The sequence below is a fragment of the Candoia aspera genome, chromosome 8 (assembly GCF_035149785.1).
Source record: "Candoia aspera isolate rCanAsp1 chromosome 8, rCanAsp1.hap2, whole genome shotgun sequence".
Taxonomy (NCBI): domain Eukaryota; kingdom Metazoa; phylum Chordata; class Lepidosauria; order Squamata; family Boidae; genus Candoia; species Candoia aspera.
This window is the reverse complement of record NC_086160.1, coordinates 5,590,876-5,879,233: the sequence shown is the minus strand read 5'-3', so window position 1 is coordinate 5,879,233 and position 288,358 is coordinate 5,590,876. Positions and strand designations below refer to the sequence as shown.

The following is a 288,358-nucleotide window of genomic DNA, read 5'->3' as shown; positions in this document are numbered from 1 at the left end:
TTCACCTAAGATGCTTTCAAAGCATATGAAAAAGTATCAGCCCTATATATTGAAATATGGAGTGCACTAGACTCGTCACGCAAACAGGATTTGCTGTGATTATCCACTGAGGGTGCACACCCAGACTCATTGCTCTAAAACGCGGGATCGAATATTCACTCAGCAACATGGGCTTCTGGGTCGTGGCTCTGAGGTTGCTGTCCCATGCAGCCTTGAAAAAAGATGCAAGTCCCACTGAATTCTCCAGAATTACTTGATGCGAATAGGCACGGGACCAGACTGATTGGCTTATACCTTTCTGATTCACCATGATTTCTGTTTCTTAAACAGTGGTGCCTGTTAATAATAGGAAGTTGGTCAGCTGCCAGATGATTTATTAACAACGGCTGATACTGATTCACCCTGGCATGGCTTTCGTTTCCGGACTACAGTATTGTGACATCAAAGAAGTAAAGAAGTCTACATTGGAAAACCAACAACTTGACAAAACATTTATCATCCAGGAACAACTGAACCCTCTAGTGGATTCAGCATTACACTGCAGTTGTCTATTTATAGTGACTGAGAAGAGGAATGCAAATATATCTACTGCAGGTTCTGTAACGCAACTGTGAGAGTTATTGTAACAAAGAAAGCTTGCAGTGAAGACGGTAGCTTGACATCTTAAAAGAAATAGGTTGGTTTAAGATACCTCAAATACCACATCCTTAAAAGAGCATGTGGAAAGGTAGCCACAAAACAAGCAATTCAGCTCCACTTCTCCAAATCTTTATTCCTTTTATTCTTCCCAACAATTTGCCGTTATTTATTATCTTTGGTTAGTCAGCCCATTTGCTCCTTGTGCCACACTTCATTATCTACTGAAAAGAAAGAGTCCTTTTTTTGCTGGTTTATCTGAAAGTTGATCGACTCTTTTCTTTCAGGAAGGGGCAAGTAATAATCCTTGGTCAAACCTGACTCTTGAGTAGTGCCCTCCAAAAGGACAAGAGAAACGTGGAATGTACAAACAGAAGGGAGCAAGAGAAACACATTGGGTAGAAATGGCACCTGGCGATAGATCACCAAGAGGGAACGGAAGTACAGGGATTTTGGCCTGCCACCCTGCTAAAACTGACCAAGATGTTACAGAACTCATGTTTTTTTCTCAATCATTCAGGGAATACAGTGAAGGGAGATAACTCCAAAATCAGTTTGACTTAAGTAGTAAATGTCAAGCAGAATTGACACTCCAGCAATTTGAATCCTAACCCTCGTACACTCAGAAGATTAAGAGAAAGATTGTACACCATTCTTGAGTCTAAAAAGCTTGATACCTGATTCCAAGCATTAAAATAAGTTAGAGAAAGTTAAAGCCATGAGAAACCGAGCAGTTTGTTTATGGAGCCATGCAAATTTTAGGTCACTGTTCTAAAAACACTTTGAAATCCCTACAATTGGATTTTGACATGACATGGAGCAAAAAAATATTAGACAGTTGGAACTTCACATCATTTTTTTTAACAGGCATGATAAAAATAAATCCACTCATAGCTTAGCTGGTTTTCTTGGCAATTCCAAGTCGCTTTGTGGAAAGCCACAGAGTGTTTTAAGGACTTGTTTGTTTACAAAAGGCAAAAGTGGACTGAAGTATAGTAAGTGTCAATTAAGTAAACTTCTGCCTCTTTAGCCTCCTTAACCTCATCACAGGTGGAAGTTGCTCTCTTCCCTTCTAAAACTAGGCAGAGCAGAATCAAATACATGCCTCCCTTCACCGTATATGAATCTAGCTTTGGTTTCTAGCTTGCTGTAACCTTGTCAAAAGAGGAGATGCTCCTTGGTTGCATTGGGACTTCAACTCCCAGAATTCCCTAGCCATTATGGATGCCCAAACATTTCTGGAGGGTATCAGGTCGGGGAAGATTGGGTTAGAGCAGGGCAGGGGAATTCTAGGAGTTGAAGTCCACACATCTTCAAGTTGCCAGGGTTGAGAAACACTGGATTAGAGTATGGTCTATTTCATACACTCTGTGTGTGTGTGTGCACGCACACACACACACACTCACCTGCTTTTCTCTTTTTTAAGTAGCTTTCATGTAAAGTGTGGTGGAAACAAAGTCATTTATCATCGTTCAAGGGGAAGCTTGACAAAGATGAGATGAGATAAATGATAGGGTATCTAGTATTTTCCAAACAGAAGCTGCTGAAGGTGAGTTCTGGAGCAGACTGAGGCCACAGTGGTTAAGAAAGGTGATTAAGAGCACTCTGATATGAAACCATTTGCACTCCCCAATCTCTCAAAAATGTTTGAGGTTGCTGCATGATTGTCTTCAATTCTGCTAGCCTTGGAATGCAGAGGACAGGCTGAGAAGCCATTTTGGGTGGAGACTGGAGGTTGCATTCTCTGCCTTTGAGTTATAGCACCATCTGGAATAACAAACTGTCTTTTCCCCATCCCATACAGAAAACTGTGAAAGTTCTTTCACAGGAAATCTTTCTTTCCCTTGCAGACTATAGAATATATCTGAAACAGCTTGCTTGAGCCTAAGAGGATGATAAATCCAACATGGACCTTGTTGCTTGCCTTTGACCCAAAGGCTGCTCTGCCTTGGAAACCATTGCCTAGCAGAAGATATATCCAGTCAGTATGACAGCTGTGAACTTGTACATTTTTCCTCAGCATCTCCCTTCCAAATCAATGCTAAAATTTCAGAACATAAGAACTTTTCTGAGAAAGAAAGCAATGAAAAATAGCCCCCTTGAATGCAAGAGAATTAAGAAAGGACCCATAGATCATAAAGAATGCATCAAGCTGCATTTCTTTCAATCCCTGCTTAAATCCCTTCTCTTTCCTAAACAATTACTCTTTTTCCTGTGACTAGGAGAGTTGCTTAAAACATACTGGCAAACTTAAATTGTCTGGGTTAAAGAATTACTTCCAAGTATGCACAAGAAGCATATGCCAGATTTTGCACACATAGAAGTTCCACATTTCACAAGAGGTACATGTATTTTGCACATAGACAGCTGTACCTATTTTTTAAATTATTGGGAAAATCAGATCTCCAAGACAGAATTAGAATCAGTGTTTGAAGTTGTATTTCATCATAATTCTCACCATCCCTAGCTATCACAGACTGTAGCAGCAATAACTGGGTTCTGGATGCAATTCAGGGTGCTGGTTCTCACTTTTAAAACCATTCATGACTTCCTTAAGGTCAATATACAGTTGAAGCCGGAAGTTTTTTGGGTTTTTTTTAGGTTTGATGGATAAAAAATTTGAAAGAAAGTTTGGGACTTTGTTTCTATATATGATAACAGCAGCAAGACTTTTGTATGCACAAAGGTGGAAGGACTTACAAATTCCTACAGTGGAAGAATGGATGGTGAAATTAATGGAGCTGGCAGAGTTGGCAAAATTGACTGCACTGATTAAAGAAAGTTTGTCTAACTTTGTTTCTGCTTGGAAACCACTTTTGGACTTTTTGCTTGAAACTGAAAAAAATGAAGTTTTGATTTTGGGATTTGGTGATTAGGATTTTAAAGGAATATAGAAACAACGTGTTTTGTAGATAAACTAGGGTAAGAGGTTAATGTATTTTTATGGTCTTATCTGTACTGAAGATGGTCTGCACTTTTAAGTTTGTTCTTTCTTTCCTCAATCTCTTTCTATTCTTATATGTTTTACTTATATTTTGAAATTTAATAAAGTTTCTTTAAAACTGCTCATGACTCACAAACAGGCTATGTTCAGCACCACCTTCTCCCTAGTGTTTTTCTGCCTATCCAGTAAGATGAGGTAGGAGTTCGCTCTGGCTCCCTTCATTCAGGAGATGTCATCACTACAGGCCTCAAAGCAGCCATTTTCAATCGCAGTCCCCTCTTCTTTGGAGCAGCATCCCCCAACATTCTACACTGGTAAAACCCTGGTAGATGTTAGAAAGACCATTAAAATCTTTATTGGAGATAAAGCAGGTTATAGGAGCAAAAATGTTCTGGACTGCTTCCTCTGATAATTTGAGGTTTGATTGAAATTAAGTTTTTTTTTATTATTGACCTCTGATGATAAACCTGTGGGTTGTCAGTAATGCTGTGTTGTTATTGCTTGTATGTTTTTTTTAAAAAACCTTATTCATAAAAATAGGTCTGCAAGTCACTTAGCATGGATTGGAGCAGCGCATAAGTCCAGTAAATAAATAAATAAATAAAAATTTGGGACGAGAGAATTGTAGATCTGGAGGCAGGAGCAGAATTGGAATTTAGCTTTTAGATCTTCTGGAAGAAGGAGTCTTGCAATGCTGGGTCATCACTGGAAAAGTTGTGAGGCAAATTCTTCAGCCCGTTTTTGTTGTTGTTTATTTGATTTAATTTTTATCCCGCCTTTATTATTTTTATAAATAACTCAAGGTGGTGAACATACCTAATACTCCTTCCTCCTCCTATTTTCCCCACAACAGCAACCCTGTGAGGTGAGTTGGGCTGAGAGGGAGTGACTGGCCTGGTCACCCAGCCGGCTTTCATGCCTAAGGCGAGACTAGAACTCACAGACTCCTGGTTTCTAGCCCAGCACCTTAATCACTAGACCAAACTGGCTTGTTGTTGTTGTTGTTGTTGGCATTTTAGGAGTACAATTTAAGAGTCAGCATAGAAGTGGGAAAGCTCCCAGAGATAAATGCAGAAGGAAATTGTGCTACCACAATTTTGGCAGCACAATCTCAGGAGGCTTTGGACAACCTTCAGGCCATGAGCTACACAACTGTCCATTGCTGAAATTGAAAAGAAGCTCTGAGACAAATTCTAATGTCATGCATTGCACAGTAAGTATTGTGACTCCACATCTGACAAACCTGAGTATATCCATACCAGATTCCTTCTACGTTACAAGGAGAGAAGTGACTGGGTCATAAATATGAATAGCCAAGACTGGGGTAAATAATTACAAACCTTAGTTGGAAACTTTTTTTTGTATTGTTTTTTTCTCCAAATAGGACATCAGTTTGAAACCTCTGAATCTAGCTTTTGGCCTCATCAATAGAAGAGCTCCTCCTAGCTTTTGAAGGCTTGAGATGTTGGGAATCTCTGTATGGTTGGGACTGTAAGAGGCACCAAATCATAAGATCCGAGGCAGGGTTGAGAATTCATGAGGAGAAATAAGAAACATAATACTGATACCCCATCTTCCTTTGGAGGAGGAGTGAAACAAAACAGAACAAAAACATGTTCCATTAGGGATGCAATTGGGAATTTTGATTTTGTAAAGCCCTAAGATTTTATTGGTGATTGGAAAGCAGCAGAGGTACTGTATCTGCAAGGTTTGGTTTAAAAAGGTCAAGATGGCAGTGTCAATGGTGCAATCAAAATTCCACCCATTTTTATGTGATGGATGGGATGCACATAAAAAATAGGTAGGGCTTTGATTCACCATCGTGGTTGCCATCTTGACTTTATTTGACCACATCTTGCAGACACCCCTGGAAAGTAGACTAGTAAAGTTTTCAGTTCTTCAGCTTAGACTGAGACAGACGAATTCAGCACAAGGCAGTTTGTGTGTGTGTGTGTGTGTATGTAATACATATATATTTTCCCAGGTTGGAGGTGAGAGCCAGTTTGGTCTAGTGGTTAGGGTTCCGGGTTAGAAACCAGGAGTCTGTGAGTTCTAGTCCCGCCTTAGGCACGAAAGCTGGCTGGGTGACCTTGGGCCAGTCAGTCTCTCTCAGCCCAACTCGGTGCAATGTAGACTAGCCTCCTCGTGGTGCACCCCGGGCAACGTGACTTGTCACGGCTAAATAGTCCACACATCTGGCTGCTGGACCTCACAAGGATTTCCCAGCAAGAAAAGCAGCATGAATACCCAACTACAATTAAAAAAAAAAAAAAGCTTGGAGTTTTATAGATAAACTCCCCACTTTCCAATAGACTGATTATCTTGGACTTTACCAAGCCAGTGCTCTCAGAAGCTTTGAAATCATCCAGATCTGAATCTCAGTTTGGTATTCTTAGAACCACATTTGTATTCTGTATTCCTTCTTCCCATGCCTACCCAGCTACCTTCCTTCTTCCAAGCAAAAATGACTATTACTTATCAGCTATCAAATACTAAATGTTTCCTATTTCACCTCTATTTCAACTACTGAAATCAATTATCCTAGTCAAGGATCCAGTATCTGAGATTAGGATAAGGTATGATTAGAGATGAACTAGAAAAATTAAATATTTGATATACATTTGAATATTTGGAGAACGCTGGAAAATATTACATATCAAAATTCATAGAAGTATGATTAAAATATTTGAAGAACAAATTCATTTCTACTATAAATGTGTCAATAGTAGCAGAATGTCCAAAGTCAAGGGCCTGCTCTATTCTTCAGAAGCCAGACAGCAATACACCACCTTCGTGATTCTATTTGTTGACAATTTGCTACTTGTCACTATTGACATAGTGGCTGGTGGCTCTGAAATTAACAGTTAAATAAGAAACTTCCCTAATTCAAATGAATCTCTCTTTTTAGGTAAGTTTGCATCACACTTAAAACCTTAAGATAAGTAAACAATACTAAAACTGTGAGAGTTGAGCTGAAACGGGTTTTTCATGAGCCTTTCAGCATTGTCACAAAATTCTTCCTTCTTCCAGTAATTGTCTGGCATTCCACATTAAAACATTTTCCACTTCTATTTTTGCACTGCCTTCAGTGATGTCATGACTGCTTATTTAATATTGCGATATTGTTCTATTTGCCCCGTCATCCCTGATTAACGCAAATCACCTACGAGACAAATCCAGAAAGAACCCAAAGATGAAAAGGATGGAAGCACCACTGAAGTGCAGCTGGAAAAACAAATAAATAAATAAAAAGATTAACACTGGGATATTATGTTTTCTATGGAAGAAACTATCCTTTGAAATAATTAGTTCTGAAGCTACGGAACATTTGATTCTTGTTCAAACACTCATACCTGTTTCTGAGAGGCACAGAGTATCCCACTTATTTGTGTTAGAAACTCAATGATTCCATAGAAATGTGTGTCGTGTACTTAAGATGTTATGCCCTGAAATGTTAATGAGTTTTTGGGAGGAGAGCTAGATTCTAAGATCACTGGAAGAGTAAGGTCCACCATTACAGGTCCTCCTAAAGCACATCAACAGTCAAGTCATGTCACAGCACATGAGTACTTAACTCACACTACCACTGAAACAAAGAAGGATGTGGCAGTAATAGCAACGGAGCTGGGCCATGCTGGTTCTCATGTACCTAATGCCATGGAATGCACTACAGAACAGCAGGCAATGAACATGGTTGATAAAATAATTATAATGTATGTATTTCCATTCCACCTACATTGATGAGTGTTCAAAAATGTAATTAATGTTTTAAATCGTCCAATGGTTGCATGAGGCTGAAAATGGGTGGAGGAAGGGCTGGCATAAAGATAAACTAACTATACATTCAACCATGCTGTGTAAAAAGAGACTGCAGCATTACAGTGTGCACTTTCTATAGAAGCACATGCAGATTGAAAGATATTCCCACTAGTTTAATGTATAGAAAAAGATAGAGAAAGGAGAGTGATGAAAGTCCTTTAAACTTCAGGGACCCGTACTCCCAAGTGAGTATAGAATTAGTGCAGATTAGACTCTACAAGCTGCTGTACACATTTAAGATTATACCTATGGGACAGCTATCATTACTGGATACATCATGACTAACACTTCTCCATGGATGTTATTCCTAAATAATATCAGTGTTGCAAGCTTCTGTACCAAGGTATTAAATGTATACTTTATTGTGAATGCATGCGTGCATGTTTATGTAGTTCTAGAGTTAATAATGGTTCTGATTTGCACAGAGATAAAATTAAGAGTCAATACCAGGTTATCATAAATATCCAAAAAATTTAAATATGGAATAAAACAAGCTCTGGTTAGATGGCAAGAAGGAAGGATGGGAGATTAAAACAAGCTCTAAATAGCAAAGGATTCTGGTGCACTCAATACAATTGCTTATAAAACAATACAAACTGAAAAGTTTTACTGACAACATCAAGCCCTAATCTCTGAATAAAGGATCACCATTATTCTTTATTGGAATAAAAAAATAAAAAGGAGCAGATCACCAATAGTGCAGAAGGAGAGAAGGGGAATTTATTGCTCTTCATTTTGCATACTTTAATCCTTTCTATTCCCCCTGGACTGGGTTACAGTGATTAAAGGCTAGGATAACTTAGGAACTTTCACATCTGCATCCCCATCACAGCTTACATCCTAGCCAGCTGCCTTTTGATGTTTGTGATGTTAAAATTTCCCATCTTTGGAAAACAACAGACTTAGAGGCATTTCATATTTGATCACCTTCCAAGTAGCATCTTCAACTTTGGAGTCAAAAGCTGGAATTAAAAGTTGGAGATTGGAGAATCTGGTTCATCCTTTGGTCCTGGGACACGATCCCAGAGGGCATAGGGTTGTAACCAAACTCAGAAACTGAAATAAGAAATGTAAAAATAGTAACTGGAATGTCTTGGAAGTTTCTATTGGAACTGGAGTATCTTGGAAGTTGCTTGTGAAAAGATATCAACATCTGTATGCAGCTATGAATCATTTTGATCAGTAGGCAAATGGAAAGAGAGAGATAAGGGGAAAGGTCTTCACAAGTTGTCCCTGTGTCTGATTCTCACCCAGCTCATAGTTAATTGAGTCTCTGTGTTTAAGAGGCAAAAAGTATGTTCTTTCTCTTGTGCTTTCCTGTCTGCACAATGTAGCTTAGATAGAAGTGAGGCTTTTCCATCATCATACTGTATCTTTCCTAATAAATCTGCCTTTTCTTCAAAAATAATTAATGTCTGTTAGCATTCATAGAGGGCTGAGCTAAGCCCTTACTCAGCATACAGACAAGTATATTATGAGTACTTTGCTTTTTAGTGGGATGTTCTGCTACTTAATTACTCAGTATCCTTTCAGCACTCTGCTTACGATCAGGAGCACATCCTCTAACAAGGACTCCTGCTGAATTTAAAACCTCCAACAGAATTCATACAGATGTAAAGGTTTTGTTGATGTATTTAGGAGTAGCACATTCGTCTACAGAACAGTAAGATCAAGAAGCCACTAAAACGGGCGCCTGAACCTACAGATAAAATACAATAAATCAGTTTTGTTAGCCTCTAACAGATTGAAATCCTGGCAAGAGGGGAGAGGAGTAAGGGCCTGCTGTGAAGCAGAGACAGACACAGTAGTTGTGTGATGAAGGTAAATGCTGATTTACTAATGAACCATTTGTGCCTCAAGGACTGATGAGGTTGGGAAAACAAAGCTGCTTATTACGTGTTGGAAAATTCTGCAAAGTGTACATACCAGAGCTGCATTGTGTACATCTAGCTGAGTGATGCTGCAACTCAGGGCAGCGGAGGGCAAGCCACGACGTCTCCGGTTCTCACCTCCACTTCTTCAGCACCAACCAGCTGACCTTAAATGAACCTCTACCATTCAGACTGAGTTCATCAGCCTGGTAGAAGATCGTTCTCAACAATCTAACAGAGCTGCCCTAGGGATTCCTGAATTGCTCTATAGGAATCAGTTGCATTTCTTAAAATAGCAGAGGCATCATGGCTCATCACTGGAGGGTTTATGGAGAATAATCCCATTTATGAGTTTATTACAGAGGGAGTCCAAGCCATGCTGGCCAAGGACCAAGTTTTACCATACTTGGTGGCCAAGAAAAAGCAACATTTTCATACAGAAATCCCTTGGTCACAAGGGGTTCATATTTAAGGAGGTTAAATCAACAGAAATATAAAAAAATTGATAACTTTCTCCCCTATCCTGCCTTCAATTTATTTTGCTTCCTGATGCTTCTTTTTCTGCATTTTGCATAGCACTGCTTACCTGGAAAAAGAATTGTATGATGGGTATTTAAGTTAAATAAATACATAGCTACAGTTTTGGAATAAAACCAAGCTTTCCCAACCCGGTCACCTTAGGGAGTGCTGGATGTCAACTCCCTCGTCTTGCTGACTGGGAATTACAGGGGTGGTCATCCAACATGTAATGATTGCCCTAGCCCAAATACTCAGACTCACAAGAGGCTGCTATATGAAATCTGATTTATTAAGGAACTAAAGGCAAATACAGAGAAAGCTGAGAATGAGCAAAAGCGCGCCAAATACAAACTTAAACCCTTGGTGCAAACGTATCCCGCCTCCCTTGTAACAGCCCCGCCCGTCACAGGTGCTAGCAATCGTCAGAGTTGCTAGCCTGGGAAAGTGACCTTGAACACAGTAGATACTGCGAATACATTCCAGAGCAAAGCCAAAAGATAAGTACTCCCATCCTCCCGAGAAAGATGAAACACGCATCCAGCTAATGACATGCGAGACGTTACGATGTGTCCAAGACATTGAAACGGCGAACATGACACAACACTTCTGGAGGAGCTAGGCTGTCATCTAATGTGGCTAGAAGTAGCCTTCTCCATCCATGGTTGAGTAGGAGCTTCCACCTGCTGTGGAAGACACATATGTAGGACACATACAGAGATCCACATATGGAATTCATCTAAACACTAACATTCTTGGGAGTGTGTTAATGTCCACAGCTTGCCAGAATCTTGGGGTTGTTGTCATTCCAGCTGGCTGGGGAATTCTGGGAGCTGAAGTCCACACGTCTTAAAGTTGGCAAGGTTGAGAAACACTGATCTACAATGATACAGGAGGAAGAAGCTGAGATTTGAATCCTTAAGCTTCATTTTCTACCTCTAGGCAGGACTGCAGCCTTCTAGAAGGCACCAAGCTTCTGGGGAACCAAGCCCTCCAAAATAGATGAAGAGCTGAATAAAAGTTGTCTCTGAGAAATTGCTCTATCTTCACATGAGAAGAGTAGAGGAAGGAATCCTTTCTAAAAATGCAAAGAAGGGGAAAAAAAAGTATATTCCTGCTGTTCCCCCCTGTGGAAGAGAAAATGCAAAATGCAACACAAATGCATGCTAATGTGTGCAAATTATATGCAGATTTTTTATCTCCTCGTTTTTGATGGCCTAGAATTACTACCTCTGAAGCTGGCAATCTTGGCTTTTTCTCCTGAAAACAAACAAACCAAAAAAACCAAACAAATACATGACAAAAAAACAACAACCAAGGGGTCTGTACCGGGTTCAAATTCTTTCTCCTCCACATTTGCTTGAAGAACGGAACAAACATCAAATATTAGAGTAGGTTCCTTTCAGAGGGGTACTTTGAAGACAAAGGATGCAGAAAAATGGTGGGTTTCATCACCAGTCTGTGCTGTCTTTTATATTCAGGTGAAAGATCCCAGTTTATTTAGGATATTTTAAACAGAGCAGAATTATTAAGAACTTCCAAAGGATCCCTCAGATCTAGGGAAATGCACATTCATCAGTCAGGGAAATCCAACTGAAACCAATGTACTGGTGAAAAATCAAAATCTTAACAGCTGAATAAATGAGGACTGGCCAAAGACAACGTCTGAAGCCCACAAAATCCAGTGTGTGGCTGCAAATTACATATTAGGGATATTTAGGAAAGGCAAACCTGCTGATATTTTAATGTCTATATTATACTACAGATAGTCCTCACTTAACAAACATTCATTTAGCAATGGTTCAGACTTATGACAGTGCTAAAACTGGCTTGTAACCAGTCCTCACACTTACAACTGTTGCAGTGTCCCCGCGGTCACATGACCATGATTTGGGCACTTGGCAACTGGTTCGCATTCATGACCATCACAGTGTCCCATGGTCACTTGATTGCCATTTTTGACCTTCCCAGCTGGCTTCTGGCAAGCAAAATAAATGCGGAACTGGTGATTTGCTTAATGACATGATTTGCTTAATGGCCACCACAAAAAAGGTTGTAAAATCAGGTTGGATTTGCTTCATGAATGCTTTGCTTAGCAACCAAAATTCCAGTCCCAATTGTGGTCATTAAGCGAGGACTACCTGTAATCTCTGGTCTGACCATACTTGAAATACTTTGTAAATTTCTGGTTTCCATACCACAAAATGGATGCTGTAGAGATCACAAGAAAAGAAAAACACGCACACACAAACAAAAACAAGGAAATAAAAACTCAGTTATGATGACTATGCAGTATTTCCAGGTTTGGAGAGAATACACTTTTGAATAATAATTGATGGAGAATATAAATGAAGAAAGTGTGGTAGAACTTGCTCATGGTTTGCTTCTGGACTTCCTGTTGCCAGTTGGTTGGCTGTGATGGACAGAGAAAGATGGTGAAAAAAGGTCTTTGGTCTTATCAAGCAGAGTTCTTATCTAGGAAGGAAAGAAATGCTACAACATAGAACTACACAAACTGGTCAGGATTGGAGAAGGTTGAGTGGTTTTTTTAGTCTACCATAACAATTTTAAAAAAGCATCAAAGTATTAAATATGATGAGAAGCATTAAGGTTAGAGAATCTTTAATTATTCCATTTTTGATCAGACTTTGGCAAATGTATTATTTATGGTCTTAATTTCTCCTTCTCTTTCTGTACTGCTGTGTTGTTGTTTTTTAAAAAGAGGGTGAGTCCTTTTGTAAAGACCTAGGCCTTGAAAAGAACAATATAATTATCTAGTTAGATAATTAAAAAAAAAACAGGATAAAGACATCAGATACCATTTGAGTGAAAACCATCCCTCTGTGTTATGCCCAGCCCTGTGGACTCAGCACAGGGCTATGAATTGGAGGGCTGAAAGAACAGCCTTAATTACATGAAATCTTTCAGGCAGCTTATATGTTGCATCCTCAGCAAAACCAGGCATGATTCTGTCTCTTGCCTCCCTGAGTTCTCCTCCACTTCACCCCACTAATCTTGCAAGCCAGCCTAATTGTAGGACTATTCTTCTGCAGCATTGTAATTAGATCTCTCTCAGCTGGTGAGAAGCAGAAGCGTGTCCTTGGGCGTTAAGTTCCTTTCCTAAAAAGACTGAGATAGAATCCATAGCAAGGTTAGGGGAGGATCGACGCTGATTAGAGGCAGAAAGCAAAATACTTTTAAAAGAAGCATTCACACCGTTCTTCATCAGAAATATTCTTGGAAGTCAATGTTGCAGTTATATCATTTCACTTTTTTTTTTTTAAGTCACAACTGGCCAATGCTGTAAATGAATTCAGTCAAAGAATGACAGAGATGGGTTTGAATACAGGTTGCAAAAAAAGAAAAGGAAATAATTTGTAAAGATTCTGTTCTGACATCAGCACATCACGGTGATCTAAACTAAGTCATTTCAGCCAGTCTAAACCAGATTCTTCTCTCTACCAAACAAAAAAGCCACACCAGAATCTAAGAGTCTCACTGATGCATGTTCTTCTGGGACATCTGGAAGTTGACATTGCTTGGATTTATCAGAATCATATATTAACAAACTTACAGGGGGATCAAGACTGAAATGTTAGCAACAGATGCCTCTGAGAATAATTTCAGATGGAAAGGAAGGAAAGGAAAGGAAAGGAAAGGAAAGGAAAGGAAAGGAAAGGAAAGGAAAGGAAAGGAAAGGAAAGCTGCCTTTATCCCTTGAACACAAAAGCAAAACCAAAGGAAAGTCTTAAATTCCCAAACAGGGCACAGATGCAACTCCATTTCAAGATGAAGGGGAGGGGAACAGCAAATGACAAAAGGCCTCCAACAAAGACCAGAGGGGTCCAGAAATTTACCTCTTGATTGGAAAATAGCTGTTTTGTTTGTTTTTGGCCAGGAAATTGGGGGCGGAACTGCAATCCCTTTTATTCCCTGGCAAAGAATGACATCTTGGCATCCTTCCCTTCAGGAGGAGAAACTCCGCAGTCTTTGCTGTTGCTCAGACAGCTTGCCAGAAAGCCCCCGAATTCCTGTCCCTCTTCCTAGTGGAGTCAGGGGTTGTGTGCCTGGGGAGGGGAGGGGATAAAACTCGCAGCTTAGGGAGAATTGAGTGCTGCAGAAAGAAAGCTCTGCACGGCTCAATACTCTAAACAACTGAACGGGCTTTTTTGTTAGGTGTACCTGTGTCAAATGTTTAATAAATATCTCCTTTGCAGCACCTTCATGCATTTATACACCAGCTTGCAGACACCATTTCCTAGATTTCTCTGCTCCACTTGGCTGTCATTTTGGTTTTGCCATTTAGGTTTCTCCACTTCCCGATCTGAGATTGCAGGGACAGTGGTGATCGCTGAGCCACACAGCACTCTATTCTACTTAATCTCGACATTTCCTTTGACCTCATTTTGAATGGGTGAGACAGATAAACCAGTTATCATCCACTCTATTCCTCCCGCCCCATTCTCCTAGGACTGACCGTGTAACCATAGACTGTTGTATAACCACATGGCCAGTGCAAGAAGTGCTGGGAGAGAATCCCTTAGTTTCCAAAGAACATGGGCTCTTAAAAAAGATTTTAAAAGATAGGAGACTTCTTGGCTACTCATAAAGATTATAAGGTGAGCATAATATTAACTCTCAGGGTTCCATTTGGTGAATCCCCCTGCAGATTTTAATTCATAATCAGTATAAAAATTTGCAGATTCAGCAACCTATCTGCAAAAGGTCCACAAATAAACTGAACAGATGGTTGTGACCTACATGAGTCAAAGAACTGAATGAAATAAAGTCTTCGATCCAATTCTAAGGCCTCATCTCTATTTCCCATTAAGGTCTCAATTCTAAGGCTTCATCTCTAATTCCCATTAAGTGAAGCCTGTATCCAGGTCCATGTAGCACCATATTGCATATTAGCAATGGAGAGCAAACTTTAAAAAAGGATGGAAGGATGGCAGGATGGCAGGAATGAAGGGAAGGGAAGGGAAGGGAAGGGAAGGGAAGGGAAGGGAAGGGAAGGGAAGGGAGGAAGGAAGGAAGGAAGGAAGGAAGGAACTTGGATACCATCCTAACATACTAAGAAACTTCCAGGTGTGCTGGTTACACAGCACAGAGTAAAAAATGCTGGTTTAGTCCATTCTTTTTGATTAATACTGCTGCATTTCGTTCCATCAATAAAGAGAGAAAAATTTAAGTGGAAATGAGAGGTGGGGAGAGAAATGAGCTTACATATGGCTTAAAAAATAAGCTTATCTCTTTTAACCAAGGATTACTATTAGGTGCTTGTTTATCTAATACTAACTTAATGTGCGAACTAACTTAAGGTTCTCAGCTTCCATTGCTGAAATACTTCATCTCAGTTTAATGCAGTTTTCCTTGGATATTTGCATTTAGATACCATCTGTCTGAAATGAGAAATCCAAACAGAAAACAAAGAAAAAATCTTATGAAAAGAAGATTTAAAAAGAAGAAATCAAATGTCTGAAAGAGCAAAGGCAGGAGATGAAGTTCAAATATATCTTTAGGTTCAAATTATCCAGTGGAGGAAGCATTAATCTCAAGGGAGAAGGTGAAAAAGGCAAATGGGGTGTGGGGGCCCTGATGATAGAAAGGCAGAGTTATTTAAATAGAGTGGATAATTAATACTTTGTGTTATAATATTTTTCTTCCCTTTGGAAATCCTCAGTCAATTAGGTTGTTTCAGATTTGAGTTTAAAAGTGAGGGAGTGGAGAGATGTAATTTAAAAACAGAGATGGCTTGATGGTGTACCCAAGGCAAGTCGAAGGAACAGGACAAATAAATTCCCATCAAGCATTGCTTGCTTCCCGCTGCTTTCTGCTCCTGGCTGGCATTAACAAAGCTCCTTGGCTGTGAACTTCCTTGCTCGGGCCAATAGTTCAGGGGAGTTTTTGCACTGAACACAGTGAAAAGGAGCGTAAAGGAAGCTAGGAAGTAGGTGTAGAAGTCAACAGTAACTAAATAATAATAATAATAATAATAATAATAATAATAATAATAATAATAAGCCACCCAACTCTATCACAACTGTGGGCAGCTTAGATCACAAAACAATTAAAAAAACAAATAAAACAAAAACTATACAAAAACAAGGAGGAATTTCCTGACAGCGAGAACTATTAAGCGGTGGGACAGCTTGCCTCCTGGAGTTGTGGGTGCTCCATCGCTGGAAGTTTTCAAGAAAACACTGGACAACCCTTTGTCCGAGATGGTATAAGGGCTCCTGCCTTGGGCAGGTGGTTGGACTAGAAGACCTCCAAGGTCCCTTCCAACCCTATGATTCTATGAAAAATAAAGCAGTAAAAAACCCCACCAATGCTACCAGATCAAACATCCCCCCAGGGGACCACCAACCACCATAACCCAAGGCCAGGTATTAAGGATTCATTTGAGTAGGGCCCAGACAAACAGATGAAACTCTAGAGGGACATCATTCCAGAGAGTGGGCACAGTGATGATCTTGCTGGATCATATCAGGTAATAACGATGGAACTCAAAGTCTGCTGATTCTTCCCAATCATCTAGGACAGGCAAAAATTATAGACGATGAGCAATCCATCAAATAAACAGGCCCTACATCATGAAGAGCCTTATAGTGATAAGCAGCACCTTGAATTTCATCCAGAATTATTATTATTCTGCTCTGCTTCTTGTCCAGCTGAACTACAGCTAGGTCTGAAGAATACACATTGAGCTTTTCAAAATGCTGTATCACTAACGCTTTGAAACCTGTCCATGTTTAAGATACAGTAATCAGGAAAGAATCTTCTCTACATGCCACTAATATTTGAAGAAACTTGGGCAGGACACCTGAAATGGTGTTTTGGAATGTTTTCTTCAAGAAGGCCCACTTAACCTTTACTCTAACTAGTTTTCTGAAGATAGAGAGAAGGTTTTTGGGTTTTGGTTGAGACAATGCATTTGTGCTCCTTATTTCTTTGTTCCAAATAATTCCTGCCATGGCAGTTTTAATCTGTCCTCATTGGTTTTTGCACTTTAATTTCTTAATATGAGTTCTATCTTGGTAGTGGACATGTTTAGTCACTTTGACTTTTCACACAACACATCACCTCAGGTAAGTTCAAAAGTGTATGTGCATATGTGGCTAGCTTTAACATTCATTAATTTTTGTGGATTTACCAGCATGCCAAACTGGTCCATTTGGTTAGTTGATGGTATAGTGTGTGCATACAGAAAATTCAGTTACCTACCTAAGCATATGGCATGTAGGCAATCTTTGTGTGCATAATTTGGGGGAAGCAGAGTATAAATGCAACATATAAACACATACAAAATGTCTTATTCAATTTAAAAAAAAACCCAACTTTTGTCCTTTATATGTAAAAAACACATATTTCATTTTGCCCTATTGCTGTTTCTCCTGCTCTCTTTGTGCCAATTTCACACATGCATGCACATAATTTGATTTCTTTGTCCTAGACCTGACTCAGAAACTAATAAACTGCACTTGAATGTACAAATAGGCTCCACTGGAAACTATCTTGCTTGAGAACCTGTGCAGATGGGTTCTTCTGCTTCTCATTTTTTCCTGATATTCTCACACTTCATTCTACAAAGGTCAAGGGCCAAGCTTGCATTTGGGTAGCACCATGAACTGAGATGTTCCTCAAGACCTCACGTTTTAAGGTTTTGTTCTTGGAGAGAGATCAGAGACGATATTGTTGTCTTCAGGATGTGATGATCCTACACACTCATCTCAGGCAATAGGCAATACAACACAGAGAAGCCTACTCACTGTTCCTTGCTATCTTGCTGTTGTTCTCCTATTTTGGAAGACAGATGTGTATATCTAATGCTCCACAGATGGTACCAGTACTGAATTAATGTATAATCTGCTTTTTTAAGTAGAGCGAAGGACAATAATTCTTTCTGTATTAACTCAGGTAGAAAAAATGTTCTGGATTGGCCATGGCTCCTAATTTGCTTAACAGAAAGGCACTTTTTTTGCCCCTTTATCAGATAACTGAGAGGAGGAAAGAAAGGATTCTGTAAGTAGGGAAGGAATTCTGGGGAACACCAAACAAAATCCTTTAGGAGAATAGCCAGCATTGTTTGCATTGTTCAGGTTTTGGCTGATTTCCTGCTGCATTGTTTATGAAGCTCGTAGCATCCATTTTTATAGGTGGCTTTTTGGGGAGGCGACAAAAGTTCAATAAATACTTGCCTGGGCCACACAGTAAGTTTTCCATAGTAAGCCTTGATGGTGGGCCCCAGCCTTCTAGCCCAGAGTGTTAGCTCCTACAGCATTGTCCTTCAGACTTCGCATCAAAGGGGGGAATGTTCCACATTTCCAGCATAAATGGATAGGACTGCAGGGAACGTCATTGACAAGTGTGCTTGTTTGGATCAAACTGTGGGAAGCCCATTTTAAAACTGCCACATCGTCTTTCACATTCAGTATCCAAATGGAATTGCTCAGGGGAGATTCAATTTTTCTTGTTAGCTTTCATCTACTGAACCAGAAGCTCTTCCCAGTAGCCTTAGGAGGATTTAAGACAAATGCTCATATTGGAGAAGATCTACAGAATCATCAATTTCCAAAGCGCAAAGAATCTTTTCTGACAGTCCCATTCCCATCCACATAATCCAGACAAAGATGGGGCTTCCTGAGCTATTTGCTCCCATGAATTTTAAAAGTAAAGGGCAAGCTATGACAGAATGAATATATGGACTCTCATTAGGTTCCAATTTTAAATGGGTAGGTGTTGCTTCATTTTGTCTCATTATTACACAGAATCCTCAATGTATATTTTTCTTTATATGACTTTAGAGCAGTGTTCCTCAACCTCAACAACTTCAAGATGTGTGGACTTCAACTCCCAGAATTCCCCAGCCAGTGTGCTGGCTGGGGAATTCTGGGAGTTGAAGTCCAAACATCTTGAAGTTGCTGAGGTTGAGGAACACTGCTTTAGAGTCTCTAACTAGAGGAAACAACAGCCAAAGTTTCGGTAGTCATGGGTTAACAGAAAAAGAGAGAGGGAGGGAGGGAGGGAGGGAGGGATATAAATGGTATAACAAAGAACAAAAGAAAGCAGATAGAATTAGAATGTTGCATACAAGAATTACTACTGTTCTAACACAAATTCATTATACAGGTACTAATATATTTTAATTTCTACCTATTAAAAAGAAAGCTTAACATTAAGTCCACCTTTAGGTGACTTGTTCCGGTAGATAAGATAGTGTCCATTATGTTCTGCACTGAGGAGGGGAACAAAGGCAAGAAGATGCCTATCTTAACAAATTTAAGATGCTGATGTGGTATGTTAGGGTTACACACTCACATAAATTAGATACAGACCGGCTGGGACAGTTTCAGAGTGAAGGTAGGCCAACTTCTCCCATCCTAACCCCCTTCAAATGTATTGGACTTCTAGCCCCATAATTCCCACCCAAGGTTGAATAATTCCTATCCTTCATTCCACATCCCATACCAGCAGTGAATGGGGAAGTCATCTGCAGTTTTTCTGTATTTTAATGACATTGGTTGTATGTTTGTGTGTATTAAATCTGGGTGGATGCATACTTGTCTCTGCGGAGAGGAAGGGGGTTCTGTTCTCCTCCATTGCATTCGTGGGTGTTGTGTGTATGTGTGCTCCAGGTCAATTTTCCTACATTCCCCATCATGTGATCAGGACCCTCAGAAAAGAAGATTCAACAGCATTCAGAATGTTCTCCACATTTCTGTCCATAAGGACGCATTGGTGGGATTTCTCTGTTGCTAACAGGCTACTCCTGCATTGTCGGAAAGACAAATTCATGGCCCCCAACCTCAGTGGACTGAAGACCTGATGATACTTGCAACAGATGAACAAGTTGCTTACTGACGTAGATTACATGTGGATGATTACAATGAAATATCGTCATCCTTTGCTGAAATTGTTGTCTAAAACTATACATGTAGGAGACACTCTTGTAAATATAATTTGTTCTTGTTCTCCTTTTTTTCCCTTTTTTTCTCGTTCTATTTTTTTAAAAACATAATCTTTCTTTTGATCCTTTCATGAAATTTGGTCTCATTCTGTTCGGTTTCTGAAGAATTAGCCTGCTGGGAGTCAGCCTGGCCGAGTCCGAAGTCCCTTTACATAATTTCATTCTAGCTTTTTGCTTGGTGGGAAAGAATAAAGGCCACCTTACAATGGAACTGGAAACCAAAAGTGCATCAGCCTTGGATTGCTTGATATTATGCAGCTGGATAGATACCAAACCAAAACATTAAAAGCTATTAAAACTTAAGCTGTCCTCAAAAGAAAGCATTTTACAAGAGAGCATTTAAGCCTAACAATACTTTCTTCCACAAAGTGTAAAGTTTTGGGTGTTATTTTTTTTACACATTAAAAATTTTAAATCTTGGTATCTTCATGAAATTAAAAACATACCTGTATCATTCATTCAAGTCTTCTAAGAGATCGCACGGTGACAGTGCAGCTCACTGGAGTCAAGATTGTTCGCTATAAGACAAGGATAAATTTTTTTTCCCCAGTATTATTAATTTCATCTTTATCTGTGCTACTTTCAGTTGGTGTTAATGGATGCTGGGAACTTTCCACCATGTACATGAATCAGGATACGTAGACTAATGTCTCTTTCAAATTACATCATTAACCAAGCTACTGCTAGGAGACAAATCAATTATTTTCTGGGATTTATTTCTGTTGTTACTTAGCAAGTTACTTCCTCTCCTGGTTCACTTTTTCCTGAGTTCACCTCCAACCTTCTCTGGTCTGTCTCAGGAATGTTTAGCTTTTGTCAGAATTTGAAACCCCAAATAGGGGAGGTTCTTCATGATTATCTAAGTCAGCTGAGCTCATACCATGCCAATGAACTGCCATGCACACAGAGGTAGGGTCAGTAGCCCACCTATTGCTTCACTGACCATTGTACCACCCATGGCATCTGACACTCATAAAAGCAATTATCCAAAACTGTAGTTGTCTTTCTAATCAAGAAATTGCAATCTTTCTTCTGCAGGACCTAATTTTGGCAGCCACTACAAAGCTTGCCAAGTTTCTTGCAATAAGCTATGGTTTTTTGAAGCCAGGTGATATCCTCTTCTCATTAATAAAAATTTTAGTGTTCTGTTTTGTTTTGTCCTGTATTTTAAATTTTATATTTGCATTTTCTTGGTGTTTCTATATTTTAAATTCTGTATTTATGTTTTTATTGGTCTGAGGCTGTAAATAAATTCAATTCATTTGCAACATGCAACATAGCTCACATTGCACTAGTTTGGAGAAGGGGAGGAGAGAGGTATATTTGCTTAAAATATAGTAAACCCATTTTAGGGCTTATATTGCTTTCTAATGTTGCATGTTCAAATGAGTGGCAAAGTATATGGCCAATCTTAATCCATTGTCATTGTAAGTTCTGAGATCATTTGTAAAACATCTTCTATTCATTCCTTTTCTTATTAGGCAGGGCAAAGTCCACAAAAAACGGTACTTTCCAGGGGTGACTTTTGTTTGACTCTCTTCTACCCTACTTTCACCTGGGCAGTCAGATTTGGTGAGTTTTATTTATTTATCTAGTATGTAAGTTGCATATTACTGGAAGCTTCAAATGATTTTCAAACAACAGTTGAATACAGTCTTGAATAGATTTTGTTTGATTAGTTGTTGAAGGATCCAGATATGGGTGGTTAACATCTGGTTGAGATGAGAGAGAGATATGTATGTACATATGTTTGTGTGAGTGTGTATGGTATGTGTGTCTTCAAGCAATGTTAGAGCAATTGATCATTTTTTTTCCTTCTGGAAAAGGCTCCCCTATTTTAAATAGCAAAATTGCTGGCTGGAATACTTCATCCAGTATAGGTGCCCTACCATTAATTCATATGTTAGTTATTTAGGTGTAGAACTAAATAACTTTTGCAGAACAATTATATGCACTGCTTATTGGTAAATCTGTTCCATTGTGTTCAAAGGAACTTACTCTCGTGCAAATATATTTCAGGCCACATCCTTTTTGAGCCCTGAAGATGTAATGTGAGAATCACACAGAGAAGCATAGCACAACACAGCCTGTGCCCCTAGACATTTGAATATGGGAATTGACTCTGGCCCTTTTTCTCAGCCTCATCCTATGAAATGTGTGAAAAAGACTCTTCAGCACAAGTAATATCTTCAGTTTTACAGACCCGTTTTGGTCTTAATGCTTTCCTTTGTAACGTGCAGCTTGGGATGTGTCAGATCGGACAACTTTGTAACGATGTAGGGGCCCACTGACAAATAGCTCCATCCAAAATGTACCAAAGGAAAAAAAGGAAGGAAGGAAGGAAGGAAGGAAGGAAGGAAAGAAGGAAAGAAGGAAAGAAGGAAAGAAAGAAAGGAAGGAAGGAAGGAAGGAAGGAAGGAAGGAAGGAAGGAAGGAAGGAAGGAAGGAAGGAAGGAAGGAAGGAAGGAAGGATCATTCCCCCTCCCCGCCCCAGTAAATAAAAGCATGTGATTCCCTTAGTGTTATATCATGTTGGTGACACATCCAGAGACTCAGAGATGAGAAATTGTCCCCTAGGGGTCCAAGTAATATTCTATTTGAACAAAAAGATTTTTAAAAACATATCTAAGAACTGAAATAGTGAGTGAGGTTGGGGACTCATAAGTATGAAGTGGTTCTCCCTCAATTTCCTTTTTTAAGTACCTGTCAGCAACTGAAAGATGAAATGCTGGAGAGCATTTTGTGCCAGCCAGCAGAATATAGCAACTTTTCAGGATAAATTCTATCGCCAGCTAACAGTTTTGTCTAGGAAGAAGCCATGAATCTAGTAATCTGTTCTCAAAGACAATAGACTGCGACAACATAACAGTTCCAAGGGATACATCGCTCCCTGGCTGTTACCAAACGGGACCCCAGGTCTTTCTAAGAGCATTGTCAGCACTAGCAAGGCAACACTGAGCTCTGGAATAAATATTTAGTTATGAGTTTTCAGGCTCTGATGCCTATCCGTTCATTTTTTTTTTACTTCTGCTTTATGTCTCTTATGGTTTATGCTGTTTTTGGATATTTTCTTCAGCCCATTTTTAAAATGCTTTATCAAGACATTGAGAATTGCCTGCTGGTTTGGTTACTGGATTCATGGAGAAGCAGCCAATGAGACAAAGTAAAATAATTTGCCATAAAAAACGTTTTCAAAAATTGTCAATTTGGCATCAGACACTCTCATTTATATACTTTCTGAATACTGACAAAGCTGTTTTCAATATTTGAAGCATATTCTGATCAACTCAAGCAAATGTTGTATTTAATTCATTTCAGTGAGGAATGAGATTTTATTGCCTGCTTAAACGGTATATTCAAATAAATGTAGCCCCCAATTTTTTTGGTGTGGAGGGAGGCCTAGTACAAGTGTTGATTTCAGTGCTTAATATCCTACTGCATTTGATGCTAAACAAGCTGCAAGGATCTTTATGATATCAGTACTTAATAATATGCAATATCAGTCTTTGTATTTAATGGTTATTTCATTGAATTTGTTATGTGGCGTTCTCGGTGTTCTCTGAGATTGGTTGTTTGCTTGCAGACATTTCATTACCTGACTAGGTAACATCATCAGTGCTGGTGAGTGTGGGGTTTGCTCCCTGTTTATGGACAGTAGCTTGCCCTGCTACTCCAACAGACTCTGGGCAGCTTACAAAATCTAATGACAGTTAAATTATTAAAAACATAGAACACGACAGCTTGGACATAAACAGCCACTGTAAAACACAACACAGCAGGGATCCCCAGACACATGAACCTCAGGCCTGGGACCAAAGCCAGGTTTAAGGGCTTTTCAGAACACCTGGAGAGTAAGCACCATTCATATCTCTGGAGGGACGCTGTTCCAGGCATGCTTCCTAAGTCCCACAAAATGGCAACATTTAGTAGAAGGAATAGAAATGCAGAGAGAATCAGATATTATCTGACAGCAGATAACAACTGAAATTTTATATTTAATGCCTGCCATGAAGGCATCAAGGAGTCCCAACTTCTACTCTCACTGTGCAGATCACTCGCTCGCAGCCCGAAGGCGAGCATGGTGTAATACTGATGGTGAGGGATGAGAAGCAGGGACAGAGGTTCAAGTGCCCCTTCAACCACGGAAGATTGTGGGCCAGTCCCTCTTTCTTGGCCCAATCTACCTCACAGGATTGTGATGGGGAGAAACAGGAGTATACCTACAGCCTTGAGGTGGAAACCCATGGTGACCCTGAGGTGGTGTAGATTGTAGGTTCAATCAAGGAGTTGACCTTGATGGAAATATGCAGGACGTTACCTAGGCAAAAGGGGCTGAAACATTTTTTTAAGTCCAGAACAATAAGATAACAGAACAATGGAAGTGGCTCAGGCAGATGTCTCCCTAATCCTATAAGGAGGAGGAAGAGGTTCAGCACATTAACTGATGCTCAATTAATCAAGTTTTGCAAGATTCTGTTATTATAGCCAATCTCAATAAAAGTTTTAGCCTTCCTGTGGAGTTGATTTCTTAGACTGGTTAACCTAGTGGAGCTGACAGATGGAGACCCATCTAGTACCTGAATTATCACTCCTAAAGCAGTGGATTATTTGTGCAAAAATCTCCTTGAAGACCAGTGTAGCCACCATCAAAGCCAAGAAGGTACTTATTAATTCAAATGATGCTATCTTTTTGTTCCTTTTTTCAAGCTCAGAGAAAGGACAATGTCAGGGATAATTTGGAACTTCCTGTCTTTTATCAGCAGGGCAGAGCCTCAATACTATTTAAGTTTTACTTTGGGTACTTCATGGATTCAAGCAGGCTGATGAGTCATACCTGAAGGTCAATAAAGCTTATAGAGGTGATGTCATTGAGGAGAAATCAACTAAAGGCTCTAACCACTAATGAATTTGGCTTCTGCTTGAACTGTGGAATGTATGACAGGTACACACTGCTTAGGAATATAGTTGTAGCTCTATTTGTGGAAGGGTCATTCTAGAACTAAAAATTCACTTAAAAAAATAACTAGCATTTTTGCAGATTAAAAAAATAATAGTGACATAAATGGCATTTTTGCACATAACCTACAGGTATATTGGTATCACTTAAGGAGAAAACAAAGTAATAAATACCATCTACAGGTGTAAAAACACTTAGATGAATGAGAACAGCCATGTAAGAGCATCAGCTGTAGGCTGAGAAGTCTGCACTTCTTCTCTCACACACAAATTTGCCTTTTCTTCCCTGCCTCAGCTTTTCAAGTGCAACGTGAATGATACAGGTGGTGGTCAGGATCATTGATGGAAAGGAACCCATCTGAAGACTATAAAATAAAGTGTGAAGCATTACTCTTAAAAGCACATCATCCTTTTGTTCTCAAAGGTGGAAACCCCTACCAGGCTGGAATCAAAACATTCTACAGTTATTTGCATTACCTCCAAACCTTGATTCCTCATATTGCTCTGCCTTCTAGTGTGATGAGAAATAGAGGCAGCGAGGCACCAGTGCAGAAAAAGAGACAGGCTATTCCAATGGAAAAAGTCAAGTTTAAGTTCTCGTAGCTTCATACTGTGGATATTGTATGTTCACACAGTTTAAGGGAAACAATATTCACTGTGTTGACTGTGTGTTGGGTTTTTTCCGCAGAGTTCCATACCTAACCAGGACAGTATTTTCAGGTGGTTTCCCATCCAGATATTAACCAGGTCTGACCCTGCTTTCCTTGTCAAAGTCAGCCAATGTCAGCTATGCAATACCTACTTAGCTGGGCCATTCAGACTGGAGAAGGTTTGATGTTCAATTAATCAAGTTTTGCTTCTTTCTCCCTTTCCATGGTGTTTAGAAGGTATACCTATTTACTTCTTCCCTTAGCTAAATAGCTGACATCCTTGCATCCCATGGAGTAAGGAAATACTGAGTGTTGCGTTTATGGACACTATTGCCATGGGAGCAAAATCTGGTCCCCTTCTTTTATGCACTGGGAATCTGAAATGTTTTGCCCCTAACGTTGTTCTGAAATGATTTCTTCCTTTGCTAGAATCGCCATGTTAGGGTTTTGTTTCACCACAGTGGCACCAGTACTGCCTGCCTGCCAGAACTTAGTTGCTTATCAGAATAGTTAAAATAATGGTTTTCCTTACTAATGAATGACTGCAAGAACTAGACACTGAGAAGCAGTAAGAGGAAGATGATAGGCGCCTTCCATTTATGAAATTGAGGTGGTAACTCAGAGTATCATGGACTGCAAAGAAGAACCAAGGAATCAATCCTGGGTCAAACAAAGCCAATACCTTCTTTGAGACAGTCAATGACCACCAAGCAGGAACTCATATACTTTGAGCATCTGGTGCAAGGGGATGATGAACAAGAAGAAGCAACTATGTTTGGTAATATAGAGGATAGTAAAAGAAAGAGAAGACAATGGATATGATGGATGAGATCAAAGAGATTACTGGGATATTCTTGGAGATGCTACAGATTATCACCAAGATCAAAAGGGAGGAGGAGATATTTATCTAGATGATCATCAGAGGACAGACATGACTCAAAAGCATCTGGTATACTTTCTGTGTTGAAGAATACTTTCCAAACAAACCACTCTATCCTTCTTCATGATACAGTCAACTTTTAGATCTTCCCTTCATTTTCAGACCTTTCTTCCACAAAATAGTTACAATGAAGGACAAAAGCTGTTGCATTGGGAGGGGGAGGTGTTATTGTTTGGGTGTTTTTTTGGTTTTTTTTCCAACTTAATCTTAAGTAGGCTTTCCAAATTTCTTTTGTATTTTCTCCATGAAATTGCTTTGCCTCCCCATTCCAATAAAATCTTAAAATGCACCCTCCACATGTTGTTCCCATTATGCAGTTTAAACCCTTTGAGCCTTTTTCAAACTATAATACCTGCTGCCTGTTAGGAGAAACAGGGTGTTACCTAGCCATCTTAAAAACAATAAACCATAAACCTAAATTACTGTAAAAGTCAATTAGCATTCCAATTAGTCTACATTGCATGTAGCTCATGCGGAAGCTGCAGCAAAATATCTATTTTCTTTGCTGTCATACAAGGTGTCAAGAAATGAAGTCTTTGTTATTTAGGACATGCTAATAATTGTAATGGGGAATCTGACAAACCATGATAGGATTCCGTAAAGCAGAAACATAAAATAGCTAACCACCAAAACTGTAAAAAGCTTTTATACCCCAGAACCTTTTAAGAGACTACAGATGATAATAGAGGTGCACGTTGCAATAAGATAAATAAATCTGGAAAGGCATAAGCTTGATAACTGTATCATGCAGGTTCTTAAATAGGATTTTACTGGAAATGGTTTCAGAGCTGAAAAAGGAAAGAGAAGAAAAGAAGTGTGATCCATCAAGGAGAATACATGAAAACAAAGTCCTGAGAATACAGACAAAACAAAGCAAAATAAAACAAAACTCACATATAGTTTATTCAGCTCTATAAAATTCATTATCCTGGAATGAAATTTGCAGTGAAAAGAGAGCAAATACTTTCAAACACTATTATGTAAATGCCAGATGCTTCAAAAACCATAAAACCTGCTTTGCCATATCAGTGTTGGAATAAAACTCCAGAGAGTTCAGCATCTTGTTTCAACAGAGGACTGCAAGATGCAAATTATACACACATACACACACATCCCAAAATCTGTAACCATCTCTCTCCACTGGGTATCTCACCTTGAAATTGGTGTTTGGGGGTTAAGGTAACATCCCTTAAACTGAGTTTGACTTCTTGGGACTATAGTCAAGCCCAGCCAGATTTGCTGTGAGCTGAGACATTGAGGAAGATCCTGTTTAAACTTGGTATAAGACAAGAACAACCACATCATTCTTTACAGCCATTATTTACACATTCTCAACCTTACATGGAATCCAGAGATTTTTGCTGGGGTTACAAAATTTTTTCAACCATTCTGGATTTTGGAAAAGGATTTGAGGTGTTTTGCATAGGACGAAGATCTAACCTTTCTGCAGTATGAATAATGGAGGCTTCCTCAAGCTGAGATTGACTCCTGGTGACTACATGGATTTCTCATGGATATCCTAGTGGTAATATGGGAGTGGCTGCCATTGTTTTCTTGTAGGAAGTTTTGTATGACTACCCAGTCTAGTCTACAACTCTGGGATTTCCTGGCAATCGCCTAATAAGAACTAACTAGATTCCATACTGCTGTCAAGTAAACCGTATGGACCAGTCAATGGTGCAGAGATGTTTTGTGCCAGTAACTTGTTACCCTGCCTATTGCTGAACCAGTTTCTGGAAGACTGGTAGACCTGTGTCCAAAAATAGTCCAACTGAGAAAGGAGGAATGCAGGATGAAGCTGAAGGCAGTTTGCATGGTGCTTTGAGAAAGCTCTCTCCCACTTCATTCTGGCCCATTCTTCAATCCCTCCAACCTGTCACCTGGGTTAAATTTGCACATACGTTTACCAGTCTTCCAAAATACCAGTAGGCTTACCAGTCTTCCTGTCACATGAGTCAGAAGGGGAAATTAGCAGAACTCTTGTCAATGTCCCCCCCAGTTCCAAAAAATCTCAAATAGGTAAAAGGGACGCAGTGGCGCTGCGGGTTAAACCGCTGAGCTGTCGATCGGAAGGTCGGCGGTTCGAAACCGTGCGGCGGGGTGAGCTCCCGCTGTTAATCCCAGCTCCTGCTCACCTAGCAGTTCGAAAACATGCAAATGTGAGTAGATCAATAGGTACCGCTTCAGCGGGAAGGTAACGGCGTTCCGTGTCGTCATGCTGGCCACATGACCCGGAAGTGTCTATGACAACGCCGGCTCCAAGGCTTAGAAACGGAGATGAGCACCGTCCCCTAGAGTCGGACACGACTGGACTTTACGTCAAGGGAAACCTTTACCTTTACTAGGTAAATGCTGGAAGGGAATGGCAGGGCTGGAAGTGGGTGGCCATAGCCAGCAGCACCCAGGTCACTCACAGAATGCACAAAATGGTGTTAGAGTAGGCAGAATAGCACCGCCTCCCTCCTGAAGTAATGCATACAAGAGAAATTACAGCCATGCACCAGCATGACAAAAGCAACAGAAAGCTAATTTTGGGGGAAATAACCAGCAATAGATCTCTTTCCTAATCTAAACTGACTGTGAGTCCCCCTTCTTTTTCTTTTTTTAAAAAACAGATATTTTGATCTTCAAATCTTTTGAAAGACCTTTGAACACATGTTTAGTAATAGGGCTAGTAGTCTTCCAGAGAACCTGTATATGAGGATATATAAGGACCCCACATAATGCCTGAACAGCACTTTGTGAAGTGCAAATCAGGCATTATAATCAGACTGACATTATATTGACTCAGCAAATGTCAGTCCCTCACCATGTCATTACCAAGGTCATGAACGAAGCATCCTACTTCATTTGTGTGCTTATATTTATGTCAAGAGAAGACAGGAAATGCTTGACTGAAGCTGGTCAATGAAGTAAGATCACAATGAACTTACTTTGGACCAATTGGGCTGGTTGTCAGTGTACTTCCAAATTGAATTCAAGGTCTTGATATCCTGATATTTAAAACCCTCAGGATCACAAGAATCACTTCATAGTGGTTTGCCAATCATTTTAATTCCTGTTGTGAACGTTCAAAATTAGAGTACACAGCTGTGATGAGTAAGATTTTTAACAGATCTCTGGGAAGATCCATTGTGATCTCATTAGTGCTTTTATACAGAAATATCACTGGACTATATAATTCTCCTCCTTTTTAAAAAAAAAAAGGCTTATATAGTGCTAACAGACAAATTTAAAGGAGAGCCAGTTTCATGTCATGGTTAAGGCACCGGGCAAGAAACCGGGAGACCAGGAGCTCTAGTCCTGCTTTGGGCACAAACCCAGCTGGGTGACCTTGGGCCAGTCACTCTCTCTCAGCCCTAGGAAGGAGGCAATGGCAAGCCACTTCTGAAAAACCTTGCCAAGAAAACTGCAGGGACTTATCCAGGCAGTGACCAGAGTCAACACTGACTCAAAGGGACAAAAAAAAAAAAAATCCCAGACAAATTTAGGTTGCCTCCACAGTAGGCTGGAGTGAGACAAAGTCTGGGTCATGAGAACATCTCTAAAAACAGGCATCAGACTTTTTAGTCTCAAAACAGACTTTTTAGTCTGTTGTTACGGATTTGATTGGATTTTACCTCTCTTTGTCTATGTTTTGCCTTTAATTAAACAGAACAGAAAGACAGAAAAGAGTTAAACCTGTTATACAGTATATGCATATACATATATAAACATTTACACAACAGTTTCCATAAAGGAAGACGATATTTCATTGCAATTTTCTATACATTATTATTTTGTATAGAAGCTGAACCCATAGTTGTGGAATAGAAAAAAAAATAGTAAATGAACTACGTTTTAATGCAGTTTTGCTTCTAAAATGATGAGCTGAATTTGTGTACTGCTAAATACAACTTATTCCCAGGCTCATGTTTATAGAAGCTTAGCAGCTATCACTAGTTCTGATTTTTCAAAACTTCAAATATGGAACTTTGCAAGCTGCCAACTGTCAATTACTTATTAATGTCAGATTTTAAAATCATATTATGTACAGTAACAATTGAAAATGCCATAACATAGCAAGTACTATTCCATATGAACTGTCAAACTCTTTAGTGTTCATCAATAAGTTTGCTAATAGCAAATAATATTTCCCCAAAAGCTCACGCAGTGTGTGTGATTCTGCCACAACATACAGCCGGATAATGGGCACATTTTTGTGCTAGTTCTAAATTGACAGTGGGTGATGATTATAGTAAACAATGCCACTCATGAATTGATTATGCATCTTCAAAACTGTTCCTAAATTCTTTTCAAAATGAAGAGCTTGACAAAGTACTTGATGGGGAAAATGGTCCCAAAGCTGTGATACTAACAATTCTGTCAAACATCAAACCACATTTCATGTCAGCTCTTCAGTGTCATCGAAGTAGCTGTCAAATACCAAACACAGAATTGCCTTCATATCAAATGTAAGTACTGGAGATTCAAGGAATGTTCCTCTACCAAGAACATCTTTGGAATATATTTCACATAAAAATTCTCAGGGAATTATTTTGAGCAAATTCATGCAAAATTGAATCCGAGAGTAGAGAATAAAACCATGGCTCTTCAACTTCACCCTTGCTTTTCCTGATGTTGGCCATGCAAAATGAGTCCAATGAGACTTAAAAGTCCTAAAACATCATGAAGGCTGTAAGGTTCTACTTTGATCTAACAGTATGGCAGTATTTTAGGTAAGAAATGCAGTTATCCATTTTTCATTTGATGACATTTGATGAACACCCAAGCACAAAAGCCAGCGAAAGCTGGATTCTTTCTTGGGTAGCCGGCTCAGGTTGACTCAGTCTTCCAGCCTTCCAAGGTCAGTAAAATGAGTACCTGGCTTGCTGGGGAAGGTGATGACTGGGGAAGGCAATGGCAAACCACCCCGCTCTATAGTCTGCCAAGAAAATGTCACAAAAGCGGCGTTCCCAAAGAGTCAGAAAATGACTTGGGGACCTTTCTTCTTTCTTATTCTATCAAAATCACTCCGAAAGCATATATTATCCAGGAATTCACAAAGACTCCCAGAGTGACATCTAGGGACCCTGCAGGCCTATCTCACCTTGGCTAAAGTCGGTATTCATCACTCTACCACCAAAAAGGCACTTAGCTGGAATTCACCAGAGGATAGGAAGAAGAACAAAGATACCCAATTCTGGTTTGCCAAAAAGCACCTTGAGAGTCTTCTAGTCTTTTGGAGGAAAGTTCTATGGACGGATGAATCAAAAGTGGAAACTCTGAGACCACATGGGTATCATTATGTTTGGCAGAAACCAAACTACATTCCATAATAAGAACATTATACTGTCTGTCGAGCATGGAGATTATAGTGTGATGGTTTGGGAACAATTCACTCCCTCAGGACTTGGATGGCCAGTCAACACTGAGGGAAGCATGAATTCTACTTTTCATCAGGCCCTCTGTCAGCTGAAGAGCAACTGGGCCATGCAAGGAGGTAATGATGCAAACATACAAGCTAATATTGTAGGGTAAGAACAACAAATCCGATGCTTGGAATGACCAAGTCAAAGTTTATATCTCAGCCCCATAGAAATGCTGGGGCAGAATTTGAAACAGGAAGTTCAGGCTAGTAACCTTCAAACGTTACTGAGTTGAAACAGTTCATTATGGAGGACTATCCCAACTTTTCCTACACAGTGAGGGAGAGATCATCAGTTGTAGGAAGTGTTTGGTTGTAGTTACTCCAGCTCAAGATAGATTTTGTAACCTAATGTACTAACAGATTAATTACTTTTTCACATTGATGCATTGCAAGTTGGATGGCTTTGCTCACAGAAGAAATGAAAGCAAATGTTGGTGTTATTTGTTCACTCAGACTTATATCCTGTATATCAGCAGGACCCATATGGAACTCTGATAACAAGCAGTGGAAAGGATATGAAAAATTTCAGAAAAACTGAAAGGGAGCAAATATTGTCTCACAGAACTGGGGGGTAAAGGAATCTCACTGCAGTCTTTTTATTTCTGTTATGGTCTCTCTAGTGATCCAGATCTTTTAATCCAGCAATGCTTGGTCTTTTCTGTTGAAATGTCCCATCACAGTTTAATACTGCACAGCAATAAAGCTTAATAAGCACCTTGGGTTTCTATTACCAAATTATCAAATGTCTCTTTCCATATGTTTTGATACTTAAATCCCAGCCCTAAACACATTTTCATGGATTTTCAAAGAGCTTAATTCTGTGTATGCATATGCCTACATAATGCATGTTCACAGCCTTACATTTATTGCAAATAACTGTGATAACTGCCCTTTTCTCCAGCCTAATCTGCAGACATTAGCTTGTGAATGTGTTTATGACCGGTCCATGAAATGCTTCTGCTACAGATGTTTGTAGATTAAGCCTAGGAAGTCAGACCATCAGGCATCAGCAGTCACTCCATCCCACTAGCAGCTCCTTTTTATTAAACTCTGGAGTCCAGACCACTACTAGCCTCAGCAATTACTTTTCAGCAACTAATTTTCAACACGTTGCGTATTTTGAACTTGGCAAGGGTTAAAAGAGCAAGCAATGATGGTTGTACCCATTGTTTCACTTGTTCATGTCTTGAGAAACACAGACCTTCCCAGCTGTGTTAGCAAATAAAATACAAAAGTCTCATTAAAAGATGCATTTTAAAAAGGAATTTAGATAATAACATACTGTATCAATACACACTTCACCTCAATGTACTCATAGCAAAACCATAAGCATTCTTTTCAAAAGAATCAGAGACCGGTATCTCAAAAGCTACCTGTTATTTTGGGATAACTGGGATAACAGTGGCCAATACCAGACAATTAAACCCTGGGATTAAAACTTTACACAATCCATCACTGCCCCTGGACTATTTAGACAGGATTTGAGGAAACCTCACAAATTTCTTGGGGGATGGACAGAACAGCAGGGATAGATAGAAAAGCAGGACACAGTCATACATTTGTGACTGCCTTTGTAAGGAAGGAAGACAATTCAGCTCAGCTACTGTATGTTGCTTTAGGACTCCTTATTTTAATATCAGACACATCTCAAATCTATTGGAAACCAAGGGAAACATAAAGTTGTTTCATTTTGGGTGGATTGTGACCAAACTGATCAAGCTGATAAGAAATGATCATAAATCCGCCTGTTACATTATTTTAAAAACCGGCACCACTGCCTTGTATTGTGTGTGTGTGTGTGTGCATGCCCACATCATTCCTTTGCTTTTCTTTGCTTCTGTGGATAGATGTTCCTTCTTCCTACCCCACCTTCTTGCTTTCTTTTTTGCAAATAATGATTTATGCAAAGTCACCCAGACATCTATTGCTTCCATTGTGAAGTTTATTATCTTCAAGATGAACAGACAAGTCATTAAGCTCACATAGAAGGATTCGTGGAGAGAAAGATCACTGCATTGTGATTTTCTGGTTACATGGCTCAATACAATAATGCTTTAAGGAAGTCAAAGCCAATTTTAGCACTGTCATTATGGGACACTCTCTGTCATCAATAGGCAGTTATAAATATTAGAACTGATAAGAGCTGCCTCTCCATAAAGAGGTGTTTCTATCATACACCAGTTGAATGAATAATACGGGGGGATAATTTATAAAGAGTGTTCTCTTCCCAGTTTTATCTCTCATCTGTCTCTCTCTGAATATAAGTTTGGGGACAGGATTGTGTGTGCTGGTATGAATCCCAGCGAACTGGACAGAACACCATCATTTCCAGGTTCATTTTTATGACATTGTGTATGTCACAGTGCATTTTCTCATGAACAGCCTTTAAAATCAACCAGCCTAATTAAACTGTTCCTAACAGCAGTGACGCTCATCTAACCTGTCTGTAAGTGGATTGGAAACACGGTGAGTTGTTTTTGTGTCTTGTGTTTTGTTTTTACTCGAGACACTGCAGAACCTGGGCCGCTCCAGATATTGTTTGACTTTTAATTCCCGTCTGACTCAGCCAGTGCCAGGCTTAAGAAGACGGTGTTCAAAAACACTCAGAAGGCTGCAGTTTTCCTAGTTACCCCTGGAATAGGTCTCCCATAAATTTGCTCAAGATGCTGTGGACTTTATTCCACATAGACCAGAGCAAAGCTGACATATTACATACAATAAAATCATGGCATACAGGTAGTCCTCGCTTAACAACCACAATTGGGACCAGAATTTCAGTTGCTAGGCAAAGTGGTCATTAAGCAAATCCAACCTGATTTTACAACCTTTTTTGCAGCAGTTGTTAAGCAAACCATGTGGTTGTTAAGCAAATTACGTGGTTCCCCATTGATTTTGTTTGCCAGAAGCCAGCTGGGAAGGTTGAAAATGGTGATCATGTGACCATAGGATGCTGCAATGGTCATAAATGCAAACCAGTCTCTGAGTGCCCAAATTGTGATCACATGACTGTGGGGATGCTGCGATGGTCATAAGTGTGAGGACTGGTCACAAGTCAGTTTTTCAGCATCGTCATAAGACTGAACCATCACTAAATGAACGGTTGTTAAGCAAGGACCACCTGTATGTCCTTCTCCACAGCAATGTCCGACATGCTCTTTCTTTATCCTCTTTTTTAAAAGAAACACCATGATTTCTTCTACTGTGTCTCTCTCTTCATCCTCCCTTGGAGCAAAATAGAGGAAGTCCTATTTTAAGGAAAAGGCTGAAACTCCCTGTTGCTTTGCTTCCATGTAGTTCTGAGAACATTTCCTGGGTGAAGCCACAATAATCAGTGTCAACAACAGTGTGCTCGATAGGGAGAGGAATAGACATTTGAGAAGGAGAGTCATGTTAGTCTATGCTGGCAAAAAATTAGGAGGTTGAAGCAGCTTTCCTGACTGAAAATTGTTATTGAAGGGCATAAATTTTCATGAGCTTCATCTCTCTTCACCAAATGCATAGAGTCGCTAGACCAACATAGGATTAAGTTGGGTGAGGTGGGGAAGACAGGTTAGTTATGCAAATGCAGGTTACATATGAGGCAGATTACCAGTACCTAATCAATTAAAAATTGTAGTTTGTTAAAAAAAAATAATAACAACAGATTTTAATGAATTGTGATGTCATAATTAGAATGTCAGAGTAGCTTTCTCTTACTGGTGGCCTTCCCTAAAAGCAGACATAGAAAGACAAAGACAGATGCCTATGCCTTTCATAGGTTCTGTCTTAACAACAAGAACAAAAACCTTGATGAAAATTCCAGCTGCTACCAAATGTGGCATGCAGATAAACAGCTGCCTGAAATTGGGTTCACATCCCTACTTGCACAGAAGCATGACCTAAACATTCCTTGACAAACTTCATGTCCCACACGGCATCCATTTCATCCCAAGCCGGTGATTGAGACCAGCTTAAATCATCCTTATCTGCACCTGTGCTAAACTCTTGTTTTGACCTTTCAGCTTTCTTCCATCACCACCCAAGGCATATGAAATCTTCCTTCCATTTCCATTCCATCCCATCCCATTCTGGGACTGCCGTGACTGGGAACAAAGGCAATCAAAAGAGGAGAGGATAGACTTTGGGGGCAGCAAATGTGCCAGTTTTCTGCCAAGATTAGGACAACCCATGTCAACACAACAGTGGGAGAAAGACCTAAGTCAGTTAACCCACTCAAGAATGGCCCTCTATGATCAACCTAGCTGTAAAGCTGGGCCTCCATGTGCCATTGCAAATTTACTTTTCTATCTTGGATGCCCCAAAGGAAGCTGGAGTAAATGATGCCCCTGGGATTTGGCTGTGGATTTCCTGCTGTCCCTCCTGTCTCCCTGGAATATCACAGGTTTCCCAAAAGTATTAGCTTTCCAAGCTCACCACCACAGACCAAAACCTGAGTGTTACAGTGGCTTGTATCCCTTAGTCTTTTCCTGTCGCTTGTGTTACAGAAACAATAAAAGATGCTCAATAAATATTAAGAACCCTCTTGCACTTTCCAAAAACATTTCATTCTCCCTTCAGCAGTATTCCGTTTCAACTTCACTTTTCAATATCTCAGCTGGGAGCTATTTAACACTCTCAGGTTAGTGTTTACAAGTGAAACTAAGTTTAAATTGGCTGTTTCAGGATAAATGACTGCTCTGTCGAGGCGCAATGGAAAATCTCAAACTCCATTAGTACATAAGGCACAGTTGGCAGATTTTAGCAATGTCTGCATCGCTACCATTCCACTGTCCTGGGCTATCTGTAAATCAAACAATATAAGAGAATTGGACAACTGTACAGCTCAGGAAGGATTTTATTACCCAGCATTGCTAAGGAAGAAGGCAGCCCAATAGGAGGATAAAATTGGGATTATGTTATCCAGGATCTACCAGTCATTTTCTCTGGGAAGGACACTTCAGGATATCCATTCCATTCCACTTCTATGCCTAACCAGCACACTATATTATGTAGATAAGTGCTCCAAATCAGCAGAAGATATAAAAGAATATAATTGTGTTGTGTGAGGACAGGACGGAGGTGAGGGCAGCAGCTAGATTTTGGCAGCTGATCGTGCCAAGCGTTGCCGTCATTCAGACCTGGGTCATTCTGCTGAAAGATGTCATCTCTGCTTGTAAAGGAGAACCTGGATGGGCAGTGAAATTCACCATGTTGACCAACATGCATGTGATGTGTAAATTAATTACCCTGCAGAATTACTATAAAGGCAAGCATTGTAGAGCATGGTAAGCAGGACTACCAGATCTCGCCATCATTAACTTATTTGGAAGAAATGATTTTGGAATACTGAACAGGGTAAGTTGAATATGCTGGTGCTTTCTTAAAGCGCTAAGAAAATTAACTGGATTTAATGGTGATTTTATTTTAAAAATTGCTTTATTTATGAAATTCACATGCCATCTTAGTTATAGTAAATAAAAGGGGTGTTTTTCTTCACCCCAAATCTGAAACCCTTAGAAATATGTAGTTGATTCTGTATCTCTTTTGAAATTCTGAGCGGTTAGAAGGAAGGACTCTATTTTCAATAATGCAAGAACTTGCAGCTAATGCAAAAAGCTGAAAGTAGTAGAGAAGCATAAAATGTTGCATCTGACCTTCCAGGCCTTTGATAGTAGCATTGGAACCCATCTCCAAAGCCTTCACAAATATATCATATACCACAGCTATCATCAGCAGGGGATTAATGTACTAGGTTACAACTAACCTTAAGGAAGGGAGGAGAGTTAGAGATTAGAAAAGGCACCTTCTGTATTGCTGGCATGGTCCCTCTACATTTGAACCTTATGACCTTTCACCATTGCCTAGCCAAATGTCCCCAACTTGGCCATTATCATGCTCTGGCTAGGTTGAGTGGTAGGAAGAAATGCGGTCTAGGACACACATGTAGTTTGAGATGAAGAGGAAGAGATAGAGATAGAAAAAGTGGCTGAGGTTTTCCCATCTTTTTTCACATAACAATTAAATGGGATTGTCACCATATTGCTGCCATAGGCAGTGCTTCCATTCTGCATGCAGTGACAGAGAGAGTCAGCACCACACTGCCTCCAAAGTGGGTCAGTAGGAGAACAGAGGAGGCATTTCACCCCACCCTCCATTCTCTGATTGGCAAGATGTCACCATTTCTTGCATCATTTCTCCTCCAGCTCTTTCATTGTCCCCTCATCTCTCTCTCATTTTAAATTGAGGTAGGCCATCAGCAACACTCAAGTCTATTTTTCATGGCCCTCAGAATCCCTCCAGCATGTCCGATATTTTTTTCTTGGCATTTTGAGGAGGGAAGCAGATGAAAAAAGCACAAAGCCCTAAAATAGTTCTAAATTATACCATTATTTTAAAATTCAGAGACTTTCCAATTTGTCTTCAAACAACCAAGACACCTGTGTGATATCCTCCATCCGTAATGTCTCCCCCAGCTTCTCCAATTAATATTAAGTACGGCCCTTGACCACAAAACCCACCCATGTAGTACCATGTACCTATATTCCCAGTATTTAACATTACCATTAATTTAAAAACTCATATCCTCTTTATAAACAGCCTACCTACTTGAGATATATCTAACTGTCCTACCACATAATGGCCAGTCTAGTCCTGTACTCCACTAAAGCTGCACATCTGAAAACCTAGTACTTCAAACATCATGTTATCTATGAGCACCACTCAAGAAAAGAAATGTTGCCCTGCAAAAGCTGTGGGCAAAGTTTTAAGAGAAGTTTTTAGAACTGCCTAGGGAAAATTTGTTAAAATTTGCCAAAGTTGAGTGTCCAAATAAGTAGAGTCCCTTGAATTAAGCTCAGCTCCTGGTGACTACATAGATTCCCATAATGTAAAAGCGGTCTTTCTCCCCACTTTAAAAAACAAACAAAAACAAACAAACATACTTCTTAACCTTGGCTATAGTCCTGAGGTTTTCTGGTGGTCTTCCATCCAAGATTAACCAAGTCTGAATCTACTTCACTTATCAGGGATTTCGTCCTTGACTAGATGCTGTCAAATATGCAATTACAATAGATATAGATCTGTTCCCAATGTAAATAAACAGCTTCACAGAATCATCTAAAACTGTATAAGATAATTGGACCTAATATTCATCTCCAAAGAAAAACAGTACCACAGCTTTCCAATTCTGGAAAGTGTTGCTAGTTAACCAATGCCCCAGGTATTGGCTGGGTGTAAAAATAGACACAGATGTTCAAAACTTCCAAGTTCATACTGGCATTTGACATCACATGATGTTCCTGTATTCATAGCTATTGGTTTGCACGTTCTTATTGTATTTTAAATCTTTAAAAAGTTAGCATAATATTGCATACAATCTGGGGATGCAGGGCAAGCCATATAGTATAGAAATATCTTATATGATAGTCTAGTAAATAAATAAATAGATTCCCACCCACCCCATTAAGAAAGCTTCTTCTGCCTAACGGTAAAAACGAAAGATAAAAGAGCTTTTCTTAGAGGTCCTCCAGCAGTGACTGGGACTTGCTAACAGCTATTTGGAAAAGATCCATGATGGAAGGAGAAGGACACAATCTGCTCCAGCTTCCAAGTCCAATGGATTCAAATAATAATAAATAATAATACACCCAACATTGTAGGCTTTTTTTTTTTAAGTGTCTCTTTTCTTCTGAGATTGGTCAAGGAAATGAATTTGGTCATCTTTGATGGTACAAAGATCCTGGTGAACAGGGGGAGGGGAGAATAATATAAAAGCTCTCTCCTGAAATTTTAGCCTGGTACATGAATACCCTGCAACACCTAAATGCATGATCCTTCATGTTTAACTAAATCAATTCCACTTTCAGCATTGCAATCTCAAACTAAAATGTCTGAAATCTCTCTCCAAGCTAGAAATGCTAGTCACCATCAACTAAAACTGTCCCTTGAATTTACCCGTGGAATCAAGAAAGGTTTCTAGCTTTCAAACAAAAACATTCAGGAAGTAACTTCGGTTCTACATAACTTCCCTTCACGTCATTAGTCCCAAAATTCCTTAAGACTGATGTGATAGAAAGTGGCTTAAAAAGATTCTTCTAGTCAGGTTCTGCAGAAAGTTAGCTCCCCACATATATTCAGAACAGCACAATCTGTCCTTTCAGCACCATCTTGGTCATTTAAGACCAACACCCATTCCATTACAGGCAGTCCTCACTTAATGACCACAACTAGGACCTGAGTTGCTAAGCAAAGCAGTCATTAAGTGAATCTGACCTGATTTTTGCAGCAGCCGTTAAGTGAGTCACTATGGGTGTTAAGTGAACCACATGGTCGTTAAGTGAATCATGCGGTTTCCCATTGATTTTGCTTGCCAGAAGCCATCCAGGAAGGTTGAAAATGGTGATCATGTGACCATGGGATGCTGTGATGGTCATAAATGTAAACTGGTTGCCAAGTGCCCAAATCACAATCACATGACTGCGGGGATGCCGTGACAGTTGTAAGTGTGAGGACCTGTCACAAGTTGGCTTCTCCAGCACTGTTGTAAGTCTGAATCATCACTAAATGAATGATTGTTAAGCAAGGACTACCTGTAATGTCCCCACATCCAGCCTGAAGGTGGATTGCAAACAGTAGTAGCATTTCCACACCACCAATGTTTCTGCATCCAAATCTCATTAAGGCAGTTTGAAGCCAACCCATGAGCTTCTTCAATTCCACTAATTTCAAAACTGGGTGTGGGGAAAAAGAAGAGGAGGCAGGGTGAGGTGGGAGTTTCTGCCAATGGAGAATGAATTGTCTGCAAATTCTGTGGGGCTGGAGAACTTCAAGAGAAGAACCCAAAGGACTATAGCTGAGCTACTAAGAATCAGTTCAGCTCCCAGGAAAGTGACATTGTACGGTTGCACAAGACCAGACCTCATTCAGAAAGGATGCAAAGATGCCAGGTGGAAGTGGCATTAAAAAAAAGAGAGAAGAGGGAAAGATTGACACATATCAATACACAGTTAAAAGTGGGGTTGTTAGGTTAAATATGAGCCCCAGAATTGAATAATCAACTTATGTGATTATTCCCATCCGGCAAAGCAAAGGTAAATTACAGTGAGCAGGAATTAGCTCTACGCTCCCTAAGATGAGCTCAAAACATAAGATTAATGTATGTGTAAATTTGTTAAATTGGCTTTGCCTTCCACAAAGATCCCATTATTTGTTGGAGAAAGAGAAATCAGGCCATTTTACTTTTCGCTGTGACTCGCACAACCTTTCTTATCTCTGGAGCTGGGTTTCCCAGCTGCTGAATTGAAGGAGGCTTTTTTCTTATGACAGTCTTCTGGCAGGAACTGATAAGAACGACAACAACACCGTGTTTTAAATAGCTGTACCAACGAAAAGGTTCCATTGTTATGCAGGGCACTAGCAGTTGTAAATATTAATCTCGCAGAATCTAATAACTTAATGAAATCATCTTCACTGTGGACTATTTTGTATGCCACGGCTTACAGTATATTGCCAGCAAGACAGAGAACAAGTTTATTTTTTCAGTTTTCAAGTGTCTTCCAGCTAGGCATACCAAACGTCTGCAACTGAATTAGGTTTTTTCAAAGAGCCCCTAAATGTTACTGGTCCAGTATGAGTCATGCTGAATAGCACGGTTAAATAAGGACCTCAAGCGGTTTGTTGATCACTGCTCTGTCCTTACCAAATCTACATGGAGGAACCTGCAATCCATTTCTAATGATAGGTTGGCTCATTCTGAAATGCATTAAGCACCCTTGAAGTGACCTCCCAGCATACAGCATCCACATTTCCTGATTGAAAGTGGGGGAAGAGTTGAAGACCGTGAAAAAGGATGAGATCTCCAAAATGTGTTGGCCAATCTCAATAAAACACTGATAAGGCATTTTCAAGGTAATTTCTTCTCCCTTCACTTCCATTTGTGATAAAAAGTTTGCCCTTAGGAATCTGACTTGTAAGGGAAACTAAACAAAGCCCAGTGTGGAAGTAAGTTTCTTTAACCTTTAGTTCACTGCCAGCATGCAATATAACCCACGTTTAATCCCTAGTATTGCCAGGTGCTGTAAAGTTGAGGTGTGGGTGATGATACAGGTAGTCCTCGACTTACGACCACAATAGGGACTGTAAAACTTGTCGTTAAGAGGTGCAGTCATTAAACAAGGCATTGAATGACTGCAGCTGATTTCACATTTTTTGTGATGGTCGTTAAGCAAATCACAGTGGCCATTAAGTGAACAGTGGTCATTAAGCAAATCACATGGTTCCCCCATTGAGTTTGCTTGTTGGGAGCCAGCTGGGAAGGTTGCAAATGGCGATCATGTGACCCCAGGACACTGCAACTATCATAAGAACATGCTGGTTGCCAAGCACCTGAATTTTGATTGCATGACCGTGGGGACACCACAACAGCCATAAGACTGGTTGTAAGTCACTTTTTTCAGTGCCATTGTAACATTGAACTTTAGTGAATGGTCACTAAATGAATGGTCATAAGTTGAGGACTACCTGCATGTGATGCAAAAGCCTTCTGGAGTTAGTCAATATGGCTAAGCTAAAGACAATTTCCTATTGCCCATTCAATTGATTATAATCAACCAAATGCATATGGACACCTCCATAAGAAAACCTGCATTTTTTTCCACACAGAGAAAGATTTATGATACTGATAATCTTATGGGGTTAAATTTAGAATACTTTTATTATATGCATCAAATCAAGAGAGCAGTGCTTTTGATATCTGAAAGGGTGTTCCTACCCAAATGGAGCAAAGTAGAACTCAAAATAGATCACTCTTACCTCATATTGAAGCAATATGTGCAGTAGATATCTGAAATCCTAAAGCTGGGTGTGTCGATACCTTATATGGACCTCTTAGTCGGCAACATTACATTGGCTTGTAAGGTAGGCTCTCAATTAGAGATCCTTGTGTAAAATAAGATGAAGACACATGGGAAAACAGGGTTTCGGTTGTTCATGTGTACAAGTGTGCTATATACTGGCCAAATGTGCCAGGACCCTACCATTAGCAGGCAATGCTGCCTATGGTATGGGCATGACTAGGGCAAGTAACCTAATTTACATCTTCTACATCTTATGAACAAGCATTAATTAAAAGCCTCAGTTGACCAAAGTCAGAAGAGGCAACTTCTCACACTAACAGGAATGACACTTATCAAAGCAGAGGAGCACGTACAGATGCCCCACCTTCACAAGGAGGAAAACTACCATCTTCTGCCCAGAAAAAACGAGTTTTGCTGCTCCAGAATGCTTCTACGTATGTGTCTCACTTAAAAGAATGGAATTCTTTTAACTGCTAATTAATTGCTAATTTTAAGTAATTCCATTCTTTTAAGCGAGACACGTACATAGAAGCATTCTGGAGCAGCAAAACTCGTATTTACTTCCTCCTGTTTTTCCACTCCCTGGAATTCTTGGGGAGCAAATTTAACCTTTCTTCTTATAAATGCTATTAATGCACTCTACCCTGTCTTTTTGCTATTATAGTTTTTAACTGTTTTGACTGCAGTTTAATGGTTTTCTTTTAATTACGCTGATTGTTTGGTTTTGTGTTTTTGTTCATGTGCAGAGACACAAGCGTGAGATGGGCGGCTATAAAAATTTAATAAAGAAATAAATAGAATTAATCAAAGTTGTTAGATTTTTGTCCCTTGGATTAACTGTTTCTATTCTAGACCACTATTCTATTCTAGAGGGAAGGCTGGCAGTATTTATGAGCCTGGAATATCTAATTGACCACCGTAGCATATGGAAGGCTGTGGCTTGGAAAATAAGAAGAGTAAATGATAAAGAGAACAAATTAACAAATGAAATGAATGGCAGGAAACAGGCCTGGCATGTGTTTGTGAAGAGAAAAGGGAAGAAAGTAATAGCTATGAAGGTCAGATCTTGTGGAATCAAGCTGATGAATGCATGCACAGAAGTGAAGATGTAGGTTTATTTATGAACAAAAGGGCTTAATTGTATGTCAGAAAGTATAAATTGATATCATCTAGTTGTGCAAATCCTTAGGTTGATTATAGTTGCCTGTTACACTCCAGTACATTATGATAATGAAAGAATCAGGGATTAGTTTGTGGAAAAACTGTATAAACTTCTGAATAAATGTGATCTTGAAGCAGTTATTCTGTTAGGTGACATGAATGGGTGGGTGAAAATGAGAGAAGAGAATACAGCATGACTGGGCCACTTGGAGACCCAAGAACAAATGAAAATGTTGACTGTTTGGTGGGTATTTGCTTAAGGGAAGACCTTTTTGTTTCAAATACTTGGCTTAAGCCTATTCACACATATACATGGCAAAGAAAGGAATGTAAGTTTAGAAGCATGGCTGATTTATTCTCTATAATGAAAAACAGAATTAGTGAAGGATACAAGGAAGATGACAGATGCTGAACATGGGACACACAACCTATCTGGCAGTTCAAGAATAGATCTTGACCAGTTCATGGAAGAAAAGGGAAAGAAACAACTTCAGGAACAGCAAGTGTAAGTTCTGCATGAGAAACTTATTAGAAGATAGATTAGCCTCCCAACAGAACAAATTTACACTGGATGTAAGAAAGGAGGATGTGAAAGCTGCTTAGAACAGTGTGAAAAGAATTATCTTACAGAGGGCCACATAAATACATGGAGTTATGTTAATACAAAGTGTGAAAAAGGATGCTTGTTGGAATGGCATGAAAAAGTTCATGGATGAGAAAAAAACACATTTCTTGATGCAAGAAATGAGAATGAGAGAAAAATATTGCAGAATATATAGAGAGAGACAAAAGATCTCTGCAAAGAATGTAGTCCAGGAGAGCAAGGATCAGTTAAAAGGACAGAAAATTAAAGTGATTTTGACTGAAATGAAGGTGAGTTTGGAAATGGCAAGAAGGACTAACTAAGGAGGCTCCAATATGGTGAATGAACTTTAAAATAAAAATGGTAAAATCATTTGGGGTAAAACTCAAGTGAGAGCATACTAGAAGGAATATATTAGAGATTTCTATGGGAATGATAAAGATATAATGGAACTGAAAAGAATGCTATAAAGTTACTATCTAAGGGGGGGAAAGATGAAAAGGGAGTCATAAATGCTTTGAAAATGTTGGAAACTGGGTAAAGTACAATACAGATGCAAAGTGTACAACTGGAAAAATGTTAAAAAATGGATTTGTTTGCTTATGGATGTCTGTGAAGTGTTGGAAGAATAACCTTACTATTGTTCCCTACCTTTCCCTTGGTAACAAGAGTAAATGAAGGAGATTAATTTGTTAAATGTGCCTGGGAAAACATTTGACAGAGCTCTTACTTAAAGGGGATGAGAGGTAACAATGAGTAAAATTGCAATGCAGGTCTCCCCAGAAGGTCACTGAGCAGTAAATGAATGTGTATGTTTGCTGATTAAGTGAAAGCATGAGATAAAGTGAATAGGTTTGAATTATGGAATGTTTGCATGAATTATTGAATAATAATAGTTGAATGAATAGTTGAAGGTTGCTTGGGGAATGTGATATGAACAGAATATGGGGAAGTAAAGCATGCATAAGAATGAATAGAACACTTAGCACATGGTTCAGTGTTGAGCAAGGAGTAAGACAAGAGCATCTCTTGGTTTAAAATGTTTTTAAATTATGGGTAGCACTATGTAAGCCTCCTTGAGTTGTATATGATAAAGGCAGGATGTAAATCTAATAAATAAATTACATGCATTTATAAGGAATTTTGTGGTGACTTCAGTGATGTGTTTTTAGGGAGATGAACGTATGAGTACATTTCTATTCTACTTTTCATGTCTCCTTTTCAGAGGCATGAATGTATGTGTATTTTTCTATTAAGATGATGCCCTACTGTCGGCTGAAAACCTGAATGGTTCATAGCCTAATTTAGATTGTATTATACAGTGAAGAGTTTTAATCTGAAAATTAATGTTTTGAAGACCAAGATAATTGTTTTTGATAGGGGATATGGAGTGATAACTGCAAGATATACATACAGTAAATGGTGAAAAAATAGAACATGAAATGAATTTGTGTCTTTTGATATTACTATTATAATGGGCAATATTTGGTCTGTCCTGAATCCTGAATAATGAATATTTGGATAAAAAACTTCCTCCATCAGGGAAAAATAATGGGTTGGTCTTTTCATAAAGTACCTCAGCCAGACACTTAGCCAGTCTTTCTCTTGATCCAGAAGCTAAGCAAGATCAGCCCTGGTTAATATTTCTATGGGCAGTCTCCAGGCAGGTAATCGCAGAGCTGAGTGATAGAGCAGGAAATGAAGGAACATCTAGAAAGAAGACAGTGGCAAACAACTTCTACTATCAAGCAAGTTACAGCGATGCCTCTATAAAGTGAGTTTGTCTGGAGGACATTTTAATTCTACAGTTGAGCAAATCTTATTTAGGGCCCTAGCAAAGAAAACCTGCTTATTTAATTCTACAGTTGAGCAAATCTTATTTAGGGCCCTAGCAAATCTCTCAAGACATGGAACCATTTTTGTGAGAGATCTGAAATCTTACAACATTTGGATTATTTGAGCCAGCATGTTTTCCTGCCATCCCATTTCACTGTTGTCTACAGAGGGGATGATCACAAGGTAACTAGGAACCTGTGCAGTAAGCTTGGATTGGAAAGACACAAGAAAGAAAAACCCTAGAAAGGAAGCATGAAAGGGAGGGAACAGAGCTTTGGAATAGCCTGGAGCTGTTGAATGAGATGTCCATATGAAATTCCGTGGGAGGAATTGTAGAACACAAATATGGTCGATTGAGTAAAACTTGTAAGGCATCTGGAAACCTGTTATCTGTGGTCTCTGAAATCTTGCTTGGAAGTGTCATTCAAACTGCAAAGATTAAAAAAGAGAACAAAAATAAACTAGTCCTTTTATTGTATACACAAAGTAATGAATGGCATAGGCTACTCCAAGTCTCCCTTTTCTACCTTATCCCTGTTTGTTTACAGTTCACAAGATTTCAATAGTACATTTTGACTTTGAACCATTCCTTCATTAATGGGAGCTTTTCAATCACTCCCTCCATGCCTTTATTCCTGCTAAGATGGTACAAAACGTCCTGAAGTGTGCTTGTATAAAGAACCTGATATTACCCTCAAACATAGTTATCACACCAGCACTTAGGCATATACATACGTGTGTCTGTCTTGGTATTTATTTGGAACTGAGCGCCACTCTGATAAAGTTCCTATTGTAACGATTAGGGCTGCAATTGTACAAATCTCCTGTGGCTGATATGAAAAGATGAAAGAAAATAGTGATCGAATAATCCCCTGAGTATCAGAAATTTAAACGTAAGTCTGACACAATGGAGCCTTTTAAAAACCCTTGCTCACGTCTGCCCTTCTGCTAGTCTTGTTGGCTTAAATACAAAATTACAATCAACAGCTCTCAAAGGACATTTACAGAGAGAGAGACAGAGAGAGAGAGAAATTATCTCTTTGTTGTGTTTGATGCCTTTATAATTTTTGTTTTAAAAAACTACATCTGCTCAAACACAAGCTTGGTGGAAAGATAAGTATTTAAGCCATCTCACCATTCAAAAAAGAATTCTAAAGAAAGCATTTGTCCTGGAAATGTAAGGGTATTTCAACTATCTCTTAAGTCTGGAAAATTATAACTAGGACCATTAACTTGGATATCTTGAAATTTAGCTAAAGCTAAGTACCTAAGAAAAAAAATGATCAAACCTATTCCAGATCTAGTTTGGTAATCCAGCCATTAGTTTGTCAGGTTTTCAAATCTATTTCCACAAACCACACATTCTTCCATATTTCCTGAAAATGTGTAGATACAGAAGATGACAAGCAAGCCCACATAACAAAACTTATATTGATTTAACTGTCATAGAGACCCAAAAGAATCTGCAGTTCCAGTTTACCTATGTTTTTGTTTAAAATTCCAGGATAGACCAAAGTGATTAAATTTTCTACACTGGCTCAATCAGCAAGAACAACAAAGATGTCTGAACATCAGGCCAACTCCAAATATAATGTAGCACAAGAGAAACCAGGAAACTACTGCCATACATTGATCAGGTTATGTATAACGTTTTATTTAACCTTCAGGGCTGCTTCTGGTCAATGTTAGTGGGAGGATAAGGCCTAACCCTAGACTTCTGCTTTGTGTAGTAGCCCAAGACTCTATTCTCTCCCCACTTTTATTTAACATCTCCATGGAATTGCTGGGAGAGGTCATTCATCAGCATGGGGAGAAGTATCATCCATAAATAGATGATATTCAGTTGCACATCTCTGCTCCTTGCTGACCAAGCAATGCTATCAAGGTCTTTCCCCAGTGCCTGGAAGCTGAATCGCCAAACAAAGCCAAAGGCTTTCAAATCACCTTGGAGAAATCTGAAGGTGGTTTTGAGATTTGCAGAATTTCACCTATTGTTGCAGTTTTCTTTTATACATGGACAAAGCAGAAAATGAGAAGAGTTCACTGGTACAGCAGGGTCTCTGATATTGACATGAGTAGCTAGCCAACTTGTTTTACTAACTCTGTTAACTTTACCTATCAGAACACTCTTCTGCTGGATTTTTTTTTATTAGCAAAGTTCACTTATAGAGGGAGGGAGAGGCACATATTTTTTTCCACATGTTTGCTCTTGCACGATCTTCATTCTAAGAGGAGGCTGACCTTGCCAACAAGCCTGCATACTAGAAAAGCAAGTAGTCAGAAGATGGACTTTTCAATCTTTAATAAGTTCTCACTTTTTAAACAGGTTTTGAACAGCTTATTTTTAAATGGGAGAAAGGCTCTTCTCCAACTTCCAGGACAATCTGGAAGCAGCTTCACTATCCTTTACACACCCCTGCCATCTCTGCCTTAAACCCACAATTCAAAAACATGCTGGGATGAAATGCTTGAAGCTGTGCAGCTGAACTTTTGAAAGTTTATATCCACCATACCATTTTCCTACTGTCTGCATCCAAATCGGCCCAAAACAAGAAAAAAAAAATATGAAGCAGTTGCAAGCATGCTGATGTTTCTCCATGAGACGCTATGCTAAAATTTTCCGTTGGATTTCAGTTTGAATCTTGAGTACCAAATTCAGTCTGAATCTTGAGTACCAAATTTGAATCAGGTTCTGCAATCTTTGAATCTGGATTTGATTTTGGCTAACTGGTATTCCCCTGCTAATAAACTGTCCCATCTCTAAACAGAGGCACCTTCAGCAGCCAAATGAATCCATTACTTTTGGACTAATATCTTCACAAGTGGGAGTATAACCTTTTGTCATTTAGTTCTGCTGAAGTACTGCAGGTCCTGTGGAATATACAGCATTCCCCATGCCTGTGTTTTCCACGTCCATTCTCCACATGATTATTCCCCTGCATTTCTCTATATTATCACTGGGACCATTGGTGGGGAGGGATCTGTAAGAACTACAGGCAAAATGTGTTTCAGGATTTTACCTCCAAAGTAGGAGACAAGGCCCTTGATCCCAATCCAGATCAAATTGTATGAAGGGAGGCTTAGTCCTTTCTATGCCCACTGCAACAGCTTACTTTACATCAAACTGTCAACCAACAGAGACACAGAAAAAGAGGAGGAGGAGGAGGAGGAGGAGGAGGATGAAAGATATATAGTTTGACCAAGTGCCTCTTACTGGAAACATTTAAATGGCCTATGTATTATTTATTTCCTTTATTTTACCATATCTGTACACTACTTTTCAGCCCTAATGATTCTTAAAGCAGCTCCTAATCATAAAATCAGATTTAGATGTGAACAATATTACCAGTATCATGTTGATATCATAAAGTGCACCCAGGCAGGGACTTCTGAATATTGTGTTCTGTTTCCAATGTCCTATGGCTATAAGCAATAAATATTCATTGCACTGCATTTTAGAATATTGTATTGAATTGTATATTGTTATCCTGCTGACTGGCATGAATGCCCAAGGCAGGAGAAATCAGATTTCTCTTCTGGAATACCGAGTGTCTTCCATGGCATTAAGCAAATCTGGGCTAGTAGCCAACTCCCTTTGGCTCTCAGACTGCCTGTCTTCCAACAATGGCAATGGGATATTTGCACTGGGAAGGAAAAGAGTCTCTTTAGAGGCCCCTCCCAAAGTCTTCCAAGTCCTGCTGCCAATTTCCTGTCCTTATTTGTACTGAGCAGATGGTCTCTGTAGCTTTCACCCTTTCATATCCTCAGGGATATGAGTGTCTGTTGGAGCAGTGAAGTATGAAGACCTCTTGCTGGACCATAAAGCCTACAAGAGTGGCTATAAGAGAAAGGATTAGTTCCCCATATACACCTGGAGAACCAGCATCCATGGCTTTGGGTTTTCTCATATGTAACTCATGGTATTCTTCGGTAGCAAAGGGGATTCATCTCTGATGCAGAGATTTCTGTGAAGGGAGACAGCTCTGACAAGTAGGTAGCAAACCCACTAAGTTATACATTCCATTCTTAAAGGAAACACCAGGGTAGAAGGGTTAATATATTGAGAAAGCTGTCTAGATAGCTGAGACCACCTGACCAACCTGCTTAGAGAAAGCTAAGCAGACTTGGCCCTGGTTAGTGCATGGATGGGACACTACCAGAAAATCAGAGAGATTAAAACAAAAACAAAAACCTCCCCAATGGTAAATCTCTTCCATAACGAATGGTCAAGGGTGTCTTTAGGTGATTGAAATTTTTTTCCTGTACTCTCTCAAAGATACTCAGCTATTGCAAACACCAAACTAAATGCAAGCAGTATCACTTGAATTTTGTTTACTAAATCAAGACGATACATGCCTGCTACCCTGGACCGCTTCTTGATTGAATCATTGGCTCAGTGATTATGCAAAAATAATTGCTTTTATCTTGTGTTTTTACATTCTAGTTTTGATGAATTAAGTAAACGGGCACTCCCAAGATACTCACTTCAGCTTTTCTTACTCAATTCCATTCCTGAATTCCACCTCCAGTACTGCTATTGAGATCTGGCCCCTGGCCGCACCGATGCCAACAGCTTCTTCAGCAGGGAATTATAGTCAGACTGGTTCAAGTCCACCTTCAGCCATGGAAGCAAAATGGCTAATTTTGAGCTAGTCACTCTTTGCTCAACCAGCCCCACAGGATTGTTGCTGTGGGGAAAATGTGAGGATCAGAATGATTTTTATCAATTTATATATGTAAGACGAGGGACGCGGTGGCGCTGCGGGTTAAACCGCTGAGCTGTCGATCGGAAGGTCGGCAGTTCGAAACCACGCGGCGGGGTGAGCTCCCGTTGCTCGTCCCAGCTCCTGCACACCAAGCAGTTCGAAAACATGCAAATGTGAGTAGATTAATTGGTACCGCTTCGGCGGGAAGGTAACGGCGTTCCGTGAGTCATGCTGGCCACATGACCCGGAAGTGTCCTATGGACAACGCCGGCTCTAAGGCTTTGAAACGGAGATGAGCACCGCCCCCTAGAGTCGGACACAACTGGACTTTACGTCAAGGGAAACCTTTACCTTTACCTTATATGTAAGACAGGAGGCTGAATTTATTTTTGAAAGTCGTTATGGTATAATGGCCAAGGTGCTGGACCTGAAAGTCCCAGGTTGTCATCAGTTCTCAATCGTGGAAGCTCACTGGGTGATTATGGGTCAGTTTCCCCTGCTCTCTCAGCTTAATCTATCCCAGAGAGTTGTTGTTCTGGGGAAAACTATGAATGCTGCCTTAAGCTCCTGAATGAAATGTGGGATATAATAAAATAAAGAGGAAATAAAGATTATTGCTATTAATTTATATTAATGCACTGGATTTTTTTAGTATGTATTTCTGGTTACTAACTTGAAATTATGCCTTTCTCCTTCCTCTGGGCTGCTGCCTAACAGGGTTGTTGTGGAGGAGATATTGAGATAATTTACGCTATCTTGAATTCCACAGAGGAAGGGCAGGATCTCCAGGTAATTATTCGCAACCTCAGTTGCTTTGGTTTGTAGTGCTTCAGGATTACTCCCAAGCGCTGCAAGTTAAAAGAAAAGGTGAGCAAGAATGATTGGAAGGCATTAAAGCACTAAAATTAACTTCATTCTTTTGTACTGCAGATGCTGCAAGTTGACAAAACACCCCAATGTTTCATGACTTGTAGAAATCATTACTGTTGTAAGAAGGCGCCCATTGAAAGCCAGGCTAAATGCAACAATAGCTTCTGAAAAATGACAGCTCTGCGTATCCATATAAAAAGCAAAATATCCAGGACTGTTCAATCTTCTGAAAACAGCAGTGGGCTATTGGGCTTATTTCATGATAATGAAAGGCGTGTAATCTATGATTGCTGCAGGCAAGCATGATTTATTGGAGTACTCTCAAATATAGAAGATAAACCTATAACTAGCTGGCAGCCATTTTTTAAAAGAGAGTGCTTTAGCAAGATGGAGGGGGGTACAATGGGTGCTGTTTCCTGATTCTGTGGCCTCTGGAAGTAGTGATTTGTGCCTCAGAAATATCAGCTTTGATGAATAGTTGTTGTGAAATTATAACTGTTGTTCTACGGTGTGATAAAAGTCCATGAAGAACAGGTGGATTAAAAAAAACAAACCAAAAAAAAGTAAAAAGGATTATGAACTATCAAGATAGTATATTCTTCCTTGCAAGTTGAAAGATCTTGGAAGATCCTTTCTCTTCCAACTAATACATTAATAACATTTAGCTGTGAGGAATCCATGGAAAGAAATAGCAATACTTTGGAAATTGCTTCATTCCCCTGCAATCCTAAATATGCACATAAAAAAATTAATCCATCTCATTCAGCTCACTACGCTATGCTGATTAGTGATCTATGAAGGTCTGTTAAGAACATTGGTCACAGATTCCATTTGGGTGGTTTATGGAATATTTGTTATATTTAATTAGGGCATAAAAAAGGGAAGGCAAAGAGATGCATTGTTTTCTTGGGCCAATTATGTTTGGCAAGGTTCTGGGAGGCAGAAGATTGAGAGGACAACATAAAGTAGATGAATAGATCAGAGAGGTCACAGCGAAGTCCTCACAAGAGCTGTAGATTGTAGCCAGGTCAGGTCAAAGAGGCAGGCATTTGTCCACCCAATGACCAGGGATTGAGCCTTACTCAGTTGCACTTAACTTTCTTGGCAACAACAAGAAAGTTAACCACCAAAAAGGGACATAGAATAAGACAAATTAGAAGATGAGGAGTCTTGAAATAATAAGCTTACATCCTAAAAATCTTATTCAATAACGTAGAAGTACATTTTACAAAATACCGTGGCACTTGTTCCCTGGTATTTGAGCACAGGAATATAGCCTGACAATTACAGTTATTACTATTATTTTATAGGCTGCCTTTCATCTAAAAGGTCTTGAGAAAAGTCACAATAGGTGCTAATCCAAAAAAAAAAAGGAAAATCAATTGCATTAAAATAGTCCATGTGAACTACAGAACCAATGCAAGATATCAGAAGTGGATAAAATCTGTCAGAGGTGTGGATTCTGGTCATTGGTGCCTCAAGTGAGAATCTGGGTTGATTTCTTCTATGATCCATTTGTTTTGTTTGTCCACAGCATTCAAAGGAGGCTTCACCAACACCAAAGTCCAAAAGGATCAACACTCTTCCTCCTGCTTCTTCAAAGTCCAATTTTCACTTCCATAGAGCATGACAGGGGATACCATAGCTCGCCCAGTTCTGATCCTTGTAGGTATAGAGACATAATGACATTTGATTACCTTTTCCAAGGTCTTCATGGCTGCTTGTTCCTTTACTGTTGATGGTTGATCCTAAAAGACAGAAGCTATCCACCACTTTATTTTTTATTTATTTTCTACCCTGCCTTTATTATTTTTTATAAATAACTCAAGGCGGGGAACATACCTAATACTCCCTCCTCCTATTTTCCCCACAACAACAACCCTGTGAGGTGAGTTGGACTGAGAGAAGCGACTGGCCCAAGGTCACCCAGCCAGCTTTCATGCCCAAGGTGGGACTAGAACTCTCAGTCTCCTGGTTTCTAGCCTGGAGCCTTATTCTGAGGCTGGTTGTTCTTCCCGTTGTCATTAGTTTCACCATATTATTGGAGCTAAAACATGTCAGCTGGCCTCAGGTTCTCTGCACTCTGTCCTTGGGCAAGAAGGAAGAGGGGAGATCAAGCAACAAAGAATCTCAATGATGTAGTGATTATTGTTGCTGACTATTACATTTAATTACAATAAAACAAAAGTAGTGAATTTTGACAGCAGCAGAAGCAAACACATGTGTGTAATTGATGCAGTATTGGATGGTAAATATAAAAAAGTACCACTGGCTGAAAGGCTTTGCCCCTGTGATTTCGGAGAGGTGGAAACTACAGAACACGTTCTTCTTCGCTGCCCCTTTTATGGAGACATTTGAACCAGATTCATCCTGCCTCTGATTAGGAGACATCCTGGTCACTCAGACTCAGCCTATGCCCAGATGCAGCTCATAGACAAACGGCCTTCCGCAACAGCACACGAGGCTAGGCTTTGTGCAGCAGCACAGAAGATCCACCAGGCCCTGGTGGGCCAATTTTCCACTAGCCAAACTCATTTCATGTAGCTATAATTCATTTAAATTTTAGGTATTATCACTTCTTTGTAAGTTTAGATGTTATTATGCTTACATCATTTTAGTGTCTATTTTATAATTTAAATATAGACTGCACCCTGGACCTCACTCACAGATGTTAGTTAGGTTGTTTTATAAATGTGTTGTAACTTTGTCTTACATTTTCTTTCATTTATTATCTATTAAGAGATAGATAGATAGATAGATAGATAGATAGATAGATAGATAGATAGATAGATAGATAGATAGATAGATTCACTAAGCACTCTGCTTGCACTGGTCTACAACCATAATAAATAGAAATTGGACGCATGGTTGTCTCCTTCAATAGGATGTAGGGCCAGATGCTGATCTAATTTCTTCAGTGTTCTTTATACTACCCTTGTTATAAGAAAAATAGGACCTTCTCCCAACATTTATCTCTCAACATATATATCTCAAATGGACAGCATTTACCAGTCTACACTTCCAAAACCAATGAGATATGCTGATTATCTCACAGGAAGTGTCTCTAAAATGCCAGTGGCACAATGCTTTTGCCCTTATGGTCATGGGTAAGAGGAGGATATTAAACAGTATGTTCTATAGTGCCCCTTTCTTGGAGCAACCAGAACAAAACTGCTGGGCCATATTACTGGCAGATATACAGCTTCTGAAACAGAATATTTACCTTTTATTAGGGATGTCTTTCCTTATATTAGCAATCAAACTCCTCTTTTTACTTTACTGTCTGATAAAATTAGAAAGAAAATGGTTAATTTTATTAGATGCCAGGCTAAGCTGCTGGTCAAGATCTCATTTTGTTACTTGTTTTACAGCTGTCATTTTAGCTATTCGTAGGAACTCTTGTTTTTCTTTAACATCTGCATTAGTTATCATCTTTTAAGTTGGTTATGTCTTTTGTATATTTTAAGTAGGTTATGACCTGTGGTTGCAACAATATTTATCACTTACATTAAATTGAAGTGTTCTGTACAGAAATTTCAAAGCAGGATTGCCTACCTTCTGCCAGATACATGGAAAAGGAGAAAAAAAATATGAAGCAGCAATAACAGTATGAATTGATATAAGAAATAGTTATTGTCAGTGGATTGTATGATTTGTATTTTTTTTTAAAAGTTAAAACTTTATTTAGCAATAACACAGCAAATACAGATATATACATTATTTTCTTCTTCCAAAAGATGCATCAACAATACTCTGTGCTTGGTTTATTTATGTTTTAGTTTTATTATTATCCTTTTATTTTATTTAAAACAAAGGTGTACTGTATTTTCAAAAAAAGATATTATCTATGAAAGAACATACAATTACTGAGATTATAAAATTATTGCTCAGTATAGCATTAGTAAACTATACCAAGCAGAGTGTATTAAGTGGTTTTTATGATATAAAAAGTATAATTTTTTGAGCTTAAAGGCAAAATCTCCACCATGGTATTGCTACTAAATGTTAAAGAAGAAAAAGAAAAAAACAGCCTTAAAAATAATATAGGTAAATAGTTAATTTCTTACTTCCCCCTTCTTTGTACTCCAACCAATTTGCAGCACCTGTTGACATAAACTTTAGAAACCATAATCGAAATGTTTGTATTTTTATTTTGCCTTCATGTCAGTATTGACTCCTGGCAACTGCTTGGACAAGTCCATGCAGTTTTCTCGATAAGGTTTTTCAGAAGGGGGTTGCCATTGCCTCCTTCCTAGGGCTGAAAGAGAGTGACTGGCCCAAGGACCCACAGCTGGCTTTGTGCCTAAGGCAGGACTAGAACTCCCGGTCTCCCGGTTTCTAGCCTGGTGCCTTCACCACTACACCAAACTGGCTCTAGTTAACCATAGCCACATCTAAACAATCAGGGGAATTTCATACAACCTTCATTTTAGGCAATTTTGCCTTTGACCATATTGGTGCAGTAAGGGCTCACTAACCATATGATCTACATTTTGCTTTTATTGCAATTCAGCATCAGCTACTTTATTATATACTTTCAAAGAAGATCCCTGGTTGTATTTTAAATGACATGTCTCAATAAAGGATTTAACTTAAAATGTATGAAAGTGTTATTATATGTTAATTAAATGTTCACTGATTGCTGTGAATATCCATTGAAGGGTAATGACAGTTTGTACAAAGACAAATGCCACACAATTAAGTCCCAGTAAATATATTCTCAATTATAATTTAATGTACACTAACAGCCTGAACCACCACCCAGTTAAATTGAAGTATTTGGTTTTAAATCAATTTAGCCTCCTAATCCTCAGTGGGAATAAACCAATTCAAGTTCAAATACGTTAACTTAATCAGGCCGTAGACTGAATGGCTTTTAACATTATGGCAAAATCATTTTTTATTTCTAATCTTGTATATTCCATCATCAGCCTACATGTTGTATGTTGAGGGTTGCCAGAAATTTAACCACCTCTTCTGTCTTCATCGTTCTGGTACACACAGTATATGCTCATCATGCTACTCCATTTTGGACTAAGCACATTGTTCAAAGCATAGGAAAAAAAAATAGTAGTAAGCAAAAAAATTAAAGGCAGAAGATCTGATTAGATCTAGTTTACTCAGACACCATTCACTATCTGACACCATTCCTTTCTATCCTTGCAAACTGTCCTGGTTTCTATCATGTCCATATACAGCCTATATATCACCTTTGTTCTTTAAACAGGTTTGTTTTAACTAAATTTATCTCCATTCTATTTCAGGTATATTTCAGACTGGAGTACCATCTTACAACCTGGAGATCCCCTTGCTCTGTTAAATATACCAGTGAATTGGGACCCATTTTTTTCTGACCAGTTTCTCTCTGTCCTGTCATTTCAACACCCAAAGTGATTTCTGCATTTTTATTGTTGGAGGTAAAAAGAAAAAAAAAAATTGATATGAATATTCATCATTTGGGCTATTCAATTAGCCTTCCATATTTGCTCATGTCACACTGTGCAATTAATTTGTTTTCACGTAAGTCATTTTCTTATAAGGCTGTGCAACACAGATTCCTTCCCAGAAGGTGAAGTTGCTTTAAATAATTGCAAACAAACACTGCATTTTTCTTCTAGTGCAACTTTTTGGAATGAAATCTGAAGCAATGAACAACCCTGTTATCTAATTTTAAATATGGAAGGTTAAGCATAGAGTAGTACCTGGAGATAAACTATCTAAATAGATTTACAATCAAAGCTTCCAGCGATAAAAGCTTTGTTTAGACATGGACAGAGAAGGAAGTTCTTCTGACCTTTGATTGTGCAAGTGGTCCTCATTTAATGACCACTAGTTCAGCAAACATTTGAACTTATGATGGCACTGAATGAGTGGTAGTTACAACTGGACCTCATATTTATGGCTGACACAAGCAAAGTCAATAGGGAAGCTAGCAGGAAGTTGGAAGTCACCATCATGTGAGGTCCTCGCTTAATGACCCATGCAGTCTTCATCTAAGGATGGCAACCAGGACTGCTGGAACTGCCATTGCTAAGCAGCATGGTCACATGGCTTTTCAACTTACAACTGTGTCGCTTAATGATGGAGTTTCCAGTCCCAATTAGCATTGTTAAACAAAGATTACTTGCATAACTGAGAAAGAGGCAGTCTTCTCCATGATGGATAATAGAAGTCTCCTGCTGCCTCTCAGTTCCTTACATTCCAAACCAAGGACACAGTGTAATATGGCCTACTAAGTGGGCCATAGAAGTAAGATAAACAATCGATTTCTGATGTTAAAAATATGCCTTCACTGAAAGAGCTGTCTAAACTCTGCATCGTTTCATCATACTGCACCACTTCAGGGACAGGAATTTAAACGCACAGATGGGAGTTTTGTGAATGGTCACGGATGTATCTTTCAGAGAAGATATAATGATCCTGTCTTCTGCACAGTCTCACCACATACAAGTTACAGTGGCTTCTGTCTTCCTGTTTAAGGTACATCCCTGTCATTATGCCACAGCTAGGAGCTATCCAGCACTTCGCAGTACAAAACATTAAGCTCATCTATTTTCCACCCTAGTTCCACAAACACATACACACGATGTAAGGATCAATAAACAATCAAATATCCTGAAAGCCGAATCTCAGTGAAAAAGAAAGCCACGGACAGAGGCCATCTGGTCCTTCATGAGCGCAGCAAGCCTGACCTTCCGCTGGTGAGCAGGACGAAAAGAAAGTGAAGGTGACAAAATGTTGCTTATGACATTCTGAATCCCCTTTAAAATAACACAGAATCCTAAGAAAATGAGACTGATAGATCAGACTACAAATTCATCCCATCTGATCCAAAATTATGTTCCAACAGCAAGTCTCAAAAGTAGGGAAACGAGAGCATTAGAATCTTGTGGCTCACAGCCCACATAAAATCGCTGCTGAAGAGCGTATTACTTCTGCTCTGATATGGAAATAAGATATAGCTTACCTGAGTGGTGGCCACTGATACCCTCCCTTGTCTGCTGAAAATCTGCTTTTAAAGATAATCTCCTAGAGATGTCCAGAAGAATGCTGAAAACAGAATGCTCACAAATTCTGTACATTTGTGCATTAAGTTAGAATATTAAAGTAACCGCCGCCGCCGCCACCCCCACCCCCATTCAGCCGAAGAGATTCATGATTGGAAGCAGTATGCTTTAATCTTCTGCATGCATTGCTCATATGGTTGCCATCATTCATTTTATCATATCTATCAAAGGCTGACAGAATTATCAAAAGCATATTCTAAAGCAAGCAAAGGCCCACATTGATATCCAGCGCTATTCAATTTTAGTAGAGTTGGAGGAGTGGGCAGGGCCGCAACTAGGGTCTGGGTCACCCCGGGGCAAACAGATTCCGCGCCCATTTTAGCGCCCCCCCAGCATGGCACTGGGGACACATGCCCCAGTTGCAGCCCTGGGAGTGGGGTTAGGCTCTATACCAAACTTGCTATGAGTTCCATGTTCAAAAGTTTAGCCATTCCCAGCAAAAACTGAACTATGTGTGCTGGTAAATATATAAATACACCCCAAACAATTTAAATAGGGAAATGTAAGGATAAAATGCTGAAGCTGAGTAACAGCCAAGTGAAGGAACAGATATATCCAAGAAGTTATAGGAAACCTTCCACTGTAAAATAACAATAATTCAGGAGATACTTGTCATATAAGGAGTTACAGTAAATAAGATTTCAGGTTTATCATTTATAAAATAATCTTTTTAACTCTCTCAGAAGGCCTGATATACATTTCTTGCCTAAATCTCTTTGTTATTTAGGCCTTCATTGATTCTCCCTGAAAATACTTGTTCTATTATTCATTAGTCACAGAAATTAGACTCATAAAATGGTAACTGATTGTTTCCTCCTTTTCTCCTTTAAAAACCCACACAGCAATCAACATGTGTAATATTTAAATGCAGCCTCTAATATTCCCCCCTATTTTTCCAATACTTACATTCATGGATGGCCAAGGTCTTGAATCCACATAGATGGGAACAGGTTATTTCCATAGCAATGAATATCACAATACTGGATTTAGGAATTACAATGGAAGATTTTTTTAAAAAAAATCTTTTTTATCTATCCCAAGGTTTCCTTGTGAAATAGGCCAGCAATCAAGGCAAATCTGTTCCCCTCTTCTAATCCTACCCTTGTAAATGTTTCCAGGACTGCAAATACAATCCAACCAGTTCCACTCACCTTGGTTTGGTACAGCTAGATCTTGATAAGCCAGGGGAGGACACAATCCCTTAAAACTCCACAGAAATCCACATCAGCCTTCCAGCTCAATTGTAATAAAGATCTATTAGAAAAAGGTATTAAAAAAAAGATAGAGAATGTGACTTGATGAGGTTTATTAAAGCAATTAAAATCATTTACCAGAAAGTTGATTTAGCTGGATCAATATATATGGCGCTATGTGACTCTAGCTAAATAGTTCTCTTTAGGGTTTCTGATTCTACAGCATCTTGCGAATTGGCCTGAACTGACCCTCTAAGTTAGCTAAAGACTCTGAGAAAATACAACCACCACCAAGAATAAAGGTTTATTGTTAGGTTCTATGCTGTTTTCTAGACTGATTTTTCTGGTCTACTTTGATGGCAACCATCCATCTTCTGGCCAATGGGCATCAGTACATTTGGTGGGAGAAGGGACAAAGGAGAGAATCATATCCGAATATATTCAAATGAGAGAGAAAATAATCACCTTTTGGACAGACAATCTGCAAAGGGCTACCTATCTAAGAGCTGGGTGCATTCTGTAACATTTTTAAAGTTCCTTGTAGAGACAGGGAGTATCTGTGCAGTCCCTCTCCACATAACCTACTACCCCTAAGAATCAGTTGTATTATATATTAATGGACCCATTAACACTTGCAACCAAGACTAGATCAATCTTAATTTAAGCATGCAAAACTAACATGAAAGACATTCTCATAAGAGTTGTCCAGGGTAAAATACAAGTTCATGCAAATAAAACAAAGGTTTAAGCACATTATCAATCCTACATTAACATTCTGATGTACAAAGCCAGGAGTAAGATCACATTCACTGAACCTAAGTTCTGAAGGTTTTAAAAATATGAGCTTCAGTGGCAACGTAATTCCAGAGCTGTAGCACCCAGAAAGCTATACCAATGTATCCAACTGCTCAAGAATTTGGATCCAGACAAAGGTAGAGCAACCCTGAATGAACAAGGAACCAACAGAGGTGCCTGGGCGAACCCCATGACAAGGGACACCAAACATGGCCTTTGAAAGGAGGGACTCCAAGTAATCATGGATTACACCTCTTCCATCTTTTAGAATTACTCCCTGGGATGATAAACTGTTTTTATTACATTCACCAGATGGGTGAAACGTGACAACGGAGGGCAGCACCATCATTTTAAAGGCACAAGCTGACATTTGCACTTGTAGTCCACGGATCGTTATCTTCTTTTTTAACCCTTTCACAGATATCCATAAAAATGTTTCTGGATATCCATAAAATATTTCTGAAATCCTGATGCCTGACCAAAGCAATTTTCTCAAACTTCTTAAACCTTTGGAACACCCCCCCCCCCCTTCTACACCTTCTGGACTTTGAGTGCTGATCATCAATCAAGCACATTTATTTATATTTTATTTTATATTTTGAATTTCATCATCGCCCCCCTCATTCAAAGAGCAACTCTCAGTGCTTTATGTAAAACTAAAACAAAGACAGGTTGAAACACAGTAAAAACAGTATAAAACAAAAGATGAACAAAGATGTAAGAATTTCTTTGTAATGTGTTAATAAAGAAGAAACAGTGTCACCCTCGTCTTAGAAGGAAATTCTCTTATCAAGAAAAGCATTTGTTGGATTTTCCAAATCTATTTTTTTAAACGATAAATTTGTGTGCCAAAGGTAATAATTTTAGAAGTGGAAGATGTGATGTGCTCAGCAAAGGCCCCAAGAAACAAGCCGTTAGAATATATTCATTAGTGTCATAACTGCCCAGAGTCCCTCTGGTAGGAGGAGATGGGCGGTGACAAATTTGATAGAAAAATAACAATATAATTATAAATATGAAATCCAAGGTGGGGTTGTTAAAAAGTTCTTAATTAAACGCATGTAATTCATGGGGGCCTCTTCAAGGCGCTAACCACCCCAGGATTGATTTGTTTCACAGATGAGGATAGCATTTGTGTCCTGTATCTATGGACTGATGGGTGTTAAGCCAGCAGTAGCATTAAAGATGAACAACATAGCATAGGGTTTCTCTCATCGTCCATGAACCCATCCATACAATAGACCGAAGTTCTTCTCCCAAGGAAAGTTGAGAGCTTGGTCTAAGGTGGTCTATAGAGAAAACTTCCCACATATATCACAAAAAACACCGATCGGTTTCTTCTTCCAGGACACAGTCTAATCATCCAAGTCCTTAATGAGGTCTAGGCTCTTTCTCACCTCTCCTATATACCGCAATCTGAGAACCAGCGAGCTAGGGAAACATAACCATTAGTAAAGCCAGCTTTTGCATACATTCCTTTTTGTATCCGGGCGTCCTGAATCACAGCTATTTTCTACTTCCAGAATCTCAGTGATCATATTAATCAGCAGGAAATCACATATACGCTCTGCACGGTTATTCCAAAGCAGCTAATTAGCTTTTGTCTGAAAGGGTAAAGACAATGTCAGTCAGTTGACCGAGTGGGGAAGGAAAGGACTGGATTTAATCTTTGCAAAGATTACATCTTTCCTTTCTTTCTTTTCCAGAAGCGGCTGGACACGTGATGAGAAAAAGGCGCAGAATGAACAGGATACGACATTTACTGACAGAACAGCGGAGGAGGTTGTTCTTGCATGACCAGTCCTGTCTTTAAGCTTTTGTTTCCACTTCAGTCAGAACATTGACTGCTGGGTTGATCCATGCCAATTTAAACAGCCTAGCCCCTCAAAAGCAGCTACTTTGAATGATTGACAGGAACAAGGAGCTGGAGGAAAAGCCAATTTCCAAACCAGTTAGAAACTATGGTGCAAATATAACTTCACAAGTCAGACTGATGTCTACTTAACAGGGCATAATACCCAACAAGGCAAATGACCGAAGAAAAGAACTCACCCTTAAGTCTACAAATTAATGCATATAAGCTCTAGGAGTAGCAATAAACCAATGAAGGTTTTTTTTCCTGTGAATTGCTAAACCAGGTTGGAAAAGAACATAATAGGTTTGTAAGTCTTCGTAGACGTTAAGGTCATGCAGAGCTTCAGAGAAATGAGTTTCATTTCAGTGAGATTATGATTCAGCCTTTCCATTGCAACAGACCTGCCAAGTGAAAGACTTCACTGAGGTGGTGCACATAGGGACAGCAGCTTCAACATGTGCAAAAGTCTCAGGTAATAAAGCAGGACAACCAGTTGAGGGCCTTTCTTAACTGTTTACTGAGATATAGTGGTATGCCCCCACGATGCAAACCATCTCCTTGAGATGGATTGTGGGTGTTCCACCAACACTACTAGACAGTCAATTAGCCCAATTAAAAGTGGTAAATCTCCTTCCATAAACTGTGCCCTCGTGAAACACAGGTTATGAACACAAAGCTACTCACCACCATTCTCATATACGTCAAACACATTGTATCAATTCCAGATAGTTATTTACTGCGAGCTATTCCAAAATGGTTCAGATCTTGGCATATTTATTATCCATAAAAACATAGACGCATTATGTCAGCAATCTTACAACCCTGAAGAAAAAACAAATAGGTCTCACTTCTCCACTTTCAGATTGCAGTATTTTTAGGTCACAAGAAAAATTGCTTACACAGGGCTACATCTGTGTTTAGATTAAATTTGAAGCAAGGATTTTGCAATTGTAGTGACAGTGGGATTGTTCACACATCCTTGTAGGATATAACATAGTTTGCTGGTCTTAGACTGTGGGCTTTACAAACCATGGTTTATGGCTTAAGGTGATCAAGCCCAGGCATACTAGTGATCAAGCCCTAGCCACTTCTCCCAACTAACTATTTCTTATAAAAACATGTGTCCTGGTCTCATGAATGGAATCTGCTTTAAAATGGCAATACATCCATCTGGCCCAACATGTCATAAACTCAGTTCAAGTTCTTTACACATATAAGCAAACTCACTAGGCAGACAAGGAACCAAAAAGCAGGAGAACAAGCCTGAAATCAAACTGAGTCAAATTCCCAGGATGCTCCCTAATAATAACAACTTCTGATCCCTACAAGTACAACTAACCTGTTCAGATTGACTTCATTCAGCAGGTTGCTTCTAAGTAACCATGCCAGATTCATTTCTCTTATTTAATATTTGCTCTTCAGACACAGGCGTCCTCAATGGCTGAATGAAGAAGGCTCCTGAATTGGCTCAGAACCTATCTCAGCATCACTGCCAGTCCTAGAAAAACTGGATTTGCTTCTTGAGATACCTTCTCCTGATCTCCTTCTCTTCTGGAGAGGGCTCTTGAATCCAGACTATGACTATATGTCTTCTAACCTATTTCCACGGAAATAGAACTCAATAAAGTCCTTCAGCCATGTGTAAGGATATATAATTTATTGGCCAGCCTCTGTGAAATTGGAAATGCAACTGTATGCTAGTTCATAAGGCCCTAGAATCAAAGAACTGGAACCCATTAACTATCAGGTGCATCAGTTTTGAAATATACTGGCCCAATTAGTTTGCATTACCTACAGCCTGTTCTTAATTTAGTCTTACAATGGCACAGTTGCTTGGCATAATTTTCATGTGGGATTTTGTTAATTCAGTTGTGTGACCTCCAGACTGAAGGATGGAAATAAATAAAGAGGAGGAGGAGGAGGGAGCTGTGTTTTCTTAAAAACACAATCAACAGCCAAATAAGAAAAAGAAAAATGGGCCACCACTTCAAAATTCTTTACCCAGAACTTAAGTGCGAAGCTTCCTGTAATCGGAACGCAAGTAATGTTGCAAGTGCTCCAGAAAGTTTATAACTAAATTACTTGATCAAAGAGCTTGTCTGGCAAAGGAAATAAACCTTCTTTTTAAATAGTCGAGGAAATGAAGCATCCTTTGGAAAACATGTTATTAAGAAACTAACTTATGGTATGCTATCACAGCAAGCTGCTAAAGGAAAGGCTGTCTTTAAATGCAGCTAAGCATGGAACCACGGAAGAAGACACAAGGGCTTTAGAAGGATGTTTTCAGGCCCATGAAACTATGGTTGTCCTGTTCTTGCACCTAGCAAAGAATAACCATTTTTTCCCCAAATAATTCTGCACTGCTTGAGGTTGTATATAACAATCTGTATTGTACTGAGAACCACATATAATCCTGATCAGACTTAGAGCTCCATGGTGGTAGATCCCATTAAACTCAGTTGGCTTACTTTTGAGTAAGTATGCATAGAAGCACATTGTAACTGGATAAAGAGTTAGAACTGTTGTGATTTGGACTTAATAGTCCTTATAGCTCTTTTCCTTTTGGATGACCCATTGGGGTGTAGGGATTAAAATGTTGGACTAGGACCAGGAAGACCCCATGAAAACTTACAGGATACTTTCAGATCTGCCATTCTTTTTCTCAAGCCAGCCTACCTTTCAGGGTTCTAGTGAGGATATAATGACAGGAAATCTCCCTGTAAGCTCCCATGAGCTCAGGAGGAAAGGTGGGATAGAAATCTAATGAATAAATATGATGATTAATATGGCAACTGCATAATTATGTTCCTAAAAAGGTTGTTACATTTATACAGCTTTACAGTTTGATGCTTACTAAATACTTGAATTGCATCCTTCTGCTCAAGCATATCCTTGCTCAAAATAAAGAGCTGTTCTTTTTCTAGCTTCAGCTGGAAAGAATGAATGAAACTGGGGTTTGGTTATTATGGTAAGTTTTAAGCACGCATGCATCGGAATAATAAGGTTTGCTCCATCAGTCCATTAAAGGGATTCACTTTCTTACCTTGGCTCAAAATTGTCACAGTACCTAATATGGAGACCGTAGGTAAATATTCTCCCATACAGCAATTGTATGTGTGGAGTCTTTGGTGCTCTCTGAGCTTGGTTGTTTGCTTGTGGACATTTCATTACCCAACTAGGGAACATCATCAGAGTGAGGGAGTGTGGGGTTTGCTCCCTGTTTGTATGCAGTCGCTTGCCCTGCCAGGGTTGGTGTGGGTGGTGGTTTTCTCCTTGGGGATTCCTTGATTGGTATATTGTTTTCTGCTTGATTGTATGTCTCATGTTAATTGTTGCTTCTCCGGGTGTAGGCTGCTGGAGAGGATGTGTTCTGGTCTTTTTGTTTCCTTCTTTTGTTGTTGTTTATTCGTTTAGTCACTTCCGACTCTTCGTGACTTCATGGACCAGCCCACACCAGAGCTTCCTGTCGGTCATCAACACCCCCAGCTCCCCCAGGAACGAGTCTGTCACCTCTAGAATGTCATCCATCCACCTTGCCCTTGGTTGGCCCCTCTTCCTTTTGCCCTCCATTTCCTTCTTAGCTGTTCTATTGTCTCTTTTGAATGGTGTGGAAGTGTGGCATATCTCCAGGTGTCTATTGATGACTGATTTGACTGACTGCCAAGCTTCCAGGAATTCTCTAGCATTTTTGAATTTGTGTCTATTGGATTTTGGAAATCCAAAAATGCTGCAGAATTCCTGGAAGCTTGGCAATCAGACAAATCAGCCATCAATAGAACCCAGAGATAAGGTTGGGTAATGAAACATCTGCAAGCAAACAACCAAGCTCAGAGAGCACCAAGAACTCCACAGTTCAACCTTGAGCTACAGATATTCCCTTCTGTTGGAATCATATGCACATCTGTTCAGATGCAGAGTCAGTAACCCATGTACTGTTACACTGGCCATTGTACCACCCATAGCATCTGGCACTCATAAACCCAATTATTGGAAATGTTGTCTCTCTGATCAAGAAATTACTATTTTCCTTCTGCAAGACCTAACTTGGACAACCACCACAAAGCTTCTAGCAGAAGCCACTTGATCTTCTCTCATCATTAAAAGTTTCAAGTCTGGTTTTTTTTTTCTTTACTTTACATTTTGTAATTTTGTGTTTTATTGGTCTCAATCTGTAAATAAGTGATTTCAGGTAAGCAGGGATAGAATTAGAGTGTATTGAATTTATTCTGGAAATTGGTGCACCCAGGACTGACCCAACACTTCACTTCTATCAATCAAACATCCCTACAGTTCCATGGATTGGAGTCTAGATATCGTGGTTCAGAGAGGTAGAGAGAGAGAGAGAGAGCAGACAAAAATTCCTGTCCGTGAATAGTCCTGTCTATAAGATAACAAGGCTAAATTGGTGATTTTTTATGAAAAGACCATTGATTCATAATGACAATTTGATGGGAATATTACAGATCAGGCAACCAACCACTAATATTTTGGAAGGAAACAGGTTCATTAGGGAACAAGAAGGGCAAGTGACTGATAACGTAATAATGCCCTTTTTTCATCAGCTAACCACAGGTTTTTCAAATTAAAGGGGGACATTTAATCCCAGTGCCTCTGAGACTAAGGTTTAATCCCAACTGCTATACAGCTGACAGATCTGCCCTTACTGTGGGCAGATCTGTCAGCTGTATAGCAGTTGGGATTAATCTGAAAAGGGGTTTGTCTAATGGTTAAGTTTTCACTAGCTTCGTGTGCACCTAATGCAGAACTGTGAGTAGAAGGAAGAATGCTCATGGTAGAACCAGAATTTGTCTTTTATTGATCAAGTATTGGCTTAAACTAAACTTCTTTCTAATGGGTTTAATGTCTCTCACTTCTGCTAGATAATGATCAGTCCAACACATAGAAATTAACATCTAAACTGACTTCATGTGGATTTTTACCCATAGCCTTATTATCTCTGGGATTTGAAAAAGCTAAACAAAGCATTAAAAAGGAATATTTGACAGTGACCACACATCAGATTTGGCTAAACTAAAAAAAATCATTTATCCTGGTACACTTTTTGCATATTTTCCAAACAGCCAGAGATCTAGTTCATTCTACCACTGTCAGGTAACATAGGACTTTTGTTCTTTACATTATATTTTATATGAAGCTTCTTTTAATATTTGACCATTGGCAGTTGTAGAAGGGAGATATTGTAATAACTGTATGGACAACAGAACTTGCTGTTGTGGTACAAAAGAAGTTGTAACTCCAATAAATATTTTAAGGTACAGTTTTACCAAAATATTCCTGCTCTCTGTTCTTCCACTGTCGGCTAATAGAGAAGGGAGATATTGCATTCATTCTTAGCAAATACAGATTCAGATGCCACACTTAGCATGGCTGCATTCTGTCTGTGGCTTGGACAGTTCACCAAATGGTCCTTGAGGATTTTGTCCAGTGATGAGCCAACCAAACTCAGAGTTTTATTTGGTGTAGGCTGGGGTGATACGGTTTCTGCCTTGTTATTCTGTCATAATATTATTTTGTATTAGCCAAAGACTGTGATGAACAGAACTGATAAATGGAAATTTGTGATGGTGGAGCTAAACCTCTCTTCATCTGATGTAGCAACTAAGTACAAGAATTTTGGAGAGGGGACAGTGGAATAAAAATTAAATTCAATTAGTAGGGTTTATGGTCGTTTTATGAAAGCTTAAGAAAGTATAGCTACCATGCATAGCAGCTGTAACTGATGTTAACAAGATTATCTTGAACATTATTAAGTAACATCTTTCTGGGATTGAAAATTGTACTCAGTTCAAGCCCAAAGGAGCAGAATCAAACTTCAAGACTTATTTTATTTCAGCAACCATATCCTGGAATTGCTTGTAAAATTCTCTGAATGTTTCTTCTGTTTAATATCAGCAGTAATAAAGTGGAATAATATGTCCAGAGCTGGGCAAACTGTCAAAAATTGGAGTAAATTAAACTTCAGATAGCCAAAGAATATTATTATAGAAGGATAGGCATGTTTGTTTATGAGGGCCAAAGATCTATTCCAATTAATACATTTTATTAAAAATCATAAGTTTTGTGAGTTGCATCTGATGAAGTGAACTGCAGCTCACAAAAACTTATGCCTTAATAAAATCTGTTACTCAGAAAAGGTGCTATCAGATTCCTGATTTTTTTACCAAATAGTCGTAATAACATGTTACACTTGTCTTTCTTGTCTGAACTAGTTGCTTGTATTTTCATTTTCAGCCATGTTTCTCTCAAATACAGTATATTCCACAAATATTTTAACTGAAATTTTATATTTACTTCCCTGGAAATAAATCCCAGAGTTCAGCGGGGAAACTTCCAAGTAGATACTCTCCTTTCTTACCTTTAGAGGGAAACCTGTATTTTCTAATTATTGGAATACTCAGTTATTCCTCTCCTGCATTTTTCTACTATTGTTATTTTACATATTCCCCAAATGCCTTCTCAAGCACTTGAGGCAAATAGCCATCTTAAAAGACCAAGGGTGATTTTTAAATAGTTAAAAATAAAACACAGAATTTACTGAATTGAATTCAAATTGCCTTTGATTTTCTTAATTTCCAGTCATTAAAAGCAAGAGCATTTTCAACAATCATGGGAAAGTCATAGCTTTCTTTCTATTTTTACTGATTATCCCTGACCTATGGAAGCATTTTATTCATATCTGGAGAAGTAATACTTCCATGATATTTTGCACTAGATTAGATTGCAATTGAAACAAGCTGTCCAATTCTGGGCTAATAATTTGAAAGGGACAGGGAGGAGCCGAAGGAAAGAGCTGAAAAGCTACCAGGAGGAGAAGGAACTCTAGAAGCCAAATCCTATAAGGAACAGTTAAAGGAACTAACCATGCTGAGCTCACAAATGATTTAATGGAGGTACAATGGCATTCTACAGATATCTGAAAGGCTGTTGTGTGCAAGAGAGAAACCAAGACAAATGGGTTGAAATTAGAAGTAAGGGAAGACAAAGTGAGTAGCAGAGGAATGTCCTGATGGTAACTGCTGCCAAACAGTGGGACAATTTGTTTAGACCGGTGGTGGCTTCCTCCTTGCTGGAAGTTTTCAAATGGGGCTTGGTGGCACCTTTCAGGGATGGCTAAATGAGTTCCTGCACTGAGCCCAGGATTGGATTAAGTGATCTATAAAGTTCCCTCCAATTCATACATTTGACGGTTCTATAACCCATTCATATAACAGTTAATGACTCTACCTTAGACCCTTTTTAAGATCCTCTTTTCTTGAATTTTCACATCCCATTCTGAGTTATTTGTTTATTTCAAATGTGTTCTTAGTAATAGCAACTTGCATCTAATGATTCAGAAAATCAGAAAAAGCTTAGTTAACTCCAAAACCTCACCCAATCCACTGCCTTCTTGAGCCTATGGAATTGGGTGGGATCTAAATCTTGGATATTAAATTAATAAAACCTGGGTTCTTCTCACCCTCAAGCCCCTTTACCTGCCTTCCACATGACCATCAGTGACATCTGCCAGCAGTAAAAAGACTAGTGCTGCTTCTCTTAGCGTTTTCAACTCCCTTCCTTCCTTTCTCATTTCCATGTTCCCTTTATCCGAGAGCTTGAAGAAGTGACCCACCTCCATTTCCAGTCCCTGTGCTGCTTCCATTCCACTGTTGCAAATGTCATGATATGGAATTATGTCAAAGAAGGGAGAAAGACCTACCTGCTTGTTACAGAGACTGATTTTACTTCATCTCCAGCTGGATAGGTGGAGCAGCAATACAATATAACGAATATAAGGGCTAGTACCAGTGGACAGCTATGGGGGTTATTTGCAGCCCCAGCGCCTTTTATGCAAGATTCAAGTCCTGGACTGGATCACAACATCGCTATTTAATCTAAAGGTAGTTTCACGGGTCATAGCTATTTGAACTATGGTTTATGAAATAAGCTGCAATAACCTGATTTCACCACCATGATAAGCTATAAATCATTCTTTCTAGTCCTCAATGCATAGGTTGACACAGCAAGCTAAACGAAATCAAACAAATGACATTATAGTTTAGCATGTTATAAGAACCATGCCTAAATGATAACCTTCCACAGCCCGAATACATTTATATCTGCAGTCAAGTTGATGGCCCTAAAGAAGCATGGAACTTTATCTATAGAAAGGTCATTTTCAACAATTATCCTTTGTCAAATGTAACACATTTGGGCTCTTGGCTATAGCCAGATTGTAAGAACTGACAATGTTACTTTATAAATATTAGAGCAGAAAGTCCACTTTTGGTGACTTGCACCATGTTGAAAAAGGTTTTGTGAACTATCATATATTACTGAAGCTGCAATAATGTCAGTTTCAGTTAATGGTAGAAATTTATCTCCTTCTACCTCTAAGATGCAATGCCAATTGAGTAACATACAATAATTAGTTCAAGTATCAGTCAACTGAAAATCAGGCAGTACTAGCAAAAAATGTCCAGATCCATCTGTATACAGATGCTGCAGTTGGATAACCTAACATTTTCAACCAATAAGATGATGTCCCAGAAAGCTAAGAATACATAGACATTAGTCTCCTAGCAGGCTTAATGACCAATAAAGTGGCTAGACTAGGGGCAATTAAAAAACTAATGATTTGGAGGGAAAAATCAAATAAAAGGAAGCAGCAGCTGAAGGAATGCTTTAGACCCCAAGTTGACAGTTAGGGACAGATCAGCAAAAGACTCAGAAGAAGAGAAAGGCAGGAACAAGCAAACTCTGAATAGAAGTCACACTGGGTAATACATATATTTTTAATCCTTTCAATCATGTTCGATTCTTGGCGACTGCCTGGACAAGTTCCTGAAATTTTCTTGGCAAGGTTTTTCAGAAGTGGTTGCCATTGTCTCCTTCCTAGGGCTGAGAGAGAGGGACTGGCCCAAAGTCACCCAGCTGTCTTCGTGCCTAAGGCATGACTAGAACTCACAGTCTCTAAGTTTATAGCCTGATGCCTTAACCACTGCACCAGCCTGGCTTTCTTACTGGGTAAATAGTAAGAAGCAGTGTGGATTGTAGTCAGGCAGAATCCCAACAGCTGACTGCCAGAAGCATCGTTGGTGGGGCATCCCCAAGATGGGGAGAAAACTACATTAGTGTTCCTCCAAGGAGGAAATCTATTCTCCCAGAAGCTTCTCTGGATCTTCATTCATATTGTGAGTATAAGCCCCTGGGTGGCTATCAGGCACAATTTGTCTTTTGGAGTAGAATTTGGTAGAAATCCCAACTACTAGAGGTATTTCCAACTACCTCTCCCTTAGTCTCAAGTGAAGCATTTGTAATAGTAAATAAGGAAACATAAAGTTTCAGAAAAGTGATTCCACTATGATGTTATAAGCATGACCCATTGTCACAAAACGTGTCTTTACATCTGCTAGGCTCCCGAGTTCAAACCCAGCAGAAGATTCCAGACAGAACTAGACAGGACACAGCAAGATCAGAATGAAGACTTCTTCCTGCCTTTTCTGTGGCTCAGTGGATTTTTTTGGCCTTGCACTTTTCAGCTCTGGAGCTAAGCGCCTGGAAGTTGTTAATGTAACTGGAAAACTCTGGCTGTCAGCCTGACTCTCGTACCACCCTTGCAGAATAAAAGAACTGTGTATTGGCTTAATCAAATCCCCTTAGCTAACATGGTAATGGTGTTTCTCATAAAGAAGATGAAGGGAAAACAAGCAATGTGTAGAAACTGCCCCCACAAACACAGGTGAGTTCCAGCCATGTGCTGGGAAAGTAGAAGGGGACACATATACTCCAATTCTGTCCTGTCATAAATTTAAAAAATGCCAAGAGAGAATTTCTTGCTAATCAGGGAGCTATGCACATTTTTTTCTGCAGGCATTGCCTGATCAGGACTGTAGAAAAAATGGAGAAGAATTGAAGCAGGAAGAGAAGCAAATGAAGAAGGGAAGAAAAGAGGGAAGGGGAAAGAAGGAAAGGGAAGGAAAAAGAAAAGACAGGAAAGGAGGTAAATGAAAAGGGAAGGGAAGGGAAGGGAAGGGAAGGGAAGGGAAGGGGAAAAGAGAGGAAAGGAGGTAAATGAATGGGGAGGGGAGGGGAGGGGAGGGGAGCAATGCTTTGTCTTGCTTCTGGAAAATTAGCTCAGTACCTGCTAAAATCTTCACTAATTGCAGTGTAATTAAATATAATTAATAAGAAATCTAGAAAGTGTATGTTGCAGAGAGATAATGTCAGCCCTTAGATGCGACCCTTCGGGTCTGACATTATCACTGTGAAATGTGTGTGCCGTAGTCTTGCTAGCTAGCTAGAAAGTAGTCTTATTTCCAATTAAAAACTATACTGTATTGTTAAGTTTCCGAAGTACCTTAACAAAGGTGCTAGTTCAGGCAGGCTTGTGGAGTACTTGATGCAGTGCATTTCATATTAAGTAGCAGAACTCTGGACTGACTCCATTCAAAAGCATCAGAACTGAAAGGGTGGCATGCAGGGGTCTTTATGTCATGCACATAAAGTTGGGCAGAGCTTTGATTGCACGTCATAGCTACCATCTTTACTTTTTTTTAACCATATCCTGTGGACATCCCTGGTGTCAAATTTTATGAGATTTCTATTTGGCATGAAAATGTCATTCTCTACAACTACACTTAGCAAAATATAAATTGGGAAACGTTGCAATAAGGAAAGGACTGATTTCAGTGAAGTTATATATTACTGCATTAACATCTCAGTAATTTAAAATTACACAATATAAAATAGAAGAATGAAATCTGTGGAATTAAAATCAAAATTTAAAATCAGTGTCATGAAAATAACAACACTAAGGGAAAGAGAGGTTGTTTTGACATGAAATTGTCCAGAAAAATGAAGTTGAAGGGGGTTTTTTTTGGTCAGAGATGCTATTACAAGGCCCAAATTTTCACATCACCATCTTAAGCAGAAGTTGAGAGGTAGTTTTGCCATAAAAAATAAGCATTTTTCAAATTGAACATGTCTGTAATGGCACATGGTTGCACAGACAGATTTTTTCGGAACAATGTAGTTCAAAATATGACAGACAAGGATTCTTATGCCTCAACAGCTAAGGGAACTGTCCCAACCTGGTCCTTTTAAGACATATTTAAGACAACTGCTAACTATCAGATGACCATTGGATATATCACTTATGAATTCTGTGAAAGTTATCTGAAAAGCATCATACTGCAAAGCAGTGATAAAGCAACAGACAAGTTACTTATGCTAGCTCGAATATATGAGAATTACCCATAACTCCTGGGGTTGTTTTTCACCTGTAGGTCAAACAGATGTTGTATTGATTTAAAAAACACCTCAAAAATATGTTCCATAAGGTCATGGCATAAAACAAAGTTTTGCCTAGAACATATTTATTTCTATCCAAACGAATAAGAAAATTTGGATGAAAACTGCAAAAAAATGTAATCATAATAGAACATTGAGGAGAGCAATGGAAAAAGGTGACGAACTCATCCCTGGGGGAGCTGGGGGTGTTGATGACCAACAGGAAGCTCTGGCGTGGGCTGGTCCATGAAGTCACGAAGAGTCGGAAGCGACTGAACGAATAAACCACAACCACACATGGAAAAAGAACTAATAAAATGTACTCCAAGCTATAATTCGAGGGGAAATCAATGTAAAATGTTTTACAGATGGTATATCACTCTGTCAACGATCATCAAGATAGACAAATTTTATCACAACAAATTTGGAATTGCTACAACAAAAGAAGGAACATTTTTCCACATGTGGTGGAAAAACTCAAGTATTGGAAGGAAATACATCAAAACATTCAGAATTTTTTAAACCTAGAATTTGAATTCCTATTTTTATTAGGATAATCCCGAAAACATGCATGAAAACTATCACAACCTATTAAGATCTATTCTGACAGCAGCAAGGATGAGCTTGGAACAACACTGGAAAAGGGAAACTTTCCCAATGATGCAAGAATGGGAGACCAAAATAGGAGAATATGCAGCAATGGCAAAACTGACATTATATATTCATAGTAGAAGCTTCACTAATTCAAGCAGGAATGGCTCCTTTACATACCTCACATCACACAGCAAGGCAAATTCAGACATTTAGGATACAGTTTCTAGAAAATGAGTTAAGAGACCAATCAGAAAAAGTAGACGAAATAAATTTGATAATAGCAATAACTTCCAATGTTTGACTTTCAAAGTACAGTACAAATATTTAAGTAATAGTTTGCAGTTGGGGAAAAAATGGAAGGGAGGTGAGAATGAATTATCAAAATGTTTTCCCCCTAAAGTTTTTACAATTGTATTAGTAATTGTTTATCTTCTACTTTGCTATTTGTATCTTTATTCTTGTATGATTTCTGTCTAAAAAAGCTGTCCAAGCTTATGCAGCAATATATATATATATATATATATATATATATATATATATATATATATATATATATATATCAGAAGGAAGACTGAAGGTTGAAAATTCTGGCTTCCGATATCTCAGTCCTGACCCTTATATTTATACTCTGAATCTTCATCAGCTTTCAAACAACATCTAACTTAGAAAGACTCCTTAAACCCCTTTTCCTAATGATCAACTCTATACATTTTAGGTTGTAATATTGGAATAAATGTTCACCTCAATTTCCTGTTGGTTTTGCCAAGCAATAATTTTCTTCAAAAAGAACTCTTGGTTGTTGATAATATTTAAATTTCTTCCCTTTGATCCCAACATCTAGAGGTTAATTCTTCAGAACTCTATCATATTCTTAAAAATATTTTCTCTTATCTTCGTTCATTTCAACATCATAAGGTAGCCAACATTCCTCTGGATCTTTCCTTATCACAGACAAGGTTTTTTTCTCATTACTTCTCCTGAGGGGGAAGAGTGAAATGAAAAAAATGCTACCCTATACTACCCTAATTGTTACTCTTTTTCTACATATTTCTCCTAACTGTTCTGATATTGTCAATTCAGCTTTGGATATTTGCATATTGCCCTCCTTTGGGCTGGTTAATGACCACAATAAAGTCTTTGAAAGAAATCAAGATGGCAGATGCCCCTTTTTACCAGTATGATATGGGACACATAAAAAGGGGGTGCCTCTTGGAGCACCCAGTGGCAGCCATCATTTTTCTTTTTTTATCCCTCCCCACATATCCCTGGGCCCCCCTGCTCATGTGGCACAAATCCTTCCAGGTTTAGGAAGAACTACTTGCCAAAATAAAAATATATGACACGAGAGTGGAAATACTTCTGCAATTTAATATATCAAACAACAAAAGAGTGCAATTTTTTTTTATGAGTCAAAACAAGGATGAAACTGGATGCTCCATTTTAAAAAGAGACAATTGGCTTTCAGTGACAGAAATGTATTTTTCTTTTTATGCTTTTGCACAGGAATTTCCAACACCAATCAATATGCATTTAAAAAAAGAGTTAGCATCTTCATGGGGTAAATGTTTCTCTGTCCAAACCAGAACACAGTGTGCACAAGAGGTACTAGTTCTTATTTTGTCTGTAACACAATTGGAGTACAACTGGTCAAATCTTTGAGAAGAAGGGGTATCCAGAGAATGCTGTCAAAAAAGTCAAGATGGTGGCCATGACAATGTCCCTGAAACTCCAGCTGTTTTTAAGTGTGATGCACATAAAAAAAAAAAAAGCAAAGTTTTGACTGCACCATTTTGACCTTGTTGACCATACCCTGCAGACACCCTATTTAGGAGGATATCTTGTTTCAACAAAATTTCTACTGCTTTAAAGACCCTTTCGAACATCAAGAGACAAATATTAATTAGGAATCTAAACTTTTAAGATTTATTTGTGTATGTATCTTTCAAGAAAGATCAGATATCTAGTAGAGAAAGTTGAAATAATGATAGAGGTTTTCTTTTTTCAAAAAAGTGTACTTTCTGCAGTGTTAATTGTATCGTTTTGTACCAAAAAGGACAGGGAACTGTCCTTGGTACTGAACTGCTAATAGCTAAAATGTTTCTTTAGTGGCCATTAACCAGATGGAAGGTAAAAATATAAAGACACCCTTGAGCTGAATTGAACTCCTGATAACTTCATGGACACAAACATGCAGTTTTCTTGGAAACAGTACTGAACTGGTTGGCATAACTTTCTTTCTGGATTTTTTTTTTACTTCCCACTCTTGGCTACATCCCTGAAATGTCCATGCAGTCCCCCAACTGAGTGCTAACCAGGACTGACCCTGCTTAGCTTTCAAAGATCAGCCAAGGTTGGTTAAGTGTTTTTTTTGCTTTCCTAAATGAGCTCTTACTAACAGAAAGTAGACATAGTTTACTTGCTTTGGCTATTTGTAGCAGGATAAAGCCACAAACTAGGGTGAAGTCTGAATTTACTGATTTAAATTTATGGGCGGTCCAACTCCAGTGGACTCTGGGTGGCATGCAAAACTGGAAAAAAACATAAAAACAGCTAAAAACATAAAATCAGACAGTTGTTGATAAACAACAAAATCAACAAAACAGAAGAGGGGACTTTAAAAAAAATCATAGGCATCAGCCCCAGGCCTGGGACCAAAGCCAGGTTTTCAAAGGTTTCTGGAACCCCAGGAGAGAGGTTGCCATCCTTATCTCTGGGGGGTGCTGTTCCAGAGGGTGGGGGCTGCAACAGAGAAGGCACACTTCCTAGGTCCCACAAGACGACAGTGTTTAAAGGAGGGAACCTGGAGCACACCCTCTCTGCTGGAACATAGTGGGCAGGCAGAAACAGTTGGAGATAAGTGGTCTTTCAGGTATCCAAGCCCTAGGCCATACATTTAGCAGCTAATTGGGATAATTAGGTCACAAATAGGCTCCAAAGGTGATTTGCATTTTGGCAGAAATGATAAATCTGTGATTAAAAGCTAGCAATACCTGCCAGATGAACTACCTGCATTAGTATGCATAATTTGAATTTTTGGTTAACATTCTCATAACAAATCGCACACTCCTCCAGTATGTTCAAGCCAGAAGTGAAATGAATTCTTAAAAATGTGTTTGACTTTGATCTAGCCTGTCTACTTCTTCACTCCACCCTTCCAAGCGTGATCACTTATATGTAACGATATATTTGAATGGCCCAGACACTGTTGGTGTTCCAAAAAGCATAAAAAACTTGGTCTTTCCCTCAGCCAGGATGTTAGATGAGTGCTTTTGTATGGATGTAGGTATGTAAAATTCTTAAGGACTGTTTGAATATTGTTGTGGTTATCTTTATTTGTATTGTTATTTTTGGTTTTTTTAAAAAAAATGTTAGCTACCCAAAGACAGAAAGCAAAATAAGCAGCTGTAGAACTTGCAAACATAAATAAATGATATTGGAGGTTCTGTATTGCATGGACCATATCTGATGGAACTGTCTGAATGGCATTGTTAGGCACCAAGCTTTATGGAGTAAGGGCCAAGTGGGCAATATTTGACTTGATGAGCTGTAAATTGGCAGGCCTGTAGTTTGGAAGATGGAGTAGGTGAAGCTGCAGGAAGCTTCTGCACATCTAACGCAGAAGAAAAGATAACAAGCAGATCTTCTAACCTGTTTTATTTAACGGGGCAGGAATTCCCCCAAAAACTAAGCAGAGCAAAATGATTAGGTTTTTAGTTTGCAACTGCCCTGACTCATTCACAGAATTTTATTAAGGCAGAGGGGTTGTTCAGATCTCTTTATGTCCAAGTGGGGAATGTGGATTGGTGTCACTAAGATCCTTTGGTTCTGAAGCACACTGTCTTGTAAAGCAAGATTTAAAATACTAGCCTTAATTAGATGTACTGTTAAAAAATAATCATAATCTCTGAAAGCTTCCTAACAGTCACATATATCTAAGAGCCAACAGAGGTGACACAGTAGGAATGATTTATAAAAACAGCCCTTTTTTTAATTCAACACTATTTTGAAGGTGAATTTGGGGTAATAGTTAGGGCACTGGGTTATAACAAAGGACACCAAGTTCTAATCCACCTCTAGTAATGGAAAGTTGCTGCATGTCTTTGGACCAATCATTCTCTTTCTTTCTCTATTTTACATCACAGGAATAAAACAGGGATGTCACATGGATAAAATAAGGGAAAATCCCCATTTAAGCTGCCTTGAGCAGCTGCTTATGGAGAAAAAGTGTAATGTTATTTTAACTGTTGGGTTTGGAGTGCACAAATTAGCCCAGTTTTCCTTTGAATTTGGATTTCTCCCACCTTAAGATATTTGATGATGTTCTTGAACATATTAAAAACCTGGTTGTTCTCCCAGACCTTTTAGTTAGCTTAGCTTAGCTTAGTTTTACTTAAGATTGGGTGTTTGCTCTTCAGGTCATTTTTCTTTTCTGTATGTATCATTCCTTCTTTCATCTGTAAGATACCCAGAGTCACTGAGAACTTGGGTGGCCTCAAAATTTAAATAAATAAATACATACATACATTCAGAGTTTGATTCAAATTCAAATTTTGATTCAAATGTGCCTTGGACGTGTGATTCGACTGAGACGGGTAATTTGAACAATCAGATTGATTGGATTTGAGGATTCAATTTGATAAACAATATGTGTGCCTATGCAAAAATCAATAAGACCTTGGAATTGATTAGGGTGCACCTGAGTTGATTCAACACATCACATCAATCTGAATATTCCATCTGACACCTTGAAATAATTCATAGATTGAATTCACAGATGCAGGTCAAATTGCCTTCAAATTGAAATGGAAAGATTCACACAGTCCTTTTAATTATATACTTCCTTTGTCCAGAGCCATCTCTGTTCCACTATTGTCCTATGTTTTACTTCATCTATTAGCCATTAGTCCAAACCTGTAGAGGACATTGGATTAAGACTACTCTGTTAGGAAAAATCCAATGCCAGCCCTCTGTTAGGCAGAGGGAATCACTCACCACCAATGGCAGATTCTGAGAGATGGGGGCAGGGGAGATGGGGTGGAAGACAGATCCAGTGACAGATGTTATTGTCTTCAGCTATTGTCTTCAAATCCAGTGAAGGATGCTATTCTATCACCAAGTTCATTAAAATTCAACTGCTGACTCTGGAAAATGCTAGACTAGTAAACATTTAGGGGAAGGAGAATGGGATTGCACTTAGGGTAAAGGATTATTCTGTTCTCCAAAAGAGGAAACAAATATTACCAAGAACTTGGAAAATACCTTAATAAGGGCATTTCTAATGCGTCGCTTGCAAGTGGGAGAACTCTACAGAATTCATTAAATAATCCAATGCTCTCATTTGAAGAATTAATTTTGCTAAAAGAATTTCACTTGCCAGGCTAACTCTTCTGGAAGCTTTTCTAATCAATAAGTCAAGCCTGTAGTAGTAGTAATAGTAGTAGTAGTAGTAGTAATGCTCTGGTGATACCATCCATAGTATTAGTTTATGGGGCATCATTTAACAAAACATTCACTTTCTATCACTTCTCTCCCTCAGTGCAGAATCTGTCTCTGACTGGAATGACTAACTGCATTTCATTGCTGGAAAATTACAGTTTTCTTTCTCTTTTTCAGGATATAGAATTTCCTCATATAGACTTTGTTGTGGAGTGGGAAGTGAAATCTATGAAATCTCCAAGTAGATGTTCTTTCCCTCTCATACTGGTTTCCATTACTTGCTTATACTATGATATTATCATTGACTGATTATGTGCTGTCCAGTCAGTGTTGACTCTTGGCAATCACACAGATAGACCTTCTCCAGGATGATCTGCCCCAAACTGGCCCACCATGTACCCATCATAACCGTAATCAAGTCCATCCACCTTGCTGTTGATCATCCTGTTCTTCTCTTTCCTTCTATCTTTCTTAGCACAATGGGCTTCTCAAGGGAGCTGGGTCTTTGCGTAATGAATCCAAAATATGACCGTTTATGCCTGGTCATTTGTGCCTCAAGTGTGAACTCTGGGTTCATTTGTTCTTTGATCCATGTGTTTGTTTTCTTTGCTATTTGTAGAATTCTCAAGAACCTTTTCCAAAGCCAAACTTAGGAAGCATCAATACCCTGCTTGTTCAAAGTTCAGCTTTCATTTCCATAAATAATCAGGAGTCTGATAACACCTTATCCAAGGCTCACTTCATAGGATATCACAGGAAAATCTTTGCCTGCATGATTCTGATCTACTGAAACATGTCACAGTATCTGAATAACTTTTCCAAGCCCTTCATTGCTCCCCTACCAAGTGTAAGTCTGCGACATGTTTCTTGATTTACTGTTGAGAGTTGATCCTAAAAGCTATCCACTACTTCAATGTCTTCACTGACAGTTCTAAGCCTGGTTGCTGTACCTGTTGCCATTCTTTTGGTCTTCCTCATAACTAATTGTGATCTCATTTTTCCATTGCTTCCCAACTCTTATTACTAGAGCTTCCGGATCGTTTGCATTTTCACCTATCACAGTTATATCATCAGCAGAGTGCCAGTTTTAAAACCATGCTCATCTTCTTCCCCTCCAGCCTCCTTCAATATATATACAGCTTATCGGCTGAGCACATTGTTATACAGCCTTGTCCCATTTCTTTGCCAAACTGGAGCCAGTCTATTTCATCATGTTCTGTCCACATTGTGGCTTCTGGGGCTATAAATAGGTTTTCCATGAGGACAGTGAGATGTTCTGGGATTCCCATTTTCCGAAGAATATTCCATAGCTTCACCCAGCCAACACAATGTCCTTTTGTAGTCAAGAAGGACTAACTCTCCTTTTTGGTATTCTTTAGCTTTCTCAATTATCCAGCATGCATCAGAAATAATTGTCTCATTCATTGGCCTTTCTAAAACCAGCTTGAACATCTGGCATCTCCTTTTCCATGTAGAGCTCTAATCTGTGTTGGATAATCCTAATTATTGTTTTTAAGGATATTGTGTGATATTTTGCACACTCTCCTTTCTTGGATGCTGGTACATACACTGAACTCTTTCATTTTTTGGCTACTTTCATTCTCCAGATTTGCTGGGCATAGTTTGAATCTTTACAGATTCTTCTGCTGCTTGACATATTTGTATAGATATTCCATCAGTTCCTATGGACCTCTGACTTGATAATGGCCAGAGTGCTGATTTAACTCTAACTTCTAGTACTAGATTTTTTTTTAAGTAGGGAATATTGTCTAAGATATCTTGGATGTGACTTACCTACTGTACAGAAGTTCAGAATACTCCTTCCATCTTTGTTTGATCTTCTTTGAATCAGTTATTGTCTGGTCATTGGCATCCTTTGGCATACTAATTTGAGACTGGAACTTCTTCTGAGTTCAGAGATCTTTAAGAAAACTTTCCTTGTTTTTCTGTGTCTGCTTCTACATGTGATGTCTTTACATATGTTGTTGTAATTCTACTTCTTGTAGAATGAATGATCTTTGAAATTCTTTGTTAGGTTCCTGTCATGCGCTGCCTACCTCTGAATAACACTCAGACACTGGTTCGCGGATCAGGCTCTGGTTTATTTGCAGGGCAGGTACAGCGTTGGTAGAAAAAAGCTGAGAGTGACAGGAGCGCGCCGGTGCGGGGTTTAAATACCCCGCGCCGGTCAGCGCCCCCTTGCTCACGGTCACGTCACCCCCCGTTGTCCAATACGTTGCCCTGCCGGTGGGTGAGGGTTTCCGGGATCGCCCATCATCAGGTTTCCCATTCCTCTGCTGATTGCTTTCAGCTGGGCGATCCCCGTTGTATTGCCGCTGATGGCTTGGGTGTGCTCCGTGATCCGTTTAGCTATTGTTTGTTGGCCGTTAGTCGTTGTGGGTTGATGGCTACTTATCTTGTACCCCTTCACCTATTTCCTTGCCATTGTCATGTGTGCCATTGCGCTGATGACTTTAGCTCAACGGCACTCATGACATACTGCCCCCTTTTCGAATAGTGTTCCCCCCCGGTTTTCTGGGTTTTCCCCGTGGAGCTGTCAAAACGCCACATTTTTTTTTTTTTTTCAAAGTTCCCGCCGGAGTAGTTGTCGCCCCTCCCTTTGCTCCTCCCTCTACCACGTGCCTTCCCAGGGTGTGTCCATGGTGCGCATGCTCGGGTCCTGACCTGGCGTGCGCATGCTCCAGCCACACCCTGTTTGTTTGGCTCAGTTCGGCGAGGAGAGAGGTGTGGCTGGTCGGGTGCTTCTCAGCTCCAGGTAGGGCCCTTCTTTTTTCTTATTTAAAGTGCGTCGCCTTTGTTGTGTCTCCTGGGCGTTGCCCCCAGGTTACCCTGTTGACTTGCTTGCCACTCCCCCGCGGCCGGGGGGCGGGGGGAGGGTGCTGGCGAACGTTTGTCACCACCCCGTGGGCCCGGGGCGGGGGGAGTGAGTCCCGGGGGGGGGAGGTCCACCCAAGTCGCGGGCTTGGGGGGGCCCTTTCCCTTGGGGCACGGGAGGCGGGAGGGGCCTGCAGGGGGGGGGGTTTGGTTTTGCTGACCTTGGTTGCGGTTTGTCGGGGTATGCCCGGTGAAATGCTCTGGTCAGGTCAGGCGCGTTAACGTTGTGCGCCGCCACCCATTCCGGGTGGGGGAAGTGTTTCCACCTGACCAGATAGTGTAGAGTTCCTCGTTGCTTGCGGGAGTTGAGAATGTCCCTTATCTCGAAGTGGTGTTGCCCGTCGATCATCACCGGTGCGGGCTGTGGCGTGCTTGGGTGCCATCGGGAGGTGGTTGCCGGTTTCAGGAGGCTGGTGTGGAACACCGGGTGGAGTCTCCGGAGGTTGTGTGGCAGGTCCAAGCGTATTGCTACCGGGTTCACTATTTGCGTGACTCGGAACGGCCCGATGTACTTAGGCCCCAGTTTTTTCGAGGGTTGGGTTGACTTTAGGAACTTGGTGGATAGATAGGCCATATCCCCCGCCTGGAACGTCGGTTGTTGGCGCCGGTGCTTGTCGGCCTGCTCTTTGTAGGCTGCCTGTGCATCCTTCAGCGCCGCCGTGATTACTGGCCATGCTTCCGCGATCTTCCGTCCCCAGTCGCTAGCGTCCACCTGGGGTTCCGGGGGTTGAGGTAGCTCCGGTATGGGGACGAAGTCGCGCCCCGAGACTACTTCGAACGGAGTTTTCCCCGTGCTCGTGTGGACGGCGTTGTTGTATGCGACTTCGGCGAACGGGAGCAGTTCAGCCCAGTCGTCTTGGTGGTAGTTAGTATATGATCGTATGAATTGCTCTAAGGTGGCATTAAGAACCTCAGTGGCTCCGTCCGTCTGAGGGTGCCAAGCCGTAGATAGGGCCTGTTGGGTCCCCGTCAGCTTCAGGAAGGCCCGCCAGAATTTGGAGGTGAACTGTGTGCCCCTGTCGGTCACCACACGTGCGGGACATCCGTGTAGCCTGTACACGTGGATGAGGAAGAGTTTGGCTAGCTGTTGTGAGGATGGGACCGACGTGCAGGGGATGAAGTGGGCCTGCTTTGAGAAGTAGTCCTTCACCACCCAAATGGCCGTTTTCTTCTGGCTGGGTGGGAGGTCCACTATAAAATCCATAGAGATTTCCTCCCATGGGCGGGAGGGTTCTGCCACCCGTTGCAATAGCCCCGCGGGTTTGCCTGGTGCCCGTTTGGCCCTAGCGCACGTTGGGCAGGACGCCACGTAGGTTTTTACGTCTCGCCTAAGCGCGGGCCACCAGAATTGACGCCGTGTTAGGTGTAGGGTCTTGAGGAACCCAAAGTGTCCCGCTTGCTTGGCGTCGTGTGACCTATGCAAGATCGCCTGGCGTTGTGAGTCCGGGACGTAGATTCTGCCTTCCCCCCATGCCAGGTCTTGTGCCATCGTTACCTTGTCGGGGTTTGCCAGGAACCAGGGGTCGGTTTTGAGGGCGGCGGCGAGGTCCGTGCGCATTCCCCCTGGTAGTTGCGGTTGGCTTCTTTCAGTCGCCAGTTGTCCCGCCGTCGGCTGCGCCGTAGAGTCGAGCTGCCTCCGTGCGCCGCTTCGGGTGGTCACGGCCATCCCCAGTTGCGAGGCGGATAGGACCGTCCCAATGGTGTCTGGGGCGGGCTCTTCGTCTTGGGGCAGTCGGGAGAGGGCGTCGGCCAGGAAGTTCTTTTTGCCCGGCATGAACTTCAGCTGGAAATTAAAGCGGCTGAAGAATTGGGCCCATCGGACCTGTTTTGGGCTAAGGCGTCTAGGCGTTCGTAGGGCCTCGAGGTTCCGGTGGTCAGTCCAGACCTCGAATGGTTGGGTGGCTCCCTCGAGTAGGTGTCGCCATGTCTCTAGTGCCGATTTCACCGTGAAGGCTTCTTTCTCCCAGACGTGCCATCGCCTCTCTGTCTCGGAGAACTTCCTTGACAGGTAGGCGCATGGTTTCAGGAGTCCCGTGGGGTCTTTCTGTAGCAGGATGGCTCCCAGGGAGAAGTCTGAGGCGTCGGCTTGGACCACGAACGGCCGTTCTGGGTCCGGGTGCGCGAGGATTGGCTCCGTAGTGAACAGCGCTTTCAGCTTGTTGAATGCGGTCTGGCACGCGGGAGTCCAATTCAGCACTGTGCCTGGGTTCTTGGCGCGTCGGGTGTCCCCCACCCCTTTGGTTTTGAGGAGGTCCATTAAGGGGAGGGCTATCTCAGCGAACCCCCGGGCGAATGACCTGTAAAAATTCGCGAATCCGAGGAAGCTCTGTAGTTGCCGTCTGTTGCAGGGCCGCTCCCAGTTTAGCACCGCTTCGACTTTTGCGGGGTCCATTTCGATGCCGTCCCCGGAGATTCGGTACCCCAGATAGTCTAGGCGCTCTTTGTGAAACTCGCACTTTGTAGGCTTGGCATAGAGCTGCACCCTTCTGAGCTTGTCGAGGACTTGCCTGACTAGGGTTACATGTTCCTCGTGCATTTTTGTGTAAATAAGGATGTCGTCGATGTAGACCAGGACCCCTTTGAACAGATGTTCATGCAGTACCTCATTGATGAGCTGCATGAACACCCCAGGGGCCCCCGTGAGTCCGAAGGGCAGTACTTTGTACTGGAAAGCGCCTAGGGGGCAGTTGAACGCCGTCTTCCATTCGTCCCCCTCCCTGATTCGGATGCGATAGTACGCCTCGCGAAGGTCCAATTTGGAAAAGACTTTGCCCGTGGACAGGTGGGCGAGCATGTCCTTCACCAGGGGTAAGGGGTATTTGTTGGACAGGGAAGCCGCGTTTAGGCCCCGGTAGTCGGTGCAGAGCCGTAGGGTCCCGTCTTTCTTCTCCCGGAATAAGACGGGGGCTCCGACCGGTGAGCATGCTGGCTCTATGAATCCCCTGTCTAGGTTTTTATCGATGAACTCCCGGAGGGTTGCCATCTCCTTCGGGGTCATCGAATAGATCTTTGGTCTAGGTAAGGGGACGTCGGGCAGTAGGTCGATCCGGCAATCCGTCTTGCGGTGGGGGGGTAGTTGGTCAGCTTCTGCCTCTCCGAAGACCTCGGAGAAGTCGGCGTATTGTTCTGGTAGGTCTGCTGTGGTAGCGGCGTTGTCTTGTGTGGTCGCCTCCGCTCGTCCTACCGTGGGGTTGGTTCTGCCCGCTGGAACTGGTGCTCGATACTCGCCGTCGCCGAATGTGAAGGTGCGGGTCTCCCAATTGATCCGCGGGTTGTTTGTCGCGAGCCATGGCATCCCCAGGACTGCAATGGGCCGTCCGATGTGCGTGACTACGAACGATGTGCGCTCGGTGTGAGTGCCCATTTGCAGGGTGACCGGCTCGGTTTGTAGCGTGGCTGGTTTCCCTCCCGCTGTAGAGCCGTCCAGCTGGTGGAATGCCAGCGGCGTGGGGAGGGGGAAGCAGCGGAGGTCGAGTTTGGTGACTAGGTCGGGGTGGATGAGGTTTTTTGAGCACCCAGAGTCCACTAGTGCCGCGGCCGTGGTGGCTCCGTTGCCGGCAGAGAGTTTAATTGCTGCCAATATTACGGGGCTTTCGTCGTTTCGTTGAGGTGGTCCGCGTTGCTGTCCCACCGCCTGCCTCGCCACGCGTTTCAGGGCAGGCGGGGAGCATTTCCCGCCGGCTGGTCGGGGTCTGCATTGTCCTCTTCCCCCCAGTAAGCGTCCCAGCCCTCTTCTGGTGTCGCTGTGGCCACGGTCATTCGGCGGTGAGGGGGCGGCCCCGGGTTGGGTGGTTTGGGGCTAATTTTCGGAGTGGGTTTGGGCGCGCTGGTCGGCGGTCGGTTGGCGAAGCAATCCACCGTCTTGTGCCCTAATTTGCCACACCTCCCGCAGGGCTCCCGGTTGAGCTTCTTTTTTGGGTATATGGGGCCGGCCATCCCCCCGTGTGGTGCAGGTACCTTTTTCCCGGCATAGTTTGTGTCTTCCGTGGTTGTCAGGAGGAAGGTGCGGTGCGCATGTTCGGCTTTCCCCACGAGGTGGATCCACCCGTGTAACGTTTCTGGGTCGTCGCGGTAGAGGGCCCATTGGAGAACGTCGCGGTTGAGCCCCCTTTTGAACATTTCCAGCAGGGTGGTCTCGGACCAGTCGCTGACCTTCCCCGCGAGGGCTTTGAACTCCAGGGCGTAGTCAGGGACCGTGCGTGTGCCCTGTTTAAGTCTTTGGAGTGCGCTTTTCGCCCTTACTTTGGCTAGGGGGTCTTCGAAGTAGTTTTTCATCTCATTGATGAAAGCAGGGAAGGTGGCGAGGGCGGGGGAGCTGGACTCGTACAGTTGGACGTACCAGTCCGCCGCCCTGTCTTGGAGTTTGATCGCCACGGCGGCGATCTTGTCGGCCTCGGAGTCATAGGAGTGTCCGTGCCTCCCCATGAACTCCCTAGCGTTGGTCACGAAAAACGAGAGTTTTGTGGGGGTCCCATCGAAGAAGATGGGGAAGTCCTTTGGGGCCCGGGCGTTTTGTGCGGCCCCGCCTCTCGCTTCCCGGGGTGTGGTGTCGGCCACCTGTGCCGTCTGCTGACCCTCCGCTGGCCCGTGTGGGTTCGGTGCTTCGCTTGGGGTGTGGGCCTATGCGGGGACGTCGTTGGGTGGCGCGGGGGGCATAAGCGACTGGAGCATGGTCCGGAGTTCCGTCAGTTGAGCCCGCATGGCCGCGAGTTCAGCTCGTGCCTCCTCGTCCACAGCCCGCGCCGCCGCTGGGGCCGGTTCCGTTGGCGCGTCCTCGGGGGTGGGTTGCCGGCGGGGTTCATCGTCCCTCTGCCGCGGGTCCGCTTCCTCCGCCGTCTGCTGGGTGTCTCCGTCGTCCTCCTCCGTGTTGACCGCCGTTGGGCTGTCGCTCCACGCCCGTTGCTGGGGTGCGATGTGGGGCGCGGGGTCCTCCGCTGGTTTCGGCAGTCGTGCTGCTCCCTCCCGCGGTCGGGTTGCCTCCGTCGCCATCTCCCCTTGGGGTTGGAGCTGAGGCTCGGGTCGGGTGGGGTGGGCGTCCATGGCTCCGGGAGTCCGCGGTGCCTCTGGCCTTGGTCGGTCCTCCTCTGTCTCTTGCCGCGCGGCTCGCCCTCCTTGCCCGCGCCGCTCCGGCCTCATTTTGCTGGTCTTCTCGCCGTCTACTCCTCCCGCGGCTCGTTGTCGTCCGGTGGGGCTCGGCGAGGCTGAGTTTATGACTCTCAGCTTTATGTCATGCGCTGCCTACCTCTGAATAACACTCAGACACTGGTTCGCGGATCAGGCTCTGGTTTATTTGCAGGGCAGGTACAGCGTTGGTAGAAAAAAGCTGAGAGTGACAGGAGCGCGCCGGTGCGGGGTTTAAATACCCCGCGCCGGTCAGCGCCCCCTCGCTCACGGTCACGTCACCCCCCGTTGTCCAATACGTTGCCCTGCCGGTGGGTGAGGGTTTCCGGGATCGCCCATCATCAGGTTTCCCATTCCTCTGCTGATTGCTTTCAGCTGGGCGATCCCCGTTGTATTGCCGCTGATGGCTTGGGTGTGCTCCGTGATCCGTTTAGCTATTGTTTGTTGGCCGTTAGTCGTTGTGGGTTGATGGCTACTTATCTTGTACCCCTTCACCTATTTCCTTGCCATTGTCATGTGTGCCATTGCGCTGATGACTTTAGCTCAACGGCACTCATGACAGTTCCATCCTGAGCTCTTCCCCTTTCTTGGCTTTGTCTTCTCTTCTCAGCAAATTTCACTCTTCATTCTGACATCCAGTTTGCTTTCTTCTGTTTCTTCATCTCTGGCCCACTTTTCAAATTCATCCGTAACAACTTCTTTGATTTCATCTCACAGTTCCTCTGGTTCCCTCTGCAAGGAGTTTCAGGACTTCAAAGCAATTCCTAATGTTCTCCTTGAAAATGGCGGGTATATGCTCAATGTCATATTTGTGGAAACTGGAAATTGGTTTTGTAGGGTTGGAGAAAAAGACACAGGAAAACAGTATGTTGATTATTAAAAGTAGAATTCACATTTCAATATTCAGTAATTGCTGTAATTCTTTCATAATAGATTCTTAGCTTTTCCATAATAAATTACTTATCTGCAGTTTCTGGATTCATGCATGTTTGTTTCCTTGGATTCAGTCCAGCACTTTTGTGGAGAATCCTGACCTAAAGATTGAAAAAGGCAACAATGGATCATGCTCAAGTTGTTTAGACATTAGGATAGAATTCTGGAGGATAGAATTCAGTGGAGCACTATTGTTGCATAATAGTTCTTACTGAACCTCAGGAAACAAATTATTTTAATATGTCAGTGTACTTCAAACATGGCTATGAAAAAAGGTATCACCCTTTTGAGGTACATATGGGAAAAAAGCACTTTAAGACATACACAGTACTGTCAACTAACCTCCTACACACCAACCAGACCAATTAGTTATTAAACAGTATGCAAAGGCTTGGAAAGAGGTGCTTGAGAATGCATGGAAACTCATATGAAGCACCTGTCTTTATCTGTTTAAGGCATCCATATCTTTTCCAGATCATTTGGCTGCTTCAGAAGTCATCTCTGCAGACATGTGCATGCACAACCACTTCATCCTCTTTTTTCCAGGGTCTCCAAGTGGTTGTGTAATGATACGTTACGATGTACAATGCACATTGAAATGGTGAACATGACAGGTTGTGCATGCATCACATGAAAACACAGCCAGGAGCAAGTTCAAAAACAGCTGTTCAAACCTGGAAAAAGACACAGCTGCTTTAATAATTCCAAAGGGTGGCTTTGTCCCTACTCATCCACGTTCTGAAGAACTTCTGCAAAGGGTTCTCAGCCAACTGGTTTCTCCAACCATCCTGACTGCATATTTGCTGCACTGAACATGAAATAATGATGTGTGTGTGTGTGTGTGTGTGTGTGTGTGAGAGAGAGAGAGAGAGAGAGAGAGAGAGAGAGAGAGAAGGGGGTGTTCTTTCTTTACAGTACATTTGTCTACTTCAATTATATTTTACAGTATAGCCCTTCAAATACGTATTATGTCTTGTAACTTGTGAAAAGGTAGAGTGGACCAGAAAAAGAGAAGACAGAGATAAAAATGGGGGTAAATGTGAGTACATAAGATTTATTCATTGCCCTTGCTGCAATATTTAAGTGATGGAGATTTGGAAATACACCTCACTTTGTTAAATCTATGCCTTTATTTTTGTAGATGAACTTGCACGTCATATAATCCCAAATGCCACGCTACACCTGCTATCAGAGACAAGAAGCTGGATGAGCAGCACTGAGCGTTGTGCCGAGCTGGTGAAAATCTGAAGCCAATGGCGAGCTGCTCTTTTCACAGCACATAAAGAAATAAATAGCTCCTGCTGAAAATAACTCACAGTCTAATTTTAGATCAAACATGAATGGGAGGCAAAACAGAATAGAAGGGATGAGGCTGGAAATTATTGGAGGTTACACCAGTAATTCAGTTTCTGGTTGAGTCATATGCACATTGCATTGGCTGAATGAGAGACCTATTTATAAGGCAAGAGATCTATAAATAGCAAAATACGAACAATGACATAGTGGCTTCACAACCTCGCACACAATTAAATGTAGTTAGGGGCAGATAATAAATCCAAGACATCCATTAGATTATAAGGAATTGCTGCAAATGCATTTGAAAAGGGCTTTTAACGGGCGGGAGCAGTAGAGTTATATTTCAAAATCATTCCACAGATGTAGAAATGGTGTTACTTTTGAAAGTTAGGAGAGAAGAGTGTTCTATAACAGAGAGGACAGATGAGACTCCTACAATCTGGTGGCCTCCAGATAGGATGGGACAGCAACTCCCAGATTTACAGCCAGTTTTTGTCCCAACATGTCTGGCTTTTGGATTAGAGAAGACTGAGCTAAACTAAAGAGCTAATAACTTGTACTCTGTTTGGAGATGATAAGATTGTTGTCTTTACAGACCAAGCATATTCCGAGGGAAAGGCAGTCATCTCAACCAAATATCCCCTATCTAGCTCAGAAATTCCAACTGGAAGGAAATTAAGAAAAAAAAAAGACTTACATTGAAAAAGATCTGAAACAGCTTGGTCACCCAGTGTATGTTCTTCATATCAAAAGACAGCAGACACACACCAGACTTGGAAGGCATGGAATCCTATCCTTTGCTCCATCTTCTGCCAGATGTGCCCCCATGCCATCACACAGTGCAGGTTGCAAAGCTGCACTGGTGCTTCCTAATTTAACAACAGCAACAAAAACAGTGTGACCCCCAGTATATGGTTGACATTATGGGGTCCTGGGGAGAGCTGTTGCCTCCATCTCAACCAGGATAACACAGGGAAAACACACAGCAGTGTTCCAATGCTTTGGGAATGATTGAAAAATCCAACAGATGGTGTTGTGGTATAGCCCACTCGTTGGATAGCAGGCTGTTCCCTGTCTTTTATTGCACAGCAAAGTCCCGTGGCCTCAATTTGTATCAAAATGGTCACTGGGAACACTTCCCTCCCCACTTCAATCCACATCAAAATTACGTATAAGTGGAGCTGCTTCCCTCCCCAAATTCCTACCATGACATTAAATAAGAAAGGGGAAAAGCCACCATTGGCAAGAGCAAGAATGGAGAATTTTGCAATTTCTGCACAGACAGGAAGAAAAAACTACAGGGAGTGGCAAAAATATTAGCCATCATTCCACTTTGGTTTTCTCTCTCTCTGCTGGACTTGCCACATTGCAATATGTATTTATTTTGTGATTTCATATCCCATTTTTCAAACCAGGGACAACCCTCGAAACAGCCCCTCCCCCCATAATTAAAAATCTACCAACAATAAGGGAAACAATAGTTACCTCTAGAACAGCAAAGGTAACTTTTACATTTAAAAAAACATACTTTAGGAAATTCACCGCTTGAAAAAGTGAATGTAATCGAAGAAGAAGCAGTTCTGGGTTCAAGAATTGTGAGCCTTCAGATGCTAATGGGCCTCACCCTGAACCTTCAGCATTTTATTCCAAAGAAAGTGGACCTAAGCAATCCACAATTGTGGAGCCAGGTTGCTTAATGGGTCAATTTCCATCCCCCACCCCACCTGATACAAAATGCAATCCTTAGTTGTGAAAAGTTGTACTATGACCAGCAATACTTAGATAATGCTACATAGGCATATTGATGATCAAAACACTCATATAAGCTCAAGGACTACTTCAGCTACTATCAAACTGAATGGGATGAATGCCCTTTTATCCTGCACAGAGTTTTGTTGAGAATTAGCAGGCTGGATCTGTCTCTTCCTCAGTCATATGCATGCCCAGAGTGATGAATATAAGAACATTACTGTGCCTTGCTGGATCGTATCCTTGGCCCATCCAGTCCAGCAGTCTGTGGTCACAGTGGCCAACCAACTGCCCAAGGAAGCCCACTAGTCTCCCAGCAGATGGCCTTCAGAGGCAGTCGCACTCCCATCAAGGCTAATAGCCATGGATCCTCAGGACTTCCATGAATGGGTCCACCCTTTTTGGAAGCCAGCTAAGCTGGTAGCCACACCACATCTCATGAAGTTGGAGCAGTTTTTAAAACACAGCACATACTAAAGAAACAGTTCATATTAGACAGATTAAACTCTCCCTTTCTCCCAGCAAAATGCCCCCAAACCAACCGTTGGGTTTACAAAGGTCTCTGGCGGCCATGTTTCTCACTGTCCTCCCCCTGCTTGTTTGTTTGTTTATTTATTTATTTATCAAATTTGTCACCGCCCATCTCCTCTGAGTGGAGGAACTCTGGGTGGTTTACAATATAAAAGAATAAATATGTAATAAAACTTCAGTATAAAACACACTATAAAACAATTTCACATGTTCAGCATTGCTGGGTTGGGTCTCCTCTAACATGGCCCATCTGATCCACTTCCCTGGTGCTCCTCTTGGCTTGGCCAGCCATGGTCCACTGGACATTTACCTTCTCCCAGCTGTTCTCCCAACAACTAGGCACCCTTTCTTTGTCACAGATATTGCGACGAGTACATCTAATTCCTCCTTTTCTTTGCTGCTGGCAACCAAAACTCCTTGTGCTCCCAGGCCACCCCCTTCCCTTTCATTAGGAGGGAAATCCATGCTGCATAGTTTGCTGTAATGAAGAGAAGACTCTATAGCTTTTCCTTCTACTGCTTATCTTCTGTACCTCTTGCTCCAGAGAAAAACACACTCCTAGCTCTGTTCTTTATTTCCTTTTCTCTCTAGGCTGCTTCTTCCAAGCTCTCATTCTTCCTTTCTGCACTTCTGACCCACATGCTTCTCTCCCCCTCCCACGTGTCTCTCCAGTTCACCCACAACTCCCCACTTTTATACCCTCTTAAATTCCATCTCCTTAGGCAACAAGGCCTTCCCATTTCTCATGGGCTGTACATTCTCTAACCCTGCAGTTGAGCTCTTCTTCTAATTTTACCCCCATATCTGTAGGTTCCTCTTTCCTCATGACTCCCACTTCTTGTCACAGACCCAGCCCTTTGCAATGAAATGTATATTCTTCTGCACCCTCCTGGCAAACTCTTACCTTGCAAACTTTGAATCACACCTTAATTCTATTCATTTCTCCCCAATTCTAGTGCAACTGTTGGACTGTGGAAGGTTTTATATGGCATCTGACATGGAGCAGCACCTTACAAGCTCGATACCACAACTGAAAAAGTAATAAATAGCAGGAGGAAATAATAAGAAATTCAGAAACACATACGCCCAATCTCGTAAAATGTCATTGAACTCAGCAGAACGTAGAAACTATGAACTCTGAAGAATAGAAGCCATTGGTAACTCTTGAGTTGAAGAATCATGTCCCCTTTGGCGTTAGAAAATCTCTCCTTGGTTATGCCCCAGAACCTACTGTATGTTGCCACCTTGTAAGAAACACTGCAATACACTGCAAAGACAACAACAGAAATAACAATTTATCCACCATGGCCAAATGACATAAATATATGTGAGTGAGTATTGGTCCTGTCTGCAAAACCTTTTTCATTTTCTTCTGGATCTATTGCTAGCATTGGGCTGGCTACTGCCAAGACAGTATATTTATTTTATTGGTCTATATATTTAATTTAATTTAATAGAGTCAGTGTGGTATAGAGACTAAGGTGCTGGACCAGTTCGAGGCCTCCTTTAGAAAAGGAAAGAATCTGGGTGACTTTGGGCCAGTTATTCGGTCTCTCAGTCCAAATCAGTGTCAGGGGCTGTGACAAGCTGGCTGATAAATAGAACCTCTTCTTGCATCATGTATTGATAGCTTTGCTGTACAAACTAGGCAAGTGCAATGCCAGAACAAGTGGAGCAGGTTTACTGTTTGTTGTGCAAGAGATTATTTTATGATTGCAAAAACAGTAATCTCATGCACAACACACAATAAAACAAAACAAAACAAAACTCTGTGTATTTAATTTATTAAATATAAATTTATAACTTTTTCTTGTTTTATGAGTATGTATGTCACACAAATTTAAAGACCTCCCTCCTGTAAAATTGATAGACCTCCCTCCTGTAAAAAATATGTACCTCTCTTTGAAAGAAATCCACACAAACCTTTGGTGAGTTGATGATGTCAATTTCTCCAATCCACCGAAGGATACCATCTCACATAGGCCTTGCTTGCTTTCCTAACTGGAGATACTTAACTTTTTTCCTGTTTCCATGAGTATGGCAAAAGACTGTTAGTCTAGGACAGTAGTTGACCAGTTTCTTCATGTCTGTGAAGACTCTAGACCACTCCAGAATGCCAAGCCAGCATGGACTGGCATGAAGCTTTCAGATCTGAGATCATCCCACGACATTGAAAAGTTCTGAGGATTTAGATTTTCCAAGGCTAAGTGCAGTGCAACACTGGGGAGAAGTACACTCCCTAATTACATAACTATATTGGCCAATCCAGTCTGTAGTGGGCATATAGAAGACTTTCAGCATCAGTACATTGAAGAAAACTAATTAGGACAATTGGAGGAACGCATTAAACACAGGTCACTTCCAAATCCCTCTAGCCAACAGAGTGAAATGGTGATATCACCAGCTAACAGCCTGTCCATCTGGCATACTTTCAAGTGGCGAGAGCTGAGGTGTGCTTTAAAATAAGGATTTTTTAATTGGATTCAAAATCAATTAAAACCCCATTAGAAACATAATTTTAGTAATACAAATCATAAAATAATCTCTTTTACTATAAGCTATAAACCCAAGGAAGCTTGCATAATTGATGATGTATGTTACATGAGCAAAGCATACCTTCCGATTCTCGAAACACGGCAAAGAGACCCACTTTTCTCCTTCCGCCTGGCAAATCCAACACTGAAGAAAGCTGCATGGCAATTAACTGCACTATGGACACATCCATACAAGATAGCCTTCAAAACGTATTGTGTAGCTCCTGCAGAAGAGAACTTCCACTTGAATTTCAAAGGAAGTTTAAGACAGGGCTTGTATCTCCAGCTGAGACATAGCTTGCTTAACTATGCTTTATTGAACAAACCACAGTCAACTAAGTTTCAATAACTTCCTAGGTTGTAAGCCAGCCGCAGTGCATGATTTCCACAGGCTCAAAGGTCTGCAGCAGTCTTTGCATCATATGCCAAGGACCATACTCCAAAGGATCTAAGGCCAATTTGGGGAGGAGGGATTAGCATTGGGAGCTGGAGCTGAGGGGCCCAAAATGTGTGGAGCCACCTCACATATGGTTGCAGCTATGGATCTGGGTTAGTTTGAGTAGTATTGTGTGTGTGTGTGTGTGTTTTAACTATGATAGGCCTCTATGGGGGCTTTATTTAATTTTCAGGTAGTGCAGTAAATTGTGTTCTCAGTTTCCTTCACAGTCCAAAGGGCATCCAAGGGCCACAAAATGTGGATATAGGGTCCCCAGCTGGGAAAGGTGGAAGGAATGAGAAGTGGGTGGACTCAGTTACAGTGGCAATGAGTGCACATTTGGAAGATCTGGAGGACCAGGCTGGGGACAGATCATCATGGAGAAAATCTGTCTACACTATGTAGTTGCTAAGAGTTAATGATGACTTGATTGCAAATAATCAATCATTTCAACCTTCCTCATAAGTTAGCCTTTCTTCATGATTCCAATATCGGTTTCTATTCCTCCACTTGGAAATCTTTTATTGCAGGTTTCCTTTCATTATCTTTATTCCTTTATTACTATTATCACTCTGTGATGGTGTGAGATTTCATATCTCCTCTCCCATATTTCCATGGCACAGCAACTAAAACTGAAGCAATGACCAGCCTATCCATCTTTAACTCCCAATCCCTGCTTATCAGGAAACCATGACAGCAAGCTGGATCTACGAACAGAAAGTTTTTAATTAAGGTTACAAAAACTCTTTAAAATTTCAGGAGCTTTACCCACAGCAGACAGGCTAGAACTACCATTGCATTTGATTTCCCCTTGCTAAAATGTATCACATAAGAGGCTCATAACCATCGAGGTGATCAGTTGGCTTGTTATCCAGACAAAATGGTTGGAAACTGCTGATCAAGACTACAGGTACATTTATTTTAATTTGCTTTTTCTGGGATTCTGGTCCATTGAATTGTTTTTTTTTCCCCAATAGTTCCTCTGCCACTCATGTTTAATGCCACTTTCCCCCCCTCCTATAGCTGTGTGTTGTTAGAAACGTTTATTTCAAATGAAGCATGCTTTTCAATTTTTTTGTCAATGATACTTGAAATAAGTTTCCCTGTAAAGATTAAGTGCATAATTTAATTGTCCTTGTATCTGATGGAGAAAAAAGTGATTCCCCACAGCAGCCTATTGACTCTTTCAACCTTGCCTCTTGAAACCTTCCTGAATGTGGGCGCTGATACTGCAGGTTTTGTATTTATAAAGATTAATTAATTCTGCACTAAGCAATGTTCCTGACTGCACGAACAAAATCCACTTTAGAAAACATAAATGACAGCCTGCCTAAAATAATTAACACCAGCACTGATAGAATTGGGAATGTTTCTCTCCTTGCTTTATGCTGGAGTGTTTCAAGAGACGGTAATTACAAAATATTTCTCCCAAGAAAAATGGTTAGCATTAAAAAAGAAGCATGATTCATATAAGGAATATGTCACTGGGGCAAGAGCAGGAAAAAGAAAAAGATGTTTTAAAATGGAGATAAAACACAATGATTTCCACTCCCAATTGACTGGAAATCTTGGAGGAATGTGTATGTGTTATCAAGCAGAGAGGTCTCTGCTTCTCATACTAGGACTGAAGTTCTCACATTCAGACCCCAGTCCTAATGATATTGTGAGCATCTGGTGGGGTGAGGGGAGGTCATCTGACCAGGTGCGTCGGAACTCTGGAGGGCCCAACTAAAGCTTCTTGCTGGGTCATGAGGTTTCACACTGACTATTCTCACCCAACACAAAAGATTTCCTACAGCCTTCTCCCAGTGAGTAAACGAGGTGCTGGATGGGCTGAGTTCAGCTCCTTGAGGGCCCGGCAGTCTCCTTGGGACTCTCCCAGCCTCTGCCCACTTTGAGGTCACCCTGTTTGGACTCAGATGTTTTGAAGAGATTTCTCTGGGGTAAGCAAAGTTTACAAGGAGTGTGGGATGATCTCAGAGTTGGCTGCCCAAGTCTCAGTTCCCTTGAATGGCTTCAGCTATTCATGGCTTCAACTATTCATGCAGAAAGTTGCTGAAACACTTACGTTTTTCTTCCCAGATCCCAAAATCAGAGTTTTTCTACTGTGTCTACCCAATGTGGGTTATTCAGAGGGGCTCTTGAGTCACCCGCTTGCCAAAAATCTTTTCAGTTTCTAGTTGTCTTTAAAACAATGGGGTGAAAATTACGTTCTTTGGAACCATCTGCCAGTGAGGAACAGAAGTCCCCTAGCCTAACAGGATTTCATAAACTAGCCAAAGCAGTACTCTTTCAACAGGCACATGACTCTTAGGGTAACTTTAAGTCATGAGGTGCCTATCGGTTTTTTCTTTTCTGAGTCGTCAACAATATACATGTCACACCACTTTTTCCTCTTCTTTAAATGAATGACTTTGTTGTACCTCATTCAACATTCTCATAGATTGAAGTGGGATGTCAATATTGTAAATAAATAAAAACAACATAAAATCTTATCTACTTTCACTTCTATTCAAGGAGTTCAGCATTCCTTGGCTCTGCAATTCAATCACCCTTTCAACAGGATGTCTATGTCATTGCTACATCCCAAAATGGAAGTTTTATCCCAAAGGCCAGCATTTGGCATTAGGTTTAAGCAAAAGGTCATGTTGGGGGAATAACCACCTGTCTCTCAGATACCTGCCATGTTAGGAAGGCTGTTCTACCTTCATAAGCCTTGTTTGGGGGTTTCAAAGCTAAGGCTGTCCTAGGACAAGCTGAAGGGGGGTGACTTCAATGGGGAGCTTCATTACAAGGCCTAACCTTTTTACTTCTAGATCTCAAAAACATCCTTCCTGTTCTTGGGATGCTACAATTCAGATAAATTATATATGAATTCAGGGAAAGAATTGTATGATGGGACCTGTTGGTGGACCAGTTTAACAAGCAGCAGTGTTCTGAGTTTTAAATGCTCAGAATACCTGGCTCAGGGAAGTTAAATAAATGTGACAGGAGCATGGAGTGTGAATGGTGCATTTCACCATAAATATCTAAACAGATTATACAAAATTACCCTACAAGTGATTGTTGACAGCTGCAGGACATGCAACACAGAAAGGCTGTCATACTATTCCTTTACAAAGCATTGCCTTTTGTATATAAATTTATTTGATATTGTCACTGGAGTGCCTTCCTTCAGAAAAAACTATCCACTAACTTAACTTGATATTCAAAACTGTACATGCAAATACTTGGAGCATGATTTACTCGAATTAATTTGATGCAGGAATTCTATGTGCTCCATTCTATAACTATGAGATGGTTCCATTCCATAAAAAAGCACTTCTGTAACTATTTCCAATTAAAATAAATGTCAGCTTCTCATCACATCAAGGGTCAGTACTCCATCAGCCCTGGCCTTCTAGTGATGCTCAAGGCTTATGGAGAAATCCCATCATTCCCATCACATCCACCTGTCATGTTCACTGATTCAATGTAATTTATACATCGTAACATTTCACATGCCATGGCGCTGACGCGCATTTCTGTTTGGGAGGAAGCTGCTGTGAGACCTTGTACCAAGCTCTGTATGTGAAATCAGTACAATGGAATGTGTTTGGGTTATGTTATCTGTTCAAGGCCTTTTACCGCAGACCATCAGAAACCATTAGGAGCACCTGGGATTGTGAACTTGAGAAGATTCTATGGGGGGAGGGGGTTCATTTGCACTGAGGGTTTTTCAGTTTGAATTTGGCATGCTTTAATCATTCTCAGCTTTCTCTGTGATCCTGCATACTACGGTGTCAACAGAGAGAAAGCCGGACACGCAAGGGAGGGAGGACTCTCAAACCCCTGAGGGACTAAGCGTGATGGAAGCCAAAATAGAATCGATAGAGTACATGCTAAGAAACCTGTCTTTGTCACTGGAGGGTCAGAGGAGGCACAAAGGAGATCCCAGCTTCCCACAACCATCCCCCATCCTCCCATCCAGACTGGAGACAGCTCCAGGATGAATCTCCACCACACAGGGCTCGATCACCAGTGTCCCCACCCTGAAAATGGAAAGCTACTGTAACCTGGGGCTCAACCACTCAAGTGGCTGCCGATTCCACTCCAACCGAAGTGGGGGTGAGAGACTTTTCTGTCAAATTAGATGGGGATCCAACAAAGCTATCTTTCTTTTTAACTAATGCTAAAAGTTATATGAGGCAGTTTGGAACATGCTTCCCTTCCGAAGAGGCTAAGATAACTGCCATTGCCACCAAGTTGAAGGGTTGAGCGGCTGACTGGTATGTTCAATTAAGTGATGCTGACTCCCCTGCACTTGATTATTTCGATGATTTCATGTGGGCGTTAAAGCTGCATTTTGAGGATCCTCTGGCCAAGGCAAGAGCTAAGAAGGCACTGAAGGATCTTACCCAGGGCCAAATGTCTGCAGCTGATTACGCCCTAGAGTTTAAGGCTCTAGCTGGGAAAATCCCTGACTGGTCTCCGTCAACCCTAATAGAACATTTTAAAGAGGGACTCAACCAGGACGTCCTACAGTGGGCATTGTGTAGAGACGACCCAGAGTCATTGTACAACTGGATCTGCCTGGCCGGAAAGGCTGAGCATGCTCAGCATACCTTCATGCAAACCAGAAAATCTGAAAAACCTCCCGCCACCATAAGGGGACCCCGAAGTGCTGCGACTGCTGCCTGGCCAAGCTATAGAGCCTGGGATGAGGAGAGAGAGTGGCGCTATGCGAGGGGTCAGTGTCTTCGATGCAGAAAAGAGGGCCATCAGGCAGCTGATTGCCCAAAAGCCAAGGCTGGAGATTGAGCTGGGAAGCCACCGGCCAAATCACGCCCCCCCCCCTCATGGCAGATGACTGTGGCCAAAGGGACAGCCAATGCTGAAGAAGTACTATACTTCGCGGGGGAGGCTGAAGACAACTACAAGGAGCCAGCAGAAAACGCCAGCCACCTGCCATGAAGGGCGCTGCCGGGCAGGTGGAAGAGGATGGGTGCGAAGATGCTATGGTGAGTGCTGACTGTCCCCCTTTAGCAGTAAAGGTGAAATTGGGTTCCCGCACAAAAACTACAGAGGTATGGGCTTTAGTTGACTCTGGGTGTTCCAGATGTTTAATCCACCCTGATCTGGTTGCAGCTTTGGAGCTGCCTCGTTTCCCCCTCCAGCATCCTTTGATCTTCACCCAGTTGGATGGTTCAACAGTGGGGGGGCGGCAGCGGCAACCCATTTCACTGGAACTGTGGCAATGCAAATGGGCAGTCACCGTGAGACTTTGAAATTTGTGGTAGCACCCATTGGCAATCCCTTAGTAATCCTGGGGATCCCATGGTTGACTTATCGAAGCCCATATATAAACTGGGAGCACAGATGGACTTTTACAGATGGATTTTACCAAGCTCCTACAGCAGAGATGATTGCACATGCAGGGGTTGGAAGGTCAGCGATTGCCACACCGCACCCTGACTTACCCCAATTAGAAGGCTTGCCTGCTCAATACCAAGAATTTGCTGACATTTTTGGGGAGATGGAAGCAGATCAGTTACCCCTCCACCGGAAAACTGACTGTGCAATAGAGTTAGTCCCTAATGCTCAATTGCCCAAGCCAAAAATTTATCCGATGACTCAGAAGGAGCTTGAGGCATTACCGGACTTCATTGACAAAAATCTGTCAAGGGGGTTTATTGAACCTGCTAATTCCCCAGTTGGGGCCCCTGTGTTATTCCGGGAAAAGAAAGATGGCACGCTTCGACTCTGTATGGACTATCGAGGGTTAAATTCCATCTTTATTGTCAACAAGTACCCTCTCCCTCTCATGAAGGGCATGTTAGCTCATTTGTCAAAGGGCAAGATTTTCTCCAAGCTCGATCTTCGCAAAGCCTATTTCCGCATTCGCATAAAAGCTGAGGATGAGTGGAAAACTGCTTTTAATTGCCCACTAGGGTCGTTTCAGTACAAAGTCCCCCTTTTGGGTTAGCAGGGGCACCCAGAGTCTTCATGCAGTTGATTAATGAAGTTTTACATGATCATTTGTTTAAAGGGGTCCTGGTTTATTTAGATGATGTTCTCATTTACACTGAAACCGAGGAACACAAATGCCTCCTCAGACAGGTGTTACACAAACTTAGAGATGCCAAACTCTATGCCAAACTTTCCAAATGTGAATTTCACAAAACCCAACTTGACTATCTGGGCTATCGAGTGTCTGACAAGGGTATAGAAATGGACCCTGCAAAAATTCAGGCGATTCTAAGTTGGGAACGTCCCTGCACCTGGAGGCAATTACAAAGTTTCCTAGGGTTCAGTAATTATTATCGCCAATTTATCCAGGGGTTCGCTGAGATTGCCTTGGCCCTCACTGATTTACTCCATACCAAGGGCTTGGGGGAGACACACAAAGTAAAACACCCTGGGGCTGTGCTGAATTGGACGCCTGAATGCCAGGCAGCATTTGAGAAATTAAAAACCCTTTTCACTGCTGAGCCTATTCTACAGCACCCTGATCCTGAACACCCCTTTGTGGTCCAAGTTGATGCTTCTGACTCCTCAGTTGGGGCTATTTTGTTACAGAGGGATCCTGAAAATCACTTAAAACCCTGTGCTTATCTATCCAGGAAATTTTCTGAGACCAAGCGCCATTGGCATGTTTGGGAAAAGGAGGTGTTTGCTGTAAAAGCAGCTCTAGAAACCTGGTGTCACCTCCTTGAAAGTGCTAAATGCCCTTTTGAGGTTTGGACCGATCACAGGTATTTGGAAGCCCTCCGCACCCCATGGCATCTCAGCCCTAAACAAATTCACTGGGCTCAGTTTTTCAGTCGCTTTAACTTCCAGTTAAAATTTATCCCGGGTAAGAAAAACTTTCTGGCCGATGCTTTGTCACGTTTACCTCAGGACCTTGACCAGGTGGCAGATGTGGTTGGGACTGTTCTCACTGAACCACAACTGGGCTTGGTTGCTGTCACTCGGAGCCAGACCTGTACGCAGGCAACCCTGCCCCCAGCCCTGTCTGGGAAGCGGAAAGTGCAAGTTCCTTGCCAGTTACAGAAAGACTTCCTCCAGGCACTGAAATCTGACACTTGGTTGCTAGCTAATAGAGACAATGTTTCTTTTGAAAATGGTCTGGCATGGGTGGAACACCGCCTTTATGTGCCTGAAACATTGGGGGCTGCTGTTTTGCAGTGTTCCCATGATGATAAACTTGCTGGACACTTTGGTTTTGTCAAAACCTTGCATTTGGTTCGCTGCCAATTTTGGTGGCCAACCTTGAGATGTGACATTAAAGACTATGTTGCTTCCTGTCCCATTTCTGTCATGTCAAAACGAAAAGGAGGGAAACCACAGGGGCTTTTACAGCCAGTGGCCAGTCCTACCCATCCCTGGGATGAGATTTCTATGGATTTTATTGTGGATCTACCGCCCAGTCAGAAGAAAACTGTAATTTGGGTTGTAAAAGATTTTTTCTCCAAGCAAGCGCATTTCATTCCATGTGCATCCATCCCATCAGCCCCACAATTGGCACGCCTATTTCTCCTCCATATCTACTGCCTCCAAAGTAGCCCCTCCCATTTGCTCTCTGACCACGGGACACAGTTTACTTCCCAATTTTGGAAATCATTTTTAAAATTGATTGGCACTAAACAAGCGCTGTCCACATCATCCCATCCCTCAGATCTCTACTGAGATTTTGAATTCCACTCTTGAACAGTTTCTTAGAGCATACATTAACTACCATCAGGACAATTGGGTGGAGTTATTACCTTTTGCTGAAGTTGCTTACAACAGTGCTGTCCATTAAAGTACCGGGCGAGCCCCTTTTTGCAGGGTTTCTGGTCACGACTTTGTTTCCATCCCTGAACTGCCACAGCCCCCTTCCCAAACATGTTCTGCATCTGACTGGGCTGTTAAACTGTCTGATTCCTGGCCAGTAATTCAACAAGCTTTAGCTGACACCCAGGCTGCTTACAGTCGCAAGCTGATAAGCATCGCTCTTTACAACACGACTTCAAAGTTGGGGATCAGGTGTATCTATCTACTAAATTTATCAAATTACCTCAACCCTCTAAAAAACTTGCTCCCAAATTCATTGGTCCATTTCCTATTGTTCAGCTTATCAATCCAGTTACTGTTAAATTGGAACTGCCTCACAATTTGAAACCCTTGCACCCTGTTTTCCATTGCAGCTTGCTCAAGCCTGTCCACCACTCCTCATGCTGGCACCCTCAACCTCCTCCTCCTGCTCCAATTATGATTGATGGCCAACAACACTTTGAAGTCAAGGACATCATTGATTCCCGCAAACTTCGAGGCACCCTGCAGTATCTTGTCCGATGGAAACATTTTCCTCATCCTGAATGGGTGTCTGCTCACCATGTTAACGCTCCTGATTTAGTTAACTGTTTCCACCTTGCTTATCCTTTAAAGCCTGCTGCTTGATGTATTCTTTATTTGGGGGGGGGCAGTATGTCATGTTCACTGATTCAATGTAGTTTATACATCGTAACGTTTCACATGCCATGGCACTGACGCGTGTTTCTGTTTGGGAGGGAGCTGCTGTGAAACCTTGTACCAAGCTCTCTATGTGAAATCAGGACAATGGAATGTGTTTGGGTTATTTTCTCTGCTCAAGGACTTTTCCCACAGACCATCAGAAGCCGTTAGGAGCACCTGGGATTGTGGACTTGAGAAGATTCTACGGGGTGGGGGGGAGGGATTTCATTTGCACCAAGGGTTTTTAGTCTGAATTTGGTGCACTTTCATCATTCTCAGCTTTCTCTGTGATCCTGCATGCTGTTCTTTAATAAATCAGATATCTTTGAATTCCTGTTCATGAGTCTGATAGTGTTTTAGAATAGGCAACCATTACACCACCATATCATTAAATACATAAGGGCTCAGATTCAAGGGTGGCTTTTAGCCTGAACCCGTGTACTTGGTTGGTACTGAACAGCCAGTGTCAATGTTGTGGCTGAGATGTTGAACTGGGATCCAGCAGTCCCACGGTCATCCCCACTCAGTCACTTTCCCTCACCCTAATCTACCTAACAAGATTATTGCAAGGAACACATCAGAGGATATACGTATGCCACCTCGAGCATTCAAGAGAAAAGGCAGGATATAAATGTAATGATTAGCAGCATTTATATATTTTTTCATATTTACAATAAGCAATAATTATTGAATAACTAAATATAACAAAGGATGGAGAAGTTGACTTGGAGGGTAACCTTTTAAGCTTAGACTGCTCTATCCTGTTGACCCTTATTGAACTTTCCACTGAGTTTTCAATTATCCCATCAATAAACTCTCTGCTCCCACTGAACTAGATAGGGGACAAATTGTCTTAGAGGAAATCTACCTCTGAGGTCACTGAGAGTCAACACAGACCTGATGGCACATCATCAATCAATCCCTCCCTGAGATATCTTTCTCAATATGCTGGGCTTTGACCGTAATAAAGATTTGATTTGATATCTTTCTCAAAACAAACAGTGACAGTATTCTGTGTTCAGGCTATGTATGAACACATAGGATGGAGCCCCCTCTGATTCCTGCAAGGGGCCACCACAACCTTCCTCTCACAACCTTGCTGTCCGTCCTGCCAGGAGGTCTGCTGCTGCCAACGTCAACCCTCTCAGAAGGAGGAACATGGGACCCTCCTTCCCTCCCATTGCTTTCTGGGGCAGAACCAGCATGCTAAGGGCTGGATCACTTTCTCCAAGGGAGCACCACTGGTCCAGTAAGAACTGTAAATCCTTATTATAGACAGGAAGGACAGAGACCTAGCAGAAAGCTGAAAAGGGAGAAGAGAGGGGGAGGAAAAGAAACAAGGGCTTTCTGAAAATGTTGGTCTTTGTCACTTGCTCCCTCAGCTCTACAATCTCTCTCTCTCTACACACACACACACACCTGAACAATTTCACACAGCCCAAATCTCCATCCATAAAATAAAGCAAAATCTACACCGTGTCTAGCTTCACTGACCCTAGTTTGCTCTTCCAATTTACTAAGTCCAGCTCTTTCTGCTGGCTGAGCCGTTTTCTCTCACCTGGCTTCTCGCCAGCTCCCAAGAGCATAAAGACAAAGACAGAATGGAGAATGCCCTTCCCTCAGGCAAAGCCCGCCCAGTTGGCTTCAGCACTGGATTTTCCTGAGCTTCAGATTGTTTTGCCCAATACCAAGATTGACAGGTCAGCTCCCTTTCTTTAACTCTTTCCATATCTGGGAACTTCTGGAGATGGAATTCCCCCACATTCACTGTCCATCCTGAAGTAACCTAATTTAGAGTGCATGCAGGTGAGTTTACTCCTAATGCTAGTCCAATTAGTCTGTTCAAGGAAGACACATCATTAGGCCTGAGAGATGCCTAATTATCTTCTACTCAGGGCCTTGAGCAGAAACACCTCCAGTTGCTACCTAGTGCTGCTATATCATTTCAAATGAAAATATTCTGGGAATGGTCATTGGGATCCTGAGCTGTGGCCTGAACACTTGGTCAGTAGGACATACGGTCAAGCCACACCTTTGGACAAGATCATGGAAGCAAGAATTATTTTAGTGACTATAAGGGCTATGTAGAAACCAACCTTCCACAAATCTGTTGGAAAAGGGCTAAATGCTCCAAATCTTCCCTTCTAAAGCAAAAAGCTGTTAAATTTGACATCAGGAGGAAGACCTAGAGCACTAAGTGAGTTCACTGATATTAGATGTTACCCTTCAAAAAGTAGCCAAATACGCAGAAAACCAGGGTTTTTTCCCAGCTAATCTGGGAAATAAATAAATAATACATAGGTCTGTGGAGAAAACTAGGGTCCTTAATTGAATTAACTCTATGAAGGGCAGAAATTAAGTTGCAAGGAATGGAGCTGTGGAGGCATATTTTTAATATCAGCTGATTTCTCATAATTAGTTTGATAGTGCTTTTTAAAAAGTAATTTGAATTAAATCAAATGAAATCAATCTATATTATGGCCACCGTCTAGCATAAATTTGGATTAAATTTTAACTGTTTGACTTTTTGAGTTGTTGGAGCATAGTGTCTTGGAGCTAAAAAAAAATGGGCAAAGAAACCGGAATGAGGCATTGATGTAAAAGCTACGTAACGTGTAGAGAATGCGGATAGAGCTATTTCTTTGTCTTTTTCAGTATCAGAATCTGGGATTGTCCAATGAAAATGAATGGTGGGAACTTCAGGGCAATTTTTTCAGATGGCACATTAGCTACGGAATATAGGGCCAGAAGACCATGGTACAGTGCCAGACGCTGTGGTCCAGGGGAGATTTGGGATAGGCCTTTGATTTACCACTGTGGAAACCAGAATGCTGGACTAAGTATCTCTGGTGTGCTCCAAAGCATCGCTTCTTCAAGTGTAAACACGCAACCTGAGGACCAGACTAAGGCAGAGTCCCTCTTGGGGGAGATGGGCGGTAACAAAATTTGAATAATGAATAAATAAATGGTGGTAAATGTGCAGTTGCTGTCAGAAAAGGTGCCTGCGTACATAGTTCTCTTCTCAGACTCATCTTCTGAAAGGGATGGAATTTACCATGTTGCCGCCATTTTCAGTGAGGCCACATGTTTATTTCCTTTATTGCAAAATCACATTACTTTCAGAGGTCTCCAGCCAGGTTTTGATGCCCCTACGAGATGGACTGGTTGGTTGGTGGGTGGGTGGGTAGATAAATATTTAATAAAGCAAGAAGGTCCTCTTTCTGTATAAGCTTTCTGAGCCCTGGGGGGTGGGGGTGGAATCTAAAAGAACACAGTGAATTTGAATTTTATGCATCCTATTCATCCCATACTTCTTTCTATAATAAGGGAACAATTAAGGAAAAAAATTGATCCACTAACTTGCATAGACTCCCTAATGCCTGCAGAACACATACAGCATTACTCACAGGCGTTAACTGAGACAGTTAGGAGCAGCATAACTCAGCTGGATTTCAATGATTTTTTAAAAATATGTAATTAACTTTTGCATCCAAAGTAAACTTGGTTGTTTTCCATTCTAGGCTATAAAGTACAATGTGAAAGAAACCCTTAACTCTCTAGCAATAATCAGGATCTCCTTAGCCTTTTCACAGACCCATGCCATGATAGTAGCAGTAATGGGAGAGGAATGGAGTGAGCATGCAGCCCTCTTGAAGCAATAGTAAGGCTGTGGGGAAAACAGTTTCAATTATTTTTGGAGTTCAAGACAGATGCCTGCTCCAGCAAATTTGGAGGAAGCTAACCAGACAGAATGAAATGATTTGAAAGCATCAGCTGATGCAAGGATAAAGCCTATCATCAGAAAAACAATTGCTATAATTTTGTATGGTGATCTGCTCTTGTTCCATCTGAAATTTTCATTTGTACAAGGGAAGAGAACTAGTGGCTATACAACTGAATAAAGTCACTATCTAATTTGCCATTTTCCCTTTCTTCCCCTTTCCTTCCACTGGCTCTTTATTTTATTTTTATTTGAGCTCATGCTAACTTTGGATGTCTCAGATCAACTCTTGAAAGGGAACTGGTTCCTGCTGGAAGAACACAAGGTCAAACCTTTATATGCATGGAGTTCTTGGAAGTCTACATCTGACTATTTTAACAGGGAGAATGGGATACATCAACTGTGCCCGTTTGTAATATTTAAGACAGGATTACATAATTTTCCTGCAGCTCCAAATCTGTCCCTGTCCCTAGCTTTCAATGACCAGCAGCTCAGGTGCAAAAGGTGCCTGCCCTAGAAGGATCTTTCTAACATGACCATGAAAGTCTCTTCCATGTTCAGTTATGTACTGAGCCCAGGACAGTTCCTGAGATAACTATGGCCCATTGCACATTTAGTGTCACCTTCTTCAGGGGGGTCAAAAAAAGTAAAGATGCATATAAAAAGGGGGCAGGACTGTGGCCACCATCTTGACTTTTTTTACCCCTTCCCTGCAGACACTCCTATCTTCTTGGTGGGATGGTCACTACTTCTATCTTTGTTTTTTCTTGCTTCTCTTCATCCCCAGTCCTTTGACAGACTGGCCATGCTTTATCCCAGCAAAGTCAGTACTAGTTTTTGCTGAAGCACAGCAGTAAAGTGATTTGTTTCATCAAGTTTCTTCATGTTACTCTGGAAGGCCTCCTGTGACTTCTAGTAGCTCACTGGAAGAAGCATAAGAAGCTTCTGGGCATGTACAGAAGCCTCTTTTAGCCATCTGCTGTATTGTTTCTCATTAGGCAATGAGAAACAATGCAGCAGATCTGCTACATTATTTAGGTGTGAGGCACTGTGTCAACACTCCTTCTTTACCACCATGTTTGTTTCCAGCTGATAGAAACAAGCGGAAAACCATGATGAGCTACTTTAGCATCTCACCAAATACTATGAGAAGCAGAATATCCATTCTCTCACATGAGAAGGTGGACTATTTAACAAAAACTTAAAGGACCTAGCTAGGTCTTTAGAAGCCCACCATCCAGCCTATGACATCTCATAAAACCCAACATGTAATATAAATTATTTTCCAGGGAAGCGATTTACTTAGTCATAGCTGATATTGTAAGTTGTACCACTCAGATATTATTTATGCATTTGTAGTATATCTTTGTAAGATCTAGTTTAATGTAGTGGTTAAAGGCACCAGGCTAGAAGCTGGGAGACCGTGAGTTCTAGTCCTGCCTTAGGCATGAAGCCAGCTAGTGACTTTGGGCCAGTCCTGCTCTCTCAGCCCCAGGAAGAAGAAGGCAAGGGCAAGCCACTTCCAAAAACTTTCCAAAACTTTGTCAAGAAAACTGCAGGGTTCACCAGAGGCAAGACTGACCTGACGGCTCACACACAAACCCACATACTATCTTTGTAGCATTTGTGCTATATTCCCAACCTGAATGACTTGTGGATTTTCCCCTGACATTAGCAACTCCCTTCCTCTAGTGATCTTTCACATCTTATTGTTACAGCTATTTCAAAAGTGGAGGCCAAAGGAGGCTTGCAGATTGGTTTCCTGGGCCATCTTTATTGTCCATTTGTAGAAAATCAAAATGGTGAATGGTTGAAGTCCAGCTGCTTCATACTGAAAGGCTTCCAACTGTTTAGAAAGGAAGATAACATGGGAAGGGATTAGTCCCATGCTTCATTTTATTGTGGTGTCAGTTGTGGTGTACTCTGTTTGTATGTGTGAGAGAGAGAGAGAGGGAGAGAGAACAACATAGGGAATTTTGTTCTATTTTAAGGGAGCCAATATGTGACTTGGTATTTGGGGATCAAAGCCCACTTACAGCTTACACTCCATTTCTTAGTAAAACACTTTTTGTATCTCATCATCTTGCCCTCTGTAGAATTGGTGTTAGAACAGTAAATGATGGGTTTGAATTACAGTAGACTCTCAGTTAACCGGCACCCATGGGGATTGGTAGATGCCGGATAAATGTAGTTCCTGGTTAGCGTTACTGTTAAACCCTAATACCCACTAGATGGCAGCAGAGAGATACAGATTGTTTTGCCAGTTGCTTGAGCGTTACTGTTAAACCCTAATACCCACTAGATGGCAGCAGAGAGATACAGATTGTTTTGCCAGTTGCTGGAGCATTACTGTTAAACCCTAATACCCACTAGATGGCAGCAGAGAGATACAGATTGTTTTGCCAGTTGCTGGAGCGTTACTGTTAAACCCTAATACCCACTAGATGGCAGCAGAGAGATACAGATTGTTTTTTTCTGGTTGCTTGAGAGTGCTGGTTGCTTGAGTTCCGGTTCACGGCGAGTCTACTGTACTACTTTTGGATGTTCCTGCTCCTTATACTGAGGTTCACTGGGAATTTACTTTTCTTTTTGCCTTGTATGTTTTGTCACTGGCCAAATTCTCACAGGCAGTCATTATGGCAATGGGGAAGATTTGCCTCAACATTTCAAGCATGGCCAGCAGCTCAAAAAGGTTGGGGGCTCTTGCTGATAAATATTAAAGATCCCTTAACTTGCAAAGCTGCAAGAAAAAGAGTGCCACTCCCTCCCACTGTTGTCCCTGTTTCTTAAGTCTGGTGCTCAATTGAGGTAGGTGTTTTTTTTGGGGGGGGGGGTGGATCTACTGAGGTGACTCCTGGATATTCACTGGATTTGATATTCTAAAGTAACACTGAGCATGAAATCCATTTAGCAGCTGCCTGGCACCAACTGAGGGTGGAGACAGATTGTGGTGGAGGATATCTACATTGCAAATGTAAATGGTTTTTATATTGGCTCAAGTATTCTCACAACCCTCAAAGACTCTTGATAGACCGCTCAAATTTTACTAAGGCTCTCTGCTCCCTTCCCAGACAACTAGAATTGACTCTGAAGCTGTTTTCAGATTCTTTTTAAGATGCTTGCCTAGATATTGTCCTAACAGTCAGGAATCACGCTGAGACGAGGAGTAGGTCTCTAGTGTTTATTACTGCTACATAAGACAGAATCCTAACAAACTGAAGAAGTGTGGGAAAACCCAGACAGATAAACCCCAAAAGTCAAGGTGGGTCTTATCTGTGTCTCTTTGAATGGCTGCTCAACTCCTCAGTACTACGCATGCGTTTTCCCCCCTGGATAGAGGCCCCCTCCTGCTCGCCATCAGTGCTCATGACAGATATGCATCCTTACTTTCCCAGAAGTGTGTACCTTATCTTGCCAGACAGTTACTTGGGACCATAGGATGGGATATGATGGGGCATGGACTTGTTTCCTCCTTCATGCTTTAACAAGAACATCAAAGCAATTTACTGCAGATCTTTTGTGGGGTGGGGACAGCAATACAGTGATTTCATTCACGCCATACATGCCATTCCCTCCCCTCCCCCCCACCCCAGATAATGGGTACTTCAAAGGCAAACAGGGTAAAAGCAGTTGAACTCATTGATTGATCTTTGTCTGGAACATTTAAAAGAGAAACCGTACCTTCCAGGTATTGACTTGTAAAATAGTGTTCTGCTTATGTAAGCAGAAATATGCAGACAAGAGTGATATTTCTCTAGCTATGTCAAATGCTTTGGAATAGTTCATGCAACTTTTAAATAGACTTCAGCGGATAATCACTTGATCGTGTTACCAAGTATCAGGAGCAAAACACACACACAAAAACCTGACCCTATTTTTTTAAAGGATGCAAGCTAATTTAAATTTAGATACTAGCTGATTTTATGAAATAGTATCATCCTGGTGATTAGCTTTAAAAGTCAAAATTGGAGGAGGTTCGTACTAAAGATGTCTACTATTTCTCACACCAGTTTAGTTGTCACAGTTCATCCTCCCCCATAGATATCATGTGGGTGTTCTAACATGGCACTCTTAGAGACCTATATTTTGTAAAAAAGAAGAAAGAAAAAAGGCTAAAGCAATAAGTTGAGAGAAATGCACCAGTTGAAGTGTGAGTCATGATCTAGAAAAGACCCTGGTTCAATCTGGATGGCAGCATCAGCCTCACAAAACTATGGCTTGTTAACCCTGGTCTTAAATAAGTCACAACTGGCTGGGCTCATCCAAGGCTATGAAAATGGAACTTTTCTGTGGGACCTGTGAGTGTTAATTAATTTGTCAGGAGGCATCTGGTAACACCTTTTCCAATTAACAGATTTTATTAAAAGGCACAAGCTTTCTTGAGCTACAGCTCACCTGATCAGATGCACAGAGTGACCAGACCGATGTAGGATTTAAAGGGGGTGAGGTGGGAGGGGAACATGGGGGCTCCTTCTGATATTTTGCTACTATAATGTGGCTCTCTTCCTACAAAATGGTCACTACTGTTGTGAGTGGGGTTGGTGCTGATAGTTTTTGATTGGTTTCTATTGGGTTGATGCTTTTTAGTCTTGTAAACCAGCGGGAGTCAGTCCAAAGAAACAAATAAACCCTGGAAAGCAGAAACAGGCAAACTGCATGATACCTTTGGTGCAATGTCTAAGCCGAGTCACTGAATGGATTTGAGGAGGAATACTGTTCTAGCCCTGCCTTAGGCACAAAGCCAGCTGGGGGACCTTGGGCCAGTCACTCTCTCTCAGCCCTAGGAAGGAGGCAAGGGCAAACCACTTCTGAAAACCCTTGCCAAGAAAACTGCAGGGACCTGTCCAGGCAGTCTCTGAGAATCAGACACGATTGAATGGATTAGAGAAAAAAAAAACTCTACCCTTCCAGACTCAGCTTACCTTATGAGATCTGCACAACTTACCTTGCAAGGCTGAGATGTGTGATTTTCCCCAATATCCTCCACCAAGTTTCACATCAGCAGATAGCTTTGAACAATGAATCTTTCTCTAACCCAAAGGCAACATTCCTTGCCAGTGTTCTCCCTGGGACTCTTCGTGTCTGCTAAGAGACTTCCAAAACTGGCATGAATATTGGTGCTCAAGCTAACACAGGGACATACTGAAAATATAAAGAGTACAAAATGGAAAGGATGAGATTTCCAGAACAAATATACAAAAGAAATCCCCAGTCCGCCTCATCACATAAACAGATAATGAAGAATATTTACAACTTTCTTTCAGGCACACAAAGCAAAGCATTCCAAGCAGAAGAAGGAATGAAATATGCTTCATAGTCAGAACTAAATATTGTTAGGGATAAACCTAACTCTCTTTATTATCTATTAATCAGAAGAGACATACCCTGTGGGTAGGAGATCTTATCAGTGAGGGACAAGGAGAATAACTGATGGAGGGAAATCAACTTCACAGTCTCCGAGGGACTACTGAAGTCATTACATTATACATCTCACAATTTATCTGCTGCAACTGTGGCATATTAACGAGAAACCACCTTTCTGGGTCTGTTGAGAACATGAAGATCACTCTGCTGGATTAAACCAGTGGTCATCTAATCCAGATTTCATATCCCATATTAACCAGCTGGAACCTGCCCTCCAAGAAACAGTACTCAGTAGCATTTTGTCTCAAACCCAAAAAGATGATATAACTATGAAGCTTAATAAGAAGTTAAGAATAGCCTTCTTAACTTTACAACTTCCTATAATCTTCTAAAAAGCCATGCTGCCTTCTTCCTGGACTTGACTGACCAAGTTCATACATTGTGTAATACATTCTAGCACAGCTCTGCTATTGTGACTTCAAATAATTTCCAGGCACTGTGAAAAGATTTGGCCCTCTTGACTTTTTCCTTTCTATCTCTGCTTTACCAGTTCCCTCTTTTTTTTTTTTTAAGAGTTTTCCTCTTTTTTAGTCAAATGAGATAGGGTAGAACCCTGCTAGCTATTTCTCATCCTAAATAGAACAGCATTATGACCACTGTTTCTGACTGATTCCACCACACTTACGTCTTGCGCTAGATCATGGTCACAATTTAATATTAAATATGAAGTTGCTTCACCTCTGGCTGGTTTCAAGATTGACAGTTCTGAGGCACAGTCATTTCTCATTTAGGATATCTAGGATTCTCTGTTCTGGCCTGGACATCAGGTAATTGAAGCTTTCCATTATTACACAATTTCTTTCCATACCTTCTTGATTTCTTTCAACATCTCAATAGAACCTTTAGCACTTTGACCAGGTAGACAATAGCAGGTCCCTAGATATATTTATTTATTTTATTTTATTAATTTATCTAATTTATCCCCGCCCATCTCCTCCCATTGGAGGACTCTGGGCAGTTTACAACAATCGATTAAAACCATCACAATAAATACAAAAAGTAAAATACAGTAAAAAATAATATAAATAGAAGTAAAAAATAAAGAATCCAAGTGGTGAAGAATCTAAAACAGCCCAAGTGTGGGAGGAGTGGTCTATAGCAACCATCCCCATGTAGATCTCTTCCCCTCTCCACCCCAAGCGAGGCGGCAGAACCAGGTCTTCAGACTCTGCCAAAAGGCCAGGAGCGATGGGGCCAGTCTCACCTCCAGGGGCAGCATGTTCCCCAGGGCAGGAGCTACTGTGGAGATAGTGCCACCCGTGATAATTCTGGGGAGAAACCTGGTCTTCCAATGTTTCTAGTAATGTTAGAATGTATACGCTTGATAAATTCTAACATTACTAGCAAAAGGACCCAGGACACAGAGCCTCATTCAGTTAGCCAACTCCTTGTTGCAACTCATCAACTCAACAAATTTACCTCCTTCTTTCCAGAATGCTCCTGTCCCTGTTTTAATAACCATTGGCACATATGTCCTACATGACCTTGAATATGTGAGTCTGTATCTAAACACATCTAAACTGTGGTGCAAATTGAGAGATATGGACCGAATATCTGGATTTCTTTCATCCATTAATAATGACACTGTAATAACTGAACAGTTCAAACTGGATCAAGATAACTTCTCTGCTGAAATTATAAGAAGGAGATTCCGCATGGTAAAAATTATCTGATTGTAAAAGCTGTTCTGATTACAGTTACTGCCATCCTTTGAAACTGCCCTTTGAAATTGCCCAAATTACCCTCAGAGGCTTGTTCATTGTGAAGAAATCACTTCCCATATCACCACTTTTCTCAGAGTCAGTTAACACAGTGATCTACAAGTTATTTAATGCTGGGAAAACAAGAGATAGATATTCCTTTGTGGACGAACCCTGTGCAGATTAAAAGGTGGTCAGACAAGACAGTTAAAGGGAAAAGGTGGAAAAGTTCTCCAAGGTAGAACTCATTCTATCCTATCCTAAAGTGGAGATTCCACCTCTTTCTGCAACATACATGGAACCTATTCATGTATCATGTCTCTGAAATTTCTCTGTATAAAAAAAGCACTGTGCTTGAGTACACTATAAAACTAAAAAGCTATTTATGAGACCTCATCTTCCAAGCTTTACAGTTCTGGACCACAGATTTGTCTGCAAAGTGCAGTTTTAGCAAGTGAGCATCCTAGTCTTCAAAAGCTACACAATCTATAGTGATGCTGGCAGCACATCTGGCACAAACTCGTGGTGCTCTGAGCATTCTGCATGTCAAGGTATAAACCCCCCCAGTGTAGGTCAGACCTTCATTGATAACTCAGAGGTATCTGTGATGTCGCTCACTTGTGGTAGACCTCTTCTTAGGATTAGAAATGAACATATAGGTGCCAAATATGTGAATATTGACCAAAAAAGTGCAGGGCAAGATATATCCCCGTTGTTATTATTTGTGTCTGCTATATTTCCCAACTGGCTTCTGATAAGGTTCCACCTGTAGGGTACCACTTCTAGATGTTCTCTTCATGGGGATCAAACCCAGAGAGAGAGAATTCCAGTTCTTATGGAGAAAACAAAATGCAAGCCTAGTATGCAAATAATCATTTAAAAGTTGTGATCCTAGCTGATTCCAACTTCTGGTTTGGTTTAGAAGATCAATTCAGTAGGATTTTTAATCCTAAGCAAATTGTCAAACTCATTCAATTTGGGCTTCCAAACTGAACCAGGAAAAGGTATCCAAATGGCTTGAAACTATTTAATCTGCCAGTTATATTCAGCTGCCCAGTTTGATTCAATAACTACTGATTTAAATTTCAAAATAGGTCTTGTACTAGGCCAGGCAATAATAACTGTGAGAAGCAGGTTTACCACTGGTTTAATGGTGGGGTTATTAACCAAACACCTTCACCAGCAAAGGCACCACTTCATTCAGAGGTTGTAAATCAAAAGCCAGAAGGTGTTGTCATGTTCATCGTTTCAATGTTCTGTATACATCGTAACGTTTCGCATGTCACTTTTCTAACCCGTGTTTGCGGGTTGGAAATTTCCAGCCGTGCCAGGCTGTAATCTTTTTACTGCAACTGTGGAATGTATGTTTGGGTTAGTGACTCTGTTCAAGGTTGCTTTCTCAGGCCGATGTGGGTAACGGTTGCTAACATCTGGGAGGGGGTGGTTGCTAGGAGGGAGGAAGGGCGGGGTTGGTTTTGGAGCGAGGGTTTTTAGTTTGTATTTGACGCGCTTTTGCTCATTCTCAGCTTTCTTCGTATTTGCATACTATCCTTTCAATAAATCAGTTTTGTTCACTAATCTCTGGTGAGACTGACTTCGTTGGGATAAGGCAATCATTACAGGTGTTTAGAAAAGGTGAGTATTCAAAGGGCCATAGTTTGCATGTAGAAGTGCCCTTCACCAAATGAACACCAGTCATCCATCCTTTTGTAATGGGTTGTATGAATAACCTTGAGGAACAGGAGGAAGAGCTGCAATCAAGGCAATGGTCAGATAAGAGAAACCTGAGTCCAAAGAAGAAATGTAATTTGAGAAAACCTCTCAGATTTGACCCTCCCTAGTTCTCTTTAGGATAAAGGCAGGCAGGGAGGAGGCACATTCAGACTTGCAAGATTCTGTTACTTTAGCCGTATAATCAAAGTAGTTTTGGTATTCATGACTTTGGTGTTCGAGTCTGGTCTATCTCATAGGGCTGACATGTTTGGAAGAAGGTGACCTACAACTCTGTGGTGGCAACAGACCAAGCTTCTTCATGTATTTACTGTCCACAGGTGCTGAATGACCCAGATACAAAGGCAGATAGAATTGGACTACTTAGCAATGTGCATATGGGCTGTTCTATGATCCCCCAGTGAACTCCGTGTCTACACCTGTATTTAAATAAACAAAGGTCCCCCTCATCCCAAAGTACTGTCTTCCAATGAATCACATCAGCAACTTTGTTTAGAAATCTCAGTACTGTATATTCCGAAAAAGATATACTGAAAATGTAAATGTACCAAACAAAAATAGAAATTTCTGACAACTCACAGCATATACTATATTTTGTATCCCCTGCTTTCAGCATTTGCATGGATTGTTGTATACTTGATGCTGCCCAAATAAATTAACCAAGTATTTATTTCAATATATTGTCACATTGAGGCTGGCCAGTGCCTTTTTGTCTGTTCCCTTTGTGCAAGTTCTTGAAGAGCATTATCATCTTGGCTTCAATTGTCCATAATTTTGTTTTTGAGCATGTTAGAAGTCATTGACAAACATCAAATGGATGTTAGGATGAATGGCTGTGTAGGCAAATAAGTGGGGGGGAAAGTGGCACCAAAAAGAATGATCCTGAAGCAATGCAAGTAAGTTTTCAATTAGTTTAGAAAAAAACACTGGAAAATAGTGATCTGTATTAAAATTCTAAAGAAATTCTTACCAGTGTTTGCAATCTGGATTATTAGCTAGCAGTGAGGAATCCGCAAAAAGCCGCATGATTATACAAAATATTATATGGAACATTATACTCCACGTCAGCCTTTCCCCCATCTGGCACCTTCTGGGAAACTGGCTGGGAAATATAGAATTTGTAGTCCCAATATATCTTGGGACACCTGGTTGAGGAAAGCTGCTCCAGATGAATATACAGAAATTGACATGTTTGACAAGATAACATGGCCCATACAGTGTAGGAATGTAGCATAAAACTATGGCAGAAAATATATGTAAGAACTCTTGTTTTCTCTTTTACATGAGGTTGAATATTCAACATCATTAACACCATTAGCATCTTTTGGGCAACTGCTCAGTAACTATAACATTAAAATTAAACACACAGACAGAGCAAACTTCTAATGCAGCTGAACAGCAAGAAATCTGTAAAGCTATTGTGACAGTCTGAGCTGGAAAAAGCCACCAGTGAACATTATTCCAACAAGTATAAAATTATTATAAAACTGTCACATTTCTAATATTTCATATCATTCCTGACCATAAGCTCTGCAGCTATAAAAGCCGTGTCTGTCTGTTCAATATACGGAAATGATGCTTTGCGTTCTGCTGGGCTTATGGTGGCAAAATGCCTTTAATTATGTTTCAGACGACTCTTAGCAAGGAATTCTTAAACTCCTGTCAAGGTCATTGCATTACTTTCTTGCTGATCTCAAGATCATCAATCTGTGATTGCTGTTTCACTGACATAATATCTGTATTATGCTTCAGAAACACTATATTACGAAGGAGTTCTTGAAGGCATTGGATAACATCAATTGTCCCTAAAGGTTTGATGTGATCAACTGACATCTCTTTCTCCTTTACCACTCCTTAAAGGTCAGCTACCAAAAAAAAAACCCAGACTGAAAACTAATATATGTGCTTATTTCATATGTGAAGAGATAGTAATATCATGACATTATATGGGGGATGGAGGTGGGGGGAGAAGCAGCAAGTCAGCAGAGGCTATGAATTCCAGGGAGATGCTAAACAGAAGCAAACTCCTTCCCAGCATTACCTTTTAACACCAGCAAGAAGCAGCGTGTAACTATACCCATACAGAGTCTGGTTGCTCTATCCAGTTCAGTGGGGGGAGATGGAATTTAAATAATTGCTAGCTATTTGGCACACAGTCCTACCTATCTGGCCCCCAAACGGTTAATTTAAACTCTAAGACACCAAAACGGAAAGAAGAATCATCATCTTCATGGATCACTGATCTTGTTAACAAGTATAACATAGAATAAATTGTCTCCCAGTGATTCCCCTAACTTGCAGCATGGAACTCTCTGTTCACATAATTCTGATATTACAAAGTTCCAGCTTAATGATAGTGGCTTGAGAATAGCGTAACTTTATCCTTTGATTGACCAATTGTTCTATTTTCCAGTATAGGGTATTTTCTTAGCTTTGCTGTTCCTCAAGACAACAATGGTCCACAAACAGGAGAATGAAGGCTTCCTTCAGCTTCATTCTTGTACAGTCTTGGAAGACACACAAGCAGGTTATCTATGGTATGTGTAAGGTAGAGCTGATCTTCTTTGCAAGGAGATGATGAACAAGTGGTGGAATGTTTGAGGAGACCTCTTGATTATAACTTTCACCCAGCAAGAAGAATGAAGGATATAAACATAAGGATAGACGAACAGACCATGCCTTCCCACCCTTCACATTCTATGCTCTCTTTTTATAAAGCACCAGTATCAGTATCATAAAATTTCTGCAAAATATTCATTTTCCTGTAAGGAATGTATTTCCCCACATTCATATCCCTTCTAAGCCCACATTTACCAGATAAATTCTTCTTCATTTGATTTACTCCAGTTCCTCCACAGTGTTTGCACTTTGAAAAATTCATCCCACCCAAGTTAATTTTCCCCTTTGCTTTTCAGTTCCACTTTATTTTTCACATGATTTCCAACTTGGCTGGCTTTTTTGTCTTTTGTCTTTTCCTGAACAGTCTTCAGCCTCACCACCCTCTGCCATGTATTAACGTGTCAGCATTTCCAGTTCTGTGTCCAAGTCAAAGAACCGAAAGAACAAAAGCACTGAATTACAGAAATGGGAAAGCAGCTCATTAGAATGCAAGAATAACTGGACTTTCTTGATGGATCATCTCCCAAAGCAGATAGATGTTCAACGACCATTTTGGTGTAATGGTTAGAGGAATACATAAAAAGTCCTTAAGAAGTTCAAGTCCTAATTACTTGATGGCCACATCTTTCTAGTTTTCCTTCCAACAATGAGGAAGTCTCCCCCCCGCCCCCCGCTTTCTTCTAGATTTTTACTTCTCCTCTAGCTTATAACCTTGAGATTGCTGGTGGCCTTCCATCCAGGTATTAATCAGGTTAGCTTTTGGAGATCAGTCAAGGTTGACTAAAGTGTTGCCATCTGCTGAGACCAAGTTCAAGGTGCTTTTTTCCCCCTTGGTTCTAGATCCTGAGTTCTACCACACTACAACCCAAGGAGGCTAAAACTGGTCTCCTGATCCAGCGTTCTGGTCTATACCCACAAATGGTGAGAGACAAATGCACACTCCCCTTAAAGTGTGTGTGTGTGTGTGTGTTGTGTGTGTACAATTTCTCAATGGATACCAACTGAGTTTCCCATGGAAGCCTGAGAAACCTGTTCACAGTGTTATCATGATGTGAAAACGGGGAGGAGAGCATAGATGCCAACTGAGGTTCTTGGGAAAAGGGTGAGTTGTAAATGTCATTAATCAATCAACTCACTTTGAAGAATTACAGTATCTTCGTGACCAAGTAATAACATACAGTAGTTCTTCCTTCCTTGGATTAGTGATAAACGGATCTGTTGTCCTGCTCTGGGATTGCTTTCTCTAAACAAAGATCACCTTGAAACTTTCATAACATGCAAGGGTGTCTGTAGGGGATGGTCAAGAAAGTCAAGATGGTGGCCACAATGGTGCAATTAAAGCTGTACCCAATGCAATAAAAAACAGGTGAAGCTTTGATTGCACCGTCATGGACATCATCGTGACTTTTTTTGCCCAATTCCTGAGGATACCTCTGATACCACGGCTGTCATATTAGCACTGGCTGTACTCACTAATTCGGAGTTCCACATCCTCAAACAGTCAGAGGCCCTTATTTAGATCACAAATTATTTGTGTTGCTTTTAAAAAATACATATATTTTTACTCTTGATTGAAACATTCAATACTCTGAGCACCCTGTAACTGCCAGATTTACCAGTTTAGCAGTAGAATATTTTAGCACCAACCTGGAGATATTTCACACAACAGTGGCATCATTCCAGAGTAAGTTTGCAGATCGGTTTTACTCATTTAGAAAAACATAAAAATATAATTATTTTGTTTGTATTGCTATTTATGTTACCTTACCCACTATGCTTACAGCCCAATATACAGTATATCTGTCCTGAAGATAGATTTATTTATTTATCATATTTTTATCACTGCCCATCTCCCTCATACGGGATATATCAAATCTTCAAGACATTATTAGATAACTGTTAAATCTGATGGGCCAAATCTCAGGCCCTTCTGACCTTTGTTCTTTGATAAGTGGAAGGAAGTATAAACTGCCAATATCAAAAACAGATTCAACTACCAGACATGAAGTATAGAACCCTCACAAGTATAGAATATATTTTGTTACAAGCAATCAATAATAACGAGGGCTAAACGTGTGAAACAACGGAAGGAGTTGGCAGGGTTCAGCTTCCTATCTGTCAACTTTTATTTGAAAAACAGCAGGAGAAGTTTCGATCTGAATGATATCTAGCCTGCAACCATCATGCAAATTGTTTTGTATGGTTGCAATTGCAGAAAAACAGCTTTGGCCAACGTTCCTAAACACTTTTTATTGCTAATTTGGGCTGTAAACCTGTTAATTAGTTACTAGTAAAACATTAGTGAATGAAGCAAAAAAGACCCATCTGTTTAACATTATAAAATTGTCTTCTGGGCATAACATTTTAAAACAATGGTAGCAATCACCTTATCACCTATTTAGTGAACAAAACTCCCACTGGCATTGCTTTCCTTCAAGTTCTTTAAAAAATTGTCTTACTTAACGTGAACACTTAAATATAAATAAATATTTAACACAACGCACATTAAATACACATTGGGAATAAGGCATCCTTTGAAGTTCCTCCAGTGAAAGAATCTAGCCATTGTCTGCATAATCTAACTAGCAATGGCACTTCCTGGAAGGACTGAGAAATTCAACCCTCCAATGGATATTCTGTATCTTAGTTATACGGGGCTGAAGACAGAATGTGAGAATCCAGCCTGCCTCTGACTCAGAAATCGAAACGCCTTCTGAGTCAGAGGAAGAAACAAACTTATCAGGCTGAAACCAGGAAAGCAAAACCTGGGGATGAGTCAGCAGAAGAGTCAAAGAGTCAAAAGCGCTGATTGGCCAAGACTCAGAGGGGGATTTGAATCCTCCAATCAGCGTGCATCAACAACGGGCAGAAAAGTGTGTGAAGGAGAAGGGAGCCCGACTGTCTGCAGAAGGGTCCAGGCACGCGAAGGATCGGCATAAAAGGCAGACGTGCGAGGAGCAAGCTGCCGGAGACAACCGATCCTACAAGCCTGCGGCATCCACAGAAGAGCCCTTACCAGTGTTGGAGACAGCGTCTGTTACTGGAGAGGAATCAGCGCCAGCGTTCTCCACAGAAGAGAACTTGAATCCTGCTTCTGCTGCTACCCCGGATCTTCTCCATGCCGAACCCAGCAATCTTAGTCTTGCGTCCAGCTTTGGATCTTCGAGTTCGCCTTGTGCACGTCCCAGGCATACTTCTTGCCCTGGTTCAAGATTTCAGCTGTGTTCAGAGTCTCCAGTCCAGTCTTGTCGTGCCTCCAGTTTGCAATCTCGCCCCAAGCTTTCAGTGCAGCCTTGCAGCATTTCTAGACTGCCACTTAGCTCCAGGTCTCCCATGTAGTTTCAGTGTACCTTCAACCTCCCACCTCTCAGTGAATCTTCGGTTCAGTCCAGCCTTGCTCTGAGTCCTCACCCTTGCTCTGAGCCCTTAGTCCAGAGTATTCAGCCTAGTCCAGGGCTTCCAGTCCAGCCAAGCTTGCTCCAAATTCTCAGCCTTGCTCTGAGTTCCTAGTCCAGATTATCGAGCCTAGTCCAGGGCTTCCAGCCAAGTCCAGCCTTGCTCCAAATTCTCAGCCTTGCTCTGAGTTCCTCGTCCAGATTATCGAGCCTAGTCCAGGGCTTCCAGCCAAGTCCAGCCTTGCTCCGAGTTCTCAGTCTTGCTCCGAGTCTTCAATTCCCAGTATCCCATCTAGCCCAAGTCATTGAGTCCAGCCCAGTCTGGTCCTTGGATCTCAGAAGTGTCCAGGAGGCTACAGCCAGCCCCACCCAGAGTTCCGGTGTCATCCTAATTCAAGTAGTGTTCCAGTTTGAGATCTTCCAACTTCAGCTTCAATAGCCTCATACTCCAGTTTCTTCCAGCCCTCCAGTCTCCATTAAGGAGTCCTGCTCCGCTGTCTTGCTGTCATCTCCTCCTGCAATCTTGCCTGTTTCCTCATTGCTGCCCAGTTGGTCTTGACTGAGGCCAGTTCTTCTTGATTCTAAGGACTTATTTATTGTAAATAGTTATTTAATAAATAGTATTTTTGATAATTAATCTGCCTGGCTGCCTCTAAGTCTGAACAGGACACCAAACCTCATGCAGTGGGGTTGTAAACTGGAACAATCGTCCTGGCCCAGCTATAGGGATGGACTGTTTCCCACAAAGATCTGGGGGAGCAAATGGAGTGGCAATGAGAAGAAAAGGAAAAGCAAGATAGCAAATTCTTGCTGCTCAGAGCAATGGATAAGCCTGCCTTGGAAGCCTTTATAGAAAGCAAGTGTCCCACATGACCAAGAGATTTCCTTGCTGACTTCACTCATAGGAGCCAGTAAAATCTTTACTTGTAGAGACTGGCCTCTATATGTCAAATTGGTGTAGTGGTCAAAGGCACCAGGCTAGAGACCAGGAGACCGTGAGTTCTAGTCCCACCTTAGGCACAAAGCCAGCTGGGTGGCCTTGGGCCAGTCCCTCTCTCTCAGCCCTAGGAAGAAGCCACTTCTGCAAACCACTTCTGAAAATCTTGCCAAGAAAAACTTCAGGACTTCTCCAGGCAATCACCAGGAGTCAAGACTTGACTCAAAGGCAGCAAATCAAAAATGTCTCTATACCCTGAGGGTTCTCCACTTATCTGGCAGAGTCCTTATACCAGACATTGCGGTTTATCTTCCTGACATTCCATAGGCTGCAGGAGACCATCTGGTGACATGGAGATATCACTAGAAGAGGCAAATGTAACCTTTTTCTTGCCTTTATTTCCCCATGGTTTAACTGTCTTGATGAGAGGGAGGGAAGGAGGGAGGGAGGGAGGATAGCCATAAATCCCTCCAGCCAAGATGTGGCTGGTCTCCAGGTAAGAAGGTCCAAGAAAAACAACAACAACAGGTGATTAACAGAAGTGCTTACTAAAAATGTTGTCCAGCTCCATAACTGAGTCATGCCAGGAATGCTAAGGCAGCAGTCAAGTCCAAGAGGCAGGTGAGAAAAGGAGTTTGTATGAAGGCCCAAAGGTTTGAGGCACATGGTTCTGAAGACCCATGGTGAAGATTCAAGATGCACTAGGCAACGAAGCTAGTTTCAAGCTGCCAGGCAAATGATCTCCTCTCAAATGATGCTTGTTTACCCAAGTGGGTCAGGTATCTTGCTGGTAGCACTTAGTCTCATCTTCATCTTCATCCTTGCTTTTACAGATTGGGTTGTCTCAGCTCTCTAAAACCGGGGAAGATTTTCTGGCATGAGTTTTCCCCAATCTCAATTTGATTAACTAGGCAAACTACCTGCCAACAACTCCAGTGAATCCAGCCTTTCATTGAGTTTGGCTGCTTACCTGATCCAAGAATTTACTGACCCATCTGGGCCTGGTGAATGATTTTGCTCAAATGCATTTGCTGATGAAGCCAAAGTGGTATCAGCCCATTTGATAATGCAGACCTGCAGAATTGATCTACCATTTTCATCTCCAAACCTCACACCTTCAGCTTTGGAAAATAACAACAACCAGCAATAGTATACTTTCCATTGGTATTATATCAGATTTTTTAATGTGTTTTCCATAAATGTGTAGCAAAATGCAATATACTTTCAATATTATTCACAAATAAGCTACCTTCACACTGCCAAGTAAGCTTCTTTCTATTTCGGAGCAGTAAAATTAAGTGGTCAGCCTGTCAACATACAGACCTAGCCTTTGTTTCAACTGCTGTAACTGGAAATGTCAAAACAAAAAGAAAAGGCCTTGGCAATAATTTTGAGTGATAAATATTAAAATGTGCTCTGCTACAAAACAAAAATGAAGTGAAGACTAATGTCACAAAAATTATTGGAGTGAAAAAAAAAAATTTTTCCCATTTCCCAAACCTGAAATGTTTTCCGGCAAAGATTGTTGAAAAGTAGAGATGTTGGTTCTCCACATTGGCTGGAGCTATCAGATCTGGAGCTGAAAGATCTGGACTGCCATATTCCATATGGTTGCTAGATGGCAGCAAAGGGTTAGAATTTCTGTGGATCTTTGCTGCCATCTACTGGTGATCTGAGGTTTGGCAGCCCAGTGGCTGCACGGTCACAGGCTGATGTCACAGGAAGGAGTGGAACTCAAAAAAGAACGAATTGGTTAAATACCTATATTTGAAGCCAGGGTAGCAGGGCCAAAGCAGATATGACAACAGCTCTATAAGTATCTGTACCATTCATATTTTGAGTCTCAGAAGGGGAAACAGGATAGACTCAACTTTGTCAGTGTTTGGGCTGAACATGCATACAAAGTTTCAGCCTTTGCAAGCATTTGGTTGGATTGCTCAAAAGGAAAAAAAAATAAGATCATTATGTACTCCATATAAAATAAAAGTGTTTGGGAACAGCACCAGCAAGGCAGGGCTAATGCCTTCATGCTATGCTCATATGCTCAAATATATATGCATACTGTATATTTGGCAGCCATGGGAAGCAGAATTAACTTTGAAGACTTGGCCAAATCCTCCAGCACTCTTCTGTTACAGTCTTCTAGCAAATGTAGATGTGACTAAAATGTCTCGAGATGCTTAAGAGCCTAGCTAGATTTAGACCCAGGCTATAAGCAAATCATACAATAAAAATCTTTCCCGGACTCTATCTTTAAACTTCATGGCACTGTCCACATAACACACAACACAAATAACACAGTTCTGAGGTTTATCGAATGGTAATTGTGCCATGTAGATCTGGATCTCCACTGTTCACTGCAACAAACTGGAATTTGAAACCAAGGACTCCACCTTTGGTTCAAATCTTAGGAGTCACAAATTACACTAAACCATAATGCTGTGGGAATCTTTCAATACACCACACTGAAAACCAGCCATGGTTTAATGAATGGTATGAGGGGTTAATAAAAGTTTATCATATGTGGTTAATAAATCATTGCATATTAAAAACTTCTATCTCAAAGAAAAGCCTTCATTCTGAAGTCTCATTTTCTATATTCACTAAGTTAGCTGGTTGGTTTGGAGATGCCCCAATAGGAAATTTTTAACTAAACAGTATAATCTTTGTCTATACAAGGGTGGAAATGTTTTCTGCAAAAATCAGGAAACCCTTTATTATCTAATCCCAAATTACACACACACACACACACACACAGAGTGTTTGGCACTTCCCATTCACTTTGTTTAGGAAAGGGTAAATTTCACTTACTGTGCAGATCACATAACTCTAATTATCCATCTCTTTATGTTAATGATGAAGTAATACAATCTTCTGTCTCTAATTAACTTAAAGGCATTTTATGTGGCTATTTAAAAAAATGAAATTCCATTAGAAGTTGGCCTATCAGATCTTATTAATTCTGTTACATTGCAATGTAAAGCAGTTCTTTGCAGAAAGGATAGAGAGAGAGAAGTGTATCAAACTCTAATGCTAAACTTTAACAACATTGATTTAAGTAGCCAGTAACATTCACTTTTTCTATCACTGCCTTCCTTAAACAGGGTACAAAAGCTATCTTAGCATGAGCTGGGTTTTCTCCTGCTTCAGAGACAAACTTTTAATTTCTATTTCTACTTTATTTTTTCTAAGAACATAATACAGTCTCTTAAATACAGCAGATGTAGTATAGTACAGACAAATCACCAGCCATTACAGTCATTGAGCCCATGTCTCCTGGTTTTAGTTTGTTTTAGTTTGTTTTTACTTTTATTATATTAGCAGCCAAAGCAACTTGCAGTGCAGTGCAACAAAACCAGGTAATAAATAAATGCACTCCAAAATTATCGTTACAGAATTATTATTTTCTTTAAGAGGATGACAAGCCACACTGTCCAGAACAAGCAGAACACCCCTTTGGGGGTACAGAATTGGACTATATTGCCCTCTGTTAATCCCCCCACTCACCACCCAGATAACTTCAGGATGTATTTTTCTGATACAGTTCTGAAGTATGCTGTTCCATATTACATCGCTCTGAGCGCAGAAGATATGGCACTTTGAACAGGCCAATCAACACACACTGAGACTTACGCCCTGCTTATGGATCCATCATATGACACAAAGACTTTGTTCACATGCAAATTACAGTAACTGTCTCCCAAGGGACTCCCCTGCCCAAGTATATGCATAATTGGCATAACAGAAAGATACATACAACCAACTAACCTCCTTCCTCACATCTTCTGAACCGATGATGTTACCTAGTATGGTAATGTAATGTTTCCAACCCAGAGACCTAGCTCAGAGAAATCTGAAATACATCTGCCCAAGGTAGAGTTACCCATATCTACAAAATTTACCCATGCTGTGCATTCAGATGGCACAACAAACTGTTGAAAGCACTCCCTAACCAGTGTTGCAACTCCAAACACACAAACTCACAATGGGTTAATCAATGTCTGAGCCACTGGATGTAGTATGGAAGAAAACAATGGCTATTGCTACTCCCTTTATTTATTATCCAGCCCCACCCAAAATCACTATGGGTGAGATGGGCGGCCATATAAATTTGACTAAATAAATAAATACATTTCTAAATTGAATCCTTGCACATGGAAGAGATGGGAGTGAAAAACAGAAGAAGACTATCAGATTTTCTATTCTACAGCTGCTCATGCTGCCCAGTTCATACCAATAAGTCAGTAGGTGGAATTAGCCATTCATGGTTTGTATGGTTTCACATGACCTATGGACACGAGGCTAAAGCATCTCAACTTAAAAGTTGCCTTAACGATGATGGTGGGCATAGTCCAAGTTTCAATGACCTGCTAAAACTAGCTGTGATATGGTTTAGAGTGTCATATCAATCACATCTCTAGCTTTCTTCCTTCAAAACCCACTTTAAACTCCATATTCTTCCACTACAACTTTGGTTTAATTGCCTCTATAAGTATAACATTTCACACATTCCCCAAAGCAGTGGTTTACTTAACATTTGTCTGTTACATGAAGCACAACAACACTGATCATTGCTTATGATGCTTCCTACAGCTGCAGAGAACAGGCTTCACTTTATTCCCAAATAAACCCATTTTCTGAATTGCTATAGTACATTAGAATCTTAGATTAATAATGGATGGTGTTTGCATAACTTCTTGAACAACCAAAAGCATTCACTAGGTTAACAGTAACCAAGGTTAACATATTCTTATGGATGTAGTAGCTAGACACTTAGTTAGGTGAGTGATGCAAGCCCAGCCTATGGGGACTTGCTTCCACAGGCAACCATTACTGGTGAGACCAAGCTGTCCACTTAATTTGCCCTTCCACTTCTGATGATCATCAAGTGTCTTCCTCCAGCTCTTCTACCCACATTCTCCACTTTGCTTTAAATTTCAGTCTCAGCTGGAACACCTGGCATTTTCAACCCTGTTGACATTTCTATTTCAACTATATTTAAAATTCTTTCAAAAAGTTTGGAAATCAACCCACTTCTCCTGACTAACACAGTAACACTTCCTAAGTGTGATGGAACCAATTTGCTTACTGTTGGGTTCCAATCAATTTCCAGGTAATAATTGATAGACTTTTATGTTTTCTTTATTGTTACTGGCCAGTAGGGACTTGAGTTTTAATGATTTTCTGTCAGCACCTGAACCTGATAAAAGACTTATGAACGATAATAGCAGAATAAAAGATTCTCTAGGACCCTGTTGAGGAGATGCTGTGTTTGTCTGCTTTTGACATATGTGACCGTAGGGTGCACAAAGCCTCAACATTTACACTTCTGCCCTCTCCTTCTGGGTGTTATGCAACAAGTAGATTTCTGTCCTATGTTACTGATAGCAGTAAAAATTTTCAGCTTGCCAAAGAGGGAGGAATGATGACATTACAATGGAGTTTTCTGCATCATCAAAGAAAGATCTGAATGAACACGGCTTGAGAAAAACACAGGTTATATTGGGAGAGAGGAACAATCCCATAAGATTAGATAATATGGGCTTTTTGCTCACTGCAGATGTTAGCCGTATAACTGGTCTATGTTCCCAAATTTTCTTTATTCAATATTTTATCAGATGAGAAATTGGTATAGTACCATAAATTATATACAAAAGGCAGAGGGATTTCTAGAACCTTGTGGTATTTTATCGTATCCAAACTTAGCATGTTCCTTTATGCAAAGAATAAAAAGGGGTATAAATGTGATTTCTTAAGTTCTATGCCTTTCATTCATACTCTAGGGCAAGGATGTAATAAGACTGTCCATGGCCTTAGAAAGAAAAATGTAGAACCTAGGACATAATATAAAATTTGCTGGCTCTGCAAACACTTCTTTCTTGCCCCTTTTCAATGCTTTGAGTCAAGCAGAAAAGATTTCCTGTATGACCCTGAATGCAAAAGTATGTGGTGGGGTGTGGGAGAAACTCATGAACTTGCTAGATTTATATTTTGCCTTTTTTTCCCCCAAGAAGCTCAAGGCAGTGTCTGTGGGAGCCTCCTTTCATTTTATCCCTTGCAGGTAGGCTGGGCTGAGAGAGCAATGGGTTAGAAGTCATCCAGAGATTTTCCAAAGCTGAAGGTTGATTTGACCCTGGGTCTCCTTAGTACCGTCCCATCACCTTAACTGCTAATTGCACAGCCTCTCAGTGCATGAACATTAAGGGGGGAAAAGGAAGGACTTAAGCTTTAGACACTAAGCGTAATGACTTCTTGATTCTCTCATGCACGTACCCAGAATAATCCCATATTTGCTCCATCTTCAGTTTCAGCTCAGTCTGAAATGTCTTACATGAACTTGAGGGACACATCAGGCTTCCTATGATGTGTTGATGCCCATAGGGGAGAGATTACTTACAAGAGGATGAATGTGTCTATACTACATTTTAGCTTATAAAATAACACATCTGTACGAGATCATGATAAACAAAAGATCATGATGGCCTTTAGAGTCTAGAGCCTTGTGATATTTTGTCTTCTCCAAACCTAGCATGTTCCTTTATGCAAAGGATAAAAAGGGGTATAGATGTGATTTCTTAAGCTCTATGCCTTTAGGAGTCATAAACTAAAGAGGTAAATAACAATATGTAAAGCTTAGGGCTAAATCTTTCAGAAAATGACATGTATGGAGATCTATCAGGAGACAAGTTCAGACTGTTGTGGTTAAGGTAATACTGAATTCATCAAAATTTTTGTAGAGAATGATTGCATTAAAATGAAGGCTTCTTGCATCACAAATATAGCAATTGATCAATGGACATGATTAACTGACTTAATTATGTAATCAGTGAATTAATTAAAATTTAGGCTCTGGGATTTGCTATGGGTTTACATTTGCCATAAGAGACTGCGGGTCTTTTAAAAGCCTCTCCTTCCTTTAAAAAAAAAAAGTAAGATTCCTTCTAGCTCAGCTAGGATGAGGTTAGGTTTCATTGAGATGTCCACTTAATTTTCCTGGCAGCAGTGAAGAAACGATTTATCATCAACTTCTTTCTTTCTGGATATTTTTATCAAGTTCCAAATCTGGTCTACAGCCCTAGTTTTTCTCGGAGGTCTCCCATCCAAATACTGACCAAGCCTGACCCAGCTGAACTTTTTCCAAAATCAACTCAGTGTTGCTGGCATCTTAGTTGGACCTCTATTTATTGCAAGCAAATGCCTGTGAAAATAAGGGACTCTGCCTCGTGTCGCCTATTCTCTGCATGCCCAAAGGAGCAAAAGGGGAGAAGGTAATATTTGTATCTCATTTATTGTGTGGATTCCAGTCATGTCATCTAGCAGATATCTAGCAATGAGTAGATTGCTTTCATTCTATAACCCTAACTCCTTCTTTCAGAGCACAGAACTTGGCCTCTCTTTTATTATTGCTTAATTCCAGAATAAATGTTGCCGTCACTCTTTTATAGAGTTATGAACAGTGCATTTATTTACTCGGAGGAGAATGCAATTTTCTCACATTTGACAGACCATTGCTCATGCTTTCCATTGTCACGCCGTTCGTGAAATGTAGCATAAGCTTTAAATTTTCAACCACTGTCCAATCAATAACAAGAGCCTACCATCCGAATAATGCTATGAGAGTTGACCAAAATCTATTCTACGGGTTCATTCCTTGCAACTTGCCAATGCCATCACCCTCAAATGATCAGATCTTTGCACCAGGACATGGTTTCCCCCCACCCAGCTTTGATCCAACACATCTAATGAATATATTTCAAAATGAGGGAGCTGATTAAGTAAATTTTATGTGCTGTATCAAAACAGTCATATTAACATTATTTGTGACAGCACAAGTCCTGAGTAAATTACAAGGAACTTGCATATGCAGTACATTTAGCAAGAATAGGGGGTTTCAAAGAGCATAAATCTTAGAAGGTGTCAGCGTGCCACAAGAATGATATGTAGACTTTTCCCCCCATATTTCCATGACAGGAACAAAACGTATTTGTTGGCCTGGTTTTCAAATGCATCAAATTAGTATCCAAACCAGGATTTATTGCTAATGCAATAGCTAAGGAAAGTGGGGCCCGTAAACTGTAATAAACAGCTCCTTTATCTTTGCATCTCTAGATGCTGAATATGACAAGATCATGATTATGCATTCTCCTCTCCGTAGTAGCTTTTTTTTCCTTCAGTCATATTGTTTAATATGCAGCCTGGCTTTGGCAATGAAATGTTCCATCCTGCAAGATGTTTTCATTAATAAAATAGAGCAGGGGCCAACAAAAGGCTTGGCCTTTAGCTTGCTGGGCAAATTAAACATTACCTAATGATAACAAGATGATAGGGGTGTTTGAAAGTCACAGCATGGCCCAGTCCCAGCCTCTCTTCAGAAGGATGTGGAGCAATTCAGGAAGAGAAGCTAGCAAGATCCATTGGTCCTCCTGGCCCTCTAAACCATTATTCCAGAAATGTGGTCTTCATCAAGTTCACACTTGGCTTGATTATCGATTCTTTAAAAATTACCATAACTACTCTCTATAATCTTGCATTTAAGGAAATGTATTGGATGAATGTAGAAAGCTGCAGATTATATCAAAATGATGTACAAATCAAAGTTGGTCTTCCTTCTTCCCAGGTCTCTGGTCATGTCATGTTCTCCAGTCACTTGTAGCATGTTAGCAGTTAAAAAGGTACAGTAGCTCATCCTACAAATTCCCTCTATTGAACAATGAAAAGCTGCTGAGATATATCTTTTTGCACTCTTTTCCTTACTCCTGATGTCCACTTGTGTTTATCTCCTGCCGCTGAATTCTTTCTAACTTAAAAATCACAGCTGTAGACCTTAGAGACTCTTTTTCCTTTTGCCATTGGTTGGGGCTCTCCTCTTGGGTACTCTTATTAGTTTCCCAAGCCATCCATTTTCCTGACCAAAATGTTGTCCCTCAAAGTACAAATAAACCAAAAAGCTAATGTCCTTGTTAGATATCTTCTGTTTTGAAACTTCCTGGCTTTATTATAAAGACTCCTTTGTGCTTTAAGTAAGCGAATTCCTTCCAAGATTAGATCCAATAGACAGGTAATAGGGGAATAGCTAAGAGTAGAGATTGGGGTAAGGAAGTCTTTATTAGAATATGTAAGATATAGAAGCTTATACAAGGCTGGTTTTATCTTCTTCTTTCCTTTTTAAAAAGAAATATATAAAATATATGCACGGTCAGAGCCAACCTCTCTATGGTTGTAAAGGCACAGGCAATTCTGTTCACAGCCCATTAAATTAATAAGAATGTTATATATATTTAATATAAGAATATAAGAATGTTTAATATAAACATATAAGAATGTTATAATATATTTAATGAGTAAATATACATTTACAAGAAAACTAAAGGCTGCAGAGAAGCATTCCCAGCACGTCTTAATGCTGGAACCAAAGTAGCTTAAATGCACTTTGTTCTACTTGACACTTGATTAAGGCTACCAGCTCTGGGCTGCAAATGTCCAGAAGGCTGCTAGAAAGCAGGGAAGAGCTGGTGCTTTCTGTGGCTGATGTTGTGGTTCTCCAGATTCTTGCAGCCCAGATATGGTAGCCCTAACTTGATTCAATCTACTGTTAGAGGTTTGGCCCCAGAAGTCATAAACCCCCCTTCTGGGTCTTTTCCTCTGTTATGGGTTGTAAAGGAGGGAGGGGGGAGAATTGATGTGAGTGAGAGCTGGAAACATCACAGAGCCAGCAAGAATTAGGAACTTCACAGACTCAGCAAGTTGACACCAGGATGCTGTGGCTAAAGTGTTATCTGCCAATGGGCAGTGAAGAATGTTGCTGAAGCCCATGTTGTAAAACCGAAGGCAGTTGTAAATATTCAATTTCAAACAAAGGCGGGGACCTGGGTCTGATAGAAGAGGACAGGGGAAATACAATTACTTGAGTCTTTAGATGCAGAGGGCAATGGTGCTGTATCTTTCAACAAACAAAATACTTTACTGAGGCCTGACTGGCTCCAGAGAGATTTCTTGCTATTGGGATATTGAACCCATGTTCCTCACATAAAGACTCAAGTCTACCATGACAACTTTACCCACTGATCAAATGATCAATGAGAAAAGTTCCGAAAGAGTGGCAGCAGCACTGGAGGGCTCCCCCTCCCCCCAGGAGCATGCACCCACACAACCTTTGCAACCTGAAGTAACAATCTTGGACTCAGACGGCTATGCAGATTATACCCCTGAAGAAGGCAAAGAGGAGTGACAGAGCCCAGCATGACATCCCCAGGGATAACCCGGGGTTTCACTCATCGATTCTACAGACATGGAGCCTGCTGCTTTCCAGAACCCTCAGGCAGGGACTTCCCGCCAAGGGCCAGTGTTTTCCCCTACCTCTCCAAGGTTCCTCAGTGAGCCGGCAGAGAGGGAATGGAGACCACCAGGTGATGCTGGCCAACGCAGATACAGATGGTCAGCAGGAGTTGGGGAAGGTGGGGAGCCGGTCGTCAGTCGATGTGTAAACCTGCAGCCGAGACAGGCAAGGGGCCAATTGCAAGACAGGATGGATCAACTAGACCTCACCATTTCCATGCTGACAGAGAGAGTGACTGGCATGGAAGCAACACTGCAGAAGGTGTCGAGATTGCTACAGCTACTTCTACTGCAGCTGCCCCTGAAGCCAGTGCCAAGTCAATCCTCCCCAGTGGCAAGGGGAGACCCAGATGAAGAGAGAGAACGAAGGCTGGGTCGTGAACAGCACTTGGTGTCATGGGGGGACAGGCAAGCTGCGGTTGGCAGTTCCACCCCAAGAGGCTGGGGAGCTGCCCAGAAGCAGGAGTTTCCTGAGATTTCCATGTGTAGTTTGATGGAGACCCCCAGCAGTTGGCATTCTTCCTAACCAACGCTGAGGTGTGTATGGAGCAGCATGAGAACACTTTTGCCACAAAACAGGCCAAAGCGCGATTTGTAGGGCAACAGCTGAAAGGCACGGAAGCCGACTGGTACGTTCAGCTACACAAGGCAGAAGCCCCGGAGTTAGATGCCCTTGATGAATTCACGTCCGCGCTGAGAGAGTGGTTCGAGGACCCCCTCATGAAACTCCAGGCGAAAGCCAGCTTGCAGCATATCAAGCAGGGATCGAAATCAGTATCGGAATACACCATGGAATTCAAGGTGCTAGGGGGGAAACTGTCGGACTGGCCCAAGTCGCTGAAAGTGGACTACTTCAGGGCAGGGCTACAGGCAGACATTCTATGTTGGGCCTTGGGGCACAGAGATCCAGAAACATTGAAAGCATGGATCTGCCTGGCCAGGGGCATAGAGGACACCCAGTGCCAACTCAAGCGCCACTCGCGCACACAGCCAGAAGGGAAGAAGCTAGCCGCCCCTGCAAGCTCTCCAGGCGTGCCGAAGAAGTCCAGCCAAGGCTGGGAAATGGAAAAGGAGCGAAGAGCAAAGAAAGGACTGGGTTTCAAGTGTTGGAAGGAGGGACATCGAATAGGAGAGTGCCCACGACTAACAGCCACACCCAAACCAAAAGCCAAGAGCGACCACCTGAAGCCACCAGCACACAAGAGCTGAGGCACAGCTGCATCCCTCATGGAGGCAAGCTTCAAGACCTGGGTCTGCTAAAAGAAGAGGATGGGGGAAATACAATTAGTCTTTAGTCTAATTGTATTTTAGATGCAGAGGGTGATGGTACTGTATCGTTCAATAAACAAAATACTTTACTGAGGCCTGACTGGCTCCAGAGAGATTTCTTACTATTGGGATATCTGATGTTCCTCACATCTACAACCCCGGGTGAAACTGTTTCCAAGAAAAGAAAAGTAGATTTATAAATGATCACTCTTGCATGTAGAGGAGATGTTTGGGGGTGGGTGGAAGCTTTTTACAGCAGGGCAACTGTGACTTCAAACAACTTTAGAGAAAGACAGTAGAAAATGCTGCTGCTGATGCTGCGGAAGGAGAAATTGGTGGCCGTTCTAATTACAATATGAGAAATAATGTTTTAAGTGAATTTATCTGTTTGTTTAAGAACTTCAGCCAGGAATATTATAAACTTAGGAGCCTAGTGAATTTACTGGGACTGTACACAAGGTAGAAGCATCGGTATCTATGACTGGCACACCAGCCGCAGCTTGCAGGCCATCTCTCTTTCACACAGATATATTTTCCTTCTCAAAATGCACATGGTGCTCCACAAATTGATTTCCCCACAAGACTGCTGGAGAGAGTCCAGTATGGATTGCCACAAGATGATGTTTGTACACCATCAAAAGTACATTATTGCTACCCTAGGAGAGAAGGCTTGGAGACAGCAGGTAAAACAAACACCAGATTTATTTTCAGTTTGTGCCCATATGGAATGTAGAAAATGTTTGTTCCCGATCATGTCTCCTTTAGCATTGATTATTCAAGACTTGGGATTTAACTTTAACTGGCTGAATTTGTTCTTTAGGGAATTTATAAAAAAGGCAAATTGCAAGTAAGAAATAGTTTCATGGGATAGAGCAAGATATTTGGCATCTGTATTTGCAGAGAAGGTATTTTTAATGCAAAACAATCTAAGATGTCTCAGTAAAAATAAAAAATGGAACAAATTTACAGATTAACAGTGGATTAAAACAATACCGTATGTAAAATCAACCCTAACCCTTATATTAAAGAGAAAGAGGTATATAAAAATAAGCAGACATCTTTGGGAAAAGGCTGCTTTGTATAGGTATTCCATTTTTTATTTGATACTAAATTTTAAGGGAGATTGAGTAGAAAATTATATCTATGTGGTATTTCATTTCACAAGGAATTAACAGGATTTATAACACATTTCAATTTATCAGTGTTTCTCAACCACAGGTGTATGTGGACTTCAGCTCTCAGAATCTCAGGAGCAGCATTGCTGGCTAGGGAATTCTGGGAGTTAAAGTCCATACACATGGAGGACACCTTTCAGGTCCCAGAATCCTCAGCAATGACCATGCTGGCTGGGGAATTCTGGGAAGTGAAAACCTGGAAATTCCCCAGATCTGGAAACACCTTTTTTTTTAGATGCTCAAAAGGCTGGATGAGGGATGCTAACTTCAGACCCATGTGGAGGTACAGTTTACAGATTAATTACCAGTATCAGCAAAACTATGTTGAAGTGGAATTTTCTGGTGTTGCTATATATGTTTGCTATGGAAAGCCTGGCTTTATTTATTTGTTTGTTTGTTTATTTATTTATTTAGATTAATTTAATTTGCCCCTCTTGCACAAGTGACTCTGGGCAGCAAACACCATTAAAAGTGCCAATATAACAATGCAAATAAATATACCACAGGAAATAAGCAAAAGGAACGACAGCTGAGGCTAACCATCAGCAATAAATTAACAATAATATACAGAGTCACATAATCCTCTGACCCCCGTCCCTGCGAGAACAGCCTGGGTCAAGGCCAATCTAATTTCAGGGGGAAGGATGTTTGAAAGGGCAGGTGCAGCAACAGAAAAATAATTCTTCTGAGGTCCCACTAGATGATACTCTTTAACAGATGGAACCTGGAGTGTGCCCATCCTGCCAGACCCTCAAACATCCTGGCCCCATGCCCTGAAGGACTTTATAAGTGACAACCAGCATCTTGAATTGCACCTGGAAGCCTATTGGGAGCCAGCGAGGTCACAAAGCAAAAGTGTAACATGAGTGTTGCTTTTTGCAAAGACGCCAGCTGTGATTTGCTGGGCTGGGGCTCAGGTCAGCAGATTAGAAGTTCAGTGTATCACTGCAACTTATCCAACACTGTGGATATTTATTTATTTATTTATTTATTCACATTTCTATCACCGCCCATCTCCCCCTAAAAGGGGGAAGGTATGTCTTCAAGCCTGGGAAGAAGGCACTGGTTGGCAAGCATCTTCAGAGACCAAATGTATCAACCAAACAGATTATAAAAGTTGTACTAAAATTCAAAGAGGTGGATAGCTTCTGCCTTTTAGGACCATCAACAGTCAAGGAGCAAGCAGTCAAGAAATACGCTGCAGACTAGCACTTGGTAGAGCATCCATGAAGGCCTTGGAAAAGATAATCAGATGCCGAGATGTGTCTATGTCTACAAAGATCAGAATTGTGGAGGCCATGTTATTCTCTGTAACACTCTATGGAAGCAAAAGTTGGACTCTGAGGAAGCAGGATAGGAAGAGTGTTGATGCCTTTGAACTGTGGTGTTGGAGAAGACTCCTGAGAATACCAAGGATGGCCAAAAAAACAAACAGATGGATCATCAAACAAACCAACCCAGATTCTCACTTGAGACAGAAATGACCAGGCTGAAATTATCCTACTTCAGACACCCTATGCAGCTGTCTGGAGAAGTCTCTAATGCTGAGAAAGGTGGAAGGAAAGAGGAGAAGAGGACAACCAGCAGCAAGGGGCATGGACTCAGTTGCAGTGATGATAAGGGAACCATTGGAAGACCTGAAAGACCAGGTTAGGGATAACTTGTCGTGGAGAAAATCTATCTATGTGGTCACTCGGACTCAAAAATGACTTAATGGCACATAACCAATCAACCAATCAATCAAAAATAATTAATGGGTTGACTCATTAAAGCAGCCACATCTTTTGTCAAGCTTGTGCAAAAGCCTTTTTTTTAAAAAAAAGATGGACTCTCTTAATGAATAGCAGAAGGTATTGCTCTCTGCTCACAGTCAGAATCATTTTTGAACATCCCAGCCATATAAAATAAAGAGATATTTGCTTCCATCCAGGAAACTGTGTGCAAATTTGGAATGCAACGCCATTAAGTCATGAAGGAAATGTGAAAAGGGGAAACCATATGGCTTTCTTTCTACAGACAACAGATTACAAAGCAAAAATTAGATAGTTCCTTTCCTGAGGGAATCCCCGTTTTTCAACAATGATCTGAGGACGGACATTTCTTTGCCACATGGATTGCTGGTCACAGGGCTGTTCAGGATGCAAATATTAAAATGTGCATTATCTAGCAGTAAGGGAACTACAGCCTTGTGTCATGTTCCCCCTTTCAACGTTCTGTTAACATCGTAACGTTTCACATGTCAAGCCGTTCTCCGTGTATACCCACCTGGCTCATTTCTGGGTTTTTCCATTCCTGCGCTCTGCTTTGTTTTGGAACTTTGGAATGTATGTTTGGGTTTGCAATCCTATTCAAGGTTACTTTCCCAGGCGCGTGTAACGGTTCCTCGCACCTGGGAGGGGGTGCGTGCTGACGGGGCTTGGGGCAGGACGGGATTGAAGGCAAGGCTTTTAAGTTTGTATTTGGCGCGCTTTGGCTCATTCTCAGCTTTCTCTGTATTTGCATACTATTCCTTCAATAAATCAGTTATCTTTAAGCCCGAGCTTGTGAGACTGAGTATTTGGGATTAGGCAACCATTACACCTTGCAACACATAAACACTCAAAGTTTGAATACAAAATTCAAAGCACTGTGCAATCTTCAGGCACAGATGGCTTGTTCCCATCTTCCTTTACCTTTTCCTGGGAGTGAAATTTGATAGACAAACTTTTCAATGAAACTTGATTATAATTTGGTATAAGCTGCTAGGGAGTTGTAGGAGAATTTTTCCAGGGGTACATTTGAACTGGAGTCCAGGACATAATTGCATTGAAGCACAACTTGGTTTATTGACAGTGCTGGAGGCAAAGTCAGGGCTAAAGAGGGGAGGGGTTACAATCCCTCTGGATAGATTTTTGCAAATTAGAGTATACCCATGATTGGATGCAACAACAATTCTATTTGGATATAGCACATCATGTATCTAGTGAGGTCACCAAGGCCATGAAAACGAAGCTGTGAGTTAACGGGGTAGGACTACAAAAACAATGGGATTTGAAAAAAGGAAGTGCCCATATTCCATGAACATACTAGGGAGTTATTTTCTTTGGCTCCCCCAGAGTTTCTAAGATCTTCTCTTGGCTCCTCACCTTCCTTGGCCTTCTAAATGTTTGATGGCTTAGCTAACAGTTTTAGTTTCCCTGGGAAGGTGTACTTGGGCTGGGAGCTTTTAGCTGGAGCCCCAGAATTCTCCTCCAATGTATTTTAAGAAATTTGGAGATTTGGGTTCATTGTGTGTGAGGTAGCAAAATTAATGGGGCTGGGGGGGGGGGGTTAATGTGTTTTAATTCTCCTTGAAGTGCAGCCCTACTTGAACAGAGTCTTCTTCCTTCTCTAGGCTTCTCTAGTGCTGATTACTGTTAGCACATAGACACCATTAGTTTAAGGTGTGTGGAGCAGGTGGGATTTGGAAATCCATCATGCTGCAGTTACGAGAAACAAATTCCTCTCTAACCTTGCCTGGAAAATGCAGATATATGCTGTTCTCCATTTGACAAAGCATAATTACGTGCTGAAAAAAAAATGTCTTGAAGAAGATAGCAGAAGCTCCATTTTCCAAAGTTAGCAAAAAGATGTTGGACACAAATACATATGGTGATGCAGAGAGTTTTAGAAATTAATATTCAGATGAGACCAGATTTTTTTACTAGGACTTACAGATAGTCAATTAGAAGGCACTCAAGGACGATTGGTTTTATATCTGGTGACTGCAGTGAGGCTACTATAGGCACAAGGATGGAAGAATACAGAAATGCCCACAATGGAGGAATGGACTGTGAAGAAGGAGCAGCTTGCAGGAATGGCTAAATTGACTTGTTTGATTAAAGAAGGAACAACAAATTACTTTTATAAAAGATGGGAAACCCTTTCTGGACTTTTTGCTGAAAACGGATAAAAATGAATTGGTGATTTTGGGATGTATTGATTAAAAAAGGTTGTTTATGGGAAGAAAGGAACCATGATATGTAATTTGAGTGGGTAGAAATGGTAATTATCATGTTTGTAACTGCTGCAAAGACTCAGAGTTGCTTCTTTAGATTTCTTTTTCTTTTTCTTTCTCTTTTGTTGTCTTTCACCTTTTCTTTTATTCTTTCATCTCTTTTTTGTACTTGTTTTTGTTTCTGTAGTTTTTTATCCTTATGTAAAATCTCCCTTTAATAATAATAATAATAATAATAATAATAATAATAATAATATAGAAATAGAGATAGAGATAGAGATATAGAGAGAGATTATTCCCTCAGCTAACTTTTGGGAAATTCAGTATCTTGTGGAAAATGTGGAAAGTTCCATTTATTTCCCACTTTTTTCCCACCCCCCTCTTGTTTAACAGAATTAGTTTTGTTGACTTGCAGTATGTTAATAAGCTGCATGAAATAGTAGCATTTTATTTACTGAACTTTCACTCCAAAGTTACAGTTGAATTCTTCCAAAATGATTGCATACATTCAGCTTTGGAAATAATTAAATTTCACCTTGTTATTTTCTCCCAGTTTCTATTTTTGTAGACAGAATCTACGGTGATGCGTGATGAACTACTGTGCTCCAAGGGCAACTGTGTGGTAATATATTGGCAACTGTGACCAAATCTGTGTGTTCTAGGTGACCTATAGGCCACAGAATATCAATGTTGTTTTGTTTGATTTATCATCCGGTAACAAAGCTGAGATTTTGTTGTGCTTTTAACACATGATTTTGGAAAACAGGTTTTTTTCTCTATATTAACTACTAATGTCAAAAATGAAAGAATGACTTAATTATGCAAACACACTGTGCTGGTTAACGGGAGAAGTTGTGACTCAACTTCCCAAAAGAGAAACAGAGAGGAACAGCATTTTTAGGTTGTCTATGTTTTTCCTATTTATTCTGATTCATAACCTCACAACTCCTATCCTGAAAAGTTTGGGCTTTATTTTGACAAAGTAAAGTCACTGCAAAAATGATTTTACTACATTATTTTTAGTGCATGAATAAATCTTTGTTTGAATGCATCCTTGTACTCTTCTCAGAAATGCTTTGATTGAGCAAGTGTCTAAATTCACCTATGTCCATTTAAGCAAAACATAGTGTTGGTCCTGACTTAAATAAAAATTCATTAATTTTAACTCGTTTTAATGCCATGATTATTTATTTTTATACTGACTATTTTAGACATCAGCCTTGTGGCTGAATTTGCTTTCCAGATGTCTTAGCCTTCAATCCCCATAATCAACTGGCTGGAAGAAGTATGGGAACTGAAATCCAACATATCCGAAGGGCACCAAGTTCATAAACAACTATACGTATTCTCACACATTTACCAAGTGAAAGCCAAGCCATGAATGCTAGGGTTGGTCCTTTGACCAGAACATTTGCAGTATCAAACATGGCCAGAAAAGTTTTGCAGATCAGCTGAGCTGATGCATATTCATTCTGGTTCATTTGACTATTTCAAAGGAGAAGCTCACATCTAAGTGAACTTTGTACCCAGAATTAGCCCAGGTGGATAAAGTAAATCACATTGCTCTACACTTCACTGCAGTGCAGATGCTCTTTCCAGTTGCAGTCCTAGTCCTGTTAAACTGTAAGGACATAATTAATAAAGTAACTGCTACAGTTACCTCCCAGTTTGCAAATGGTTGCTGTAGGCTGCTAGGTAGGGCTATGAGGTGCTTCAGAATTTCCCAGGAATGTGCCATTGCCCTCCACAGCTACCATATGATCCCAGGAAAAGACACAGCTACTTTAAAGAGTTGCAGATGCTACATTTGGGTCCCTCTTTACTTTGAAGCACATTTTTGGAATCAGCCCCCAGCACTGCAGAGTTCTCCTATTATGATTCTTACTGATCTCTTCAAATATTCTGCAATGTTGACCATAAACCATAGACTCTTGGTTTTCAAAGAAGGCTTGGATTTCAAACAGTTCCAGCCTCCATCCTGGATTCAACTGGTCAAGTAAATTTAAAAGTTGGAAATTAAGAGTCTTATGAAAAGAAGGCAATCCCTCAAAGGCAATTTGTACAGTTTCACAATGCAGTAAGCAAACTCTCCTATATTTTGTCTCCTTTTCTTCTGCATGTAATACTGGACTTCTGTCTCAAAGTCCTCTCCAGGTGGCACCTTGATCAGGTAAGAGAGGCTGCACATAATAATTTCCATCTAGTGACTTGAGAAGGACCTTGACATCTATAGCAAAACACCAAATTATGGATTATTAACTTGCTAAATTCACCCATCAAGAAGGAAGAAAAGCTGGGTATCAGAAACATGATAAGAAAAAGCTTAAGCTCTGATGCACTTGGAGAACTTCAAGGATATTAAAACCTATCATGTATTGCTGGTTACACATAAGCCATTTAATCCATTTGCTGGGTTTCTACAAATATATTAAACTATAAACTAATCCAATCAGTTGAGTTCACAAAGCAAGCGAACCCTAACCAGGGTCATCAATAACCATGCTTTACATGCAGCTGCTGAGTTTTTCACTGGATTGTACAAACACAGCCAAAATAAACCTTCCTCTTAGTTAGCCAAAAAATCAAACCACTTTGGAAATCTGCATTTAAACTTTTGTTTGTGGAAATGCTGACTTTTGCTGCCTAGTCTTCTACAGTGTAGTAGAAATGCTTGCTTGTTGATAAGTTTGGTTTAAAAAAACAAACAAAAAATAATCATTATGTCTTATCTAAGCAGAGTCAGGGGCAAATATAATTTCTGACACATGCGTCCCGCTGCATTAGAGGTAACAGAGAATATGAAGATATGAGAAGACCAGGAGAGAACAGGTAAACTTAGTTTTAGTTGGAGATTTTAGGGGCCAGAGTGGAAGACGATCTAAGAGTTGGTCTGCAAAGTTGTCTACTCAAGTTCTTTAATTTTAATTTCCTGCTACCACAAGCCCATTCTAGGGCTAAATAATCATTCAAAGTCTAGAAGTTGCTGATGATTGTGATCTTCAGATATTTTTATTTTACTTGTCTATCAAAATTTATCTGCCACCTACTCTTCCACTTCTAGGCAGCTTACAATATATGAGATAAAGCCTTCATAAAATCCATTCATACAATCAATAAATAATAAAGATTATTTTTAAAAAAACTATAAACTTGTAGGCACCCTCTGTCAGAGAAGAACAAAAACCATCTGCTTCACTTTGAAAGCGAGGTCCAGAATTCTGGAAATAGCTGCTTAAAAGTGTAAACTTGGGGGGAAAAAAAACATTGTTGGATTTAGATAGGTACAGCCTTCATGTGGCAGCCATATCCCTGCTCAGTGCAGCATCCATTAAGCATTTCAAACAGTTGACCATCTACTCTCCTTCGCTGAAGGGCCTTCAAAAGAGGCTGAATCAGAAGCCCTTCAAGGTATCCATGATCCTCACGAGATCCCCATTTGTTCCTCTCTCTGGTGTGAAAATGGCTTTTTTTGTTTCTACTGCTTGCTCTTTATTTAATGATGAATCTATTAAAATAGCTCATGGCTGGACAATGATGATGCTAGAAACTGTCAGCCCTTTGAGGTAGGCCAGTCAAGAAACAGAGCAAGGATTACAGGAATGCTACTTTATTACTATAGGGTAGAGTCTTGAAAACCTGTTTCCCCTTCACCGCCTCTTATACCAAGCAGGCTTCAGGCGGGATTATTCTGAGTTTCTTTCTCCTCCTTTCTCAAGACTGCCTTTTATTTCCTCTTAACTGTTCTTTCTTCAAGGTTCTCTACCCATGCCTCTACAAAAACTGAAGTCATGAACAGGAACTGGATCAGAGTTCCTAAAGTGTAAGGCACAGCTCAATTTAGGGTAAAAATAATATTTCATCCACAAATAGAGAGCTCATAGACAGATGACACCTACAGCATAGAAAGGTAAGGAATGGTGATGAGAGGGGAAGAGGACGAGGTTATTTCTCAACTAGAAAGGCTTCTGAAATTCTTCCTTTCAAGACAGAGTTTTTCAGATTTGATCCTGTATTTCAGTAGTTGCCATGGATGCAGTACAGCTTCCTCAGGATGCCTTCAAGTGTTCCAAAGAAAGTTAAAACTGGGCCTAAGTAAATAAATAAGGATACAATGGCTTTTTTGCTTACCTGAGCAAAGGTTTGGCTGCCCTTCAAAAATCCAAATGCTGATGGCCTTAGGCTTTCTTCACTCTGCAGTCCTAAAAGGACATTTCCCACCATCAGAAGACCCTACCTGTTGGTTTAAGAACTCAGCTGGATAGCCCAATTCCATCTTATTCTCTGTGTGCCTCCATCTGCCCACTTCTTCACCTTCTGGAAGACCTGAATACTTTTTGCAGCAGTAAAAGAGAACAAAGAAAACCGAAGATGTAAGATCTTCTGTTGCTACTTCAAAAAGAATCTAGGTGGAGTCAGATACAAAGTGGACAAGCAAGTAGTTGGAATCTGGCTCTCTATTTTACTTAGACAGACCAATTTACCTGGTTAACTTGCCACTGGATTGTTCTATCTTCTGGAAGACTTCAGCATGCTGATCGTATCTGAATTGGTCTTGGGTATCCTATCCTACTTGCTATTTTAATCACAGTTTTAAGAGAAACCAATTCCTTAGGCCAAGGAGCTTCTAAAATGCAATTAGGACACACCCCAAGCCAGCTGGTCACACACTCAAATGTCATTGTGCATTTACTATAACTCACCCTGCTCCCTCAATGGACACTGCAACAGGAAAACTAGGAAAGGTTACATATAGAATATGACATTGGCTGCCCTCTCTCTAAAGTTTGATGGATATGGCAGGGTAATTGCACAATAAAAGCTTTGCCTGGAAGCACCTTCCATAAACAGGGGAAGGGTTGGTTGTGCCTTTTCGGTGGTGGTAAATGTGATAATCAGACAAGATAGGAGAATAGAAGTCTCCTTTCCTCAGCTTTCAATAAAAGCAGCTAAAAGCTAAACATTGCAGCTGTTGAACTATATTTTGTTGACCTTCTAGCTGGATATGTATCATATCTACAGTTTTTAAGTATAATTAACAACTTCCACTCCACAGTTCAACACTTTCTTTGATGGTCAAAAGCTAATCAATCTTGATCTTAAATGCTAATACAAGCAATTAAAAATAACATTAATTGAAATACTGCAGGGGTTTGCTCTGTTTTTTTTCCCCTTTTGTATAACCTCACAGCAATACTAATTTGCAGTAGTAATTAGTGAATTGCCCCTTGTCTTATAAAACTTTGAAAGAGAGCGAGGTGTCCTTTTGAACCCAGCCCAGAAGTACAGATGGACGCAACACTTTCAGTGAGAGTGAATTCCGGTATTTGGCATATTTATTTCAGCTGATAAACCAAATGAGTTGGAAGATACAATTTATTTGTGCAGTAACGATACTCCTTTTCTGTGGAAAAAAAAATCTACAGTCTATGAATTCCAAAATAAAGTATATAAATATATCCATCAGGATAAATATTCTACCTAATGCCCTACCTAATGCTTTGGAACTGTGGTGTTGGAGGAAAATTCTGAGAGTGCCTTGGACTGCAAGATCAAACCAGTCCATCCTCAGGAAATCAAGCCAGACTGCTCACTTGAGGGAATGATATTAAAGGCAAAACTGAAATACTTTGGCCACATCATGAGAAGACAGGACAGCCTGGAGAAGATGCTGGTGCTGGGGAGAGTGGAGGGCAAAAGGAAGAGGGGCCGACCAAGGGCAAGGTGGATGGATGATATTCTGGAAGTGACGGACTCATCCCTGGGGGAGCTGGGGGTGTCAACGACCGACAGGAAGCTCTGGCGTGGGCTGGTCCATGAAGTCACGAAGAGTCGGAAGCAACTGAACAACAACAATGCCCTAATTAAAGAAACCTCTTCTTTCTTGGATAATAATATAAAATCCGAGGGGAATATCATATAAAATCACTTGTGAAATCCAAGGCAGAGGAATTATTTAAAATCACAAATGAAATAGAGTAGAAACATAACTGAATATTACACTTAGGAGGTGTAGCCTGGGAGCTGGACAGGTTGATGATGTGAATATTTAGGAGATGTTCTCCATTTAATGATGCCAGTATGGTCTGATTTTAAACCATTTTGAAAGTGATGTTTGTGAGTGTAACATCAGCACATTCAAAAACACTGAGATTTAAAGCACATGCTTACTTCTCTGACTCCAAGAGGGAAATGCGGTTGAGCAGCCAATAATGGTGAAAGCTGGAACCAAGATTCCCTCAGTTCCTGAATCTGTATGGGTCTGTGAAATCCACCACTCTAAGCTGCATGCTTTGAAGCCAGAAGAAGAAAAGACGGATGTCTTATCTTCTAAAAAGTCAAAGTAGCAACAATAGACAATGAGGCTTTAATCTGGCTGAGTCTAAGAAAGAAGAAATTCCTTCACTTTGGATGGAGTCTTGAGAGATCTTCAGCTAGATCTGGAAGCCTAAGAGAATTAAAATGGAAGGCTAAACATCTGCATACATAATTTTCTGCAAGACCAGGGTAACAATCTAATCCCTCTCTCTCTCTCTCTCTATGGATGGATTACACTCATTAAATTGGTGCTTGGAAGTTAACGTGGTAGATTTTGAATGAGTTTGCTCAGTACTGGGTAGTGTCCGGGCCAAGTAGACGAGACACAGAAGAGGTTCAATAAAGTTCTTTATTTGCAGTTTGTTAAACACATTAACTCAAAGGCAATAAGGAATAGGCTATTTCCCAAGAGTAAGGTGGCAGGCAAGGGGAAGCAGGGCTGGACTGGGAAGCTGGAAATCACACAGCAGCAGGGCAAGCCAAAAACAGGCTGGACTGGAAGGCTGGAATCACAAGTAGCAAGGCAAGACTCTGAGGCAAGGCTGAGCTCGGTAGCAAGGCAGGGCTCTGAGGCAAGTGGCAGCATGGTGGTAGGTGGCGGTGAATCTGCCTCCTGTCTTCAGTCGGTGGCTCCAGATCTTGCTGCTCCAGGCTCTCTCTTGCTTTTTCTGCAATCGGCTGATCCTCCTCCTCAGACTCAGCCTCTGTCCTGACAGGTAGAAGGCTAAAGGAAGGAGATCCTTTTGAAGACAATCATACTTCTTTTCAATTAAAAGAAAACTCAGTAGGACCCCCTCTCCAAGCAAATCAACTGAAACTATCAAAAAGCTTGGAGGGATGTGTTTGTTTCCACCATCTTAGCTATAGCATTGTTAGCAATTTGATATATGTGTAATTTGACTTGTCATAATAGTGTATACAGAGACACTGGCAGGTGCGTTAGCTTCTGGTAATTAGATTCTACTATTTGAAAACTTGACATCCCAACATAGTTCTTGGAGAATGAATATGATTTATATAAAGATGGGAATATCTTACAAATCTTGTTTGAAGATCTTACAGGTTAGTTTGCCTAACCACCTTATTTTATGACTCAGGAATCCTATCCTTCATTTTTCTCAGGCTAGGGGGAAAACACAATCCTTAAGATTTTTATTTTTTCTCTGTATTTTAATTTTTGTTCCGTGAAAGGTACTAGCTGTGGTTAAGGCACCCGTTTCAAGAGAGCCAATGTACCTGTCTCCTGAAAATGAAACCAGAAAAGAAGAAAGTAAATGTATTAAGCAACTGCATGACTAATTTGAGAATTATATCATTTAACATTACTGGCTTGGCTTAAATGATTGAGAATCATTACTTCTTGTAAGCAGAAAACGTCTGATATCATCCATCTCCAGGAAATGCATCATTTTTTTAAAGAGTAAATTATTATTTACGGATTCCTGGATCAGAGATCAATTTTTAATCCTAGGCTCTTTCAAATATAGGGATGTAGCACTGCTATAGCATAAAGCTGATGGTTTTGTTTCAAAGAGATCCCAAAGAATTTTAGAAGTAAGAATTTTATTTTTCACATCAATTGACAAAAGTGTGAGAGTGTACACACTTTTTACCCTTTTTACCCTTCCTGTGGAGTTGATTTCCTGGTTTGGTCAATCTGGGGCCGACAGGTAGGCTATGAAGCATAATTGCAAGACCCTTCAACAAGTAATTATATCTTCCTAGTTAACGGATAATAAAGTCAATGTGGGGCATACACAAATAGAGGAACAAAGCCAAGAAGTAATGCATGTTCCAGACCAGAATGTAAGTATGCACATTTTCAGCCATTTTTTGATCTAGTCAATCGGCACTATTTTAACCTAAGAGAGATGGAATGTGTTGTACGATGACTTGGTTTGCTGTAAAAGCTTTCTTTGTACAAAGCGTCTTTTAAAGTTCCATTTCTGCCCTTGTTAGACTCTACGATGCCTCTTTTCTTGCAGGAAGTTTTCTCTACCAATAAGCTCTTCCATAGTTGTGGCTAGCAATGCCCATGTAAGAACGATGCCTGTCCTACCTTAGGAAGCATGCTGGCCTTTGCTAATCTCACTACTCTGCACACAGAGCAATGCCTCTTTCTTCCAACCTAACAGGCATCAATCTATGGCCCTGCAGGTATTCTGCAATTGCTCTGAATGAAAGGTAATCAGAATGACATTTGGTGAAGGCCAACTTCCAAGGCTGCACATGCATGTTTTCCTTGTTCCTGCCTCACAATGAGGTACTTAACAAAAGCATTCACTTTGACACAGAAAAACAGCCCTTTCATTAGCCTTTAGACAGGCAAAGAGTCAAAAATGCCTCTCTGAGGACTAGTTAGTTTCTCTTCTCTACTTCATTCTTTATCGACAAACACATTTAGCATTCCCTTCAACTCTAACTAGCTTTGCAGAACAAACTATGTGAAATGAGAAAATATGGCAAATTTGTCTAATTAGTACAGGTCACAGAATTCATCTGTTCTTGGCACAGAATCTGAATTACCTGCATGTGGTTTTAAAAAAATAATAAAAAATGTACTGAACCATTGATGCTCTACCTATTCAATCAATGTGGGTTAATTACCTATGTTTATCTAATGAATTTCTGCCCAGTCCGGTAATAAACATTGTGCAACTACATGACATAAAGCAGCCCAGCATTTCGAGTTTATTTCTTAAAAGCTACATCTTACAGTTTATAGGTTTTACATCCCTTGTGCAGTTATTGTTCTGACACTGCCTTTTGTTGACTGCATTTTTCACAAACATTTATTGAAAACCAAAATTACGTTTAAAAAAATCATCACATGCAGTTGATTGGTGTGTTGGTATACACTTGTTATCTGGGTGGTTTCATCAGTCCTTTGTTGGCAATGATTTTTGCATATTCAAAAGCTGATTTATAAGGAACTCGAGGGAGTGCTGAATTTTCAAAATCTACGTGGAAGAGTCCGAATCGAGAGCTGTATCCACAAATCCATTCAAAGTTGTCTAGAAGGGACCATACGAAGTAGCCTTTCACTTGGACACCATCAGTGTAAATTGCTAAAAATAAAAAGAAATTTGCTTTAATGACATGTACTGTATATATTTTCCTTTTATTCCATACAAGAAAACTTAAAACAGTTTCCCCATTTAAACATTGACCAGACTTTTAACTAAAACTCCTGGTTGCAACTTCATAGGTTGCTGCATCGTAAGTCTTTACACCTAATCCAAGAAAATCAGTCACTCTACTTTATTGATTAAAGTGTTGAAGATGGACCAGGAGTTCCAGGTTTGAGTCCCCACTTAATCATGGATTAAACTAGGTAACTATGGGGCAGTCACTCCTTCTCAGCCTTCTCACAAGATTGTTCTGTATGGACAAAATGAAAGGAAGTCCATCGTGGAAGTCATCTTGAACTTCTAGAGGGGAATGGGCATCATCTAGCATCACCATCACTATCCTCAACATCATTCAATGTAAGAGAAAGGGATGTGGTCCTTGCTTAACAACCATTTGTTTAGTGACAGTTCAGACTTATGACAGTGCTGAAAAAACCTACTAATGACTAGTCCTCACACTTTTTCTTTCCACCATTTCATGGCTTAATGGAAACTGAGCTTTATGCTTCTCCTGGCCTGTGCAAGGTAGCAGTCGGTTATTTACATTTTCAGCATTCCCACCCGGGGAAATTTTCAGTTATCATCTCCTCCTCCTCCTCCTCCATCCAGAGACTAAAATCTTACTTGACATTTCACTTTTAGTGGATTAAAGGCTAATCAAATGGCTAAAACAACTTAAAGGTGTTGAGCCCATACATTTATATTTAGAGGTGTGTGTTTACTAGGTATAATTGTCCACAAAGTATTTTCCATATTTACACATGAAAAAAAATCCTTGTTGATGTTGATCAGTCATCCCACTAAGCATCACCCAGAATTGAAATCATCATCTGGAAATGGGGTCAGTGGGGTAACATGTAGACAGAGGCTTAATATAGAACTCCAAACATTGTTTCATTCACAATCGTGAGCCAATAGAACAATTCCATTCACTCCACCAGTTCAAACTGGATACATTAGATGGATCAAGTCTACCCAATACAACTTCCAAGTTACTGTTAGTGTGCACCAGATGCTTATTACTTTCCCTGAATTTAAGTTGCTTATCAACAAATTGAGTCCGGCCTACACACTCTGCCTATACCTGAGGCACCGCCTCATCCCCTTAACATAGACTCGTCCCACCCGGTCATGCAGAGAGGGCATGCTATGAACCCTGCCGGTAAGGGAATTCCTCCTGGCAGGGTCCAGGGGGTGGGCCTTCTCTGCAGTGGCACCCACTTTCTGGAACATTCTGCCCCTGGAGGTGAGGTGGGCCCCTTCGCTCCCGGCCTTCTGGAAGAACTTGAAAACCTGGTTCTGACGCCTCACCTGGGGTGGGAGGGGCACCAGTTAATCTTGGGGGTGGCTAGGATCTCTCCCCAACAAATAAGATCTGCGCTGCTTGGATTTTATATTTTATATCTATTTTATCTTTTTATTGATCTATTTATATTGTAATTTGTATGTTTTAATTTTGATCTTATTGTAAACCGCCCAGAGTCCCCTTTTCGGGAGAGATGGGCCGTGATAGAAATTTGAAAAATAAATAAATAAATGATGGAAAGGCCAGAATCCTGCTTGGAGACTGCTTGCAGCATGAGTCTGCAAGAGTTTACCCAAATTCAAACTATGTGATTACATTCTTAAGCAAATAAACCAATTATCTATGTTAATGGAAACTTAATTGGGCATGCTATTAATTTCACAATAATGAAACATTTTAGTAACATTGCGGTAACAAAGTGGAGGTTCCACACCTCCAGCCTTATCAGGTAAGAAAGCCTGCGAGACTCCCTTTTTCATACATGTCTGAGATAGAAACACTGCCACTACACCTGGGTTTTCAAAAAATGACTGAACCTCACCTGGAACACACAAAGATCACGTACTAAAGGTTGACATTTTAAAGAATGACAGGTGCATCTCTGGATCTTTCCTTTTCTCTCCTTAAGAACTCGGTAATCTGGCACAGGGTAAGACTACTCCTCAGGTGTTGCAGAAAGGCTAAGTCAACCCCAATTCCCAAAAAATTTAAAAGAATCCAGCAAAGAGCCAGAAATGGCCAGCTGCAATTTAAATTAAAAGAAAGCATAGACTTTAGTAACTAACACTTAACAGATCTATCTGTCCGTCCATTCATCCATCCATCCAAACATGTATGCCATCTTACTAGATGACTCAACTTGTCAGGGATCTTAACCTTTGTGGGCACTTACAGGATGGATTCTCAAAGGACTACTCACTACTTGCCTGTTGCAGAAAAACAGACTCACCCAAAGGGAGATGTTTTAGGACTAGAGGTAGGAGTAGCTTTCTTGAGGGAAATTAATACTGACCAATTAATGCACTGGGTGACCTGATCAGGACCCTACAGTATCTGTTTAGCATAAGGCTGACTCATAGGAAAACCATCATGGAATGTAGATTCAGGTAGGTTTTGGTCTAGGTATGCCCCTTGCCCAGAGGAGGGGTCTCACAAGTGAAGTGAGGGGGAGACTGGATCCATCATAAACATGCTAACATGAAGTAAAAAATACATGAAGATTAAAACTACTGGTTATGACATTCCAGGAAAGGCAGTCCATTAATGTAACTTTTACATTGACATTTGATTTCGTAGTACACTTATACAATGTGCAGAAATGTAGTAACAGAAATCCCTTTCTCACACACTACATGCACACCAAATGAACATTCGCAAAAAGAATTGTCTAGGCTGAGTCTAGAAGAACACAACCCTCCGACATTGTTAGACAATAAGCCACTGAGAATGCTACTGTATTGTCTGTGTGCATGCCCTAGACAAAACAGTCGAGGGAAACTCACCATGTGACTTGTCAGCTTGATTTATGAGGTACCTAAATCTTGGGGGAAACAATCTTTTGTGTATTAAACCCCTGCTCAAAACAGTGCTGCATAGAAAGATAACTGAGGACGACAGGGATGGCTCTGGGTCTGCTGAAGCTGGAACAAATGTGATAAGAACCTGTGTTCCTACATTTCTTCTCTTTTTAAACCATCACAAACGGGAAGGGGGTGCTAAGGAAGCCAAAAGTAAGAGAAAGGTGAGGCACAAAATAATATCCACTGTGAACTTTTGATGTACTGCTTTCTTGATGATAGGACTTTGGCTAAACATGGCGACTTCATGCCGATACTTTGATGAGAAAACACATCAGGAGCTAATTATTTCTCAGCCGAAGGCATGATTTCCCAACATTCTTAGTTTAAATTGCACACTGCTGCCATAGCGCATCAGTTATTCAAACTCATTTTCTCCCATCCTTTTTGGGGCAAGTAGAAGATGCTTTTACTACATTTTGCCCTGGAAGCAGACTATCTAATTTAGAAATACAAAGGTTTCTTCTCTTTGGAGAATGGAAGTGGTTTGAGCCTTCCCAGGTCTGTAGCACGCAAAGCCAGAATTGTGTCATACTACCCAGCTGAAGGTGTGCTGAGACACACACACACACACAAAATCAGGTGGTTTATGGGTTTCCTGTAAGGGTTATGAAGGATAAATATTCTGAGATTTTATATTATACTTTTAATTCTTCCTCGATATGCTCTGAATTACATTAGAGGCTCCCTATGTTAAAAGTTAAAACAGCAACCAGGAAGAAGCCAGATGAAATCTACAGAATCCTAGTCATTAGGATTAAACCAAAATTGAACAATCGGTAGAAAAACGTATGGAAGCAATACTACTTAAAATCAGCAATGCCCCACCATCAGTAAAAACCAACATTCATTGACCACGTTCCTCTGCAGGCCAAATCCTATCAGGTTCAACTGGATATACTCCTAGACGAGACTGTATAAGATTTAAATCTGAAATCTATGCTTCAAATGTTTAAAAGACCTAGGAGATTAAAAAGATTGCCCAGCACTGAAGCAATTAACAGAACCAGTGCCAAGTGATCTTCCTGGGAGAGCAAGTTCCATAAATGGTTTCTTCTGCTCACCACCTGCCTCAGCAATTCTTGAAGAAAAATACCAACAAAAGCCCTCAACAGATTAATGGCTCCTGGGCCAGCAGATGTTGCTTTAGATCTTGCATTGAGCTCAGAAGGTAATGGAGCTCCTTCAACACCTGTTCCCAGAGATTAGTCCCAGTTGGAATTCTATCACCTGCATTCTAGGATTAGCTGAAGTTTTTGAGTTGTCATCAAGAGCAGTTCCTTGTAAATCATATGCTCCTTTTACAGGTATGAAAAAGTAGTTGCGTGAAAAGTGCTTGTGGCAAGCACCATCCTAGACAGATAGAGACAGACAGACACGTTAAAAAAAACCCCTAAAATCTAAAAACAAGGAAGACCCCATATGCAAGTTGTAATTTGCTATGCAGATTTAACTGCTATGGAAGGAGAATGATGTGCTCTATCACCCATGTGACCTGATCATCCTATGTAATGCATCTCCAAAGAACTGTTGCATAAAAAGTTAGTTCTCACTCTCTACTCCTGTAGCCATGTTCTTGGTGACAGCTATATTATTAATTAACATAGATCTATTTACATCCAGCATGCCATTAATCACTGTATCAGAAAGGTTGTCTAATTAATTAACCACCATGGGTGGTCACAACACCTGAAAGAACCATTTCAGGTGTACAGCAAAGCACATCATTTGTCTTGTCTTACACATTAGCCATCTCTTTCTTATGGCTCTCTCTTCAATACTTTCTTTCCTTGATCTCTATGTTAGCATTACACCATGGGACACTCACTCTCTATAAGGACTTTTCATTCTTGGAGTGATATGACAACTATTTATGGCCCTTCACATCCCATTGACGGCTCCTTTGGTTCTTTCATTGAAATAACTTCTCTTTTCATTGTCTAGAGGTATTTTCTCAAGTTTACTTATTAATACCTTTTTTTGGTTTCTGGACATCATGATACATGATATCTCTATGCCAACTTCATTCAGCCAAAGATTTATTTTTATTTCTTTTTCTTTTATTCCTTTTTTTTGCAACCGAGCATCCAGTTCAGGTATTGGTCAAGCCTTCTACCTCTTTCATGGCTACAATATTTTGATCCACAGATCCATCAGATTGCAAAACAGGCTTCTCTAATTTGGTGCCATTTGAAAGTGTTGGACTTCAGCTTCCCAAAGTCACAGATTGGATATATGAGGATTCTAGTTTCATCTAGAGGACAACTGTGGGGAAAGCTACTGCAGAATGTGAAGAGTTGTAAGTATAGCCACATTACATGTTTCTTATGTTGGCTAATTTAGGTTTTTTCCCCCCTTCCCTCTGAAAAGTCCAGGATATAAAACCAAAACAAATCGATAAAAACAAATAATTGAACTCAGCAAATACTTGAGAGTCATTAGAAATTTCATGGCTATGAGTTTAACAACAGTCATGGAACAAATCAACCCTGAGTTCTCACCTGAAGCACAAGTGACCAGGCTAAAATGATCCTACTTCAGACACCTCGTACAAAGGCCTACTTCTCTGGAGAAGGGTCTAATGCTGGGAAGGGTGAAGGAAAGTGAAGAAGAAGTTGACCAGAAGCAAGGGGGATGGACTGAATTACAGTGGCAATGGGTGCACTGTTGTTATTGCTATTACTGTTGTTAGTGCTATTACGTAGCTGAAAAAGACTAAGGAAAGTCTTTATCCTTCAAAATGGCACCTGAGGGACTAGCAATAATAAAAATAAAGATTAGACACAGAATTCTTATCAAACAGAAATGATTCCATTCAAACAAAAGCCATCAATAAAAAGAAACCAACTGTCAAATCAATAAAAACCCACCTTATCAGACAAACCAGCTTCCATGCCAAACATCTTCCTGAATAAAACTATCACAGTCTGTTTGCACAGGGCAAGAGAGTAGAAACAAAGCCATGTCTCTGGAACCAGCCATGGAGATGGTTCTTTCCTGCATTTCCACCAAAAACAATCTCTGATGGTGCTGTGAATGAAAAAAGAACCCTTCTGAAGATCTTAACGCCCAGATGGTTGGCATGAATGGGGAATATACCCAAGTCATATAAAGTCTAAATCAAAACCAACACTTAGAATTTTACCTAATGACAGACAGTGGAATTTTTATGAAGAGAGTCACACATTCTAATAACCAGCTCATTTAATAGGATGGGTGCATTATTCTGATGTTTTCAAACACTCTGTGACACCTGGTTCTCCCACAGATAAGGAATCTAGTAGCTGTTTCCCAGCACTCACCAGGGGCTGTCTGTTCCTCTTTCACAAAAGAAACAAAGCTCTTCCCCTATTTACTGAAAGGTGAGAAAAGAACCAAAACCTCACCACCTTTATTACCCTATATATACTTGCTCATCTTAAAAAAACAGTACTCACTGAAATTCTTCTGTTGGCCAGGTTTATTGAAAGAAAGGAGGGGCTAGGCCACAGAATCTTGGACACCAAATGGATGGCTACTTTACCTGCCCTTTTATTGTATGTTAAAGCAGGTCCTCCTTGAAGCCTTTGATCCTTGAAGACTTTAATCAGCTATCTTTTGATTTAAAGGGGAGCTGGCTAGCCATTTATGAGCTATACACTGAAAGTCAAACTTACTGTTTTTCAGTGTTTTGGAAATGCCCATTTTTTGTTCCCTTGCACAAAGAATTCCATTACATATTGTTCTTTCTACCTTTCTTCCTAATAAATTATACTAATCACAGATCAGAGAGACTTGTTCCTTGGGACTGAGATATTTCTAGTCCGGGTTGTTACCAGAGAGGTCTGACCCACTCAAAACGTAAGGCAGACTGATATGGAACACATTATAACCCATGCATGTGTTTCCATAGCCAGATTGTGCATCTTCAGGAATGAAAGTAAGCAGAGAACCAGTAGACCTTGTGACTGAAGGCCTGGGCAGCATGCTATCGAAATATAAAGTTCACCAATGTCTCCAAGATAAATGGAAGGGATGTAGCTTTATGGGAGAGGGTACCATGTTTAACTTCTGGCTTCTCTTGAAAAATATTCTTATCTGAAACCAAATTGGTTTGGTTGGAGCTAGACGGATCTAATGTGTTCACTCAAGATCAGGCAGCTTTCCACGTTCCTATTCTAGAGCGTTGGAGCTTTTTCCTGACAAATCCTGTGAAGTTGCCAAATTTATGAAAAAGGGGATGTTATACCTATAAAAAAAAGATTCAATGCATTCTTAAGTCTGCATACTGTGCTGTGTAGGATATGATGCCAAGCAATGAAGCTCTGATGCAAGAAAAATGGCTTTGTGTACTGCAGTGGTTAATGCTGCAGGTGCTAATTACAATTAGATTCTACTTTGCCTCCCATCACCACCACTCTCTCGGTCTCCCATGCTGATTCTCTCTCTTCATTTCAGTCTTTGGTGACTCTGATAACACCGAAGGAAAAAGAATGGGCTCATCCAAGGGAATCCTGGTGGCACAGGGGTGCATTTTGAAGCAGATGCAGCTAGTTTCTACATTCCTTTAGTCATTGCAGTGTCATTATGATTGCCCGTCTTTTCTTCACTGAAGCCACTGTGCAAATCTCAGCAGCTACATGCACAGAGCCACTACATGCACTTTCATGCCCTCTTAAATGTTCACACACCACCCAGAACCCTTAGAAAATCACATAGGTGCTTCTGAGTGTCTGAAAAGGTCTCATTTTTACAGTATTTGAAACAAGAGGTGGCTACAATTAAAGATTGTAAACCAAAGTCAAATACGACGCATCTGAAGGTGCTGTAGATTCAGTGAGTCACAACCAATTTACATTTCAGTTTTTCCTGCTGCTGATAACCTTTACAAACGTACTGTAGATGGCAGACCACAACTAAACATACGAGCATCAATAAAGAGGATTAAGAATAAATACACACTTGTGAGTGGCATTTTCCAAGCAGTGTTTACACACTGACATGGTTACAGGGCCCATTACTGAGGAAAAGGCAAAGAGACCATTTGAGAACATGGAAACAAACTGTTTTCAATGAAGCAGCTTTATGTAATTGTGTAGCCACATAGCAGTTTTTGGCAGCTGTTTTTCTTCTTTTCCAGAGTCACAGAAAAAGGTGTATCTACTCCTGTGTAAACATCCGATTCCCATTAAAGCCACCTGCAGGTGTTTACCTGCTCAAATCCAGGACTGAACTGGGGAGAGGGAAGAAGACCCCATCCACACAAGTCCCAACCTAGAACTTCCATCTGTTTGATTTTCAAGCAAGTAGCTTTCAGATTTGAAAAGGGGCCTAATGATTGTTGGCTGCACAAGCCATTATAGACCTATCCAAACTTGAGATGTAGGTGTAGAGAGGATGTCTGCAGTCCTATGTGTGAACCAGCAAATGTCTACCAGTGGGGTTATGGCTTCTCCAAGCCATTGTATCTCTCTGAGTCTGGACAAGTTAAGGAAAGCCCGTAGAGCATGGCTTCTGCAATTTTCTCCAGTCCCTTAAAAGTAGCTTTGCTCTGGGTCACACTCCCAGAGGAATGCCTTTTTTCTGGATTATTATTCTCTGCAGCCCCAAGTCATATGCGGCCCAATTTTAACTGGATCTTTGTTTGGCCAGCTTCTCTCCTCATGCCAAATCTGGTCTGGTTCTGTTTGGATTTTGGAGAGTTGTCCTGCTGATGGGCAGACAGCAGAGTCCTGAGCCATTTTCCATAATTCATTTCCGACGTTCCGTTGGTTCAGAAAGAATAAAAATGGAGAAATAATTGCAACCTCATCTCTTCTATAAGAGAAAATGCCTCTCATGCCAGTGTTTCTCAACCTTGACAACTTGAAGATGTGGGAACCTCATCCTGCTGGCTGGGGAATTTTGGGAGTTCCCAAAATTTCCCACATCTTCAAGTTGCCAGGGTTGAGAAACACAGTCTTATACAAACAAACAGCAATTATGATGACACCAACTCAATCTGCTGTACGGCTCTGCCAGACTGCAAGCCAGGTTGGTGAAGTGAGTGTATATGGAAACATGTAGAAATGTTTCCACTTGGTCAGAAGTCAGTTCTAGGGGGAATGGAATTTCATTTGCTCACTCTTCACTCCTAAAACATCTTCCTGGACCATGGAACTTCACGGCTGAAGAGACCCAAAGATCATTTTCAAGCAACGTTACTGTCATTCATGTATGACAAGTGGCAATGTGTCATTTGTTGAATTCCAGTCAACAGGAAGCAAAAAGAGCTGTCAGATGCTCTTCCTCTCCAAGAACATCCAAGTCTATTCCTTTTAATTAAGAGAAGTGATCTTAGGCTTCCTGTATTCTGCAAACTGCAGATCAATACTTACTCAGAAAACAAATCTCCTTGTACATTGCAAATTGAAATTATGAAATACATCTTTTCCTTTAAGAACTTTGGGGACTAAAACATTATTGCATGCAAAATACCTCACTGCCAGGGGGGAAAATGATCAAGGGAGGGAGGGAAGGAAGGAAGGAAGAAAGGAAGGAAGGAAGGAAGGAAGGAAGGAAGGAAATGGTATGGTTTTAAATAGATCCGCATTAGGCTAATAATGATGCACAACAAGTCATAAACATCCAATTTATATATTTCTCTATTTAGAAACTTATAATCTTCTGCCTCCTACACCAAAGAAGCAAACAGTTCCCAAACCTATTATAATACAATTATAGATCTCCCAAATCCCAAATCCAGCATAATTTAAAACCAAAGTAAAAGCTAGATACTAGGCTCCCCAGAGCCTAGTTTAAAAATAGTTTTATACACTCTCTTTAGAAAGCTCAGAAGAAAGTATTCTAACAATCTCCCATCAGTGAATGGAGGAGGGAGTCACTATAAAAAGTTCTTGCTCCTTCCCACAACCGATCTAGCTTCTCTAATAGAACATAAATTGAACATCAGTTTTCTCTCTTTCTAAATAAGAAAGGTAAACAAGTCTCAGCCTAGAGAATTACTATATAGATATTAATTGCCATCACTATTTAAATGCTATTATCTCTGAATTAAAGGTAAGACAAACATATTACAGTGTTTAAATTTCTAATTTGCTCATTAAATTGCCAACACATATATTCACACATGCAGACACATGATGTCATGAGTACTGATGGTGAGCAGGAGGGGGCCCCTATCCAGGGGGGAAAACACATGTGTAGTAGCGAGGAGTTGAGCAGCCATTCAAAGAGACACAGATCAGACCCACCTTAACCTTTGGGGTTTATCTGTCTGGGTTTTCCCACACTTCTTCAGTTTGTTAGGATTTTCTGTCTAATGTAGCAGTAATAAAGGACTAGAGACCTATTCCTTGTCTCGGCGTGGTTCCTGGCTGTTAGGACACACAGACTACTTCTCTTCAGAATGATGGAGTTTTTAAAGGTTAGTAAAAGAACTCCAAGCAGCTAACAGCAATCTTGCAGAGTAGAAGCATGAACCAAAAAAGGAACTTGCACATTAAGCTTAATCATGTTCAGAAATAAATCCAGCCTTCACACTGTAGTTAGATGAAGAAAAATAGAGATAGCTTACTTTTATTCAGTAGATTGGGATACAGGTAGATTCATAGTAGAAAGCATTTATTCATCACTGGTTCTTTGTAGACACATTTCTATATGGAATAGAAAGTGTGCATGCAAGCGAGATGAAAGAGGACAAGAGCTGCATTTCTGAGCAGCTCCCACTTGCAGGTCTGCCAGAAGGGTAATGGAGATTGTTAATCCCAAAGCCCGAGGAGGAGGAGGAAGTGGAAATCAGGTGACCCATGTGACATCCCACAAGCACAATAGAGATGTGTTTGCTAGAGAGGCCCCCTTATGCTTCTGAGACAATGCTGAGTTGACCCCTGATAATTCCAACACAGAAGATAGAAAGATGAAGGTATCAATTGCTATTCCATCTCCTCTTGGACTTCATATTTATTATCTTATTTATGTTTTTAGATTGTGATTGAGGTTTAGATGTTTTTATTAATGCTTTTATTGTAAACTGCCCAGAGTGTCCCATTGGGGGAGATGGGCAGTAATATAAATTTAACAAACAAACAAACAAACAAATAAATAGATGTGAATATAATTTGTCCTGAACAGTTTTCTGCTTTTTCCCCTGGTCAAATTATCATGTCAAATCCAGAAAACTGATCATGTATTATTACTATATAGTACTCTCAGAAGAGGATAGAATGGTATCTAGGATAGGAAAAATAAAGAATCACTACGTAATAATTATAACATCCTGTAACTAACAGGAGAAAAGACACCACAAGCAACAGGTAATAAGCCAGATTTTCAATAGTGAATGAAGGCATAAGAATCTAATCTGCTTCTTCTCTTGCAAAGATGTGTGTTTAGTTATCCATGGTTTATTCAATGAACTCAGTTTTCTGGATGCATACAACATGCTGGACTTGAGTCACAAACCATGGTCATAGTTTAATTAATTTGCTGGGAAGAACAAAGACTGCATAATCTGAAATGTGTCAAACCTTCAATGTATAGAATCTGTATTTCTATCTTATTAGATATTTAAATTAGAACAGATTTTCAGTTTTGATTTAATCTACTGAAGTTTATGGCTTTATTTTTGAGTCATACTGTGTTGACTATGGTTCTTGATATTTATCCTTGCTTAGATTTTATTTATTTTGCTTCTTTAGTTTCATAATCTGATATATTATATTCAATAGTTTATAATTAATTGATGATATACTATGAAGTTATAGCTCCTATTCATTTTTGTATCCCTTTTTGTATCATTTTTGTATCCTCAACATGCTGGCTGGGGAATTTTGGGAGTTGAATTTTGTGCTCTACTTTGTTAGTCTTTTTAATTGATTTATTTTCTCTGTATTGTTAATTTTTCCTAAAATGTTTAATAAAGAAATAAACATGTAGCAAATTCTTATAATGTTACTAACTAGCTGTAATTGGCCTGATCTGCTCCTCTCCTGCCAAGGGATTTCCAGATGGAAGAAAAGTAGCCAAGGACAATGCAGAGGTTGACGACAGTATTGGTGGACAAAAGAACGATAAAATGGGACATGTGATGGATTTTAGGGTGGAGCTGGTGAGTTGGATTGAGAGGGAAGGGTCAGTAAGAACAAAAATTAAGAAAATTTAATGGGAAAGGAGAGAGAAGGACTAATAAAAAGGCGTAAGTTAAAGGAAGGGCTCAAGTTGTATTATTACGTTGGACAGTTATTTCTTATCAAAGCCTTGTAGGAGACACCCAGAAGATTGCAGGTTAGAACTTTATTTCCTGCCCACCTTCCATCCTGAAATCATACAAGGAGTTGAATGACTTGAAGGAGAATGTACCTGTTTTCCCAGAGTTGTATTGTTTAAAAAAAATTCCAGGAGAGTTTTGCATCTTATATTCTGTGTCAAAACGGTGTAATCCATTTCAGCTAAACTTGGACTGATTTCACTCCTGCAAACATTTTCTCTGACAATTAATCAAGTTCTGAAAGATTAACAGTCTCAGTTCACCGCACAGACAGTAGACTATTCCTTCACCCCTGGAAAGACCAAAGGATCTCCTGGGGTCTAGCAACAAGGTGCTTAGTGATACAATAGAAACAGTAGATCACAATTCTGTCCTTTTCAAAGCATTTAAGATATACAGATGGTTCGAGAGGTTGATGGCAAAAGCTACCACTGAAGGACCAAACTCTTCCTGTTTCTTTGCTGCCTTTTCATGAAAAAGGAGCTTGGTTGAATTATAGAATTGTAGGGTTGGAAGGGACCTTGAAGGTCTTCTAGTTCAACCCCTAACCAAGAGAGGAAACCTCATATCCTTCCAGATAAATGGCTGCTTGAAAACCTACAGTGATGGAGCATCTATGAAGCAGGCTGCTCCATTCTCCATTCTCATGGTCAAGAGATTCTTCCTTATGTTGAGTTTGAATCTCCGTAGGCTTCAATATACACATAATCATGATGTCATGCTGGATTTTGTGTACATTTTTTTTAAAAATAAGATTCTGTGTACATTTTTAAAAAATAAATCTATACATCTGGCTGCACAGTGAAACTGAAGCTCTGGAAAAGCTTTTTGTTTAAATAAAAGACATTTTTCATATCACATTTAATCTTCCTTTCCTGTTACAAGCCAGCAACAGGTGCATATCCCAAGCTTATTTAACATCAACAGATTAGAGATGAAAGAACTGAAGTAGACTTTTCTGTATCTGAAAGAGAATATGAAATGGATATAGCAAAACACTGCCACCTCCAGTTACACAGAATGCACAGTTATAATCTCTACAACACAGGACTCCCCACTACTGAAAAATAAAGAAGGGATATAAAATACAAATGAATTTGGAAACTGCAAGATGTTGCAAGGCTAACTGAATGCCAGTGAGGTCTGGAAGAACCTCTTTGATTACACATTGATTAGTTTCTTTGCTTCACATAATTCCCACATTTAAGGAAAAAAAGTTAATTCTGACATGAGGCTGGAAATTTAAAGACATGTCTAGAAATTTTATGTGGTTCATTGGAGCAAGTTTAAATTCCTGTTCAACCAATTAAACTTGCTGAATGGGATTGACTGGGCAAGTATCTGTGCTCTCTTAAGCTGACCTACTTTAAAAGGTCCCTGTGTGGATAAAACGGGGGGAATCTTTACGGAATGCACAGTGGATATTTTAGAGCCACTGAACACTTACTCTTCTCTACTCCTACTTTAAAAGCAAGACAGCATACGTATTTGGTCAACCAATTGACCGACTATTATCTTGAACTTTGCAAGGCCGAGCTGCTTAGATGATTTATAACTTTAGAGGGTCAAGGCTAACAGACCCCGATCCTAGTGACTTTCCACAGAGCAGTGAGAAGAACCTGGTTCTTCTTCCACCAATGGGCCAGGACAGAAATTGAGCCCATTTTGTTGGGAAAGGGAGATTCTGCTATATCTAGCCTCAGCTATGTGCTACTGGTTTTGTCTGCCATTTTGATTTTATATTGGTTGTGTTCTGATTCTTTTGGGTTATTTATTGAAGTGTGCTGCTCAGAGTTGTACATTATGAGCTGGGCGGCCTTAATATGTGCTTTAAATAATATATATATATATACACACACACACACACACACACACACACACACACCCTTTATGCTACTCTCCTGACAAAGACTGTATCTTAAAAAATCAACCCAATGATTTACAATTTACAACACACAATGGCCAAATTCAGATTTTGTCATTTCAGGAAGGACTCTGAGGTTGTACCCAAAGTTTTTTGGGTGGAGGCCACATGCCGTCCCTTCTTAGAACAGCATTGGAAATTGTATTCCCTTCTGCATGGAGAAATACTTTGCCTGGTCTCAACCACAAAACATCAGGTCAGAGGTGATAGTCTGAGGTCATAAAACATCAGGTGTGATCCCCAGAGCCTTCAGGCTATGACAAAAGAGAACATTCTGATAAGACATAAGAGGAACTTGATTCAACATGATTGAAAAGTAACCACCTTAGCTATATTTAATCTTAATGAAACCTAAATGCCAGTATAATGAAAATAAAGCTAGGTTTGCTATGGGGTCATAACAATTCTATAGGCAAATTTGGCCTCTGGTACAATAAAACTTGCACAACCATTTTTCAGTCCCATGAAAGGGCACAATGGGGGTACAGTGTGATTTTTCTTTGGTACCTTTTTTCTTGTTTCTTTCTGCATCAGTTATGTTGGCTTCTTGGTCAAGGTTAGTCAGCTAGCCAAGAAGTTGAGCTATCATGAAGAGTTGGGAGATCTGTGACTTGCTGTGAGTCCAGAAGCAAAGTTTAATGCACTGAGTCCTGGAAACTGGAAGGTCTTTTTGCCATTTGCTTGCTATCCTGACAATACTTCTTAGTCCTTCCCAAAATGACCAATCCCCAGAGGAAATTGAAGAGAGTAGGACAAAAGAAATAGATGAGTTAAAATTCACTCAGGCCCAAGATTTCCTTGAAGAGACAGTGTATGTGACTTCCTTTCAATCTGTAATTCTTTCCCTTGAGGATTGTGAGACAATATGGCTGGCATTTCCCACAAACTCATCCTATGTTTAGCTTATTCAGAAGTTGGTTTCAAGGTGTGCTCGATTCCACAAGGTGTCAAACTAGCTACAAGGTGTGGCTAGATAGACATGTCCATATTGTTTTGTTAGTAGCAAGACAGAAGTGGTTTACCATTTCCTTCTTCTGGAATGTTTTTCTCTCTTCCCAATCTAGCCTACTGCACTGAGGTTTTCTGGTGATCTCCTGTCCAAGGACTGATCAGGTCTGACCCTGCTTAACTTTTGAAGATCAGGCAAGGTAAGCTAGTTGGTACCATCTGTTGTAATGAGTCTGGTCTTGCCCTGATTAAGCCGCTCAAATCTGGTGTGACAGTCAATTCCCAGACTTACAGAGACTTAACCGTAATCAAATTTATGGATTGGAAATGTAGGCTGTCTCGCCATTACAAAAGCAGAAGGCATTCTCCCTGCTGTCCAGCCTGTTCCACCATAACAGAGAAAGACAATGATTAAGATTTCTCCTGCCAATCCATTTCAGACCCTCCCAGTTGTTACTCAGCTTACAGGGGGACAAACACACAAACAGATAGGGACCCTAAAGAATTTTAAATATTACAACTCACATTTTACAGAGCATTAACAAGACATCCTCAAATGCAAACATGAAAACCAGACAGGGCAAATGAAATTGAAGCACATGTTTGGACAATAGAAGAGGCATGATAAAGAGGTGGTATGGAAGTGTGTAGTAAGTTCTGTAAAATGAAAGATTAATTATTCCATATTTTAGATTTCAGGCTAAGATTAAAGTTTGGGAGAATGGAAACTGAGGCTTGGAGGGGACTTCAAAGTGGAATAATGGGAACATTTAAGATTTAAGAGGAAAGGGCGAAGTGCAGAGTTAGTTTTGTTAAAATTATCCCAGCCGTTTCCAAGCTTGTGCTAGCTTGGGAAAGTACAGGAAAGCATAATCATATCTTCAAATGCAATCATACAGACACAGTTGGTTTCATAAGCCGGGGTTAGTACCTGGATGGGAGATCTCTCCAGGGCTGTAAAACTAGAGTGGGAAATTAGCATTTAATTAGAAGGCCCAGCACAGGACCTTCACATTCTGTCTCCGTTAAGTCCCCAACTTCCAAACTCAATTCAAAGCAAATGTTACTGTTCTGTCCTAGAAAGTGCACCATCCACTTACAGATACAGACAAGACTGTTTTTTAGTTTGCAGTACAGCACTCAGAAACTTACACCTATGCCTTGGAATGTAACTGCCCAGTACTTCTGTAATAGGAAGCATTCTAATTGATCTTAACAGGTCTCTGCCTCTAAATGCAGTGTAGACAGGCAGACAGCTTCTCAGGCAGAGAAAGAGGAAAATGGAATGGTAATAGTGAATGTGGGAAGAAAACAGAGTGAGTGTGGGGCATGGATAGAGATCTGAGTCTTGACGGCGTTGGCATGACACCACAATGGACAAGCATGTCTGTTTTTAGGGATCTATATGTTGTGATTTGATGATGGTATTAATGGGGCCCGTTATAGCAGAAAAGATTGAAAAAGGAAGCATTGAGACTATCTATTGATCGATCCATCAGTTAATCACACTTCTGAGAGTGGCCAACCAGCCTTTGTAGAAAAAAACTGAGAAAGTTAAGTCAGCTGCCTCCATTTATTGTTTCTCTTCTATTAATTAACAGCTTGTATGTCAGGTTTATTCAAACTCCTCCTCCTTTGGATTTGCAAGACTCAAAACTCAAGCTAGTTCTGTAAAAACAGGTATACAGAGAGAGAGATCAAAATCAGCCACAGAGAAAAAAATTGTGATGGGAAGGCTCAGTTCACAAAACCTGCCAGGCTAAAATGAGATTTGTAGTATGGTGCGTTGTGTGAACCAGTGTGGCATTGTGGTTAAGGAGCAGGACCAGGACTAGGACTGGGGAAATGACTTCAAGTTGTGGATTTGGTTTGTGAACTAGCATCACATAACTGGGTAATCAAAATATATGCGTGATTTGTGCAGGTCCCCATTTAAACTGGTACTTCAGACTGGCCTTCGGGCTGTGAGTCCTTGGGTTTTAAAATAGCCTCATGTCTGCAAATGCAAATCCTTCACCTAACCCCCTAAAGTTATTTGCGCTTCATATGAATATGGTCTCATTGCACATAATGCAACGTCTGCATTTTAGCTGGTCCCTTCCAGGGTTCCATTCTATTGATCAGTATTTTGGTTTCCTGACATTGTAAAGGCAGAAGCACTAAAATGTGGTCCTTTGTAAGATGTTTTCTCTATAGTTGCATTTTCATTATGTGGAAATGATTAGAATGACAATATACCTCTTTACAGAGACAAAACCTAAGGAGCTCCAAATAATAATAATAATAATAATAATAATAATTTATCAGACCTGAACAACCTAATTTTACAAAAAAATAATAATAATAACCTGCTTGGAACTGCCTATATCCTCAGATGGTACCTTAGTGTGATGGAATCTGTCCCTGAAGTGGGGGGGGGGGAGTGATGTGGTGGATTTCGGCACTGCCGCTGATTCCCAGGAAGGAGGGAGCACATTCCAGGCAGATAAGAGGATTCACAGTCCAGAGACTGTTGCTGGGAAAGCTAAGAGGTTCAGGATAGCCCCGCCCTAGAGCCTCCCAGGTGGTTTACCCTTAGGTCAGTGAGAGTGGCTTTAGTCTGGCAAGATTCTGTCTGTATGGTGAAAGCAATAAAGAACTGGAGCTTGGAATACGCTGACTCAGCATTGTTCTTGGGCTGGCCCTGACACTAGGTCCTTGGTTAGGACTTGAATTATTAAATTTTCACCAGTCTTTGTGAATCTAATTGTAGGTTACCCATAACATAGTAACAGTAATCATCATCATCATCATCATCACCATCACTCAACTGCAAAAGGCAGCTTTACTTGGAACAGGTTATGTCCTAACAGCCAGGAAACACGCTGAGACAAGGAACTGGTCTCTAATGCTTTATTGCTAGTACATAACAGGAATCCTAACAAACTGAAGAAGCGTGGGAAAAACCCAGACATATAACCCCCAAGGGTTAAGGCGGTCCTGATCTGTGTCTCTTTGAATGGCTGACCAATTCCTCAGTGCTACGCATGCGCTTAACAGTCTGGATGGGAGCCCCCTGCTCGCCATCCTTACTCATGACAGGTTACATCCTGTGCCGATACCTTGAATATTATTAAACAACATCTGCCTATCCCAGGTCCTTGAAAAGGACTCGATAGGTGGACAAAAATGCCAAATCCAGTCGAAACATCTGGCTGACTGTGCAACCATCGTCGTAGTCGTCATCATCATCATCATCACCACCACCAATGGGAAAAGGGGAGCAAAAGAGCTATACCTTTGCCAAGTAAAATTGGTTATTCATGTCAATTTGCCCTTTTTTTCATTTCCACAAATGACACTAGTTAACATTTTACTTGGAACAAGATGGTGGACTCTTCCTTTATAAACATATTATAACTCAGTATGTTAAAGAAAAACACACACACACACACACACACAGTATCATTTATGTAGAACAAAGGATCATCTAACAGAGAACTTATCTCCAGTAATGACCACATGCTTTTGGAACAGGCCATGGATACTTCCCTTATTTTTTGCCTTCCCAAATAGGCTGGACTCTCTGTCTCTCCCTACCATTTCTGAACATAGAGGCTCCATTTAATGAATGTAAATTTAATAGCCTTTGTGGAATTGCTTCACTGCCCTCTTGTTCTATTCCTTTTTCAGCGCACTACGTTTGTCTAAAGGTGAGGGGCATTTCTAATTTTGAACTCCTGTAGATTGCAAGATAGATGTATCAGCCTGCTCCTCTACACACACCTTGACAATTTTTACTGGAGTCTTCAATAAATATCATGGCGCCTTGCCATGGACAAAGTTGTCATTAAGAGCCGAGAGCTGTCCATTAGAAACCTTCTCAGCAGTTTGGGACTGCTGCGCTAACTCAGGCATATTTCTGTGTCTAAAAAGTTGAATTTTGTTAGGAAAGTTGGTAAAATCGTGGCTTGAAACCTTGCATGTACCTCTTATACCATGAAGGGGAGGAGGCAAGTCATTTTCTCACTCCTAAATTGATTCTCCACCATTGGAGTGAGGGGAAAAAAATCAATGGATCTGTCTTTACACAGCTTGATTTTGATATTATTCCCACAGAAACTACTGCTGAGCATTTTTACTTCTAAATGGTAATAGAAAATCTGACAGTTGTTCAAACTTTTACACATTTAAAACCAGGCATCCTGAAAGACGTGGGCATTACTCTAGCAACAAGAACACCATTTAAGATTTCAGTGAAAAAGATTGAATGGTGTTGCCGGTGAGATATTCACAGGTAAGATTTAAGAGGCCTGCTGCTGGATATTAAAGATTAAATTATAAAACAGTAATGTTGTTTAAGAGCATTTGTCATAGGTATTTTAGTTTTATGCCTCAATAACTAGAGTTTTATACCTTGTAATCACTGCAGCTGGAGTTTCGATATAGACCAAGTATCCTGCCCCCATCTCAACCCCCTGACATTTCACAAGCAAGGACTTTCTGTCTTCACAGTGCATCTCTGCTTCATTTTCAGTTGTTGCAAGCATAGGACAGGGGGCAGAGTAAATACAATGGCAATTGCTGCCATGCAATTAATGTGCACATTTTTGTTATGGAAAGCATACAACAAGCATAATTTGGCACATATAAACACTTACAAAAAAGGAAAGATTTACTTGCCTCCAACTCCTGATGACCACAAGGATACTTCCATATTGTCCTGATTACCAGGAAACACACTGAGACAATGACTTGGTCTCTAATATTTATTAGTAGTACTTAACAAGAATCCTAACAAACTGAGGAAGCGTGGGAAAACCCAGCCATATAACCCCCAAAGGTTAAGGCGGTCCCGATCTGTGTCTCTTTGAATGGCTGAACAGTTCCTCAGTGCTACGCATGCGCTTGACAATCTGGGTGGGAGCCCCCTGCTCGCCATCCTTACTCATGACACATATAGTTTCCTTGGCAACAATATAGAAGAGGTTTAGCATTGCTTTCTTCTAGATCTTTTTTTCCCCACTTTGCTGTCTAGCCTACAGTAGACTGTTTCTGGTGGAATGTGGTCAATGTCTGGAGCAATAAAAGTGAATCTCATCTGCTGGGCACCAGTATTAGCTTCCTTGTTTGCATCTATCAGCCAAAGGACAGGGGGATAGCAATAATTGTTCCCACCTTCAAGAAGGACAACAAGCATGACCTGGCTAACTATAGATCAATCAGTCAATTTGCAGGATCAGTAAAACTCCACAATGCATCAACTAGTAAGCAGTTCCTTTTTTTTTTTTTTTGGTCTGAAACTTGTACTCAAATTCCTACAAGTATGATCTTCAAAAGAACTCCTTTTGGACAGAATAGCCATACAAAGAGGGGTCCATCAACGATGGTCTTGGCATGGTTTTAATTCTTAACAACCATGACTTCCGTGCTCTAAAAGCGTCAGGCCGTAGGATACTCCTTCTTTTCTATGCAGATCCTGCTGCCTCTTTATCCCAAACTCCAGCTGGGCTTAGAAGAACAGTGAAATCTATCATCCTCTATAGCAAGCAAAACAGACTCACACCCAATTTTCATAAATCCAAAATCATGACCAAATAGAAACCCTGGATTAGAGAGGGCAATAAGATTGAGCAGGTTCACACCTTCACATACCTAGCAGTAGTTTTTGACATCAAAAGATCCTGAAAAGCACATCCTGATGACACCTCTTGGGTGGCATTATGACCTTCTGCCTTTCTTTTTCTTTATTGTTACAAGTCCAAGAAAAAAAGGAAAAGGAATAAAACTGATACCAAACAGACATTTCAACAAATATCGAGAATACAGAAAGGAAGAAAAAATATATAAGTAGTAGAATGGATAACCAACAAATTGTAAATAACCAGTAGAATGAAAATATCATATGGCTAATATACGGTAATATATACTTACACCATTAACAACTTAGAGTACTATTAAACATTCCATATCCAATTTCTAGTAAAGAGATGTCTCTACTGAACAGTAAAATATTTGGCTACCCCAATTAAGATCAAGAAGATAAAAAAGGAAATTTATAAATAGTAAACAATACATTAAAAGAATAGTCTAAATAATGTTTAGACTATATGTCCAATCAAAATATGATTTGATATAAACTCTAGGACCCAAATTTAGGGTGTGGCAAAAATTCCATGTTTATAATTATAGTCCAGAAATGGTTTCCAAGTAAGATTAAACTGCACATCAGATTTAATTTTTAGATATTAAGTTATTCTAGATATCAAAGCATGTTCCCAGAGTTTAATTAGCCATTTTTCCATAGAGGGGACCAGAGGTATTTTTCAAGAAGAAGTGTATAAAATTGTTGCCGCTGTTACCATGTACAATACCAGTTCAGTATATTTTGAAGAAATGTGTGCTTTGGTGAAGTTTCGGTGGTTGTTTTTCACCAAGAGTGGAGAGTTAGTTCCTGCCACTCTTACACCATTTAAAGCCAAAACATTGGCCCAGATCCTATACGGAGCACAGGTGGGAATCTATGCCACAAAGAATACGCTGGAAGTGATGCAAACAAAATTCTTTGAGAATTCTTGCTGCCCCAAGCTATGTAACTAACAGATTTGGGAAGGGGATGCCTAAAATAGAACTTATGGAGTGGAGGTTGATGATTAGTTACCAGTGAAAGATCTAGTTATTCCCCACTGGCCTACTACCTCTTGTACCGGCACAGAAGTATTCTCCAAGCTGGAGTGATGCTACAGAATCAAAGCTAGCATTTTATGGTCCATCAGCTGGGTTCCTTCTTACTTTGGACTACGAAAAGAGCAGTCACTTTCTCCTTCAAAGAACAGGTGATATGGAGTATCAGCTGGAGGTTAATATAACAGCAGAAACTATTTTTCTGCTGTTAAGGTGACCTTGGGTGCTGGCCAAATATTTAACATCTCTCACCTTCTCCAACTTTGAAACCATTGTCCATGTGTGGTGGTATTGCCATTTCTACAGGGACATAAGGAATTTGCTTATTTCACCTCTTTTGAATCAGTGTCCATGATGAACAGATGCCTACTATATAGAGCTTCTACTTTCTGATTCTAATGCTAGCATGACCAATATTGTAGCTAAATTTTGTGCTCCCACAGTTAAAACACACCATCAAATACTGTACCCCTATAATATTTTATGTATGTTATGCTTTCATTTTCATTTCTTTAACTTTAACCCGGATCATTGAATGTAACAAAGATGTGATTCCTTGCTTGCCTACAGTAGATTGGTATTTTCTGGTGTTCTCTCATGCAAGTCTTAGCCAGACCTGATCCTGCTTAGATTTTCTGAGATCATCTTGTATTTATTCCCAATTGATTGCAGTATCCTTCTGGGTTTATGTAAAATCCAGAATTCCTGATGGCCCTAATATTTGAATCACTTTGCTGTAAGAAAAGTTTGTACCTTTCCTTGCAGTGATAGAGATCACACAGGTTAGCTGCTGATCAGGAACCCAGGAAATCATGACTTCCCAGTCAATGTGGCATCCGTTCAAAGAATTCAGACAACCACTTTCCCCCATCAGGTTATTGAACTAACATGTGATGTTATCAAAGAAAATTCCAGTTCAGCACATGACTGCGCCTTGTACATGGGATGAGTTAATATGAATTTTTATCCTATTCCCTACTGCACAATAGGCTACAAATTCCAGTAGTAGAGAAGACGTGTAGTTCAGAGTTGATTGTTGAGTTCTTGGTGTTCTCTGATTTTAGTTCTTCAGGAAAACAATCAAGCTCAGAGAACACCAAGATCCCAACAATTGACAAATTATGACTGATAGACTGGCCTAAGGTCATACAGCTTCATAACTGCGTGTGGATTCTCCATTTTTTGCAGGGGGAGGAAGGAATGATGGCAATAATGGGAATTTTTGCATCCATCCATGACAAGCCAATACAAATTAGGTCAAAGAGATGCAAAATTTTGCGGTCTGAGGCCACACCTACATTTTAAGAAGGGTTTTGCAAAATAGCTGCTGGGGATAATGGCTGTCATAAAATGGCCATCATGTGTGGTGGTGTAGGGAGCCATGGAGAAGTATCACAGACTACAGTCTACTAAGACACATGCTGACAGTGACAAGATTGGTACAACATTGGAAAAGTGCAACCCTACCGACAAGCCAACATCAGTGAATACACAGTGATGGCAAAACTATTATATATTCATAACAGAAACTTAACTAAACTCAAGCAGGAATGGCTCCCTTACAAATGATACATAATACAGCAAGGCAGGTTTCACCTTCTGGAATATGGTGTTTAAGAAAAAAAGCTAAAACATTAATTTATCAGACAAAATTATTTAAATAAATATAAGCAACAATCTCCAATATTTCAAGAAAAGGACAAATACTTAGCTAGAGATTAGTGGCTTGGGACAATGGGAAGGGAGGGAAAAACAAGCTACAGAAAGTTCCTCCTTTCAGATTCTTTTTATTTTTGTTTTTTACTTTGTTTCACTATTTCCCTTTTTGGTATATATACTATTTTTTGCTATCAGCTCGGAGAATGTCAAGTGACCATATACGTATAATAAAGTTTTGTATTACAAATAATATGAAAGAGAAGCACTGAAAAGAAAAACCCAACCAGCCAAAAAAGATAGTATCTTGGATAAACTACCCAGAGAGGATTCAGACAACCATGAGTGCATAAGCATGCTTTGGGCACAGGATGAAGGGAAAGTATTAGAAGCCGATGAGACTGGCTCCCTCTGATTCCCTAGGCCTAAGAGAGGGGGAAGGGAAAATGCAGACAGACTTTCAAGAGGCTACTACTGTAGCCTGTCCCAATAAAGTAGAGTTCTAATCTTCTTGTGGAATCTGGTTCCTGAGCTGGACTACTTCTGGACCATTAGCTAAAAATGTCTTCTCATTCCTTCCCCAACATACACACACAGTGCCCAGGGGAAAGTGCACATGAGAAGAAATCACTATGGTCAAAACTCACGGTAATCGGGACTGCAAACCAATGTTGGAGGAACGTGACTTCCTGAATTCTGAGATTTATTATGGAAAAAGGTTAAGGGGACAGCACAAGAATGCCAGCATGTGCTTCTGCTTCATATGGGAACCTTACACATAGGCGATTCAAAATGGTTAGCTGCTTGCTTGCTTTCTCCTGCTCCTTCAGCTTGTCCCTTCTAAGAAAGTGGGCGAGCCTACATGGGAAAATTGTTTAATTCTCACATTATCAGTGTGAAAATTCATTCTCACAGGTGTGCAGAAGTATCAAACATTCAAATGGATGGAGTAATTGAATAGAAAAGCTGTTTTGCCTCTCTCTCAAAGGAAAGAAAGAGGAGAGGAGGGAGTCTAGCCACATAAAAGACCTGCTACCCAAGAAACGGCGTTCCCCTTTTATTTGCTTTCGGCAGAGTATTTCCCCCGAGGTATGAGTGGCAAAACTGCTTTATCACTTATAAAAAATATGGTAGGGAAAGCATGCAGAGCATGGCTGATGGAATTCTTTCCAACTCCTTTACCTGAATTATCTTCTGTATATGAAGCAACATGGTGGATGGGAGTGTCTCTCTGTTCTCCCTTCAGTGTGTGTTTGCATGTACTAGGAAGCCTGTGTGGGCTGCGTATGATCCAATATGGGTCATGTGAAGGGGGACAGAGGGGGAATGGGACTGGAGCAATCAGCAGCATTCTTGTTTTCTCCTCTGCAGCCTTACGCTGAATCTGGCCCATTTTCAAACTCAATCAATCTCTTCTGGCTTCTCCAGTCACATCCAATTTGGTCCCATTCTGTTCCATTTGGGGAGAGTGATCTTGCTGGAGGACACATAGAAGCAGTCCCAAGCCTCTTTGTGTTACTTCTTTCCAACATTTGGTTGGGTTGGAAAGAAGAAAAAGAACCTCATAAAGACAAAATTAGCCCAACACATGTCTTGGCTGGTCCTGGGAGAAGAACAGGACCCGACTGAAAGAATCTATAAGCTTCTCTAACTAGGGGTTAGATTTTGACCCTGCACTGCATTAATTATCTGTACATCCCATTCTATTCTGTGTGAGTATTTAAGGAACAAGCTATTTTCCAATGAGCAAAGGGATTTGGGAAAAAAATTCTAAAAGATTCTTTCACAACAGGATTGCCTGATGCTTTAAAAACAAACCGATTCAATTAAGGATTACCTAAATGAGGCAGAAATCTCTGAATTTTGCCCTGCCTCTAACCCTGAATTGTCTGCTGCCCTTTCACCTTCATAGCTATGGCAAACTCCTAAATCCCTTTAATTTCTGGCAGAGCCTTATCTCCCTGTTTCTCCCAGGAAGTCAACATTTGTGAAATCAATAATACAGTATTCAGCTCTTATTTTCTTCCATCAGGTCCTCTTTCAATTAATAAACTTTTGAGCATTATGAATTCAGATGGAACTGATGCTGTTTCCTTAAAACTGTGCTGAAAATTTGTTCTCCTTTTCTCTAATGGTATGATATAAGAGATCTAAACCAGTTCTTTTTCCTATCTGCTAAACATTTTCCTTCTAATTGCAATGCTCCTATCTGATGTACATTAACTTGAAGAACCACTCGCCGTTGCTAAATGCAAATAGGCACACGGGAAAATTATATTAAGTTTGCACAATTGATCTTCCATCATTCTTAAATTGTACCTTTTAAAATCTCCTGTAAAGTCAGCCTAAAATACTCCCATCGCTGAGCATCATCAATCGGAGCAGGGTCACATTGGGAGAACCCATTCTCGGTGATGTAAATGATGGGGTGACTGTATGTATCCTAGAACAAGGGAACAGAAGTTTTATTCAGAACAGATGTTAAGAAAAGCCCATAAAATCAGGTGCATTACCCTCCATCTATTTTAAGCTACAACCCCAAACTAGTTTTCATCAAATTGCACTGACCCTATTAACTTAATTTTCCACAAGCTGACCTTTTATGACTAACAGTGGAAAAGCAAAACTGTGCAAATATCCATGAAGAAAGAGAAATTACTTACTCTAATGAGAATACTGAAATATCTTTTTCTGCATTAGCATCTGCCTTGCTGTCATTGTGTTTTAACCCCTTGATCCTTGCAAGTCACAACAAACACCCCTGGGCAGATGCGGCCTCCACATGCTGCATGACTGCCTGGGATTGGAGCAAAGAAGGCTGTGCCTGTGGCTAACCAATTCAGAGCTAGGGTGGGGAATATCCTGTCACAATGCCCAACATACCCAGGGCTTTAATAGAGGCTGATCACTTCAAGGGCAGCCTTATCAAGTCAACACACCCAAGACAGTCCTTCAGATATTCACAGGACTTCACATACCAGACTGAAAGTGTGGCATAGAGAAGTTCCATCTTGCCTATCGAAGTTCCCCTGGTCAATCCATTACTGATAATGAGTGAGGCTGACCACAAGATAAATTAGGAACCAGAGCTAGACACTTGCATTATGATTTGAATGAAGGAATGTTTGTGGTTCAGGCACCCTATTTAGTATTCCCTCTTCCTTGTCCCCCTTTTGCTCTGAAGAACTGATATTTTCATTCAGAGCTCTCTCTCACATACCTTATCTCCATGTCTGACCTTTCTTTTCCTCCCCACTTACCCTTCAAAGAGCTCTGTCTAATCTTCAGCCTACCCAAAAATGATTCCTACCCATAAAAGTCTGAGGTTTTAATTCTACACCATTTCCACTTTCTTGCAACAGAGGAGCCACAAGCCTCCTGATCCAACGTAACCCAAGCAATTATAACATTAGGTCAAGCCTTGTTTGCAAGGTTTTACATGACTTCTCAGAGCCTAAGGAAAGTTGGACTGTATCAGTCTGATAGAGTCTATATATCGCTTCCTACCAGACCAGTCAGAGCCTAAAGCTAATGCATTGCATATCATCTCCATAGTGCAATGGTCTATGAGTTCAATTCCTGGTAGGGGGTTTGAACCCACTAGAGTAACATCTGGCTATGTTATATCTGATGATTCCTAGTGAGGCTGAAACCAATCACATAGTGTCCCCTGGTGGTCACTGTAACCCCAAGCAGTTGGAATGTTTGAGAACCAGTTTTCTCAACTGGGTTCAGCCTTCATGCTATAAGCACAATTCAGGATGGATTTCAGCAAAGCAATTTAGCTTTAAGGTGGGCACATGAAAACAAACACTGCACAGTTGTTTCTGATATACTGATAGGTCATCATACTGGACATTTCCACCCTTGCTGAAATACTTTCCATCCATTCTTGGGTCAGCTGAAAACTACTGGCCTGCAATTTGCTATCTCCATTGGTGATCTCTATCCTGCCACAGTGCCTCTGTTCCCAGTCACTGCCCATCCACTGACTTCCCTCCAAGGCAGTGTTTCTCAGCCTTGGCCACTTTAAGATGTGTTCCCCAGCATGCTGGCTGGGGAATTCTGGGAGCTGAAGTCCACATATCTTAAAGTGGCCAAGGTTGAGAAACACTGCTCCAAGGTAATGGGTTCTCTGTGCAACTGGAAAAGCAAGAGGAGAATTCCACACCTTGATGTATTTCAACAGCCGACGTAAACCCCATGGAACAACAGCCAGCCAAGAACTGCCGGTTGCAACAGGCCAGGATGGATCTATTACTTGTTCAGCTTCTTTGTCTGCAGACATACTTGGCTGACTGATCTCATGATCTTGGTGCTTAATTTTGCGAGTAGTGTAATAATTTAGAGAAAAGAAATCAGCCGTGCCTTTGATCATCATCTTCTCCTGATCAGTAAACTCAGGAAGCCGTGAGGACAGAGAACCTTGCCTCTTACATGCAGCAGAAATCTTAGATTTCATCACAGCTGGATAGTCACCACTGAGAAAGATTGGGGTAGCAAACCAGTCCAAGCAAAATGCAATATGCCTCTTAGCAGCTTCCTGGTCAGCAAGAGAATTTGGATTGAAGGGTTCTGCCCAGTCTGAGTTGAGTGCTATAGACACAAGTCCACCTTGTTTTTCCCGAAAGAGTCTACTGTAACTATGCCAAGCTGCAGCATGAGCCTTGATCATATTATGGGCTGCCAGATATGCACCAACCCCAGGCATAGCAATACCTGGTGCTATTACACCCTTTTCATAGCCATACACAGCAACAACGTATGGTTCGTTAATGGTGATCCATAGCTTCACTCTGTCCCCAAAAGTTTTGAAACAAAACTGGGCATAAGTATTAAAAGCTTCCACTGTGGCATCTGATCTCCAGCCACCTTGATCTTCTAAATGTTGAGGTAAGTCAAAGTGATACAGCGTCACCACAGGGGTCACAGCGATGGAGAGCAGCCCATCTATCACTTTGTCGTAATAATAAACTCCTAAGGAAGAAAAGACCAAAAGGTTGGTGAAACCATCATCATTATTTCTTTCAAGTTGCTTGTACTCACTGTATCTGTTGCACTGAACAATAATTTCTTGAATCTCATCCCCCACCCCCAAATTTAGCCATTTAAAAAAGGCAGGCCAACATTATTATTGACTTATTAGAAGGTGTGAAACAGATCCAACAGAGTGCTTAATGTGAGATACATCCAGTAAACAACCCTGGAAGAGCCCTGAAGGATCAGGTCAAGCGTTTATCATTCAATATCCCATAATATCCCACATGAGGCATATGAAGTTAACAGTTTTCAGAGGGAACACAGTGTGGCCATTGGTAAATATATTCTCCATGAATTTATCTAATCACCATTTGAAGTCATCCAACCAGGCAAACCTTCTAGAGGGAAATTTTACAGGTTAGGTGTAGGCTGGGTGAAGAAGCACTTCCTTTTATCAAGGAAGGAGGTGCAAATTTATTCTCCATAGTGCCTGAGGGTAAGACAAGAAACTGTGGATGGAAGCCTTACAGAGAGAGAGATCGAAACTCAAAATAGGGATGAATTTCCTGAACATGAGAGCTATCAAGCAGTGGAACAGCCTGCCTCCTGGAGTCGTGAGTGGTCCATCACTGGAGGTTTTCAAAGGTTGGACAACCATATGTCCGGGATCACCCAAGAATTCCTGCCCTGAGTAGGGGGTTGGACGAAAAGACCTCCCTTCTAACCCTATGATTCTATGATGCTGTTTTATTGTACTGTATATCCCCATATTCACTTTTCTCCTAAACTAGAAAGACCCATGTCTTAAAACCTTTTCTGATGAGGTTCTGCATCTTTTCAACGTCTACCATATACGTCCTGTAATAAGGGAGACTGCACGGGGAGATGAAAATAGTTTAGATGGCAGGCGTGATCAAACCCCTGTCCTGTTTTACATGTGTGTAATGAGTGTGGTACACATTTAAAAGGGGTGGGGCTTTGATTGTGCAGTTGACCCACCTTCTTGACACTTTTGACACCGCCCTGCAGACACCCCACATGAGGAACTTCATAAGGAGCAAGGTACTATTTAAGGAATTTGAGAGAGATATAGGCCCACAACCAACTTCTCTTTTAGCAGAAGAATAATTTGTAGACTTGGACAATAATTTATTTTATACTGCAGGTGGCATTATTGCTATTATTGTTATTACTACTACTATTACTTTATTTATGGTCAGCTGTATAGTACACTGAGATTTTAAAAAAGGCTAAAAAAGAGGAAGAGCATATATATCTTTCAAGTTAACAGTGCCAGAGCTAAACCATGCTCTGGTTTTCAACAATGCTTGCAACCATACCTGTTGAACAGAACTTATCAACCTTTCTAGAGATGTCTACAGATAGACCAGCTAACAGAAACTGTGTGCTCTCTTCATTTGCCTGGACAGTTGACTGGCAAAGGCATTATTAACTCCAAGCATTAAAAATGGACAATACAATAAGATACATGAGACAGATTAGGTCATTTCTGCTGAACAGGAATAAAGATGATCCCGTAAAGGGATATTATTATATCTCCCTTCTAAAACCATAGATGACAGTGCACTGATCTAGCCAGGAGAAAGCAGTCCTGTGTAGCCCAATAAGATTTTAGCAAAGTTGGCTAGAACAAGAAGTCTTCTGAATAAACCTCCTTTATTAAAGGGGTTATACTCTGGTCTTTCTAGAGATCAAAGTGAAGAAGGTCCCAGTAAGGTCAGAAATGTGGCTGAGAGGCTACAGTATCTAAAATCTGAGTCTATACCCCTTCTCCAGAAAGGTGAAAAATTATCTACAAGAATTAAAGGGGCCAAATATTCTCATAAAGACCAATTTTAATCAAAACTTAGGTGGCAGAGTCTCATACTGTACAAGACTTTGCAAAAAAAGTAGCCCTGCTTCTGAGAGCAAAATAACATTGGGAACCAACCAGGAATTATTAAAACTTCTAAATAAATGTTTGCAATTCATTCTATAATTGACTTACACTGAAGGTAAATATAAGGCTGTTTCCATCTTACACACCGACAGCTACCACCTGATAACTGAATGAACAAGTGCGAATATTAAAGATCTCAAATGTGGCTATATATAAAATGGGGCTTGATCTGATGATGGATTGGCCACCGTGCAACTTGCTTACCAACTGCCTTTCTGTCATGCGCTGCCTCCCTCTGAATAACATTCAGACACTGGTTTGCGAATCAGGCTCTGGTTTATTGCAGGGCAGGTACAGCGTTGGTAGAAAAAAGCTGAGAGTGACAGGAGCGCGCCGGTGCGGGGTTTAAATACCCCGCGCCGGTCAGCGCCCCCTCGCTCACGGTCACGTCACCCCCCTTTTGTCCCATGCGTTGCCCTGCCGGTGGGTGAGGGTTTCCGGGATCGCCCATCATCAGGTTTCCATTCCTCTGCTGATTGCTTTCAGCTGGGCGATCCCCGTTGTATTGCCGCTGATGGTTTGGGTGGCTCCGTGATTCATTTGGCTATTGTTTGTTGGCCGTTAGTCGTTGTAGGTTGATGGCTACTTAACTTGTACCCCTTCACCTATTTCCTTGTCATTGTCATGTGTGCCATTGCGCTGATGACTTTAGCTCAACGGCACTCATGACATACTGCCCCCTTTTCGAATAGTGTTCTCCCCCGGTTTTCTGGGTTTTCCCCGTGGAGCTGTCAAAACGCCACATTTTTTTTTTTTTTTTTTCAAAGTTCCCGCCGGAGTAGTTGTCGCCCCTCCCTTTGCTCCTCCCTCTACCACGTGCCTTCCCAGGGTGTGTCCATGGTGCGCATGCTCGGGTTCTGACCTGGCGTGCGCATGCTCCAACCACACCCTGTTTGTTTGGCTCAGTTCGGCGAGGCGAGAGGCGTGGCTGGTCGGGTGCTTCTCAGCTCCAGGTAGGGCCCTTCTTTTCTTATTTAGAGTGCGTCGCCTTTGTTGTGTCTCCTGGGCGTTGCCCCCAGGTTGCCCTGTTGACTTGCTTGCCACTCCCCCGCGGCCGGGGGGCGGGGGGAGGGTGCTGGCGATCGTTTGTCACCACCCCGTGGGCCCGGGGCGGGGGGAGTGAGTCCCGGGGGGGGGAAGGTCCACCCAAGTCGCGGGCTTGGGGGGGGCCCTTTCCCTTGGGGCACGGGAGGCGGGGGGGGGCCTGCGGGGGGGGGTTTGGTTTTGCTGACCTTGGTTGCGGTTTGTCGGGGTATGCCCGGTGAAATGCTCTGGTCAGGTCAGGCGCGTTAACGTTGTGCGCCGCCACCCATTCCGGGTGGGGGAAGTGTTTCCACCTGACCAGATAGTGTAGAGTTCCTCGTTGCTTGCGGGAGTCGAGGATGTCCCTTATCTCGAAGTGGTGTTGCCCGTCGATCATTAGCGGCGCGGGCTGTGGCGTGCTTGGGTGCCATCGGGAGGTGGTTGCCGGTTTTAGGAGGCTGGTGTGGAACACCGGGTGGAGTCTCCGGAGGTTGTGTGGCAGGTCCAGGCGTATTGCTACCGGGTTCACTATTTGCGTGACTCGGAACGGCCCGATGTACTTAGGCCCCAGTTTTTTCGAGGGTTGGGTTGACTTTAGGAACTTGGTGGATAGATAGGCCATATCCCCCGCCTGGAACGTCGGTTGTTGGCGCCGGTGCTTGTCGGCCTGCTCTTTGTAAGCAGCCTGTGCCTCCTTCAGCGCCGCCGTGATTACTGGCCATGCTTCCGCGATCTTCCGTCCCCAGTCGCTGGCGTCCACCTGGGGTTCCGGGGGTTGAGGTAGCTCCGGTATGGGGACGAAGTCGCGCCCCGAGACTACTTCGAACGGAGTTTTCCCCGTGCTCGTGTGGACGGCGTTGTTGTATGCGACTTCGGCGAACGGGAGCAGTTCAGCCCAGTCGTCTTGGTGGTAGTTCGTATATGATCGTATAAATTGCTCTAAGGTGGCATTAAGAACCTCAGTGGCTCCGTCCGTCTGAGGATGCCAAGCCGTAGATAGGGCCTGTTGGGTCCCCGTCAGCTTCAGGAAGGCCCGCCAGAATTTGGAGGTGAACTGTGTGCCCCTGTCGGTCACCACACATGCGGGACATCCGTGTAGCCTGTACACGTGGATGAGGAAGAGTTTGGCTAGCTGTTGTGAGGATGGGACCGACGTGCAGGGGATGAAGTGGGCCTGCTTTGAGAAGTAGTCCTTCACCACCCAAATGGCCGTTTTCTTCTGGCTGGGTGGGAGGTCCACTATAAAATCCATAGAGATTTCCTCCCATGGGCGGGAGGGTTCTGCCACCCGTTGCAATAGCCCCGCGGGTTTGCCTGGTGCCCGTTTGGCCCTAGCGCACGTTGGGCAGGACGCCACGTAGGTTTTTACGTCTCGCCTGAGCGCGGGCCACCAGAATTGGCGCCGTGTTAGGTGTAGGGTCTTGAGGAACCCAAAGTGTCCCGCTTGCTTGGCGTCGTGTGACCTATGCAAGATCGCCTGGCGTTGCGAGTCCGGGACGTAGATTCTGCCTTCCCCCCATGCCAGGTCTTGCGCCATCGTTACCTTGTCGGGGTTCGCCAGGAACCAGGGGTCGGTTTTGAGGGCGGCGGCGAGGTCCGTGCGCATTCCCCCTGGTAGTTGCGGTTGGCTTCTTTCCGTCGCCGGTTGTCCCGCCGTCGGCTGCGCCGTAGCGTCGAGCTGCCTCCGTGCGCCGCTTCGGGTGGTCACGGCCATCCCCAGTTGCGAGGCGGATAGGACCGTCCCAATGGTGTCTGGGGCGGGCTCTTCGTCTTGGGGCAGTCGGGAGAGGGCGTCGGCCAGGAAGTTCTTCTTGCCCGGCATGAACTTCAGCTGGAAATCAAAGCGGCTGAAGAATTGGGCCCATCGGACCTGTTTTGGGCTAAGGCGTCTAGGCGTTCGTAGGGCCTCGAGGTTCCGGTGGTCCGTCCAGACCTCGAATGGTTGGGTGGCTCCCTCGAGTAGGTGTCGCCATGTCTCTAGTGCCGATTTCACCGCGAAGGCTTCTTTCTCCCAGACGTGCCATCGCCTCTCTGTCTCGGAGAACTTCCTTGACAGGTAGGCGCATGGTTTCAGGAGCCCCGTGGAGTCTTTCTGTAGCAGGATGGCTCCCAGTGAGAAGTCTGAGGCGTCGGCTTGGACCACGAACGGCCGTTCTGGGTCCGGGTGCGCGAGGATTGGCTCCGTAGTGAACAGCGCTTTCAGCTTGTCGAATGCGGTCTGGCACGCGGGAGTCCAATTCAGCACTGTGCCTGGGTTCTTGGCGCGTCGGGTGTCCCCCACCCCTTTGGTTTTGAGGAGGTCCGTTAAGGGGAGGGCTATCTCAGCGAACCCCCGGGCGAATGACCTGTAGAAATTCGCGAATCCCAGGAAGCTCTGTAGTTGCCGTCTGTTGCGGGGCCGCTCCCAGTTTAGCACCGCTTCGACTTTTGCGGGGTCCATTTCGATGCCGTCCCCGGAGATTCGATACCCCAAATAGTCTAGGCGCTCTTTGTGAAACTCGCACTTTGTAGGCTTCGCATAGAGCTGCGCCCTTCTGAGCTTGTCGAGGACTTGCCTGACTAAGGTTACGTGTTCCTCGTGTGTTTTTGTGTAAATAAGGACGTCGTCGATGTAGACCAGGACCCCTTTAAACAGGTGTTCATGCAGTACCTCATTGATGAGCTGCATGAACACCCCAGGGGCCCCCGCGAGTCCGAAGGGCAGTACCTTGTACTGGAAAGCGCCTAGGGGGCAGTTAAAGGCCGTCTTCCATTCGTCCCCCTCCCTGATTCGGATGCGATAGTACACCTCGCGAAGGTCCAATTTGGAAAAGACTTTGCCCGTGGACAGGTGGGCGAGCATGTCCTTCACCAGGGGTAAGGGGTATTTGTTGGACAGGGAAGCCGCGTTTAGGCCCCGGTAGTCGGTGCAGAGCCGTAGGGTCCCGTCTTTCTTCTCCCGGAATAAGACGGGGGCTCCGACCGGTGAGCATGCTGGCTCTATGAATCCCCTGTCTAGGTTTTTATCGATGAACTCCCGGAGGGTTGCCATCTCCTTCGGGGTCATCGAATAGATTTTTGGTCGAGGTAAGGGGACGTCGGGCAGTAGGTCGATCCGGCAATCCGTCTTGCGGTGGGGGGGTAGTTGGTCAGCCTCTGCCTCTCCGAAGACCTCGGAGAAGTCGGCGTATTGTTCTGGTAGGTCTGCTGTGTTAGCGGCATTGTCTTGTGTGGTCGCCTCCGCTCGTCCTACCGTGGGGTTGCTTTTGCCGGCTGGAACTGGTGCTCGATACTCGCCGTCGCCGAATGTGAAGGTGCGGGTCGCCCAGTTGATCCGCGGGTTGTTTGTCGCGAGCCATGGCATCCCCAGGACTGCAATGGGCCGTCCGATGTGCGTGACTACGAACGATGTGCGCTCAGTGTGAGTGCCCATTTGCAGGGTGACCGGCTCGGTTTGTAGCGTGGCTGGTTTCCCTCCCGCTGTAGAGCCGTCCAGCTGGTGGAATGCCAGCGGCGTGGGGAGGGGGAAGCAGCGGAGGTCGAGTTTGGCGACTAGGTCGGGGTGGATGAGGTTTTTTGAGCACCCCGAGTCCACTAGTGCCGCGGCCGTGGTGGCTCCGTTGCCGGTAGAGAGTTGAATTGCTGCCAATATTACGGAGCTTTTGTCGTTTCGTTGAGGTGGTCCGCGTTGCTGTCCCACCGCCTGCCTCGCCACGCGTCTCAGAGCAGGCGGGGAGCATTTCCCGCCGGCTGGTCAGGGTCGGTATTGTCCTCTTCCCCCCAGTAAGCGTCCCAGCCCTCTTTCGGTGTCGCTGTGGCCACGGTCATTCGGCGTTGAGGCGGCGGCCCCGGGTTGGGTGGTTTGGGGCTAATTTTCGGGGTGGGCTTGGGCGCGCTGGTCAGCGGTCGGTTGGCGAAGCAATCCGCCGTCTTGTGCCCTAATTTGCCACACCTCCCGCAGGGCTCCCGGTTGAACTTCTTTTTAGGGTATATGGGGCCGGCCATCCCCCCGTGTGGTGCGGGTACCTTTTTCCCGGCATCGTTTGTGTCTTCCGTGGTTGTCATGAGGAAGGTGCGGTGCGCGTGTTCGGCTTTCCCCGCGAGGTGGATCCACCCGTGTAACGTTTCTGGGTCGTCGCGGTAGAGGGCCCATTGGAGAACGTCGCGGTTGAGCCCCCTTTTGAAGATTTCCAGCAGGGTGGTCTCGGACCAGTCGCTGACCTTCCCCGCGAGGGCTTTGAACTCCAGGGCGTAGTCAGGGACCGTGCGGGTGCCCTGTTTAAGTCTTTGGAGTGCGCTTTTCGCCCGTACTTTGGCTAGGGGGTCTTCGAAGTAGTTTTTCATCTCTTTGATGAAAGCAGGGAAGGTGGCGAGGGCGGGGGAGCTGGACTCGTACAGTTGGACGTACCAGTCCGCCGCCCTGTCTTGGAGTTTGATCGCCACGGCGGCGATCTTGTCGGCCTCGGAGTCATAGGAGTGTCCGTGCCTCCCCATGAACTCCCTAGCGTTGGTCACAAAAAACGAGAGTTTTGTGGGGGTCCCATCGAAGAAGATGGGGAAGTCCTTTGGGGCCCGGGCGTTTTGTGCGGCCCCGCCTCTCGCTTCTCGGGGTGTGGTGTCGGCCGCCTGTGCCGTCTGCTGGCCCTCCGCTGGCCCGTGTGGGTTCGATGCTTCGCTCGGGGTGTGGGCTTGTGCGGGGACGTCGTTGGGTGGCGCGGGGGGCATAAGCGCCTGGAGCATGGTCCGGAGTTCCGTCAGCTGAGCCCGCATGGCCGCGAGTTCAGCTCGTGCCTCCTCGTCCACAGCCCGCGCCGCCGCTGGGGCCGGTTCCGTTGGCGCGTCCTCGGGGGTGGGTTGCCGGCGGGGTTCATCGTCCCTCTGCCGCGGGTCCGCTTCCTCCGCCGTCTGATGGGTGTCTCCGTCGTCCTCCTCCGTGTTGAGCGCCGTGGGGCTGTCGCTCCACGCCCGTTGCTGGGGTGCGATGTGGGGCGCGGGGTCCTCCGCTGGTTTCGGAAGTCGTGCTGCTCCCTCCCGCGGTCGCCATCTCCCCTTGGGGTTGGAGCTGAGGCTCGGGTCGGGTGGGGTGGGCGTCCATGGCTCCGGGAGTCCGCGGTGCCTCTGGCCTTGGTCGGTTCTCCTCTGTCTCTTGCCGCGCGGCTCGCCCTCCTTGCCCGCGCCGTTCCGGCCTCGTCTTGCTGGTCTTCTCGCCGTCTACTCCTCCCGCGGCTCGTTGTCGTCCGGTGGGGCTCGGCGAGGCTGAGTTTATGACTCTCAGCTTTATGTCATGCGCTGCCTCCCTCTGAATAACATTCAGACACTGGTTTGCGAATCAGGCTCTGGTTTATTGCAGGGCAGGTACAGCGTTGGTAGAAAAAAGCTGAGAGTGACAGGAGCGCGCCGGTGCGGGGTTTAAATACCCCGCGCCGGTCAGCGCCCCCTCGCTCACGGTCACGTCACCCCCCTTTTGTCCCATGCGTTGCCCTGCCGGTGGGTGAGGGTTTCCGGGATCGCCCATCATCAGGTTTCCATTCCTCTGCTGATTGCTTTCAGCTGGGCGATCCCCGTTGTATTGCCGCTGATGGTTTGGGTGGCTCCGTGATTCATTTGGCTATTGTTTGTTGGCCGTTAGTCGTTGTAGGTTGATGGCTACTTAACTTGTACCCCTTCACCTATTTCCTTGTCATTGTCATGTGTGCCATTGCGCTGATGACTTTAGCTCAACGGCACTCATGACACTTTCTGTCCTAATTTTGTCAAGAGAACAGTATTTTCCCTGACAGTTTTTTTCGGTCTCAAAACTGTCCTCAGTTTTGCCCTCAGTGCTTTTCAGCAGAGGCAGTTCACCAGTCATCAGTGGAAGAACATGGACATATAAGCTAAGAACCATAATGGAAATAATACAGGAAAAGACTTAACTCTGTAGGACTTACAGCTGTTTTGGCTTTGATTCCAAAAAGATGGTACGGTGAATGTAAAAATTCTCCACAATTCTTTAAAGCAGCTCCCTAGCTCCCTAGGGGCATGGAGCTGTTGTGAGGGCAACTATGCAATCCCAGGAAAAGACATAGCTGCTTTAAAGGGTTGTACACTGTTGCTTTATTCAAGCCTTCCCCCCCCCCCCCATGCACCTTTTTGGAATCAAAGCCAAAACATCGTACAGCCCCAGTCTGCTTTATTTAATTATCAGCATATTACTAAGCAATCTCTCCTGTGTGAAAGCACCTGGTGATTAACACCAATTAACACAGAATTATTTTTTATTTTCTGGCTTTCTGTTCACTCACGTTAAACATTTAAACACACACACACACACACATACACAGAAGGGCCAGATGTCTTGTTCTACATTATCTTTATCCAGACAATGTTGGGTATTTAAATAATTCTGCTTTCACAGCTGTACCATATGGCTGGTCTTATCTAAGCATGCCAGCCATCCTGCTTTTAATCCAGCATCTGATGCAACAAGATGCCACCAGACATTGCATGGACTTCCACAGAAAGTCAGGGGCACACATTCCTGCTTTGCAACATATCTGCTGAGTTTCTTATAGAACTGATGATGATGATGATGATGATGATGATGATGATGATGATGAATTAAACTTGTATGCCACCTGATTTTTAATGACTCTGGGTGTTAAAGACAGTATGAAATACATATGTATCTGGGAAAAGATAGTTTTCAGAATCCTGAGCTGAGGAGTAAAGGGGGTTCGCTCTTAGGTTCCACAGACCATTACTGTGCCAAGCTCACTTTCCCACAAAATCTCAGTATTGGCAGAAACATGCACACAGACACACACTTTCATCTTTAATTGGTTATCCGGTAAAATATAACAATTTCAACATCCTGCAAGATATACATGTACATGTGTGCAGACACATGCAGACAGACACAAACACACTGAGATGACAGTGAAGAGATGGATGGATGGATGAATACACTGTGAATCAGGTAGGGCTTGATTTAAATTTTGCCTGCCACAAATTTACTTGGTAGTCAAAACATAGCCACGTTGTATGTGGAAGTAGTCTGTCTGCAGGTAAGCTGGTAAGAAGGAATTTGTCCAGGTACTTGGGATATTTAGTAAAACAATGGCATGATAAGCTTAATTTGAAGATCTACAATAAAGTTGGATGTGTCCCTGAGCCAGAAGAACAGGAATATTACAGTTTTATACTTTTATTTGTGTTTTATTGTAAACCGCCCAGAGTCCCTTTTGGGAGATGGGCGGTTATAAATTTGATTAATAAATAATAAATAAACAAATATTCCCCTTAAAAGAGCCCAGAAAAGCTGCTTTCTAATATAGCAGATGAGATAACAACCTATAGGAAAAACTTTGAAGAAACAAACATGGCAGAAGCTATCCAGACACTTAATACAGCACAGCTAGATAGGAACGTTTATTGCGAATTAGAATAAAGCCCCTTTAAGCAGCTGATTGCTCTCTGACAATATGAGATGGAGACCCTTCTTATATCCACAATGATTTACTGTGGTTCTGAAAGGATATTTAGTTTTGTGCATTTCAGCTTTGGGTTAGGTAATTGTTGGTTGTTGACCTAATTGACATTTCTGACCTGAAGAACTGTATCTCCCAGCATAACCTCCATGCCTTCCTCTTCTCCATTCCCTGTCTGGAAGGACTAGGACCTATTCTTCTGACTCTAAATAGCAGGAAAAGGAAATAATTCCCTCCCTCCTTCCATCTCCATTGTGGTTGGCCTTTCTTCCTCTGGTGTCAGATAGACAGAATGGTTCTTATCTCCTTTTCCCCTTCCTTCAGTCTCCAATGCTCTTCTTTGGCTGTAGCTGGAAAAGCACCTATCTTCCACTTTCCAGTGGTACAACTGCTTTAGTCCAGGAGTTCCAGAGGCAATTGGGAAGTCCATCAAGGCATCTCTTTCCTTTGTCATCCAGTCTTCTTTCTCCACGGCTGCTGGTATTTGATGTTGGCTGACTGTGGTGGTGGCAGCAACGTCTGCATCAATAGCAGCTGCGGAATCTGCCTGGGCCCTTCTGGGAGCAGGCCCATCTCATGTGGTGTCAGTTCATTCTTTCTCACTTGGTTCATGGTTCATTGTCACCCATTCACCTATTGTCATGCTATCTGGTCCATCTGAGTAGCCATTTCATTCTGATACTGGATCAAGACATTGGCTAACTGGTCAATGGTCACTGCGGCTCTGGGCTCAGTATCCACCTTTCCCATCCTTGAGCTCTAATGGCAGCAGTAAGAGAGAGGACAATCAAGCTGTCAGATTCTCAGCTCAAACTCAGAAGCTTCCAGACATTCAAAATGGCATGATTAGAATCATGATTAGAATCTATTGCTTACTAGAATGAAACCAATATAAACCACTGATTGCCCTGTATTAATATGAGAATGCAGTCCCCTCTTTTACTGAATGCTGTTCAAATCCAGCACTTCATTTTTCTGCCTTCCCCACAGCTTAGTGGATTTTTTTGCCTTGCAGGTTACAGCCTTCAGTTGAAAGAACTGATCTCTTGGCCCTGAGAAACTCCAGCTCCGAAGGTAAATCCACAAGAGCAGAATTAGCTGTAAGATGAAATCAATTTTATAGTAAATATATTTTGCGTGTGGTATTCCTGGCACAAGATATTATGGTACCAAGGCAAAACAAAAAACAGTACCTCCCAGAAATAATGATGATGACAAAGATGATGGCCATAATGGGTACCACTGATAACATCTCCAGTATTTTTTCTTAGAGGATTACCTTCCCTAAAGTGATAGGCTAAACTTTGCTTATTCAAAGCTTTGATTTAAAATAAAATATCCTTTTAATAAATACAACCCCCACGCCGAAAATAGTTGGAAGACAATTTTTAAAAATCCAAGATGTCTTTTATTTTAGATGTAAAATTGGCAGTGAGTCAGCTCATGTGATTCTTAAAAAGGACATTGCGCTGAGATTTCTAATTCTCTTCCTGCTCTTTGAAAAAACAAATGTAGATGGGACCGTGGCCTTTCCAAACTTTGCAGCTGCAATTGTTTCAACAGATCACTGCTCAGGAGAAGCGAGATCCTGTGTAATGAAAACCAATCTCCTAGAAGAGTTCCCACTGCCCTTTTGATAAATTTAAAGTTCATAATATTAATCAGAATGTTTACAATGAGAACCAAGCAGAATATTTTTCGCTTAAAAAAGATGACGACTGGATTGGTAAACAGGATGATTTTGCTGACTGTGGTCTTAGAAATGCCTATTAAACTTGTCCTTCTGCTCCAGAATCAAAGCTATATCACCTCTCCTGCATCGAAGTGCTGTCAACCAGCAAAGGCTATCATGATTTCTATCTGCAAAGCACTGCCATTTATTGAGGTCCTTTATTGATAAAAAGTCTCTGGGTTTTCCTGCAAAAAGTTCACTAACTAGTGAGCTTCACAGATGGCCCCCACTCTTCATCTCCTAGGCAGACAGTAAAAAGAGGGACGGATGCTGTCTTTGGCCCCACCATTCAAATGTGTCTACAACCAGGGTCAAAATGCATGGTTGGTTCTTCCTATGCCTGCCTCACCACCCTACATAACCTTTTAGGAACAAAAGGTTTAGAAAAGATCCTTGAAATGGGTTCCTAAATCTTTCAGGCACAGTGGGCTTTAAAAGGGGACTAGACAGGTTCACAGAAAGTCATGCTATCTATGATTACTAATTTTGATGGTGGTTTACTCCCTCCTGAATCAGGCAATAGGCCTTACAATTGGTGGCTAGCAAGCAACAAGGGGAGGGATCTCCTGCCAACAAGGGAGGGATCTCTTGCCCTCCAGTCCAGGCTGGTGGGCTTCCTGATGGATCCAGTTGGTCACTGGGTGACTCCGTGGCTAGACATGATAGGCCAGGGACCTGATCCAGCTCCAGGGCTCTTCTGACGTTCTTTGCACAGGAATGTTGAGTCTAAATCCAACAATTATTTCACCCCTGCAATAGCTGCACTAACTCTTGCTGAAACAAAAGCCCAAGTATTGCTATAGAAACTACCTGAAACAAACCTTTTCACTGGAGGATCACCAATAATATTTGTAGAAAATCACTAGCAGAGGGTTTTCTCTTTGGATCCAACCAAATATGGTACTTTGATGCTTCGGCATTTTTCTTTCCTCTGTTGTCTCTCCCACTCTCAGAACACACATTGGCAATTTCTTTTTTCTTCCTCCTCTCTGTCCTGTTTTTATTTTTAACTTATTAATTTCTGCACAATGCTATCACCATTGTTGGCACAGAAAAGAAATAATATCTGTTGATGGTCAGTATTAAAACCGAAGTAAACAATAAGTAATATATCCTAATTCTAATCTCATCTCTAAAGATCATATTCTCAGGAGTACACTGGAATATTAATTAGGCCAAGATTTTTTTAATGTATAAATCACGATTATCCCATAATTACTGTGAACAAAGTTGCCATTTCAAATCTGCACTGCAGACTAGAACACTGGATTAATTATGCCAGACTGCAGCAATAACCTTGAATTAAGGCAGTGCAAGTTTCTATTTTAAAGGAACAATTGCCTTTCTGGTTGATGAAACCTGTCGTCCCATCAGGTAACAGACGTGACCAGGAGAGAGAAAAGCGATAATGAGTCAATCCAAGCTGTTTGATACATTTCAAATCTTCCTCCCACAGAGTATAACTGCCACAAGCTACATCACCAGTCTGGTTCTTGAAAACCCGATCTCCTCCCTGATGGGTGAACGTGTCCCAGACACTGGGGCCTTTTCCATCTGCATCCCAGCCTCCTGATTAAAAACAAAATGATCATTACACTTTTGACATGGAGAAGCATACAGTGAATATATAAACCATGTCATCCCATAGTTAGTTCAGACAAACAGGTCAAAAAAACCCTTCAGATAAGAGTGATTATGCATGACACAAGCACTTCCTTTCCACACTGTACTTAAGTCTTCCTACATCTGCAGTCATCATCCACATCAAAGAACTATACCAAATACGTTGTAATGACTGCATTTCTCAGCTTGCCATTCAATTCGATTCATAGAAATCTCTTTAATGGAACGTAGTACACAGTACAGTGGAAAAAGTTGTGAATAAAGGTTCTCGCGTTTTCCCCAAGTTAAACAGTCCAATGTGTTCAACCACCACCCCTTCTTCGGCATGCAGCCCCTGCTTTCATGCCAGTCACTTCAGTCTCCTGCAGATGTCTTCAATGGCTTGGTAGTTCGACCTTGGGTGCCAGAGATAGTCCAAACGAGATGCTTTCACACTCCTGGCTTGTCCCCCTCCCACTTCTGCTGACCCGCAAGTCCTGACATGTGTTAACTCCATTCATGCATGTGAATCCAATCAGATGTTCTGGGAATGTTTGATCGGGGAGCATGACATATGTAGTTTTTCCCCTTGTGCCATTCCATGCTGCTTGGGCCTCAGACTATGGCCCTGAGACTAACTTCCGGTCTCAACAGACAGAAAATCACTCCTATTCCCCAGTAAAGGAGGTGATATGTTTTGAAGTTTCAGCTAAGTATAGCAGAAGATTTTGGCATGTATGCCAAATGAGCTTTCCAAGCTCCAAGGTACCAAGCCTATTATGAATCCAGCAAACGTTTCCTCAAATTGTAAACCTAACTTGTAACACCTTTTACACTAGCCTCTGGAATAGCTTTCATAATTTTCACAGCCCACTTTCACCCTTATAAAGAGCTCCAGGCAGAAGTAACATTCATGCTAAATTCTCCTGAGAATTGAATTCAGTCCTAGTGACTTGACGGACACACCCATGTGGTTTTAAGGCAGCAGGACAGAAGCAATTTGGTGTTGTTTTGTTCCAGAATAGTTTTCAACTTCCTAGTTTAGCCCCCACTCCTGGAATTTCCTAAAGGTCTTCTTTCTAAAAACTGACCAAGTCTGATCCTGGTGAGCTTTCTGAGATCAACCAAGGCTGGCTAGATGCTGTATCTTGCTAAGATTACATTACTGGTGGGTTGTCCTAAGTAATCCAGTAGAAGTGTAGGTATAAAATAAGGAGTAAAAGAAGGGGAAGGGGAGAAAATATTTTCCAGGAACAGTGCATCTGCAACAAAGCTTGGCAGTACTAATTAACCAGTTGGAACACCATTCTCTTAATTACTGCCAAGTAAACTTGAGTGGAAAGATAGGGAGTCCTGGAGAGAAAAATCTTTGGTACCTATCATTTTGCTTATTTATGTATAAATAATGTAAACAAACAAATCAATAAATACATTTTCCCACTCAGGACTATGATGGTATGTATGTATGTATGCATGCATGCATGCATGCAATGAAACTGGTGAGGGAGGATCTTCAGCTCCCAGCCTGGACAGAACCATTATGTGAATACTGAGTAAATGTCTTCTACTCTCAAGGCCATAAGGAGAAAGGCCTAATTTCCATTGACTCAAAAAAGGCAGGAGAAAAAGGCCTAGAATTTAAACCCTGGAGCACAGACATATATGTGTGTTTTGCGTTCTGCATTCTGCATTCTGCAGCAGCCAGATCATCTGCTCAACACTAAGTAACTAACTGCTGTGCCTCCGAATTTCTGCTGTAAACAAGGTATTGGCTGGAGGGCTAAGATTTATTGCCATGGTTAGTGTGAAGCTGCACAGGACCTGAACCAGAATATATGCAGCAATAATACAACTTTTTTGAGTTTTATCAAAAAAATCCATTTTAACCATGCTTATTTCAAATTGAGATTTGGTGACCTTGCTGGTCACTAATTTCAGACCTACCCTAGTTGGGCTGGTGCTGGTCTTTGATGGGATGTTTTGCATAAAAAACACTTAAAAATAAGACCAGGAGGAAATTACACACAGCTGCAGGGACATTTGAATGACCGAACAGCCACTGCAAGACTTTATGCATCAGTGAAGGCAAAATTATGCACGATAAGAAACAATAAATAAAAAAGCTGATTTGTGTCAAGTTATCTTCCAAATTGTGTCAGTATGGGTCATCATGATGTCATTAGACATCACTTACTTTGTCCCCATCTGTTGGTAAGATGAAGTGGGGATAAATAACAGCACAGTGTAATGTTGTCAGGAGATGGAGAAGCTGTAATATATTTTACACAGAGGGAAGAAAGGAAAAATGGAGGATTTGACAGAAGACTGATATTTATTGTGGCAGCTCCATGTTTCTCAGAATGTGTAGATCTGTCCTCAGATAACAAAAGATATTGATGGTACTTTTTTTTTCATTCATACTTTCAGTGGTTGTGAACTGGATGGGAAAATATGTCCAAATAAGTGTGAAAGAACTATAAGACCTCACCGGAATCATCATTTAGGATCAGTTTTGCTCACAGATCCTATCCCTTCGCAATTGCAGAGTTTATAAGGATGAAAAGTCTTAATAAAAATTCATCAAACTGGAGTTCTTATAAAAAAAAGTCTATGAGTTAATTGGGAGTCTCTCTGAGTCCATTAGCAGATTTCAAAAGTGATTTCCACAAGTGTAGATAGAATGAATGAATGAATGAATGAATGAATGAATATAGATAAATAGATAGATAGATAGATAGATAGATAGATAGATAGATAGATAGATAGATAGATATGAATGACAGCCTTTTAGACAAGATGGATCCCTCCAGAAAACAACCATTTTGGGCTGTCTGCGGTGTCCTTTGAAAGTCCTGATAGCCTGTTAGAAGGAGAGGAAATGCCATCTAAACCATGGCCTCAGGCATGTAGAAGATGTGAATTAATGTAACAGCGTCTCTGCAAAATGTCTGCCTTTCCCTTAGACAAGCGTCTGCAGTGGCGGGAGGGACAGCAAAGGTTTTCACCAAATTAAATTTTACACTAGGTTTTTGCAACCTCTGCATAAATTTTTGCATCCTGATAGTTTAAAGATATTTCATAGTGATTTCGAAGTCTTTGATAGAGGTCACTATTTAAAATGTCATTATAGGCTGCAATCATGCATACCTTACATTTTTTCCCTGATTCTCTTAACTGCATTGCCAGCATAGCGTTAACGACGGAGCTGCAATCTAGGACCTCAGCTGGAGCTTGAACTCATGAGCTAGTCCTTAAGGACATCGTGATTTTCTTTGCTGTAGCTTGTTCTGCAGGGTGAATATGATCATATTGCTTTACGTTGAAGGACTTTAGAAGAGGCCCTAAGGATATGTGAGGAAAATTAATGCTCCTTTCAGGCACTTAGGCTCTGCAACAGTGGGGTGTAGAGACTAGGGAAGCATGTCGTTTGGAGAAGGAAGGATATGAAGAAGGAAGAGGAAGAGCAGGTGGCAGCTGTAGCTAGGAGGGCCTTCGCACATCTTTGGGTTGTGCACCAGGAGGCCCTACTCACTGTCACTCATGCCCTCATGACCTTCTATTTTGACTACTGCAATGCACTGTACATGGGGATGACCTTGAAGAGCATTTGGAAGCTTCAACTGATGCAGAATTTGGCAGCACAAGTAGTAAATGGTGCTGGTTACTTGGCAAATGTAACACCACTACTCCGTGAGCTGCACTGATTGTTGGTGTGCTTCTGGGAGCAACTCAAGGTGTTGGTTGTCACCTTTAAAGTCCTTCGTGGCTTGGGACCAGGTTATCCAAAGGACCATCTTTCCCTGGTTATTTCTACCCATCTGATTTGGACTGGCAGGATGGGCATGCTCTGGGTTCCATTGGCTAAGCAATGCTGATTGGCAGGGCCCAGGAGGCATGCTTTTTATGACATAGCACCTGCCCTGTGGAACAATCCCCCTCCAGAGATCAGGATGGCCCTGATCCTGCTGACCTTTCATAAGGCCCTAAAGACCTGGTTCTGTGCCCGGGCCTGGGGCCCTGAGTGTGGGAAGGCTTTGCTAGTGACTGTCAGTTGTGAGATCTTCCTCGGCTGCTGTGTATTTTAATGTTTGTATTTGTGATGGGAATTGTTTTACATTTGTTTTAAGATCATTCACTGCCCAGAGCCACTTGCTGAGATGGGCTGCCAAACAAACTGAAACAACTAAATAGCAGCTGGAGTTTTGGAAGGAAGTTCCAAGTATAAGGAACGGTGAGGGCTGTGTGATTTAAGCAAGGAAGATGTAGCTGGACCACTAAGGAACAAAAAGCTGGAGAAGCAAACGTCATAAGAAATTATCCGCAATTAGAGAACAAATTATTCAGAGCTGATACAAAGGGATGACCTTCTCTTCAGTGGGGGCATGTCTCCAGAGCAAACAACTAGTGTGCTGTAATGATGAAGGTGTTGGACTTGGACTGGGAAGACCCAGCTTCATGTCTGGGTGGCTTTGGACCAATCGCTTTCCCTTAATCTCAAAGGATTGTTGGGGGGAAAACTGGAGGAAGAAAGGCTTTGTGCACTGTACCATGTGCACAGGAAAGGTGGAATGAAAAGCTAACAAATTAATCAATCCATCCATAGTGTGACCTGGTAATAAAGAAATATTGTGAGGACCTCATTTTTCTCTGAAGATGGCCTTAGTGGCTACTGGCAACAATTAGCCTGTGTGGACTGTGGGATGCAGCTTTCCACTAAAATGTTTCAGATAAGAAACTCACAAGGACATGATGTGGTGAAATCTGCCATGTTATCAAAGAGGATATAGTTATCCTCTCAGGGCATGGCAACCATGGCAGAAATATAGCACTGCAAAAATATATCATTTTCATACCAGTTTAACTGCTGCAACTGCTCCCCAAGAATCTGGGGAGGTACTGGTTGTAGATAAATATTTGTTAGATTTATACTCCACTTTTCCTTCAGGAGCTGAAGGCAACCCATACAATGCTGTCTCCTCCCATTTTAACACACGTGACAAGCTTGTAATGTAGGCTGGGCTGAGAGAGAGAGTAAACTGGCCCAAGTATTGACTTCCCCAGTTTCCCGGGAGAAAAAGGGGAATTGTGCTTTTGACATGACATTAAGATAATTTTCAGTAGGTGAGGCTTTTCCCCACTCTCTATGTAAATTTCTGATTTTTGTGAATACAAAAGAGAAAGGAGAGGAGAGGCCTTTACGATGTAAGTGAGCATTCTGGCCAAGGAGTGTGAACTTCATTTCAGATAAATTTCATTATAAATTTCAGGGTAGGATCTTTGCAAAGTAGCTAATTAAATTCAAGCCACCATTGGTCTCAGCAGGGATGATGACCAGATTGATTTTGTCTGTACCTGGAAGCTAAGCAGGAGTCAGTCTGGTTAGTACTTGGATGGGAGACCAACAAAGGATACCAGACTACACTGAGAAGTCTAAAAAATATCTCAGAAGAAAGTGCTGGCAAATTACTTTGGTATTACTTTGAAGAAAACTAAATGGAGGTAGTTATATGGATCAGCTGAGCTTAACTTGAGGACTTAGTAGTTCCAGTCCTATGCTAAAAAACCGGTTTGTGAAATGTATCCATCCAATCTTGTTTCCATGCAAGCTATTTCACCACATCCTAAATTAGGTGAGTTCCTACAAGGCATCTGAAAGAACGTGTAAGGAATGAAATGATTGGCTCCATGATTGGTTCTGTGACCAAATGATTGGTGAAATGAGAAAGCTAGAGCTACATTCCTTAGGCTGCTTTTCCTCAGAGTAAACCATCCAACTGTAATAGGAATACTTTAGGGTGGTAGAAGACATTTGGTATAATTCTGTGAGCACATGTGTTTGTAGTGAAGCCAAACCTCGCTATTTCCTACAACTGTACAAAGAGCAAAGAACCAAGGAATAAACCTGAGGTAAAATTCTGCTCAGATTTTATAGAAAGTAATGCTTTTCAGAGCTCCCTGTCTCAAAAGTTAAAGGGCCATTATGGCTTAGAATCATTTATAAATTAAATATCAGCCAATCTCCAAGATGAATATCTATGCAACACTTTTACATCAGATCTCAATAAAAATGTGTTTTAATAATCAATCACGATCACAGAGATTAAAGATGGAAAAGATACATTAGGAGGACATCCAGTCTACCCCTTGCTGAGACCAATTGCTTCCTGGAATATATGCAGTACATCTTAAAACTAAATTTAATGGAAGGTTAAGTACATTGGGGACAGCTAAAGCTTTGCTAGAATATGAAACATCTCTTCCACAACTGATCTCCTTATAGACATTGAGCCATGTCCCAGGCTTCAGGAGGAAGAAATGGCGGACTGAGGACGGCTGTGCAAAAAGCGGAGCCGACGACCGTGGTGAAATAAAGAGATGGTGAGTAGACCAGCTCTTCATAATTCCTCCCTGGACAAGGAGAGGACTTGAGATTGGCCACAAGTGCCCCAGACACCTGCTGCTCACGAGGAGACTGCAAGACAGCAGTCTCCAGAGGGTTTGAGCTCTGGAAGACAAGGGAATAGCCATCCTGCTCAAACCATGGTTGATGTCCTAACAACCAGGAAACACACTGAGACAAGGAACTGGTCTCTAATATTTATTGCTAGTACTTAACAGGAATCCTAACAAACTGAAGAAGCGTGGGAAAAACCCAGACATATAACCCCCAAGGGTTAAGGCGGTCCCGATCTGTGTCTCTTTGAATGGCTGAACAATTCATCAGTGCTACGCATGCACTTGACAGTCTGGATGGGAGCCCCCTGCTCGCCATCCTTACTCATGACAGTTGATGCCTTTATGGACACTGGGTTCCCATACTTCCTTTTCTAATCAAGTTTTAACTACACGTTTAAGAACTTAAAAAAAATTAATAAATAGCAAAAGGGTGATTAAAACTTTGATTTTAGAAAGCTACAAACAGACTAAGGGTCCAGATAAATTTGAAATAAGAATTTGGAATTAATTATAAGAATCCTTTCTTATCATTAAAGCTTCTGTTTTGAATTCTTCCAAAAAAATAGTAAGATAGGACTTTAAAAATTGGACACTAGAGGGAACTAGAAAGAACTAAAGATTACAATTAAAGAACACTTAAACTCAACTTACAATTACAGAACGAAGCAAAATATTCTAAGGTTGGACATATTGAAGGATATTTTTGAAAAACGGACTCAAAAATTAATTGTGATAGCGTCAACTGTTATGCAATGTGTCTCTGAAGCAGGGGGTGATGCAGATTTCGGTGGTGCCGCTGGGTCTCAGGAAGGACATTCCAAGGAGGTGGAGGAGATAAGTGGAGGCACAGTCCGGGAGGCAATGGTGGAAAAATGAAGAGATTCAGAATAACCCCGCCCTAGAGTCTCCCAGGTTATTTCCCCTTAGGTTAGGTAGAGTAGCTTTAGTCTGGCAAGATTCTGTCTATACGGTGTGAGCAAGTAAAGAACTGAAATTTGGCTGGACTGATTCTTGGTCGTTCTTGGACTGGGCCTGACATCAACAGAGACACCTGCCTGTATGGAAAGACTGTGTCTAAAAGATGTAATGGAAGAGAGAAAATTCTACCTGACAAGATCAAGACTGAGTGGAAAGTGGATTTAAAAATGACAAGCTACAAGAACTTGGAAAAACATGTTACGCTGGATATACAAAAGAAACCGGCTTTTGTCTTAATAATTAAAAGGATATACAAACAATAAGCCAAGAGAGTGACCTGGATAATTTTCCTCTATTGGATTTACAAAAGAGGCTTGCTAAAGCTTTGATAAGTCTTGTGAAAAGAAGCAAAATGAAAGAAAAGAAAAAATGAAAATAAATCAAGTTCTATTACATTATTTGAATGGACTAAAGATTAAGATTGTTAGAAGTAAAAGGAAGGGATATAAAGTTGGTTTATTTTATCATGATTAAAATAGATTTGTTATCTCTGGCAACCCTTAACGGACTTTTGCTGACACCAGGACTGAAATGACAGTGCTTTAAGGATTTCTTTATAGATAAGAGATGGGATATGGAAAGAAGAGATCATTTGTTGTATTTTAAGAGGAGGTGATAAATTACTAAAATTGTTTATACTTGTGATGAAGGTGGGAAGTCACTTCTTTATATGTTTCTTTTCTTTTTCTTTATATCTTCCTTTCTTTTCTATTTCTCTATTTCTCTTTTCCTTTATTTCTTTTCTGCACCTTCTACTCTTTCTTTTTATCCTTCTTTTTTTCAGTTTGTATTAGTTTTTATTGTTGTAATTATAATTTTAACAAAATTACTATAAAACAAAGACATTGAGCCATGTCCCAGGTTCCTCACAAGAATGTATCACAGTTCAAGTGCCCTGGTCTATCCACACAGATTTATCCAGCATATTGAACTTTAATGTAGGACCATCTTCAATAGACATCAATTTATTACATCAACATTCTTTGAGCATCCCTCAAATTTCCCATTTTCTTCTAGTTCAGTAATTCCTGACAAGCCTATTTTCATCAGTGGAGAAAGTTTGCTAAGACATCAAATTCAATGTCAGTTAAATTTCTTCTCATATAAAGTTTTAGCTATTTGATGCTTCAAACTTTCATTTTTCTATGGATTAACTAAATTTAAAAATAAAAAAAATCAAAGCAGGACTATCTAGCATATTTTAGAAATATTTTAGAAATATTAGTCTTGGGATCTTTTGCCTTTAGCTGCCAATGCCTCCATGATTCTCTATAAGATGCCATGGGGAAGTCTACAATGCAATATTTTGCAGGAGGGAGAGAGTGAGGAATCCCAAGTTCCAATAAAATAGTATTTATTCAGCCCAGCACAATTCAGAAAATATTCCTTATTGAAGGACACTTGAAAACACTAAAAAAAGAGATTTGCAACATACATGAATTATAACAATATTGATAAAAAGGCAATTCAAAATAATTCATTGTCTAAAATAGAATAGCCTCAAGTTAACAGATACAAGCACTAAAAAAAATGTCTGTAGGTATCAGAAACAAGAATGTTATTATAATGAGCACAATAATAATTGTTTACTAGAAACACAAGCATATGTTAGACAGCATATGCTTTCCCCTGCTGTGACTGAAAATAAAGATGAAAGAGGATTCCAAGTGCAAAAAGTATTTTTTTTTAAAAAAAAATCAGATACCTTCAATCTGATATGCTGCTGTTGCTGAGCCCCAGGCAAATTGTTCTGGGAAAGTCATACTTTCAAGCTTCCAGTTGTCATCATCTGGAGAGGAGAGGGCATCACTAGATACTGGAGAGGGAACAGAATCCATGGGAAGATTGGCCATTCTGTCCATCAGCAAGGACTTCTCCTTTTCATCCCCAAGACAATTTCTGGAATTAAGGGAACACAAGGGGAATGTGAGTTCTTGCCATTAGGAACAAATCTTGCTTCATTCATAATCCGAGTGATATATGAAGCTCTGTATCCCAAGAGCCACCTAAGAAGATCCTTGGGCTTTGTGTTCAGGGAATATCCTAACCCAACATTCCTTATTTGAAGAAAGTATGTTTATCTCCCCAACAGAAAGAGTCCTGTCAAACACAGAGCAGGATCTGTTATTTTAAAGATTCCGACATACAGTATCAACAGAAGGGACCACCACACACCAGTTCTAGAGAATCTCAAAAATACAGTACTGCTTTCAGCACAGAGTTCCGCAGAAGACAAACAATTTTAAAAGTGAGGGCTACCACTTTTAGTCACAAACCAGTAGGCAGTTTGTCAATAGGACAAAATGAATAGGCATCAAGTTGGTTATTGCAGATAGAACATGAGTGGACCAAAATCACCCAGTGAGGTTTCATAGTGGAAGGTGGGCTTGAATCTGGATCTAACCACCACACCCACTGCACTAATTGGTTTCTCCAGGGGAGCATTTTGAACAATTTGCTTGTGTAACTCTTCACTTGGATGTGTAGTCTTAAACAGCAGGGCATAATGTCAGGCACATGTTAGCACAGACAAATTCTATCCATAGTAGCATTCAATCCACATGGAATATTGGATGCCTGGGACGATGGAAAATAAGATCCCTAACCTCAAAATGGTTACGCACCACAAAGAAATGGGTCACTGTATAGTAAAAAGCAAGAGTATAGTGGAATCTGGATCCCAGAAATGTTCATAGGAATAACGTCCAGCGACAACAGCAGTTCTGCCTCAGGTATCCAAGTTAATGTAGTTTACACACTCGCCTGCTTTCTAGGGGCAACCCAAGAATATTAGCTTGAATGTGTAAAAGCATGGACAAAGCATAGCAACAGGTTTGCTAGAAAATATTTTGTGACCGAAGAGGGAACAAATACAAGGTCATGTATTTGAGATGGGTGGCCATCTAAATGGAATAAATAAATAAATGAGGTAGTGAGAACTGTTTCAGGGGAGTATCTACCAACCATGGGATCCACTACAGTAAAAGAGATCAGTATTATTGTTTCTAGCTCACCACCCCCCAAAAAGCACACCTAGCTCTAACACACCTGTTTGTGGAAAACAAAACAAAACAAAGACTATTTGGGAGAAACTGCTAATATCGGCCTCCAAAAAGAAAGAAATTTTCTTCATTCAAGTCAGAACTGAAAGGCTTTCAAAGGCTAAGATGTTTTTAAAATAGCACACCAGATGGCACTATTGCAACTTCATTGTTTGGATACTGAAAATATATTCTGTCAGTATAAAAACACACCCTTATTGATTTATGCTCAGGTCATTATTCATATTCATTAAGCCACGGGCAACATGTATCTATGACATAAAAGTGTGTTGGGGAGGAGAGCAAACTCTTAAATGCATTGTGGAGTCGGGTTCTATTTGCATAGGTATGTTTAGCTAACTACTTCCAAAAGATTAAAGCCAGAAACTTCAAGAATAGTTGCACAGAAATTTTAAAACAACCAGGTCTGTATGAAACAACCCTTATTCAGTTCTGTAAGGTCTATTAATTACATATATATGTCATTCCTCTTTCAAGGAGTTGTTACGACGTATTGTCACTGTAAAGGTCAATGCAGAGGAAGAACTTGAGCAGAAGACTCCATGACCCAACTCTCAAGTCAACACATGACCCTAAGAAGACATCAGCCTTGGAAACTAGATTTCAGTTTGCAGTGAAGAAATACTTCGGATAGTTTTCACATCTAATGAGGGAATGACATTTCCCAGTCTCCCAATAATTGTAACATTTGCAGCAGTAATGAGGAATTTTGTGAAAGTTGGCCAGAAAAACGGTGTAGTTTTCATTGTCAATTTACATCCACCGCTGTTGTCTTGATTGATGTGGAGATAAACATTGAGCCCCCCGAGACTACATTGGAACAAAATAATTGAGTCTGGTGTGTTACATCTCCTTATGCAAATATTAAACAGAGAATTGGAAACAGTAAAAGCAAGCATACAAATAGCACTCTTTTTTTTTTTTATGAAAACACTGATTAGAATGTCTTCCTAAAATGGCCTAAATGGTTCATAAACAGGTTTGCTGACTGAGATGAAGGTGAAGAAAAACAACAGATTTGGGGTGGGTGCAGGAAACCATTAATCCGTGGCAGAGAAAATGGCATTACTTGCAATCTATTTAGCACCTTCATTAATGTTCTGAAAGGAGGAGGAACGGCCAGATTAATTAGATCTGCAGATATGAAGAGTGGGAGGAGCAGAAAAATTGGGAACACGGGGAGAATTTAATAGAGCCAATCACCTTGGAAAGTGATAAACGATAGCATGTAGGAGAAAGATCATAGTGGCAAAAGAGGAATCTGACAGGAGTCCACCATTCCTCTTAGCTGAAAACTACTAGTTGCTTCAAGATGGGACCCTGTTTTCTTTCAGGAATCTTTTTGTAGAAATACTGGTCTTATGGTCCATGGCATCCAGAACAAATGCAGGCAAAATCTAGCCTCCCAGTTTGTGAGCAGCAACTACACAGAAAACAAGAATGGGCTCCATCAGTCAGCCCAGAAAACCCATCAAATCCTTTCATTAGCAAGTAGCTCAAACTAGAGGACATTTTAGAGAATTGTAGCAGGGGATGGTGTAGAGACGGCATTTGTTTACCAATCTCCCAGGACCAGGGCAGTGCTGTCCTGATGCTCATATCTAAGTAGGAGGCTTAGATATCTCTAAAAACAATTCTCCCATCCTGGCTCAGGAAATGGGCAGCCAGAAGGTGAAAAGGTCACTCAGACTGAGGGCTAAGAATCAAGAGCTGAGATTTGTGTAAAATAAGTCCACCCTGTTATTCTAATTGCTAAATAAATTGAAAACTGCTCTTTCTCAGAAAGGAAAGAATGAACTGCAATTGTTGATTATGACAAGCATACCTCTAGAGCAGGGTTTCTTAACCTTGGCAACTTTAAGAGGCATGAACTTCAACTGATGCAGGCTGGGGAATTCTGGGAGTTGAAGTCCATGCCTCTTAAAGTTGCCAAGGTTGAGAAACCCTGCTCTGAAGAGTCCAACACCTGGCCATATCAGATCAGCGTTATCAGATCTCCTGGTCATGTGCTCATTCAGTCAGAGTGGGCCTCCCAGCTATCTGGGTCAATCAATCTAAGGTCAAGTAATTTTGAAGAATAACCTTTCTTTTTCCACATTCTGAATAATGTCATCATCCTCCCAGCATGTCTCCTGGTTTTGATTAGCTAAAGTAGAGGAGTGTCAAGATACCCTGAGAACAGAAAACAAATGAAAATTAAATCCTGGGAAAGAAGGGAGCATCAGGAAGAGACTCAAAATCCCACCTTGATTCTGTTTGGGAAATTCTGGAAGGCTTTCAAAATGCTGTTATTCTACCTTACAACTATAAAACAGCATTCCAGGAATCCTTGCAATGTCCGTTTCCTGACATGGCTTACCTCAAAGGTTGATAGCTAATGCCTGTTGAGATGTGTTCCAACTGTTGTTATGAGTTTTATGACTACAGGCTTCCAGGATCAGCAGTTTGGCTATCATCCACTTACACATTTGGGACAACTATCATACATTCTTAACCAAGCAGAAATTAAAGTCTCAGAGTCCAAAAGTTATGACTCCTCCCTGTCTTTCCAGAGAAACCAGTAAGTTCCAAAATACTGCTTTCATAGAAGCCTTGGTGACCCCAGTGAGTTGTGATTCCTGGAGACCAGAGATGAATTTCTCCCTTTTTGCCAGAGAACATGCTACCTCCTGCTTTGCATCTCTCACCTGCTAAAATGGAATTGAGATGAAATTTCTCAAGGGCTGCACTGCAAACGCACATTTTAGCAGTGAATTTCCAGCCAGGGAAGGTCAGGAAAAAAGACCCAGAGCTCTGAAATGCTGTGGTGATTTTATTTTGATTCCTTGTTATGATATTGGGGTCTAGACCCCAATATCATAACAAGGATAATGCACATAATGCACTTAAAAAAGGGTGGGACTTTGATCAGATGGTTGCCTTTTGTTACCCCCCCACCCTGTGGACACCTCTTCTTTCCACTTACCCTCTAGACTGGTCCAACAGGAGTTTTGGGAAACATTGCTTTTTGAATGCACTTCTTTCTCTAGGGAAGATTTCTACCTGCCCAATTTTTACTCCAATATCCTTAAAGAAAATGTTACCTTTTCTCTTTTTTTTAGTTTGTATTTTCCTCTTTTATTTTCTGTTTTGAACTGAATCATTCTTTTCCCCATTAAAATAATTAGAACCTGTAGTATTTTTGCTGATCCCTAAAGAAATTCCTTCAGAGCTTTCATTTTGCCAGTTTTATAGGAATCAATTAAAAAAGCCACTTCTTTTAATTGGAAGACAAATTGTATGTGTGGTCGTGGTTTTCAATGGCCTCCAATACATATCTGGCTGTTCTTTTAAAGATCCCTTAGTTAATATGGATTAGGAGGTAGTTTATATGTCAGTATACCACCGGAAGATGAGACCCCCAGGTCGGAAGATGGTCAAAATGCTACTGGGGAGGAACAGAGGATGAGTTCAACTAGCCCCAGACGTGATGACGCAGCTAGCTCAAAGCCGAAAGGACGGCTAGCGGCCGACGGTGCTGGTGGTGAACGGCGAATCCGATGTTCTAAGGATCAACACACCATCGGAACCTGGAATGTAAGATCTATGAGCCAGGGCAAATTGGATGTGGTTATTGGTGAGATGTCAAGATTAAAGATAGACATTTTGGGCGTCAGTGAATTGAAATGGACTGGAAGGGGCCACTTCACATCAAATGACCACCAGATCTACTACTGTGGACAAGAGGACCACAGAAGAAATGGAGTAGCCTTCATAATTAATAGTAAAGTGGCTAAAGCAGTGCTCGGATACAATCCAAAAAACGATAGAATGATCTCAATTCGAATTCAGGGCAAGCCATCTAACATCACAGTGATCCAAATATACACCCCAACCACAGATGCTGAAGAAGCTGAAGTAGAGCAGTTCTATGAGGATCTGCAGCACCTACTGGACAACACACCTAAAAGAGATGTTATTTTCATCACAGGAGACTGGAATGCTAAGGTGGGCAGTCAAATGACACCTGGAATTACAGGTAAGCATGGCCTGGGAGAACAAAATGAAGCAGGACATAGGCTGATAGAATTTTGCCAAGACAACTCACTCTGCATAACAAACACTGTCTTCCAACAACCTAAGAGACGGCTTTATACATGGACTTCACCAGATGGACAACACCGAAATCAGATTGACTACATCCTTTGCAGCCAAAGGTGACGGACATCTATACAGTCGGTAAAAACAAGACCTGGAGCTGACTGTAGTTCAGGTCACAAACTTCTTACTGTACAATTTAGGATCAGACTAAAGAGATTAGGGAAGACCCACAGATCAGCTAGATATGAGCTCACTAATATTCCTAAGGAATATGCAGTGGAGGTGAGGAATCGATTTAAGGGACTGGACTTAGTAGATAGGGTCCCAGAAGAACTATGGACAGAAGTTCGCAACATTGTTCAGGAGGCGGCAACAAAATACATCCCAAAGAAAGAGAAAACCAAGAAGGCAAAATGGCTGTCTGCTGAGACACTAGAAGTAGCCCAAGAAAGAAGGAAAGCAAAAGGCAACAGTGATAGGGGGAGATATGCCCAATTAAATGCAAAATTCCAGAGGTTAGCCAGAAGAGATAAGGAATTATTTTTAAACAAGCAATGCACGGAAGTGGAAGAAGACAATAGAATAGGAAGGACAAGAGACCTCTTCCAGAAAATTAGAAACATCGGAGGTAAATTCCAGGCAAAAATGGGTATGATCAAAAACAAAGATGGCAAGGACCTAACAGAAGAAGAAGAGATCAAGAAAAGGTGGCAAGGATATACAGAAGACCTGTATAGGAAGGATAACAATATTGGGGATAGCTTTGATGGTGTGGTCAGTGAGCTAGAGCCAGACATCCTGAAGAGTGAGGTTGAATGGGCCTTGAGAAGCATTGCTAATAACAAGGCAGCAGGAGACGACGGCATCCCAGATGAACTGTTCAAAATCTTGCAAGATGATGCTGTCAAGGTAATGCATGCTATATGCCAGCAAATTTGGAAAACACAAGAATGGCCATCAGATTGGAAAAAATCAACTTATAGCCCCATACCAAAAAAGGGAAACACTAAAGGATGTTCAAATTATCGAACAGTGGCACTCATTTCACATGCCATAAGGTAATGCTCAAGATCCTGCAAGGTAGACTTCAGCAATTCATGGAGCGAGAATTGCCAGATGCACAAGCTGGGTTTAGAAAAGGCAGAGGAACTAGGGACCAGATTGCCAATATCTGCTGGATAATGGAAAAAGCCAGGGAGTTTCAGAAAAACATCTATTTCTGTTTTATTGACTATTCTAAAGCCTTTGACTGTGTGGACCATAACAAATTGTGGCAAGTTCTTAGTGGTATGGGGATACCAAGTCATCTTGTCTGCCTCCTGAAGAATCTGTACAACGACCAAGTAGCAACAGTAAGAACAGACCATGGAACGGACTGGTTTAAGATTGGGAAAGGAGTATGGCGGGGCTGTATACTCTCACCCTATCTATTCAACTTGTACGCAGAACACATCATGCGACGTGCTGGGCTTGAGGAATCCAAGGCTGGAGTTAAAATCGCTGGAGGAAACATTAACAATCTCAGATATGCAGATGATACCACTTTGATGGCTGAAAGCGGAGAGGAACTGAGGAGTCTTATGATGAAGGTGAAAGAAGAAAGTGCAAAAGCTGGTTTGCAGCTAAACCTCAAAAAAACCAAGATTATGGCAACCAGCTTGATTGATAACTGGCAAATAGAGGGAGAAAATGTAGAAGCAGTGAAAGACTTTGTATTCCTAGGTGCAAAGATTACTGCAGATGCTGACTGCAGTCAGGAAATCAGAAGACGCTTAATCCTTGGGAGAAGAGCAATGACCAATCTCGATAAAATAGTTAAGAGCAGAGACATCACGCTGACAACAAAGGTCCGCATAGTTAAAGCAATGGTGTTCCCCGTAGTAACATATGGCTGCGAGAGCTGGACCATAAGGAAGGCTGAGAGAAGGAAGATAGATGCTTTTGAACTGTGGTGTTGGAGGAAAATTCTGAGAGTGCCTTGGACTGCAAGAAGATCAAACCAGTCCATCCTCCAGGAAATAAAGCCAGACTGCTCACTGGAGGGAATGATATTAAAGGAAAAACTGAAATACTTTGGCCACATAATGAGAAGACAGGACACCCTGAAGAAGATGCTGATGCTAGGGAGAGTGGAAGGCAAAAGGGGCCGACCAAGGGCAAGGTGGATGGATGATATTCTAGAGGTGACGGACTCATCCCTGGGGGAGCTGGGGGTGTTGACGACCGACAGGAAGGTCTGGCATGGGCTGGTCCATGAAGTCACGAAGAGTCAGAAGCAACTAAACGAATAAACAACAGGAGGTAGTTCAAAATGTGAACCATGTTCCTGAGATATCTGGCAGTTGGTGAGGGGGACAAATGATAAAAGGTGAGGGATAATATCATAATGCAAATACAAGTTACATATTCCATCCGACACAGTTGCCTTTCTGTGATAAAGTTATCACCTGCTTGTCATTGTGGTTTGCTACAAATGCCATTGATAACAGGCACAAAAGGAAATCCTTTCCAGGTTTTACTTTCAGGTCCATAATGCCGAATGGCCAGTAGCCTACAATGAACAGTTCAACGTTTATAAATATTATTTCTTTAATTAAGGTAAAGGTTTCCCTTGACATTACGTCCAATCATGTCCGACTCTAGGGGGTGGTGCTCATCTCTGTTTCAAAGCCGAAGAGCCGGCGTTTGTCCGTAGACACTTCTGTGGTCATGTGGTCATGACTACACGGAACGCCTGCCGAAGCGGTACCTATTAATCTACTCCCATTTGCATGTTTTCGAACTGCTCAGTTGGCAGGAGCTGGGACTAGCAACGGGAGCTCACCCCGTCACATGGATTTGAACCGCTGACCTTCCGATCGGGAAGCTCAGCAGCTCAGCGGTTTAACCCGCAGTGCCACCACATCCCTGGCATTTCTTTAATTACCCAAAAACATAACCTTTGCCCCCAAAGGGTAGGATTTATGAAGACAATAAACCACTATAGAATAAATTGTATGGATTACTGTAATGCATCTAATTCTTTACTAATCCATGTTGTCCTCCATCAGCCACCATTATTCCAACTCAGCACTGACCCAACAGTCAACAACCTTACCTGGGAATCTTTCTCTTATTCCCTTCCAGGTTAAAGAAGAAGAAGAAACAACAACAACAACCAAAAACTTCCTAAGATCCAGTAACTAGCCTGCATTTGGAAGAGGCCCTAAGAATTTTTAGAATGAGCTATAGAATCTTATAGCACCAAGCTGATCCTAACTTATCTCAAAATGCTAATCCCAGATCAGACCCGGCTGGGAGACCACCAGGATTGTAGGCTAGTTGATGAAATATTCCAAAGAAATATTCTGGGATATATCCCAGAAGAAGACCATGGCGAATTACTTGCTGATTCTTGTCCAGAAAGCAACTAAGATGTGTTTGTTAAATCACCACAATTGAGTTTTTGTTTCAGGATTTCCTGTTCAAACATTAAATAGTCAGACCCTGCTACGCTTCTGAATCCTAGAATCCTTCTGGCCAATATAAAAATGGGCCCCAAATAATAATTTTTAAAAGGGGCGGGGGGGAGAAGAGAAAGAGAAGTAAAACAAAATGAAGAGGAAGAAGCAAAAGAGGAGGAAGAGAACCATCTGTCTGTCTGCCCTGTCCAGACCAATAAGATTTATTATAGGCTAAACAATTTTAGGATTATGTTTTCCCTGTTAAAAATATGAAATATTCATCTTGAACAGTAATCTATGTTTATCATGCCCATAGGACTGGTAAATATTTCCTACATCCAAATTGGCCCTTGGCAACTTCCTACTTAATGTCACGACTTGAAGTTATTATGTTTCCTTTCAGCAACTCAAAATGCCAACAAGTTTAAATTGCTGCTTGGATTACTTTTTTGTACACTCTTTTTTTGAAAGGCGCATAGGGAAGGACCCAGAATATGTCTGCATTTGTGACTTGGGAATATTCCATCCAGCCATTTTTCTCAGAAGCTAGTTATTCATATGTGATTTTGGGGGCTGGGGGCTGGGGGGGAGTCAGATCAGACAGCTCATAAAAGACTTGTGCATGAAAAATATAAACTACAGAGGCCTCTCTGGAGACATTCGTTGTACAAGTAGTCATATTTCACCACTGTTGAAACCTTCCCCTCCCACAAAGTGAATTTAAACGAGTTAGAACATCCAAATTACAAATATAATATAATATAATATAATATAATATAATATAATATAATAATTACACACACACACACACACACACACAAAGCTGATAAGGTCTCAATATATCATAATAATGATGTGCAAAACATTGTTCTGGAATTATAATGTTTCAAAGCACACCAGAATGATTCTTTTCCTTGAGGTATGTCGGTATTTTCCTTTTTCAATGGCCTAGACTTTTCATATGAGACAGAGATATCAACGCTAAGGGCCATTCCTTAGTGGAGGCTGCAAAAGGTATTATTACATCAATCAAACAAGGGGGTCATGGTGAAGGTCAGACAATCTGGAAGATCCAGATTGATCAACAATTACCAGCTATGCTGTTGCACAACTTTACTCTGCAACTGACAACCGGTCAGCTTCCTACTACTAGCAAGGAGCAGAGTTCCCTGGTTTTCCTTCTTGGACATAAAGAGAATTTATGAGCGAGGAGCATATTCGGAATTTTGAGACCAGCTGGGGGATACAGTCATAAAATGGCTGCCATATGGGTAGGGTTTGTAGGCTTTTCAAACTTTTCAAGACATGGAACCTGTTGGTTAAAACAAAACAAACAAAAACCTGAACTCCTGACCAAGAGGCAAAACTCTAATGATAGAAGATTGACAATTTAGAAAAAAAATCCTGCTTATAATTTATTTATGCAAATTTATATATTAAAGTGATTTGAATTGCATAAAAATGGATGCCCCAACTACTGTCCCAGAAAGTTCCTCTACAATTGCCAGTATTAAAATTTACAAATGCAAAATTTTATTACATAAAATGTTATTACATCTGTTTATTACAAATGCAAAATTAACATTTCTAAACATGCAAAAAATTAAAACTGGAATTTTCTCTTTTACTTGAGGGTTAATATTTTAACCAAACAAATCAATGTTCTGGGATGTGGCTGCTTTTTCTTAGAAAAATAGTTACGATCTCCCGGGCTGCGTTCAAGTGAATTTTTCTGTTTTTTTCTCTTAATTTTTCATAGAATCCTGTTAGATTTTCTCAAAACTCTAGACAGAAGGGTCAAAAAAATCAAGATCGCAGCCATGATAGTACAATGGGTGATAGCAATAGACTGTCTTTTAGAATGCTCATTCTATTGCTTTTCATTTCCTTTCTTTAAATGAATACAGGTGGTCCTCGCTTAACGACCATTCGATCAACGACCATTTGAAGTTACAGAAGTGCTGAATGAATGTACTTACACTTGGTCCCTAAAGTTACGGCTGTTGCAGTGCCCCTGTGGTCACATGATTAAAATTTGGGGGCTTTGCAGCCTGCCCACACTTATGACCGCAGGGGCACTACAACTCCCCCCACCCGCCTATCCCCCCCATCCCCATCTCTGTCCTTTTGGCCGCCTTGCACGGTGGCACTATGTGGCGGTACCAGCACTGAAGCAGAGACCTGGGGCCTTCAGTGGTCTCAACTGGCCACTGCTGCCCCCAGGCCTCTCCTTCAGTCCCAGCACCACCGGCAGCACCACTGCTGCCAAGGAGTGCCACCTCAAGCCCGATGCCATGGCCAGCACCCAATACCCCAAAGCAAAGCCCCGCCGCCCTGCTGTCCAAAGTGTGCGCTGCCTTCTCGTGATGCTTCGGAAGGCTTCTATAGGCTGGTATGGCAAGGGGTGTGAGGCGGCACTCCTCAGCATTGGTGGTGGCCCTGGTGGCGCTGGGGCTGACATAGAGGCCCAGGAGCAGCAGTAACCGGCTGAGACCGCTGAAGCCCCCGGGCCTCTAGTTCAGCGCTGGCATTGCCACAGAGCACCACTGTGCAGGGCAGCCAAAATGGCAGAGATGGGCAGACAGATCAGTGGGTGGGGGGAGATCAAGAGGCTGGGAGGGACAAGCTGGGAATGGCTTGGATTGGCGTGTGCCCTCGGCTAACGACCAGGTGGGATTCGTTAATGACAGCAATGGGGACTGCCAGGATTGTTGTCGCTAAGCAATGCAGTCACATGACATCCCACTTTACAACCACATCGCTTAGTGACAGAAATTCCGGCCCCAATATCCATTGTGAAGCAAGGACTATCTGTATTATTTTAATGTTTGTAGCTATTGTTTTTAAAGTTGGTAAGTTGGTCTTATTTAAGACTGATTTACTGTTGTTGTTATTTAAGCCTGGTTTATTGTTCTCCTGTAAAGTGCTCTGGGGAAACAGTGGTACAAAAAAAAATGAAACAATAACAACAACAACCACTACCCTTATTTTACCCAGGTCATAGACTGAGCACAGTATCTGAATTTAAACATTTTTTGTTATTACTAAATGCTGAGGAAAAGAGATTCAAAAACTCAACGGGGTATTGAAATGGGGAAAAAATTGAGTGCGGTACAGCTAAAATTAATTGACTGAAGATGTACGGAATTTTCTCCAATTGAAATCACAGAGACTTAATCCCAGGTCCAGCTGGAGTGCAGCGTACTGCGTGCCTTTTATCACTTTCTCATTTATGATTTTCCAAACTCATTGGCCAAATTATCTACTCTTGAATGCCCAGCTCAAAGGGAAGAAGAAAAAAAAAAAAACTAATTAGAGCAACAGAATCCCAGAAAAGGTGTGATACGGGAGATTTTTCTGCTGCCGGCGAGGTTTACATCCTAAGATATTTAACAGAGAAATGTTATCCCTATGAATCCGATGATGAAAATACTTAGTGCGGATGGAACATATTTCAAGTGCTCAAAGGGCTTCCCATAGAGTTTACAATCTCATCTACAACAGACTTGCAAGAGATGCTAATATGAATATTGTATTTCATTTATTTATTCAATTTATATAGCCACCCATCTTGCGATTGCTACTTGTTACGTAGATCAGAAGCAAGCAACATTTTCGGCACCCGGTTTTGCTTTTTCAGTTTTTTCAGCCTCAGGGTGAAAATAACTGCAAGTTGACTTGGGCAGCCCCCACTTGCTTGCTTGCTTATTTATGTAGTGTTGGGAGTTGGGGTTGCATACTCTTTTGCACCATTTTACCATGAAATATGTATGTATGTCCAAATATTAGCAATTTTGCTGCCAAATTTTTGTGCTGCGACATTGCTGCTTTGTCACATTTATTATCCTATTTCTTTGTTTGATTTATATCCAGCCTTTCCTCCAGAAGCCCAAGGCAACTTATTCCTCTGCACCCCCACAAGATCTCTGGAGGTAGCTGCGTTGAGAGAGAGTGACTGGCCCAAAGTCAACGAAGTCAGGGAGCTTCCAATTTCTTAAATACTACGTGATGCTTAAAATTGGGGAGCCGGTGAGAATGTTCCCAGTGTGTCATGAGTACTGATGGTGAGCAGGAGGGGGCCCCTATCTAGGGAGGAAAACACATGCGTAGTTTAGAGACTTTGAGCTGTCATTCAAAGAAACCCAGAACAGACCCGCCTTGAGTTTTGGGGTTTATCTGTCTGGGTTTTCCCACACTTCTTCAGTTTGGTAGGATTTTCTGTCTTTATTTATTACTGTATAGCAGTAATAAAACACTAGAGAGTTTCTCCTCGTCTCAGCACGGTCTTTGCTTAGTCAGGACACAGTGCCTCTTAGCATCCAAACGTCCTGCTTTTATTTCCAAAAGATGCCACCACCACGTTGAAAAATTGCTCCGAATAATATCTCAATGTACATTGCTCATCCTAGCAGCCATTCCCAAATTCTTGAGGCTGACAATGGAGGAGTGGCTGAACAAGGGTACAACCTACCAAACCCCTGTTGTGGAAGTCACAGCTGCAAAGCCAAGATGGTGTTGGGTTCTTCTCTGTGCAGCAGCCAAATATGCAGAATGTGCTCTTCACACAGAGTAGTGTTCAGATGTCCCTCTTTAAAATCAGATTGGAAGGATGTTTTCAGAACCGTCTGTCCAACAGACAGTTGGACAGTCGCTGAGATGGGTGGCTACAGAAATCAAATAAATAGATAAATAAACGTACAATGAAATCTTAAAAGGCAGTCCTCTTTCCTTTTCTCTGGGACCAGAAATAAACAAGAAAAAAGGCAGAATGAAATATAGACCTTTGTTCAACAGCATAATTCATGGTGCTAGCACAACTTGGTTTTTTTGTAAGTACTGTGTTTTTTGTAGATGGAAGGAAGTTAGCTGGTTACACACCATTGATTTGGGCCTATGTGTAGCCAATCTTGTTCACCATCTTTTCCTTGTCCAGTGATGATCTATAGCACCTCCAGGGTCATTCCAGTCATATCTTTGATTTACCCATTTACCTGAGTTGTCCTCTTTTTCTTCTCCCTCATAGTCATTTTTTTCTTAGTCCATTGTCTGCTCACATTACATGCCCAAAGTTATGAGAGTTTTGCTTGCTGATTACTGCTTCAACCTTTATCTGGTCCAGCAATGCTGTTCTTGAAATTCAGTTTCCTTAGCAAACATCTCCAAATCCATAATTCAAAGGTCTCTTATCTTCTTCTTCAATGTCTACCTTTCACTGCCATATATTACCAGTTGAAAAATAAATATTCTTTTAGCTCTTCCAACCATTTGTTGTCACAGAAAGTTGTCTACCGCCTTCACTCGTTCACTGTCCACTGTGACAAATATTTAAAATCCCCCCATCCCAAGGTTTCCTTCCATTTTCATTTCAGTCCAACACAATTTTCTTCCAAACTTTCCCTTCTACTGTGGTCTCTCCTGGCTCATTCCAATCTCTACTGCTCTCCTTGATTCTAATGCCTTATTTGGTCTTCTCTGGAGCTTCAAATGGAGAGGCAATGGCTTCATTGCTAAGATAGTGGGTCAGTTTAGCTGATCAGAGACTTTCCTCCTCATCAAAAAAACTGTTGTGTAAGCTTTGTGCAATACAATATAAAATTACCCAAACAAAGTGTTCCTTTTAAATTTGGAGCTACTCTCTAAAACTTTAAAAATTGTATGCAGAGATGACCTGGCATTCGGTAATGGGAAAACATTTCAGCCAGAAATGGAACATTCTCAGGGCTACCACTGAAAAAAGTGGAAAAATTAAGAAAATCCTTATGTTCAATTTCTTACTGAAATGACCCATGAACCACTGAATCATTAGTTTCTAAAAACCAATTTTACCAGCCAATTATTCAGCAAAACATGACATGATCAATGATGCTGAAGGATTCTAGCAAGATGCATTGATCAATTGTGTGTGTGTGTGTGTGTGTAGGTGTGTACAAAACACAACTGTCAGCTCATTTGAATTCATTGCTGATAAAGTGATGTAAAACAATTAATGAAGTAATGCTTTGAACACAGTGGGCAAATGTGCTAATTGATGCTTAAAACGTCATAACACTAAAGGGCTCAATTAATTAATAAATTTTCCCTACAAGTTGACTTCCCCAAGTGGTCAGGATCTATCATAATTATCTTTCTATAATAGTTTGGCATTTGACACTTTTCTAAAAGAAAGAGAGAGACCAGTTAGTTCTTCCAATCTATTTCAACCCTTTAAGAGATGCTGGATAAATAAGAAAATGCACCATCAGTATATTGTTGGGGCTATTAAGTTTCAGATACCTTTCTATAAGAAATGCTGATACAAGTGACGGAGGAGAAGACTCCACCCTTGCAGAACCACAAAGATTAGCAAGAGGTGCTTATTAGAATTAGATGCAAAGAAATCCATACTTTTAAATTGTCATAGTGCCTTATAGATCCTAGAATTTCTTATGTATTTATCTGTAGTTATCTAGCTTAACTACCTTTAGATTTTAGACTACAGATTGCAAATCTATAGATTTTTTTCCTCCCTGGCATTATATTTTATAATTTTAAGCTAGTAATCTTCTATTTTACCTTACTAATAGGATATTTTATTCCTTCCACTTCTATTTTTGGAATGGTTGTAATGTTATGTGTTTTATGCTGGGTCTACAATCAAAATAAAAGCAAACAAACAAACCCATCATTTAGATAAAATGGTATCAGGTGACTTGATTTGGCAAACAGTGTAACTTTTCAATCTGCAGCAAGTCATTTGCAAGACAAGCTAAAAATGTTCACGTGCCTCTTCTGTTTCTTTCCAGATTATCACTTATCCTGAGATGCTTGTTTGCTGGACAGTATCCCTCTTCTTTAGAGTCAAGTCACTTTCCAATAGAACTTGATTCCTGGTAACATTATGAACATGTCTCTGTCGTTTTCATGACAATAATAATATGGAAGTAATTCCCCACTCCTTGGGAGAAGAGCAATGACAAATCTTGATAAAATAGTTAAGAGCAGAGACATCACACTGACAACAAAGGTCCGCATAGTTAAAGCAATGGTGTTCCCCGTAGTAACATATGGCTGCGAGAGCTGGACCATAAGGAAGGCTGAGAGAAGGAAGATTGATGCTTTTGAACTGTGGTGCTGGAGGAAAGTTCTGAGAGTGCCTTGGACTGCAAGAAGATCAAACCAGTCCATCCTCCAGGAAATAAAGCCAGACTGCTCACTTGAGGGAATGATATTAAAGGCAAAACTGAAATACTTTGGCCACATAATGAGAAGACAGGACACCCTGGAGAAGATGCTGATGCTAGGGAGAGTGGAGGGCAAAAGGAAGAGGGGCCGACCAAGGGCAAGGTGGGTGGATGGTATTCTAGAGGTGATGGACCCGTCCCTGGGGGAGCTGGGGGTGTTGACGACCGACAGGAAGCTCTGGCGTGGGCTGGTCCATGAAGTCACGAAGAGTCAGAAGCGACTAAACGAATAAACAACAATTCCCCACTGCCTTCTTCTAGGGTATTTTTTCATTTCCCCAGTTTTTAGCTCTAGGATTTGATCATGTCCTCTCATACAGGTCTGGAACTAGAGAGGTGGCTCTCCCTCCCATCTCAGTTCTTGGATGGGAATGAACAGAGCCATTTTTATTCTGTGCTAAACTGAGTTTAACTGGAACCTATTCACCATTCAGCTGGGGACTAAGCACAGTCCGATTCTTCTTCCTCAACCTCAGAATGTTTTCCCTCTTGTGAGGTTCCATAGAGAAGACATATAGCTGCTTTCTAAGCATTGTAAAAATATCAAGTTAAAATAGTAAATCTCTCAGGTGTTAAAAAGGAATATCTCCTTCAAGTTGAGCTTCATTCCTGAGGTCTTCATGGTCATGCCTAAGGCAGTTTCATGGAAGTGGTGTGCCAGGCTATTTTCTAAAACTTCTCAGTCCAGTCTATGGTTATGGAATTTCCACTCATCTAAGCACCACCTAGATGAAACCTCACTTAAGTTTTTAAGTTCAGTGAAGTTCACCTAAGAGAGCCAATCTAGCTGGTCTTAAGAACCAGTATGCTATTAACAAAGGGTTTAAATTCTGATATGCTTTATACACAATGCTACTGCTACTTGGAATTTAGAAGTTGGGCCAAAAGCCTGTCAGAAAGTAGCTCACCCTCATCACTGGAGGATGCCATCGATATTAATGGCTATTCAGCAGATTTACTCTTTCCAAAATAGCTCTTAGAAAGTGAATCATTCAGTTACCTGACATTATTGGTGTTCTAGGATTTTCAAAGCAAAAAACCAGTATGAGGAATTAATGGTATGGTTATGAAGAATCCATTTAATCAGCATGGCTAATTTTAGCTTTAACTAAACCTAGGCATTTTGTCTTGGGCTTTCCTTTTAAAGAGAGATCGAAGGCACTTTTAAAAAGTAAATTTATCTTAACAGGGAGCCTACTTAATGCTCTTACTTGCTAGTGAAACGGTATGAAGAGCGTTGGCATGAAGAGAAAAAGAGGGAATTCTTGAGAGATCCATTTCAGAAGACTCAAGTCAACTAAGCATTTTGGTTCTTTGGTTCTAACCCTTTAGAAAATTATCTAAATTTTCTTATTGAATACTCAATATTGTAAAGCACTGACTTAAACTCCCCTTCTGGGGCCAATTATAAACATTATTTGTTCACATTTAAAACATCTTGGGGGGTGGGGAAACAAAGAAACAAAGGGGGATTTTTTTTTTCATCCAAGTATTTAGGAATTCTTTCCAAATGGTGTTTTCTGTGCATTTTTCTGGTTTATTTTTGTTTAAATGAAGAGTTAGCATCTGGGGCAGATTTTATTCTATCCCTTTGAATCAAGCATGAAGTTAAGACATTATAAGTGTATTATAACCTGACCATTTAGAGGCCCAACAGGAATGGAAAGCTGTGTTCAGACTTTGCACTTTGCTTGTTGTGTTGATGAATTTTATTTGGGGGCGGGGCGGTAAGAGAAAAATGATAATTATATCTGACTAAGAGCTTCCATCCAAAAAGGCATCTCCGGCTGATCTACCTCCTTCTAAGCTCTTATCAATGCCATTCACAACCATTTCATCCTGGGCTGCTGGGTCAGTGAAAGGCTGATGTAACAGTGAGAAGTTTTTTTTTCCCTTTTTCTTCCCCAACTCCATGAAATTGACTTCTCCTTCTGGCCCAACTGTCAGGCAAACTGGTGAAATTGTAGTGTATCACATTTATTGAAGTATCACATATATTTACAACCACAGAATCACAAAGCTGCAAAACTTATTAAAAGTTCCAGCCCTGCTCCAATCAAGAATCCAAATTAAAGCACCCTTGATGAACCAGTGTCCTGCTTCTGCTTGAACACACGCAAGGGCAGGGAGTTGGTTCTACTGTCAAACTGTTCTTAACATTTGAACATTTCTCCTAATACTCAACCAGAACCCATCTTCCTGTAATTTCAGGCCATCATCCCATATCTTGCATTCTGACATGATAGAGACCCCCTGTCAGCCCTCTGAGGTTGACCAGTTCAGGAAACAGACTCCACAAGGAGACCAGAACTCTACTTCATTGGGATAGGCTATAGTAACAGAATCTTCCCTCCCTATACCCCAGTGAATCAGGTAGGAGTCAGTCTGAGTCTCTTTTGATGCATGTTTTTGTACAAGTTGTTATTTAACTGTCTCTGAATAGTTTCTCCAAGGTCATCTCCATGGCTCCCTATACCTTCTTTTGCCTGACATCTCTCCAAGCAACTGAAGAATGCTATCATATCTCTGTCATTTGTTTTTCCCAAGACTTGTGGTTTGTGGTTAAGGTCCTTGGAATCAACATGGATTTCTAGTGACTGCCTAAACAAGTTCATGGAGTTTTCTTGCAACATTTTCGTAAGTGGTTTGACCCCATTTCATGTCTAGAGATGTCTACAGCTTTCGGATCCAGAGCTGAACATATGCTTCGGAATGGGTGTGAGCGTGCATGCTATACCTGTTGGCGCCTCCTTAATGAAGCTGGACCTTTTCCAGGGCTTCTACAGTAGCCACCCAATCCCAGGAAAATATGCACTTGAATTAAGGAGGCACCAACAGGGCATGATCAGATGCTTTGGAGCAGATATGGGGCAGATACAGCCAGCACCCCCTTACCCAAAGACATTATTTCCTGGGACTGAATCTCTACTGTGCAAGAAGAGAAAAAGACTTCTTTAACGAGGTCCTGATAGGTGTCTGAGTATACCTACACCCCTCCAAAGCACCTTTACAGCTTCAGATCTGAAACACTGCGTATGCCAATCTAGTTTTGTTTTCTTAAGATTCAGTTTCTCTGATCATCTTTGTGGCTCTTCTTGGCACCTGATTCAGCTTCTTTGACTCTTTCCTGAAAGGCGATACTCAGAACTGGACACAGAACTGCAAAAAGGGTCTTCCCACAGACACGTCCACATAAATATCATAATGCCTATCCACTGGGTGCAATGAACTGAAAGATCTAACTTGCTTCACATATTAAACTGTAACAAGGCTGTATGGTACTGGCTGAGCAGGTTGCTATTCCCTGCAAACCATGAATTATTGTTTAGCTTTATGTGGGAATCCAGCCAGCTGGAAAAATAGCCAAGGCTTAGGGCAAAGTGTAAACAGATTTCACCCTGAAAGGACAGCAGTTCAGAAATAAAGTAATTACTATTTTATTTTATTTTTTTAATAGTGCATGGGTCACACCCACTGGAAAACCTCCCTAAGGAAAATACAGGATTGATCTCAGCCAGCAGCATACAACAGATGATTTCTGATGCTTTTTAACCTCTCCTTTTTATAAACTTTTCACTTGCCTTAAAGCAAGTTGGACAGATTTCTTTTTGAGCCACAGTGTTTTCAAAATGAAAAATGTGGCTCTCAATTCAATTTAACCTTCTATATTACAAACACATAAATCAAAACACTGTGTGTGCATGTGATTCCACAGAGAGCCACAGGTTTACAAATTAGAACACAAACAGACATGGAATTGTTTTTACTCAAAAAACTGAGGGCGTCTAACTGTAGCCTCGCTCGACAGAGAGAAATAGGTACACTGATGGTACTGTTCCACACTCAGTATGTGTTAAAGTATTTGACCAGGGCCAAGGAGAACAAGCTTGAAGGCCAGGTTGATCATGCCTCCATGGTCAACAGCTTAGCCTCAACCACCTGGGAATGCAAAGTCAGGGTTCTAGAACATCATTCTTCTAAGCAATAAATGTCTTTTTTTTCCTGTTCACTTGTTATGTCTTTCTGAAATGAACATTACAAGAGCAGGACCTACAGAGACCTTGAGAGCATTGTCTTCCCCATACCACCATCAAATGGTGGTTGAAATACCTTCTGCTGCATATGACTGCTTGAAAAGGGAAGGAAGCAGCAGCAGGCCAGATCTTGAATGGTGGGATGGACGTAGTGGTTAAAGGGTCCACTAAAGCTGGAGAGACCTAGGTTCAAGTCCACCTTCAACCATGGAAGCTCATTAGATGACTTTGGCCAGTTGTCTCTCTCAGCCCAACCATGCTCCCCCTCCTTTCCCAGTGCTGTTGGGAAAAAATGAAGGAGATAATACAGTATATACACCATGAGCTTTTGGAGGAAATATGGGGTATGAATCTAATAAATAAGCCAACAAAGAACCCAAGGAAACCTGCAACTGGCTTGACCATAGATCCAGGGATCACACAACTGAATTCAGAAGCCTTTCCTGGTGAACAGAGAAAATATCCTTTTCGGAATATATCTAATCATATTTTCTCCCTGTCATGCTAATTTTAGATGTGAACAAAGGTGCTGCTGTTTCAAAGGGATGAATTTACCATCATCTGCAACCTGAAGGGGTATAGCTCCAGCCCGTTTTCAGTGAAAACTCTACCAGTTTCATATAAACAGAATGTCACCTTCAGAGCACAGTGAAATAATTAGGTGATCTGGGTTGTCTGAAATGAGATTGTTAGTATTGTATTTTTAAACAGTTTTTAACATGGGGCGGGACAAATAATTGAGCACTGGAACCCTTTTCTTCTCCAGTGTGATGGTCAGCTCAGACTCAGTAATGTCTGAGGTGAAGGAAGCTGCTTAAGATGCTCCAGATGAAAGTCAGACTCAAGCAATTGGACACCTCAGGCTGACACAGCCAACTCAACTGGAGGCAACGGAAGGTGAGGGGCTGAATCTAGGACCTTGTCACAGCCCTAGAGCTGAGCACAGAGCAGAACAGAGGAGATCTGCACGGTTGCTGCCCTTGACAACTTGCACCATTTAGGAGCCATCACTGCCTAGCAGTTCTCCACTGGAAACAACCGCACCACTTGCTGGAACTCTATGCATTTGCCTCCTGAACCTCTTGCTTGAGAACACTCTGCTGCTTGGGACCTGGACTGGCTGATGACCCACATTTGGACTCTTGGATTTCTGGACCATGAAATGCTTCTGACCCCAGTTTTGACTTTGGCTATTTGGAACTCACTGCAGGCAAGGTCTCTTGGATTTGGGACTTTACTATCCTATGTACGTGTTTGCATGCATCCCTGCATGCTGTTTGGAAAAGGAGGGAGGAAGTCTCCCATAAAGAGGATTCCTACACATACCGCACCTTTGTGGGGCCTCTCTAAGTTATCATCTCAGTCTCAGAGATAGAACACCCTAACTAGATGTTTATACAACACAGAAGAAGTTGGTTCACTGGCAAAAGCTGAATGAGCCCAAACAACACTATTTGGGTCTAAATATAACCCCCTTTTAGTTAATTAAATAGAATATTTGTTGGGTTCAGCATTTAATGGCAAATGTCTTCCCTCCATCACTGAGGAACCCATGTCTTGCAAGCAAGATCAGCAAGTCAGCCATGTCTACCAAATCGTGCTATCCTTGGTTCTTCCAATCTTTCCTCTCTCCATTTCTTTGAGAACCTCAACACGCCAATACCTGTATCAAAGTTGTTGAAAGATGGCAAGGGAGGGGATGTAAGAAAAGCATTTATCTGTATGCAGACAGAACATAAGCTCAATCTGGTGCTTTGCTTTTTATAACAAAAAATAAGGTAATGGCATCCTTTTCAAGGAACATCAGGTTTGTAAAACATCAGCATTTCAAAGTATTCATAAGTCCAAGGATTTGTCATGGGAATACTAAAGCCTATAATTAAATCTGCAATCCTATATACCTGAGTCCCATGGGATGCTAATGTGCCCTCAGATAATTCTCCTGATATCTACCAGCCTCCCTGTTCCACTGGATTTATTTTAGATTCAAATAACTAAAATAAACTAATGCAAAGCTAGTATGATGCAAAGCACCAGCTTCAAGCATCCACCTCTGTTTCTAAGAACAGGCCCTGCATAGGCATTCTTCATAACACAAGTACTATGCCTGGATAGATATCCTGCTACAGAGATGAAGACAACGATGAAGATAAAGACAAGGTCAGTTGAAGTGGTAGAGAATACCCTGAACGGCTAGCAGAATTAGTGCAAAGTAACCTTACTAGTGTTCTTTCTGGTCAATAGATATTTTGGGACTAGCCATGCCCATCCTGGAAGCATTTTGTGAGAGTTTCAAAATTCTTAAAGTGCTTATCAGCCCCAAAAGTCTAGGGACAACGCGGCAGTGTGAACAAGTTGGCATTGCAAATCTCTTCCTTTAAAATAAATAGGACCATAAAAAATGTGCAAATTACTTCCAAGTCTTTACTCAGGTCTACCAAGAATGCATGTGTTCTTTCTTAATTACCAGAACAAAGTTTTGATTGCTTTAATTCATTCCCACTGTCTTAATTAATAGATAACTATTGACCAAATGAGCAAAGATTGCTGACATCTCTCGTTAATTTCAGTAACAGAAGGCAAACTTTATTAAAACGCCTTGCCCAGAAAGCCAGCAAATCATTACTTTGCCAGAGGTAAACTGAACTTTAAACCAACAATGGAACAAAAAAAATGTGTATGTCCCAAAAATCAATTAGAAATAATCCTTCAAAGCATTCCTTGAGGTCCTTATTCCTCTCAATATTCTAGTAATTCCCAGGATCACAAGGAAAGAAATTCTTAAACATTAAGCACTAAAATACCATTGCTGTCTCTAAATTAAACTTGAAATAACATAGCCTCTGTGGATTTAGCTGTCATCACCTAATGAACAGAGAGAAGCAGGACATTATAGTAGCTGGGCTAAGAGGTCAAAGCAAGATCAAACTGCACCAGCTGTACTTAACCAATGTGATTTATTAACAAAACATCCAGAAGATGGCATTGTCAATTCATATAAACAAGAAAAGTTGCTCTCACTTTTGAACTTGCCTTAATTATAAACACAAGGTGGTTTCTCTTATTGTCCTAACAACCAGGAAACACACTGAGACAAGGAACTGGTCTCTAATATTTATTGCTAGTACTTAACAGGAATCCTAACAAACTGAAGCAGCGTGGGAAAACCCAGACATATAACCCCCAAGGGTTAAGGCGGTCCCGATCTGTGTCTCTTTGAATGGCTGACCAATTCATCAGTGCTACGCATGCGCTTGACAGTCTGGATGGGAGCCCCCTGCTCGCCATCCTTACTCATGACACTTATTGAACGTAAGAGTTAAACAGTCTTTTGACTCTTGGAAGATGGAAGAGCTTCATAGAGTTATATCGGTCAACTCCAGTTAAAGGGCCTTTACATACCACTTGTTAAAATAATAAAAATCTCCAAGTTGAGGTCCACACATGGATATTTCATGGAGACAACCATATAAGGTAGGGTTTTGTTTTGTTACATTTTCTTCTTCTGGGAGGTTCTTTCAACTTCCCAGTCCATCTTACACCCCCAGACTTTTCTGGTCTTCTCCTGTCCAAGTACTAACCAGGTTTGACCCTGCTGAGCCCAGAGTCAGCCAGCTGTTTTCAACTGCTAAGACAAAGAATTTGCTAGGCATTAAATAAATCTTGCAGAACTAACATTGGGGTCTACCTCTGCGTCAGGATGTTAGGAAAGTGACCCAAGGATCAAGCTAGGAATGAAGAGGAAATAGGAAAGTTGGGATTGAAGTAGTAACAAAAAGTTATACCAACAACTTTTAGGAACTGTTTGTCTTTTAACTCATAACTTTGCATGACTCTAACCCTACTATCAAAATGCACAAGGTCACATTGGCTTGGTGGGGTGGCTGGAAACCATTTTTGCAGGCAGAGGGGATTTCATACATCCTTCTCTTTTTCCCTGCTCAGCAATTATCATGTGCTAAACATTCCATTTTCCATCCCATATGCTTTAGATACTACTCTTATCACATTCAGCAAACATCCTGCAACTCCACATTCATGTGAATACAGCATTCCATAATTCATATATTCTATTCACTTCCTCTTAAATCTATAAGGACACAATGCATTTTCTTTCTCATGTCCATGCATTTCTCAGCTGACCCGCTGAACAGTGAAAATGAAGGTGCCTTTCATTTCTCAGATTTTGCTCACTGTCCCTGCTTATGCCCTTTTGTCAGGCACAATGTTCCTTCAGTATTTGCATTCACTCACCATTCCTTCTGTATAATGGAACCAAAACAACATTCTTCAGATCACCAAGCACTAATGCAGTCTTCAGATATATTAAACAAATTTCACAGCCACTCCGTATAGAAATCACATCCTTATTTTACCATTTCTGCAATTCCACCGTTTTTTTCTTGGACAGTAACAATTGTTTCACTCTACTCTTCAATATATTGCTATCATTTCCACACAAATCTCTAAAATTCTTCTTTACTTCTTTTTGACACAGTTCTAATGTTTGTCAAACCATTCTGCATTTTGCTGCCTCTTGTAATATTAAACATTCTTTGCTCTCTTTGACTCATCCTTGCAATGATCTTTTACACAATATCCAATATTTTTCTGTCAACCTCATTTTTTCTGCGCCAATCATTCCCTTATATGTATATTCTCTCATCCACAGCTTCTGCCCCTTCATCATTCCATCAACCATCCTTTGTCATACTTCCCTTTAACATAATTCCATGCACTTCTGCGGCACTCTGCAACATAATTTTTCGTATGCTGTTTCCAGCAATTTCCACATCCTCTTTGACACTACCTTGCAGGCCAACGTACTGTCCCTTTATCCCACCATATGGGAGGTACACACAATGTACTAACACACATGCAGTAGATGATGAAAAATACTTTGCTTGAAGCCAGATATCAAGTTTGTTCTACTAACATGTGGAGAGCTTCTTTATTTTGTTCAGTCTTTGCTTGTTTTCATCAAGTCCATATAAAATAAAATTCTCTACTCAAAACCATGTTCTGTTTTCTGCATGATCATTTGAACTAATTTGACCTTGAAAGGAGATATCAACCAATGCAAAGAGGATGGATTTTCAGTTCTTTATTTTACATTTCCCTTTCAGGAACAAGACAAAATCCTGCCAAACTGCTAGTCTGACAATGCAAAGTCACTGCTAGGGTATCGCACACAGGTGGTTCACCTCTGGGTTCTGAGTTAATGCAACATATGAATCCATTTGCTGTCTCAGGAAAAATGGCTGTTTTGGAGCTAAAATCCTTAGCCAATTATCAGATACCCATACTACAAAAACTGGTAATCCCAACTCATAATATGGCGTGAGCTAAAACTCCTTAAAAAAGGAACGAGTTATCACATAGTCCTGGTACTCCTCTGTGGTATCCCATCCAAGTGCTAACTAGGTTTTACCTTTAGTTTCCCTGTCCAGACCAAGTGCTATCTTGCAGGGTGACTAAATTTAAGGAGTATATTTTGGAACTTTAACATGAACTTGTATTTATGTAACAATGGATCTTTCCTAACCCCCGAAAGAACAATTGTCAAGCCAACTTAAATATTTAATTACTAAATTAATGATCTGTTCATAGATTGAAAGATATTCAGAAGATGCTTAGGAAAACAGCAACCTGCAAATTCCTCAGTTATCCCTGAAGGAAACAGCCAGCTCGCAAATTCACAGAAGTGCTCTTTGTTACTAAAAAAAAAAGAAAGAAATGTCTCCACTTTAAGAAATGGAAAGATAAATTGGGTTCTAAAGTGAAAGTAGACCAGTTGCTGCAATTTCTGTAACCTTATCTCATTCCCTTTCAATAAACTTTATTAACAAAGATTCTGAGAGAATTTTGCTTTCAGTTGAGTTGACTTTATGAATATAATTTCTCCAAAGTTTCTTTCTCATTCTCTCTCTACCTAGAGATACCAGTGATATAGAACTGAAATACTTTGGTATATATCACTGAGTTTTTCCCAGAAACATAATTTACAGATGCAGATGAACAGATGAATGTAAATATTTGAGTAATCTTTTCAAAGCACTTTGTAAGATGCTTACTACCAAAGATAGCATTGCTAATATTAGATGACAGTAGGTAGAAATAGTACTACTGAGCAAATGTGATTTTTTTTCTCATCTGGTACTCAGCATGTGTTATAAGTTCATTCTAAAAAACACACAAACCACATTTGTTGAATCTAACACTAATTTTGTGTAAAAGGGTACACAAGAGAAAGATCAGATCTACAGGGAAAATTAGATAACCTTTCAAATTAGTATTCCCCGTAGCACAATTTATCTTGATTTAAAAAGATAATTAACGTCTTTTATTTGAATACTAACTATTAAGCATCTTATGATTAAGAACTTTAATACAGCTATTACTGGAAATGGATATCAACTTATACAGTGGCTTTTAATGTACTGCAAATATGTATTGATGTGGAGTTGGTATTTATTTAATTTGCATGGTAATTAATTAACATGCAATAAGATTTTATGAAGCCTAAATTAAATACTGTAGTTACAAATGTCTGATAGAGAAGTTCTCCAGAAAGTACATGATAGAACAAGCAGCTGCTTTATCATATTCCAGATGAGATCATCCAGGGATGCGGTACAAGGACGAGAATCCAAATCCAAGGATCTGCTGTCTTAAACACTGTGATGGAGTTTTGCACGAGGCAAGTGCATAAGCCATGAGAACATCCCTGAATACAACACATGGATCAAGGGAAAGTTGCACTTTGAGATCTGACACCCCCCAAGATTAACACCTATGAATGCAAGAGAAATTCTATTCTACAAAAAAACATGAGCTCTAGGCTCAAACTTCCTACTGAATGCAATCTTAATATACACCGAATACAGTACAGAAAAACTGTTTCCTGTAAATTGCACATCTCCAAGGAAGTATTTACAGCCACCTTGTTTTTGTAGATACAACACAGAAATTGGAACATTAATTTGTTTGGTTAAAGGCCAAGTTCAACAGGACTGTTAATATGATTCTGGGTAAATCTTCTTCACTAAAGCCTAACAGGACATCAAAAATTACAGACTTTTCAGACACAGGGGCTAGCTAAAAAAATATTATGCAGCAGTAGAAGAGGAAAATTATACCCAATTTGTAGCAGTGCTTTGCTGATATGCATTGCTTGATAACATTTGAATTTAGAAAGAGAGAGAGAGAAAGGGAAAGAGAGAAAGAAAACAAATGGGGAAGAAACAAGATTTTCAAACATTATGGTCAAATTATATTATAAACAGGCTTTGTCCTGTTTATAATGTAATTTCCCAAGCTTTTTAAAATTCCTTTTATATTTTTCCCCATTTTTATCCTTATTATTAGTTTTGAAGCTACATTATATTGTTCATAGAGTCCTATTGTACATATCTACTTTTTCTTCCATGTTATATAAATGTATTTTTAAAAGCATGCTAGAGAAAAGAACCCAAAATCGAAACTGCAAAAGTACAGAGACTGCAATATGTTTATCTTCAGAATGTGCTCTCAGTTTGCCAAGAGGCAGCCCAAACTTTATTGCTCTCACAACACACTCTTCTGAAGTGAATGCCATAAAGCAGCATTCCACATTACAAGATCAGAGAGTCCTTAATTGCAAACAAGAATTAAGGCAAAATAATGAAGTCCTTGAAGTGGCATCCATACATCGACCTCATGGCACTATATAGAATGAAGCCAAGAAAATAAGTTTGCAAAAAGTACCTGGGAAATAGGAAACAACACCCCTATCTCTTTTGCAGGTATAATAAGTAAAACCGTGGGCATTTTCTTTCCTGAGCATGCTAACAAATACCTCAACATACCTTTCCATTTCATTAACTCTGGAGTTCTATTCTCCGATGTTCTGGATTTCATTATGGACTGCTCCCATAATTAAAACATAGTGGCTAGGAGTTGTAATCTAACATATTTAGGAGGCACCAGAATGCAGAAGATTGCTTGGTGGGCTTTGAATTTAAACACAAATCATATTCTGGACAATACACAAAATGACTTCCTTGTCTCCAGAAGGAAATACATACAATTTCAAAGGTAGGTTTTATTGATCGTATTTCCAACCTGCATAAGAGTTTTTCTCTATTATTTTCATAACAAGACTCTGTACTTAGGCAACACTGAAGATGTTGCCTAGTCTGGCAGTGAAATGTCTGCAAGAAAACAACAAGGCTCAGAGAGGACTCCACAGTTCAACCCTGAGCTACAAATATTCTCTTTGATTGGCTCTGTACTTTGTAAGTATCCTGAGATCATCAGTGAACTTCACAGCTGAATTAAGACTTGGAGTCTTCAAAAGCTCCATCATGTTCCACTCACTGTCTCATATTTGCTCCCTGAATATTTAGAACCAAACATCATTTCACTGTAACAGTAAATCATAAACAATAATATTTTCAGACCCTCTGCATGTTGGGAATAAATTTAATCCCTCTTTCATTCTTTGTTATCTAGTAAATCTTAATATTCAATCACAGCAGGAGGTATGTTTACCCAGCGTGAGAGATTCATACAAAGACTAGTTTGGTCAACTGTAGCTTGTTGAATAAACCCCCATTGGCTGCATTCACATAACATACAAGCCAAACCCAAGTAAACCATTACATGGAAACCCTGTTAGTGTGGCTTAAAACTCAATGAAGAATCACTTTCTGACACGCAAAGGCATGTTTCCTTCAGTACTTTTCTTTATTCTTCATTCTGGACAATTCTATGCCTTGTTCCCTGATTTTTGATCATTATTAATCATTGAGACTACAGCAAGTGTAATCTGCTGTCCAAGAGATCTTTAACTCCAGAGAGGTACCAACTACCTGCATGGTGAAAACACCAGCATCGGTCACTTCATGGATTTATTCATGGACTTTTCTTGGCAACAACGTTGATATGGTTTACCATGAGCTTCTTTGTGGATTTATTTATTTACTGACTTCCCATTTTACCTTGTGTAACCTTTCTAACATTAGCCAAGGTTAACTTGGTGCTGCCAGCTGATCTGACAAATGCTAAGAACTTCTTTGAGACAAGCTCTGATCCTGGAGATTATATGGACACATCCATGTAGGGTTTTTTTAGCAGTAATACAGAAACGGTTTGCTATTGTTTTTAACTGGGATAGATAAAATGGGTGGATGGGATGGATGGATAGATTTTGACTTCCAGATCTAGATGGAAATACAGCTTTCTTCTTCGTAAAGAAGGGGGAAAGTATCTATGGGGTTCCTTCACCCTTCTATTGCTCTCATCATTTTTCTCTTCGGCTTTTCCTACCAGGATGCTCTTAAGAGCTATAATCCAGGAAATCGTTGCTTTGTAGAACAGGGGTGTAGTTTCAGAAGGGAGGCACAAAATTCACACAACGTTTGCCTTCTAATACTTCACAATAAATGACAGCATGGTTGGCAATTTAAGGAAAGAGAACTGTGCCTCTAGCATGCCGTTCTGGTAATGGACGCATTTAATTGCTAACCAAACAGTTGGCTTGTGGGTATGCAGCTAATGGGCTGAACAGAGATAAAAGTGCTCCTGAATGAAAACCACATGTGGTCTGTAATGCATGGTGAGAATCCTCAAGCTATGGCAAGAGTTGAGTGCCACTTGAAAGTTCACACATCACACTCTGGACCTGTTTGGGCCTTAATAAAAGGCTTTCTTGGAAAACCTTCCCTGTACGTTATGGTATGATTCATACAGTTTTTCATATTGCGGATATTTGGACATTCGGCTCTCCAAGAAAGTTCTTATTTAAATATTATTTTTATCCATCAATGGAAATGCAGCCTATCTAGCAAAGCCTAATAGTTTTCACATTCTTTTAGTGATAAGCAAAGTCAACAATAATGAAAAAAGACTGTTTTGTATTAGCAGCTCGTCCTTTGAGCATAAAAATTGACTTTAAGGAAACAGTGTTTATTGTGGCCACTGTTTGTGTTAAGGCTAATAAAGAGAATGTACTTTCTTCCCATTTTATTTAACAGTTATGTTTATTACTGTATTCACGCTGGGAGATAAGTACGTAGATGTCATGTTACTTCATCCCACTGATAAACAGACTATTTTTCATTTTTTCAGGAGGGAAACGGTTCAACATGGCAATTGCACGGTAGAAAATGTGTATATTTTTATACAATTGCCACATGCGTTATCTGAGTAAATGTAAATTTAAAGATTCTATAAAAAGCATCTCTTTTCATGCTGAATGGATTGTCCTGCAGTTACACAGACAGGGAGCCATTCAATAAAATTTGAAATTACGGCTCATTGAAGTGCCATCTTTATCAAGAACATTCGTTTTAAACAGGACCAGAGATAAGCTGCAATTTTCTCCATTCTCCAAGCATTTTTTAGGAGAGACACAAACTAATTGTAATTTAAGATTAGAAACTACTTTCCTCCATGTGCCACGTAGGCCCTGACCGATGTGGCAATCAGCATCGCTACAGGATAAGTCCCCTCTCTAAAGCACAGCCCCAGGTTGAGGTCGATCACAGCCAAACTACAGAGTACTAAGGATTCCCTCCCACTCTGGCCCACTTAAAGACAGAGAATGTTCCCAGCTCTGGCTTATTTTTCATAGCCGAATTTCATCACTTGCAAAGTTTTATAGGAATTTCTCCAATACTCTTGTCCCATCCCCTAGTTGGGATCCCAACTTGTTTCTGCTCTTCACCCAGCACCACTGATGTTGCACCAAAGTTTGCAGAACAAAGAGGAAAAAGACAACCTCCCTGCTGGACTCAGCTGCCTTACCTGCTGTAACAAGCTGGGGAAATGCAACTCGTTTGGATGAGGCCAAGACTATAGACAGACTTAAAGAAGATGAAAAAGAAGTCAACTGATTACGAATGAACTCACATCCTTTCACTGCCAGGAAGTTGGTGCATGTGGCACTCAACTCTGGAACCCATGGCTGAGTTTCAATACCTCAAGCATCTGATTAGGAATTTACCAGGACTATACAATCCAACACCATGACTTTATCATACAAGTCTATTTGCGAGTCATGATTGCCTGTCACACATGTAAATTCTGTGATAGCCGTCTATTGTTTGCGCCAGAGATGCTTCTGTTTGCTCCAGAATTTAGCATATTTCCCCCTGCCTGTGGATGGGATTTAACCTGACTTCCAGGTAAATATTTAATCTTAAACGACACACTCAAGATTCCTAGCTGAACCACCATGCTCTACTTTCAAGCAGTTAATTTATTCTATCCCATGCATGGATGATCTGTAGAGTTCCTTCACTGAAGGCAGAGTTAGTTGAAAAGACCTCTTCCCATGTGCTGATCAAATGACAGCATCCTCTCCAACTAGATTCACACATTGCACTTCAATGTTTCCCAACCTGGTCATGTGTAGACTTCCAGCTCCCAGAATTCCTCAGCCACCTGAGAATTTTGGAAGTTGAAGCACTCTCCTGTGGAAGTTGCCCAGGCTGGGAAAGTCCATGACTAAGCAACAATGAGGTTTGTATTCAGCTTTGGTCAATGTGTCAATCCAGCTATTACTGCTTCTATACCATGATTTATGCTTTGTAGCTTTCTATTCAAACCAGACACTGTGGCTTGTTCCATTAAATTTGATTAAGACTTGGAAGACGGCCAGGTCAATAAATATGATCTACGCTATCTTCCTCTGGTTTTACCTTGAAACTCCATGCAACCTGTCAGGCATGCATCAAGTATAGAATAGCACTATAAAAGATTCAAAGAGTTTGTAATGAAATATAAATTTTATGGACCATTTGGGAGGATAAGATGTCTCTTATCTCCTGTCTGTAAAATATGAAAGTATGTCACTGTAGCAAGCTACGTCATTTGTATAATGATATCATTATGTAAATTGGTGTTATAAAATTGAAAAAAAATAATGTAACTTTAACTGCCTTTTTTACTTTTTTGTCTAAAGTAGTTCAGATGCAACAGACTTATCTGTTATTTCAAGGGGTATATACCGCCGCAACCATAGACATAGGATACAGGTTCTGATTTCCCGAAACCCCAGATAGTGACTGTTCCAGGCCCAGACAACACTGTGTGTCAGAAACCGTACTTCAAGCACAATATCCAACTGAAAGTAAAATTGTGTTATTATAAAAACAGAGTATATTGTGCAAACAAGCCATATTTTACAGACAGGAGATAAGAGACATCTTATCACGTAAGGTTTATGCAACTACCATATTAAAAATAATCTCATTCCCAGCAATATTAAATGAATCCAATCTTTTTTTCCCCTCCTTATCAACAAAATAACCATATCCAGTTTCTGCCTTCTGTCTCAAACACAAAGTATTATTCAGCTCTTCAGGGTGCTGGCTCTCTGAATACTAGAGACGTCATCTTGTCTTTCACTGTTTCTGCATGCTATGACCTGGGATGGAATTTCCAGTTATCAGACCCTTGGCTGATCTTGAAAAGCAATTTGGATGGGAGACCAAGAGAAGATCCCAGAACTATAGCCTAGTTTGGAAAACTGGGCAGCAGGAAACACCCCCGAGTTCAAATCACTGCCAAAAAATTTACAGATGTTCAGCTCAACTCAGAGGATTCTCTACCTTCTTAGATTTTCACACCTAAAACTACATTGATATGTAATTCTGCATTATGAAAAGACAAATTCAAGATTAGAAAGAAATCTAAAATAATACAGCATAAGAAATTGATTCTTATTGTTAGCTGCTAGGCTTATGATTGTAGAACACTAGAAGAAAAAAACATCTTTCATTGGGTCAGTGATATTTAAAAGTGTGGGAAATTGCTTCTGCTGAAAAATCACCAGAAAAATAGGTGTGAAAAACTCTACAGTAAAAGACAAAGCTATTCAAAATTGTTCCTATTTTTTTTTATTATTATTGGCATACCTCATTTAATTGCAATAAATTACAGTGTCTATTGCACACTTAATAGACTACAATATAGTGCAGGGTTCCTCAACCAAGGTTCCCTGAGGCCTGAAAAATATTTCAGGGGTTCCTCCAGGGTCAAAAGGTTGAGAAAGGCTGGTCTAGCCTTTTCGGGAGAGATGGGCGGTGATAGAAATTTGAAAAACCAACCAACCAACCAACCAACCCAAAAACAAATAGTGTAAGCATAACTTTTACAGTACATGCACTGGGAAACCAAAAAATGTGTGTGACTCACCTTATTGCAATATTCGCTTTATTGTGGTGGTCTGGAACCGAACCCGCAATATCTCCAAGGTATGCCTGTATTATTATTTTGCATCAGCCTGTATTAACTGTATTAAAAGCAGTTTCCTTATAGATTGCTTTAATCCATATGTGAGTTATCTTACACAGAAATACTGAACACATATCTTTAAATGCTTTGCCTTCTTCCTCAAGTCCAAATCTATAATTATTCATGTCTGTGCAGAGGTAATTCCAATGAATAGTGCCTTCTTTTTTTAATGTTTGTGGCTTTTGGGTCGGTTTATTATTATTTTTTAATTCTCCATTATTATAAGTATCATTATCATAAGTACCGCCCAGAGTCGCTCGCTGAGTGAGTTGGGTGGGGCATAAATTTGATAAATAAATAAATAGATAAATCATTGAAGTTGGCTTGGCAAAAATAAGAGAAATATTTTTTTTCTAAAAAAAGAGGAAGAGAAAGGCAGGTGAGGAAGCCATAATAAATGAAGGAAATAAGTACTACTGGAAAAGTTGAAGTCCCCTTCCTTAGACTCTTTTTTTGATAGGAAGTTTTTTAAGCTGCAGAAAGATTACAGTTGTATATTATAATATATCAAGAACCCCTGGGAAATTAGGGAGAGGGATCTAGGGGAGGGCCAAAAAGTCTACAGTGCTCTTCACACCCCTGTTCAAAGGCAGGTAACCAGGAAGCCCTTGGCTAAAAGCACAGAAAACGTTGCAGCCCTGGAATTTGGAATCAGGGTTGAAATGCAAGGATGAGCGCCCGCTTGCCAGCTTCGTACCCATCCTCACGAGCAACCATCCGTAAGCAAAAAAGTTTCACGAGTCCAGGCACTCACCAGAGGAAATGCACCGAAAACAAGCTAGGAAGGAAGCAGCTGGAGTTCTCCTCCCCACCCCACTCTTCATGGGTCCGCATCAGGAAGTGGAAGGGAAAAAAACTACAGTTCCCACAAGGCCTCAGTGCCTTCTAAGGGCTGAAACGGCTTCCCTTTTCTTCCAGCCTCTGCGGGTGCCGTGGTTTTCGTAGGCGCGAGCAAAATGCCCTCCTACAACGAACAAGAATGTGGGCATTGGCAGAATCGTTAAGCTAAGAGGGAAGCTGAATTGGTGTTGAAAGCACAATGTCTTGAAAGCTTAATTTTGCCTAAAATCGAAAGGTAGAAGTTGCAAACTGATCCCTCTGTTTCACGCGCTCTCTCCCTGAATTGCCTCTCACAGTGCTCCTGAGTTCAAGTCTCAGCAGTTGGCAGGATCTGCCTATTGTTGCCTAGGCTCAGAAGCCAAGCCTTGGATGGGAGACCACTCGGAAACTCCGGGGAAGTTTAATGAAGAGACCTGGAAGAAGCCAATGGGAAAGCAGGTCTATAGAAAACTGCACAGATGCGTGCATGGAGGTCCGAAAGTCAAGCTCGACCTTTTTACTGAGTTAATGGAACCACGCGTGCCTCTTCTGAAACTGGTCCCTGCTGTCGAATTAAAGGCACCAGCCTTGTTTACAACGGCATTCGAGGCTGGCACACCTATATTACGAAGTGAGCACGTGGAAATAAAACGGGCCGTATGAAATGCCGCGGACTTCAGAAGCAAAAGTTTCTGATTCAGTCAAGAGGGTTCACTGAAACTTCAATACCATGCATAAAATTTTAAAGTTTTTTTTTTAAAAAGGAGCAGTAAGCAACCACTCATCCCCTTGGGGCTATTTTCGCGCGAGTCTTTCTTTCACGGCGAACCCAGGGAATGCGTGCAATATACATACTGAATACATATCTATATATTGCGTGCTGAAACAGACTGATAAATAGGTATAGACTGTATAGCTATATATCTATATTTTGCATGCTTATGCTTTCCCTGGGTTCGCTGTGGAAGAAACAGACTGACATGCTTTTATATGCATTTATATTTTTCAACAGACGAAGAACGCGCGTTAAAGAGAGCAAAATGCAACACGGCACGCCCACCAGCTGTAAAGCCGAAAAGCGTCCCGCGCATGCGCCGCGGTGAGGGGCGGCGATGGAGCGCCGCGCAGGCGCGTCTCCTCAGCAGGCAGGGAGGCCGGCGTCGGGCGGAGTGGCGCGGCTCGGCTGGATGGCGGCCGCCCCCAGCGGAGCCCGGCGGCCGCGCTCCGGCTTGCCTTGAGGGCGGCGATGGCGGGCCCGGGCCGGACCCCTCCGCCGGGGCTGTTCCTGCTCCTCCTGGCGCTGGTGGACGGCGGCGGCGGCGGCCCGGGGCTGCCCGCCGGGTGCAAGCAAGACGGCGGCGGCGGCGGGGGGCGTCCGCGGGGCAGCAAGGCCGCGCCGCCGGGCGCGGCGGGGGGGAAGGTGGTCTGCAGCAGCCTGGCGCTGGCCCACGTCCTGCCGCCCGGCGCCCTGCCCGCGAGGACCGTCACGCTGTGAGTAGCCGCGCCGCGAGGGAGCTCGTGGGGGGGGGCGCCGGGAGCCAGTGCGCCTGCGCCCCCGGGGGGACGCCCCCTCCCCGCGCCACCTTTGTCCTCCGCGGAGTCCCGGCCGGGCTCGCCCCGCCGCCGCGGCTGCTCCGGGGCGTCTCCGGGCCCTTCGGAGGGGAGGCGCGGCGGCCCGGCTCTGGTGACCCAGGGGGAGCGGGTTCGCTGTCCGCGCCGGCGTTACAAACCGGCGGGGCGGCGGGGCTCCTGCGGTGGTGGTTCCCACCGGTCGTTGCCATCGTGGATTCCCGCCCCGCGGGGCCCTTCGCGAAGGGGGCGAGGCGGCTGCTGCTGCTGGCGCTCGCTTCGTTTCTTTGCTTTGGGTCCCAGCTTTGTCTCTGCGGAGCCGGGCGGGCAATTGGGGCTCTTGCGCCGATCGTTGCTCGCGGCGGTGCCGGTCGGTTTAGGTCCCTCTCGGCCCTTCGCGAGGGAGGCGAGGAAGCCCCTGCTCTGGTGGCTTGATTCGCTTTACGGCGTAGCCCGGCTCTACAAACTGGCAGGGCGACGGGGGCTAGGGTTCCTGCTCTCGCGGGTTTTTTTTACTAGGAGTTGTACTGTTGCCTTGAACAATTTAGGGCCCCCTTGGCCCTTTGCAAAGGAGGCGAGGTTACCCCTGCGATTTTTAATCCTGCTGCTATTTGATTCACCCTTTACCCTCTACAGAGTGGCAAGACAGCTGTGGGTATAATCCCTGCCCTTGTGGTTATTTTTCCCAATGGTAGTACTTCGGATTCATTTCTTTGCTTGATGTTTGACTTGGCCCTTTGAAGTGTGACTTCTGCTATTGCTTGATTTGTTTATTCACTGTATATCCAACTTGAGTCGTTTACAGAGTAGGCAGGGCAACTATGATTATGACTCCTGCTATTGTTATTTTTACTCCTAGTAGTACTATTGGCTTCATTTCTTTGCTTTACAACCCACCTTCATCCTTTGCAAAGCAGGCAAGACAGCTTTGCTATGATTATTATATTATTATTTTTACTATTTATTTGCTTCATACCCCACCTTTTATTTTCTGGTGGGTATGCAATAGTATAATTATTGCTGTAACTGCTACTGTTGCAGCTTTATTCATTTACTTGATTTCTTTCCTTGTCTTTCACCTCTGGCAGGTACTGAGGAAAGCTGCTGTAATTGTAATTATATGTATTATGACTACTGCTACTGTTATTACTTGATTCACTTATTTATCCTATCCTTGTCCTTCGGCAAGTATGCAGGGTAGCTATTGGGGTTATTGCTATTGTTATTACTACTATGACTTTATTCATTTATTGAATTTATGCTCCACTTTTCTGTTCTGGCAAGTACAGTGACAGCAATTCCAGTGATTGCAGTTATTGATGTTATTTCCAACATTCAGTGAAGTTGTTCAAACTTAGGACGTATCCTTCTGATTGTGAAAAGGGAGGTGTCAGGCTTGAGATCTGCCTCTGGTTAGGTTGAAGGTGCTTCTCCACCAGCATCCAATGTTGTTGCCTAGTTGGGTATGTCACAAAAAAACCCAAAGCAAAACTAGAAAAAGATGATGCCACTAAAATGGTATATCTCTAGCCTAACTAGGATGCAGGCTGCTGAGATTTGAAGTCCATCAGATGAAGGCAAATATAACAACACAAAATAAAAAAGGGAGATAACATTGATAATTTGAGTTTCAGGGATTGAGGAAAACTTTTATCTGGTATATTGAATTATTTTGGCTCGACATTTTTAAAAATAGGAATAATTTGGTAATTGATGATATGACCCATTCCATTCTGATTCTTCATGCTCCCTGGGTAATATGAATCTTTTAGAAAGAAGTAGTATATGATTCTTTTCCCCTCCACTCCTGAAGCATGTAGGTTTACCAGTTCTAGGTATTTAGTGGGCTGACAGAATCATGGAAACAGGTAGGCTTAGAATTTATACCATATCCATAATTTCCTGGGTAAAAGTCAGACTCACATGACAATCCCAAATAACTCTGCAACAGGTTCACTGTTCCATTTTCTGAATTCTGCAGCTCTATTAGCTACAGTAACTGTTGAGTGTATATGTGAAAGTACAAACACTAGTATTATGACAGCAAAATGGTTCTTTTAAGAGGTAGTGTCCTGATGATGGTGAAAGGCCCCCTGTGCAAGCACCGAGTCATGTCTGACCCTTTGGGGGGGGATGCTGCTTTCACAACGTTTTCTTGGCAGACTATAGTGGGGTGGTTTGGATATAATTTTTATTAAGAATTTTGATTACAGTAGTATGAACTCATACAAACTAAACTGAGAAAAGAACAAAAAGTGCAGAAAAGAGAAGAAAATATAATAAAGAAAAGTAAATATTCCAACCTTCATCACAAGTGTAAACAAATTTAGTAACTCTTCACCCCCTATAAGGTTACAAACAGATACCTCTTCATCCCATGTCCCATCCATAATCAATAAGCAAATCCATAAAACATCAACTTTTCAATCCTGGTGTCAGCAAAAAAATCCATAAAGGGTTGCCAGAACATTGCAAAAAAAGTCTTATTTTAACCTGGATTGAATAAACCAACTTTATATTCCTTTCTTTTATTTCTAACAGTTTTAAGATTTAGTGTAATTAAATGAAATATTGTTGTAGGATTTGATTTCTCTTCAATTCTTTATCCTGTCATGAAGATTTCTTCAAGGTTCAACAAGCGTCTTTTGTAGATCCAATAAGAAACATTTTCCAGGTCATTCTCTTGGTTTATCATTTATATTTCTCTTTTATCATTTTATGATTCCTTCATTAACATCTTTTGGACATAGTCTACCCATAGAAGCAGACTTCGTTACTGACATAGTTGATTTTATAGTTAATAATTTCTGGCTCCATTCTTCAGAGATCTCCTTTAATTTTTCTGATGTTATAAAGTTTTGTGTCATTTTGTAAGTCCCAGTATTAACTGACAGCAAGAACAGGCTTGTATATTTATTTCTTCTTAGAATCTTTAGTCCCCTCTGGTGTCCAGTTTCTAAAATCATAAAGTGACTTACCTTTGTTATGACTTAAAATAACCAGGATTGCCAAAATAAGTCTGCTTCCCACAAGAAGCTTTTTTTTTTAGTTAATTCCAAAATCTTATACTAAAAGTCATTATTCCAAATTTATCTGGATCCTTAATCCATTTATACCTTTCTTAGATCAAAATCTTTTTTTGCTGTTTATTTAAAATTCTTTATGTTCTTAAGCTTATAATTAATTTTTCTTTTGTTCGGAGTTGAAAATAAACTCAGTGACTTTTCAGACTTGTTGTTCTGAAGGTCTCTAATAGCTTTAAGATAGTTAATAGGCAATTTCCAAAAGTGATTAGAAAGAGAGGCTTGCAAAGTGTCATTTACAAGGCTCCGCTGTGGTTGCAAGCAAGACATAGTCTCCCGGCATTCAAACTCATGGAAAACCACTGTCCTGCAGTCTCCGTGCAAGGAGCAGCTGTCTGGAGCATACGTGGGTGATCTCCCATTCTCTCCTTAGCTGGAGACGTTCTGAGGAACCAGTCTACTCATGATTCCTTGGTCTTTGCTGTAGTTGTAGGCTCCACTTTTGTGATGACGTCTTCGGTTTGCCATACCTCCCCCAGAAGTCAGATAATTGTGAAGTTAAATGATACTTCAAGATGAGATTAACTTCTGGTGACTTCATGGACACAGCCATGTCGTTTTCTCAGCAACAATGTACAACTAGACTGCCATTGCCACTATGTAAGATTTTTTATTTTCCAGTTTGGCCTACAGGCCTGTGATTCCTTGGTGGTTTCCATTCAAGTACCAACCAGGTCCCACCTTTCTTAGCTTTGTTGATCTGCCTTGATCAGCTAAGTGCTGCTAATTCCTCTAGACAGTTTTCCCATAAATCAGCTTTCCTTGAATGCTGATATACCTTCTCCTGTGGGTGTTCCCATCAGTTCAAGAAGTGCATTTTTCTGCTACTCTCCTGAACCTGTTTGTTTTCCTATTGGTGATGAAAACTTTAGAGTGAGTCAGCTTTAATTATGCAAATGTATGTGCATGGATACATGTACATATGCACAAGTTGTGTAGTTCTAGTCAGCAGTCTTTCATATGCAGTGAGAGAACAGTTGATTTTTTTCTAGTTTATCTGCTTTACCTTTGAGATTCATAGCCAGTGTAGGTGGCCTGTAATCATAGCCAACATTGGCTGATGGAAGCACATTGCACCTGTACCACAGGTCCTAAACTATTTGCCAGCAGGCCTTTAGGTGCAATTTAAAGTGCTGATTTTAATGTTTAAAGCCCTTTATGGCTTAGCATCAAGTTATTGTCAGGACCATATTCTCCCATCAGAGTCAGCCCAACCAATTCAATCTAACCGGGAAAAGCTGCTGGTGGTTCTCCACTTTAAGTAGATGAAGGGAACCAGTGGTCCAAGGCAGTGCCTAATAACAGCACCAACCCTCTGAAATGGCCTCCCAGTAAAAATTAGATGTTTGACTGCCTTCTAGAAGGAACTGAAAATGCAGCTCTTCCAGAGGGCATCTGGGACACGATACTGTAGAGATTATATTGATGGCTGCTGCATTACTGTGCTGGGGTGGATGTTTTTGCTATGTTTTAATTGTATTACTTATTGATACTGTTTTTGTATTGAGAAATATCAAGAATCCTTTCAGCGAGATATAAATAAAATAAAGAATGATTGTAACATGGACTCTTCATACCTCTATACTGGCATAGTTTGTTTGACCCAGGACCAAATATTCAAGTATAACTCCTGTGTAAGTTTTGGTGGTGCCCCACCTACTTCCGACTGTACCATTGCAGTGCTAGAGCAGAAAGAGCAGAATGACTGACTTTCCATTTATCATAAAAGCTCTACATCTTTGGCTTCTGCAGACTTTAAGAATGTTCAGAGACCCTTACCAAAAATTCTATTCCTTTGTTCTAACATCCTGTAACTTTTTTCTTTAACTTAGTGCAGGTAGACAAAATCTCTTGCTTTACTAAAATGTTAAGCTATCAAAAAAAAACCCACTGAGGACTGAGAAATAATTAAATTACTAACGAATGCATAAATCTTTATAGCACATTATCTATGCTGATATATATTTAAGAATTTTTAAAAAGTAATTCTCACAGAAATTAGTAAAGCAGGAATTTCAGTTAGCTATTTTTTTCAATTATTAGCAAGTAATAAAAGCTGTCATATTTGCATTTGACTTAAAAATTACTTTTGAGTGTAACCTTTTATTTAATTTCCCATATGGCTGAAAAAAGTTGAATCAGTTATGTGTACCGGCAGTTTATCTGTCTTATCAAAAGAAAGGCGATAGATCCAGTGCTATGGAGAACACGAAAAGAAGGCATTCCTTTGACTAGATTTGGTTTTATGATTGCATTGGTACTCTTTGAAATAATATGCTGCCAGTAAATTTATATTAACTTTGGGCATTTGTAATTGCCAAGGTAACATAGTTTAATACCATCATCATCCATTAGACCTTGATCTAACTCCAAGACAGAATATACAGAGTTTTGTTCAAAGGTGGCCAGTAATAGAAGAATGATAGATGCGATAAGATGTCAGGTAAATTAGGAACAAATTGCGGGGACAAATCAATACAGTCATGGACAAGGTGGAGGTCAGGAGCTTCATTAGAGAGATGAAGATCAAAGGCAAGTAAGAAATTGAAACGAAGCAGAAAGGTGAATTCCAAGAAAGCAGATATTTGGAGGAACCAGAAGCAAATGCAACTCTACACTATGCAAGAGTCACAACCTGCAGCATGAAGAACTTTCACAATTAAGACAAGTGAGATGCTTACAAGGACTGGCATGCTTGTAAGTTTTGAGAGCTGTCTTACAATATTCAAGTTAGGGCTCAGGTATTTTTCTCCAGATAGAGCTGAAATACTGAGTTCACATTTTTACTTACGATCTGGTGTACCAAGCCTTTTGAGAATGCTAGGTTCTGGTTAGAGGGGGCAAGCTCTCTCAGTGTCATACATCACTTTTTAAAATGCCATTACTTCCCTCTCATTTTCTTTCTGTTCAAAAGTAGGTGTTGATGGCATCTGCAATTCACTGGCTCACGGCAGAGGGCATTTCTTGGGTAGGGGGTCTTTGGAACATTATTTCCGACTGTGCAAGGCCTGCAGAATAAAAAAGGAAACTTTAAAAAAAAACTATTATATTTCTATTTCAAGAATCTTCCACTGGAGCTGTGGATGCAATGTAATTGCTAGTACTTATAATACTTTTAATCATATTGGTGTAAAGCCTTCACATAAAGCTGCTGCTCATGAAGTGCAAAGAATAAAAGTGTGTTTGAGAATTGATTTTATATTTTAAATAGGCCTCTTCCAAAATATGACTTTGTCTCTCATCTTCCATTTTCATTATCTGATGTGCAGTTTCAAGGGATGGAGGGATGACAGTTCCAAGCAAAATAGCAAGAACCTAGCCACAAGTAACATTTAAACAAAAATAAGACTGTATATGGACACTTTGGATTTTGAATTTATACTGTAAACATTTGTGATTATATTTAAAATTGGAGCTGTAGAGATTTGTGAAGGTTTCTCATTATCAGATGTTTCTTTCACAGTTTTTGCTGGATCTCTTCCCAGAAAAATGTATGCTTCAGAAAGCTTTCCATGTGGCCACTGTTTTCTTTGAGAAAGTTCTTTGCTTGTACATGGGACAGTGCATTTTCTTAGGAAACCCTTCCATACTATGGTGTGATATATCCATTCCTGTCATTAATAGTGGCTGCTGTCCAAAAAAGCTTTTTTGTGGTTTACAGTGGTCATACAGTACAGTTTTTTCCTCCTTGTGCCTCATTCATATCACAAACTTCATGCTATCCTCAGATTGCTATATTGCAGGAACATTTCTCTATTAAAGAAAGCCATGTCTAAGTTCCTTTAGATTTACTGATTTTTAAAATATTTAATAACTTTTATGAAGATATCTTAGATTCTAAAGTTAGCTTCCATGTAATCTTGGTTAAAAGGTGTGAAATAATAAAATTAGTTTCTTTATGCTTCAATTTGTACCCATTAGCATGTGTTAATAATTCTAAAAGAACACCACTGCTGTGTGCAACATTTCTCAGCAGTTTATATTTCATTTTTAGTAATCCATATTTAAAAAAATTACCTTTCTGTCTAAATAGCGTTTGCTGAACTAGGAAAACTTGAGTTTTACTAAGTGATTTTACTCTTCTCCTAAGCTGAAGTCTATCCAAAGTATTTCTACCCATTCCTCCCCTCATACTGCATGTGTGTGATTGAGAAGAAAAGAGAAAAAGGAACACGGAGAGAAGTGAAAAAGATTAAACTTCCAGTCTGTCTTTCTTCATGTCTTCTTGCATTTAAGAGCTTAGTAGTAACCATGAACTAGAGACCATGGTTAATCATATCATGTGCACCTACTAATGAATTACATGTCTCACTAAGATTCAGAAGCATTGACAATGTTCCATCACAGCTTTGGGGGCTTCTTTCACCTGTTGAGTATAAGAGATTTAAGATTGCAAGAGAGGAATAAAACCTAATGCCTTTGCAATTTTCCTATAATGGATTTTCTTTTTGCATTGTAGAATTCTGAGCAACAATAAGATATCTGGTTTGAAGAATGGATCCTTTGCTGGACTAAGCCTTCTGGAACGATTGTAAGTTTTTACAATTACATGACTTAGTATTCTTAAAGTAAAATCATCTTGCCTTTAAATATGTTTAATTAAACTTGTTCAGACATAAGATATTCCAGCAGTGGTACTTAAATGAGTAGGGTTCCTACTAGGCATATAACATGTAATTAATTGCTTTAGAAGGTGGTGCCCAAAAAAGAGTTTGTGTGAATAATTCCAAAAATGTTCTGTAAAACTTGTTATTCAATGCATGCTTACTTATGAACAAGCCATATATATGTACTGCAGTGAGAAAAAGATTGTGAACCCTTTAGAACTATCTGCTGCCCAGTGACTTACAGTTTGATCAGAGCTTCATGTAAGTCGTTTTACTAAGCAAACAGATTTTGGTTAAACAGAACCAAAAACTGTGTTCTGCCCAGTTTATGGAACTGAATAATGCTCCAATTAAGAGAGGTCTCCGTGGAAAAAAGATTGACGCTCACGAGATTGGAAACTGTTGCCAAAGGGTTGGGCAGTTAGTGTATAAATGGCGAAAGTGCAGCAGCATTGTTATTCCCAGTATTGTCTAAGAAAAGTTCAAAAGAAAGGCAGACAGTCCTCTGGAACATTGCAAAGAATGTGCAGGCACTCTCCTCTACCCGGCAGCAGCCACCCCCGGCCCTGTTGCACTCGCGTCGCACAGCAGCAGCCACCAGCACAGCAACCCTCACCTGACAGCAGCCACCCACATCCTTCTGCGTTCTGCCAGCCACCGGCACACCCTCCCTCACCTGGCGGCAGCCCTGCCCGGTCACACCACAGCAGCCACTTAACCCGCCCACTGGTCTGTTTGTCAGCTGCCTGGGACCTGCAACTTCCTGCCGGCTTCCCCATTTACTTTGCTTGTTGGAAGCCAGCAGAAAGTTGTGAGGAGGTCCTCACTTAATGACCTGCAATCCTTGTTTAATAACAGCGGTGGGCCTGCCATCACTAAGCAGTGTGGTCACATGACATGCTTTATGACCGCATCGCTTAGCAACAGAAATTCCGGTCCCAATCACCATTGTTAAGCAAGGACTACCTCTACTGTATCCACACAACTCCAGAACTGTAATTCTGAAACATAGCAATAAAGGGGGAGGGGGGAAGAAAGAAAACCAAAAATAGTAACTTAAGCATACAGGTTTTTTTAACATAATACTGCCAGTTAAATCCCTTCTCTGTTTAGTTACTTCTTTGTTTACTTTCACTTTTGCTGTTACAAGTAACCATTCTCAGTTTAATAATTCTAGGCAGATTAATGTTGATTAAGTTCAAAAGGTCAAAACTAGCCTAAAGCATTTGTTCCAAATACGGAGATTCAGGGAGCCTTTCACTGTAAATAATTATTTTGAATTCATGCTAAAAGAAGCGGGATAGCTGAATTAGTTGATACATTTTAGGAAATGTATTTGTATATTGCTTCTAATTTTCAAGTCAAGTTATAGCTTGGAGCTGAGCTTTATTCCTGTTGGTACATATTTTTTTGCCTTTGCTGATTAAGTTTAACGACCTAAGTGGCGTTTGTACACATGGACAGCACCAAATGGACAACATCAAAACCAGATTGACTTCATTCTACGCCAGCAATGCTGGAAAAGCTCAGCCACATCTGTAAAGACACTTCTGGGTGCTGATTGCAGTACAGACCATCAGCTATTAGTAACCAAAATGAAACTCAAATTATGCAAAGTAAGGAAAGGTATCATCCCCAAAAAGTTCAATGTAAACGATATTTCACCAATGTGTGCCATGGAAATTAAGAACAGGTTTGATCAACTGAATCTAGATGGAAAAGATCCAGATGAACAACGGTGGGAGATCCGAGACAACAACACTGAAATTGCTGAAAAGTATGTGCTGTGCCAAAAACCAAAGAGAACAAACAAGTGGCTATCTGACAACACAATCAAAATAGCTGGTCAGTGAAGAGTGGCCAAAGGCAACAAGGATGAAGTCAAAAAGCTGAATGCAGCTTTTCAACATGAAGCCAGGAAGGACAGAAATAGGCAACTTGTGTCAAAATCTAGAAGAAGCTAACATAAAGGGATATACTAAAGCCATGTTTGCTGAAGTGAAAAGGATGCGATCTAGCTTCTCTGCACGAAAAGGAACAGTCAAGGACTGCAATAGAAACGTACTAACCAACCAGCAGAAGATCAAGCTCAGGTGGAAAGAATACACAGAAGCGCTATGTATATGCCAGCTTGACTTGCTACCAAGATGATGATGGCCCAGTGGACAAAGAACCAGACATTTTGGAAGAAGTAGAATGGGCCACAGCAAAATTGCCAAACAAGAAAGCCGCAGGTTTTGATAAGATACCTGCAGAACTACTAAGACTGGTGCCAGCTAACATCATCACTGCCTTGTGTCAGGAGATATGGTCTACTTGCAAATGGCCTCAGGACTGGAAAATAATAAGTTTTTATCCCATTAGCAAAGAAAGGCGATGCCAGAGATTGCTCCAATTATCACACAATTGTGTTGATTTCTCATGCAAGCAAGATTCTACTAAACATTATACAACAACAGCTACAGAATGTCACCAATCAGGAGCTACCTGTTGTTCAAGCTGGCTTTAGAAAGGGGCATGGCACTCAAAGTCACATTGCCAAGATCAGATGGATTGTGGAAAAGGCCTATGAATATCAAAAAGAACTATATACTGTATGTGTTTTATCAATTACAGCAAAGCTTTTGACTCTGTAGAATGCAATAAGCTATGGGCGGCTCTGCATGATCTTGGTGTCCAGCCTCACCTGACCAGACTTGTCAGATCACTGTACGCTGACCAGGAAGCAACAGTGAGAACATTCTTTGGTGACACAGATTGGTTCAGGATCAGTAAGGATGTTAGACAGGGATGTACTTTATCCCCACTCCTATTCAACCTCTATGCTGAGGTGATTATGCGCAGATTAGACCTAGAGTTGCTTGATACCGGAGCGAAGATTGGTGGAAGAACCATAAACAGCTTGAGGTATGCAGATGACACAATGTTATTGGCTGAAAATAAGGAAGACCTGGAAAAAATGATTCTGAAAATCAAGGAAGAAAGTGAAAAAATGGAATTGAACCTCAACGTCAGGAAAACAAAGATAATGACAGCAGCAGACGGACAAGTGACGTTTAACATTAATAATGAGGAAATTGAAACAGTCCAGGATTTCATGTTTATTGGATCAAAAATTGTCCATGGTGGCAAATCCACACCTGAAATCAAAGGCAGGATAACTTTAGGCCACACTGCAGTGATCAGCATGAATAAGATCTGGAAGAGCAAAGATATCACCCTAAATACAGAAGGCAGACTAGTCAGAGCAATAGTCTTTCCCATAATGATGTATGGGTGTGAGAGTTGGACAATAAGAATGGATGACCAAAGAAGAATTGACGCATCTGAATTGTGCTGGTGTAGAGTGTAACATTTACCATGGACAGCCAGAGTAACCAACAGAGAAGTGCTGGACCGTATAAAACCAGACACATCATTAGAAGCCAACATTGTAAGACTACGGCTGACTTTCTTTGGCCATGTCATACGTGCAAGCTCACTAGAGAAATTGGTGATGCTGGGAATTGTTAGTGGAACAAGAAGAAGGGGCAGGCCAAGAATACGCTGGCTCGATATCATCAAAACAGGTACCAACATCCAGCAATTAAAAGGAGCCATGCTTGAAAGGGCTGCATGGAGAGCTCTCGTCCATAAAGTCGCCAGGAGCTGGACACGACTGGTTGAATGAATGAATGAATGAATGAATGAATGAATGAATGAATGAATGAATGAATAAATGAAGTTTACTGAAATGGGATGGTGGTAGTCTGAACATTTGAGAGGTGCTGGAAGTTTGTACCTAATATGATTTGGGCGACTTGATGGTTGCACTCATTTGGAATGAAGGGTAAAGATGATCTCTTACCATGACTTTTGACCATCATCCTTTGATGACAGATATTTAAGAAAAGTAACAGGTTGCCAACAGATAACATTACTAGTAGTATTGTTCATTGCATATTTAACTATGCAATATTAAAATTTAAAGTATGTGTTATTAACAATAAAGTTAAGAATTGACACCTGTCTTTTGGATAAACTAAAAAATAGAAGGTTACAGAGGATAATCTGTTTTAGTCTGTGTGTCTGAGATCAAAAGTCAGGAGGAGTTGTAGGTTCTTTTCTGAGTAACACAGTTTATTCAAAGGCATAAGCTTTCATGAGTTGCAGATCACTTCATCAGATGCATGGAGTGGCTAGACTGATAATGAACTGGGATGGGGGAAGGAAAGGGAAGACAGGTTGGTTATATAGTTGCAGGATAGGTATGAGACAGATTGACAGTGCCTTGTCAGTTTATTAATGTGTTAAAAACCTATTCAGCAAAGTAACATCACAGCATGTCATCCGCTTAGGACATTGTATTAAAGACTTCAACAGCACCACTGAGCAAGAGATTGCTGAATTCATGTAATATCAAAAGGTTTCAGGCGATCTAAAATTACCTCAGCAATGCCTCTCCTGCCTCATCCCAATTAAATCATTCTAGCCAGTCTGTACATCTGATGAAGTGAGGTGCAGCTCTTGAGTCTTTTTGCCATTTAATTAAAATTTGTTAGAAAAAGTGCTACCAGGTGACTCCTGGTTTTTGCAGCCGTAGATTAACCTGGCTGTCCTCCTACAATGAGATCAAAGGTGTATTTGTTGTTGAGGCCAAAGGTGAAAGGGTACTTAGCTGACTCAAAAACACAACCATCCCCAGCAAGGGTCATCCAGATGTCTTTTGGGAGTAGAACTTCTAAGCAAAGGCTAGCTAATGACTGAACTGTGAATCAGTTAAGTTTCTAGGTGGAATCATTTGGCCAGCTTCTTTAACTCAGACATGGGCCCCATATCGGCAGTAATGCCTTGACAAGCAGTTGCAAAACCCAGCATATTAATATAGCGGAACGTTTTAAATATTCTAAAGCCCTGTATGAATCCTAAGTAATTATCCCTCAATATCATGACTTTCTCTAATAACTTTTGTGATACTTGAATGCTGGATTTATTTTTTTATTTATTTTTCTGTTTATAGACCAAGTCATAAATGCTATAAATGATTCTGCTGTCTGTGCTTTTAAGAGAAATGCCACTTTTGGCTTTTGTTTTTCTTTTAAGTTCCTAGTAGTTAGGCTACATAAGTAGTCATTAGAATGGTAGGCGGAAGCAAAGTATTACATAATTAAAGACTATGCATTTTTAGGAAAGGAATCAGAATGCATATTTTAAAATTAATACTTTTTTTTTTTTACTGTATGCTGAACATTTAGAGCATTGTCTCCTGGCTGAATGAACAAATTAAGGTCCACAGCTTTTTGGCCATTACACAGATTATACATATTTGCCATCCAGTTTTCTTCCTAAAGTTGTTCTTGGTTTTAACTAATTGCTTTACTTGTACCTATGGATGCACCCTCACATATCTACCAAATTTTTTTATTCAGTACTTCTATGTAATGTAGCTTTATGTAATGTAGTTCAGTAGCTTTGTGTAATATAGTTTTATACTACATTATATTATGTAACTTGATAGTTACACTCATTTGTAGCAGCTATGAAGAGTCTAAAACCTAACTTGAGACCTATTTGCATACAAAATACTTCACTGCCAAGAGCCATGTCCCTATCTTTGAAAGATGCTTGGGGTAATGATTCAATCATTTCCCAACTTTGAGCTCAAATACAACATTGTTCTCAGAATTGCAAGGACATGTGCAAGCAAATAGATTAGTCCTGATTTATGACTCAGATAAGAATCATATTTTAAACACAGGTTAAGGTTAGATGCTTAAATCTTTTCAAATAAGTTACAACATTTGAGACCAGGAAGGCCTGGCATGCTATGGTCCATGGGGTCACGAAGAGTCAGACATGACATAAGGACTGAACAACGACAACGAAATGTATAATACTATGTTGAGCTGTGGTTGATGAATATCAAGGTGGCATCTTGCAAATCTTAGCGATGCTGATTATCATGTCATAGCAACTAACTGTGTGTATTGAAAGGTTTTCATTAATTAGTTGCCTGAATGCATGTTGTTTTACTTAATAGATTGCTCAAGTGAGAATTGACTAATCTGTTTCAGGAGCTACACTAATTAGTGCAGGAGTTCAGTGATACAGCTTTGTGTTTTTACAGAAGTTTGTAAGCAGTGCTATTGTATATAAATTCAGCTAATTGTTTTAGTATGAAATCACTGATTATCTAGAGTGATTAGCATCTAATTTCACTGTAGGACTGCTTTGTGGTAAGGAACATAAGAACTTTTGACACAGACCCACAACTATTTCCCACCTTGGGCATCTTGCATGTCCCACATGCAGAGTTCCAGAGAAGCTTATTTTCTTTCAAGTGACAGTATCCACAGGCAGTTGTGTTTGGTAAAGCTGCCAATTACTCATTTCAGTTGATAACACAGTACTCTTTGTGCTGCTGTTATTTTGCAGCCATTTAAAATTCATTTCCCCTACTATAAATGTTTCTCATGACAATTTCACACTCAGTGTCAGCCTTACTCCTGATCTTAACAAGAAATCTGTCACTGTATGATGCATAAGAGGAACCCCAAGAGATCCTGGAGTATTTGAAGTAATGTTTCAGGAAAGAAGTCTGTGGTGGCCCTCATCCTACACCGGACAGGATATTCCTATAACGTTTTAAAATTTGATTTTTAGTCAGTCAATCACAACTTCATAATTAATGCAATTTCTCAGTTTTTATGATGATAATCAAATACTGTAATGTTCACTGATTCAATGTAGTTTATACATCGTAACGTTTCACATGCCATGGCGCTGACACACGTTTCTGTTTGGGAGGGAGCTGCTGTGAAACCTCGTCCCAAGCTCTGTATGTGAAATCAGGACAATGGAATGTGTTTCGGTTATTTTCTCTGTTCAGGGACTTTTCCCGCAGACCATCAGAAGCCGTTAGGAGCACCTGGGATTGTGGACTTGAGAAGATGCTACGGGGGGAGGGATTTCGTTTGCACCAAGGGTTTTTAGTCTGAATTTACCTGTGCTTTTACCATTCTCAGCTTTCTTTGTGATCCTGCATGCTGTTCTTTAATAAATCAGATATCTTTGAATTCCTGCTTATGAGTCTGATGCATTTTAGAATAGGCAGTCATTACCCATGTTGAGATTTGGGGAGAAAGGGAATGCCAGGTACATTCATATGAGTTGGATGACTAAGGGAATAACCACTTAGCATCTAGAAACCATTTGCTCCGAATTGATAGGTATGTGTATCCTCTAGGTCCTTTCAAATTGTATTTATAATTATTTTCAAGGTAAGAATAAAAAAAATGTTCCATATTTGAGGTCTACATGTTGCATTCAGCGTTTATGCATGGTCTGTGTCTTGGTCCCATGATATTGTTAAGCCTGTCATTTTCCTTAATTAAGGAAGCCTTAGCATATGATTGCATTTTAACTAAGGGGATAAAGGATGTTCTGGACTGTCCTTTTGGAGTTCTTCATGTAGGAAGTTTCTCTGTAGAGAAGAATTGTACTTTATCTTGGTTTGCTCTGGACGTAACAAACCAAGAAAACATCTTAATTGCAAATGAGGCTTTGGGCAAAATTGGCTTTTTTAAAGCAGTTGCTAGCGAGTAACCTAGGTGAAAAGATACCACATTTGCCCCATTATTTAAATAAAACACCACCTCCCCCCATATAAAGTCATGATTGAGTTTGGGGGAAAACAGTCACAAGATTACTTTGTTAATTACACTTTTCTCTTTAAACAGGGATCTCAAGAACAATCTCATTAGTGTGATAGATCCAGGAGCTTTTCTAGGACTTACATCTCTGAAAAGACTGTAAGTACTGACTCTTATTAAGTTGGACATAAGTGTTACAAGAGAGAGGTTGGGGTAGCTTTAAGCCACAAGCATAACTTGGAATGGCTAGTTACCTTTACCTAAACAAAAAACGTTTCCTGTTTTAGAATATCATTTATAGATAGTGTTCTTTGGTTTCCTGCTTGTGATTCCAGATTATTCCAGAAATGTATAGACCAACCTTCCTTAACTGAGGTTTTGAAAGAGATTCTGAATGGGGGGTGGGGGGGACTTAGAGTGGTGGGAATTTTTTTTACATGCTGCAACTCAACTGCCAGCCTGCCTCTTTGCTATTGTTGTAAACCTGGTAAAGCATGGATTGTGTAGGTTAGAAATGAATTGAATTGTGAAGTTTTTGTATTTTTTTTTTTGTTATTTTTATGCAGGTATTCACTGAAACCTGGACATTATTTCAGTGGCTCCCCCAGGGTAAAAAGGCTTAGAAAGGCTGATGTTGACACATTTTTAAGACATGTTTCAACTCTATATATACTTACTGGAGAATAAACTCAGCTGGCCTGTAGGGTTTCCTGTAAATCTGATTTCTTGAATGACAATATATTTACTAGTCTTTTCTATTAAGTAGAATTACTCTGGGAACGTTTCTTGACCTGGTGCCTTACTTCTGGTTGCTGAATTACCTTATCAGTATGCAGTATAGATGTGTGGTCCTACTGCCTTTAGTAGGTTGTCCAGAGCTGTGCACAAGTAGCATCCTGTTTCAGTTCTCCAGTGACTGTAGTTATCAATAACCTTCTGCCCTGGACAGAGTCCCTCTGGAACCAATGTCACAGTGCAGAGAGGATGGGGGTGGGGTGGAAAGAGCAGTAAATGAGGTTGCATAAGGCTGAGTTTTACTGAATCTGTACTGATGATTTTGATAACGATATATATTGTTTATGTAGCAGTTTTTATATCTTTTCCCTTTTTTAACAGAGATTTAACAAATAACCAAATAGGATGTCTGAATGCAGATATTTTTAAAGGATTAACAAATCTCATTAGATTGTAAGTGTTATTTTGATGTATTTGTTATTCATAAAATATGTATATTTTCTTCAGTTGTAAACTGGCATTCAGTATCATGCAGCTGGCATAGTTGTACATTATTGGGTGCTTATATTGTTTTTGGACTAATGGGGGTATTTAAAAAGTCTTATAGGAAGAACTTTGGAAGGAATATTTTATAGTGAAGCCCCAGTTTAATGTGCCTCATAATGAGAAGGAAAATGTTTGTTAAATAAAAAGGTGGAAAAGGATGAAAAAGTACGTGTGTGTAAAAAGAGAAGTTACCTACAGGTAGTCCTTCACTTATGACCACAATAGGGACTGGAAAACTTGCCTTTAAATGGCAGTGGTCATTAAGTGAGGCATCACATGACCTCACCTGATTTTACAATCTTTTTTGCTGCAGTCGGTAAGTGAGATATCACGTGGCCGCAACTTGTGACCTTCCCTGCTGGCTTCCCCATTGCCTTTGGTTGTGAGAAGCCGGCTGGGAAGGTGACAAATGGTGATCGCGTGACCACACGACCAAATTCAAAAGGAAGAATGCAGACAACGTTTGAGGACTGCCCAGAAGGAAAAAGGATAATGCATGTGCAGAGCTGATACTTGTCCAGGCAGACTTCAGAATAAATGAACTTGTCCACTATTTGGGGGGTGAAATTTCAATGTAAATTTGGTTGGTTGCAGTTCAAGTCAACTAAATAGATGGCTGTTAAGTTGAGGTTTCGGTGTAATTATATTGAGGGAGATAATTTTGGGAACACAGAGCTGGGCTTGTATGGTGGAAATTGTTTGGTGGCTGATGTATGACATAAATAGCATCTCCTCCTCCCTGTAAGCTTCCTCCCTCGCACAGCAATTTGGCCATTTGTTATGCAACTTATTTTCTGGAGGCAGAATATTCACCTGGCTTAAAGTGGTCTCCATGGTGTGTACTTTGCTAACATTTTCAAATCCTTTTGGAAAAATCTTGGGTGACGCTATCAGAATTCATATTAAGCAAACACCTTGGCAGTAGATTTAGCTGCTGTTAACTTAAGTTTGCCAAAATATAGAATGCTGCAGAATTGATTTGGTGTGAAGCATTTATTCTATGAGGTAAAATTTAGAAAGGTTTTGAGCTCTGTTCATAAAAACATAGGGATTTCCAAATTGGAGGAATTCATTTATGACAATCCCATGTATTTTCCAGTGTTTTTTCCTACATTACTAGTAGGAATTTTTTATTCCTTTTTTCATTAACTACCAAGTTCTACATACTCTGTATCTGCTTCGCATTGATGGTTCTTACTAAACTTCTTGTTACCTGCGCTGCAGTTCTTGCTTTCCCCTTCCACATATTTTCTGTGAATTAGTACATTATATGTTGGTATGCTGTTTTTTAAGCTGTTATTTAATCATCAGGCACTAAACGATGTGTTCAGACAAGCTGAGGTGATGGGTTGACACCACCTTGTTACAGCTATAGTACAAATTAGCTTATTAACTGTTGGGAAGGGAGTGTAGAATGTACATAAATATATCTTGCATGTCTTTCTGTGTTGTCAGAGTTTGTGGAAACATTACTTGATTTTTCAGTCACTTTTGCTTTAAAGTATACTGTGAGAAACAGAAAATACATATATGCTTTGGGTTTTTGACATACATGTGCTACATACATCCTGATATGCTTATGGCCCTACAGATTTTCCATAATGAAGTAAGAATAGAGTAGCATAACTATTGGGAGTAATCCTAATACCTCAATTCAGAGTGCCAGTTCTTAACTACCCCAAACAGCATCACGTACAGTCAAGATATAGGCATTAATGGCTTGGGGAATCCCAAGATTTTCAGAAGTACCAGAAAAAAAATTCATAAAGAGACCCCTAAGAGTCCAGTCAGAACTCATTATAAATCCCATGTATGGGATACTCTTGGCCCTTGGGGGTAGAGAAATGAAACAAACTCTGGAATGCATATGGGAGATGATGTGAATGGAGAACTCTGTGTTGCAACATTTGCAAGCCCACTTGGAGATCTCTAAAATGTTTGTGTTTCCACATTTCCTAGAAATCTTTCAGGAAATTTATTTTCATTGCTTGCCCAAGGAACCTTTGATCATCTAACTTCATTAAAAGCTCTGTAAGTACAAATGTATGAGTTATTTGGTGGGCAGAATCTAATTCTTCCCTAAATACTGTAATTTGTTTATGAGGTTTCTTTGTGATCCCAAGACACTTAGCGGTGATTAAATAGTGTAAACATATGAATCATTTCATATTATTTTCAATTGTCCTAACTTTGTACAAAAATATAATAAACTAAAATTCTGCAGTGGTGCCTCATTTTTTTAAAAAAGCGCGTGTAAAATTTTTTAAATTCAGAACTCGGTTTACAGTAAAGCTATAATCTTGATCCTGGATGTTTCAGTGAAAGATATTAGATCTCAGTTATTTTAAGCTCAGTTTTGTTGTTTCTTTTTAATTATTTCAGCGAATTTCAGACAGATTATCTGCTTTGTGATTGTAATATGCTGTGGATGCAACAGTGGTTACAAGAAAGAAATATAACTGTCCGTGACACCAGATGCGCATACCCAAAGTCACTGCAGGCTCAACCAATTTTGAGTGTTAAGCAAGGGCTTCTAACGTGTGGTAAGAATGTTATGCCCCAATGATCATAAATTTAAAATGAGTGTATTCTTAAGTTGCTGCCAGCATAAACCTTTATCTTCTGATTTTCTCACGATTTGGTATTTTGGCATTGAGTTTTATGATGCTGCTCAGCCCCCGTGATTGAATTTTAAAGAAATCTTTCTGATTTTGTTAATACACTTTTCTTGGAAAAGTGAATATATTTCTGTTCCTGAATCCCCTGGGCCTAAATTCTCTTTAACAAAAATATAGTAAAACGTGTAGTTCATGTTTAAAATTCTTCATATGCTGTCTATTTTTATCTCTTGCCCTTTAAAAAATTTCATGCATACTTCATAGTATATAACAAAACAATGGTAATTCCTTAGCTACAAAAAAGGAAGTACATTTCACCTGCCCCTTTAAAAAAATACGGTTTTTTACTTGGCATGTTTTGAAGCAGGTAATTTATTTACATTCATTTAACAAAAGATGATTATGTTCATGCAAGAATGAGAGTTTGCATAGTCACGGTGTCACAGTGTTTCTTGTCTTAGCATAATCTATTTACTTTTATTTGTATAGCCACCTGTCTTGCCAAAACAACAAAATAAATAAATGTTTTCTTAATACATTGAAGTCTTCTTATAAGTTGATGGCTCACTTTAAGATTCACAGTGGGTTTTTGATCCTTTTTCATTGGGCTTTTGGAACTGAGAAACTAGGATGATTGTTAAGCGCAGCACCATACTCAGTGTTACTAGTACGTCACAGATTAACGACAAACATTTTCATCTGTAAGACAGGGGAAATATAGCATGAAAATCCATACTGAAAGGGGGAAAAAAGTGTTGCTTAGAAGCAACACTTTAGTAGAAAAGCCAAATACTTTTGTCAGAAAGTTTAAAAAATTGGGCATTGTAATTCAACCCAAATACATGTTTGTACAAGACCACTTGAAGCAAAGGGTTCCTGCACTTAGAGGAAGGAGATGAAATTCTCCCAATCTTGTCAGCATATGGTCTTGGGACCATGCAGTAAAACACTGTAGGTTCTAATCAGGTGAAAAAGTCTCTTCCTCTCCGTCTCCCGATGTGCGTAAATTCATATGAACTCAGAGGTGGTGGCTTGTGGATAGCTGTTTTAGTTAAATGAAACCTCATCTCCAGACATCTAAATGGTTGATAGTAGGAAATATAATGTATTTGTGTGTGTGTGTTGGGGGAAGCCATTAGAAGAACCACAATGCATGCAGATGTGCGCTTTGGATATAACTGGCAATTATCTGTGTGTGCGTGGAATTGTCTGTTGAAGCCAAATATAGTTTCTGATGTAAAACAGTAATTGCTTTACTTTGTTGTACAATCTTTGATTTTGTTAATGCTGTTAGCTTTATGATGGTTTTTCATTTCATATTCTGTAATGTGTTTTTGTATGTCGTGGTGCATCTAACATTTATAGCTTGTATTTTTTTCCCCCCATGGAAAACAGATCCCCCCTTGGAATTGCCATCTTTCTCCATGACCCCCTCTCATCGGCAGGTTGTATTTGAAGGAGACAGTCTGCCTTTCCACTGCATGGTTTCATATATTGATCAAGACATGCAGGTTCTTTGGTATCAGGATGGGAAGATAGTTGAAACTGATGAATCCCAGGGTATTTTTGTTGAGAAAAATATGGTTCGTAACTGCTCTGTAATTGCAAGGTGAGAGGGATAACTCTGGTTCTTCTACATATTGTTAATCTGTTTATTAAATGGGTACAGAGACATGCACACTATGTCTGTTTATACAAGACTGCATGTAATTGTGACTTGGAGAAACTTTAACACATTTCTCTGATGCGCTTCATAACTATCACCTCTATTATTTACACGAACCATCTTCTAAAACAAGTTGCTGAATATTTGTAAAAAGCAAAAGAACTCCTTGTTCTTCGTGCAAAATCCTTCATTTCCAGGGTATAGAATCTACTGGTCCACTGCATTGTATAATTATGACAGTTTCCTTAATCTCATTTGAGCAGTGTTTTCTGACATGAAAGTTTATGCTCTGGTGGTTGTACATTCAATGATTGTTTTTTAAACAATAGCTTGGAGAAGCTACTGGATGGAATCATAGTTCTTGTGTATGGCAAGATCCTCCATCCTTGCCCTGTAGGATGCCTGACTAATTGTTAAAGCATCTCATGCTTAGTTTTGAATGTCTTAATATAGAAGAATTCATTGTTTCTTGCCATTAACATAATTTACCTTTCAGAAATGGTTTGATAACAATTTTTAATACTGGTCTTGCTTGTTATCACCAAAGTGCCCTGACCATCTCAAATATTCAAGCTGGATCTACCGGAAACTGGGGATGTCATGTGCATTCCAGACGTGGGAATAATTCAAGAACTGTGGACATTGTGGTATTGAACAGCTCTGCACAGTACTGCCCACTGGAAAGGGTTGTGAACAATAAAGGCGACTTCAGGTTGGTGACGATAGGTGTAAAGAGACTTGCATTGATAGCTTTTTAGCTTGAGAGTTACCCAACTTTGTTCTCTTCCCTGATAATAAAATACGTCTTACTTATCAAGGTTCTGAACTGTGGGGTAATTAAAAAAAAAAAACTGCAGAGCCAGGATCTTTATTTAGCAGGAAGCTGATACCAATTCTTCAAGTTACGATAACGAGAATAAAAAGGAGAATGCTCCAGTTTACCCTTAAGCTCTTACGATAAATCATTTAAGGAAGCATCCACGAATTAATACAGTGGTATTAAGGTGCAAAAAGTGGCCTGAAGTAGTGGTGATGATCACGTGGGGAAAATTTTCCTGTTTTATATTGGAGCATCCCTTAAACTTGTAGGTTTTATTTGTTGATTTATTTTGTTATTTGGGACTTCTGATGTATATTACAATGGAAACATTTTGTTCAACAGAGGATGTAGTAAGTTTGGCAACTGTTGTTTATATCTAAGAAATATTAGTTGCTGTTGGGCATTGTGAACGTTCATCTTGTTTCTGTATTTCTTTCTTCACTTCTCCCCATTCTGACCTTTTTGCTGCTGGTCACTCTAACAGCACATTACCTTTGGAAGTGCCAGCTATTACAGTTAAATGCTCTCTGTGTAAGGTAACTCCTTTTATAAACTTAATGTCTGTGGCATTCTGTAGCTGTATTAGATTAGATAATGTGTAGAAAATGACCATAGATACTTATTTTGTTTCCTTTTTGACCGTATTTCCATTCCATCCTACCCCACTGTCCTCTGGTGTGGGAACTCTTTACCCAGGATGACATCATGTATAGACTTTGCACTCATGGGGAAAATCCAGATAATACCTTGTGAAACAGACATTCTATACTGGGGAAAATTCATTTATTTGAACCAGAGGTTCAGTAAGAGAGTTGTGCATGCAAGTCCACAAGCATTCTTAACCTGCAATTAATTTACTATCATGTTTGCTTCCACATCCCTGTATTAGTAACATGAGAGACGTGCATGGCTAAGAAAGGGGGTGAAAACCGCCAGCATTATTTTTTTCTCCAAAGAGTAACCTTTCCATGCCCAAAATATACAACACTCACTCTCTGTTCAGTAAAACCTGCATCTGGTGTCCTGAGTAACAAATTCCAATACCCAAGGGAGATTTGTGGCTTTGGTCTCGTAACAACATTTCCATTCCCTCCTTCCCACAATTGTAGCAGAAAGTTTTGTTGCATTTGAGAAGTGTTTTGAGAGAAATTGATGTTTTTGTGATGGGGGAGGACAAGATTTTAGTGGACTTGTCACTGGTAAAGCCTTCTCCATTGCAGTAATTGTAACTGAGAATTCAGGGATTGAAAGTAAGTAAAAACATTTCAAGTATGGAAAATCATGCATAGCAATGAAATCACTTCTTAAATGTGATTGTGAATTGTTCATTTTTAGACTTGCAATTTGGATGTAAATTTAAAAGCAGATGCCAAAAACTTACTTCTAACGTTCTCTATTAAATCAACTTGCACTTCTTGTTAATGAATAGGATTTCATCCCTCTAGAATGCATTGGAAGGAAACATGATTTCTGGAATTATCATTTTATAGATGGTTCAGTAGAGGTGGGTTTACTGGAAATGCATATTAAAAAAGTTTTAGCCAGGAGTGATTTTGCACCTTTTGAGACCATTTGGAAAACAATATTTGACTTGTAAAAGAAATTATTCTGAGCAGATTGCTCTGAATGCACTTAGGGACATTGCTTTTGGCTTGGAGGAATACAGCGTAGCTGGAGATTTCTTACTCTGTTCTGCTTTAATTTTATTACTGAATAATACATTGAGGCAAAGAAATACCAGTAGATGTACTTTCTTCATTTTCGTTTATTTAGTGGGTTTTTGTTCATTACAGTCATGTATCACAATTTTTCCTTGGAACTTCAGATGGCACATAGTATACTTTCTCCACCACCCCCATCCTGTGAGTCCAAGAGTCACCCAGGAAACTCCAATTCCAGGTGAATTGGAACTCCTAGTCTTAACACCTTCACAATTATATTTTGCAATACACAGTTTGTACCTTTGGTTTTGAAAGACTGTCTCAAGATTTTCTCAGCAAAACCGTTTTCTACACCTGCATACTGCTATCTCTCTGTGTGCACTTACACACATATACTTTTTTTTCCCATAATGGACCAACAAAGTTCATTTTCACAAAGGTAAAATATAGTGTAATATATCCGAGCTATTTACCTCCCTCTCTATCTTTCTGAACATGAGAAAGAACCTAGGAATCCTTTTGAATCAGATCAAAGGTCCATCTAGTTTTTTCATCTAGCTGTTTCCATGAATGCCCAGACCAACCAGAAAGCTAACAGTCTAACCCACGAGGGCAGTACTTCTCTCCTGTGGGTTGTGCATATCATAATAGTTATTTAAAACTACAGACCCCCTAAGCATGAAAGGTCTGTGTTTTTCTGTCTGTGGCTAATAACTGCATAAGTTTAACCCTTCGAAGCATAATCTTCTTAGCCTGTATCTTGACGACATACGCTACCGGGGGCAATGCGTGACAGTACATTCTCTGCTGCAACTAGGTTATTGAATGTGCTTGCTGTGGCCGGGCTTCGGCTTTGGCTTGTTTCATGTTTAAATCTTTTTGGTTTTGCTTGCGCAAGTCCCTGATGCTCTTGATTTTCTGTGTCTTTCTTATATCGTTTCTCTACCCCCCCCCCCATATATGCTACATATTTAATGTTTTTCAAATTTTTTTATTGTGTGGTGGGAGGCACATTAAATGCTTTCTGTTTGAGAAAGGCAGTATACAGATATACTTAATACTCCATTGTTGGTAAATTTCATAAGCTAATCAGGTGCTTTGCCTTTCCTCATATTGTGTGATACCTTCCCCTATAGAGAAAGCAGAAGGCATTCCACCCCCATAATCAGTTGGTTGGCCTTGCTGGCTTTTAAAATTATCAATATTGATTGCATTTAATCAGTCCGTAAAGTTACAGAAAAATAAATCAATATTACATTAGGACTATTAGATTTTCAATACAAGTAACAAAATATAGGCATCAATGTGTTCTGTTTCAACCATTAACTCTGTTCCAACCATTAACTCTTTAAAAGTGATATGCGGAATCTGCTTCAAAAACTTACACTCTTGTAAGTTGCTCTATTTATAAGTTTCACTCTATTTATAAGTTGCTTACAAAAAGTGAGATTAAATTTAGACCTTAAATAATTCACAGGAGATAGAAGAAGTATCAACTAATTGAAAGTCAGATATGAACAGCATGCAAATAGATTTCAGTTTTTTATTGTGTACATTTTCTAAATCTTCCAAGGCTCATTGAAACCTTTAATGAAAAATACAGTCCTAATCAAATCTCTCTAAGGTTACATCAGAATTCCCTTCTTTCTTTTACCTATTCTTTCTAATAATCAAAACTGTAAGTTACTGCCCAGAGTCCCTCCTTTGGGGGGAGATGGGTGGTGATAAAAATTTGATAAATAAATACAAATTAATAAATACATAACATTAAAAGCCCATATGGAGTTTCCAGTAATAGAGGAGCGTCAGTAATGACCTTTTTCTTGTTTAAGAAGTCAGTTTGTCCATCTCAGCAAGTTCTGTCAATTTCACCAACCATTCCTGCCTTTATGGTATTCCTCCATGGTGGGCAGTGCCAATTCTTTCCATCTTTGTGCATATAATAGTCTTGCCACAGTAATTACATATTGGAATAATCTTCCATGACTCTTTTGTAACTGTGTATCCATCAGTCCTAGAAGGAGAAATTCTGGCTTCAATTGAATATTAATCTTTAAAATCCTCTGTATCAATGTGTATATTTGAATCCAGATTTTTTTAGCTTCTTTACATGTTCACCAAGCATGATAGAATGTCCCTTTGTATTATTCGCATTTCCAACATACATTTGGAATACCTTTATACTTTTCAGATAATTTATATGGCCTGACGTCACATTCTTTAAGTAACAGCATATGGTACAGAGGAATAAAATAAAAAGTTTCATAAACAACAAAAAGTCTCAAAAATCTGCTTAGTTTCAAGAAAACAGTACAATTTTAAAAATTTTCAATGTGATAATTTTTTTAGTTAAAAAAAGTTTTTATTAAAATACAGAGAATCTTACTTAGCCAGAGAATGTTACCTTTACTTGTGCTCAGAACATCTTCCCTCTGTCCCATAAATTAGATAGTTGTCCCAAATCAAAACTTTGGGTAGTCACACCAAATACTGATTTGATTTAGATTTCTCTTCTGTTCGCTCACTTTGCATTTTGTAAATTGATAAACATAAACAATTACAATATATACTTTTGAAATCATTCTTACTCTACAGCATTTTTTCACACCTGCCTAAAACTTTTGCACAATACTGTATATATCCCGCTTTCTGCTATCAGAAAAGTTTAACAGGTGTTGAGAACTAACAGATAAGAGAAATACATACCCTGGGTTGAACCTACCTTACTGGAGAACCACTTTGGCCCAGCTTCTGTTCCCCGCCTTCCATCAGTGGTGGCTATCCATTCCATTTCTTCCTCTGTCTCTGTCTTGGACAACATGGGACACGGGGAGCTGCATACTAACTGAGGGCCACCTCCAACATTGTCTGATAGAGACATGGTGTTGGATTGTTTTACTTTTTTAAAAAAAATGTAAATTAAATGTATATTACTTTTTTTCAAAAATGTATATTAATATCCCACCTTTTCCTCCAGAAGATGAATATTCTAAAGTGTACATATGTCTTTCCCCATATTCCTTTGGGAACATGCATGTAACTATTTCAGTACTAGTATCTGTTGTTTTGCTGAATAGGTATCTTGAGAAGAAGCCCGAACAATCGTATTCAGAGGCTAAAATGCTTCTGACAAATACTGAAGACAAATCTGAATTTTCTCTCATTCTGTTGTGTGGTTCATACTTCCCCTGGTATCCTTTATTGTTCCTTCTCCTCCTCCTCTTCTCATGTAGCTGTGTAAATGTATGTACCCATTTGCTTTCCAACCTTTAGGTGGCCCAGAACTTTGGCAGGCATCACTGCATACCTGCTGTGCACGCGATACTCCACTGGCAGTGGAATCTACATGGGCAGCTCTCAGGATGAGAAGAGAGCTTGGCGGAGATGTAGTAGGGGAGGACTCTGGGCTGAAGAGGATTACTCACGTTGCCAGTACGCAAATGATGCTACTAGAGTCCTGTATATGTTTAATCAGGTGAGCCATGCTCCTTCCCAGTAATATTTTGTGAGACTGTTCACTTCAGAAGGCTTTTAATACTAATGTCTTTAGGAATGCATTTATAATTCAAAAGATCCAAGATCCATATTGCCATTTACGTATACCCAAAGTAATCTTTGTGTCTCCTTGAATAGAGAATTAATGAGCAGAAACACCTGCTGATCATTGCACTGAATTTTTGACTGCTGCTGGTTTTTTGCTAAAAGGCTGTTTTATGAAGTCGCAGAAAATATGTTTTGTTTGTTTCATACATGAAGTATTCTATGTAACATAAAAACTTCCTGCAAAAGATGGAAGCTGTCAGTTCATTCAGCTTATTTCCTTCTTATGTCTTAGTATCCATAGTAAGATCTGCTTCTGAAGGTCAGGTAATCTTGCTTAGCATGTCACTAGTTTATTTAGCAGCTTTACATCCTTCTCTTTAATCAAAGACATCAAAGCAGCTCACATTTATTTCCAGTAAGTATACCAAAGATCGACACGCTTAAGATCAAATAAATAGGTGCCAGGAGCTAGCATCTCTGAATGTTTCTTAGGTGTATGACGAGAGGATACTGCAACTGAAAGAGAAGCAACTGTTTAGTGTTATCTTTAGGGTTCCTTCCTTTTATTCATTTCCCAGTGAAGTTGGTTTTAGGCCACTTCATGATTAATGGCATAGGAGTTGAAAAGTTTCTGAATTTTATGAAATCAAAACTGCACTCTATTTTTATTACTGCAGAGTCCGGCTAACTTCATGAAGTTAATGAGCGCTTGCCTGTATGTTTCGAGTCTATTTCTAATTCCTTGAATGAGTTTTGTTGTGCGTGGTTGCATGGACTTTAATGCAGCATGTTGTGTTTCATGCAGATGCCTCTGAATCTCACCAATGCTGTAGCCACAGCCCGACAGTTATTGGCATACACTGTAGAAGCAGCAAACTTTTCTGACAAAATGGATGTTATTTTTGTGGCTGAAATGATAGAAAAATTTGGAAGATTTGCCGAGAAATACAAAGAGGTAATTATTTTTAGTACTAGACGTATTTTAAAAAGTTTTTCAGCAAAGGTAAGCTCTGCTATCAAATAATCTTCAAGCCATTTATATTTTCTTGTTATCCAATAACATTTAAAAGTCAGCCTTCCCACATTGGCATGTATGAATGTTCAAAACAACTGGTCCTTAACAAATATAATCATACTAAAAGAGCCTTAAAAATTCAAAGGACCAAATTCCTTTCTTAAAAGTTATATGGGGAAGATCAGTAGTGCTACAATTCCATATTTATACAAGTAGGTTTTAATGTGATCTGAAATGTGTGATGGTATGTGTGACTGGATAATTTATTGCAATAAGGTCGATATTTTTCCTGCTCTGATTTATGAAGTCCAGACTGTCACACTTGAACACTAGCTTGCTACTGTTTTGACAGTAGTTAACACTATAACCTTCAGCAAAGGATCGTTACCTTGTCGTGGTGCTGGAGCTTGAGCACCTCAATGATGCCATGAGCTAAACCGTGAAGGGCCACCCAAGACGGGAAGGTCATGACAGAGAGGTCAGACTAAATGCGATCCCTGGGGAAGGTAATGGCAACCCACCCCAGTATCCTTGCCATGAAAACTAAATGGATCAGTACAACCAGAGATATGTCGGTATACCATCGGAAGATGAGACCCACAGGTCGGAAGATGGTCAAAATGCTACTGGGGAGGAACAGAGGATGAGTTCAACTAGCCCCAGACGTGATGACGCAGCTAGCTCAAAGCCGAAAGGATGGCTAGCAGCCGAATAAAGTACATATACAAAATACAAAATAAAAATACATCCCAAAGAAAGAGAAAACCAAGAAGGCAAAATGGCTGTCTGCTGAGACACTAGAAGTAGCCCAAGAAAGAAGGAAAGCAAAAGGCAACAGTGATAGGGGGAATTATGCCCAATTAAACGCAAAATTCCAGAGGTTAGCCAGAAGAGATAAGGAATTATTTTTAAACAAGCAATGCGTGGAAGTGGAAGAAGACAATAGAATAGGAAGGACAAGAGACCTCTTCCAGAAAATTAGAAATATTGGAGGTAAATTCTAGGGAAAAATGGGTATGATCAAAAACAAAGGTGGCAAGGACCTAACAGAAGAAGAAAGAGATCAAGAAAAGGTGGCAAGAATATACAGAAGACCTGTATAGGAAGGATAACAATATCGGGGATAGCTTTGACGGTGTGGTCGGTGAGCTAGAGCCAGACATCCTGAAGAGTGAGGTTGAATGGGCCTTAAGAAGCATTGCTAATAACAAGGCAGCAGGAGACGACAGCATCCCAGCTGAACTGTTCAAAATCTTGCAAGATGATGCTGTCAAGGTAATGCATGCTATATGCCAGCAAATTTGGAAAACACAAGAATGGCCATCAGACTGGAAAAAATCAACTTAAATCCCCATATCAAAAAAAGGGAACACTAAAGAATGTTCTAACTATCAAACAGTGGCACTCATTTCAGATGCCAGTAAGGTAATGCTCAAGATCCTGCAAGGTAGACTTCAGCAATTTATGGAGTGAGAATTGCTAGATGTACAAGCTGGGTTTAGAAAAGGCAGAGGAACTCAGGACCAAATTGCCAATATCCGCTGGATAATGGAAAAAGCCAGGGAGTTTCAGAAAAACATCTATTTCTGTTTTATTGACTATTCTAAAGCCTTTGACTGTGTGGACCACAACAAATTGTGGCAAGTTCTTAGTGGTATGGGGATACCAAGTCATCTTGTCTGCCTCCTGAGGAATCTGTATAACGACCAAGTAGCAACAGTAAGAACAGACCACGGAACAACAGACTGGTTTAAGATTGGGAAAGGAGTATGGCAGGGCTGTATACTCTCACCCTACCTATTCAACTTGTATGCAGAACACATCATGCGACAAGCTGGGCTTGAGGAATCCAAGGCTGGAGTTAAAATCACTGGAAGAAACATTAACAATCTCAGATATGCAGATGATACCACTTTGATGGCTGAAAGCGAAGAGGAACTGAGGAGCCTTATGATGAAGGTGAAAGAAGAAAGTGCAAAAGCTGGCTTGCAGCTAAACCTCAAAAAAACCAAGATTATGGCAACCAGCTTGATTGATAACTGGCAAATAGAGGGAGAAAATGTAGAAGCAGTGAAAGACTTTGTATTCCTAGGTGCGAAGATTACTGCAGATGCTGACTGCAGTCAGGAAATCAGAAGACACTTAATCCTTGGGAGAAGAGCAATGACAAATCTCGATAAAATAGTCAAGAGCAGAGACATCACACTGACAACAAAGGCCCGCATAGTTAAAGCAATGGTGTTCCCTGTAGTAACATTTGGCTGCGAGAGCTGGACCATAAGGAAGGCTGAGAGAAGGAAGATAGATGCTTTTGAACTGTGGTGTTGGAGGAGAATTCTGAGAGTGCCTTGGACTGCCAGAAGATCAAACCAGTCCATACTGCAGGAAATAAAGCCAGACTGCTCACTTGAGGGAACGATATTAAAGGCAAAACTGAAATACTTTGGCCACATAATGAGAAGACAGGACACCCTGGAGAAGATGCTGATGCTAGGGAGAGTGGAAGGCAAAAGGAAGAGGGGCCGACCAAGGGCAAGATGGATGGATGATATTCTAGAGGTGACGGACTCGTCCCTGGGGGTGTTGACGACTGACAGGAAACTCTGGCGTGGGTTGGTCCATGAAATCACAAAGAGTCGGAAGTGACTAAACGAATAAACAGCAACAACACTATAACAATAATAGAAGGAAATTCAAGAGCAATGTTTTTCATGGTACTTTAAAAGGGGTAGTCTGTAATACATTTTAATCTGGTTTAGTGAAACTTTTCTGAGCTATAAAAAAATTAAGTCTACTGATTCTTAATGTTTAATATTTGTTACACCATAATAAGCAGTTTATATGGAAGTGAAAATAAAAATGAATGAATAGCTGTAACTGAGTACTTTTCTTGAAATCTGTATCTTTAAACCTGCATGGCAAGCTACCCCAGCTTCCCACTCTTGTTGCAATAGCATTCAGAGTTGCAACACTGATGTTTTCTACAAGCTTTCCCAGCTTCCCACTCTTTTGTTGCAATAGCATTCAGAGTTACAACACTGATGTTTTCTGCAGTAAAACTATACAATACAAAAGATAATGATGTATTCTTAGATAATTGGGACATGCTATGTTATGCTTTGTTATGAAAATCTTAGGAACCAGGCTCAGATTCTGTTAGTTGTTTTGCTGATGATACTTTTATTTTTATTTTTTTTGCCTAATATATTGACCAGTCCTGTTGAAGTCCTGGTCACTCACTGGAATATGACCTGGATAGTTGATACGATTCTTGAATATTTTGTCCTATACCAGAAGTGTAAAATCCCTGGCACTCAGAGATCTTCAAAAGAAACTTGGCAAATTATGTATTTTAATGTGATGGAAGATGATAATTGTTAAATACATAACTGGAGAATAACCGTATTCACTGCTTTCTGAATTAAATTTAAATTTTAAATTTAATTCTGGCTTCATTCACTAATTCTTTCAAAGGATAGATTCCCTCAGTTTGTGCATCTCTGGACTACATTAAAACAGAAGAACAAAACCAGCTGGAAGACTAGTGGAGATTTTTTTTTTTCCTGTTCTAGTAGGAGATTTTGATAGGGAGATCTTCAAAAGCATTTTTCGCAGTACAGAAACATACCGGTTACAGCTTGCATCGCCCAGTTCAGACTAGGGAAATACTCGGTGCAGTATTGATCAGAATTTGTGGGATGATAGGCAGTTTTAAAGGCCAGAGGATGCGGGCATAATTCTTGGTAAAATTTCCTGAACAACTTGTTTGCTCAACATCAATCCATTGTTAATGTGATACATTAGTGGGGAGGGAAGGAGTGTTTGCCTCCAGGAGAAAATAGATTGTTCCTCATGACACTCAAATAAGGTTGTGGGGGGAAAGTGCGCCACAGAACTCAGTACTGACTCCAGACAGAGTACTTGAGCCCATAGGGCCTGGATAAGCCCAGGTAACCAAGGATGGAGTAAATTTGCCGTTTTCCAGTTTAGATTTGGTTTGGTACTGAAATGCGGAGTCTTAAGGAATGTGACTCTTCGATTGCTAAGACATCTCTGGCTTTCTGTGCCATGAACTTTCAGCCCCTAACAACTTTTCATGCCCCATCCCCTCCTTCAGGGAGATGCTGTTGGGTTGCAGTGAAGAGAGTAGCCTTTTCCTGCATGGGCTCCCTTCCTTTTACAGTGGGATCAAATGCAGATTGTGCCGTGATCTTTCATGCTGACTAAGTTGAAAGCCTTAACAGTAGTTGCACTTCTGAGAGCGGTCTGTCTGGTCCTATGCTGTCTTCTTTCAGAAAATAACTGAAGACACACCTGTTCACCTAAGCCACAGGACCAGCCCGACTACTTTAAGACTGCCTGTTAATTTCCTTGGTGTTCCTCTCTCAGAAAATACAGAAAACTGAATATGCAATAATGAACAAATTCATTGTTTTAAGCATTGTTAATTTTATTGTGCTGCTTTTATTTGAAATCCCCCTTTCCCCTGCTCTAAACTCCTCTGCTTAAGAGGTGGAGAGAAAATCAGTCAGTCAGGCGCTTGAAGGGTAAACATTTTGCTCGGGCAAATGTTAATGCTTGACACCTTATTCTCCTCTATGAAATAATCACATGGGTTTATGGAGCATCCTGAAAAAAAATCATCTTGTCAGATTTCACTAGACTCTAATACATATTTGAATATTGATCTCCATAGCAAGAGAATAGCCTTTTAACTTTTCCCATTGTCTCCTTTTTTAATTAAAAAAGCCAACGTAATTCGATTACCTTGATTTCTATTTTTGCAAACACAATTTTTGTTTGCATTTTTGTTAGGCTTTTGGAAAGGCCTACTTATGCATTTTTAATAGGAGTGTACCAAAAGCTTTTAGTTTAGGATATTATTTAAATAGACAATTATAACCAACTATTATTAAGAATTAGATTCCATTGGTGGGGAAAGTATTTTCTAATCTGTTGCAAAACTAGTGCTGAAGAATTGATTGGGGTTTGAGGGCTAGGAAAGCTATGAGAACAAAATATGAGTATGAAAAAGAAGAGAAGCTAAAGCACCGCCATTAAAAATGAAATTGCGCATAGGACAAAAATAGATAAAAGGTATAAATAGAACATGTGATATTACCAAGGGTTAAGTTCAGACCCAAGGGAATGTTTGCCCTTTCTAATTTGTGGATTTGAATGAATGATAATATATATGTAAAGTGAGGATCAAGAAACAATATATCGAGTTTCTTGAATGGAGAATGGGGTAAAATGTAATTAACAAACTCCCAAAGGGAAAAATGTTGCAGATGGAGTGGGGGAGAAGAACGCCGTTGGGAATCTATGTGGGAAATGATGCAAAAGCTTAGCATGTCAACTCTTCCACTTCTCTTCTCCCAGCTAGGCGATGTGATGGTTGATATTGCTAGTAATATAATGCTAGCTGATGAACATATACTGTGGATGGCCCAGAGAGAAGCCAAAGCCTGTACTAGAATTGTACAGTGCTTACAAAGGATTGCAACATACCGGCTAGCTAATGGGGCTCAGGTTTACTCAACGGTAAGAATTAGCACTTTTGTTATTCATTGATAACCCTGAAGATCAAGTAAAAGCAGTACTTAATTTTTACTGAAATGTTTGAAAAGGGATTGGGATTCTGTCTGTCAGTATTGTAACACTCTGAGAACTGAGCTGAAGGGGACTGCATTTGGCCTGGGGGAAAGATAAAATTCAGAAATCAGAAATGGGGCGGATCAGAACAAGGGTGCATAGGGGGAAAAAAATTCCCCCCATCCCTGTGGGAGGGGCAGTTGGACAGCAGCTTGAAATGGTGACTTCTCTGTCCTTTCTCTTGGTCATAGGATCCAAAGCAGACCTACCAGTAAGGGGGTAGGAAGGCTTTCCATACCTCCTCTTATGGTTGGTTGGTTGGTAGGTAGATTGATTGACTGACTGATTGATTGATTTTTCACATTTTAATTTTAGTGTTAGCTAGTCTTCCAACTTCAATTCTTTGGAATTTGGAGGTTTTCTATTCTAACAATCTGGTGTATTTTGGAAGCTGATTTACTGCTTTTGCAGTATAGCATGGCGTAGCATTTTGTTTTGTTTTGTTTTATTTCAACAGTATTCTCCAAATATTGCAGTGGAAGCTTATGTAATAAAGGGCTCTAGCTTTACTGGGATGACCTGCACAGTATTTCAGAAGATAGCTGCAACAGATCGCACAGGGTTTTCTGACTACGGACGAAGAGATCTGGATGGAAGTCTTGACAAGCAACTGGGCTTTAAATGCAATGTCTCAAATACATTGTCAAGCCTAGCACTTAAGGTGAATGAAAACTTAAGACTGCATGCACGTATGTGCATGTGCTTGTACTTATGTTACAGGCACCTGTAAAATTCAGTGGAATCAAGAGATGGAACATTTTTGGGATGCTGCCATTTCAAACTACAAGCATGCAGTTGATTTAGTGATCCTTATATATGAATTAGTGAATCCGGGAGAAGGCTAAGATGAAACCAGTATCTTATTTATTTATTTTTCAAATTTCTGTTGCCGCCCATCTCTCCCAAAAGGGGGACTCTGGGCGGTTTACAGTAAAATCAAGAATTAAAACCATATAAATTGCAATATAGCAAACCAATAAATAAGGATAAAATAGATACAAAATCCAAGAGGCAAAGATTTTATTCGTTGGGGAGAGATCTGTGGTGCTAGCTACCCCCAAGTAGAACTGTTGCCCCTCCCACCCCAAGCGAGGCGGCAGAACCAGGTTTTCAAGTTCTTCCGGAAGGCCGGGAGTGAAGGAGCCTGTCTCACCTCCAGGGGAAGAATGTTCCAAAGGGCGGACACCACTGCAGAGAAGGCCCGCCTCACGGACCCCGCCAGGTGGAATTCCCTTACTGGCAGGGTTCGCAGCATGCCCTTTCTGCATAACTGGGTGGGACAGGTCAATGTTAAGGGGATGAGACAGTCCCTCAGGTAACCTGGCCCCATTTAGGGCTTTAAAGGTCATAACCAACACCTTATGTTTGCTCTATATGAATAGATCTAGTTGTGTTTTTAGACTAATTGTATGATTTTAACCTCAATGTATTAGGCTTGTTGCTTACAGTCAGCAGATTGGAGCAGCCAGTAAAACTTGTAAATGAATAAATGAAAATAAATGAAAAAAAAAATATTTTCAGCAGGCAGTTAGCTAAGTTCTTACTGGAAAGAGCGCACAAACAGGACATAAACTTGATGACCATCTTTAGTATTTAGTGGTCAGATATATTGTCTTTGTACAGAGATTCCATTTAGCTAACAACACCAGTTGATACTTCCTCCGTGAGTTTTGCTAATCCTGTTCTTTAAAACTGCAGGCAGCAGCACCCAGCCAATCCTGGCTGATCATAGAGGCTAAACAGGGCCAGCCCTAGTTAGTATTTGAAGAAGAGGCACTTGGAAATGTCAGGGCTGTTGGATAGCCTGGGAAGCTGAAAATACATCCTGGAGGGAGAGAGTGGTAAACCACCTCCAAGAAACTCCACACAGGTCACTAGGAATTGAACTTGCCTTAGAAACTTTACCTTAAAGCTACTATAAGGATAGTCTCTTCTTGTCATTAATTTGTCAACCCTTTGAGATAGGCCAGGTCAGGAAGCAGACACCACAAGAACTGCTGGAATTCTCTTGAACGGCATGATAACTGAATCTTGAAAGCCTGCCAGAATTTCCCTCTGCCTCTCTTTTATCAAAAAGAGCCAACTCCATTTTGAGTTTCCTTCTCACCCCCTCTTCCTTCTTAGGGATAAGTGGACATTTACCTAACAATTCTTGCCTCCGTTCTTCAGGTACTCCTCTATGTATTTAAATCCTGAGAAAAGTTCTTCTAAATGTCCCAAAAATTAATGTTGAAGATTCAAGCATTATGACCCCAGCAGAAAGAGATCTGTAAACATTTAAGATGTTTGTGTTTATGTGCATAAGTAATACTAGCCGTAAAGAGCTATTGTAGCGTGGTTTGCCAAATACTGAATGAGAACATCGGTGGGAAGAGAGTTGCCTTATTCTTGTGGTAATTACTGGCATTTATAGCAGCACCATCCATTGTGGTTGTAGGTTGAGTGGTAGCAAAGGTGTGGGTTTATAAATTTTTGATGTATTTGCTGCGAGGATTTGCTTCTGGGTGTTAACATCCTAACCATAATTTATCAACGATCCTTGGTTGGGAAGATGAGATGATAATCCCAAGTTTTTGATTTGTCTACCCTGCAGCTGGAGCTTTCTGGTGGTCACACATCTAAATACTAAGTGGATCCAAGTTGCTTAGTTTTGGGTGGATTGATCAGGGGCTGCCACTACGATGTCTGGGATCATTAGAACATTAAAAGCAACTCTCATATCACTGTCCTTTGAGCAGGAACTGACACTAGCACATTTAAAACCACATTGATATTCTTAGACCTGTTAGATTTCTTGCTTCCATGGTAGCTTTTGTCTACAGCATTTCCCTGCATTCCACATTTGCAAAGTTATACTCCCATGGGCCTTCTTCTGTGATGTTGGCAATTGCCCTTCTCAGAAAGCTTTGTAGATGGTTTCTCTTTCACGTACCTTCAGTTTTCACCCCAGAAGGGTTGTTCTTTTTGGTTTGTTTTTTAATTATTGCATCAGCTGGATCCTTAGTATCCTTATTAGCAGCTCTACTCTGTGCTGAATAAGGTTCTTAGAGGCAAAACTCCTGACGTGAGTTTTTCCTCTTAAGTGTTTCTTTTGTTGAAAGCAAGGTGATGTGCATTGGCCTTTTTCACTGTGACGGAGGAAGCAACTTCCTGGTGAACTCCTGCTCTTGCACAAGTGAATTTTCATGTAGAGGTGTCTGCCAAGCATGGAGTGTCCCTGTGGCAAGAGAATTGAAAGGGGAGCTGTAATTGTGGAGATCTGCTTAATTAAGATAGGAAAAAGGGGGCTTTCAGAGAGAGGAAGACATGGGGAGTCCACAATTTGGAAAAGTCCACACAGATGTTAGTCCACAGGAGCCTTTTTCCACATTTTGACCCTGGAGGAACCCTTGAAATATTTTTCAGGCCTCAGGGAACCCCTGCACATTCAGGCTCAAAAATAGGCCAGAAGTTACAAAATCACTATATTCATTTCATGGGTAGGCCTGTATATATGCATCAACAGTGTTCTTAAACTAAAAATAAAGAATGAAACTTACCTCTTTAATGTGAAGTTGCCCAAATTTGAAATATTTTTTTAAATAAATTGTGCTCTCCCAGGGAACCCCTAGTGACCCCTTGCAGAACCCTAGGGTTCCATGGAACCCTGGTTGAGAAACCCTGGTCCACAGAGATGTTGAAAGGACATTTCCACTATGGTTGACCTAATAAGTATTCTCAGCTCTACCGGTTGGCCTCCTAATTGCTGTATGGTGAATTACAGTTTTGTTTCTAGTCAGACTGTTTGGTCTCCAATTTTTTTTTTTTTTTTTTTTTTGGTGAAGCTTCAAGAATGAAATCTCCCTCCAGTAGCAAGGCAGTATTTTTTAAAAACAAAATAATGAGAAGTCTTAACCAACTTCTCAGTTTCAGAATTTTTTTTTAACTAAGCCAAAATAAATTATGCTTCTTCTGTTTCATGGGGGCCAGCACATTTCTTCTCAAGCTGAATTTGTTTTGGTGAAGCTCACTACAGTCCTAACTCTGCCTAATCATTGGTTACCCACTCAAGCACAATTTGGATTAAGTTGGGAGGCACATACTGCACAAAGTCACGTCAGGCGAACCTAATTTGTTCTGTTTATTCAGCAAATCATGGCTACATAAACCATAGCTTAATGCAGTGTACAAACTAGGCTGTAAAGTGGTTGGAAGCCCAGGTTAGGGGGTGGTTGCCCATAAGTTTAGCCTCAGAAAACTCTCCCCTTAAGAGATCAGCAGTTGGTTTCTACGATGAAGCTGCCACGTTCTCAGGAAGGACTCACGTGGCAAATTACACAAAGCTCTCTGGTTGCCTTATGCCCAATCAATCAATCTTATGAAAGGACTTTCTTGGAAAGCTTTTCTGGCCAGCCTGAGCCTCTATTGAGGAAATGCTCAATGCCGATTAATTCAGGGACAGGCATATCCAAAGCAGAGATGGCACATATGAAACACTGCTTTTTATGTTCTGTATTAACCGTACTGGCTTCCTTTTGCAGAACACAGTTGTAGAGGCTTCTATACAGTTGCCACCTGCCTTGTTTTCACAAAGGCACAAAAGAGAAATCAGGCCCACAGAGGATGCGGTCTGCAGGCTTCAACTGATTGCATTCCGTAACGGGAAACTCTTCCCGTCTACAGGGAATTCAACAACTCTAACCGCTGATAGAAAACGCCTCACTGTGGTGACCCCAGTCATCCTCACCAAAACAGGTTTGTTCCCTGCAAGGTACACTTCAGTCCCATGTTGCTTTGCCACAGAATGGCATGCCCTACTCTGTGTCTTTGCTCTGGAAATGTCATTGCTTTAATTTTAGCCTGTATAAAAATACCACTCTCTCCTTCTTTATAATCAAACAAGATGGCGTAAGTCTACCCTATCAGGACGTTCCCATCAATGTGACCCTGCGGCGCATTGCACATGGAACAGAAGCTGTTGCAGCTCAGTGGGACTTTGATTTACTGAATGGACAAGGTGGCTGGAAATCAGATGGATGCCACATCCTTTTTTCTGATGAAAATGTGACAACCATACAGTGTTTCTCACTAAGTAATTATGCAGTCCTGATGGTAGGTGATAATGTTTGCTTCTTTGAGGTTGTGGGGAGCCAATAATGTTATCCAAATGTGTTGCATAGTTGGGTGTTAATATCAAAGTATCAAACTGTCAGGATAACTTGGATAACTTTTTTTTATATATATAACTTTTTTTGTTCATGATTTAGGCTCAAATCCCTCTTCTCTTTGCTGAAGTGGAAACCTGTAGTCCAGACTTTATAACTTAAAAGGATGATTTATGGACATGAGAGAGGCGGATTAGGCTACTAAGTTTTGAAATTGCAAATGTTCTGTTAAATAGGGGAAGATAAGGAAGATAAATGAGATAAGAAATCTGACAGATCCTGGGCTATTAAAAATATAAAAGAAAACAAGTAGTGTTTTTCGTACTAGTTTCAAATACTTAAAAATACTTCCAGTGGTCTTTGGATACGTAGGATCATTAGACCTCAAAACTTTAATTGGTATTAGATCTTCTTATTTTAAAAAAAAGTATGTGACACTATGGTCTGTGAAGGAAAAGGCTCCTTTTTTAACTGGGTATCAGCTGTTCTAAGCTGTGTCTGTGTGTGTGTATAGCGTATGATGAGTACATGACTAGATAAAAGCAAATACATACACACAGTCCACACAATTATATACAGAACTGATGAAGGGATACAGTAGTGGCCTCATAACTGGATATCCAGTTCAGCTATCCAGGCAATCACTTCCGGTATTGCTTCGTGCAGATCTTCTAAGGAGCCAGGGAACGCATCTCGTGGGCAGTCTTGCACAGTGTGTTTAATAGTTTGCATATCGGCACCACAGTCGCAACAAGGAGAATCTTTCCAGCCCCGTTGACACAGAGCAGAGGCACTCCTTCCAGTATCACATCTGATTCTATTCAATTTTGTCAGCAGTTAATTGGCATCATCTCAGCAGTATTTTCCTATTCCTTTGATTCATATAATTTCCTATTCCTTTGATTCATATAATTACATGCAGCCCTTTCATGAAAGGGAAATCCTGCTTTTAAAAAGCATGAAACAAAGTTATGTTTTGGATAATATTTATTAGATTTATATCCTGCCTGCATTTGTATAAATCAAGGCAGCATACATAATGTTCCTTCCTCCCCCTGTTTTCCCCACAACACTCTTGAAAAGTGGGTTGGTCTGAAAGAGAATGACCAGTCCAAGGTCACCCAGCTGGCATCGATCCCTAAGGGAGGACTAGAACTCACTGTCTCCTGGTTTCTACTCCGTCATCTTCACCACTTCAGCAAACTGGCTTCCAATAAAATACGTAAATAGTAAATCCATTTCAAATTAAATAGAACACCTGGATTTTGGGAGAGAGTCTTCTTGCTTTCTCTTTTCAGAGATTAGCACCCAGCGATGCTGTTTTGTTCTTGTGATGCTCCTGTGCTTGTTTTAAGCCAAAGTTTTCTGTTGCCTTCGGCACCATTCTTACATTGCCGTACGAATGCATTTAATCCTGCTATTATGAATGCCAGTACAGCCATTCTAGTCTATGCTCTTCCTCTATCAGGGCTATGCTTATTTGTATCCAACACTGGTTTTGGTTCTAGCATTTCACACATTATGGATGTTAACATGCCTCTAATCCTGCCAGTAATTAACTTGCTGGTGGATCTGCCCGGTAGCCTCCTTAAGAAATTACCCTCTGTGCGTTATGAGCCAGTCTTTAGTTCCCATCTCAGTTTCCCCTCTTGAGGAGGTCTTGATGAAAGGGTGGAAGGAAAACTGCAGGAGGAGTGATCTGCTTAAGTAGATGCTATGTTCTAAGATATACTGAGATTGTATGGCATTCTTACATAGTCTTGTGTTTAATTTATAATCGTCCTTACGTCAGATGGAGACCCAGATTGGACTAACATTATGAATTGTGTCCTATTGTTTTGCCTGTCAGGATTTGACAGGGTATACCCAGTCCGCTGATCTTCTACATCCAGTTATCTATGTGTCTGCTGTGATTCTGCTGATGTGCCTCTTGATGATCAAAATTAGCTACATATATCACCACAGGTAGCATAATTCTGAATGTATATTAAATTAACTGGATTAAATCAACTAACATTTATGAGGGCTGTGCATTGGCACTAACAAAACATCTTCCTTCAAAGCATTAAAGTAAATCCTTTGCAATCTTCGCTGCTGATTTCCGTTGGGTTGCCAACACAGCAAAGGGCATGTCTGTTTGCACTTCAGACTGAGGAACAGCCTTTGAAACAAATGCACAAGGCTTGCGAAAATACAGCCGCTTGACAGCTTTGAAGAGAGATTTTCCATTTGTGTTGGCACGTTTCATGAAATATTTCTTTCTAATGCTTTGCACGGTTCTAATATTTAACCAAATCTGTCTGGCTATATGTATGTATGTAGATTAGTACTAGATATACAGAAGTCCACATTTAATTAGCAGAAGTAATGGTATATTGCTAGATTCAAGATATTAAATAATCAAAGAGTTCAATAATGTCTTTCTCTGTCATCCACATTTGTTATACCATAAGCTCATAATCTGTAATGGTGAAGTCTGCTCCAGACCTGTTCTTAACATTTTATTTATTTGTCCTTGTACTGAGACACATTCTGACACTTGAGGCACTGATATGGTTATTTCTGTGTTTTAATTATTTTGATATATACGTAGGTATCATCTTGCTGTTGCATCTCTAAAGAGTCATATGGTCATAATATTCATTGCAGCTATATAAAGTGCTTGTAAAATTCATTCTTTTACTAATTTGCTTTTCCATATTTTAATTTATTCTTGACTGATACAGCATCCAAAATACAGAGGGGCAAATAGCATAATGTAAGATTGTGCAACCCACCCACCCCACCATTCTCAAATTTATAGAGATTGCAGAATCTGTAATTTATGATGTTGTTCCAATAATTTAGCGTACTGGCTAAATAATTTGGGGGCTGTGGAAGGATTGGTAGCTTCAGATAGATCTCAGTAACAGATCTATAAGGTCAAAGAGAGTTTTCTGCAAGAAACCAACTCACTGCTGAACTTCAGTCAAAAGCTGGGAAGTATTGGCTTTGTTCTAGAACATTTACATAAATTGATAAGCGTGAACAAGCAGGATTATTTCATGGAAAGTGAGCATTAATTCTAAAACATGCTCGAAAATCCTTGCAGTTCACAGGAACATGGACAGAAAGAAAGTGTTCTTAGTCATGTTACAGTAGGAAATCTTCCCTGAAGATTAAAACTAGTATGCCTTAGCTGATAATGCTGTCTGATTTTGGCTCTCCCCCCCCCCCAGTATTATGAAGAAATCTGATTTTATGGTTTAATATTTGTAAATAAGTTTTTGCATTGATTATTTGAGTTTAATAAGGGTCAGGATAGATTCACTTTTTGGGGACTATAATTAAAAATAATTTCTTTGTCTAATAGAACAATATTTAGGTATGTCTAGGAAATAACTGCTATGTTTTTGTCATTTGACAGCGTCATCAGGATCAGCCGTAAAAGCTGGCACATGTTGATTAACCTCAGCTTTCATATTTTCTTGACATGTGTGATATTTGTTGGAGGCATAACCCAGAGCAAGCATGCTAGCATCTGCCAAGCAGTAAGTGAAAGGTGTATTGGAGAAATTTCAGTAAAAGGAATAGTAAAGAAGAAGCTCAAGGGTGAAGACAGTTAAAGATTATTTTTAAAATAGGTGAATGTTAACTGTTCATTTTCTGGAACTTTATGTTCTGGGCATCCATTTATTGTTTAAACAATTACCATTCCAGGATGCATGATCAGGTCACAGATCAAGAGTCTGGTAGCACCGTTTCAGACTAGCAAAGTATATTAAAAGGCATAACCCTTCATGAGCTACAGCTCATTTCATCTACAGCTACGTGGAGTGGCCAAACTGATGTAACATTTGAAAAGGGAATGAGGCAAGGTGGGGAGGAAAAGAAAAGGTGGTTGTGCAGATGGAGATTACATGTGAGATAGATTACAAGAATCTCATCAGCAGCTGATGAGTTAAGACCCTAGCCCGAAACATCTTCGTGTATGTGAGTTCTGGAGTCTCTTGTTCTATACTGCTGGTGTCGTTTCATTGTTCTAAGACTTAAAACAATGAACAACAACTACTCTGAGATCTCTATTCAAGTGTCCTGGACAGTTAAAATGCTCTGCTATTACTTGGTCCTTATTTTGAGTCCTGATGTCCAACTTGTGTCCATTAATTCTTTTTCCCAAAGGTCATAGGACTCCCAAGACAAGGTCCTAACAACAATCACAGCTGCGGTACTGATTTATAGCAGCCTTCCCCAGTGTCCTTTAAATGCATGGGGCTAAACTGCCAGATGCTTTCATGGCCGTTGCTGAGAATTCTGGGAGGGTCCCCTTGCAGGAGAAGGCTGATTTTGTTTATTTTGTCAATTAGCATTCTAAAAGAAGACAAAAATCAGCTTGAACAAATTCTGTAGAAATTCAGGGGAGTTGCCTTGATGGCTCTTCTGTGGATTAGTACACCATGTTTTTAGCATCAAAACATGCAAAAGGTTCTGTTTCCTCTTTGTTCATTTCTAAACCCTTTAATAACAATGTAAAATATGCCACTTACAGCTAACATGACATATATCATTTGTACTATGATATTCATAATGGAAAACTTGCCCTTTTAGTTCTGTGGAGCAGGGCCATGAAACCTATGGTTCTCCCAAAATTTAGCCTTCTCTGAAGCCAAAAAAAGATGTTGTTAAATACATGGTGGATAATCATGCTCACTGTATTTAATTAAATTCTAATACATTTTTGTCTTGGTCCCACCTCCCTTTACAAAGTAAAGTGTCTGGCCTGAGCAAGAACATACTTTTTTTGCTGTAGCTAGATGAATTCGATATGGTTTGGAGTGAAGATGTTTAATGAAAATGAATAGGAAAGTGCCATCTTGCATATTGTGAAATGTTAACCAAATTGCAGGTTTCCTGGGGCAGTGTCACTGTCTGCTGCCATTATAATTGTGTTCTTTCTCATAAAGGGATCTCTGAGCAGCAGACAAAGCAGTGTTAAAAAACAATATACTTCATAAAAAGATAATTAAGAGTTTGGTAAACGTATATATTTTGAAGGGTGAGCAAGTTATTTATTTTGATCAGTCTTAACAGCTGCTGTGTATAATACATTTCTATTCCTTATCAAGGTTTACCAATTATTTACAAAACAAGCTGCTGGAGATTTTGAGAGTGAAGAAATGAAACGTGGCTCTTTTGTCTGACATGGAGTTTTTGATGGCTGTTTTCCAGGTTGGGATAATCTTGCACTATTCTACCCTTGCCACTCTGTTGTGGATGGGAGTCACATCTAGGAACATCTATAAGCAAGTCACTAGAAAAGCCAAGCAGTGCCAGGATCCCGGGGAACCACCCCCTCCTCCAAGGCCGATGCTGAGGTGAGAAACTGGCATCGGCTCTCTTTCTTGCAATCCTCTTGCCACACTTGACTGGACTAAATTTGATTGAGTAGCTGAAACACTTGTGCAGTATGTCAAAAGACCAAGGCTGTTGCGGAGGTCACAAAAGTCCAGATTGCAAAGGCGTGGACACTATCTTGAACCCTTCTCTCAGCGCTTGCAAAAAACCAATTGTTTTGTTTCACTACATGTCTAATTACTTTTAACTTCCCGTGAATGTGTTGAAGCTGAAATCAAGAATTGGCCTTTATTTCTTGATAGTCTGTTGCCCTTCCTTTTTTTGTTGGGTGGGATTCAGAAGAGAAGGAAAAATGTTCATTTTTATTTTTATGCAAAACTCCTAAGGGAAGCATACAATAAACCATCAGCAATAACAAAATTAGAAATGCAGGAAAGTTTCTTTACTGGTAGAATTGCTAATCAGAATTCATTCTCTTGCAATGTCTCCATTTTAATCAGTTAATACAGCCTTTCTCAACTTTTTGACCCTGGAGGAACCCTTGAAATATTTTTCGGGCCTCGGGGAACCCCTGCACATTCATGCTCAAAAATAGGCCAGAAGTTACAAAATTATTATTTCCATTTCATGGGTAGGCCTGTATATATGCATTAACAGTGTTCTTAAAGCTAAAAATAATGGAACTTACCTCTTGAATGTGAAGTTGCCTGAATTTGAAATAATTTTTTAAATAAATTGTGCTCTCCTGGGGAACCCCTGGTGACCTCTTGTGGAACCCTAGGGTTCCATGGAACCCTGGTTGAGAAACCCTGAGTTAATATGTGAAGTACTGCTTTATAATTCAATAGTAGAAGTGTAAATCACAAAGAAAATACAGGATATATAAAATTTATTTTAATCATTAATTAAGCCAGATACCTATAATTCAGCAGAACAGATGTCATCACTTGCAAGGAATTTTCATGGTGAAATGCTGATGTAAATAAGATCTGTGGTGCCAACATGACTTGGAAGCATACCTCAGACAACCACCCATTTTAAGGAATATAATTACAGACTCTGCTACTGGGTGATAGAAGGCAGTTCTTTTCCATCTTTCCTTTTTTTTAAAAAATAGACTACTTGAACAAGCTTTTCCTTAGTCTAACTAATTTGTCAGAGTATTAAAGAGATTCCGGTAGCCTACCCTTTATTCTTAAAAAATCAGGAGGAGTCTGGCAGTACCTTTTCTGACCACCCAATTTTATTAAAAAAGGATAATCCTGTGAGCCGCAACTCACTTCCTCAGGTGATGAAGGGAGCTGCAGCTCATGAAAGCTGGTGCCTTTTAATGAAATGGCTTAGTCAGAAAAGGTGCTGCCAGACTCCCCCTGGTCTTTGCTACTCTCCTAAGGCACATCTCTTCCTACAGTGTTCACACTTCGTTTGGTGTCTCTCTGTCTCAATATCATTTGGAATCAGTGTGCTCTTGCAAATAGTCATCCTTTGTTTTCATTACTTCCCCTGAAAGTAAGTAACACAGACCTATTTCAGGTCAGATACTACTTTTGTATCCAATAATGTGTTGTTCTACTTTCTTCCTTTCTCACAGCCCTGTTAACAGTACACTACACAAGTCTTTGAACTTCTGCCTCCACTTGTTTTTTTTTAGATTTTTTATCCCGCCTTTATTACTTTGTAAGTAACTCAAGGTGGGGAACATACCTAATACTGACAGTTTTTACTCATGTTATCTGTTAAACAACCAAGATAAATGCATTTCTTTGAAAGGAGCAAAATTCTGCTACATTATGTGTAAGCTACGGCCACAAATGTTTGCCAACAGTTATTGATATTACGGGATAACTCTGCTTGCTTTATAGAATGTATTTTATTGGTCAATGGCCAAAATAAAGTTTCTTTACCTACCTACCTACCTACCTACCATAACAACAACCCTGTGAGGTGGGTTGAGCTGAGGAAGAGTGACTGGCCCAAGGTCACCCAGCCAGCTTTCATGCTTAAGGCGGGACTAGAACTCTCTTTACGCCTGATTGGCTCTCGGGCTGAGAGAGAGGGACTGGCCCAAGGTCACCCAACCGGCTTTCAGGCCTAAGGCGGGACTAGAACTGTCAGACTCCTGGTTTCTAGGCCAGCACCTAAATTAAATCTGTCCCTTCAAGAACTCTGCCTTTAGTTGTTTTCCTGCTTTCAGATGGTCAGTTCTCATTAATAGTGTGTCACCAGCATTAAATCCAGTTTCAGTCCCTTACTCACTGTGGTAAAATCGCGCCAGAGACAACTTTATCCCATAAGGGTTTTATGTATTTTACTTACCTGCTATTTTACATAAAGGCTATGTTTCATTTGCTATGTTCTTATTGAGATTTATGATACTGTGATCTTTAAGTATTAGATTCTTTTTTCATTTCTTAATTGCAAATGATCACCAGAAAGGCAAAACATAAATGTTTGTGTATATATAAATACTATCACCAGCAGATAATTTGGCATCATGTGTGATGCCGTGTACTCCTATTAACTGAACATCTGCAGTGTGGGATGTATGTTGTTCCCCTTGAAACTTGCATATAATCCACACGGAGAAGCTAAATGGCAAATAAGAAGGCACATCTAGCCTTCAAACTGGAAAGGGAAATTCTTCATGGCAGAAGAGAATATTTATAAAACTGAGATGTATCATTTATGCATAGGCCTCCCTTCACACACCCTCAAACTGGATAATATTTTCAGAATGCATGAGAGAGGCTGTGTGCAGTTATTTGGATGTGAAAATCACAAACTTTCAGGGTGACCTTAAGGTATCAAGATATCAAAGAGACAAGATATCAAACATTTTTAATATGTTGAAGTGAAACTCAAGAAATTTTAGCCAGGAAAAAAAGACCTGCAAACTTAATTGGTCCCATGCATGGAAAGATTGCTAGCCAATATGTATTTCTTTTAAATATTGTAAGCCTCTAATGAAATATAATTGAAGCTATCCTGGGACTAACATATCAGTCGGCTTATTCTCCATATACATTTTTATTATATGCCTATATAATGTGCTAGCTCTTCCATTAAAAAAAATTCAAAACTACCTTGGATGATACGTCGAATAGAAAAATATTCCTAAGAAAGGAAGAGGAGATTTCAGCTAGCCTTATCTGTCATTTCTCTTGCTCCAGATCACGGTTTCTCACTTCCCCAGGGGTAGAAGGGTGCTCTACCTTGTTCATTAAAATAATTCGCTCCATCTTTGTCCACAAGGTGGCAGACACTGATCAGCTTTCCTTCAAATTGAATGGAACATTGTAAAGTCGTGATGTTAATTGCATTTTATTTCCTGCTCATACAAATAATACAAAAGTACAAGAAGCAAAACTGATGTGGGGTTTTCCTGTACCTGAGATCTCAAAGAACTGGTACCAGAATAGAAGTACTACGTGCTACAAGGAGTACTACAATAATAGTCCATTCAGAGAAAGAAATATTTTTGTAAGGCAGAAATATACCTTTCTCTGAAAGGAATATTATTGTTTGGACCATTCATTCATTCATTCATTCATTCATTCATTCAAATTTAGTTACCGCCCATCTCCCCCAAAAGAGGGACTCTGGGCAGTTTACAATAAAATCAGGCTCCAAATATAAACATTAAAATCTCATGAAAACAATTATTATAAAGTACAGTAAATAAATATAATTTCCATTCATTGCAGGAACCATCCCTCATGGATAATGTGTATATAGATAGTACACAATTGTCCAGACTACTTTTTTCCAGCAGTCAGACAAACATTTCTGCAACATTGAATTCTGTTTCTTTGTAAGCCATTTGTCTTTTCAGAATGCTTTTTCATCCATGTCTTGTTATAATTATGATTCCCACTGAATACAAAGACTAAAGAATATTGGTGTGCTTGCATTTTTTGAGAAACAAAATGACCATTGCAAATCTAAAGCAGCTGTTTGAGCCATAGGCCCCTTGAGGATTCCTTGAAGCCCCTGTCCTTTGAAGTCAACAGTGCAGCAAGGGTTATTTTTTATGCGGCAGTCATCTTGTATATATTCCAAAACTTTTTTTAAAAAAAGTAAAATCTTGGTTGTTACATTACATTGGAAACAATAGATTATACTGTGCTGTGCTAGCTTGTATCGCCTTTTAGCTGGGCAGCAGAACAATTCAAACTACTGCCCGTCTTTATGCAAGACAAATACATCCTCGGTTAAAAGTACTAGGATGCTATCCTGTCACTTCTCACTCTTTGTGGCCCAGTGGGCAACAATTTGCCAGGAATGTGTGTCAGTAACTCTGCTCTTACAAGCTCATGCTCATAATACTAGTAATGGCGTCTTATATATTATTCCCAGCTTTAAAAGAATCTCCTTTATGGATTTATGTTTCCTGCACTGTGTGACTGTTTCAGAAACATTTGCAGACAATGAAACATTGATTTCATTTACTTCTAAGTGTATCCTTTCAGTGGGCTGGAGTTAAACTCTTCACCAGAACTTCAACCTCAACATTTGTAGAAGTAGTTGTGCCTTTAGTTTTGTCCCGTTGCAATTCATGTACTCGCCTCTAAGGGTAGCAGCCTTGTAGCCAGAAAAGCGGGGTGTGGAGTGCTTCTTCATGATTTCACCCCACCCCTCTCTTCCCCTTGCACTTGGAGCAAAGATTTAGCCGTTCTCTGGAATTTGTTAAGAAGAATCAGAAAATGTAAAGAGGCGAAGCCATCCACGGCATCTGGTGCAGGTTAAGCAGCAGAGATCGGCAGCCACGTAAGATACTTCTGTCCATGTAATAATCCCACTGACGAACCTCACTGGAGGCATAGGGGCAGGACCCCTTTAATTTTGATCTATCTGCCTCTTTAGTTCATGATCACTGAAACAATATAAAGTCTTTTCAACAGGATTATGGTTTAGAATCATGTTCTAGTATGTTCAAGGGCGCAGATGGTAAATCATGTTTCTGATTGTTTAAACCAGTACTTGGCATCTGCCTTCATTTTTAGGTTCTACCTGATTGGTGGAGGAATCCCTGTCATAGTTTGTGGGATAACAGCTGCTGCAAATATAAGGAATTATGGAAGCAAACCCCACTCGGCATAGTGAGTATTGCCTTATTGACTTGGAGCTGGAGGGTGAGAAGGGCCTGATCTGAAATAGTTGTAAAGGCTGAGTTAGATCCTGCGTGGGAATGCCTTTCTTAGGATTTTTTTTTTTCTTTTTTTTGCAGTTGTTGGATGGCATGGGAACCAAGTTTGGGAGCTTTTTATGGACCTGCTGGCTTCATTATTTTTGTAAACTGCATGTATTTTCTCAGCATATTTATACAACTGAAAAGGCACCCTGAACGTAAATTTGAATTTAAGGAACCGAATGAAGAGCAGCAGCGTCTGGCCACCAATGAACACGGCAGCCTGAACAATCAAGACTCTCTGTCTCTGTCATTGGTTTCCACTACAGCTCTGGAAAATGAGCATAGCTTCCATACACAACTTCGGGGCGTGAGCCTCACTTTATTTCTGTATGTGGCTTTGTGGATTTTGGGGGCCCTCTCTGTTTCATCATCTTACCCCTTGGATTTAGTATTCAGTTGCTTTTTTGGACTCCTGTGTTTGTGCCTTAGCAGTTTTTTAATACTTCATCATGGCGTTAATAGGGAAGACGTCCGGCATTCTTGGCTAATGTCCTGCTGTCCTGGAAGGAGCACGTATTCGGTACAGGTTAACATTCAGCCCTCTTCCAGCGGAAGCGGCCCGAATGGCGATTCTGCCAAGTGCACCAATAGCAGTGCAGAATCATCATGCACTAACAAAAGTGCATCAAGCTTAAAAAATTCTTTGCAAGGTTGCAAATTAACCAATATCCAGGTTGCGGCAGCCCAGTGTCCCCCGGGTCTTGTAGCACCAAGCGCTGCCCCTCTTGACAACAGTCTTACCGAACACTCTGTAGACAACGAAATCAAAATGCACGTGGCCCCTTTAGAGATGCCTTTACGGACAAACGGGCACCCAAGTCGCCACCACAAAAACAGAAGCAAAGGACACCGCGCCAGCAGACTGACTGTCTTGCGGGAGTATGCTTACGATGTTCCCACCAGCGTGGAAGGGAGCATCCAGAATGGCTTGATTAAGACGCGTCCAACTCTTGCCGAAGGGCATTCAAGGACCCGAAGAGCTTACTTGGCATACAGGGAACGGCAGTATAGCCAGTCCCAGCCAGACAGCAGCGACGCTTATAGCACTCTTCAAAAAGGGCACCGGAATACCGATAAAACGATGCCACCCATCTTCAGAAAGGACACACTGAGGAAGCCCATAGTGGTTGAACTGGAAGGGCAGCAGAAGTCCTATGGCTTGAATTTAGCTGTCCAGAACGGACCCCCAAAAAGCAGCACCCAGGACGGGGCATTTCTGAGTGCCGACAGCACTGGAAATATCAGGACTGGCTTATGGAAACATGAAACTACTGTGTAGTGCTACTGAACATCCCTAAAAGGGTTTAAAAGGACCATTGTTTTCTGCTCTGAATAATGTTCTGTGGTTGACTCATAAAGGTATTTTGAATGGGAGGGTCCTAGGTAGGAGAGATCTGCCATTGGATACGCTTTTAGAAAGTATATCTGTGACATTTTTACAGTACTGTTGCTCTTTCATGGCTCTTTCACTACCAGTCTCTGTTTTGAGATTGGACAGTTAATTTTTTTCCCCCATGTAAGATCATTCTTCGATATGTCCGACACATTTCACTTTTGTATTTAAACGTGTAAAATAAATTACTTACTTTAAAGTTCCCAGTGCAGTCATAAGGCTTCAGTCTTCTCTCTTACTGGCCATAAGCTCTGTGGCTGGCTAACTGTGCGTAGGATTGCATTTTTGGGACTTGACACAGTACTCTACCCCAAATGTGCGGTGTGTTGTCTAGCCAACCTCCAAGTCCTCATATAGCTTAAAATAATGTAGCATTCTTGTATGTTTAAGGACCGGTATATGGCTTAATGGGTTATTTATCAAGAAAGTGTTACCTGTTCAGTATTAGACACACACAGCCAGAGAATATAGCAGCCAGCCACTGGATCTAACAGTTTAATATCTATATATAAATACACACACTCCTTTTGTGAATTACTGTATTTAAAATGTCATAGGTGTTTACTTAAAGAAATGGAGTTGCTGAATGTAGCAGTACATGTGTTGTGCAGATAGGCTTGTCATGGTGCAGAACTGTGAAGACCTTTCAGGTGACAAGCTTAGAATTGCCATGAGATGATGTATGAAATACCAGTTGTAGCAAGAAACAAAGATTTTGTAAGCTTAAATACAAACATAATTTAAGGTTTGTGACTCACAAACCTTCTGTCCCAATCCTTGTCTCGCTTTCCTTAACATTTCAGCAATTATTGACCTGAGATTTCCCCCTGTAATTTGCATAGATAAATTAAGTAGTAGTCTCTTGGCTAAAACCACTGATAATAGCATTTCTGTGGCTACATTAGAGCTGTTACTGGACACATTAATGTTTCCATCCTCTTTCCCAAATGCAGTAGTGGAGTGTTTCTCAATCTCAGCAACTTGAAGATGTGTGGACTTCAGCTCCCAGAATTCCCCAAAAGTCCACACATCTCAAAGTTGCTGAGATTGAGAAACACAGCAGTAAAGCAATCACCTTGGG

At 40.8% G+C, this 288,358-nt stretch overlaps 2 protein-coding genes and 1 long non-coding RNA gene across 3 annotated transcripts; 1 reads left to right on the top strand and 2 right to left on the bottom strand.

Annotated features, from left to right (window-relative positions):
• Positions 1-145,486: 145,486 nt before the first annotated feature.
• LOC134502157 (uncharacterized) lies at positions 145,487-146,319 on the bottom strand. The gene is made up of 2 exons (XR_010068419.1): positions 146,027-146,319; positions 145,487-145,655 (listed from the first exon to the last, which is right to left on the bottom strand). It is a non-coding gene; the product is annotated as an uncharacterized LOC134502157 (long non-coding RNA).
• Positions 146,320-149,065: 2,746 nt separating this feature from the next.
• Positions 149,066-235,088, bottom strand: LOC134502328 (cytosolic beta-glucosidase-like). Its single transcript, XM_063310635.1, has 6 exons — positions 235,002-235,088; positions 200,833-201,026; positions 191,574-191,660; positions 177,120-177,925; positions 175,268-175,391; positions 149,066-149,564 (listed from the first exon to the last, which is right to left on the bottom strand). Exons 2-6 carry the CDS (start codon positions 200,987-200,989, stop codon positions 149,359-149,361), a joined length of 1,380 nt encoding a protein of 459 aa, XP_063166705.1. The 5' UTR covers positions 200,990-201,026; positions 235,002-235,088; the 3' UTR covers positions 149,066-149,358.
• A 1,155-nt stretch (positions 235,089-236,243) lies between these two features.
• ADGRA3 (adhesion G protein-coupled receptor A3) lies at positions 236,244-287,488 on the top strand. The gene is made up of 19 exons (XM_063310714.1): positions 236,244-236,557; positions 244,178-244,249; positions 252,044-252,115; positions 253,073-253,144; positions 255,197-255,268; positions 255,620-255,780; positions 257,251-257,464; positions 258,069-258,233; positions 263,276-263,477; positions 264,351-264,500; positions 269,943-270,104; positions 270,673-270,876; positions 274,736-274,949; positions 275,098-275,306; positions 277,209-277,324; positions 278,766-278,889; positions 280,568-280,713; positions 285,697-285,792; positions 285,921-287,488. The coding sequence occupies exons 1-19, from the start codon at positions 236,313-236,315 to the stop codon at positions 287,161-287,163; spliced, it is 3,939 nt and encodes a 1,312-aa protein (XP_063166784.1). The 5' UTR covers positions 236,244-236,312; the 3' UTR covers positions 287,164-287,488.
• The last annotated feature ends 870 nt before the right edge of the window (positions 287,489-288,358 follow it).

Excerpts from the sequence above, each read along its gene's own strand:
- LOC134502328 (XM_063310635.1), bottom strand. The coding sequence starts at position 200,989 with ATGGACAGAATGGCCAATCTTCCCATGGATTCTGTTCCCTCTCCAGTA. Across the intron at positions 175,392-177,119 it reads GGCTGTTGAAATACATCAAG|GATACATACAGTCACCCCAT; the intron begins GTGTGGAATTCT and ends CCCTTGTTCTAG. Across the intron at positions 149,565-175,267 it reads TTTACAGGAGATTTTAAAAG|CAATTTACACTGATGGTGTC; the intron begins GTACAATTTAAG and ends TTTTATTTTTAG.
- ADGRA3 (XM_063310714.1), top strand. The coding sequence starts at position 236,313 with ATGGCGGGCCCGGGCCGGACCCCTCCGCCGGGGCTGTTCCTGCTCCTC. Across the intron at positions 270,877-274,735 it reads TGTCAAGCCTAGCACTTAAG|AACACAGTTGTAGAGGCTTC; the intron begins GTGAATGAAAAC and ends TTCCTTTTGCAG. Across the intron at positions 285,793-285,920 it reads AGCAAACCCCACTCGGCATA|TTGTTGGATGGCATGGGAAC; the intron begins GTGAGTATTGCC and ends TTTTTTTTGCAG.